General features: G+C 42.5%; 4 protein-coding genes and 1 long non-coding RNA gene across 16 annotated transcripts; 3 read left to right on the top strand and 2 right to left on the bottom strand.

Moving 5' to 3' along the window:
- The first annotated feature begins 2,497 nt into the window (after positions 1 to 2,497).
- NAPB (NSF attachment protein beta) lies at positions 2,498 to 21,348 on the top strand. Its single transcript, XM_069955618.1, has 11 exons — positions 2,498 to 2,683; positions 9,064 to 9,143; positions 10,514 to 10,630; positions 12,502 to 12,548; positions 13,512 to 13,589; positions 14,700 to 14,755; positions 14,896 to 14,980; positions 16,747 to 16,851; positions 17,353 to 17,421; positions 17,790 to 17,840; positions 19,967 to 21,348. The coding sequence occupies exons 1-11, from the start codon at positions 2,586 to 2,588 to the stop codon at positions 20,069 to 20,071; spliced, it is 891 nt and encodes a 296-aa protein (XP_069811719.1). The 5' UTR covers positions 2,498 to 2,585; the 3' UTR covers positions 20,072 to 21,348.
- An 18,518-nt stretch (positions 21,349 to 39,866) lies between these two features.
- On the top strand, positions 39,867 to 189,238 carry CCDC88A (coiled-coil domain containing 88A). 10 transcript variants are annotated; one of them, XM_069955193.1, is made up of 33 exons: positions 39,867 to 40,235; positions 40,333 to 40,433; positions 93,396 to 93,504; positions 113,611 to 113,680; positions 116,040 to 116,098; positions 116,230 to 116,313; positions 118,925 to 119,065; positions 122,378 to 122,547; positions 127,837 to 127,918; positions 130,168 to 130,326; positions 131,693 to 131,839; positions 133,216 to 133,360; positions 136,500 to 136,684; positions 137,323 to 137,460; positions 140,726 to 141,796; positions 143,460 to 143,590; positions 147,829 to 147,970; positions 148,512 to 148,688; positions 155,337 to 155,498; positions 159,061 to 159,338; positions 160,720 to 160,863; positions 164,997 to 165,183; positions 166,674 to 166,819; positions 167,112 to 167,204; positions 167,382 to 167,596; positions 170,249 to 170,326; positions 172,055 to 172,258; positions 173,363 to 173,434; positions 175,654 to 175,734; positions 176,783 to 177,057; positions 178,266 to 178,704; positions 185,567 to 185,664; positions 188,013 to 189,238. In XM_069955193.1, exons 1-32 carry the CDS (start codon positions 40,173 to 40,175, stop codon positions 185,629 to 185,631), a joined length of 5,613 nt encoding a protein of 1,870 aa, XP_069811294.1. In that variant the 5' UTR covers positions 39,867 to 40,172; the 3' UTR covers positions 185,632 to 185,664; positions 188,013 to 189,238. The 10 variants fall into 10 exon arrangements, with proteins under 10 accessions (XP_069811294.1, XP_069811293.1, XP_069811295.1 ...); XM_069955192.1 differs by having other exon boundaries at positions 187,260 to 189,238; XM_069955194.1 differs by lacking the exon at positions 185,567 to 185,664 and having other exon boundaries at positions 187,260 to 189,238.
- LOC138774391 (uncharacterized) lies at positions 175,006 to 179,699 on the bottom strand. Its single transcript, XR_011360304.1, has 3 exons — positions 179,631 to 179,699; positions 178,567 to 178,810; positions 175,006 to 177,357 (listed from the first exon to the last, which is right to left on the bottom strand). It is a non-coding gene; the product is annotated as an uncharacterized lncRNA (long non-coding RNA).
- A 6,200-nt stretch (positions 189,239 to 195,438) lies between the features above and the next one.
- On the bottom strand, positions 195,439 to 197,758 carry LOC138774291 (prolyl-tRNA synthetase associated domain-containing protein 1-like). The gene is made up of 3 exons (XM_069955023.1): positions 197,644 to 197,758; positions 197,421 to 197,572; positions 195,439 to 195,918 (listed from the first exon to the last, which is right to left on the bottom strand). The coding sequence occupies exons 2-3, from the start codon at positions 197,499 to 197,501 to the stop codon at positions 195,487 to 195,489; spliced, it is 513 nt and encodes a 170-aa protein (XP_069811124.1). The 5' UTR covers positions 197,502 to 197,572; positions 197,644 to 197,758; the 3' UTR covers positions 195,439 to 195,486.
- On the top strand, positions 197,372 to 211,543 carry GZF1 (GDNF inducible zinc finger protein 1). 3 transcript variants are annotated; one of them, XM_069955022.1, is made up of 6 exons: positions 197,372 to 197,394; positions 203,958 to 205,290; positions 207,358 to 207,452; positions 208,212 to 208,379; positions 209,918 to 210,075; positions 211,029 to 211,543. In XM_069955022.1, the coding sequence occupies exons 2-6, from the start codon at positions 203,969 to 203,971 to the stop codon at positions 211,362 to 211,364; spliced, it is 2,079 nt and encodes a 692-aa protein (XP_069811123.1). In that variant the 5' UTR covers positions 197,372 to 197,394; positions 203,958 to 203,968; the 3' UTR covers positions 211,365 to 211,543. The 3 variants fall into 3 exon arrangements, with proteins under 3 accessions (XP_069811123.1, XP_069811121.1, XP_069811122.1); XM_069955020.1 differs by lacking the exon at positions 197,372 to 197,394 and adding an exon at positions 197,808 to 198,060; XM_069955021.1 differs by lacking the exon at positions 197,372 to 197,394 and adding an exon at positions 198,117 to 198,248.
- Positions 211,544 to 217,072: the final 5,529 nt, after the last annotated feature.

Below are 217,072 nucleotides of genomic sequence, written 5' to 3'. Positions count from 1 at the left end.
AGTGGGAATGCTTAGATGTAAGTACCTGAGCACTTTAATGGATCAATGTCGCTGTATATCATTCTCTACTCTGAGTCATTGTGAGAATCTTCTGTAATGCCCACAGTGCCCCATAAAACCTGACATTTCGGCTTCATCACCCATATGCTTGTGCTTGACATTGACAGCTATTAAGGGCATCAGCGATTCTTTATACTGCTCCGGATCAGAACGTCTCGGGGATTGGCTCCGTGCGAAAAAGAAGGAAAGTAGGCAGAGTCACATATACATTATTGGCTTCTCTAGAGGAAACTTATCAAGTCATTATCGCCTATTCCAGCATTAAACGCTTTATGACCTTTCCGATGTAAGAGTCTAGTAGGAAAGATTAAATACTTTTTACTTAATGAGTTTGTACTTTGGAGATCAAATGTCAGGTAAGATCACTGGGAAATGAAGTCATTTAATGGTGGGTATGACTACAGCAGACACGTGATCCACATTTGAGTTTGGTTTATAGGCATGTGAATTAGAACCCACACTCAGCCTGAGGACAATGGTGATGCTGTTTTTGGAGGAAAAGGGCCATGATTTTTCTTAACCCCTTTCCACATAGCGGTGTAATAGCTTAAATTAAGCTTTAGGCCTTGTTCACATGTTCAGTTATTTTTAGGGTGTGTTTACACGTACTAGATCTGCAGCAGATATGATGGAGCTTATCCGGGCCATCAGATCTGCAGCAGATCCTGTACGTGTGAATGCACCCTTAGGCTGTGTTCACACCTACCGGATCTGCAGCGGATTTCACGATGTGGGTTAGCGAAATCCGCCGCTGATCCAGTAGTATGAAGGTGAATGGGTCCCATACACTGCCCCTTTTAACCCCCGCGTCGCTCGCCAAAAGCGCACACGGCCGCAGCCTGCACCCCCGAGCATACATTACCTGCTCGGCGCTGCGACTTGAGAAGCTCCCGGCTCCCCTCGCTCCTCTTCAGCCAATAAGTGCATTATTATTATTATTATTATTAATCAGCGCACGGCAGCACTGATTGGCTAAAGAGGAGCGAGGGGAACCGGAAGCCTGAATCAAGCCGTGGCACCGAGCAGGTATTGTATGCTCGGGGGTGCTCGCGGGCGGCCGGGGGATTAAAGTGGCTGTGGGCTGAAGGCGGGTGGGCTTTCGGCCAGTGGCGCAGGAGTTAAAGGGGCCGGGTCCCATACACGCAGAGGATACCATTCACCTTCATACTATTGGATCCGCAGCGGATTTCACGGCTTACTCTCCTGTAGGGAAACCACCGAATCCACCATATAAAGTGGCCCTATAAGTCAATGTAATGACAAGGGAAAAACCAAGGCCAGGTATGCATCCATTTGGCTAGCAACCGACAGTGTAATCTTTGGCTGGTCTCCCTGAGATCAGCGATCTGTTTCTCTTATGGCTTTACTAGGCATTGCTCCCGCCTAGCCAGAATCCTGCCCCACACTGATGAGGGGCAACACCCCAAAACAGCTGCATGTGGATGCATGTCATTACATTGACTTATAGGGCCACTTAATATGGTGGTTTCCCTACAGGAGCCACCCCTTGGCTGGGTCCTTCCCGGAGGGATATCTGGATAGTCCTGTGTTTCGAGACTCTTAAATGAGGCTCCACAGGATCTTTTTTGTATATTTATGTTTCCCAGGGAGTAATGTTCCTAGGATTTTACTGCATTGAGCGCTTTGGCTAGCAGCCGGCAGTGTTGTCTTTGGCTGGTCTCCCTGAGATTAGTGATCTGTTTCTCCTATGTATCAGAGGGGACCCTTCTAACACATGAACTTTTCTGCTCAGGAAAAAAAAAAAGTGTTTTTTTTTTTCATATTTAAAGCATTACTGTCATTTGCAGTAACTTTGCACAAATTCGCAGAGTCTACTTAGTGAGCAAGTGGTATGTACGTGCTGGCTGGGGAGTGGAGAGCACTGTTTCTCAGGATTGCACTGGGTCTTTGAGGTGAGATCCGTGATAAGTAACTTTTCACATATGAGGAATGCAGAATCCACCCGTGCATAGAATGGTGTCTATGGCACCGGCGGAGAGGTGCACGGCCGTGAGCAAAACGTGACACAGACGGAGACGCGCTCGCCCGCATCAGACCACCGGTGGGTGTGAGCTGCAGAATGCGTGACGGGTTTTCTGTCGCCATTCCGTAGTGTGCACGCACCCTTAATGGGGTCTATCATCTGGTGTCTGTCATCTGACATATCTGGCCCTGGTTATTTTTTCCTATGATAGAACAGTAAGTTATAATTTTCTTCTGTACATGGTTATACGTATGAATAAAGCTATAGTCAGTATGCTATTTATGTCACAGTCTATATCTGGCCTATAGACTACAGAGAAACCGTGATGATTCCCAGAAATGGGAGGCATTTGCCCTTACTTAATATGGCTGCCTACGGCATTGCAACACAAAGGCTGCGAGAACTACGTTTCCCAGGAAGCAGCGCGACTTCAGCTGTCATAGACGGAAGCCGGTGAGGGTCAGCGTCTGTGTCTTGGTGCAGGAGACAGGTCAGGCTACGCTGCAGGTTGTAGGGTTCGCGTAGACTGTAAGGACTAGACATGGACAACGCCGGGAAAGAGAGAGAAGCCGTGCAGCTGATGGCCGAGGCCGAGAAGAGGGTGAAGTCGTCGCAATCCTTCCTGAGGGGTCTCTTCGGGTGAGTGCAGGGAGGGGGTGGGGACGCTGGCTGCTTCATGGAGGAGGAGGAGGAGGGAGAGGTAGTTTCCCAGCCATGATGGGGGAGACCGTGTCAGGCCTGTCTGATGTGTCACTGCACCAGGACTCTCCTATTATGTCACCAGTATAAACATGTCTGCTACTGGATCTCATTGTGTGATGTCATCCCCAGCATCCTGACCAGTGACTGGATGACGTCATTAGGATTGGAATTTATTCATCATTTATTGGTATAATATCAGATACATCTACACAGGGGTCGATATTAACGTCTATGTCCGAGAGGTCCAGTTGTGTACACCTGCCGTCCATTGTACCATGTGGAAGACGTGTACGGCTATGTGGAGAGCTGTCCCCTCTTCTCTATGGTTTTGTTTTAAGCTGCAGTTAAAATCAATGGGAGCTTAAAGGGGCATTCCAGAGTAAAAAAAAAAAAAATCTATCTAACCACACCCCGAGTATTGTTATGGTGCTTTTACACGCACAGATAAACTGCTCAATCGATGTTGAAGTGTCGGGTTTAGGCGATGCGATAAATCGTGTAACAAATCTCGTTATTTCCATTGTGGATCGTTATCCTTCTCTTTTTTTTGCTCGGAGCGACGGTTTAGACGACCCGAACTGAGAATGGCTAGCGACGGTTTTAGGACGTGTTGAAAGGGCCTGATTAACGATTTGTCGCTCGTCCTTTGATCCGTGGCTTCGTTTACACGGACAGATCATCTGTAGGTTTTGGTCGTTATTGTGAATTTTTGAACAATTATCAGAACGTATTTAAGGGCCGTTGTTATTTTTCCCTCTGAGGGTGCGTGCACACTACGGAATATGTGCGGAAAACTACACAGCGGATTCCGACGCTTGTTCCTGCTCGTGGCGGCGCACATCTCTGCCTGTCCCATAGACGCTATTCTATGGCCGGGCCGAATTGACGTGTCAATTGTTTCGGCGGACGACGAGATCTGCCTGTGCCAGACGGAGATGCGAGCCGGAATGAAATTGGCGCCTAAATTCCTGTACAAAGCGGCCATTGTCCACCCCTGCATTAGCTGTGGCTGTCCAGGCATGATGGGAATTGTAGTTTTGCAACAGCTGGAGGGTGATGTTTCCCCATCCCTGATTTTACAGGTACGCTTTTAATCAGAACATATGTGACCGTGAACTAGTCATCTGGGCTGTGACTAGTCACGGCTCTCTGTCCATAAAATGCTTTTTAATCCTGATAACGCACCTCCATGCCCGTCAACCCAGCAGAATGCACAGCCCAGATGACTAGTTTGTGGCTCTCCCCCGGCACAGAAAGCATTTTGCCCAACGTGAAGAGCCCGGAACCACCAACACCAATGGCAGACCTGCATGCGAGATCTGTGCAGCTGTTCTGGGAGCCCAGTCGGCACAAATGTGCTGATTGGTTCCCGTTAAAGGGGACCTGTCATCCCGGCACCTGGGGCAGAGCCCGCCCGACCCCCTGGTAGAGCCCCCAATACGTATCCGCTCCTGAAGTCCACTGCTCCAGTGATTTCCTATGCACATCAGATTCATCTATTCTCATTTACATATTGAGTGTGCAGGCCATTGGGCGGCTCTGCCCAGGGGCAGGGGTGACAGGTTCCCTTTAAGCAAAAAATGATGCTGAAAAAACATTAAAGTACCGACCATTGCAGATTTTTGTTGTCTTTACTCCCTGACTATATTCAGAATTGACTGTGCATATGATCAGTCCCTGTAAAAGAAATGTTTTCCGTTGCCTGGGGAGTTTATGTTCAGAAAAAAGCATTCTGGGAATTGTAGTACCGAGCAACTGCTCAACCAGGAAGTACAAAACAAAGACCCCAAGACACAAAGATTAGTGGTAGTTTCACAGCTGAGGCAGACATGTAAGCAGTGCTGAGCTTTTCACATCTAATATCAGAGTACCCCTTTAATAGATTGTGGGGGTCCAGGACCGATTAGCTGTTTGAAGTAAAAGAAACAACACTGCATTTCCTCGCACTGTCATCGGTTTTTTATCGTGGATTACCCCTTTTAAAGGGGTACTTTTTAGCTATTTTTTTTTCCTTTCAAATCAACTGGTGCCAGAGATTTGTAGTTTATGGGTATGTTCACACTGAGGAAAAGGCGAGGAATTTCAAGCAGAATCCGTGCTTAATTTTATGCATACTCTGCTTGAAATTCCACCAGTAAAATATGTACAGAGCAACTTCCCATTTTGTTCAATGGGCTTTCTGCTCTGTTCACATGGCGGAATGTCCCGCCGCTATCCGTGTTCCGCCCAGAGAATTGAAGAGAATTCTTTGGGCGGATTCCGCTAGAGAAATCCCATAGAAGTCATTGAGGCTTTGAATTTCTGCTTTTTTCTCGTGTAGCACGCCTATTGCGGCAGAGCTAAAGAAGAGGAAATTTCAAGCTGGAAACTTTCCGCTTTAATTCCTTGCCTATTTCTCAGTGTCTAGTCTTCCAGTACTTATTAGCTGCTGTATGTCCTGCAGAAAGTGATTTATTCTGTCCAGTTGTTACTGCTCTGGACAGTTCCTGACATGGACAGAGGTGGCAGTGGAGAGTACTGTGTCAGACTGGGAAGACACACCACTTCCTGTAGGGCATACAGCAGCTGATGAGTACCGGGAAACTGGAGATTTTTAAATAAAGTAAATTACAAATCTGTACAATTTTAGTGAGACCAGTTGGTTTAAAAAAATAATATATATATTTATTTTATTTTTATTTTTTTGCTGGATTATCCAGTGCTAGAAAAACATGGCCACTTTCCCCCTACTGTTGTCTCCAGTTTGGGTGGGGTTTTGAAACTCTGTTCCATTGAAGTAAATAGAGCTTAATTGCAAACCGCACCTGAACTGGAGACAACATTAAGGGGAAAAGTGGCCATGTTTTTGTAGCGCTGGATAACCCCTTTAACTTCAAAGAAACTGAGCAGCAACCGCAGACACAGCCAGTATACAGACGCCACACTGATCTGTATACTGACTATAACCAGGATTTTGTTATGTGACATCTGGAGCGTTTCTGAACCTGACCTGGCAGCACGTCTCCAGCCCTTCCTGGCAGCAAGAAGGCGGTGGCGCTGACCCTTGCCCTCCGGGGAGGTCACATCTCTCTAGGGACGCACAACCCATCGTTATTCAGGTTGATACTTGTTAATCCAGACTTGATTTGATGAAGAAGATTGAGGTCAGGCGTCTTTTAGCTTCCATCGGGCGCCACCTGTCCCTTATGATACTGACGCTGGGGAGAGGTTTCTGCCATGTGTGATGCAGCATTGCAGGGACAGATGTTACACTCCTATATATAGTGTACGCTGCAGCCATTGTGCTTGTAGGAGATCAGGAGAATGTGGACTTTGCTGCAGATCTGCAACACTGCTTTGCTACACTGATCTGCTTCGTATACGCCATGTGTGCACGTACCCTTAGGGTACAAACACACACACTGTATACACAGCGTATTTTAGCAACAATACGCAACAAATACGCAACAGATTAGATCTAAATAACTGAACACAGCATCAAATCTGCTGTGTATCTGCTGCGTATACGCTGTTTGTGTTTGTACCCTTAGGGTGCGTTCACACCTACAGGATCTGCAGCAGATTTGATGCTGTGTTCAGTTATTTAAATGAAATCTGCTGCAGAAAATCAGCTGCAGATCCTGTAGGTGTGAACGCACCATTAAGGGGAACTCGGGCATTTTTTTTTTTTCAGCTGGTAGCAGACAGTTATACAGATTTGTAAATTACTTCCATTTAAAGGGGTTATCCAGCGCTACAAAAACATGTCCGCTTTCTTCCCGAGACAGCAGCTCGCTTGTCTCCAGTTTGGGGTTTTGTAATGGTGCGTTTACACCATTTATTTTTTAAGCCAAAGTCAGGAACAGACTATAAACAGGGAACGGGTCATAAAGGAAAGACTGAGATTTCTCCTCCTTTCAAATCCATTCCTGGCTTTGGCTTCCAGAATCTGTCAGATAAATCTGCCTGTGTAAACGCACCGTAATGGTGCATTTACACGAAACGATAATTGGCCCGATTGTACGATTAACGATGTCGGAGTAACGATTATTCTTTCATAATGATCAGCGTTTATACGGTACGATATATCGTACGGAAAATTCGTTTTGCGATCCTTAAGCCTATCTCGCACATTGGTTAAATCGGCGAACGACTGTTCACACGGAACGATCTGCAAATTTTTTGCGAACGACGATTTGATAACATGTTGAAAGATCAAAATGAACGATTTCTTGTTTGCGTTTGATCGTTCGCTGCGTTTACACGTACGATTATCGTTCGAATTCGAGAGAGGTGTTGTCTCTATATTGAGGCACCGATTTTTGTTTTTATAACGATCAGTGTTTAGACGGAGAGGTAAATCGTTTAAAAAAATGTTATTGCGATTGTTTTAAGATCGCTTAGGCCCATCTCACACATGGGGTAAATCATTAAAAGACTGTGTACATGAAGCGATCTGCGATTTAAGAACATGTAGAAAGATCACGAACGATTTCTCGCTCGTTGCTTGATCGTTCATTGTGTTTACACAAGACTATTATTGCTCAAATGCGATCGTTATCACGAATCGTTCACCGAGAATTGCTTCATCTAAACGCACCATTACAGAACCTGCACCCAAACTGGACATAGGAGTGGTGCTGTCTCTGGAAGAAAATGGCCATGATTTTGGAGCGCGGGATAACCCCTTTAATGCTGCGTTTACACGAAACGATAATTGGCCCGATCGTACTATTAACGATGTCGGAGTAACTATTTTTTTTTTCATAACGATCAGCTTTTAGACTGTACGATATATCGTACGGAAAATTCGTTTTGCGATGGCTTAAGCCTATCTCACACATTGGTTAAATCGGCGAATAACTGTTTACACGGATCGATCTGCGAATTTTTTGCGAACGACGATTTTAGAACATGTTGTAAGATCAAAATGAACGATTTCTCGCTCGTCGTTCGATCGTTCGCTGCATTTACACGTACGATTATCGTTCGAATTCGATCGTTATCATGCAAATTCGCACGATAATCGTTCCGTGTAAACGCAGCATAAGGGGAAGTGATCAGCATAATTGTGCTGATATGGCTCCCAGCTGCATCCTATAAATCTAGGATGCAGCTCCCCTAGCATAGCAGCAGCGTCTCCAGCTGTATCTTTATATCATGGAAAAAAGTGTTTTGCTGCAGGGCGGCAACTAGTCAACTAGGCGGAGAGCCACTAACATGTCTCTCTGCCTGACAGTCATCTCTGCAGAGCGTGCTGACAGGCAGGGAGCCACCTGTGACTAGTTGCCGCCGCTCTCCTGTCCTCCCACCCTGCATTTTCCATAAAATAAAGATACCGCCGCAGATGCTGCTGATATGCTAGGGGAGCTGCATCCTAGATCTATAGGATGCAGCTGGGAGCCATATCAGCACAATCGTGCTGCTTGGTTCCCGTTAAAAATCTCCAGTTATCCAGCACTTATTAGCTGCTGTATGTCCTGCAGGAAGAGATGTATTCTGTCCAGAGCAGTACTGGGTATGGGACCACTGGTGAGCGTTAGACTGGTACTGGGTACGGGCGTTGTAGTTAGTACTGGTACTGGGTATGGGACCACTGGTGAGGGTGAGACTGGTACTGGTACTCTCCACTCTGACACAGTGCTCTCTGCTGCCACCTCTGTCTGACACCGGAACTGTCCAGACCAGTAGCAAATCTCCATAGAAAACCTCCCCAGCTCTGGACAGTTCCTGACATGGACAGAGGTGGCAGCAGAGAGCACTGTGTCAGACTGGAAGGAATACATCACTTCCTGTAGGATATTTAGACTTTCTGAAACAAGTTGATATGTACAAAAAAAATTCTCTGGACTACCCCTTTAGCGTTATTGAACAACGTCTCAAAGAGACATTGAAGAGATTTCTGCGTCCATTAAACTAGTCACCGGTAAATATTCTGAATTTGTAATTTTTTTCTTTCTATTCTCTTATCCCCACTCCCCCTTTAATCCTGCAGACTGAGCGTGCTGATGCATAGAGAGGACTAATAATCTCCACAGTATGATAGGACTATAGCAGATTTATAGTGAGCGAATGAAAGTAAATGAAAAGATAAAAATTACAGATTCTAAATCGCTGTCTTTTGAGTTAATAAAAGTATTTCTATAGTTTAAAGTGGCTTTCAGAGGTGATACACCCTTTAAGAAAGTAAAAAATATAATTGTCTCTATGACATGTCATAAGTTTTGGAAGCAGCAGGTACACTTTAACTTTCTATACAAGTGGATATAGACTAGAGTACTTGGATCTGAGTGATATGAATAGGAAGCTGAATTGTCTTTTATTCTTTTCTCTCTTAGAGGAAACACAAAGATTGAAGAAGCTTGTGAAATGTATGCTAGAGCTGCCAACATGTTCAAGATGGCCAAGAACTGGAGCGGTAAGTGTCTGCCTCTTATTTAAAGGGGGTGTCTATTGGACAATGGATGCATTGCTTGAATCCAGTAAAGGAAATGTGTCCGGGTGCTCTGGGCGCCATCCCTAATCCCTTTTTTCTAGTGAGACCCCCCTCCATCCTACACAGCTGGTATACTGATGACATGATATAGACAGCGGTAGGGCCCTTTAATATTACATTGAAGAGGTCTGCTTTCCTATACGTCTTGTTTTATGGTGATCCAGTCTGGAGGGCAAACATTCACTAGAATGAATACCAGGTATACTATGTATGTATAAAGCTATTTGATATCCCAAAACTACAAAAATAATAAGATGTATTGTTTCTAAGTTGAAAGTAAAAGTAGTCTACCTCCATAGCCCTGGTTTTTGTTAGCGGCCTTTATTACCCATATAATGTATTGTGAAAAAAAACACAATTATTTAGGATGAGCAACATTCAGCCACTTCTCCAACATCCCTATACCTGCATGTAAACTTCCACTTTGTTTAGACTGTCTCACAATTTGCATAACACTTCTAAAGCTTATATATCTCAGGCTGGAGTGATGGATTCGAATAAGAGTTATATCTCCTGATTCAGGGGGAAAAAAGCCTTATTGGAGTCTTCATGTACTTTAGTCAAAAAGAGTGTATGTTACGCCTGCTTATTACTTTTTTTCCTGTATCTTCTTGGTAGAGTACACTTTGTCTTCTAATATATTTTCTATGCAGAACACCGACAGTTATTGCCAGTGAATACCCCCTATAACATATACACCTGCAAATTACATGTAGATAAGGGTACATGAATGTCACAAGAGTAAAGAAATTAATGAGCGAACATGGCATATTCCTCTGGGAATCTGGAGCTAACTGGAAGCTGCTGAGGTCCTGGCTTTATGAGCAGATATCACATAAGCTTTAAGGCCGTATTACACGGCATGATGCTTAGGGGAAAGCGAATGCTGACCTATCAAGTCGGTTCTCTCTCTTCCCTCATGTTATTTCTGCCTGTGCCATTACACTCAGTCAGTGGGAGGGGCCACCCAAACAGCCCTTAGATCGTTTGGGTTGCCCATTGAAGTCAGTGGTGGTCAGCTGCCGCAGATACTATTGCACAGTACAACGCAATCCTATTGACCGAAATGGTTGGTAATCAGCCAAATAAGGCCGATAATTATTCAGTGTAATAGGACCTTTACCCTGCCCCCGTTTCCTGCGTTCCCTTTTTGCTGCCTCCGTTACTAAAGACAGACTGAGCCTAACTACAGACCGTTATGAACAAATATCTTATATTATATATACTTCTTTTTTTCTTTTTTCTTTTTTTTTTTTTACAGCTGTTGTAATCTCTGTTTATCTGTTTTATAGCTGCAGGTAACGCATTCTGTCAGGCGGCTAAACTACACATGCAACTTCAGAGTAAACATGATGCAGCCACAAGTTTTGTCGATGCCGGGAATGCCTATAAGAAAGCTGATCCTCAAGGTAAGTGGCATGGAGTATTCTACCTGGTCAAACATTTACAATTTATTTTATATCATATGTATGCAAGAAATTGGACATGGCTTTCATTTAAGCGCTCCCTATTAAATAGATTTATTTGTACATGCACTGTTTAATGGGGTTATCCAGAATTTGATACAGTAATGCTAACTGACCAGAGGGGGGATTTATTAAAGAAGTCTGTCCGGTGGTAGGGGAGAAAATAACAAGCAACAATTGCTCACAACCCCTGTGCCCTGGATGTGCTACCTGACCAGCCCTGGGACCCCCGCCAGAAGGCATTTGCCCCTCGGGGGTGAGGGGTGGGACGGGCCACCCCGGCTGAATCACAGCCCGCTCAGCCAATTGGTGACTGAAGTGGCGTCCTGCCCCAGTCACTGGCCAGTCCATCAGCCGGTTTTGACGCGCTGGAGAGGCAATGGTAGATGTCAATTGGTAAAGTTTATGTTCCTCCCTGCCTCTGTTGTTTGCGAAATTCCTCCCTGGCCGGATTTGTCCTTTAAGTGCGGCACATGGCACAGACCAGGGAAAAGTCCTTTAGCACCTTGAGCAAGTGCAGTAATGAGACTCCCCAGTCGTCTCTGCAAAGCCAGAGGCATCATGGGAAATGTCGTCTGAATTAGGAAAACCCTATCACATGAAGATAGCCCAATGCTTCTACTAAAACAGGTATACACAAGGCGTATCCAAGAGCATTTACATTATTCTCCCGCAGTAGCCTATTCTGCACTGTTTAATACAAATGTTTGAGTGCTTCTTTAATACCGTTGCACATTCATCTTAAAGATATTCCCATCTATAAAGTGATAGTATATCAATAGGATATGATATCAAATTATGATCTGCATGAATTCAACCCAGCAATCACTTTAAGGCTGGGTTCACACTACGTATATTTCAGTCAGTATTGTGGTCCTCATATTGCAACCAAAACCAGGAGTGGATTAAATACACAGAAAGGATCTGTTCACACAATGATGAAAGTGAGTGGATGGCCGCCATATAATGGCAAATATTTGCTGGTTTTTTAAAACAACGGCTGTTATATTGAAATAATGGCCATTATTTACTGTTGTATGGCGGCCATCCACTCAATTTCAACATTGTGTGAACAGATCCTTTCTGTGTATTTAATACACTCCTGGTTTTGGTTGCAATATGAGGACCACAATACTGACTGAAATATACGTAGTGTGAACCCAGCCTCAGGGTGCGTGCGGAATGACGACAGATAACCCGTTGTGCATTCCGCATCGCACACCCGCCGGCAGACTGATGCGGGCGAGCGTGTCTCCACCCGTGTCATAGGCTCTATTGTATGCACGGGCGGATTCCCTCATCCATCTGAAGAATGAAATGAATAGGGATGACTGCAGTTCCCTGTGAAGCAAATGGCCAAGAGTGCCACATTGCAGAGGACAAAGGAAGATGCTACAGGGCTGAATCAATGATGCAGCCTCTTCTTTCCCCGTATTGGTGGGGTATTAAAGATCAGACCCCCCCCCCCCCCCACACCAGTCATAAAGTAATGGCATATCCTACCAGTAGGAATATCCCTTTAATATTGCAGAGATAATCACAAATGAAGATCCCAGTCAATCTCCAGAACAAGCTAGTAGAAGCACTCCACAAAATGCTTCTCCCTACTCGTTCCAGCGATCGTGGGGGACCTGATCAATATTTTTATTTTGTATTTTTTTAATAACACATTAAATGTTCTATTATTTAGCATTCTAAATAGCAGGTTTTATTTTGGACATTATTTTAAAAATTTTCTCTCAGTAATGTTTCATGTAACTACATTATTTTGGTCACTTTGCTTTTCATTGTCTTTCCCCAATTGCTAACATCAGAGGCCATCAACTGCTTAAATGCAGCCATCGATATTTACACAGATATGGTAAGGAAAAACCTTCTATAGATCCCACGCGGCTCATCTAAACATGGTGGAACATACATGATCTGTTTCAGGCTGGGCTCAGCATATGTGATATAGCAACACCTGTATTACTGCAAGTTACACTGAGCAGAACTGGGATCACTATAGAACTCCTATCTATAGTGATCATTGTCGGCTCAATGTAACAATCATGGTCTAGACCAGGGGGGTCACACTCTGAGCCTCCAGCTGTTGCAAAACTACAATTCCCATCATGTCTGGACAGCCAAAGCTAAAGCTTTGGCTGTCCAGGCATGATGGGAATTGTAGTTTTGATGCCTTTGGTCTAGGTATTACTACAGTAATATGGATACTGATACAGCTGTATAGCCTGGCGATCCTGAATGTACTCTGCTTCTGAGGTGCCTAAGAATTTAAGGGTCTTTTCTGTGAATCACGTTTGTTTTGCATGCTCTGTTTGGCTTAAAGCATTGGTTTATTTGTGTCTATGGATTTGTGGGTTTCAGTGTCCTGAAATGTCAGCGCACACACGAGCCATTGAATTACTATTCATAGTGAAGCTGTACCGGAACTAGCACATCTCATGTATTATAAATGCAGTAGGAGCACGGAGGACGCACTTGTTTACTGCGCAGCAACACAACATATGGCGAATATTTTTTTTCTTTTCGTTCTGACAAATATAGTATCGTCACCTCTATTTTTTGCCAGAGCTAAAGCAATAGGATGACTACCATGGAACTGGTCCTGGTTTATATGTTATTTTGTAGCGGGGAAATTTATTTCTAATTCTGGCTTTTCATGTTATCGTGCCCAATGTATGTAATTAATTAATATAAATATATACATAAATATATACATGACTTGTTTTAGATATGCAGATATACATGTACTATAGAGTATGAAGCCATATAATGTAGATGTTGCATATTAACATTGAATATTTGCTCTTTTCATATGCAGGGAAGATTTACAATTGCTGCTAAACATCATATTACAATTGCTGAAATTTATGAAACTGAACTTGTAGATATTGAAAAGGTAAGAAATACACATTCATGTCCACCGGTGCTGAAAGGTGGTGGCGTCCTCACTTAGTGATCATTACTGTTAGGATTGTAACTAGAGCAGCTGATGTGCCAGAGCAGTGATTGCATCCCTGGTGTTACACTGCCTCCTTGTGGCAAACTGCACAATGAGCATGCATCTCTTGATGCTACTGAAAGCAGAACTGATACTGTCATACGCCTTAGGCCAGGGGTGTCAAACTCATGGCCCTGCAGCTGTTGCAAAACTACAATTCCCATCATGGCTGGACAGCCAAAGCTTTAGCTTTGGCCACATGTTTGACACCTGTGCTATATGCTGGGCCAATGCTCTCCAACCTGTGACAGTTTAGTTGTTGCAAAACTATAACTCCCATCATTCACAAATTGTAGTTTTGCAACAGATGGAAAATGACAGGTTGGGGGAATACTGCCTTAAAAGGGTTGTCCAGAGAAAATATTACAAAGTCTATACTTAACGTTTCCACACTTCCCTGGTGTCCTGCTGCGGCATCTCTGGTGTCCAGCACATAACACAGACAGCAGCACCCCTCAAATCTGATTCTAAGTCATAAAAATTTTTTTATGGAATTGTCCAGAATTAGAAAAATCAGGTGTACTGTCTAAAGTGTTTAGGATTTGCTTGTAGCCCCATTCACTTCAATGGAGTTGAGCTGCAATACCAGACACAACCAATTAACCAATTTGGATTGTTTCTGGGAAGAAATCAGCCATGTTTTTATAGTCCCCTTTTATTTTAGACTGTTCTGTATAGATCCATGCCTCGACTAGACCAGGGATCAGAAAGATGATCTCTATAGTACTTCCCTTATGGTGACTAATCCATTACAAAGCACTGTAACACTAGGCACTTTTTATAAGATACTAGGAGGAGTGTAAACTGATGAACTGAGATATGAGATTCCCACCATTACCCAAGTTTTCAATAACTATAAGCTGCTGAGATAAATGATTTATTGAATAGTCATTGCTGTATTCTGAATAGTTACCAATAAGTGAATATAAATTGAACAGGGTAAATATAGACACAAGAATGATGTCATTGGTTCCTACTCCTTACAATCTGTTGTTCATCTCTATCTAGGCAGTTGCACATTACGAGCAGTCGGCAGATTACTATAAGGGGGAAGAGTCCAACAGGTAAGTGTATAGTGTATGAGCTATGTACAAAGCTGCTGGTGACCTGCCACTTACCTGGAGTCATGGCAGCCACATACTTCTATATAAAGTGTAAAGGTAGCCATTTCCCAACGTTTTGTATGTTTGATCTATGATTTCAGCTCTGCGAACAAGTGTCTGCTAAAAGTGGCTGCGTATGCCGCTCAGCTGGAACAGTACCAAAAAGCAATAGAAATATATGAGCAGGTTGGTAGTGCTTTATTCTAATTCTGAAATGTTTCTAACCTAACTTATTGTGCATGGTGCCATCCATTTCTACAATACAATGGCCATATAAGCCAGTGGCGGTGTGCCCATCGGTCAGATACCAGGAATGAGGGGGTTTTGCAGGTGTTGGAAGGAAATAAAGGGCTGCATGAACAATCTAGCAGTCATTGGTGAGGTACTGTCTGACGGGCGAGTCAAACTGCATTCTAGGCTCCTTACAGTGGTACTGTCATTTGTGATAACAGAAGTTGAGATTGTGCAGGGTCTCAAGGGTAAGACCCACTGTGATTAAATGTGAAAGCCAAGGGAAGTGTACGGACGCTGGTAGCTGGATGATTCGACTGATAGCCGTAGTTTGTCGTGTTAGACTTATAATGGAACCCGGCTTATATTATCCTTCAAATCAGGTAGCTCACAGTAACCCATGATTGCAGCAGGTCTCACTCCAGACACCCAGTGTGATCTTAATAACATGTCAAAAGTTAATACAAATGACCATACTGATTTAAGCAAGTGCTAGTCTATAAGACTGGTGGCCATATCCTGCACGGGTCTGACGCTACTCTAACAGTCTAAGTTCCCTTTAAACCCCTACAGATCCACTGCAACAAACTCACAGAATTGTACATTTTGTTGGTGATTTATATTTGATTTAGTAGAACGGTGAGGTGTCCGGGTGTAGATGTCACACACACTTGAAAAATCACTGTAAAATACATAAGCAGTCAGCATAAGAACTGAATGATCACTAAATTGTCATGTATCAGTCGTCTCTATTATATCTATATGGTTTCTCACTAATGTACAATATCAGGGGGGGAGCTGACAATATCTGGGGAGCTGACCTGCTGGGCTTATAGTGACAGCTGCATTTCTTGTTCCAAACTGCTGAAAGGGGTTGTCTGGGGAGCAGAATACAGCCGAAACCTTCCATCATCCATCACGGACGAAACTACACTTGCTTGCGATGTCAGGTAGCTGCACACTGTCTCCTATATTATACCATAATATGTGCAGCTATTGGACATCACATACAGGCAAAACACGTGATTATGATTAATCTCCATTCCCCAACATCTTGGAGGGGGGGGGGGGGTGGAGTTTCAGCTCTTGGGAGCAGAAGACTTTAGCAGTCTCCTTTTAAGATCACACATGGTAGCTTCCATATATCTGTCTTTGCTTCCATGATGTAGAAAAATGCTTTTATTATCATTCCCAAGCTCCTGGTCTGCTGCAAGCTGTGAGCCTCCTTGCATCCCCTTCCCATACGTCTCCTTGCTTGACTGACAGCTGGAAGCTGGGCCCCAAGCAGGGTCAGGTATGGGAGGAAGTGTAGGAGCTTGGGAACGCCTCCTTGACACTTTGCACTGTAGAGTAAAAGCATTTTCCCACAGGGGAAGAAGATGTCACTACTTTATGCATAAATAGGTGGCGCAGAAGAAGCCACGAGGGCGGGACAGTGCATATGGGGGCCTGGGGACCCCCAGTGCACCAAAGCACCCCATTTACGGCACAACAGATGAAAATTTAAATAGATTTCTGCATCACATCATCCACAAGTAGAAGCACAAACCTGCTATTGGTTTCCCTTTAAGGGAGCACAAATGGATATATGAAAGGTACCATGTGTCTTCTTGCTCTATCATCTAATAGTGTCAGTAGTTTTGAATCTGAATTGCAGCTGATAGATTGACTTTAATGGTGTATTCATGTTCTTCTACCTAAATTTTTTTTATGTTTCCCAGATCGGAACCAGCACAATGGATAATCCTCTGCTGAAATATAGTGCAAAAGAATATTTCTTCAAGGCTGCCCTCTGTCATTTCATTGTAGATGAGCTGAATGCCAAGGTGAGCACAATCTATATTTAAAGTGAGGAGATCAATACAAAGAATAACCAGTATTATTGTGATTTATGGACTGAGCTCAGCTTTTCTGTTCTCTAATATGTGACGCAATGGCCCAGATATCTCCATGATGCTGCACCACTGGGCCTGTGAAGTTACTTCTACAAGTGGAAGCCATATGATGAATGTTAGCCTGTGTTATCGCCTCTTACAATATAATAGTAACCATAAGTGCCATCTCCAGTGAATGTCAGCCACAGCAAGTACCATCCATAGCAATGCACATACAGTGTGTAATGTGTAGTACACACCTTGGTATTGCCCATGCTGTATACATTTTGGCGTGACAGCAAAGTCTTCTTCTCGATACTACTTTATGGTGGATGACTCTTCTAGACTTCCCATGTACCTATACCCTCATACTACATCCTGCTGAACATACTGGATGGTACACACATGAGCTTGCTAGCATTGGATTATGACCGGTCTTGTGTTATTTTTCAGCTCGCAGTGGAGAAATATGAAGAAATGTTCCCTGCGTTTTCAGATTCAAGAGAATGCAAGCTAATAAAGGTCAGTGTGCCCAGAAGTCATTGGGGTCATGGAGGTGATTCTTGAAGGACGTATCAATCTCATAGGAGCGTTGGCACAAATTTGGGTTTGCAGGTGTTATAGATACTGGACATCCGATCAGGATGAGCTACCTTTCAGATCAGTGCTCACTTGCTCCTTGTTCCCTGCTCACTGCCGCCGCTATTACACGCACCAACAGTGAGCGGGTAAGAGTGTGGGGGGGGGGGGGCACGAGGAGCTGCAGGAGGGGCTCCTGATTATTGTAACAGCCAAAAATCGGCCAAATATGGCCGATAATCGCTTAGTGTAATAGGGCCTATAGTGTCTTTAGGGGTGATTACATAAATTTACTATGTGTTTTCCCTTAGAAATTGCTTGAAGCTCATGAAGAACAGAACAGTGAAGCATACACTGAAGCTGTAAGTAAAAGTGCTGTTTGCATTTGTCATTTTCCTCATGTAAATACTTTGATGTGAATCCAGTATACCACATGAAACCCTTATACTGTGCTGGGTCCGTCCTGCCATTGATCCAAATGGCATCCGGTGGACTACAATGACTTGCATTGGTCTCCATTGTTTTACCAGCAAGAACAGTTCTGCACGCTGTGCTATTATTACCATCAAATCTGGCAGCATTGCTCTGAATGATTCCTCTAATAACACAACATTCATTATTGTTCAATATTTTCTGCACTGGAAACATTCTTGGGGACCATAAAGGGGAGTTTATTAAGAATAAAGATGCTCTATGCACTGGCACCCCCACATTCTGCTGTACTGCACAGCTGCATTGCCTAGAACTAGAAGCCTTGGCCCTATGTATTATGTAGTGGTGGCTCCGGATTAGTGCAGCGCTGCTCCCATTAAACTGAATGAGAGTAGTAACCAGCACCATTACTACAATGTATGACTGTTTACATCTGGGCAATGCAGCTGTGCAGAAAAGCTGATCTTGGGTGACTGTCGTTTGCACCTCACTTATCACCTGCTGATGGTTGATCCGGTGGATAGGGCAGAAAGAATCTTTCCTAGAAAACCCATTTTAACGTTAATTGCCTCTCCTTCAATAATAAATCGGTGGCAGTCTGACTCTTGGCATCTCTGCAGTTCAGCTGTTTGTAGGGTCTATGGTGGTTATGCAAGCAGTGTTAAACGGATAGTTCGGCAGGAAAAAAAAAAAATCTTTCAAATCAACTGGTGCCAGAAAGTGCCACAGATTTGTAATTTACTTCTATAAAAAAAAGTCTCAGATCTTCCAATACTTATCAGCTGATGGATGTCCTGCAGGAAGTGGTGTATTCTTTCCAGTCTGACACGGTTCTCTGCTGCCACCTCTGTCTGTCTAGAGCAGTAGCAAATCCCCATAGAAAACCTCCCCTGCTCTCAAGACTGGAAAGAATACAACACTTCCTGCAGGATTTACAGCAGCTGATAAGTACTGGAAGACTTAAGATTTTTTTTTGTAGAAGTAAATTACAGATTTCTGACACCAGTTGATCTGAAAGATTTTTTTATTTTTTGAACTACCCCTTTAACATTGATTTCAAAATGGTTCATACTTGCAAACTTCATACTATTTGTAGCAGTGGTGCAAGGTATCGCAGCTGTGTATTATTCCACTGGATTACCTTTATCACTTCAGAAACCAACCTGAAACTAGTGCAAACTTAGAAGAGGCTGCAGAACTTGCACAAGTACTGCATCCCCATCAATAAGCAGATTGTTGGGGGGGTGCTAGGAGCATGACCTCCGCCAATCAGATGATAATGGACTTTTTCTGACACCCCTTTAACACATATTTTGGTGCATGTTTAGTGTTCATACATGTCACATATAACAGAAACCAATACGATCAGATCTCATTCTATAGGCTCAGAACCTACGACAAGCTGGGGTAGGTACGTCCCCTATGGGAACCTAACAGCAGGTTAGAGTTATCTAACCTGCGGTTAGTTTTCCTTTTAAAGGGGTTGTCCAGCAAAAATTACTTTATTTTAAATCGACTGGTGTCAGAAAGTTATATAGATTTGTAATTCACTTCTTTTAAAAAAAAAATGTTGTCTTCTAGTACTTATCAGGTGCTCCATGTCCTGCAGGTGCTCCATGTCCTGCAGGAAGTGGTGTATTCTTTTCAGTCTGACACAGTGCTCTCTGCTACCCCCTCTGTCCAAGACAGGAACTGTCCAGAGCAGTAGGGGATTTGCTGCTGCTCTGGACAGTTCCTGATATAGACTGGCAGCAGAGAGCACTGTGTTAGACTGAAAAGAAAACACCATTTCCTGCAGGACATACAGCAGTTGAAAAGTATTGGAAGACTTGAGATTTTTAAATAGAAGTAAATTACAAATCTATATAAGTTTCTGGACATAAGTTTCTGGATATAAGTTTCCGTTTTTTTCGCTGGACAACCCCTTTAACAAAGTGATTGGGATAATATTTTGGATAAAAAGAGACTGTATTGATAAGTGTGTATATATGTATATGTGTGTGTGTGTGTAATATATATATATTATAAATTATTTTTTATTTTTTTCACACTTCAGGTGAAGGAATTCGACTCGATATCTCGTTTGGATCAATGGCTGACCACTATGTTACTCCGCATCAAGAAATCAATCCAAGGAGATGGCGACGGAGACTTGAAATGAAGAAGGGAATCCCAGTGAATATATGTCTGGTCCCTCTTTGTTCCAATCTCTGCAGTTTCAATTTACTTTTACATTTCAGTGCCAGTCTAGTCTGTAGTACAACACGATGTAATGGCTGCATGTCATCGAGCACTGAAGGGATTTCATAGTAAATAAATGATGTAAGATTTAGGAGGATGGAGGAAAGGAGTAATGTGTAAAGCCAATACTGAATGAGTAAGTGTAATTCTTCTATTAGACCCCCCACCCACCCCCTTTTGTCTCTGCACAGTGGAAGCAGCCAGTATATAGTAACAAATGGGTCACTTAGACTTGGCACCTAAAGATTATTTGGCGTAGGTTATCAGCATATAAGCTTAGAATAAGAAGATTGCTACTATATTAAGCTGGAGTCTCTTACCTGGATGATGGTAAGGATGTCAATTAATGGGGGGCTTCAACTTAATTTTTTATTTTATTTTTTAGAAAAATCTAATTATGACCTGTATTGGCTGCTACCAGGCTGATTTTCTGTCCACTCGGCAGTCAGTTCAAGTCTCATACATGTTTTCAATGGGGTTGTCAGGCTAAGCTTCCAGAAGGTCTGCAGCTCATGGCTGTTTGGATATACAGTAAGCTTAGGATAGAAGAAGACACGCTCTTCCTCCGTTTATTTCTGCAATAGTAATCAGATTTTTTTTTAGTTTTTAAAGAGAGATGGATAATGTCTTTACCAGACATTGCAAAGGTAAGTCTACTTACAGACAAAATAGCACCACAACATAGCTCATAGCCAAACTGTGTGCTACCGAAGACATTGCATTGTCCTATTAGGCCTTATTCATCGACTTTAGCATAAGGGCTTATAGTATTCCAAATGAATATGTAAAATAAGATGTGTAACCTGGGTATCTTATATACATCATATGAAGGGGGCGTATTTTCATGAATTTTGCATATCTCATACATCTTATAGAAATATATAGTTATAGGTTGGACGGCAAAGGTGTTGGAAGAGAATGGTATATCAAAGATGTTATATATATTAAATAATTGTAGATAAAGGTTAATCTGTGGACCAAACTATAATATATAATTTTTTGGCTAATATATTGTGTGTATAGAGGGAATAGTATGGTTATGGTGTGGGATTTCCATGGAATAAGGCAATAGTAACAAGAAAGAATGATCAGGCTTCCTATAAGGATACATTGAGTTGGGATCTGTTTTGCAATTCTGCTGTGACCCAAAGGTTTAAAGGAATAGTCCGGCGAAAACTTTTATTAAAGTATTGTATTGCCCCCAAAAGTTATACAAATTACCAATATACACTTATTACGGGAAATGCACATAAAGTGCTTTTTCCCTGCACTTACTGCTGCATGAAGGCTTCACTTCCTGGATAACATGGTGATGTCACTTCCTGGATGAAATGGTGATGTCACGACCCGACTCCCAGAGCTGTGTGGGCTGTGGCTGCTGGAGCGGATGATGGCAGAGGGATGCTCAGTGTCCCCCTGCCATCATCCTCTCCAGCAGCCACAGCCCGCACAGCTCTGGGAGTCGGGGCGTGACATCACCATGTTATCCAGGAAGTGACATCACCATGTTATCCAGGAAGTGAAGCCTTGATGCAGTAGCAAGTGCAGGGAAAAAAGCGCTTTATAAGCATTTCCCGTAATAATTGTATATTGGTAATTTGCATAACTTTTGGGCGGCAATACAATACTTTAATAATAATTTTCACCAGACTTCTCCTTTAAGTATAGGCAGATTTATTGGTGGGCTACAGAGAATATGTAATGATAGCTTTAGTGCCTGCGTTGGGTAAGGCGAAGTATTTGGATGAGTATATGCAGTGACCTGTGATGAATGGTGGAGGCTGTGGTTGGCTTAAGTTGGACTGGATCGCCAGACTTTTCTTCTTCTTCTTCTATACGATAAGTATTGTCTGCTTTCACTGTGCATAGCCAGCAGGCAAATCTGACCATGTTCATATGAAATTCTTTCAGGATCCAGTCATTGCTCTATTATTTTATAGGACATGATTTGCAATACGACGGAACACATACCAGGATATTCTTTTTACCTTTTTAGTATTTGTATGTGCGTTTTTATTATTTTTGTGAGTCACTTAGCACAGCCCATTTTATACTTGGGACGTCACTTCTAAAGCCTCTTGTTTCGTACTTTTTTGACTTTTGTGAGACTATTTATTTCTTTATTGTGGTAATTTTTTTTTCATTTGAGATGATCAGAAAACAGTATTTTTGCACAGTCGTGAGAATATATGCATACTACTCTGTGTCACAGTAATATGATACAATAGGTTTTTTTGTAGTCTTGTGTCTCGTCCTGTGTGTCTTAGTAAATTATTAGATTTTATGGATATCTTAAGAAGTAGTGGATGGCATGTGTCAGCTGTTGTGCATAATGTCATGCTGCGGTTTCCAACCTATATAAGGGACACTCTGTCTTCCTTCTCGATGTGTAACTATGTAGCCAATATCTAATAACTCTTCAGCAGGAAATACTGTCTTTTTGTGTGCACATTGTACAGGTAATAAAGTGACAGTATGCAACAGTAATAAATGGTGGTGTTTTTTTTTTTCCCCCTTTCTTTTTGCACATCCATTCCCTATTGGATTGCTGTATTTTGTGAACTTAAGCAAAGAGCCAGAGAACAATGACACAATTTAAATTCTGTACATTGATGTATTGATGCAACAATAATGATTAAATTTGATGAAAACTGCAGTTCAATGTTTCCAAATGTAAAATAATGCACTTGGGGAGGAGGAATCCTCTGAGTATCATGTCGGCAGTTCTGTGTCCCCAAAGACTTCAGAAGAGAAGGATTTAGCGGTAGTGATTTCTGACAGCCTTAAAATGAGTCACCAGTGCAACCAGGCGGTGGGGAAAGCAAATCGTATGCTGGGGTATATATAATATTCGCATGCTGGGCTGTATAGCTAGAGGTATAACCAGTAGGAAGAGGGAGATTGTGATCCTGCTGTATAGAGCTCTAGTGACACCACATCCGGAATACTGTGTCATGTTCTAGAGACCTCACCTACATAAAGATATTGATAAAATAGAACGGGTCCAAAGATGGGCTACAAAAATGGTGGAGGCATAAAACATATCAGGAAAGGCTTGGTGTCACTGTCGTTATAATTTTCAAATTGTATATCAACAGGGGATGTGAAATAAAGAAGTTTGCAATTTACATTAAAAATGTTTTAGTTATTATGGGAAACATATGACTTCCTGTATTTTAGTCTCCTTTGAAAGAAAAAAAAAAAAAGACACTAAACACAGAGTAGATAGTCATGTGATTCATGGACACATTGAGCCTCTGCTTGCCAGACACTACAAGCGTCAGCCTTCAGGAGACTGGACCTGGATACAGGTAAGTATAGCTTTGTTATTAAATTGTCACGTACACACTTACCGGCACGTGACGTGGATGCGACTTCAAGGGGTTAATCTATTTCCACTCACTCAATCTTGCACTCGCCTACTCTTTTTAGGTGGCAAATTGAGCATAAATCACACCCCAACACAGTCTAAGCACCTCAATACACACGCTTGCCACCACCTTTAAATTAAGTGGGCCCTATACGTATATAACAGCTTCCCACATCAGTATTTACTTCATCCACCGGAGGATACTCCAGGCTAATGTCCATACCTTTGCTTCCAGGGTCCTGGACATCTGAGTTCTTTGACTCTGCACGGCTTGTTGGGAACAGCTCCCTAATCCCGGGGTGGGAGGCTGTCCCTTTAACAGATTCTGACTCCTCACACTGCTGAGACACAGAACCCATAGTTGCAAGAACGCAGTCCATTTTTAAACTTTATGGGGGCATCAGGGCTTACCACCCCATCTCCTGGTGCAGACATCAGGGTTCCTTCCACAACATCCGCCAAGCAGAACATCTCAAAATGACTGTCAGTCTTTTAGGTACCCACCACCTCAGCCTCAGTGGGTTCACAAGTGACTTCTTCCTTAGGCAGTCCATTTAGATCCAGGGGTGTCTCCAGGGAGGGGTTACACCAGATGCTAGTGGTTGCAGCACTTTCCAGGTTCTTGGAACAGTCCCATAATCCTTTACCATTTCCCACAGGCCCACATGTTGTAACATCACAGTCCTTGCCATCGGTATCACACAGTACCTGGCTGGTTCTGCTGATCTCCTCAGGAGCTGCTGTGTTTTCCATAACTGGGGTCTCCACATGCTAGAGTGTCCTCGGCTCCACATTGGTTCCCAGCCACACACTAGTAGCCACCTCTTGTTCTGGCACAGTCCTTGTAATAACAGTGTCCTTAGGGGTTTAGCATCTTGGCACACTCTTGGATGAGTGCACGTTTAATGGTGTCCTAGTCCTGATAAGTCTCCCCAGGCAAGCAAACCAAAGTTTCCAGTAGGTTTCCACTGAGGCAGTAGATGAAATTGTGTGCCCATTTCTCTGCAGGCACATGGAGTTGTCGACAAATCACTTCATACTGAGGCACCAGGGTGTGTAGGTCCTCATCTGCCTCCAGAAGGGGCAAATCATCAGGATCAGGCCCATACCCCTTTGCCCCCGCATGGCTCCCAAGCATTTGTATTATCTTCCTCTCAAATTCTCTGGTAGCTTCCATCTCAGGTTGCATGTATTTCAGGCGTTTCTGGGGCTCCCATATAGTCAGATGCTGCAACAACTTTTGCAGGCAGAGATCTGTGCTCATGGTTTAAAAATAAAAAGATAGAAAAGAAAAACAAGATAGGGGAGGGGAATTGTTAGCACGTATCTCAAAAGTAAGCACCGAGTTAGTCCTTGTAGAACTGGTGTACTCCTTGCAAGTATACTGCCAGTCCTTTAGTACACGGAATAATTGCTTAAACCAAGCACTAAAGCTCTAATAGAAGTAAAAATATTCCACCACTCTGCCACCAAATTGTCACGTACACACTTACCAGCACGTGACGTGGATGCCACTGCAAGGGGTTAATCTATTTCCGCTCACTCAATCTTGCACTTGCCTTTCACTCAGGTGGCAAATTGAGCATAAATCACACCCCAAAACAGTCCCAGCACCCCAACACAGTCCAAGCACCTCAATGCTGCCACCACCTTTCAAATTAAGTGTGAAAGGACACTGTCAACCCACAACACCACTCACTGGCACTCACAGGGTTAAAACACTATGGATTCTTAGAGCATACAAGGACCAAACTTATTAAAGTTTTAACAGACAAAAGGTACAGTGCTTACAAAAATAAAGGTAAAATAAGGTGACATACATACATGGCAGAAACTAAGACAATAGTTATTACCTTCAAAGGGGGTAGGAGAAATCATGGATAGCAGCTAAGTCAGACTGACCCCCTATACTGCCACACGGTTTTGCTGTTGCCGCCATATTTTATACCATCAAAAATCAGCTTAGATTTCCGAGCCGCCCATCAGGTGATAAGGATAATGAGTAGAGATGAGCGAACCAGATTCGGGTTCGAGTCGATCCGAACCCAAACGTTCGGCATTTGATTAGCTGGGGCTGCTGAACTTGGATAAAGCCCTAAGGTTGCCTGGAAAACATGGATACAGCCAATGACTATATCCATGTTTTCCACATAGCCTTAGGGCTTTATCCAACTTCAGCAGCCACCGCTAATCAAATGCCGAACGTTCGGGTTTGGATCGACTCAAGCATGCTCCAGGTTCGCTCTTCTCTAATAATGAGTTGTCCCTGATTGGCTGATTAGGTGATAATGGGGAAGGACCAGGGACACCTCATTGCATATATCCTGTAATTGAACCATTGTCCTATGGTGGGGGGGTGTTGTGCTTGAGTGGATCTTACCAATTCTTTGAAGTAGATAAGAACTCCAGGTTTCCTGAGACCCTCAATAAACCAGGCCTAGTGTTTCCTGACCAGAGATCCTAAATAAACTGCCCAGAGTTTATGATGTTTGGACAAGCCAAGGTACAGTGAGTGGCATACACAGAACAGTCTGTAGTGTTTGAATACGTAAAACACTTTCATAACCACTTATAATAAGACTGTACACACTCATCAATAGGGACAGGGCTGTCCACATTCCTCATAAGTCTCTCTTTTTTTTTTTTTTTTATTTTTTTTTCTTCAATCAGCACAACACTAAAAAGCTTCAGTCTTCAGGAGACTGGACCTGGATACAGGTAAGTACAGCTTTGTTATTAGGCAAGATAACAACAAAAAAAAAAAATTGCAAACTTCAATTAAATTTATTTGACATCTACTGTTGATTTAGAATTTGAAAGTTATAATGACAGTGACACTTAAAGGATTTGAATCTGTATAATCTAGAGGAAAGAAGAGAAAGGAGGACATGATTGCAACCTTTAAATATGTTAGGACTAAATAAGGTTTAGGAGGGAAGTGTTTTTAAGTAAAAATTGAAAATGAACTAAAGAACAAGAGGACACAGTGAGAGGTTAGATGGGAAAAATTAGAAGCAACATGAAGAACATTCCAGCAGTGGTAGGTAAATCTACAATAACTGAAGGTAAACCTGCCTGGGATAAACATATAGCTATCCTGAAATAATAAATACTACAAGGCCAGACTAGATGGACCAAGTGGTCTTTTTCTGCCAAATCTTCTTTGTTTCTACATTGTTGTGCACACCCATTGCCCCAATGTGACTGTGGCAAACACAGGCCAGTGTGATTCCAGATAACATAGACCCAGTGTAGTAGCACATGGACATGGCCCAGTGTGGTTGTGTGCAGAAACATACCCAGCAGGCAAGAGCTCAGTGTGGTAGTGGCAGACACGTGGCTAGTGTGGTTGTGGGCAAACATGAGCCTAGTATGGTTGTGCACACCCACTGGCCCAATGTGACTGTGGCGAACACAAGCCAGTGTGATTTAGGCGAAAATAGACCCAGTGTAGTCTCACATAGACATGGGCCCAGTATGATTCTGGCGAGCACAAGCCCAGTGTGGTTGCGCACAAACATGGACCCAGTGTTGTTGTGTGCAGAAACAAACCTAGTGAGCTCAGTGTGGTAGCTGCAGACACGGTCCTAGTGTGATTGTACAATGCTACAGCACGCATAAGTATAGTGTGTGTGTGTGTGCACAACACGGGACCAGTACACTATGATTGTGCGACATTCCCCCAGTGTTGTTGGATGATATTGGACCACTGTCATTTTACAACATTGGCTTATTGTGATTGCTTAACTTGGACTCTATGGGGGAGATTTATCAAAGGGTGTAAAATTTAGACTGGTGCAAACTGCCCACTGCAACCAATCACAGCTCAGCTTTAGGCAGTGCTGAAAGGAAAGCTGAGCTGTGATTGGTTGCTGCGGGCAGTTTACACCAGTCTACATTTTATACCCTTTGATAAATCTCACCCTATGTGATTACACAGGCACAGAGGCAGTATGATTAAGTTACATGGGCCCACTATAATTGCATGACATGGACCAAATGCGATTGGGAACACGGTCATAGTGCATTCGTAACTGTTGTCGTTCATTCACACTAGGTCAGTGTAATGTAATTACACAGGACCCTTGTTGTGCAAGTACACTTGACCTGTGTCATGCAACTAAACTGCGACCATGTCCCACACTCACACTGGCCCCAGGCATGTGCAACCACAGTGAGCCCATGTCACATCATTAGGGTTTGTGCCGCACAACACAGGCCCAGTATGATAACATGACAGAGACACAGAATGCTTGTATGGCTAACATAGCCCCAGTGTGGTTCTGAACGTGGGACGAGAGTTTGTGTATGACGTCACGATTCTAATTGGAGATTAGTGAACTTACAGTAAGTGTACACACCATATATACTACACATAAATACAATTCACTGTTAATATGTACTAGAACTGAAAATTATATAAAACAAAAAAAAACAAAACAAAAACTAAATATTCCCTAGTATAATGCATTGGGCAAAATCAATATATAATACAGAAATCAGCTTTTTATTAGAGTTGGGCCATCTAAAATATAGGTGTCAAACTCAGGCCCTCCAGCTGTTACATGACTACAATTCCCATCATGCCAGGACAAACAAAGCTAAAGCTTATATTATGGCACACTAGAGGGCACTGTTGTTTTGATCCTTTGCATTCATCATAAAATTCTGAGGGGGAAGTCTTAAGAATATGACATTAACAATTCAAAGTCTGTTATATATCTAGTAGTATGCTGCCTATATATATTTTTTTTCTTTGCAGCCGAATATCCTGTGTGGCAAGAAGTACAGTTTGCATTACTAATGAGGTGTTCTTTGCACCATGTTTCTGGCTGACATCAGGCACATATTCTTATGTTCCCTTAGGCTTCTGTTGTCTACACACGATTCCCTTCATTGAGGAAACAAGGATTAGGCATGTTGGATTGGAACTTGGCTAATCCTTGTTACATTGGGAGATAACCAATCCGAAAGATCTCTGGAAATGTCTTATTCCCTTCCACATAAGTCCCCATGGATGTTTCTTGGAGATTGAAGGGGGATGTTAGACAAATCCTCCCATCTGAGGTCTATAGCTGGCTGGGCTGGGCTCATCTTCCCATTGTGAATGACCAGACCTGGGTATATTACACTCCAGTGGTGTCATTATTATCGGTGGACCATGTGCAGTGTGCATCTATTGAATGTGTCCATTTTGACCCAAACGCTGTTTAGGAGATTATTCAGGTGCAATTAGGCTCCATTCACTCCAATGGAACTGAGTTACAGAACCCCAACCAAAAGCCCTGCTTTCTCTGGAAGAACGTGGCCATGTTTTTCTAACACTGGATAACCCCTGTAAGTATCTTGTACCAGCCAATGCCAAGTCACCCCTTAGGCTGTGTTCACACAGTTTGGAATCTCACTGCAGTACTGTCACGGCACTGCAGAATCTTCACAGAAATTATGCAGTACTGCAATTTGTCAACACAGCCTAAACCCTATTACTACATGTAGTAGATGCTTTCTGGGATTGACCCCATGATTGACATCACTAGGACAAAGGTAATTGGGATTTAGAAATCACCTTTGCATAGCTCCCAAATGTCCCGGATCCGGTGGGACAGCACCCCAAAAACGCGACTGTCCTGCCGGATCCGGGACATTTGGGAGCTATGCAAAGGTGATTTCTAAACCCCAATTACCTTTGTCCTAGTGATGTCAATCATGGGGTCAATCCCAGAAAGCATCTACTACATGTAGTAATAGGGTTTAGGCTGTGTTGACAAATTGCAACGGCACCCAGTGTCCCGCATTTTATTGGGTGTAAAAGAAAAACAACAAAGCAGTAACCCACCTGTCCACTGGTCCCAGCAGCTCCTCTCCCGGCAGAGTACGCACTCCTGTCATTCTTCGACGCAGGCAGCGGGGTATACAGACACTGACTGTGCCGGAAGTGTCCTGCAGCCTCTATCATGAATTATAGAGGCTGCAGGACACTTCCAGCACAGTCAGTGTCTCTGTACCCCGTTGCCCACGCAAGAGGATGACAGGAGTGCGCGCTCTGCTGGGAGAGGAGCTGCGAGGAGCTGCTGGGACCGGCGGACAGGTGAGTTACTGCTTGTTTTTCTGGTGGGGCCACACTATATGGGGGCATTGGCTACTATGTGGGGCACTATATGGGGGCATTGGCTACTATGTAGGGCACTATATGGGGGCATTGGCTACTATGTGGGGCACTATATGGGGGCATTGGCTACTATGTGGGGCACTATATGGGGGCATTGGATACTATGTGGGGCACTATATGGGGGCATTGGCTACTATGTGGGGCACTATATGGGGGCATTGGCTACTATGTGGGGCACTATATGGGGGCATTGGATACTATGTGGGACACTATATGGGGGCATTGGAATCTATGTGGGGCACTATATGGGGGCATTGGAATCTATGTGGGGCACTATATGGGGGCATTGGCTACTATGTGGGGCACTATATGAGGGGAATGGATACTATGTGGGGCACTATATGGGGGCATTGGAATCTGTGGGGCACTATATGAGGGGAATGGATACTATGTGGGGAACTATATGAAGGGAATTGATACTATGTGGGGAACTATATAAAGGGAATTGATATAATGTGGGGCACTGTAATGGGGGATTGGATACTATGTAGGGCACTATGTGGGGGATTGGAAACTATATGGGGCACTATATGATGGATTGGAGACTATGAAGGGTACTATTCAGTCAGCAGCATGTGGTGACTGTAGGGGAGTGGCTATGGAGGGTCGCTATGGGGGCGTGGCTATGGGGACCGCGTTGCACGTGCCCCTCTTTGCTCTTTGCAAAAGTTGGGAAGTATGCCTTTGTGTTTTGTAGATTGGACTTTTCCAGGTTCCCTGGTTCTTTCAGTTTCATTGTAAATGACTCCAGCAAGGATGGGCACAGAGGATATAACTCAGATCTGCCAGGAAGTCAGCAGAGGTAGAAAATGTCATCTGGTCAGGCCAATTATTACATGTATTTGTTTTTGTTTTTTACACGTAGTACAATAGTACCAGTAGCAGAAAACTACAAACCTAGCAGCCTAAAAATGCCTTTCCCCAATTCTCAAATTCTTCCCCCTGTACATACCATAATAAATTTTCTGTGCAATATCCATTTGTCTCTCCTGTAATATATTAGATTAATATTCACCCTTGTACTCCAATACATGGAATACAAGCAAGCATATGTGTGCCTTAAGCACCGATTGCAAAGTTCTCACTCCAGGTTAACAGTTTCGCCCCTAGGTGTCAGTATTTTTTATGAGTCCTGTTCCATGCACAGCTGAGGAAGGTAACTGGTAAATGTTATTGTTGTACCATGTGTTCTGTGCTGACCTATAGGAGGTGCTTTCTCTTCTTCACCCTATCCCTGTTCTACACGCACGCTTGCCCCCTGTAGGAGGAGTTAGTAAGCTCTGTGTGGGAGGAAGTGAGCAGGGCAGTCTAGTCTAAAATGGAGTATGGAAAGATGCAGCTAGAGACAACAAGTTCTTTATTTACTTCTACTATACCTACTATGCAGTGCTAAGCACTTAAAGGTAGAAGAGTCCAGGAACACTCTGACCCACGCAGAGAACACATCTAAAAAGTGCAGAGCAGTATCCTGAAACACAAGAGGAACTAGCCTGGATAAGACAAAGCTACCGAAAGAGGTCTACGTATCCTATCTCGCAACACTTGTAACTGGGAAGACCCAGAAGCTTAGCTACACCCAGATAACTGGGTCTGGGGCTTCTATTACCCTATTAGGATGGGTAGTTTGACACTGTAGAGCACAAGGTGGTCAGCCATAGTCTAAACACAGGTACAAGTGCAAATATTTCACTCTAAAGTATTTCTTCAAAGTTCCGGCAGAGAACATTGCTACACTGTTTTGGGGCTCCTTCGACAAACTGTTCTCCTCCACTCAACTCTCCAAGCACCGCTACAACTACCTCTCTTCTACTCTACTTCTCTGAGTACCTCCTCAAGCACAAACAAGTTCCAGCACTAAAGTCTGTATCAAAGATTTATCTATTTTACAAGAGTGTATTGTACTATTAAAGAATTCTACAGTAAAGCTGTTCTATTTTTAAAACACTGGGACTCCTGGGAATCCTTCGTATGCGCCAGCACCAATACACACAAACCTCAGACCTTGGGTTATTTTTCCCCTTTCTGTGGGTGGCGGTACCTATAGTCCCGGTGGGTCAGTTGTCACTCAGGACTACCATAACAAGAGCTCAAGGGACCTGAACAAGCCCGGCAGGTTACCGACCATCTTGGGGACACAAACCGGCCACACACACTACAAAGCAGGCACCAACATCCCACCTGTGTGCTGGACTGGCGTCACGACATTACCATCACCGGCCGAGTACCACACATGCAATCTTGGTTTACTCACTGCCATTGCCTTCCCTGCCTAGGTGATTTTTAAGCCAGGTTGCTCCAGTCACTCCATTTGGAGTGCCTCACACCACCATTGTGTCCTTATGGCAACTATGCCACTACCTTTTATAGATCATGTCTCACAAGAGTGTGAAAAACAGGGGTGCCATCTCTGTAAGGACCATTCAATTTAAAGGGGTATTCCGGTTTGGAAACCATTTAAGGTTATTGTAAATTTAGAAGGAATCTCCTGTTCAGGATCCTCATCACTCCAGATAAGAGAGTAGGAAATTGTCCAACGAACGAGAACTCTCAAGTTAATTGGATGATTGTGCCTTGGCCGGAATAACTTTTACTTGTGTACTCTTCAGTGCAATACAATAAAGTAAAATTAGTGCAAAAGTTATTCACAAAAATTGATATAACAACGTTCTTTTTCCTGATGGACAACACAGAAGGGGGTAAGTAGGAAGTTGGTGTAACTTTAGTGTGGTAAGGTTCAGGGGCTGTCTTGGGGCCTTGCCTATTAGTACAGTACTTTGCTGGGATGACTTGTCTAAAAGAAGAAGCTCGTACTCACGGTTAAGTCTGAGAAAGAAGACCACCTTTTGCCAGAAGAACCTACAGAGTGTTCGGTCTGGTGGTACGAGTCCCAGGTTTGAACAACTGGGTACAGATAACCCCGTCAAGGTTTTCTGAGTAGGTATAGCATATACCAATGGAGTGCTTCAGCTTGTGCTCTTTACTCCACTGCGGATCAATCCTAGACAGGTGGATTGTCCTGACAATATAGACTATCCCAGGTGTAGGCAAGGTGTACCCAGCTCACAGTTACCCCACCTCTGGGTTTAGCACTGCACAGCATAGAATCTCACAAACTATCTTCTCCATCTCCAAACTCCAACTAATTGAGAAGGACCCTGGGCCAGGCCCAGATGCAACTAGTAGAAGGGTCTCTCTCTCTGTCTTGTTCTCCCTCTCAACACCAACTAGAAAGACCCCCTCACCAGGAACTAACTATCCTTTATAGAGGTGACTGGGACTAACCACTTAGTGGGGAAAGTGCTGGAAGAAAGTGGTGTGAGTATGCAATAAGGTGAAACGTGTGAGACACCTAAACCAGTGATTAGATAACAGAACAGTGAACAAACAAAGTTAACCCTTCAACCTTCAGCTGTGCAGTTAGGGGAGAGTGAGACACCAAGTGGTGATCGTGCAGAAAGGCACTCATTACCCCAGAATGTGACACCTGACAGACAGGTGTCTGTTACCTTTTGACAGGTGAAATCTTCCTGTGTACATAGGAATGTGCGGGCTACTATGATGAAGTTTATAGGCCGCACGATTGATTGAGCCTTGTAAAAGCTCTGTAAAGGGGCGCAATCTTGCTGATCGGCCCATTGCAAAAGAGCCCTTACAGTGGAGCGCATATCTTGCAGGTTGTGTCACCCATTCAATGCATCTTTGTTGGTCACACATTGACCCTGAGTAAACAGGTGATGTGGCCCACAGTGATGCATTGCATTGAGTCACACAAACAATCCAGCTGGGCCTCTAGGTTGATGCCTTGTAGGATCAGAAAACAAGTGCTGATTAAAGAGTTCAGCACCTGCTGCAACCCGCCTCATCTGTAAAAGGTCCTTTACACAGGTCTCGACCTTCCACAACCCGCACACTGACCAAACAATGGCTCCCACATTTCTGCCATCTCTTTTGTACATAAGCCATCACATGTTCATCATGTTCAGCCTATTACCCCTAATGATGCCCCTGGTATTGCAGTTAACCCCTAATGATGCCCCTGGAATTTTAATTAATCCCCAATGATGTCCCTGGTATTTTAGTTAATCCCCGATGATGCCCCAGTATTGTACTTTACCCCATTGATGCCCCTAGTCTGTACCGGAAAAAAACCCACATTGTTTTATGAATGAACATGGGCTGGGTCCTTTGTCTTCTTCTGCAGTTTGGAGCAGCACAGGTCTTCTCCTACTTGTGCCGTGCAATGAAATTATGTTATCACGCATGGCCCAGAGAAGAGCAGAAGACGTGTGTTGGCATGGAGTACAGGAGACGGTATGCACAGCAACTTCCTGTTTCTAGCAGGTGCCGCACTCAATAAAGGACACAGGACGAGCCGCATCCAAAACCCTCAGGGATTGGAGGTTCCCCACCCTTGCTCTAGACATAAAGAATGACCCCTTGTCTTAAATACAGTTCTGTAAAACGGTCTTAAAGAGGAGACAGCTGTGCAGGGAATGGTTGAGGCCATCTCTGCTGCAACATGTGCTAGAGATGAGCGAACCTGGAGCATGCTCGAGTCCATCAGAACCCGAACGTTCGGCATTTGATTAGCGGTGGCTGCTGAAGTTGGATAAAGCCCTAAGGCTATGTGGAAAACATGGATATAGTCATTGGCTGTATCCATGTTTTCCAGACAACCTTAGAGCTTTATCCAACTTCAGCAGCCCCCGCTAATCAAATGCCGATCATTCGGGTTCGGATGGACTCGAGCATGCTCCAGGTTCGCTCATCTCTACTGAGTACTAGTGTAGAGCAAGCACTAGAAATCTTAAGTCTATAGCCTATGGCTGTATCCATGTTTTCCAGGCAGCCTTAAGGCTACATCCAACTTCCTCAGCCACCGGTAATCGAATGCAGAACATTTGGACTCGAGCATACTGGAGTTGCACTCACGAACTGGAGAGAATGGAACCGCTGCACATCCCATCTATGGCTGATACTAATGCCGCTAGGCCTATATTAAAAATCAACACCAGAGTGTCTGTATATGAATTGATCAAGCCATATTGCCCCGTGTACCACCGCGCAGGTCCTCTGGTCCACACGGGTCCCTATGCTAACTCCACACCGTGTCGGTCAGCGACCGCCAACCCCGCAAAGCGTGCAGGTGCAGGAAAGGGAGGCCATGGAGCGGCCCTGCAACCCCAATGTCACAGGACCAGACCCAAAAAGCCCAACCAAAACCCAGCCAACACCACCGGCAGGGAAGGCTGCCCCCAAACGACACAAGTATGGATATGGTATTACACTTACCATTGCTGCTCTCACAGAATGGGGAAGACAGAGGGTCCAGACATGTGAGCACAGGCATATCCTGCTAATTTTGGTCATGTGGGTCTTATAAAGGAGTGCTAGCTGTTCAGAGAGGGAGAACTGTAAAACACGAACTGGAGAGAATGGAACCGCTGCACATCCCATCTATGGCTGATACTAATGCCGCTAGGCCTATATTAAAAATCAACACCAGAGTGTCTGTATATGAATTGATCAAGCCATATTGCCCCGTGTACCACCCCGCAGGTCCTCTGGTCCACACGGGTCCCTACGCTAACTCCACACCGTGTCGGTCAGCGACCGCCAACCCCGCAAAGCGTGCACGTGCAGGGAAGGGAGGCCATGGAGCGGCCCTGCACTCATCTCCTGAAGACTCATAGAACCAATTATCAACTGAACTCACTTGTGTTACTGGGGGATTGACTGTATATAGTATATTTACTTTCCATAAAAGCCTGTAAACGATTTATTCTTTTCTACAATAGTGTCATGAACCCCTAGCTCTAATCTGTGATTTATACAAGATTAGGATAGGATTCGGATCCAGCTTTTCTGTCAGTAATACAGTAAATCTACTGTTTTTCCTAACCTAACGCTTTGCTCCATTAAATAAAAAATAAAAAAACCCTTTCAATTATTTGGTTTAGATATTTTTTGATAGGCCATAAGAAATTTAAAGGGGTTATCTCAAGAAAAAAAAATCTTGTGTTTATTTTATTAGTATGTTTGTAAATTTATATTTTATCTATAGCAATTGATATAGTTCTGTTATGAGTTATGTTAAGATGAGCATCCACCTTTAATAGGGGACATGTAAGTTTTAATTGGAAAAACCCTTTAATACCAGTAAAGAATCAACTCTTGTAATTGATGTGTAAAAGGATCTAGACGCCTATACACCAATTGTTTAGCCAACAGTTATCTCTCCTGTCCTTCCTATACACACTTTCTTTGGCCAAATGTTCATGTGTTTCCTATGGGGATGGGTAACTCACAGCCAGACTGCTCTGGTGGCAGCTTATTTCTCCAATAACAAAGGGGCAATGCAGTGTAATTCTATCACACCCGACCCCTATCCCCACCTACATTATCTGCCAGTGGATACTCGGGAGGTGTCCATACACATTATACTGTTGGCTGAACATGTCACCAGTGGCAGATAAGCCAGACTGTAGTGTAAATTTGGATGGTTAGATGACTGAGTCAAGGCTTGCTCAAAACATAAAGTCCAAAGAGAAATGGAAGAAGGTCACCTGGTTTCATGAATAAACAAGTCCTTTTCATGGAAGTCCCAGCTTGCAACTTAAAGGGAACTTGTCACCCCCGCACCCAGGGTGGAACCCATTTGACCCCCGATTGAGCCCTCCATACTTACTCCCTCCTGATGGTCCCACTCCCGATGTCCCGCCGCAGAGAAATCGCCACCCACTAGTCCGCGCGCCCAGTATGCAAATTACGAAAGATCAATAAGATGTTCATAAGAAATTACTGGAGCAGACAAGCATGCAGCGTTTTCTCTGCGGCAGGACTGGCAAGAGGGGGTAAGTATGGGGAGCTCTATATAGGGGGTTGGTGGGTTCCACCCCGGTTGCGGGGGTGTCAGGTTCCCTTTAAAGTGTATCTGTCATGAAAGGGTGCTGCCGGTTCGGCTTCTTTGCTGCCAGCAGAGGGTAAGTTTGGCATGAGGCCAGAATGCGTGTGACACCCTTTCTGCTCCAATGGGGGTCATTCACATTGCAGTCATGAGACTCTACCTCTTCTTTCTACAAAGTTAGAGGCACTCTGGGAAATGTAGGCAGCACAAGGAAACAGAGGAAATATGAATGAAGTAGGCTGAAAACCCATGCATGCCACATTAACTTAAGCAGGTATACAAAAGGCATATACAAAAACCCCTATATTATTCTATAATAATATTCTATGCTGCACTATATTAGCAAAAAAATAAAATAAAATAAAAATTACTTCTTTAAAGAATCGAGCATTCTGCATTTGATTACCAGTGACCACAGAAGCCCTAAGGCCCCCCATACACTTTAGACTATTGTCAGACAAACCCGCAGCTCGTGGCAGATTCAGCTGTCAGTACAACGTCTATGGGGCTATTCGGATGGAAAATTAAGGATGACCCATTTGTTTGGAAAGAGATAAGCTGCAGCGAGCATGCTCTCAGTGCAGCTTACCGCTCCACGTAGACAACACAGGAGTGATTGGCTATGTGGAGTGCCCCTGTGTATGGGGAGGTGGGGGGATTAAATTGGCGATCATTCGTCCATTGGTTATTAAGGCTATGTTCAGACTGCGTATGAGACTGGCCATTCCATGACCCGGCTGGGTCATGGAATGGCCTATCTGTGAAAAGATCATCCCGGCCAGTACTGCAGTACGGGTCGGATAATCTTTAGGGCCACAGAGTTCTGACGCGGGCGCATCCGTCTGCCTGCATCAAAACTCCCCACTGCACACTATGGAGCCGGAGCCGCTCGCTCCATAGTGTGCACTGACAGGGTTTTCTATGGCGCCGCGACAGATCCCGGCTGGAGCGTATACTATGCAGTCATTTAACAGGCCGTTACTTTGAAATACTAGCTGCAATTTGCCGCTGAATGATAGCCATCCAAAAAAACAGCCATCATTTAGAGAGTGTGTGAACATAGCCTTTGGCTGTATCTATGTTTTCCAGAACTCCTAAAAGGGGTTATCCAGCGCTACAAAAACATGGCCACTTTCTTCCAGAGACAGCACCACTCTTGTCTCCAGCTTGGGCGGGGTTTTGCTGCTCAGTTCCAATGAAGTGGATGGAGCTTAATTGCAAACCGCACCTGAACTGAAGACAGGAGTCGTGTTGTCTCTGAAAGAAAGTGGCCATGTTTTTGTAGCACTGGATAACCCCTTTAAGGCTGCATCAAGCTACTTCAGGCACTGGTAATCAAACGCTGCACGCTCAGGTTTGGATGAACTCGAAGCATACTTGAGATTTAGTCATCTCTAGTCATAGCCCTTTTGGCAGCACGAAAAAGGATCTACACAATATAGGGCCATGTTCAGATGCTGTATGAACTTTGGCCGTTGTTTGACACGGCCAGTGTTTGATGTGTCCAACAACAGACAATGTCTCAGATGCTACCTGGCCGATACTGCACTATTGGCCTGGTGAACACCACTTTTATTTGGAAGGCGGGCATATTTGGGTCTGTCCGCACTCCAATTAGCCATAGAGCACAATGTAAAGTACGCCCGAATTTACATTGTAAGAACAGGCTGTTCTGTACGGCCGCTGTTCAACGAATAGCAACCGCACAAAATAGACCTATCAGTTATTTTGTGCAGCCACATAGAACACCGTCTGTAGTGTATACAGTATGTATACAACATGGCCCGTGTTCTATATACTTCAATGCAGTCAAGTATTGTTAGTTAACAACTGCCATTGTTGCAAGCTGTAACAATGGCCGTTCTTTTACTAACAAATACGTTGTGTGAAAGTAACCTTAAACCAATAGTTTTAATGTTATGGCTGATCGGTGAATTCGGTCCTTATAATAAAATATCATCTGTACATAACATGCTTTAGTCATATTGTAAGTGAGAATAATATAAAGGGAGACTGAGTCATTTCCTATTTTCCAGCTGTCTCATTATATATATATATATATATATATATATATATATATATACACACACACACACACAAAAGATTGCCTTAGGTATGATACCCATAGAATATATAGATAATACAGGGTATAGATGATATAGTGCGGGCGGTGTGCTATTATGTAGTGCTGTATGGCTGCTGGGCCAACACAAGGTCACTCAGGAGTTAATGTATGGCGGAGGTGCAGATCTGGATCATCTATGGGGGGAGGGGTATATAAAAAGGCTTTTCCTGCTCAGGGCTACTAACACTGTAAGAGGTTTTCTGCACTCACACATCTTTCCCACTCCCCTCCTCCCTTTTTAGCACATGGTCCTGCGAGACTGTAGGGCTGTCTAGTAGGAAATTACATTGCACTTTCTTTTTCTCACTTTGGGAAATTTATATTAAAAAAAGAAAACATTTAAAACAAATAAATGGGTTGAGGACAATCCTATATAGTAGGGAATTCATGGAGATGATGTCATATTCCCATCTCTTAAAGGGATTCTCCTATAAGATGCCATGCATTAGATACAGGCACAGACAATTTCTTTTGCAGTGATTGTGGCTCCAGCCCTGATACATTGTGTATATATATATATATATATATATATATATATATATATATACAGTGCAGCCTACCTATGAGAATAATAGGGCACAGATATTGCTATATTGGAGCTAGGATCTGCATAAAGTAAAAGAATAGAGAAGAGGTGTCTAAGTAGCGGAATGGCATTGTAGGAGGTTGTAATCTGTATTTTCCAGAGGGCAGGGACTGACCCTTGTGAATTAGTAAAATGTGCTACAATGTAAGAGCAGACAGGAAAAGGGGAGGGGTGCAGGGGGGCGCAGCTCTTGCAATAAAATACCAGCTAGCAAAAAAAAGAAAAAAAAAAAGAAAAAAAAATCCTTTGTTTTCTATAAATATAAAAATATGGAGAACAAAGTCACCAATTCTGCTGCCCCTGCCATAGTCACAGTCATGAGTGATACCGCACAGTGTGATAGAGGAGGAGTGGCGAGCGGCTAGCTATATACAGTACACAGCCTTTGGGTGGATGTGGAAGGAGCCCTTCAGTCTTTGCTTGTATTTTGCCTTTTTTTTCCCCTTCCAGAGCTGCTGAAGACTAGAGTCCTTTTTCCCATTTCTCCACCCCTCCTATTCCTCCCCCTTTCCCAGTCTCCAGATGATGCCTCCCACTTGTGCTGCATGCAGACCCTAGTTCTGCACCTCTGCAGAGAAGGGAGGGAGGGGAAGCAAGGGCTTCTATTAGATTACAATGTATTTTATTTATTAGAGGAGCTACGGTTTTGGGAACCTGGAAGATTTTCCGCAAGTGCTTCCTAGTCTGGATTTCTAGCATTATTTATTTTTTGTCTTTTTTCATTTTTTCCTTTTTTTTTGCCTTCTCCTACAAATGGCATTACTACATCCCGGGCACTGGATTACACTATTGTATTAGGAATACCGTCAGGATTGTTTCTTGTATTTAATATCTGGAGGATTATTCAATTAGTTTATTAAGAAGATGGAGAATGATCTTTTTACTCCACTCCTGGAAAATTTCATGAGCAGTCCTCTTGTGAGCTGGGTAAGCAGTCCTCTGATTCCTCCTCCACATTGGGCCAGGTACGTGCTGACCCATGTGCTGCTATGTCTCCAATAACGTGTTATTTTATCCCCCCCAGATCAAGACTTTTGGAGCCTTGGTCAAAGGAAATGGGACTTTGCTGGATGAATATGTGGCTCTAGTGGATGGCGTTTTCCTCAATGAGGTCATGTTTCAAATGTAAGTGAAAAATTTAATCACGGGTGATGGTTTTCAAGAACAAGGCTGCATCTGTTTCTCATGGCCGTAGCTGCTGCAGAACCTCTTTAGCATGGGAGCTAGCATATAATATGACTATATTTTCTCTTATTCTCTACCTTGGGGGGGGGGGAGTTCAAATGGACTAATGCAAACCAGTTCTAGTGGAAATTTTAGAAATCCGATGCCTCCGGGGCTTTGCTGTCTGGAATCCAGAGGAAAAAAATAAAAATCAGATGGTATATTTTCAGGTTATTTTATTGGCAGCCATACTTGACAGCATTAAAAAACGCCAGGGCCTGAATTTCTCAATGGTGGTGTGTGAATGCTGTCATCTCCCACCGCTGACAGGGACTGCCTGATTGACTTTGACACCCATATACAATGGCAGAGGATTGAATTAAATGACCCCCACCCCTTCCAGTTAAGCTTACAAGTGAAGGAATTAAATAGGTAATGAAGAGATCTTACAGGAGGGGCCTGGATTTGGATGCATTGAGCCTTGTTTTGGGGTAAAATAGCTGTTATGATTGTGTTATTATAAGGAAGAAAGGTTAAGGTAGGAATAGCATTATCTAGCATACAATCTGATAACATGTGGAGGGTGAGATAGTCTGCAGCAAGAGATAAGGAAGTCCTGTGCTTCCAGCCTGCAGGATGTGGGGGTCTTTCATAACCGCTGTTGTCTGTTCTTAGTGATTTATGAACTGCTTTGTATATGGGTATTTGCAAAAGAAAGAAGTATATAGTATAGTAAGACCATAATCACATGTGCTAATCTCTATCAGATAGGCCTGGTATGTGTCACCACCAAATCCGCTCTACATTAAAAGGGTAAAATATGTGTTGGAAATCTTCATCATTTCCAATTCAGGATCCGCACCCCAAATGTGTGGACCTAGCCTTAAAGTTTGGATATATGTTGGAGAAATTACTGACAGGCAGTTCTATTTATCTACAGGAAGTATATGGTTTACTACAAGCCTCATTTAGGGGAATGGGAAAGTCACAGGAATTTCTGCAGCAGATCTGCCATGTGTGAATTTGGCCATAATGGGGGATTTCTGCGTGTCTCATTGCCAAACAGGCAACCCAGTGCTAAAGTCAGTTGACTTCTGTGATGATGGAGGCTAATATGGATCAGCATTTGGCAGTTCCAAAGGTTATGGCATTATTATTGCAAAGAAGACTACCCCTTTTAGCTTCTTAGGCTGTCAGGTTATGCTGGCACTTGTGGTTTTACATCTACCGGAGAGGAATAAGATTTCTCTCTATGGGGCTGAGCTTATGGACATTATCCCGGAGCCTGACAGCTGACAGGGCTCACTGCCACACTACACAGACAATAGGGTCCATCAGGTCATTTTTACCTGGGGCTATCAATGACACATGTTGGTGTTAATGACAGTTCTGGCAATCAGTCTGTTGACTGATCATCTTGCACACACAGTTCTCTTGTGTGTGTGTGTTCACATCTGCTCCATTAGGTTGGGTATTATTGGTGTTCACCACGTGGTGGATCCAGCACTGCATTGTGATTTCAATACTAACCAGAAACCATATTGCAAATGTGAATACAGCCTTATAAAAGCATTTGGTATTTACTGGCTATAATGATGTGTGTTAAATAACTAAATACAATTGACCAGATTTGTATTTGGTATAAGCACCAGTATAGCTCCTATTGCATACTAATATATCCATAGATACTCATTCATCCAGCATAGACGAGTTGACCTTTCAGCCTCTGTTGTGCTGATATACTTATATGAAGTTATAGTTTTCTTTTTGATGTATGGAATAGCAATAGTTTGCTGAGTTATTCCATACCGAGGCATTCAATTGTAGTGTACCACATCGTATACTCTTCATGGCCCACCAGATACAGTGTTCCAATACCAATCATATTGGTATTGGTGGTTGAAGAAGTTGGATGCAGTGCTAGGGAGTCCAGGAAAACATGGATACAGCCATAGGCCGGGTTCACACTACGTAAAAAACACGGCCGTAATTAATAACACCGGACGTAATTGCGCAAAGCCCATTATTTAACAAATAACACCAGTCTTATGAAATACAGCCGTGTTTTTTACATAGTGTGAACATAGCCATAGGCTGTAGAGAGTTGTACTGACATAGGCTGTATCCATGTTTTCCCGGACTCCCTACGGTTGCAACCAACTTCTTTAGCCACCGGTATTCAGATGCCAATGATTGGACAAACTCAAGTTGCACTCATCTCTAGTCAGAGCCATTCGTTGAAGATATATATGATGGAAATTTCTGATGCAAAGTAGCAGTCATCAGTTTACATACAGGCTTAACAGACATAAGCATGTAGCATAGATCCCTACATTATTAGTAGCGGTAGTTTAACTAGTCTTTGTTTCTACAGCCAGCAGGGGGATGGACACCATATTCCTGAAATAGCCATACAATAAGAGGAGGAAATATGACACTGAGCAGGACCATGTGTGTTTATTCACAGTTTCTAACCTCTTCTGCACCTTAAAAGAAAAAAAAGCTTCTTTTTCCTTATGAAGTTCTGAATTTCTGTAGCCATGTATGATCTGAGCGGCCGCCTGGGGCACTTTTTCCATTCAACAGAAACCCTTTGTTAGTTTATGTCCTGCTAAAGGCCACACCGGTGAACTACCAGCATAATAACCAATGACTCATTCCTTCTTTAGACCAGTTTTACACTAGAGTAATATGAATTTTTTTGCATCCATATCATGGCCACAAGTCCCGGCCTGACCACGAGTCTGTTGAACCAGATAGACATCTGTCAGTTAAAGGGGTTATCCAGTGCAACAAAAACATGGCCACTTTTGCCCCTCTCTTGTCTCCAGTTCAGGTGTGGTTTGCAACTAAGCTCCATTTACTTCAATGGAACGGAGTATCAAACCCCACCCAATCTGGAGACAAGAGAGGGGCAAAAGTAGCCATGTTTTTATAGCACTGGATAACCCCTTTAAGGTCATCAGACCCATAGTCAGGCTGGGACTTGTGGCCATAACATGGATGCAAAAGTGGGACTGCATTATGCTAGTGTAAAACTAGCCTAGGGTGAGTTCACACATAGCAGCCATATAATGAGGTAAATTTAAGATTTTCTTGTAATAAATTCTCCAATTGTAATCTAAGGATCTCCAAATCAGGCGAAACCATTCGCTCCTGTCTACTAGCAACACATGATTGTTCTAGATCTCCAGAAGACTGCGGAGATCCGGTTGTGCTCCCTGTAGCATCTGTTGCTAGGCAACAAGCCAACCATTATTGTGAAGCCATTTACTATATCACCGGAGCATAGATTGCTAAGTCATCATTTTTATAGTATTGTAGAATAAAGCCTGGGCCTATAGGTACATTGAGTATATATAAAGCAATGTAATTGACTACAGAGAGAGTGGGGCCACTGCTGGGGCCTATAAGCCTTGTTTAGATTTCTGCCTACATATGGTTTCAATATATATTAGCCTGTTATGCCCTCCCTCCATATGCTATACATTGCATTTACTTTCCAGCTCCCTTTCATTGTTCTTCGGCTATATTCACACATGCGGCCACGTGAACACTAAAATCACATGGCTTTGCTGTGATTTGACTGCACAGTGTGAATGCAGCCTTAGTCTTGCTCCTATAGGATCTAGAGAATGGTCTGCTTTGTTTTCTAGGAGATGAAGCCCCTTTTTTGGGAATTATGTTCCCCGTCTATATTCAGGGTTGTTAGCGTCAGTCTGTCGATGAAATCATGTGAAAACTCATGATGTAAAGGGCACATGACAAACATGGAGGCCTAGAGAGCCTGTGCACTACAAGCTTGCGGTTTCCTATAGGCGTTTCCATGGTGACTGGAAACCTGGGACATTGAATGCATTCATGTCGCACAATATAGCAGTGTATGGGAATGCCCGGCTCATCTTTTACTGGGTCTTGTGATTTGGTTTAGGGAGAAATGTCCAGGTTTGATTGCAAACATTTTGTAAAGTCTATTTAAAATAGTATTTTATGTTACGGACGTGTAATTTACATCTCATTGCGTTCCTTGTGGGCAAAGCTAAAAAAGGAGCGAATTTCAGTAAATTATATAAAAATAAAGCTGGATTTGCAAAACAATGGTGGGCTGCCTCGTTGCTATGGTTGTGCAGCAAACTGTTGGACGGTTGCAGTGTTGCTACAGCAACGCCAAGATAGATGTTGCCACTTGTGTGGGATATTCTTGCTCATGGATTTCAAAAAGACGCGGGCGCTACATCTGCCGCCATTGACTTTGCAGTTAACCGTCAATATAGCACATAGATTTGTATGACACTGAACGTTTAACCATAAAGGAGCCTTCATTATTTCCAGCTATGCCTTATCCACAGCTAAAAGTATATTTTTTACTTATCATAAGTTTTTTAATGTTGTTTTTTAAACATTTTTTCTACTGTATTATTTTTATGTAACAAACATGCTATACTCGCCTCTCCCTGTTCCCCACACCTGCCACGTAGATGCTATTGAGCCCTGAATACTTTGACATGTCAACCCCATGGGATCTGCCCAATCTCTGATCACAGCTGTCTTTCCTCTGGCTGAGCAGTAGGATCAGCACATCACAGAAACCAGGAATAAATGGTGACCAGTGGAAGACTGGTAGCTGAGGGGGAAAGGTGAGTATAACATGCTTATATATGTTTTTAATAATCTCAATTTACCAATCAGTTTTGGTCATTGTAAAATTATACAAAAACATATCAGTGTGAACCTAGCCCTAGCCCTCCCACATTGTATGCTAATTTATAGGCGTCCCATGGTCATTTCTAATATAATGAATTATGGTACACTGCTGCTCATTACAGCTATCTATATCTCCTGCCATGGGGTAGGTCACATAGTAGTTGTTCTACAAGTAGTGGTTAATGTCTTTGGTTTGATGTGAAGTTGACTTTAAAGGGGTTGTACATGTAATGTAACCCATAGACAGGCGTAGCGTTGTTTGTAAAGGAAAACAGCCATGTTTTTGTAGTCTTGTACAACCCAGTTACTTGGTAATGGCTATGGCCTGTTTAACAAAAGTGCTTTTAATATGTATTGCACTGTGAATTTTTGCAGGCTTCATGGTTTTTGGCAGCCAGAAAGTGCAGGTGCATGAGGTGCCTCCGGAATTCACGACACTTCCTTCCATTTCTGGAAGGCCACAGTCTTCCATTGGCGAAGACTCAATTTTATTTCCTTTAGCTGTTTATCATAAGGGTTCCTAAGCTTCTCCTTTCATATAATTTCTTTTACTATCTATGACTGTAGTGTCTGATATAACGTTCTACATGTTTGTCTGTCTTATGCAATTCAACAGACTCTTCAGGCTTGGCGTTTCTCATCTTTTATCTTCTCTCTGGTAGTTTAGTACTTTGTATTTTATAATATTTTGTCTTTGCTGTAATAAGAATCAGTTCTCACACACACCAGTATTTTGGGACATCGTCACTACAGTTTTTGTGCCAAAGCCAAAAGTGGATTGAAATGGGATGGAAAATGTAAAGGGAGGACTTGGACTTCTCTTTTCTGTCGGACCCTCTTCTGGTTTTGACACAGAAATTACGGTGGCAGTTTTCCAAAAAGACGCTGTGTGTGATTCCAGCCTCTAAGTGTACCTGTCGTTATAAAAAAACTTTTGACGTGTCATAGAGACTTGTCAAAAGTTTTGATCGGTCCAGGTCTGAGTGTTCAGACGCGTACCGATCAGGAGATAGAGCAGGGGGAGGGCCACAGCTTTAGTGTAAAATAATAAAGTATTTACTTACCTTACCACGTTACCAGGTGTCCTTCGTCCTTCACTGGTCTCTGCAGCTCTTCTGTTCCCTTCTGGGCTGGTCTCTGCACTGTCAGGCTGCTCAGCCAATGACTGACCGTGGTCCTATCTCGGCCAGTGGTGAGCTGAGCGATCTGTCAGTGCAGAGACTGGACCAGAAAGGAACAGAAGGTAGAGCTGCACAGACCAACAGAGGCCCAAGGACACCTGGTAACGTGGTAAGGTAAGTAAATACTCTATTATTTTATACTAAAATCATTAGCCATTGGCATGCATCGCTATTCGCATTAGCAATGCGTGCCCAATGATTTTAGGTCTGGACCTAAAGAAACGATCAGCCGATGATTGCTCTCTTTATTACACCCAGCGATAATCGGCTGAATCAGCTTGTGGTCCCAGATCAAGGCTCTGTTGTTATTAGAGAGTCAGTCCTCCTTTACATGGCCTAATGGTTTTGCAGTCCACAAAACCACAGATCTGTAGAGTACATGCAGCCCATGAAGTGTATAACTTATACACTTGCAATCATGAACTGTGTGCATGTGAAGAAGTCCATGTTCTAAGTGCATGTCCTAATATTTTGTGGTCCAGACACCAGGCAAATGCATTGACTAGAGACTCCAAGGTCATGTGCCTAGGCCCTTAGACTAGAATGGCTTTTTCTATCATCTCTGTTCTTATTTGATTCTGTTATTGCTGCTGTGGGTCAGTGCGTAAGAACCAGTTTTGTGGCATCCAATTCTGATATGGAACCATATTTATCACTAATTTACATATATCTCTCCAATTAAATAAAAAGTAGATTGGTGGCCCACACTTGCCAGTCAGGCCAGTATTTCCCTAGAAATTGTGAGCTGAAATCTGATCAGTTGCCATGAGCTCCTCTACTTTTTCCTTGTACTACTTATGATAAATCACCCATATTTTGTTTACCTTTCTATGTATATTATAATAATCATTTTGTTTTACGCCATGTGGTTAGGCAATTCTGTATAGTGAAAGAATGATTAATTGTAGTTTACAAACTAATTTTCCTTTAGACAGACACACGCACGCTAGGGACCATATATGCTACAGACAATTATCCTATGTCTCCGTTTATAACACAAGAGGAAACCGGGGTCTCAAAGGAAACACATGCTAACATAAGGAAGAACACACTCATCCGAAGCAGAACAAACTGCTAAATATGACAAGTTTTTTCCTGAATATCATGCAATTATAAATCATATGCCTTAGTACAGCTGTACAGGGTCTGGCATAGGGCTATATGTAATGAAGAACAGCAGTGCCTGTTGCTTCAACCATATCAGCTTTTAGTTGTCCAGCATTAGCTTTATTGGTGACAAAACTTGTTAAAATTGAACCAACATCTTTAAAACCATTTTCATTTTATGTAAATGTTTCCATATTTTGAGACACCCTGTATATGTCTTGTTGGTTTCTAATCTAAGGAAATATTTGAACTGATAAGGGCACAAGCAGATGTGCTGTTATCCCTAGTAGAAAATATTAATATTAATGGGTAGTGTTACGCTCCCCTATGCAAGTTGCACAACGAAAACAACACCGCTGACAGCCATGATTGATCAATGAAGTGACCACAGCCTCTGCCAGTAATGGCGTCTGGGGTGAGTTTAGTGAAGAATGGAAAGCTAGGTGCTCTTAGGAGAAGACCTTGGAAAAGACTTATAGAATAATGGCGTAATCCCACTACCTTTAGTAAAAAAGTAAAAGCCTGGGACAGGACATATAATAACAAAGAGTTTTATTACAATTACAATGGACTGTGTGTTCTTCCTTTACCAAGTCCAACATGACAGACCAGGTGTCTTCTTCTAAGAGCAGCTTCCTGTCCAGTTGTCTTTGTTATTTTGCATCAGACCCCAGTCTTTCGCTTCCATGAGCGGATAAAATGGGCTGAAGGCTTGCACCATTATTTTACTGGACTTTTCCAGAAGTCTTCTCCTAAGAGTACCTTGCTGTCTAAGGGTATATGTACACGGAGTGATTCTCACAAAATCCGCCGCTCGCTCCCCCACACCCCAACTTGAAGTTCCGCCTGTTCCATGGGCTACATTATATGCTTGGGGGGATTCTGTTGTTCGTCCAAAGAAATTACCTGTAAATTTGTTGGGTGGACAGCGGAATCCGCCTGACCATAGAATGGAGTCTAAGAGCCAGGGGAGAGGGAAGCGGGAGCGTGCGGGGACGAGATGCGGATTCTGCACTGAGTTTTCCGCAAGAATTACTCCGGGTGCATATACCCTCATTGGTTTCTAATGTAAACTGTGATGGCTGTCCCATAAAATGATTTTCTTATGTTGTTTTAGAATCCCTGGTTGGATGAGATTATGAAAGGGTAAATTGTACATTTCCTGCTGGTCTAGAGCAGTAAAGGGGTACATCAGAAATCTAGAATTGTTCTGGGGCTCCCATCATTGAGAGATTATATTGAAGATGGAGCTCGGGCATTTGCCCTCTTTTACTCCCCCTAAAAACAGCCCTCCTTACTAGGCTGTATGTGAAAACGTGGACATACTAGAGAAAACACTGCATTGAACACAGTTTTATCCATTACCTTTAAAAGATGCTTGGGTACTTATCGGGGTCTACTATTTATTGTTAGCTTAAAGGGGTTATCCAGCATTCGAAAAACATGGCCGCTTTCTTCCAGAGACAGCACCGCTCTTGTCTCCAGGTCTGGTTTGCACCCAAATTAGAGACAAGAGTGGTGCTGTCTCTAGAAGAAAGTGACCATGTTTTTCTAATGCCGGATAACCCCTTTAAAGAATATTGCAGCTCAGTAGTATGGTATTTTATATAGAGGATCTACTATAAGAATTTATTAGAGTGTACATAATGTATGCAAATAACTACTGACCTGGGAAACCATAAAGTTCACCGGAGGTGCTTTACTTCCCATAAGTCTTCCGTTCAGTTTACATAATGTTAAAAAATCTTTTGCTGGTAATTAGAAGGAAAAAACTGCATTCCCGATAAATATTATTGGATGCTACAATTCACCAGAAAGTGGAAGGTAAAAACACACAGATTGTGATGAAACATTCATGTAGTCTATAATTCAGAGGGTTTGCATGCAGTGATGCATTGATAAGAAAGTTGCTATGCAGCAGGGGAGCATGTACCTAGGTCACATTGTCACTAAAACACAGACCCAGGATGCTGCTTTTACAGGGTCATAAATGTTTTACAATGAAGAAACTTTAAAATAAATGGCGCATTCCTGTGGGGATCTGGAAAAACAAATGGTCAGCGTCAATATGTAGTAATTTGTCTTTAGGAGTGTGTTCAGTATACATGACATTTTCCGTTTAGAATTGCTATGCACTATTCTTCTCCAGCTTTTCCTAATATCACATGAGCCTATTCTGCATACTTGTACATTAAAAAGTGATGAGGCAAGCGTGACCGAGTTTGCCTTTTTCATCAGTTCTGCACAGTAGGTTCAGAGGTGACTCTAATCTTGTATCCTGGGGAATGGCGTATACGGCAGGATCTGGTCAAGGACTACATGAATATATGATTTCGTTAAAGCTAACCAGCATTGTTAGCAGACTCCAATCACTTGCTGTATATGTCATTGTTAAAAGGGGAGGTCTGGGGAAGACAAAAATATACTCCAGGCTGGATGTTGTATAAAATTATAAACATGCTATACTCCCCTCCTCCAGTCCCCACATTGGCCACATTGACACTACTAGTTCTCTGCTGGTCTCTGCTTACTCAAGGCTCCTGTCATACCCTTACACTACAGGAACTCAGCAGCTCAGCCAATCAGTGAGTGAAGCAGGACACTACTGGGGCCACTGATTGGCTGAGCAGGCAAGTTCCTGTGGGGTCAGGATTTCACAGGAACCTGGAAGAAGATTGGGATTGTTCCCAGGTCAACTCAAATACAAATCTATTTTTCAGATGAATTATTCTTAATCATTAAAAGGGTTGTCTCACCACAGAGGATCTCTTGACCAAGGCAGCCACAGCTGGAGGAAGCCACAAGGAGCAAGACTTTATAGCCTGCAGTGGCTAATCTAGTATTACATTGTCCCTATTCAAATGAATGGCTGTCCATCTAATACACTAATATAATCCACCAGAGCAGATACTAAGACTGGGTTCACATGTAATATTTTGGTACGTATTTGGTCAGTTTTTTTTTAACGCAAAAATTAGTATAACTTAGCCTTACCTGGCATTAGGCCATTCTGTTTTATAGCCTTCGTCCATCTTTTAGATCCTGAATTCTCTTTCCTATACTACAGTAACCAGTCATTCAGAGAACTAAAGTCCCTTTTTGTTTCTCCTTGGACTCTGTGTGTTTGCTCAGTCCTAACCTTTATGGATCTTAGCAACTATTAGTGCATGCATGACTTATATTGGGCAGAAATACAGCCATTGTACGCTTTCGGAGAGCACCAAATTCCAATCAGTAGATTCCAATTGTTTTCTAACATAGATACACAGAGTGTAGCTGAATGGTCAATGTGCTGAAAGAGTGTTCACTGATATCTTATTACTAAGGACTAGAGATGAGCGAACCTGCTGAGGTTCGGGTTCGTATGAACTTGAACTCTCGGCTTCTGATTCCCGCTGTCTACCGCTCTGTGGAGAGGGTGGATACAGCCGGAGGACCGCCTGGAAAACTGGGATACAGCCTATGGCGGTCCTCTGGCTGTATCCACCCTCTCCACGGAGCGGGCAGATAGCGGCAGTCAGAAGCCGAGAGTTCAGGTTCATACGAACCCAAACCCTCGGCAGGTTCGCTCATCTCTACTAAGGACCCTATTACACGGGGAGATTATCGCGTGAAAAATAGTTAAACTGTTCGAATTTAAATGATAATCGTTTCATGTGTATGCAGGCAATGATTAAAAAATCGTTTGTGCGTCGTCAATTAAGCTGACCATAAAATCATTGTTAACCGTTCGCTAAATGTACACGTCGTTCGTTCTTTTGCTGGGATTAGAAGGAGCAAACGATCGTAGTAACAATTGTAACAAAGGTCTTAACTACCAACTATCGTTCTCTGTGTTATGGTGAACGATTTATAAAATGACTGTTCGTCCCATGGCTGGGGGGGCTGGGGGGGATGGGGGGGGGGGGGGGGTTGTCCAGGCTTTTATAAAAGAGGATTTTCTGTCCTCTGTTCATGGTCATTTGGGGGATATCTACATCCATCTCCATTCTCATCATGCAGTGGGACATAGTTTGGATATTCTGGGCCCAGATCATGAATGCCTCTATATCTAAAGCTATGTGACTGTCTGGACTGTTGGCCCCATGGAGCTCTGTTGCATTAGCAATTGTATATGGTTATCATATTTTACCATTCACTTGATCATACAAGATGTTATATGTGGGGGAAACACCCATAGACAATATAGTTCATATAGACACTAGACATGAACTTTCGAGGATGTTTATATGATAACATGTCTATACCAGGAGTCAATGACACCCACACGGCTCCTCGTACAGGAAACACTATGTTATTATACATGTTGTACATACATGTTCTAGACCTTTTCCCTCTTATCAGTAGAGGAACTATTCCAGATATGTCAGGTATTTCCCCTGAAGGAACCTGGTATCCCTCACCATGTCGATGAGAAGAACTCTTGGCATTCACTTTCAGGAAGGTTAATATTTTACTTTATGGCTAGTCGCCAGGAAAAGGCATCTTCTGACATCCTCTGTGTTGTAGTCAGGCTTTGTCTGCTATTCCTAAAAGACTCACTGTTCAATAGAGTGCAGCAGGGAATTGATTTGTCAAGACACAGTGTCCCATTTATTAATCCCTGCAGCCGCTACAAAGATCAATTGATTTCTTTTCTTTTGAAGGACTTCTGAATAATGATGATTGGGTACTGGGACAATAATGTTCTGAAACTGTGCAGAAAATTGAAAACTCTGATGATAATGAGGATAAGACGATCCTATGAGAATATAAATATATAAATGTATTCTTATTATTTATAAGGGAATGTATACCTGAGCCATATGTCTTCAGGGTGGTCGCCAGGGGCTTCTCCCTGTCCCACCAGCTTTGATTGTTAGATCTCGCCTTGTTTAAAGTATAGGGAGAGATCAATCATAGCCAGTGGGGCAGGCTTAAGTCACCATGACCACCCCTTCCCAATGAAATGTGATGAGAGGTTTCTTAAAGTTAAAATTTTTAGTAAACACATACCTACTTATGGCGCAGATCAAGCAGTATGAAAAGCTATGGGGTATGTTCACACAGACAGTAACTGGTTGGTGTTTGACACTGAAACCAGATTGATTTTCATGTCAAAAACCATATGGTTTCACTTTAAAAGTCCCGCTACTGTTGATTTTGATGCAAGATGTCACTTAGTGTGTTCCTGCTCCAATTTAAATCAATGGGAATTTCTGGACAGGATATGGGTGAGTTTCTTGTCCAGTGTCGAACTGGGGTGTCATGGGCCCATCAGAGGAAATTATCCTGTGGGGCCCACCAATGAAGAACCAGTGAGAAATGATGTGTCTGTGTTAGTGCAGGTTCAAAAGCTGGGGGCCCACCGGAGGATCCTTTGGTCTTCTGGTGGGCCAGTCCAACTCTGTTCTTACCTGTAGACAACTGCCCTTAAAGTTTTAAAGGAATTCCCCATACTTTTATATGAATGACCTTTTCTCAAGAAAGGCCATCAATAAGTGATCAGTGTTGGTCCATCTCCTGACACCTCCATCAATAAGCTGCATGAAGGGTCTGTCTTGCTCTAGTGGGCACCACATCCCCTTTAATATTTGCCAGGCAGACCACAGTACATTTCATTGTAGATGTGCCTTGAACAATAGCCCATGTACAGTACATACCTAGATGTATGAGGCTGTATGTGCCGAACAATGAAAGGGCCACGTCACTTACTGTAGTGCCAGAAGTCTGACCCTGTCAATCACAAGTTAATCGCCGTTTATATGTAAAACAAACTACAACACCCAAAAAGTGGTGTCTAGTATTAGTAACCATCTTACTACTTTATATGTAAAATTACCTAAAATGTTATATAAAGATGAAGAGACTCCTATATATAACCATTATAAGCATTACTGTATATACTGTCATATCCCAATACTTTCTGCTTTAGGGTGCGTTCACACCTACAGGATCCGCAGCAGATCTGCAGCAGATTTGATGGTGCAGATTTGATGCTGTGTTCAGTTATTTAGATGAAATCTGCTGCGGATCTGCTGTGGATCGGGTACGGGTGAACTGATTAAACTGATTCAACTATATGTAATTATTTTTTATTCATATGGTTAATGTTCCTTAGAAATTCCCTTATGGTTTTTACGATCACAGGGCTCCGCTCTTAATCTGTCTTTATATCCGGTTTTATCCAATTCGCCTCCTGTCCAAGAATTCCCAGCTCACCGCAGATTTCAGGGTAACCTTATGCCTGTCTAGATGTGATTTCCATTTAAGGTGTGCACGGTCATCCCAGTGGGATAGCGCGGAGACGTCTAGTTGCCACGGAGATCCGCGATTACTGAGGTCTTAAATTAGTTTATTTAGGAAATGGAAGCAGACAAGCCTCTAATTTGCTAGACTAGAAGAATAGTCATAAATCAGATATATTAAAAAATAATGCCGCTGTACTTTGGACATATGCGTTCTTGTTAACGGTTACTAGCATATGTGGTGGAGCAGAACCCTCCATTATCTTATATAATAGGGTTTATGGAAAAATGTGCACATTCATTCGCTGTGGATATAACATTTTATGCCTGATATATAATATATATATATATATATATATATATATATATATTTATTAATATATGACTGATTTGTATGAATCAACATATTTAGTGTCTCTTCACATTAAGTTCAAGCCTTCTATTAAAGATATAGACTGGAAGGATCCTATTGTTTCCTATTATTTCCTATAAGATAACCAGCCTCATAGTCTGAAGATGGTCATATACTTTCAATAGAGTTATCCTTATCCTGACCTCCCCATACACTTAGCTTTGCCAAATGCTGATGTATTGCTTATTAGGAGGGGAGGGCTAAGCTGCAACTCTGTCGGGTTATGTCTCCGAGAACAATAGCGTCAGGGGATAAGAATCCAACATGCTTGATCCTTCTCTACCCCAACGTTACCTTTCAGTGGAGGGTCAGGAACAGTGATGAGGGAACTTGCCAAGTGCTTGGGTTTATCCCAACTCGAACGCTCTGCATTTATCTTCTGATGATGTGAGGGGCTGGATGCAGCTCTAGGGCGGCCAGGAAAACATGATGTTTTCCAGGACTCTCTAGGACTTCAACCAACTTCTCCAGCCGCTAGGAGTCAAATGCCAAGTGTTTGGATTTGGACAAACCCAAGCGTTCGATAAGTTCGCTCATGGCTAGTCAGGAAGCCACCAAAAATCTTCAGGTGCTTATATAGCTTCAATATCTGTGAAGAGGAGAGAGAAAAGCAGTCACCAGCTATGGGATTGACAACATTAGTATAAAGTGTTTAGGGAACTTTTAACAGGCAGCCTAATAACCATTGCATTTGGCGACCTTAATGGTGCGTTTACACTTAACGATTATCGTGCGAATTTGCGCGTTAACGATCAAATTCGAACGATAATCCTACGTGTAAACGCAGCGAACGATCAAACGACGAACGAGAAATCGTTCATTTTGATCTTTCAACATGTTCTCAAATCGTCGTTCGTCGTTCACAAAAAATTCGCAGATCGTTCCGTGTGAAGTCATTCGCCGATTTAACCAATGTGTGAGATAGGCTTAAGCGATCGCAAAACGATTTTCCGTACAATATAATATACCGTCGAAACGCTGATCGTTATGGAAAAAAAATTGTTACTCCGACGTCGTTAATCGTACGATCGGGCCAATTATCGTTTCGTGGAAAGGCACCTTAATGCTGCTCAATTAACCATGATCATTAGTGATCAATAATCGGAAAAAGTTTGTGTTCGGCCGCATAGCCAAACACAATAACTCGTCATTAAACTCCCCGCATCTAGAAAAAATGTATGCCAAGGGAGTCCTGAAAAACGTGAATACAGTAATAGGCTATGTTCACACAATGTATATTTTCATTAAAAGTACGGCCGTTGTCGCAATCTGCAACAACGGCCATACTTTTTACAAAAAGAGACATTGCCTTGTCTCTTGCGGCGCCGTAGAAAACTGACATGTCAGTTTTCTGCGGCCGCTATTCAGTGAATAGCGGCTGGAGAAACCCTGTCATTGCACACTATGAAGCGAGCGGCTCTGGCTGCTCGCTCCATAGTGTGTAGTGGGAATGATCTTTGGCGCCGCAGAGTTCTGATCTTTTCAGAGACCGACCGTTCCGTGACCCGGACGGGTCACGGAACGGCTGGTCTCTTACGTTGTATGAACATAGCCTAAGGGTCGATTATTGTGCGAAAAATCGTTATATCGTTCAGATTTAAACGATATGTCGTTGATTTAGATCTGAACCTAAAATTATCGTTAATCGTTCCCTGTAATTCCACATTTATTCGCTTAAGTTCCGCACTTGTTCACTAATCGTTCAGCGTAATCGCACATTGTTCATTGTTTTGCTGGGATCAGAAGGAATAAATGATCATAGTAACGATCGCAATAACGGTCGTAGTAACGATCGTATCTAACGATTATCGTTCTGTGTAATATGGTGAACGATTTCAGGTTAACAATAAACAATCTTGTTTGCGATCGTTTATCGTTAGTCGTTAAAAATGGCTCCGTGTAATAGGACCCTAATGGTCCTTTTACACGGAACGATTGATTGTTCATTTTTGCACGATAACGGGCGAATTCAAATGATAATCGTACGTGTAAACGCAGCGAATGATCGAACGACGAGCAAAAAATCGTTCATTTTGATCTTTCAACATGTTCACAAATCATCGTTGATCGTTAGCAAAAAATTCCCAGATCGTTCCGTGTAAACATTCTTTCAACGATTTCCCCTATGTGTGAGAGAGGCTTAAACGATCGCATAGCCAATTTTCCGTACAATGTATCGTTCCGTCTAAACGCTGATCGTTATAAAAAAAACATTGTTCATTCAAAATCGTTAATCGTGCGATCGGGCGAATTATCGCACCGTGTAAAAGTGCCATTAGGCTGTATCCATGTTTAGCTGGTAGCCCTTAGGTGGCATCCAATTTCTCCAGATGCTGGGAATTAAATGCAGAGTGTTTGTGTTCGGCTACGTGGCCAAGCACAGACATTTTTCCGATGTTTGCTCAACACTAATACTTAGTTAACCAAAGTCAATTGTGCATGTTAATGGATTATTCTTTATTTGCCCCCCTAACTATCAAAAGGAGAATAAATAAATAGTGTATCTGAGGAGGTCTCATTTCTGAGACCGTCATCTTCTGTTCCCTCTTCTGGGGACAGCCCCACTAAAAATTGCTAGTATGGAGCTGTGACCGGGATAAGGGGGAAGAAGAATAATATTTTTCCTATGGCTTGGTTGGAGTAAAATTTATAAATGGGGAAAAAATAAAAATAAAAAATAAAAATCAATCATTACATTTTTTACTAGTTAGGTTTCCCCTGTATAAATATAAATTCAACAGGGGATGGTTACAAGAATGATTTTCCATCCTACAGCCATCATACTGAACTGTTGTCGTGTTTTTTTGTTGCCTTTTTTTTTTTTTTTTTAGCCTTTTCCGTCTATTATTCACTGAATGAATGTCTCCTGGCATTGGGTTTAATTCAATGTGTAGGCTATGTGTACTTGACCTATTTTGCAGTGTGTTCCTTCCTATAGCATCTTTGCTATGCTTTCAATTAACAAGTAACGTAGAGAAAGTGCTGTACGGCACAGCAGATATACCATACAGAACCTCTATTGAAGACTGCCTGAATAAAGAATAAATTATATGCTGAGAAAATACTAGTGAATGATGTAACTGGTGTGGTGGACTAAACAATGATGTCACCAGATATGGTTGCATCCTGTAGAACAAGTCTTTCTTGTTTTGATATATACATCTGGTGTAGATCGATACTGTGGGAAAGGGCTATGCTCTGGAATGGCTGATATCTACGGGGAAAGAAAGCTTGAGGCTTCAGTCGTTTCATCCATCAAATATGTAAATGTTTTTTTTTTTTTCTATGGTCCTTGGTTCTTCTCCTTGAATGGGCTCTGAGGAATTGGCTGGCCTTCACATTGTATCTGAGCATTCTGATAATTATATATTGCTGACAGGGGTACAAATAGTTTTCATACATCTACATACAATGGATTCTGCTGGGTTGTGCATGCTTTAAATGACGGAATGAATGAATGAAGAGGTTAGCTATTTTTAATATATTCTCTTTTGGGCTAGGTTCACATTGTTTTAGATATGTCTATTAGATGTATACATCCAACATATACAGTGGTCCTTCAACTTAGAGTGGCCTTAGGTTACAATATTTTCAACATACAATGGTCCTCTTTGGATTCCACATACCATTCTACAGATCATAGATGATTGACTGATAAAAGTGGCCATATTACTGGCAAACCCCCAGCATTACTAAAGTGCATGCATTGATTGGCTATCTAGTGGCGCCTCCCTGCAGTACAGTGTTATACTACATGTCCTATACTGCTCTCTACCTGTGCCAGGATGAGCTTCTCCTTTGGGCACCAGAAGAGGGTGGCTTATCTGGGAACCTGTGTGATCTGTACAGGACCCTGAAAACGTTCTGGTCCTCTACATAGAAAGTAATTTACCATTTCCAGTAGCTCTTTCTTGTATGTAAGGACTTGCCTTATCTTTATTGTATTTTTCCTTAAATCTGTATTTTTTTCCCCTCATTTTAGGATGGCATTCTGAGGATTTCAGAACCAATTATAGAGTTTTGTTTTCGAGATACAATATATTCAACATACAGTGGTCGTCCAGGAATCTATTAATATTGTAACTTGAGGGATCAATGTAGCTATGGCATTATGATGTTTAGTATGCATAGGGTCCCATGTTAAAAAAAGAAGTGTCCACCACATGGTATAAATTTTGTTACTGGATGTAGTCAGATCAATATGTCTGAACAGAGGCTAATATTACACACTTGTGGCCTCCCTAAGGTGGACAAGGCTTTATGGATCTGTTTAACAAATGCGCTGGGAACCATCCTGGAACTTGTATTGAATGAAGGTTACCAGATCACCAGATCACTGCTAAATACAATGTTAATATAGCCTAAAGCCCCTATCACACAGGGCGATGTGGAGAGCAAGCAAGCGCCGACAGCGCTGGCTCGCCCCTCGTTCCCCCTGCCCACTGGCTGTCAGCGAGTGAGGTGGAGCAGGTAAGAGCCGGGGGGCCGGGGGGTGCTGCCCAGGCGATCGTTAGACATAGTAGACAGCGGTGGTCTACTGCCACCGCTCCTGTGGTCTACTGCCACACACGGAGTGATGCAGCAGATCGCTTCTATGCTCCTCGTTTGTCTTTTAACATGTTAAAGGACATTAAAAGACGACGATCAGTCGACATCATCATCATACGGCCGGTAATCCCTTCGTGTAATAGGGCCTTTAGTGAGCCAATAAAGAATTTGCAATAGAATTTGGTAGCGCAGCAATAAAGAGTCTAATAACCTACATTTGTCCCACATTCTGGGGGCACTGCAGATGGTCTGTAGGATCCTGATATGGTCTTTCAGTAAGAAATCTGTATTTGGCAATTAGCCCAATGTTAATTGGGAATGCCACAGCCAATCCATTTTAGTCTTCTTGTCACTGTAGACACAGGACCAACCATAGGGATGTGTGACTATTGTAGTTCCAAGCTGCAATGTGATAAAGAGGGGGACCAGAAGACCCCTGGCATGACGCATGCATGGTACTGTTTTTGTTTTTTTTACCGTATGGTACAAATTGAGCTCTCTATAGTGCTATGGCACTACTTGTGTGATACCGTACAGTGGCAGCTCTATATAGCAATGTTATTCAGACAACAGTATAGAAGTTTTATTTAGTCAATATAAAGGACTAATGTTTGAGCACCATACCATATATTATGTTTTGTATGGTGAATGCCAGTACACAATATATAGAAAGACACCAACAGAAGGTACCACAAGACAGACCCATCCATCATAAGACCTGCTCTTTCTATGTGTGACAAGCTCATGAATGTGTGCAGTTTATTACCTCGCTATATTGTCATGAAGCATATTTTAGGCTTTTTTTTCCACTTGAAATTCTCGTCTTATGGAAACTCCCAAGAGATAGAAGTAGTATGTTGCTATGGAGATGTGTAATTATAAGGTTCATAGAGGGTTTGCATGGAAATTGTCTTATTTTAGTGTTGAAAACAAACATAAGTAGCAAAGCAATCTCTATAAAGGGAGTTTTCTGCTGATCCAGTAGTGGGCACATTGCAGCCCTTCTGTGGCCCTGGCTTCCAGTACACTGTAAAGGGGGGAGGGGTAGCAAGGCCCATACCTGTATTTTTAAACTGTCTGTGTAGTATTCTATGTCATCTCAAGAAGCAATTAAGGTTTTATTTGCATCTGCGTCTGAAGATCCATATGAGACCTCCATCACAGAATCTGTTTATAGGAATTTCTAACAGCAGGTTGGAAGACTCTAACCTGCTGTTATGTTCTAATGGAGCACGGAACGCTGAGTCTTTACTAATTCTTTACTTTATTAAATATGTAAATTAAGCACTAAGCTGTTTGAGGGGGGGGGCTTGGGCTACTGCCTTAAATGCACTGGTCCGGTCCACCACTTCTCATGACTACTTAGGCGTCACTTTACAGTGACGTCATTCCAGTGGCCATTCTTGCGGTGGGCCAAATGAATATTCAGGAGAAGGGGTAGGCCGGTGATCTCCAGATTTTTTTGTTTGGCCCTTTGTAGCCACCAGTTGTCAGCAGCACATTTCCTATTACACAAGTAGATGTGCAGCCAATGAACAGTCATTTTTTTTTTTCAAGTCCTGCCATAACAAACTTTTGTCAGGCAGCAGGGGAGAAACTGACCATGATTGATTTCTTACCTCTCCCCGTGCCTGCGATGAGCCACCTGACCAACCTCTGGATCCTTGTCGGTTGGCATTAACCCCCGAGTTGTGATCACAGCCCGCTCAGCCAATCAGTGACTGGGTGATGGACAGCCCGCTCAGCCAATCAGTGACTGGAGCGGCGCATCGGCTTCTTCCAAAAATGATAGCAGCCCTGGTCTTCTCTTTTAACAAGCATTTGCTCGTTCATCAGCTGATCAGGGTGATGTTTTCAAAGATTCACTGTAATAGCGCCCTTTTACCTGTTTCTGGGTGTGACAATAAGCATAATTATTTTTACTTTCCAAGGCAATGATGGTATATAAGTGAAAAAAGTGCTACTTAAATGGGTAAATTTGTCATTTTGGACCTTAAGGGGTATTCCAGGAAAAGTAGGAGGTTGTGAACGGTCTGACCCCTGAACCCGCCCCCCCAGTGATCTCCGCATTGGACCTTGCCGGCTCTGTTATGAATAGAGCCCCGGGTCAGCATGCGACCTGTGGTTCTATTCATTCCTATGGAGTGACGGAAAGAGCTGAGTGCACTGGATGAGCACTGTACTTGGCTCTTTCCGTTGCTCCATAGGAATGAAAACAGCCACAGGTCACATGCTTACCTGGGGCTCTATTCATAACAAAGCCTGCGGGGTCCAATATGGAGATCACCAGGGGGTTCAGGGGTGAGTGCCCCTGCGATCTCATACTTTTCCCTTATCCTGTGGATAGGGGAAGAGTTCATTTTTCCTGGAATACCCCTTTAAGGAAAGCTGTGTGAAATCTTTAAGGGGCTTTAAAAGGCCAAAAACTGTAGCTAGGGTTTTCTTTACCTGTCTAACGCAGAGTTGCTTGTTGGCAAACACCAACACATGGGGTGTATGGCCCTTTAAGTCCTGTCCCCTAACTATGCTGCTTATAACACTGCTCATCTTGGCTGTCCACTGCTTTCTAAGAAACCTTGAAGAGAATATTTAATAGGGAGACAAAAGCTGACTCAAGAACTTCTATTTACAGGTGACTTTTTTCAAGGAGAACTGCTCATCAATTCTAAGAGCATTAGAGCAGAAGTGGTGTACTCCTCCTGGAAATATTGTGATCAAAGAGACCTTCAACCCATGTCAAGAAATAGCAGCATAATATCTTATTTCTATAACCAGAGTAATATATGCAAAGAAATAGAGGATTATGTGTTCCCTTAATCCCCGCAGTTCTCCCCAGTATATATTAATGATTCTATTTTATCTGTGGACAAGTCATAAGAATTTAGTCAGCATATTTAAAGGGCAGTTATTTAACCCAAACCTTGTATAAAATATCTCCGCATTTGCATATGTTCTTGTTACGGCTGTCACCGGTAGCTATTACATTAAAAATACATTTGCTTTCTAATGGAAAATTGGTATTAAAAGTTTTCTGTAATTATAGTTTGGAATGAACTCCGAAACTAAAATAAGTTCACCAGACATCTTCCTGATAAATATGGAAGTTTTATCTTTTGATGGATGGCATTATTAGCGATTCCCTAATATACTTGCATTAGGTAAATTGGCACCGTGACTGGCAGAAATAATTGGAATTCAATTCATCTAAGAAGGAAATGCAAATGCCATAAAGATAGTGTCAAGCCCTTCCATAAACTATAGACGACTAGGCAAAGTCTTTCGTATGTTCATGGAACAGACTGACGCATAGTCTAATCTTACCTAAAAGTACAGTTTGCAGTTATCAATAAGAAAACTGCAAAGAAAAAGTGTTATTCCAAGTAAATATGCATTTGCCAAGGACCAATAGAGTTTTGGGGCCTAAGGCAATCTAGATAAATAAGCAATATGTCTTGTGCCAGAACAATATGTCTTATCCAGAGCATAGATTCAGTTTGCTGCCGTAGCCCAGTATCTAATTACCCTGGCTAAATCCCCTATTGCACAGGGCGGTGTGGAGAGCAAGCAGCACTCGCTTGCTCCTCGGTCCCTCGTCCACTGTTGGTGCATGTAATAGCGAGGAGGAGCGGGTAAGAGACGGGGGGGGGGGGGGGCTGCTGCAATCATCTGATCCTCTGGGCAGCCCATAGGAGACAGCGGCGGTGTGCTGCTGCCACTCCTATTACACAGAGCAACAGCAGCAGATCATTGCCAGGCTGATCGTTGGAAGACAACGATCAGCCAACATCGGCTGATCGTTGTCTTCTATTGCACAAAACAATTATCGGCCGATAATCGCTTTATGTAATAGGTCCTTAAGGCTAAGTGGTATTGGCACATAGGACTCATGGCACAAAGGCCCCCACCAGCATCATCCTGAAACCCTACGCGAGCATCATACGATAGAATTTTCTGCTATTCTCAAACATTTACAGTAAGGAGATAATAAAATATATATTTTTATACATACTAGTACCAAATAGTAAAAAAACAGGATTTAGTTGCCATACATATAAGATTTCTGTCTGAGGATCCCGTGTCTTTGGCACAGACAGTCTAGGTGTTGGCCAAAAAAAATTGTTTAACGTTCCGTTCTCTATAGACTACAACAATCTTTGTAATTACATACTAAAGGGTAAACTTTCGGTAAACTTCTGACATGTCATAGAGACATATAAAAAGTTCAGATTGCTAGGGGGACCCTCACCGTCCACTAGAATGAAGGAGCAGAAGCATTCTGGTGAGCGCCGTGCCCATTTGTTTCTGCTCAGCTCTCCTCAGAAAGCCAAGCATTTGGTGTATGAATTCGATAAAAATCATGTGCAAAATGGCTCTCACACCACTCAGGAAAAGTGCTGTTCCTTCAAGTCAGTGTTTCACTCCATCTAGGAGTCTTGGAACACTAACTAGGGATCTGGGCCAAGCCAAAATGAAAGACTGCCTATCTGCAGACAGCTGTTACTGCGTTGTTGCCCCTCACCAGTGTAAAGCAGGGTGTTTTCCTAAGTGGTACACGAACTGTTTTGCATTTGAGATTAACGATCTCAAACGACCGCTATTAAGACCTGAAAATGTTCACTCATTTCCATGGAACAATAATCGTTACTTATGATCGTATTTGCGATCGTTTTTTCTTCGCTATTTGTTCGCTATTGCGTTCGTATCTATTGCAAATGACTGAACAACGTCTTAAGGCCCTATTCCACGGGTTGTTTAGAGGAGCAATATCGTTCGTATTCGGCCGATATCGGCCGCTACGAACGATATTCGTCCCGTGGAATAGAGTGCAACGATCAGCCGACATCGTTCATGTCGGCTGATCGTTGCAGTCGCTTGTTTTTCAACATGTTGAAAAACAAGCGACTGATATAGCAGCGATCTGCTGCCGTCGCTCCGTTGAATAGGAGCATCGGCAGCAGATGCTGCTATATCCTATGGGCTGCCCGGACGATCAGCGATCCCCAGGGCAGCCCCCCCAGCGCTCGTTTGCTCCTCCAAACGACTCGTGGAATAGGGGCATTATTCAATGCGAACAACCAACGATAAAAATAGGTCCAGGTCTTATAAAGCGATCAACGATTTCTCGTTCGGTCGTTAATCGTTAACTGCATTTCAACCGAACAATTATCGTTTAGATTTGAACGATTTAACGATAATCTGAACGATAATCGTCCGGTGGAATAGGGCCCTAAGACCATACTTAGCAAGCTCACCTTTTCGAGGAGAGCCAAGCTAAAATGAAGAGGCATGATGTTCATCTGTGCCTTTATACCCTTTCATTTTAATGATTGGTGTTGGTCTCCGCAACCAAACTTTTGACACATCTCTAGGACATGCCAGAAGTTTTACGTAAGTTGCAGATATAAGCAGAGTTGCAGAGATAAGCTGCATTAGCAAAAGTTGTCTTCTTTAGAGAAAAATACACTATTTGAACATTTAATATTTTCTAAAAATAAGTGAAGTTCAAATAAAAGTGATGTAACTTTTTCCTATATCGTAGAGCAGACAGTATTACTGTTGAGGCCATGCCAGTAGTCTGTTGCTTACAAGTATTTTCCGATTCTTTTTAATGGTTGGTTTTGTAGTTTTGAGGTTTCAAATTTATGAGTTTAATGTTTTCTGTCAAAACTAATATTACATTTTATTTTTTTCATGGAAAAGCACCCGAATTGGACTCTAAAGACGATCTGTAGCCAAGGCTAAAAAAGAGATTTTTCAATCATGAATACAGTTTCTTGATGTGACCTCTCATTCCCAACATACTTGTATGTGGGTTTATATTTTGTTTGACATTTCAGTTGATAGTCAGAAGGTTGTGAATGTAATTTTAATTATAGCAGTGAATATCAGGTGATGAGCGTGATTATACAGTCAGGGGTGTGTGAATATTTTACATTGAGGGAGTAAATGCTATAGCTGTAAAAAGGCAAGGGAATCAGGACACCCTAAGCTATCGAATGAAAGTAACATCTCATTTTGGGGGGTTGGCTACAGGCCCTCTTTAAAGATCTTGTCTAGAGATGAGTGAACAGGGTTCGGGTTTGAGTCCATCCGAACCTGAACGTTCGGTATTTGATTAGCTGGGGCTGCTGAACTTGGATAAAGCTCTAAGGTCGTCTGGAAAACATGGATACAGCCAATGACTATATCCATGATTTCCACATAGCCTTAGGGCTTTATCCAACTTCAGCAGCCACCGACCAATCAAATGCTGAAAGTTCGGGTTCGGATCGACTCGAGCATGCTTGAGGTTCGCTCATCTCTAATCTTGTCTACTTTTGGCAATCCTTAGTATGTATGTATGTATGTATGTATGTAGTAAGTATGAAGGGTCCCTTGAATATATGTAGTTCACAAGTGGCCCCAGTAGGTGTTTAAAGGGGCAAAAAAAATGTCAAACTGTTGTCAGAAAGCTATTATAATTTGTAAATTACTTCTATTAAAACAACTCATTCTCAATCCTTTAAGTAGTTATCAGCAGCTTATCCGCGTGGATTCCGTAGTGTGAAGTGTAGTGTGCATGCTTGACCATCACTCTACACAAACTCCTCCTGCATGACCACATAGACTTTAGAACCCCACACTCTAGTAGTCATAAGAGTCCTGGTGGGGGTGCTTCAGCTAACATACATATATTATGTGATAAATAATAACAGCCGTTATTTGCCATTAAATGAAGGCCATCCACTCAATTCCAACAGTGTGTGAACACTGTTTTCAATCCACTCCTTGTTTTGGTTAAAAAATACTGAGCAAAAGTACTGAGTGTGAACATAGCCTCAAAGAGGTCAAATCAGTCTATGCACTAGACATGGTGTATCTGCTTTTTAAGGAGTGATATATATATATAATCATAATATATTTGTATTCAGTATTTCTTTGCAAATTATTAGAAATGTCCAAAGCTACAGCTACACATGCTACTTTACTGCTATGGCTCAATCTCTAAATGAAAAAGAACCTTGCCTGATTTTCTGGCCTTTGGCACAAATACTACATCTGTTGCACAGATATTTTCAAAGAATGAGTAACAGGATGATAAATGCCACAGGGAACAAATAAATGAATGGTCCCCCCAGAAATGTCCATCCAGAGTGAAGTCTTTGTATTTCAGCAGATATTACTATATCCCATTTGCTTTGCTTTTGTAACATTAATTATGATTATAGAACAAATTATTTATTTTTCTAAAAGCCACAATCTTGAAGGAATTAGCTAATTTCCAGAGGTTTTTCTGGTTGTTCCACTGTTTGGGCAGAACTCAGTCTTTGGATATTAAAGGGGTTGTCCAGCAAAAATCTTTTTCTTTCAAATCAACTGGTGTCAGAAAATTATATAGATTTGTAATTTACTTCTATTAAAAAATCTCAAGCTACTTATCAGCTGCTGTATGTCCTGCAGGAAATGTTATTTGTGGACTGACACATTGCTCCCTGCTGACATCTCTGCCCAAGACAGGAACTGTCCAGAGTAGGAAAGGTCTTCTATGGGAATCCCCATATAAAACTTTTCCTGTTCTGGACAGTTCCTGTTTCGGCCAGAGGTGTCAGCAGAGAGCAATTTGTCAGTTTGAAAATAAAGCATCATTTCCTGCATTACATACAGCAGATGATAAGTACTAAAAGACTTGAGATTTTTTTCTGACACCAGTTGATTTGAAAGAAAAAGATTTTCTCTGGACAACCCCTTTTTAGAGCAAAGTTATATAATTTGCTTATACTGCATTACTTTTAAAAAGCAAATTATACCGTATTCTATTGGAAACAGTAGAAAATCTATGTACATAGAAAGCCCATCTTTTACATCAGGGATGAGGAACCTTCGGCCCTCCAGCTGTTGCAAAACTACAATGCCCATCATGCCTGGACAGCCAAAGCTTTGCTTTGGCTGTCCAGTCATGATGAGAATTGTAGTTTTGCAATAGCTGGAGGGCCAAAGGTTCCCTACCCCTGTCTTACATAGATCTCTACTGCGTTCATGAGGGTTTACTGTGTTTTTGGGTGCGCACTTTTATTTAAAAGAAAAAAAAAATCCTGGAACATTTGGTGCAGCAATTAAACGTGGAATAGAATTTGCAAGGATTTACTTGGTGGTCGAGTAATGTAATAAATCCTCTTAGAGCCCAGTTGTTATAGATTATCCGGCATGTTTGTAATGGCAACTTATTAATACACATTCACAGAGAAGTGGCATTATCCTTCCAAGCCATTGGACTGCTGTATGGCGTGTCTGGTGCCGCTAGCTGGACAGCTGTTTGTAGACTATATTACGGATAGGTGGTAGAGGACTAGAAATTGGGTTTCTCTGCAAACTGTAAAGGACTCGTGAACGTGGATATTTTAACCTTCAGTAATCTGAATACAGATTGTCCTTTGTTATAGATCTAGCAGAGAATATAATCATTTATTTATATAGTGACAACCTATTCTGCAGGGTACGTATATAGACAATATCCGACATTACAGAGGGACGCATTTAGCCACCTGGCCAATGAGGGTCCTGCTTGTAAGAAATTACAGTCTATGAGGAAAGGGGATGAAACAAAAGTCAGAAGGGTTAAAATGTTTCATTTATACAATGGTCCTGTCTTCTATGAATAGAATAGTGCAAGTAAAGGTGGGTGAAACGGGCACCAACCAATCTTTGTATGTAAAGGTCTTAACCCTTTGAGGACCAGGCCCAAAATGACCCAGTGGACCGCGCAAATTTTGATCTTAGTGTTTCCGTTTTTCCCTCCTCCCCTTCTAAGAGCTCTAGCACTTTCAGTTTTTTATCTACAAGGCCATGTGAGGGCTTATTTGTTACAGGAATAGTTGTACTTTGTAATGGCGTCATTCATTTTACCATAACATGTATGATGGAATTCCAAAATCGCAAAAAAGAATGCAATATGGTAACGTTTGGGGGGTTCCTGTGTCTACGTAATGCACTATATGGTAAAAGCGACATGATACAATTATTCTATAGGTCACTCCGAACACAACCATATGCAGGTTACACAGATTCTCTAATGTTATATATTTTTTTTAAATGAAATCCTTTTTTTGGGCAATTAATTATAAATAAAATGGGCCTATTGTGACACTTATAACGGTTTTATTTTTTCACCTATGAGGCTGTATGGGGTGTCATTTTTCCCGCCATGATCTCTAGTTTTTATTAATACCATATTTGTGAAGATTGGACGTTTTGATGACTTTTTATTAATTTTTTTTTTATATATAATGTAACATAAAATCGGTAATCCGGGCACTTTTTTCCCTCTTTTCGTGTACGCCGTTTACCGTTCGCAATGACGCTTGTTATATTTTAATAGATCGGACAATTACGCACGCTACGGTATATTATATGTTTATTTGTTTATTTATTTTTATATGTTTTATTTATATAATGGGAAAGGGGGGTGATTTCAACTTTTATTGGGGGAGGGGTTTTGGGGCAGTGTGTTAGTGTTTTTAACTTTTTTTTTTTTACACATTTGAAGTCCCTTTGGGGGACTTTTACATAGTTTAGTTTGATTTATACACTGATGATTGCTATGCCATAGGCATAGCATTGATCAGTGTTATCGGCGCTCTGCTCATTGAGCCTGCCTGTGCAGGCTCAGTGTAGCAGATCGCCGATCGGACCGCACGGAGGAAGGTGAGAGACCTCCGGTGGCCCGTTTTACCGATCCGGACCCCCGCAGTCACACTGCGGGGGTCCCGATCGGTAAGTGACAGGGGACTCCCCCTGTCACTTACACTTAAACGCCGCGGTCGCGCCGTGATCGCAGCATTTAAGGAGTTAATGACACGCGGCAGCGCGATCGCTGCAGCGTGTCATTACCGTGAGGTCCCGGCTGCTGATTGCAGCCGGCCCCCACCTGCTATGAAGCTCGCTCCGCTCCGGAGCACGCTTCATAGCGGGAAAAACACCCAGGGCGTAAGGTTACGTCATGGGTCGTCTGGGGACAGACTTCCATGGCGTAACTATACGCCCTGGGTCGTCTAGGGGTTAAAGGGGTTATCCAGCACTACAAAAACATGGCCACTTTTCCCCCTCTTTTGTCTCCAGTTCAGGTGTTGTTTGCAATTAAGCTCCATTTACTTCAATGGAACTGAGTTTGAAACCCCACCCAATCTGGAGACAAGAGAGGGGGAAAAGTGGCCACGTTTTTGTAGTGCTGGATGGCTGACGTCTTCTCCTCCCTGGCCCTCACTTCTTGTGATTCCATGTCTCAGAGGTATTCCTACTTTCAATATCCCGATCATCACGTACAGGGGTGTTTTTGAGATATACACCTGCCCCATCTACATCTCAAAAAGCATACTTCTGAGATCTGGAAACAAAGGGCCCTATCCTGTGTAATTGCAGGAAACGATCGAAAAATCGGTTATATGTCGTTGATCGTTGATTTAGATCTGAACCTAACATTATCGTTAATCATTCACTTATCGTTCGCTTATAATTCCACGTTCGTTTCGCATTTTTTCACTAATCGTTCAGTGTAATAGCACATTGCCCATTGTTTTCCTAAGATCAGAAGGTATAAACAATCGCAATAACGATCGTATCTAACAATTATCGTTCTGTATAATATGGTGTACGATCTCAGATTGTTTATCGTTAGTCGTTAATTGTTAAAAATCGATCCACGTAATAGGACCCAAAGGGTCCTATTCACACAGTGACATGTTTGTTAAGCATGTAATTCAGCTTCATGTAAACCTGTCAATAGTGTAAATCCTAAAATGTTACCCTACTATGTATAACTGACATTGTTAGCTTTCCTTTGTGAGTCATAATAGAAAACGATTATGTAAAAGTGTTTCCCCATGGACCTCCATGGCCGGTCCATGACATGCATTCATTTAATAATTTGGGATATGTATAGCCAGACACCATAACAGCTGATTGTCAGGGATTGGAGAAGCTGGAGCTGCAGTGATCAGCTGATCGTTGGTCTTAGTCGTCTTCGTGTAGCAACTCACATAACTATTTAGTATATTTCTATATTCCTCTTTGTGAGCTTGAACAGGCCATACATTGGAGACTCAAATTTTACTAAAAGGAAGAAAACATGGCAACAGATTGGGGTGTACTTGTGAAGTCAAGCTTACAGAAAATGTAAACCTAAAACTAATTCTTACACTGAGCCATAATTCGCCCGATCGTATGATTAACGATTTTGCAGTAACTATTTTTTTTAATAATGATCAGCGTTTAGACAGAACGATATATCGTGCGGAAAAATCGTTTTGCAATCGTTTAAGCCTATCTCGCACATAGGTTAAATCGGTGAACCACTGTCTACATGGAACGATCTGCAAATTCTTTGCGAACGACGATTTAAGAACATGTTGTAAGATCAAAATGAACGATTTCTCACTCGTCGATTGATCATTCGCCACGTTTACACCTACGATTATTGTTCGAATTCGATCGTTATCGCGCAAATTCGCACGATAATCATTCCGTGTAAACGCAGCATAAGGCATATCAATAAAAATGCAGTCCGCTTATGATGGATCATAAAGGACAAACACTTTAAATTTTACGATCATCATATGCATCTAACAATGGGCAGTTTCGGTATCCTTATATGACAGGCTTGCGGCTGTTAGTCTTTCTTTGGTGATTTTATAACTACTATGATTATCCAGTTTCCTAGATACTAGGAATGTCTTCCAGATGGTTTCTGCTCTTGTGTGAGACTATAATTAGTGTTCCATCCATTTTGGTTACATATGGGACCCCACCATGCATACTAGCACCATATGTTGTGTTATACAGTTTGACTTTGTATATATGAAGTACAAGTAGACATTTGATATATTGTGTCTAAATCTTTTAGTGCCTGTTTAGATTATTTTAGTTTAAAAATGATCATGACCTAAACCTAAATACTCCGGCTACTTTCAATAGGTGAATTGGATGTGCTCAGTTCTTTTTGGTTTCTGTAGCCATCACTATGTATTCAGTTATAAATTATTAGAGTAGGTTTATACTGCATTTGGATGCTACATGGCTTGTATAGTGGTAAACAAGATATGCTAACATATTCAGGCCTATTCATTTTAATGAGCCGAATGTAGCCTAAAGGATACAAAAAAAGACTGGCAATAAGCTGGATTGGCCAGTGCTAAATACGACTGTACTGGAATAGTTGGTGTGTTAAACAATGGTTCAGGTGTAGAGGTGTCCAATCTGACTTAGGGTACTATCAACCAACAAAGCACAGTAATCACTGAACTCAAGGAGATCAGTGAAAAAATCCCAATGAAGTACTCAATCAAGAGTCTCCACTGATGCCCCCAAAAATTTAAATGCAAAACAAGAGTCCGTGGAGCCTCGGTTGTGAGTCTCAAAACACGGGAATAGCCAGATATCTCTAGCCTGTTGCCACGGGGTGCCTCCATGATGGGGAGAGCACCACACCACCCTGATAGATGGCCCCTTAAGTCCCACTCGATTGCGAGTATTGGAACATAAATAGGTAAACAACAGAGTGGCCCCTTTTGTGTCAAGTCTAACTCATGACATGACAAGGGCTTGCAAAGGCAGGCATCCATCCACAGACAGCCGTTTTGGGGTATTTGCCCCTCGTCAGTGTGGAACAGGATTCTGGCTTGTTGGGGCAATGACAAATCAACCAACAAAACACAGTAATCACTGAACTCAAGGAGATCAGTGAAAAAATTCCAATGACGCACTAAATCAAAAGTCTTAAGGGGCTACCTATCAGGGTGGTGTGGTGCTCTCCCCATCATGGAGGCACCCAGTGGCAACAGGCTAGGGATATCTGGCCATTCCTGTGTTTTGAGACTCGCAACCGAGGCTCCATGGACTGTTGTTTTGCATATTTAGGGTACTATTACACAAAGTCAATATCGCATGTACTTGCCTGGTTGATGGCTGTTCCAGCCAATAATCGCTTTGTGTAATAGCTCATGTTGTAAAACAACAATCAGCCGACATGCACAATATTGGCTGATTGCTGGTTTACAACAGGAGGCAAAATCCCAATGCCGATAGCAACGGTCTTCTGGCAGTCGCTCCAGACCGCCGCTATATCCCTATGTAATAATCTTCCCAGGAGCCCCTCTCGCAGCTCCCCGCTACGCAAACCGCCCCCGCTCGCTGTCAGTGTGTGTAATAGCACCTACAGCAAGCGGGAACGAGGAGTGAGCAAGTGCTTACCTGCCAGGTTGGTGCTCGCTTGCTCCCCCAGATCGAGCTGTATAATAGGGCTCTTAGGGTCCCTTTACACCACGCGATGTTTCTGCATCCGTGATATCACTGATCAGTGCTTGTTTGCTGTGACAAGATGATTATGAATATAATTAATCACGCAGCTGGGCCGCACTCTTACTGTATTGTTCGTGCAGCCATTAACATTTATTGTCGGCTGCACATCTGTTTACATAGAGAGATGTGCGGCTGATATCGATAAATGTTACCGCCGCACCAAAAAATGCGACCAGCTGATCGCTGTCACTTTTACACAGGCCATTTATGATCCAAACAGGGCCGCTTGTTGCCAATAATCGGTCTGTGTAAAAAGGTCCTTCTTTTGTGTCTACCATAGACATCTCAATGGGTTGGCTCATCAGTTTAACCCCTGTCCATATGCCCAATTAGACCTAAGGATTAGATTCACGTACAATGGCTAAGTGTGTAAATATTGTTAGGTGAAAAAGCCAAATACAAAGCATCAAGAGCAACAAGATACAAGGAAATAAACGGGGGGAAAAGCAACAAGATCTTACAACAATCCAGGGGTGGGGGGCCCTCTGTTGGATATCCAACCCCAGTTGAGAGTAAAAAGCAGGCCCGAAAACATGCATAATTATACTCTACCCTGAATATCACATGCCTCTAGCTTTTATACTCTCTAAACCTTATGTCTGTCTATGTGCCAAGGATGCCTAAAATCTACATATACACGTAGCCCCACCAAATCGTAATGTGCCTATACACCTTCAATAACAGTTATTTCACAGCTTCCCCATACACATTGATGCTCAGCACAGTGCAACGGTCATGTGTTCACCATGGGGAGTGGCAGACAGCTCTGGAGTTGGCTTATGCTTCAGAGAACAAAAGGATCAGACAGTGAAAATCCATCAAGCCTTACCCTTCTGTCTACACACATCATCTGTCTGGAGAGTTGGGAGGCCCCCATGCACCCTGTGCCAGTGGCTGGTTCAGTTGAGTTTAGTATGAAGTGTATGGGCACTTCTACAGGGCACCACCTTTTAGATGCCTATATCTAATGCCACCCTTATGTGCTTTGTGTCTCTGTTATTTATCAGAGAAGTTAGAGAAGACCAGTCACCTTTAAAGGGGAAATATCAGTAGGTTAGATGAATCTAACCCGCTGATATGTCCCTTTTGCACAGGGGACGCCTAGGATGAAGGTACTGTATGTCTCTCACCTTCCTCCTCGGTGCTGTTCTTTTGCACTTAGTCATTTACTCCTCGGTCCGGTAAGACTGTTAGCAGCCTAACAATGACTTGCTCCACCCCCGGCTGGCCTGCTCCATTGATAATCATTAGAAGGGAGCGGATCAGCACTATGGGGGCGGGGTAGTGGTCTTATGGTTCCGAGGATGAAAGTATGTCTGTTATCTTCATCCTCGGCTCCTCTTGTGTAATAGGGCCTCGGAGCAGGTTAGATTCATCTGACCCATTCATAGTTCCCCCTTAGGGTAGCTTCACATACACCGTATCTCAGCGGATTTTCTACAGCATCAAATCTGCACCATCAAATCTGTTGCGGATCCTGTACGTGTGAATGAACCCTTAAAGATTATTGCTTATATTGAAAGGAAGAGAATGTTTCCAGTTAGAAAAGTACGCCCGGTAACACATTTCTTTTCGCTGACCACGATGAGCATCCATAGCACAATAAATATTTTATAGATGTAAATCACCGGATAAGCGTCGGCCAGACAGTGTGGCACTGAATGGTGGAGATAAGTGCCTGCCCAGCACAGTTCATATTATGACTATCTAAGTGAAATGTAAGGTCACTTTATAGTAATGTAACAACTAAAAATTAAAAGTCAGAAACAAACAAAAAAACAAAAACGAATGTGATCTGAAGGTTAGTTCATAAATAAGCTGCTTTATAAGTACAATAGATAAAAGCCATAGTAACCCAAAGGCCATTTTCTATACATGTAAACTATGAATGATAGGACATATGGTCTACACAAATCAAAAACTCTCGGTGGAGTAAACATTTTCTTTGTAACGCTTTGTCTAGCGGTTTGTGCGTCTGGAATGGAGCATATGAGGTCAGCTAGCAGCTACTGTGTATGTGTAGCGCCTCCGTGCTCCGATATGAACTCTGATATGTTTTTTATGTCAGAACTAGAACGTATTATTTAGACGCCTCAGGATATTGTATTTTTTCTATTTAATTTTATTATTATGTCATCTTGTACATGGCCTCAGTAAAGGAAAAGCAGAGTTTCTACTCTAATCGCCTAAATTAAATGGAGACAACTCGTGTCCATATCCTCATTTAGGATATATGGACGTCATAGAGGGATAGACACCCCCTCCTCCCAATGAGCCAAGGTTTAGAGACGCAAACAAACAGCAGCTCTCGTGGTTCAGTACAAATGTAAGACGACTTTTTGTTATTGGTGGGCCCAGTAAGGTTCCTGAGGCTAACAATTCCTTATTTTCTATTCAGTCTCCTTCCCCCAGATCTAAGCTGTTCCTTTTTGCTGAAGACACAAAAATCTGTGTGTGAGCTTTTCTCTCACTCTCCCCCTATTCCCCCCTCCCTTGTAACCCAGCTGATGTAAACAAGTCCCTGGCAGGCTTTATCTGCAACATTGTAGCTTCTTTGTAATGCTGGGAGGGTTAATCTGAGATCAAGTTGCTAATGAACTCACTGTGATTAATCTTCCCAGCATTACAAAGAAGCTACAATGTTGCAGATAAAGCCAGTCAGGAACTTGTTTACATCAGAAAGGAGGGGGCAGAAAGAAAGGCAGAAGGAAAGGCTCACACAAATGTTTGCTTTTTCAGCAGAAAGCAGCTGATGAGAACTGGGGGAAGGAGACTGAATAGTTAATAACAAGTATGGAAGGAATTGTTAGTCTCACCATGAGCAGCAGCATATCAAAAGTTATATCGTTCAGGGAAGAAAAAGAGTGCTGCACCTCACACCTATGGCTGATACTAGTACCTCTCGGCTGCATAAAAAACATCAGAATTCTGTATGTGAATTGATCAAGCCACACTGCCCCATGTACCGCGTGCAGGTCTCTGATACACATGGGTCCCTACACTAAGTCCACACTGTGCCAGTCAGCAACCACCACCCCCGCAGGCGTGCATAGTCAGGGAACGGGGGCCATGTGACGGCCCTGCAACCCCCATGCCACAGGACCAGACCCAAAAATGCCACACCAAAACCCTGAACCATATCAAAAGTTATGTTTGAGTGGAATACCCCTTTAAGTCACTATAATGCAGAGGCATCCGGTAAAAAAAAAAAAGTACACATGTGCAGTATGCATTTCTCTTTATAGTGAGGGCAAAAAAGCAACAGATGCGGCTGTATGCCCATATAGCGTCACCCATTACAGGTATACATTGGGACACATCACAGACGTATACCAGACTGGTATATACTGGTTTTATACAATATATTAAAGTAATTATGGCTAGATAGATGGCAAGAGCGGTAAACATAACTAACTGTATATAAAGAACAGCTGAAACAATAAACTATATAAAAAAAACACTAAATAAAGCGAGTCAGCAATGTCCTAAACATCCCTATATTATCCATGCATTGGTGTTATGTAGCGCTGGGTTAATGTGGTTTTAGGCTTAAATGTCTGGGTGAGGCTCAGTCTTATCTGTGGACAGATGGCCAGGAGTGAGACACAACTGGTGTCCAGTCTGTTTGGGCTCAAAGATGAAGCCATTAAGTTATCAAATTTCGGAGAGATGTTGGTCAGTAGGCTACTAAATATGCATTAGCCCGAAACCAAATGAGTCCCTCGGATTATATACTGTAGATTCAGTCCTGCCAGAAAGTGCAGTGCTGCGCTATTTCCCATACTAATACTCAGCAGTGTTTTTGTTTGTATGGTGTAATGCGCTCGTGTGTGGTAGTTACTGTATTTTTGTTTAGTCTCATTTGAAATTGATGGAACTTGCCAGAAGTAGGTTGCTCTTAAATGTAAAATAGCTCAAGGCTACGGCTTTACTGCAGTGCAGCCTATTGACTGCTAGACAGATTTGCCCTATTTTACTAGGCTATTTGCCAGTGAGGCATTTAATTTTCCATCCACAAAAGGAACTATTCAGAGTGTGACTTGCGAGCGGGACTGAGATACCTGTTATTTTAAGGAACGGGGGACTTTTTGTCTGAGAAATTCCTTGTAATGATTTATTCGGCTCAATCTGCAATGGCTGCGATTCACGATTTATCAGTATGAGTCACTGTGTGTTGTGTGTGTGTGAATGACGCCCTTGATTTATTACAACAAAATCTGCCAGTGTATTATCAGACCTTGTGGGTGTTTTTTTTTTTTTTTTTTTTTCCCACAATGGAAAGATTTTGCATTTGGCCTTAAAGGGAAATGGTGACCTTCCTGATGGAGTGTAAAGCGGCCCTGGTACCTTACACCTGCCTCTCCAAAGCTGTGCCTGACAGTGTCTGGTGGGGTGGCAGTTTTTTTTTTTAAACAACCTCTTAGGGTACGAACACGTGTACCGGATCCGCAACAGATTTCTCGCTGCAAATTCGGTTTTCTATGAGAATCCATACTTGCAGCGGGATTATTATCCCGCTGCAAATATGTAAATGCCGCAATCTTAACCCCCCCCCCCCCCCCGCCCGCTGCTCAGCCAATCAGTGTGCTGCCCCGCCACAGCGCACTGACCCCTAAAGCAAGCCAGAATGTGGAGCAGGTACAGTATGCTCCGGCCAGTGGGGGGCTAAGGGGGTGGCATTTACATACTCTCTGCGGGATGCGAGTAAGGATTCTCATAAAAACTGACAGGCAAGGGATCCACAGCGGATTTCGTGGGTTTTACCCTTAATCATTTCTCCTGGTAAGTAGGCATTGGGACGGAGCTGCAGTGGCATGTAGTAATGCTGCCTCTGCCCTCTTCCCAGCCACTCACACTTGATTGGCAGTCTGCGCACAGGCCTTTAGATTAAGTTTCCAATGCTCAGGCTGCCAAACAAGTGTGAGTGGCTGGAAAGAGGGTGAAGACTGAGTGACTACATGTTGCTGTGGTTCCCCTAATGCCTAGTTATCAGGTTCTCAGAGTGACTATTAAATAGTATTTTTTTATTTTTATTATTATTTTATTGCCAGCCCATTAGAGACTGTCGGGCACAGCGTCAGGTCAGGTACTGGGGCCAGTTCACATTCCACCAGTGAGGTGACTGGTTCCCTTTAAAAACAAAGGTTACAGAACCATTATTTTAATAGACTTCTACAATATTGCAACATACTGGAATAGGGCATATAATAAAATACACATTTTTATAGAAAACAATTTGTTAAAAGGAAACGATCAGCAGGTTAGACAAATCTAACCTGCTGATATCTCCCTATTGCGCACGGGGCACTGAGGATGAAGGTAAGTCTCTTACCTTCATCCGCAGTGCCGGTTTTCATGCAGTTTATAGTTTAATTCTGTGTAGCTGCCACCCCAGAGCACTGATCCGGCTCACCCCCGGCTGGCCTGCTCCACTGATAATCACTTAAAGGGGTGCAAGCCAGCTAGGGATGGATTGGTGCTATGGGGGTGGTAGCTCTGCCCCCAGTACACCAAATGGTCTTATTAGACGCAGTGTTAAAATACAAACTGCATGGAAACGGCGTAGAGGATGAAAGTAAGAAACTTACTTTCATCCTCAGCGCCCCATGTACAGTATTGAACTATCAGCAGGTATCATTCATTCATAGTCTCCTTTTAAAGGAGTTTCCTGCATTAGAATAAAGTTCAAATTTTTTCCCCACTAGGACTAGCACCCTTCTTGTATGTGGGTTATATCTAGTATTGAAGCTCAACTCTTGGCTGGCATAGATTTATTCTACAATTTAAATTGTAGCAATTTGATGCAGGTGTTTTGCCACCATGAAATGCCTCCTGCCACGGCTCCTGACCCAGCCAAAAGTCAGGGGGGGATATTGCCTTGTCTGCAGAAAAAAGGTGACTTTTTGTTGGCTCTATGCTTAGCCTAGCTATGAGTTTCCCCCCAAAGTGTTTGGTAGGTGGGTGACCAGGTAATATGTCTCCCTTAGGAGACCACCAAGCAAGCATAATAGGCTGTGCAGTGTTCTCACAGACGCCGCTTGAAATTATGCCTGTCCCATTGCTTCAATGGGATTTCTTGTGCGCCTCTGCTCTCCGTTTAAAGAACTGACATGGGATTTCTTGTGTGCGTCTGCTCAAAGAATTGATATGTCAATTATTTGGGCGGAGAGCGGAGGCACACGAGAAATCCCATGTCAGTTCTTTGAGCGGAGAGCAGAAGCGCACGAGAAATCCCTATAAGCAATGGGACAGGCAAAATTTCAGGCTGTGTCAGTGGTGTGGACACCACTTGAAATTTCTGCCTCTTTTGCTCTGTGTGCATAGACACTTAATCTATATTAAATTGCTGTCAACAATAATATTGTAAGAGTAAAATTAATATTGTCTATTTCACCCATAGTAGCCGATTGGTGATCAATATGTATGGCACCCATCACAGACATCTGTTCATTGTATATGCCCTAAGTTTTCCATGATGTCTTAGATAAACGGAGGCCATTGTTGCCTGTGGATGATGGATGCACAAGAGGGTCATCCATTACCAATAGGCAATAATGGAATCAGTTTAAGAAATGCCATGAAAACCTATTGGAAAGCTCATGATTAGAGATGAGCGAACCGGGTTCGGGTTTGAGTCGATCCGAACCTGAACGTTCGGCATTTGATTAGCGGGGGCTGCTGAACTTTGATAAAGCTCTAAGGTTGTCTGGAAAACATGGATACAGCCAATAACTATATCCATGATTTCCACATAGCCTTAGGGCTTTATCCAACTTCAGCAGCCACCGCTAATCAAATGCCGATAGTTCGGGTTCGGATCGACTCTAGCATTCTCGAGGTTTGCTCATCTCTACTCATGATGTATACCTCAAACAGATGCCAACATAGCCTATGGTTGATGTATGGCACAGACTCTGAAGTATATACCAAATATAAACAAAAAACTTGATGTGAACAGGATCTTACTTAAATGTGCCTTATCTGCAAAACCAAATATGCTCCATGAACATGGCTTCTGGAAAAAAATGGATTCTTTATTTTAATCTTGCAATTCTATTCTTTCCATTAAAGTCCTCAAGGATCTCATTATAGGATATTTATTACTTATCCACAGGACAGGTGATAATTGTATGAGCGCTGGGGATCTTGGAGACTGTTGGTGATAACTTGGATATGTCAGAAAATGGATCAGGACATGAACGCCAGTACACCACAGTCATATATAGGAATGTTATAATCCCCAACCACTGCCTTTCCAACTGGTGCAAAACTACAACTCCCAGCATGCACAGTCTGCCTTACATTATTAAATGAACTGGCTGATGAAAGATTCACAGTAAATCAATATAAAGAATCTGCACTTTCATCAATGGCCCAGTGTAATGTAACACATTTATTATAGCTATGTCTGGCTGTGTTTTGATGGGTTAATGCACCAATTGACAATGACAATGCCAAGATGCCTGATCTGCCTGCTGCGGTTACAGACATGACCTTATATGGTACCTGAGATTCATTGTGTCTGGGATCCGAGGCTTTGGGAATACATCTTCTCCTATAATCGCTATGACAGTGTGCAGAACCTGTTTTATGTGCAGCCCTAGTACACAGATGTCAGGTACTGTACTTATTTTACTTTTAGAGACCTTAATAAGCAGTTTCTATATCACGTACATAGATTCTTTCACATACAGTATCATAGAAAGGGGTTAGACCACCGGAGTTATCCATCAAATTTTAGATAATGTAGAAGGATTCCCTCAAGCAGCTCTCTAGCTCCTGCACGTTCAGGTATCTTCAGTTCTGCGGCAGATTAGGATGACTCTCATATAATTTATGTAATTAAAGGGATTAAACATGGTTACAAAATGTTAAATAATAGAGTCTCTGTGAGTTATTCAAGTGGGCAAAATGGCATAGGGCTGTCCCTATGGGAGTAACATAAGACTGACAAACCTTACTAGAGTAATTAATCAAGAGTAATCAATACTCTATTGATTTATTGGCTGACGATAGTTTCTGACTTTTGGCCATATAACTTCAATAACTGATTGTTTGGCTGTTGGTTGCCTCTCCCGTCCTTTTCTAGTACTTCTTATACATAGGAACGTTGGACACGTCCAAGTGTTTCTGTATTGTCTATGTGTAGGGGAGGTTAAAGGGGTTATCCAGCGCTACAAAAACATGGCCACTTTCTTCCAGAGACAGCCACACTCTTGTCTCCAGCTTCGGCGGGTTTTTGCTGCTCAGTTCCATTGAAGTGAATGGAGCTTAATTGCAAACCACAAGTGAACTGGAGACAAAAGTCGTGTTGTCTCTGAAATAAAGTGGCCATGTTTTTGTGGCGCTGGATAACCCCTTTAAGCCTGATCTCTCTGAAAACAAAGGGCAGTTGTGATTGCTGTCGCTGTTGTGACCGTTTTCATTCAACATGTTGAAAGAAAACTATCAGCTGACATCATGCATCTCAGCTGATCGTTGCCTTTTAACATGATCTATTACACCAAAACGATTATTGGCTAGAAAGGTCAGTAATCGGCCAAGTGCATCTTATAATTGCTTGCTTGTCTGGAAGTCTTGTTTTTTAGAATGCTGTACAAGCCCTTTAAATGGGCACTGTTGTTTGAAAGTAGAACTTTTGAAATACCGTAGAAACAGATCGAAAGTGTTAAGACCCCCCAGCTCATTGCTAGATACTTCTGAGAGAAGAACACAACAAGCATGTTCTCACCCTTCTCTGTACCTTTATAGTCAGAAAGCAGAGAGAGAAGTGCTCAGAAGCGCTCTTCTATTCCCCTCATTGATAGAACCAATGAAAACTTTTGGCATGTCTCTAAAACATGTCAAAAGTTTCTTTTTAAAGAGACAAGTACACGTTTATAGCTTTATTGTACCCAATAGAATCTAGTCTGTTCGCTTGCAGTAACATTTATAGTCACAAGAGTCAGAAGACCAATAACATGGACTGATTTACCACTTATCGTTCTACACCGAAAATACTGTTGTGCCTCTCTAAATAGCTTTGGTGTAGAATCGTTATCTCTAATAGTTCTCGAATTCTCCTCTAAATGCCAAGAAAGATGTTTGTAGAAGGTTAAAGTTCAATGAGATGCCCCTAAACTACCATAATTTGTATATGAAATATACTTCTAAATATTGTAGACGAATATATAAGAATTGTGATGACACTAAACACTGGTCCCTAATGCTGGAGGATGTTTTTTTTTTTCTCCATGGTTGCGGTGGTGGGGGTGGGAGGTGGTGCATGGGGAGGGGTGCTAGCTAGAAAGATAATTTGTCCTTGTCACTTTTCTGTAATTCGATAATTAGTATAAAATAATAATTATCATCTGCCATGTGTTACTGGAAACAATACTGTGTATATAGCTTTTACAATAACACATTGGGACTCATTTATCAAAACTGTCTGAAAGAAAGAGAGACTGACCTGCTTACCAAGAGCCGCCATTCAGCGCTCAGCTTTTATCTGTCTAGTTTATATAAAAAACAGAGATGAGCGAATCGTTCATCTAAATGTAGCAAAGCACTTCTTTTGATCTGTGCTCCGCCCATCAAGTTGCCGGCCTTTCAGCGGGTGCCCCGGGTGCCAGGGAAAAGCTGGATCCAATCCTGGGAAACTGGGAGTTTTCCAGGATTGTATCTAGCTTTTCCCAGCATCCTGGGAGGAGTGTCAGGGAGTGGAGCAGCTCTAAAAGGCCGGTGACTTGATGAGCGAAGCGCAGATCAAACCAAGCGCTTCACTTTGTTTAGATGAGCGATTTGCTCAGGGGCCTCACCTTCTGGCCAGAGTAGTAAGTAGATGCAAATAGCGCTCCTTGCTTTGGAGGACCTGTCTTGTGCTGCATTACTTGGACAACCAATAAATTGGAATGGACACTGTGTAATACTTAGTTTCTCCTGTGGTGGTGCTGCAGGGAAACCGATTATAGTTACCTAGGTGAGTACCATGTGATCAACTAAAGGTTGCTCTACACCTTAGACTTTAATCGGCCAAACCCACCACTGAGGTGTATGGGGCTCCCCTGAACGACCATAGACAGATTATGTCGATGGTAATAGAAAATCACTACCAGGGAGAGATAAGCAGCAAGTGGCTTACTCCTCCCCATAGAGAACACAAGAGAGCTTGGCCATGCCGAAAGTTCTTGAGTATGGGGAGGATGGGTGGACAGTGGCTAAGATAACTGATGGCCGTCAGCTATTGAATGTGTATGGCCAGCTTAAAGGGGTTATCCATCGCTACAAAAACATGGCCACTTTTCCCCCTCTCTTGTCTCCAGATTGGGTGGGGCTTCAAACTCAGTTCCATTGAAGTAAATGGAGCTTAATTGCAAACCCCACCTGAACTGGAGACAAGAGAGGGGGAAAAGTGGCCATGTTTTTGTAGCGCTGGATAACCCCTTAAATTACCCTTATGGCATGTAGGGATTGCTCAAAGCAAAGAACCTCTTCAAACTGCTGTGAATGATAAAAGCTGCTCTGTGATTGGTTGTTGGGGTGGTGTGTATCAACATACTGTATAGACTGTAGACTGTATCGTATATATTTTTTGCATTGCAGTCGATGGAGTCTGGTTTTGCATTAGAGGGTAAATTGGGGAACATAGACCTTTAATATATAATTAAACACAGTGGGGGAGATTTATCAAACATGGTGTAAAGTGAAACTCAGATTCCTCTTTTCATTCCTCACAGACTCTTTGGAAAATGAAAGGTGGAATCTGATTGGTTGCTAGGGGCAACTGAGCCAGTTTCACTTTACACCAGGCATGAGGAACCTTCGGCCCTCCAGCTGTTGCAAAACTACAATTCCCATCATGCCTGGAGACAGCCAAAGCTTCGCTTTGGCTGTCCAGGCATGATGGGAATTGTAGTTTTGCAACAGCTGGAGGGCCGAAGGTTCCCCACCCCTGTTTGATAAATCTCCCCCAGTGTGTAAATAGCCTTCGAGGTTTGATGCGTGAGGCACAGTGAATAAATGTATCTTCCATATACAGATATGCAGGGCTGTATTAACAATTGCTGCTGCCCTAGGCACTAAACCTTAAGACGCCCCATCTTCACGCAACGATTGGCCTTACCAGACCTGACCAATACCACCATACCCCCCACCCCCCTGGAAAAGACACCAGATTTACTGGCAAGTCTGATCATGTTTTTTTTTCCTTCCCCTGCTCCCTGGTGCTGCCCCCCTGCAAGGTGCTGCCCTAGGCACCGGACCACGGGTGCCTAGTGGTAAATATGGCCCTGCAGATATGTTATGAAAAACCTGAAAACAGAAATATTTTAAGAGCATGTAACATGTAGTAAAATCCCCTTTTATTAGCATTTATTAGTATTCCTTCAACACAAGATAATGGCTCCTTCACACGTGGCAAGGTATGGCGCTAATGATAGATGGATGCTGCGTACAGTACAATACACGTCTATGGCTGATTATACAGCACCGTGGTTATCGGTTCATACAAGCTCATGCTTCACTACACAACAAGGTCTGTAATCTCTTTCATTATCTCACTAGTCTTCTGTATTTGGCAAAAAATTTCCTAGGAGGATGGCCCAGTGTCAGTCTGCCATCTGCTCAGCTCTTAGACGGCAAGTCTGAGCAGCATATTGGCATTCATTTCCTTCCCATCAAGCGTATCTTGTCTACACAGCAATGCTGTTCTTGGCGTTCATTTTGTGAACCTCTGGATGGTAAGCGAGCCGTGGTGCAGATTCATCTGGAAGCCAAGCACAGTTTTTTCTTTTCTTAATGTTTTGTAGCCATTGTTGTCTTTCCGCTCAAATTATAAATTCAAGACGTCTTTGGTTATAAATTCAAGATGTCTTATGTAATTTATTTTCTTCAATTGACCTAAAGTGACTGTTCACCCTTTAAAAGCATGCATGTGTTTTTATTCTAAACAGGTCTCAAATTCGCCAGTTTTATTATTTTAAAGGGCTTTGTCTTCTTGGTCAGTGTAACAGCACGGGTTAAACGGCGCTCGTTTATAGGGCCTATTACACGGCCTGATAATAGTTTAGAAATGACTGCATGGACATTGTTAGCGATGTCCGTGCAGCCTTTGGCCAAAACAGTTTACATCACCTGTCCATGTTCCCGGTGGTCCCACGCGCTGCAGCTTCAGAGCGGCCTGTCTAAGATGGCAGCCAATCACTAGCCAGGACCACCATGTAATAGGGCCCTTAGTGTACTTGTCTTCCGGCATCTTCTCATCTGTGCTGAGCAGGCTTCCTGTGTGGTTGGGCTCCTTCTAGTGGCAGGCATACGCCTGTTCACCTGTATTTAAAGGCTCAGCACACAAGTTCTAGTAAATTCCAGGATGATCACCTGATAGTATTTATAATCATCACCTCCAGACCTCTGTGCTCAGTTGTTGGTGTTGGGGTCTGTGCTTTCTGCCATTTACCGTGCTTCCTAGCAACATTCTTCCTGTATAGATCTTGTTCCAGCCAGGTTCTCTGCTGTGCTTTGGTCTGATCAACGTCATCTCACAGGGTACTGAAGTTTTTCGGCACTTGTGGTTTATCTAGTCCTGGGCTCCAGTACTACTTCATTCTTTTCAATCGGTGATCACTGGGGACCTTCTCTAAGGGTAGCAACTTGGGAGTTTCCCACAGCAAAGCCCATCCTGCTGTGTGGTGGGCTCTGGTTAAAAGAACCAGGGACTCCTTAGACTCCGCTCCTTGGAGAGGGTATGTTAGCACTTCTCAGTGATTCATGGATCCTTCTCCTCCTGCCTAGACCATCTGTTACAGTCAGTTTAATTGCATGACTGGTTTTGAACCGAATGAGATGAGTTGTGATATCAGATACACCCAATACTTAAAATAAATTGATCAGCTACAATTCATGGTTTAAACTGCAGACACTGTTAGGACAAGGAGACACATGGTACCTTTCATATATCCACATGTGGTGTCCCACCACGGGTGTTGCTATTGGTTACACCCTACACCCATCTTAAAAGTCTGTACTTATTGTACACAAGTGGTGATGAAGGTAGTGATAAAGTTTGTCCACTAGATGTCACTGTATTAGGTATATGTACTTAGATGCTGCAAGGCTAAAGTATGTAAAGGGTTATTGTTTGTGTGTCACATGATCTGTGAACCTATGGGAATCTTTTCTTCTTCTATCCTATCATCTCTCTACTTCTTCGAATGCACTCTTCACCCACTCACCTAAATACGCTGGTGAAGGAAGTCACATGGGTAGAGGAAGTGTATGAGTCTTTTGTGTTGGATGTTGTAGAGGAAGGACGCAAGCTAGAAAGCTCTATACAGTGGTCCTCTCTGGGCCCTGGCCCTGTGCCAGGTCCCCCCACTCTCAGAAGTTCAGTCTTAGTCAGGTTCCTGTATGAGTAGGAAGCAAGACAAGACACAGATGTTTTTCCTTAGCTTACTCTACGCAACACTGTGCAGTGTTGAAGGGGTTATCCAGCGCTACAAAAACATGGCCACTTTCCCCTTACTGTTGTCTCCAGTTTGGGTGGGGTTTTGGAACTCCGTTCTATTGAAGCAAATGGAGCTTAATTGCAAACTGCACCAGAACTGGAGACAACAGTAGGGGGGAAAAGTGGCCATGTTTTTGTAGCGCTGGATAACCGTTTTAAGCCATTACAGGAGAGGACAGGTCAGAGATCACCTCAACCCACGCCGTGGACTAGAAGAGTCACAGTGCAGGACAGTATCCACAGACAACAGTAAGCTAGGAACTGTTTCGGATAGAGCAAAGTTGCTAAGAACCTAGAAACTCTATCTCGCAGTGCAGTTGTCCGGAGGAAATCCTCGGCATTCTGCTCATCCCAGATAACGAGGTCTGTGTCACTGTCATAGGATGGGTCACCCGACACTGGTGGGCATTAGGTGGTGTGAAGACTGCATTCCTATTACAGATCTGGCTGCTGTATTATCAAGTGTACTACCGAGTGTATTATCAAGTGTATTATCAAGTGCTTTCTCAAGAGAAACGTACGCTGTCAAGGGAAAGTTGTATTATCTGTTGTATTATCGTATTATCTGCACACAAGTACTTTCCAAAGTAAAAAGAATATTTATAATCAAGAGACTCTGTGATTCTTCACCCCACACCAACACAGTGTATACCACATCTCAAACCTCAACATCTAGCAAGTGACCACACATGTGCTTCTATGATGTGGAAAATGCTTTTAATCTTTAGTGTAAAAATGCCCATGCCTGTCCCTGCTTGGGAAAGTCTCTTTTGACTCTTTTCATTCAACATTAAAAGCATTATTCTACATTATGGAAGCACAGATGGATAAGTGAAAGGTACCATGGTACCAGAATCAGGCAGCAGTCAAAGACCTGCCTGATTTCATAAGAAGTGTGCAGGTACAGGTACGCCTTGAGGAGTATCTTATATGGAAATGTGCAAATGGTGAAAATAATAATATTATTATTATTATTAATTTATTTGTATAGCGCCTACAGATTCTGCAGCACTAGGAGAAAGCATGCACTTGTGTATAGCCATACACCATGTCACACAGATACTAAATGCAATACAGCTGAACAACAATCTTATATTGTAAAAGCATATTATGTTTTATTTCCATGAATAGATGTGTAACTTCCCATATCCTTTATTGCAGAAGAAAGACATCTGTTTTGTATTTTGTTTTAGACCACAATGGGAGTTCTGCCAGTACTATTATAGTAGTTTCCTTCCATACAATGAATGATCAAATAGATGCTCAACCCAAAGCACCCTCCTCATGGTCTATATCATAACTCTAATAACACCAAACGATCTGCTTTGTGGCCCATAGTGCACATGCATTCATACAAAAGTAAGTTCTAAAGGCAAATTTAGAGCAAGGGACCATTACTTTCTAGAAAATTTGAATTCATTTTTTTCCCCCCAATATTTCTATTTATAGCAATTGTTTTTCAGTCCTTGACTGCCAGAACAGGCTGGTGGTGGATCTGTACTTGGCAAGTCAAGGGCCCCAGTCTGGTCAATGACCCCAACACAGTCAGCTAGTGAGTACATTTGTGTAATTTTTCAGTAAATGAGTTGGGGTTCAGTCTTAATGGGCGCATATGTGCTTGGAAAATGATGGCAATATAGTCCCTAGCTGACTACATTAGGGTCATTAAATTGAATGAGGCCTGTGCGAGCCTGAGCACAAGTACGTCGCCAGCCGTATTTCAGATTCTGACCATGATTTGTGCCTCCAAGGTATGGATAAGTTATGTGAACCCTGGCTTACAAACCCAAGACTGACAGGATGGAGAGAGCTTTGGAGTCTGATCCAAAATAGCTGAATACAGGTGCAACTGTTTATTCCCAGTTATGGTGAAGAGCAGCTCTGGAGCAGAAACTTCTGCTTTCTGAAAAATACTTTGAAAACTGGAATTTATGACCACAATTAAGGTTTTATCATTTAGTTGGTGTCGATCTTTTAATGTTTTGCCATTGAGGTCGATTGATACTTTATGTTCCTGACCAGTTGATCGCATGACCAATTTTGTAATTACAAACTCTGAAAGATGTGTTTAGTCATTACAAGAATTTTATAAGAAATGTAAAATGTGTTTTTACATCCCCCCCTCCATATAATTCCTTTGAGAGTCCTTGTATGACAGCTGGCTTCTGAAAACGTGGCTGTGATCAAAGGAACTAAAAGGGAATCTAAGGCCGATCATAGAACCAAAGATTTACCTCCAATTAGATGAGCATTCCAATCATTTTTTCATTTTTAGAACGATTGTGCTGATGGAGAGAACATATACAGATGTTTTCATGGGATCTGAACATTCTTTCCATAGAACATCATTGCAGTTTATGCAACTATATACAACATTTTCGGACAGTTTCTGTTAAAGTGACTCCGTACCCACAATCTGACCCCCTAAACCACTTGTACCTTCAGATAGCTGCTTTAAATCCAAGATCTGTCCAGGGGTCAGTTCGGCAGGTGATCCAGTTATTTTCATATAAAAAACAACCTTTAATCCGGCAGCGCTGTGTCTAACGGCCGGGGCTTACATTTGTATATGCATTAGGCTGGCACACCCTCTCTGTCCTTCCTCCCCACCCTCTACATCATTAGGAATGCTCCAGGCAGATTGCTTCCTATTCCCCACCTGTGTGTGTATAATGAACATGGGCTGGATCGTTAATACACAAAGCTCAAACAGCAGTAAATATTCCTGGAGCATTCCTAATGGTGGGGAGGAAGGACAGAGAGGTGGTGCCAGCCTAATGCATATACAAATGTAAGCCCCAGCCGATAGACACAGCACTGTAGGATTAAATGTTGTTTTTATGACAATAACTGCATCCCCTGCCGAATGGACCCCAGGACAGATCTTGGATTAAAAGCAGCTATCCGAAGGTACAAATGGTTTGGGGGGTCAGATTGTCGGTACAGAGTCGCTTTAATGCGAATGTACCACCTGTTCACACTTCAGGGCAGTCTTCTGCCTGTGAAGTATGGCCAAGACTGTGGGCATGATCCAGTGTGCATGTTGTTTACCAGTCTAAACTCTGTCTTAGGGCCCTAAGGGTACTATTACACGGAACGATAATCGGCCGAATCGGCCCGATTTGGACAATTATCGTTCTGTGTAATAAAGACAACGATCAGCCGATGATCGTTGTCATCGGCTGATCGTTGATATAGGTTCTGACCTATAATTGTCAGGTGCCAACCACGCACCGCTATGTGTAATAGCGGCGCACGGCCGGGCTCCTCTTCCTCTGTACTTCTCCCTGGGTCCCGTGCGCTGCAGCTTCAGAGTGGCCTGTCAGCTGACAGACCGCTCAGCCAATCACAGGCCATTATGACCTGTTCTCTGTTTATAGTCTGTTTCTGGCTTTGGCTGAAAAAAATCTGTCAGATAATCTGACATCTTTTGGTGTAATAGGGCCCTTAGCCGGGCTGCAGAGGGTTTAGACTGAGCAGTGATGGACAGTTGCCTTCTCCACTTATCTCCCTTCCTTGTCGGTCTGTTTTCTATGGGATCCGGAGGTCAGAAGGCCGGTCCAAACATGCCCTGGACCAGGACTTTGGCATGTCATAAGACATTGCTTGCGATATTTTCTTGTAGCCTGAGCTGGTGTTTTGGATTGGATTAGATTGGATAGGTTTGTCCTCCTTACCTCTGTTTTTGTACTCTTCTGCTATCTTCGGTCTGCTTGACTATTTTTTATTGTGTTTTTCTGTCTTGTCTCATTTTGTGTTCGACTTGCCCAGCATATGGGCCTTTGCCCAGTTGTTTCTAGCCTAGCCTAGCAGGGCCTAGTTCTACGGCACACACTGTCTGTCACTGTGTTCCATCCAGTTCCCGGGTTCCCTCTACATTGTAAAGTGTATGGAGACCTTCACAGGCTGGTAAATAGCACACAAGACTTGATGCTAAAAGTTTATGACATGACTGGAATAAAACCTACAAACATTTAGCATGGAGACCAGAGTGCTGTTTACCTCCTACTTTTTATAGATGCCAATGGATGGCTCCCCTTAGGAAGACTTGTACCGCACAGATATTTGTTTTGTCCTTTGGATGCTGCCCAACCTTCTGGCTATACTATTTTTACATCATCTGCCCGTATACATACAGGGCTTGTTCAAGATTTGTTAAAGTGAACCTGTCAGCCTGATTCTTGGCATTAAACCCCCAGAAACACACACGTCATATGCAAATGAACCTCAGATAGTCATCTGCATGGCCACCTCGATCCAACTAGTCACACACAGTGCTAACCACAACTACCGACATTGATGGCAAAAGTCATCAGATGATGATGGACCCTTAGGACCCTGTTACACACAGGCCGATCATTAGGCAGCTGAGCGTTCCTAGAAACAGTCGTTGTCGACTTGGCCCATGTAAAACTACTATTAATTAGCCAATGAATGAGCAAACACTTATTCTTCGAGTGATTAGCTCTTTTATGTGTTCCATTTAATGCATTGTTGTTTGGTACAAATCGCCTCTGTGCATTTGAAAATCATGGATTGAATGGGCCGCAGGAATAAGTGTACCCAGTGATGGCAGGAAACCGGCACCAATCACCTTTAAAAGAGAAGCTGGCGATTCCTAAAAGCGAAAGTGAAAATTTGATTATAAGTAACAAAAGTAACAACTTACCTCCCCCCATGCCCGCAGTGGGCGGTGGGAGCTGCCGTGGGACCACCACCGGGCTCCAGGGTGTCCATGTCACGATCCAGCTGATGGACTGGCTGCTCAGCCAGTCAGTGACTGGGACAGGATGCCACTCCAGTTACTGATTGGCTGAGTGGCCATTCCATCAGATGGGACAGGTATTTTCCCCCCCTGAGTCTTAACAACATCACAACTGACTTCCGGTGGGGGTCCCACAGCCGCTCACCATGGGCACGGGGAGAGGTAAGTTCCCCCCTCCCTCTGCAGGCTACCAGCTTTTAGAAATCACCAGATTTCTCCTTTAAGAGACAGAGTCTCATCATTTATATTTTACACAGTTATTTTATTTGGAGTTTTATTTTGCCATAATTCTCGCTCCATACGTCCGCATGCTTGTCTCACATTGAAAGTATTAATGGATCTAACCTCCCTTTGATGTGCCTTGCCAATTTGGCTTGCTCTGTCTTTGTGTCTTGCTCCGCCTTAGTAATGCTGGTACCTTGTTGTCCCTTTGATTTGTCGCTGTCAGGCGACCACCACACTGCGAGACAATGCCTCATGCTGACAGAACACAGCCAGATCCGGCCTACCTTCTTCCACAATAAAGGCTCTTTGTGGCTACGAGCTTTTAATTACATATTAAAGACCGAGGATCTCTGTATTTTGCTGCTGGCAGGATCCTGTCCTTTGAACAGGCCAAATAAACTAGTATTAGTGGATGTCGCTTAGTTTGCATTATTGGTTGTTCTTATGTTTTTGAAAATGTAACAAACCTTATAGGGGAATATTCAGAAATATTTCCTTTGTCTATTTTTTATTGAATAATTCACTTTCTATTATGAGCTTTAAAGTGAAGTATGAGTATGGGCGACCATCCCACAATTGTTACAGAAATAAATGTCTTGTATTGTTTCCATTTTATAATTTTACCTTTGAATAACATAGAAAAATGTTATGTATTCAAAGACCCCAATACACAATAGATATATCAGCTGAGCTGATTTTTACATGATTGGCAAACACTCTTATATGTAAAGGAGGCCCCCAACCCTCTGTTATAGATGATGGCAAGGCATAGAAGGATCGGGAATGTTGGATTTCCATGCCTGATCCTTTTATTCTCATAGAAGATAAGAAAGTCAGTGGGGGGCAACTTCCTCCACACTCCAGATTATAAAAACACATGCATACTTGGCCAAGCTAAATGTGCGTATATGGGGGGAGATTAGGAGCCGATGAAATGTTTGGCCCAAACCTAGGGCTTTATGTGCCATTAGGCACCCATGGGTTGGTGCCTAGTGCAACTTTAGTAAGTAAAAAAAAAAAATGATAAAACCTTTTGAAGTAATTACTGTCAACCATCCTGGCCTGGAGAGAAAAAAATTATTTCTCCCTTTGTCTGCAGCAAGTCCAGTATGTTGTGGATATAACATTTATTTCACCATTTTCTGTGTTTTGGAGTGAGATCTATTGTGGATCTGCAAAATCTGCATGTGACTTATGAGATTTTTGCTGCGACAGATCTACGTGATCTACAAAATTCTAATGCTTGTGGAACCCTTTAGCTGCTAATACTAAGTGCTAATACTAAGTGCTAAATACAAACTGCAGGCAGGCTGGTGGGGGCAAGAAAATAAAAAATAACTGAACTCACCCCTCCCCGTGCCGCTCCCAGATCCCGTGCCGCTCCCAGATCCCGTGCCGCTCCCAGATCCCATTCACATCAACCAGTGACTTGCAGCTCTGCTTGCTGCAACTCGCGTTTCCGACTGAGTGACTGGGGCAGTACATAGCCCTAGTCATTGACTTGCTGAGCGGTCACTCAGTCAGGCTGTTATGTTTTAGCTGGGGTACCTGGTTTCCAGCTGAAGATGACAACTGGCTAATGTGAACAGGAGCAGTGCATGGGAGGCGCATTAGGATGGGTGAGTTGGACCAACCATTGGGCCAACCGTTATGGTTTAACCTGAACTCCCATCACTGTAGGATCCTATAGACATGTAGGACTATTCGGTTTGAAACAATTTACTTGGTAACCTGGTAATTTTATGGTATTTAAGGTCTTCATTCTGCAAACTCAGCCCCCTCACCCTATACATGGAAACAATATCATGTGTCTGATCACCTTTCCTGTTTCAGTATTAGTGTAATGTGGAACCATTTTGGTCATTGTCTACACTTCTGAATTATATAAGCTATATAGTCTACATTGTCTACACTTCTGCATTATATAAGCTATATAGTCTACATTGTCTACACTTCTGCATTATATAAGCTATATAGTCTACATTGTCTACACTTCTGAATTATATAAGCTATATAAGTTATAGAAGTGTGTTTTTCATAAAAGGATGAAGATATTTATTAGTCTAAATAGGATCCTGCGGTAGATTCCATTCATACAGAAGCCTTGGAGACGATGAGAGGAAACAATCATGAGACCAAAATGACAGGCTTATAGACTATAATAGAGAATAAGAGTCTTATAACCTTTAATTTATTTTTAAAGGGAACATATCAGCAGTTTGACCCCATTTAACTGCTAACATAGCTTCTAGGTGGCCAAAAATAAGATTTTACATTGCCTTTACGCTGGTCATACAGTATTAGTATAACTTAAAGTTAATAGTATAACATAGACAATAAAATTGTAATGACACTCCCCAACCGGATTATTCCCTTCTGCTTTATTGGTGTCTCTAGTGGGTAGGTTGGTGTGTGATTCTGGAGATTTCTACAAAGGTAATTGGGGGGAGGGAAGGTATTGGAGAGGATTGATGAATGTCTTGTATTCATAGTATTCATTCTGTATGTGGCAATGTTGACTGCTAGTAGACTTTTTTGATATACCTTGATATTACCTTCATAGTATTTGAAAGTCATCAGTGGCGTTAAAGTGGTTATCCAGTGCTACAAAAACATGGCCGCTTTCTTCAAGAGACAATACGACTCTTGTCTCCAGTTCAGGTGTGGTTCGCTTCAATGGAACCAAGTTACAAAACCTGCACCCAAACTGGAGACCGCCTGTCTCTGGAAGAAAGCGGCCATGTTTTCGTAGCTCTGGATAACCCCCTTTTAAGTTTTTTATGCTTGAATTATCAATGTTATAAACATTATACTATTCATAGCTAGTAGACATGTAGGCGAAACGTAATGCTAACAGACCTTTACTCCAATATGTGGCTGTTATGTAGTCAATGTACATACAAAATTTTTTTTAACACATTGTTTTTTTTTGTTTTTTTTTCCAGAAACCCCAAAGCAGATAATCAAAAAATTTACAAAAAGATCAATAACGATGCCTCCCTCAGGATACAAAACCTGTCTGTCCTGGTGAAACAAATCAAGTCTTACTATCAGGTACATTTTCTTCTTCCTTACAATACTTTGTTCTATTGGCAGCCGTGCTTGTCATTGTCCTCCTTGTGTCACACAAGTGATTGTCTCATCCTGACAATTGCTTTTCAGATTAAAGCCAGAACGGGTCCAGCTTTGAACCCCTGGCGATCGGGATGGACCAGGTCCACCAAAGCAAGAACTTATCAGCTCTCTGTCTACTGACTATGCTGTTCATCTGCCCTAATAGGGTACCTGGAAAGGTGGTGTTGTGATTAGATAGACCCTTTAATTTCCCATGTAAGACCACGTTGTTGTTTATTTTGATTGAAGAAAAATTCTGCAAGACACTATAAATAACATCCAGTCGGCATCTCGGAAAGCCTTAAGGGAAAAATTTCATTTGAAATTTAAATGTTTGTTTGCCTGGAGTCTGAATAAACAAATGCCACCTTGAGGAGAAAATTACTGACTGTACTGTACGCCTGATCTTCCAGCAAAATACGTGGTCATTTGTAGAAGACAGATCAAAGAGAGTTTGCAGGATCAGATTTTACAGTTTTTGTTTTCTCTTGTCTCTATGGAAACACATAGCTTTGCATAGGAGCTGTAGGCAACAATTTTTATTATGGGCGCATTAAAGCGATACTCCAGGGGAAAAAATGTTTCTATGAAGTGGTGATAGAAAGATAAGTTTTTTACATTTCTTACCAGTTTGTAGTTAAATCCCTATGCTAATGAGGCAGTTTGGTGCACTGGGTGCGGGCCAGCTAGGGGGGGGTGGATCAGTGCAGTGAGGGTTTTAGTTCCACCCCCAATGCACCAGTCTCTTTAGCATAGGGAGTTAACTACAAACTGCATGAAAAGGCATCAAAATGAAGGGAAGAAACTTGCCTTTATCTTTAGCGCCCTGTGCGCTAAGGGGACATAATAGCAGATTAGATATTTTTTTAACTTCCCTTTACATTTCTGTCACCAGTTCATTAAAAAATGTTTTTCTTTTTTTTTCCACTTTAAATTGGTTGTAATTGAGTACATATATACGGTGTATATATATAATTAGTATACCTTTGAACAAAAGGCAAAAATAAACTTTATTTGACCCCCACCAAAAAAAAAAAAATAATAATAATAATTTTGTGGCTAACAGAGTGACCACATGTTCTTTGCAAACAAAGCAATGTGTTTTCAGTATTGTTACATGGCAAAAGCATGTCGATATAATAAGTGTTGGAAAGTGAGGGAATCTGGACACCGGTCTGCTACAGGGTATAGTAAAATATATTACATTACATCCCTATCCAATCTCTCCGCTCTATAGTCTACAGCTCAGGAACGGATATTACTGGTAATTTAATATATTTTTCCTTTCAAGTCTAAATCTGTTTTGCTTCTGAGGCCTTTGTTTTGGGTTGGGTTTGTTCCACCAGTTTTAGGCTTGTATAAATTGGATATAAATTACTGTAAAAGCAGTAGTGACCAGAGGGATAAAGCAGTATTACACAGAGCCCAATAGAGCAATGCTGTACCCCCTCTATTACGTCTATAGGCTTTGAACAAACAACACCTTTAAAGTAAGTCATCAAACTATATGTCATTTACCAGAATAAAATAAAAACACGCTCATGTTTCTGGCAAAAAATGATAAATGTTTTAAAAAAATGATATATTTCTTCGAATAGTTCATATGTATGATCAGGGCTGGACTGGTCATCTGGCATTTCTGGCAAATGCCAGATAGGCTGGTACCCTCAGAGGACCAGTCCCGTATTCCTCCTGACCCAGTGACTCCATCCCTCTGCTGTAAGGGTAAGGAGTCAATGGGCCAGGAGGAAGACGGAATTGGCCTTTGGAAGCCCTGTGTTGGACTGTCCAGTGCTTCAGGGCCATCCCAGGGATCCAGGACACCTGTCCCGGATTTATGGGTGGGCGCCCCACAGCAAGTGGGCCTGTGTGCTATGAAATACCAGAGCTGAATTTCTGTCTGGCCCTGTATGATTTATAGATATTGATGCAGGATGTTGTCCTCTATTCTATATATACATAGCCTTATATACAGGGTTATATGGCAAGTAGGTGTCTATGGTATACTCATCATTTCTGCTGCTCAATTTTGAATTTTCAGTTTTATATTTGGATCCATATGTCCTTTGCAGAACTGTTCAAGATTAAAATAATTAAAAAAAAAATTACAAAAAAAAACTGTTTAAGAAGCATAAACCATCAGAGTTATAAAAAAAAAAATGAAAAGAACTCTTTAAAGCTACCTGGATTGTCAGATTGATGGCCACTAAAATGTGGTCAAATTTTTGTAATTTGAGGTTTTGTATGTTTTTGAAATTTAAATAAAAATTTATAATATTAAAAAAAAAATTTGGTCAAATTGATATTTAAAGAGTACCTGTCATTAGAAAAAACTTTTGATATGTTGCAGAGATACGTATGTCAAAAGTTTTGATCAGTCGGGGTGGTGCATTCACTTGTATGTATTTGAATATAATAATGACTTACAATTAGATCACTTATTTAGTAATCAATGCAGAAATCCATGTACTTCCAAAGATGTACTTTCATTATACTTACACTTGTTCGCAGCTGTAAGTAAAGCATTGCTTTGTAGTCCTGCTACAAATTCTTTACAAGGGAGACGACAGGGCACTACTACTCAAATCAAATCAAAAAGTAAGGTACAAATCAGGGGGTGCTTAACCCCAAAATGACATAAAAGAAGCAACAAAATTCAAGAAGAAGAAAAAGTATGTCATATAAATAAGGGTGGCACATCCCAGATAATAAATGACTGTATCTCTCACAAATGAATACAATAATTCTTTATTGATGTATCAAAAACTACAAGTGCAAGACAAACATCTAAAAACATTTAAAAACAGAGAAAGGTTCTATTGGACTGGGCAAAATAACCTCAGTGCCAGGACACCCCGACTGGTACAAGTGTAATCCCCCTCCCATGAAAACAGATGATATACAAAGGAAAAACAATAAGTAAAATAACCAATAAGAAAAAATATGAGGAATATGACTGTGGCTGTAGCTCAATCTATATCTGAGATGGACACAAAGACCAAAATAACTCAAGGAAATAGAAAAAAATGCACATAATAAAGCATAAGAGCAGATATCACCATAGGAGGGAGCCCATGTCGGGGACTGGAAACCCCGACATGGGCTCCAGTGGTTTCCAGTCCCCGACATGGGCTCCCTCCTATGGTGATATCTGCTCTTATGCTTTATTATGTGCATTTTTTTCTATTTCCTTGAGTTATTTTGGTCTTTGTGTCCATCTCAGATATAAATTGAGCTACAGCCACAGTCATATTCCTCATATTTTTTCTTATTGGTTATTTTACTTATTGTTTTTCCTTTGTATATCATCTGTTTTCATGGGAGGGGGATTACACTTGTACCAGTCGGGGTGTCCTGGCACTGAGGTTATTTTGCCCAGTCCAATAGAACCTTTCTCTGTTTTTAAATGTTTTTAGATGTTTGTCTTGCACTTGTAGTTTTTGATACATCAATAAAGAATTATTGTATTCATTTGTGAGAGATACAGTCATTTATTATCTGGGATGTGCCACCCTTATTTATATGACATACTTTTTCTTCTTCTTGGATTTAGCTGCTACAAATTCTTAGCACCTCAGTGATCAGCTGAGTGACGGGGTAGAAACTGAAACCTCCCTGTTACTTACAGTACATATACATCCATAGCCGTCAACATTAGCATGGACCTATTTATTGTTGAGAATAGTGGCATAACTACAGGCCACACAATGGTTTTCACTTTTTTTTTTTTTTTGCGGCATGGATCACGACCCCAACACGACCCATAATACAGGTGTGTGTGTATAGAGCCAAAGACATGAATGGGTCCTTATTCTGTCTTTGTTTGCGGGTCTTCAAATGCGAATAGAACAAAAAGACGTGTGAAATGGGGCCTTGCTGGGCACAACTCTGTACTTTTACTAGCTGCCTTAGGCCCCATCCACACGTCCGTGTCAGTTTTTACTGTCAGGAAATCCTGATCAGGAGACCTCAAATGTCATCAGGAAAGTGTCAGGATTTCCTGACAGTAATCCGTTTTTACCATAAGGAAACCATCAGGAAAAACCTTCAGGATTCCCTGATCAGAAGAAAAAATAGGACATGATGGGAGATGTATTTCTGCAAACTGGATGGTCACAGCTTGCTGAAGTACAACTCCCATCATGCCCGGCTGACAGGTCATGATGGGAGTTGTACTTCTGCAGCCTGTGGTCATCCTGGTTGCAGAAGAATAACCCCCATCATGCCCTGCTGACAGGTCATAATGGGAGTTGACCTGTCAGCAGGGCATGATGGGGGTTATACTTCTGCAGCCTGTGGTCATCCTGGTTACAGAAGTACAACTCCCATCATGACCTGTCAGCAGGTCCAGGGTGCGAGTGGGCGGCCCAGCAGGGAGACGTGCTGAGGTTGCAGGTGCCAGCGGCCTGTTGACCAATCCGGAATCCCGGGCACTTTCCTGATGCACTTCTATGGGGGCATCCGGGCCGGAATTCCGGACAAAAATAGGACATAGGAAAAATCCGGAATGGTGTCCGTGACTAATGAAAGTCTATGCGTCCGGAAATTCGTCTGGATTTCCTGATAGGAAATCCGGGTGGTTATTCCGGAATTGTGAAGGGGGCCTTAGGCCCCCTTCACACGTCCGTGTCAGTTTTTACTGTCAGGAAATCCTGATCAGGAGGCCTCAAATGTCATCAGGAAAGTATCAGGATTTCCTGACAGTAATCCGTTTTTACTTTCAGGAAACCATCAGAAAACCATCAGGAAAAATCTTCAGGATTTCCTGATGAGAAGAAAAAATAGGACATGATGGCAGATGTATTTCTGAAAACTGGATGGTCACAGGCTGCAGAAGTACAACTCCCATCATGACCTGTAGGACATGGTGGGAGTTTTAGTTCTGGTGTGGGGGGGGGGTGGATCTCAACTGTCCGAGCCTGATTTGGAGATTGGCGGCACTGCTCCAATCTGGGGGCGGGGCTGGCAGGATTCTAATGCGGTGAGGTCTGGGGTGGGGTGGGGGGGGAGTAATGTCGGCAGCCCTATAGAAAGGTCGCCCGTGGGTAGGTGGGCGATCGGGTCAGGTCCGGGTGCCACTCAGAGTGCAGTGGTCCGGAGGCAGGGCTGGCAGGAGTCTGATTCGGTGAGGTCCGGGGGGGTTGTTGGGGGTTTGGAAGCGATGTCGGCAGCCCTGTAGTGAGGTCGTCCGGGGGTGGGCGATCGGGGCAGGTCCGGGTGCCGCTCAGAGTGCAGAGGTCCAGGGGGGGGGGGGCGGCAGTCGGAGGTGTGTAAGCTGGCTGCGGGCGGCATGGTGGTGAGTTGCGGGGGGTCTGAGAGCGGGCAGCGTGCAGGGCACAGTGCAGTGCAGAGCGGTGGGGTGTGGGCTTGGGGGTTCTTGCGGCGGGCTGCGCTAAGGTCCCGGTGCCTCAGCGGGGGTGGCTTTCAACCAATCCGGAATCACAGGCACTTTCCTGAAAGTGCCCGTGATTCCGGCGCTCCCATAGACTTCTACATGTCCTATTTTTTCCGGATCTATTTTCCGGAACGGACACCCTTCCGGAAAAATCCGGAAGGGTGTCCGTGACTAATGCAACTCTATTGGTCCAGAAATCCGTCCGGATTTCCTGATAGGAAATCCGGGTGGTTTTTCCGGACGTGTGAAGGGGGCCTTACATGGCACTACAGTACATCCTATTGAAGTGAATGGAATGAACTGCAATACCAGGTACAGCTGCTACCACATGTAAGACACTGTGCTCTTTAGGCAATAAAAAGGCCACAGCACTGGTGTGGGGTCTGCAGTAGTTTAATCAGCTGATTACAGGCCTCCCAGGAGTCATATCCCATGTATTAGATTATTATTATTGGCCTAGTCCAGGATAGGCCATAAATGTCAAAGTCCTAGAAAGCCCCTTTAATAGCGCTGCCTCAACATGGCAAACAAGCTTTATGCTGAACGTAGCCTGGCAACCAGCTGAACAAAACTGGTCTGCCTTTATAACCCCCACTCCTGACTGTACATTTTTACTAAAGCTTCATCTTCAAGGAAAACGTAGTACTGCACAGCAACCATTCAAATCAATGGATGTCCATGTAGTATATGCAGGAGCGTAACTAGAAGGGACTGGGCCCCATAGCAAATTTTTGATTGGACTCCCCTTCCCCCCCCCCATTCCACTGTAGGTAATATCCCTGTTTGTTAGACCCCAGTATATAGCATATGTTAGGCATCTCCTCTAGTATCCCCCCCAGTAGACAGTGCCCCCCATGGTAGACATCTCCCCTAGTGTCCCCCATATTAGACATCTCCCCTAGTGTCCCCTATGGTAGACATCTCCCCTAGTGTCCCCCATGGTAGACATCCCCCCTAGTGTCCCCCATGGTAGACATCTCCCCTAGTATCCCACATGGTAGACTTCTCCCCTAGTGTCCCCTATGGTAGACATCTCCCCTAGTGTCCCCCATGGTAGGCATTTCCCCTAGTGTCCCCTATGGTAGACATCTCCCCTAGTATCCCCCATGGTAGACATCTCCCCTAGTCTCCCCCATGGTAGACATCTCCCCTAGTGTCCCCCATGGTAGGCATTTCCCCTAGTGTCCCCTATGGTAGACATCTCCCCTAGTGTCCCCCATGGTAGACATCTCCCCTAGCGTTCCCCATGGTAGACATCTCCCCTAGCGTTCCCCATGGTTGGCATCTCCCCCAGTGTTTCCCATGGTAGAGATCTCTCCTGGTATCCACCCCATAGTTGGTGTCCCCTAAAATAGGCATCTCCCCTAGTATCCTACACCCCCCCCCAGTACATATTGTTCCCCATGGTAGGCATCTCCCTTAGTAGTATGATGACAGCTCAGAAGGCCCAGTGTATTGCAGGGATGGGCCCCCTGATGCGATGGGCCCCACAGCAGCTGCTATGGCTGCCATAGTGGTAGTTCTGCCCCTGATTATATGGATGGTCCAACTCCCAAACGGTTAAAGTTTCTATTTGCAATGGCTTTCCTAATGGAAGGGACCATCTCCCTCTAAGACATTGATGGTTATTAGGACTTGCTAAACAGAACATAGTAACATGTGTAGGTCACAAACTACATACACAACCCATAGTAGACCACGTATACGGTATGCGTGAAAGGCATGAAGACCACTCATCAAATACTATTACTAAATCATATGTTGTAGGGTTTGTGTTTATCCGGCGTCCTGTCAGATTCGGGTAAATGTAAGAGTGCACTTTACAAGCATCAGTAATCATAAAACCAAGTCCTGTAGTTTATGCATCAGCCATCAGCTGTAATTGACATGACTCATGTAGCTTACCGCACATATACCGGGAAAATAAGCAGAGGGGATATGATTACATTGTGGAGTAGAGATCAGCGCCCATTACTGATTACAGAGCTTGTCATCTTCTTCCTGTATACAGCCGTGCCTCTTCTGTTGTCATACTTTAGATTGATTAGGTTTGTGGGTTTTTTTAATGGACGTTTAAATGGAAACAATGCATATGGGTTTTATTACTATTGTCAAACACACAGGGCACCAGACGTATAGACCGGCCAATACCTTACTACTGCTAGACTTGGATACAAGATGGTAGGGCCCTTTGCCTGGTTCCTGTGTTATTTAATGCCTAAATACAATATGGTGGACATTAGTGCAAGACAAGCTCTGTTGGTATGCAAGACATTGGTTTGCCCTTTGTGCCCTTTCACCATTATCAAAACAGGCCACATCCCTACTAGGCCATATCCTCTCTGCTAGGCAGGAAGTGGTGTATTCTTTCCAGTCTGACACAGTGCTCTCTGCTGCCACCTCTGTCTGTGTCGGGAACTATGCAGAGCAGGAAAGGAAGAGTTGATATTTTTATATAGAAGTAACTTACAAATCTGTATAACTTTCCGACACCAGTTAATTTGGAGTTGATTTTCGCTGCAGTACCCCTTTATCAGGAAAACATACTGATGAGCTATCCAAAGGATTTCTTATCTGTAGCTTATCTGTGGAATTTGGGCATGAAGTGATAATCTGCTGAATCAGGCCAATTTGGCAGATTTTCGCTCTGTGTAATAAGAGCCTAAGGGTCCATTTACACAGAAAGATTAGCTGGCAGATTATCTGCAAAAGATTTGAAGCCAAAGCCAGAAACAGACTATAAACAGAGATCAGATCACAAAAGAAAGCCTGAGATTTCTCCTCTTTTCAAATCCATTCCTGGCTTTGGCTTCAAATCTTTGGCAGATAATCTGTCAAAAAATTTTTTTGTGTAAATGGACCCAAAGAGCCGATCATCTTGTAATAGTGATACATGGCCGACAGCTGATGACGCTGTAGAGAAAATAAAAAAGTTTATACTTATATGTCCAGGCCCCCCGGTGTCCTGCAGCCTTTAACCCCTGCTCCCCTTAGCCGCCTCTGACACTTCTGGCATCTAGTCTAGTCTTGGCCAGAAATCGGCTGAGCATCTGTTACTGAAGAGGTCAGAAGTGTCAGAGGCAGCTGAGGGGAGCAGGAAGTGCAAGCCATGTAATAGGTGTGTTTTTTTTTTTTGGGGGGGGGTACGTGTGAACAGGAGAAAACATGCTGAGGTAGAAATACTCTTTAAGATGATGGTGTATTACCTATAGTTAGGGTAGTAGTTCAGAAGGAAGGAGGCCCGAGTTTGGGGCACAGCCTAGAGACTTTGGTCTTTTCAATCCGCCACTAGGAAGCAATCTTTTCAGCCCCTATTGATACATCACTACTTAGCACTAAGGATGGTATTTTAGTTTTAACCAGAAGAAAATACAAAATTAACAACTTATGTATTTTAATAATTTTTCTATATTTAAGTACATAGGGGTCAGCTACAATAGAAGAAAAGTATACAGGAGCAAACACCGCCAAGTCTAGGAAATTTAATTTAGACAGTCCCTACACATCTACTAACCGAACACCACAATTTCACCGATACCCTTCCCATCTTGTATTGATGCTCGTGCGTAGGCAAACTGCTTTTAGTAATGATTTTCTACATTGTATGATGTTTTAGGAAACAACACAATAGACCAATGTCTGGTTAGATTAGCAGATTGACATGGGTTGCACTGGGCTCCCCTGAGGCTTGTGCTCCATGACTCCCATCCCCCAGTAGGTCATGACATATATGCTTTTCAATTGAGAAAATTAATTATTTTTCTCTCAGATCTACAGTATAAAAAAAAAATCCCCTTTCTTCTTGCCCTTACCAGTACATTAGTATTGTGGGTCTGTCCTTGGTGGAAAGAACAGACGTTCTCTATATAGTGAGTTGACATCCATAGATTGTATTAGGTTTGTAGCGCTTGCATTACCTTTGTACCTTTCAGGTAGTTGTATAAAAGTCTCCACTGACAAAACGTCTGTAAGAGAAGACGACGGGACAATAGATTCCCCTCCTGTACATTATACTGTGATTACTTCAGAATGATCAGATGTGTTATTTGAACCTTATTGACTCGGATGCCCCCATTCTCAGCAGGGCGCTCTTCAATAATTGATCCGAATCAGCAATTTTCCAGCCGTACGACATCCTCTGCTTTTGTCTTCTCTCTGGATGAGCCTCACACAAGAGTCTGTATTGATGACTAAGCCTCCATTAGTCAGTCTCACGGAACAGAACGGAGCCTGTTTTATTTTCTTGTAGCATCACATCCTTTATGCACAGGAATACACTTATTCATCTATGACTGTATGGGTTAGCTGGTATCTTGTTGGATCACACTGCTAAACTTACAGCTGCACAAGGGCCAGGAGAATAGTGAGGAAGTGACAATTGTTTGCACTAAATGCTTAACTCTTTATTGCCCTATATCCCTAGATATAGAGGTTAGGGCATATTTTGTCTAGTTAAGCCCCTGGCAGTCAATGTTAAAGTATAAGTCCGGCGAAAATTTTTATTAAAGTATTGTATTTCTGCCCAAAAGTTATGCAAATCCCCAATATACACTTATTACGGGAAATGCTTATAAAGTGCTTTTTCCCTGCACTTACTACTGCATCAAGGCTTCACTTCCTGGATAAAATGGTGATGTCACTTCCTGGATAAAATGGTGATGTCACTTCCTGGATAAAATGGGGATATCACGACCTGACTCTCAGAGCTGTGCGGGCTGTGGCTGCTGGAGAGGATGATGGTAGGGGGACACTGAGAGACACAGGGCACTGGAGGGACACTGACTATCCCTCTGCCATCATCCTTTCCAGCAGCCACAGCCCGCACAGCTCTGGGAGTCGGGTCGTGACATCACCATGTTATCCAGGAAGTGACATCAACATGTTATCCAGGAAGTGACATCAAGCACTTTATAAGCATTTCCCGCAATAAGTTTATATAACTTTTAGGGGGAAATACAATACTTTAATAAAAATATTCGCCAGACTTCTCCTTTAGGCTGGGTTCACACACAGTATATTTCAGGCAGTATTTGGTCCTCATGTCAGGTCCTCATGGCAACCAAAACCAGTAGTGGATTGAAAACACAGAAAGGCTATGTTCACACAATGTTGAAATTGAGTGGATGGCCACCATATAACGGTAAATAACCGCCATTATTTCAATACAACGGCCGTTGTTTTAAAATAACAGCAAATATTTGCCATTATATGGTGGCCATCCACTTAATTACAACATTGTGTGAACAGAGCCTTTCTGTGTTTTCAATCCTCTCCTGGTTTTGGTTGCCATGAGGACCAAATACTGCCTGAAATATACTGTGTGTGAACCCAGCCTTAAGATGGATATGCTGCTTAAATCTTTAACACTCATCTCTTATGAACATAGATGGTTGTTTAGTGATCTGTTGGTGACCTCCAATATTAGGTAAAGAGGACCACCTAATCTATATGTGGCTTATATTACCACTCAGGTGGTCTGATTTTCAGAAGTGGGGTTGGTGTTCCTCCTAATCTATTTATTTATTGTCAAGGAGGCTTTACCACTGTTAATCGTGGCCTTATAAGACATGCTAAAAGCACTCCTAATACTTTTCATGTTATACAGACATATGAGAAGTTTTGTTTGAGTGCTCAGACCACAACTGATCACAAGAACAAGCTGGGAGTTTTTACTCCGCATTGCAAATCTATGAGGCCATGTAGGTCTTATAGATGTAGAGCACAAGGCAGCAAACATCTCCCCTGCTCATTCTGCCGATCGATCGGGGCCTGAACACTCAGCCTCCAACTAATAAAAAGTTTTGACATGTGCCTAGTCAGGTTTCAGGGCTCCTTTTAAGGGGCAGAACATTAACTTGAAGGGATGCTACCCTCAATAGGTTGCATCAGAGAGTATTATTCTTCTTGAGGGTGGTATTACATGGGACGAGTTTTTGGCTGTTAACGATAAACAATCTCAAACGACCGCTATGACAAATGATTTTAAATCGTTCACCCTTATATACAGGACGATGATCGTTATTTATGGTCGTTCTTGCACTTGTCCTTCCCTGACCAGCGAGCGACCGAACGACCTGTTATTACACAGAACGATGTTCAAACGATTTGTGAGCAATCAATTAACGATTACTCGTCGGTGGTTTGATTATTGCCTGCTATTACACAAAACGATTAACGATTTTTCAAACGATAATCGTCCCGTGTGATACGGACCTTAGGATTAGTATTTGTAGTAGTTCCCATTTATCAAAGTATCTTCAGACTTCATGCAAACCTTGGACACAAATGTGCACATTGAGTTTATGGAGTCTGTATCCAGCTGTATCCTGGATATGACGGGGGTTGGGCAAATTGAATGTCATACAGGAAGAGAAGCAGTCAAAAACATATGTTGGATGAACAAGATCTATAAATCCATTCTCAGATGTTAGGTTCATTTGAGCTCACACTATTCTTTGTCTCCATGGATAATTCATAAACAAACCTATCTATATTACTGGAAATTGCTGAACAGTTTGGAAAGCTTTTATTCTATAGTAACTTTTAAAACAAGAGTTTGCTTTAAAGACTTACTATTACACTATAGTAGATTGTAAGTAAAATTTTTAACACATTAGAGGGGATATGCAGAAATAACTTATATACACACACACACATATATATATATATATATATTTATATATACAGTATTTGGATGGGGTGCGATACTCACCTACCCCGATCCCCCCGCAGCCACAGTCCTGATGGCCCAAAATTCCCACCTGTTACTGTTTCTTCCTGCTTCCGCTGATATGTTGTCCCAATAAGTTCTTCCTGCTCAGTCAGTGACTGACTGTAATGGGTCATTGCTGCAGTCAGTGATTGGCTCAGTGGGGCTGCTCCTGTGGGGAGGATCTATCACTGGAAGGAAGAAGCAGTGACAAGCAGAGGACCAGAAGCCAACCATATATATAGTTTTTTTTTTTTAAACCTCAGAGAAACCCTTTAAACACACTGTTCAGCTGCTTTTCTTATCCATAGAAGGAATGTTAGTCTGTTGAATTTAAAAGCTTTTTTACTGCTTTTTACTCCAATGCATTCCAGGACTTGGCCAGGAAAGATGTTGCATCTGTTAACCAATGCCATGTATTTTCAAGAACTTTTTGAATTAGTAGTCACGTTTGGCACTTACTAGTACTAGTTTGTATCATTTAAAGACAAAATCCAATGAAACTGAAAAAAGGCAAACAGGCGCGAGAAAATAATAAACAAGTAAACTTACCTGTCCTTGTGCCTCCACTGCACCGCTCCTGGTCCCGTTGATGGCCGCCAACTGTCATCCCCAGCTGGAATCTGGGTTTTTCATGCACCCGTCCCATCTAGCTGCAATGTCAGAGCCGGCTGAGCGGGCAATGACCCAGCCAGGTACATGACATTGCAGCTAGAAGAGCTAAAGAACATTGGCGGCTGTTACGGGATCCAGGAGTGATGCTATGGGACATGGGCATAGGCAAGGTTACTTGGTTTATTATTCTCCCGCACCTTGTCTGTCCGCCATTTTACAATTTTATAGGACTAATCTTTAGCATAAAGGTTATCAGGTGAAAATCACTTTGACTAAGGGCCCTATTTCACCAGACGATTATCGTTCAGATTATCGTTAAATCGTTCGAATCTAAGCGAAAATCGTTCGGTTGAAATGCAGTTAACGATTAACGACCGAACGAGAAATCGTTTTATCGTTGCTCGTTCACAAATCATTCGCATTGAATAAGACATCGTTTGGTCGTTCGCAATAGATACGAACGCAATAGCAAATAAATAGCGAATAAAAAACGATCGCAATTATGATCATAAGTAACGATTATCGTTCCATGGAAATGAGTGAATGTTTTCAGGTCTTTCTCAATAGCGGTCGTTTGAGATCGTTAATCGTTAACGATTATGCAAACGATTATCGTCCGGTGGAATAGGGCCCTAAGTGTTGTATGAGTTTATGGCTGTGTTCACACATGCAGTAACACAATAAAAAGCATTGTGAATGCATCATGCATTATTTAATTGCAAAAATTGATCATTTCATTGCATTACCGCATCACTTTATTGCAGTAATTAGTCAGTTCATTGCCGTCCAGCCATCCTTCATTGCGTTAACTCAATGAAATGCCAGCATGTGTGCACATACCCTCAAGGTCCCATTACATGGGTTAAAGGGGTTGTCCAGTGAAAATCATTTTTCTTTTAAATCAACTGTTTTCAGAAAGTTATATAATTTGTAATTTACTTCTATTTTAAAATCTCAAGTCTGCCAATACTTATCAGCTGCTGTATGTCCTGCAAGAAATGTTGATTTCTTTCCACAGTGCTGACATCTGTGTCCGCGACAGTAACTGTCCAGAGCAGTAGCAAATTCCCATAGAAAACCTTTCCTGCTCTGGACAGTTCCTGTCTCAGCCAGAGGTGTCAGCAGAGAGCACCGTGTCAGACTGAAAAGAAAACATTATTTCCTGCAGGACGTTCAGCAGCTGATAAGTATGAGAAGACTTGAGATTTTTAAATAGAAGTAAATTACAAATCTATATTACTTTCTGACACCAGTTGATTTGAATGAAAAAGATTTTCGCTGGACAACCCATATTAATTATCAGGCTGATGTCTAAGTGTGTACTAGGGCCACTGATTAAACTAGCAAATGCTTGTCCGCTTAGTTCTCAATTCTGACATGTCAAAGAATAATCGACTGTTCTCCACACATCTCCCGTCTAATAAGAAATGTGTGGTTGATGGTTGATTTAAAGCAAATTGCTGCATAAACAATTGCCACACAATCATACATACAGAGAAATGAGATTACTGTGAATGTTTTGATTTTTTTTATATAAAAGGGAATATGTTATTAGTAAATTACTTTTTTTTTTTTAATCAAGTTTTTAAGAATTTTATGGTTTTTTCTTTCTTTCTAATTTTCCATTATATCAGCTGTATTTTAAAATAATCCTTTCTGTCAATTGTAGCAAGGTTTGACATGTCATCAGATAAAGGGGTACTCCAGAGGGAAAAAGAAAAGTTTTTTTTAATCAACTGGCTTTAGAAAGATACACAACCTATTAAATAACTTCTATAAAAAAAAAAAAAAATCTCAAGCCTTCCAGTACTTATCAGCTGCTGTACGTCCAACAGGAAGTGTGTATTCTTTTCGGTCTGACACAGTGCTCTCTGCTGCCACCTCTGTCCATGTCAGGAACTGTCCAGAGCAGCAGCAAATTCTCATAAAAACCTCTACTCCTCTGGACAGTTCCTGACACAGACAGAGGTGGCAGCAGAGAGCACTGTGTCAGATTGGAGAAAATACACCACTTCCTTCAGGGCATACAACAGCTGATAAGTACTGGAAGGTTTGAGATTTGCAATAGAATTAATTTACAAACATTTATAACTTATAAACATTGAAAACTTTTTTTACCCCAAAGTAATGATTGCATTAGGTCTCACTCCTCAGACCTATTATGAGAACTCTAAGTGCGTTATGGATAGGGGGATAACAAACTAAGATTGGAATACCCCTTTAAGTGTTTTAAGTCATATCACCCATTCAGGATTGCTACATTTTTCTGTATATAAAAGATTCTGCAAGAATCACATCACAACCATATAGCGGCCTGTATGTTATATCTATTGTTATTGCCTTCTTAGGGCCCTATCACACGGGACGATTATCGTGTGAAAAATCGTTATATTGTTTGAATTTAAACGATAATCATTCTGTGTAATTGCAGGCAACTATCGAAAAATCGTTGGTATGTTGTTGATTTTGATTTGAACCTAGAATTATCGCTGACCGTTCGCTAATCGTTTGCTGTAATTCCATATTTGTTCGCTCAAGTTCCGCATTTGTTCACTAACCGTTCAGTGTAATTGCACATTGTCCATTGTTTTGCTGGGATCAAAAGGAATAAACGATCATTGTAATCGAACGCAATAACAATCGTGGTAACGATCGTATCTAACGATTGTCGCTTGTGATCGCTTATCGTTCATCGTTATTCGTTAATTGTTAAAAATCGCTTCGTGTAATAGGACCCTTATCCTAGAGACTGATATTACTGAGTTTACTCTCCTTAGACATCTATTCTGCCATCCTACTATCATGCAAACCATGGGGATTTGACTTGTATTATGGAATTGTGACGACCCAGTTCACATTTTTATTAACATTTTTGAGGCGGCTATTTCACATGATGTAAAACAATGGCTCGCTTTGTTGGTAAAAGAGTGTGAATCATTGATTTTCTCAGCAAAAGTGTGACCATAGCCTATGAATCAGGTCCGCTGCAAACAACTATGGAGGAGATGTATGACACTGTCTTTGTTACCCATCTCAGCCAATCACGGCACGGCTTTAACACATGGATCTGCATGTGTTCTCAAGATTTTGATATGTCCAGTCCATGTCCTCTATTACTGCTTCCAGGCCTGCTTGCATCTGCCTACACTATTTGACAACCACTGCATAAAGAGGTCATTGGTGGACATATTGGGCTCTTGCTGTGCTGGGGAACACCCCCTGGGCACTTGATCCTCATTTGAATAAAGTAATAAAAAATATACCTGAAATAGTGATGACTAGTTCTATCCTAGTTTCCTGAGGATAGATCTGCTTTAAATCTCTATTTATTTTGGCCTTAGGAGTCCAATAGGTGGAGCTAATCAGTAATTGACAGCAATCTCTGTGTGTTTGCTCATACTGGGAAGAGCAGTAACGGATTGAAACCAGCCACTGGACGCCTAAGCATAAAAAGGCAGAGATTTCAATCAATATGTTGTATTAAATTGTATCCTGCAAACAGTATTTTCATGGTAACAGTTCTCTTTAACCCTTTGAGGACCAGGCCCAAAATGACCCAGTGGACCGCGCAAATTTTGATCTTAGTGTTTCCGTTTTTCCCTCCTCCCCTTCTAAGAGCTCCAGCACTTTCAGTTTTCTATCTACAGGCCATGTAAGTGCATGTTTTTTACAGGAGTAGGTGTACTTTGTAATGGCGTCTTTCATTTTACCATAACATGTATGATGGAATTCCAAAATTATTATTTATGAAGATATAAATAGGTGAAATCGTAAAAAAGAATACAATATGGTAACGTTTGGGGGGTTCCTGTGTCTACGTAATGCACTATATGGTAAAAGCAACATGATACCATTATTCTATAGGTCAGTCCGAACACAACCATATGCAGGTTACACAGATTCTCTAATGTTATATATATATTTTTTAATGAAATCCTTTTTTTTGGCAATTAGTTATTAATAAAATGGACCTATTGTGACGCTTATAACGGTTTTATTTTTTTCACCTAAGGGGCTGTATGGGGTGTAATTTTTTCCGCCATGATCTCTAGTTTTTATTAATACCATATTTGTGAAGATCGGACGTTTTGATCACTTTTTATTAATTTTTTTTAAATATATAATGTAACATCAGATTGGTAATTCGCACAATTTTCTCCCTCTTTTCGTGTACGCCGTTCGCCATGACGCTTGTTATATTTTAATAGATCGGACAATTACGCACGCTACGGTATATTATATGTTTATTTTTATATTTTTTATTTTTATAATGGGAAAGGGATTTAAGCTTTTATTGGGGGAGGGGCTTTGGGGTAGTGTATTAGTGATTTTAACTTTTTTTTTACACATTTGAAGTCCCTTTGGGGGAATGGTACATACAATAGTGTGATTATTCACACTGATCACTGCTATGCCATAGGCATAGCATTGATTAGTGTGATAGGCGATCTGCTCATTGAGCCTGCCTGTGCAGGCTCAGTAAGTAGATCGCCGATCGAACCGCACAGAGGAGGGTAAGAGATCTCCAGCGATCCGATACAGCGATCGGGACCCCTGCAGTCACACTGCGGAGGTCCCGATCGGTAAGTGACAGGGGTCTCCCCCTGTCACTTACACTTAAACGCCGCGCCGCGATCTCTGCGTTTAAGGAGTTAATGACATGCTGCAGCGTGATCGCTGCAGCCTGTCATTAACTGTGAGGTGCCGGCTGCTCACTGCAGCCGGCCCCCACCTCCTATGAAGTGTGCTCCGCTTCGAAGCACACTTCATAGCAGGAGAAACACCCAGGGCGTACAGTTTCGTCCAGGGTCGTCTAGTGACAGACTTCCATGGCGTAACTGTATGTCCAGGGTTGTCTAGGGGGTTAAAGTGTCACTGTCAATACAATTTTCTTTTGCAGAAATCAATAGTACAGGCGATTTTAAGAAACCTTGTAATTGGGTTTATTAGGCAAATACGCCATTATCTGCATTCAAAAAGCTTTTCCCCAGGCCCCCCCCCCCTCTCTCTTACTGCTCATTATCAGGAAATCTCGACTCTTTTACATCTGTCGGGTCCTGTCTGTTCTATGAAGAGGGGAGAGGAGGGAGATTAGTCGGCAGCAGAGAACAAAGGATTACACAGCGGGACCTGTGTGAAAGCCGGTATTCAGAGGTCAGAGAGGTCAGTGCTGACTGTCAGAGGAGATAGCCAGTGATGTAGCTGTAAATTAACTCTTTGTTGTCCTGTTTTGGTGCCTCATCTCCCTCCCCCCCTCCCCTCTCCATAGAGAACCATGAAGACAGGGGGGAGAGCTTAAAACTGCTTTTTCACGATAAAAATGCATTTTTCGACTAATAAACCCAATTACAAAGTTTTTTAAAATCACCTGTACTATTGATTTCTGCAAATCAGTGACACTTTAAGTCCCTATGTCATGAACCACTTTTTTAGGCCAGGCACTCTGCATAAGTTCTGAAATTTTGCCCACAATGTTCCTTGTTTAGGGATGTTACTCACATGTTTGGCATCTAGAGGCTTCAGGCCTAGGCTTACAAATCTCCCAATAATGCAAACCTCGCTCACTTCTCCTCAGAGCCACATGTGTGAGAGTGGATGATTCATGACAGGATAAACAGCGTGAGATCACAATGTCAAGTCATGCTTATCTGGGCTTTAAAAAGTGAAGACACTGTGTCCTTCTGCTAAGTGACAAATAGACACGTCTTGGGGAAAAATGTGCACTACTACCTTCGTTTGCCTTATACTTTCTAATGTCCCTCTTTTATAGGGATGGTCCATAATTTTGAGCCAAATTCCTCTAACACTTTTTGCTATTAATAATTCTCTATTTTGGATTAATAAATATACAATTTTTAAAAAATATGCATATTATCAAAATAGGGCCAGAATTATTTTGTGCTACTTTCTTACTATACCTTAGGTGCGTCGTGTTTATACATTACAAGTGTATATAGAAAAAAACTTTTATATATCATTAGTGGTAAATGCTTTATCTACTTATCAGTGCACCCCCCCCCCCCAAAAAAAAAAAAATACAAAAGTCCCTTTAACTGCAAGCGCTCCTGACGAGCACCTACAGTTAAGGCCCCATTCCTTGGAACGATTATTGGCTGTATTCAGCCGATAATCGCCCCATGGAATAGGAGGCAACGATCAGCCGACATCGTTCATGTTGGCTGATCGTTGAAGTCATTTGTCTTTCAACATGTTGAAAGACAAACGACTTGTATAGCAGCAATCTGCTGCCACCACTCAGTGGAGTAGGAGCGGTGGCAGCAGATCGATGCTATATGCTATGGGCTGCTTGGACGATCAGCAATCACCCGGGCAGCCCCCCACAGCTCCCCCCCCGGCTCGCCCCGGACTCACCCACTCGTTGCTGCCGCAAGTAATAGTGGCAGCAGCGAGCGGGGAACAAGGAGCAAACAAGCGCTGACTGCGCTAGTTTATTCCTCAGAGTCGGGTTTTGTAATATGGCCTTTAAAGGTTACGACTAAACTTGACGGATTTGCGGTCAGTCGGGGGGGGGGGGGGGTGTCTAATCAAAAGTTTGCTATGGGGCCCAGCCATTTTTATATACACCCCTGACCCAAAGGCTGTAGCAACTTGTAGTAAGTTTTATATTGCCCGCCCTCCACAGCTAACATTGCTCAGTACTGCTCTGTAATGTCATCTATACTGCTGCTGCTTCTGAAGAAGTGCTATTACAACATAGGGGGGCAGGATCAGCTCTGCATGGGAGACATCATAGTAACTGAATTATAGAATCTTTCAGAGGGTAAAACTGGTGGAATATACCATATGCAAGATTTATAATGGCCGGTGATACTCCTCATGGGCACACACAACAGCTTATTCACATCAACGAGTAGGTACACTTTAAACCTAGGTATATGCTGGGAAAATGTGAAACTCTCTATCATATAAGCTATATAAAGGTAGAAAAAATTAGTTGGCATATAATCTTGGACGAAAAAAGGTGAAATGATGACAAAGAGGTACAGGTGATTTTTGACATTTTGATCTAAAGCACCACTATAATACCATGAAATAATATATAATAGTGAACAATGAAAAGTAAGTGTCGGAAAAAATCTAGTAATCTTTCCATACCTTAAGTGGTATTGCAGAAGAGTATTTAAGCATATTACCTCCATATATTTTATGTGGGTAATAAAATTATCTGCATTGGATTTCCATCTGGACTATTTATTTCACGCAGCAGGACTGGGAAATCACTTTTCTTTAGTTGACTATTAATACCTTACCGATACTTTACTATGATATCCATAACACATGTCTAACCTCCCCCTCTCTTCCACAGGAATCCTTACAACAGTTGGTTATGATGACTTTGCCGAATGTTTTGATTATTGGCAAAACTCCATTTTCTGGTGAGTATGAAATAGTCTTCCCATGAATGATACCAAAGGGCCACTTAATAATAGCTGAGCTGTAATATGAGTATACAAATAAGGAATAAACAGTGGATATAGATACAGACTAATATCCAGCCTGCATATTGGATAAGATTAGTTAACTAACAGATACATTCCTATTATTTTGTACATGGTGGTGTCCTCTTCACAGCCATTTACAATGCACAACAAATCATGTGACTGGGCCACATGAATGATCACTGTATTGTTCATGTGACCGATAACAATAAATTCATGCTTTGGGTACTGATCGGCTGATCTCTTCGGGGTCTAAACACCGAAGCTCCAACCAAACAAAATTTTTGACACATCCCTAGGACATGTCAAACGTTTTTTTCAAAAGGCAGTGCCCATTTAAAGGGGTTCTCCAGCAAAAATCTTTTTTTCTTTCAAATTAACTGGTTTCAGAAAGTTATTGTATATAGATTTGTAATTTACCTTTTATTTAAAAATCTCAAGTCTGCCAGTACTTATCAGCTGCTGTATGTCCTGCAGAATTTTTTTTTTTTTTTTTCAGTCTGACATCTCTGTTTAAGGGTGGGTTCACACGCGGATAAATTCTGCCGAATTCTGCCACTAGAACGCACTCACGGTCGCGCCGGCTGATTCCGTGTCAATTCTTTTGGCGGAATGCAGAATCCGCCCGTGCATAGAATGGTGTCTATGGCATGGGCGGAGAGGTGCAACGGAATTCGGTAGAATTTATCCGCGAAAATTCCTTAGTCTTAACAGGAGACTCTCCAGATCAGCAGCAAATTTTCATAGAAAACCCTTATATTATTGTAGTGTCTATATTTGTAGTAATAAGGGGGGATTTGTTTGGTATATGCATTTTGCTAAATGAATCTGGATAAAGCATCTAACAATACTTTGCCAAACTGGCAGCATTAGGAGAAGGATACTTTAGTGTGAAAACTTATTTTATTGAATAAGTAGATGGCTGCCAGATTGAGGTCATGTTTCTGAAAGCCAATGATGGCGGATCTGCCAAGATTATTTAAGCGCTTAATCCAATTGATGTGACAAAACAAGAAAGAGCGAGACACATTATTCCCTCAATCTCTTCCTTCTTATTATTGCAGCAGATTACCATAGCTGTCAGGTGTTTATAGAGAAATCTAACAATCCTATGATTTAAATAGGTCAATTTGATGTAGAGTTAGTGGGAGACTGGAATAGGGAAAGCTATATGCTATTGCTTACGCTAACCCCCATCCACATAGATGGAATGCTTATGTACTGTAAACCTCCATGGACATATGCAAAATCTTCAGTTGAAGTTGAAATCCCATTTATCACCACTTGAGCTTGTCTGACCATAGACATTTATGGCATATCCACAAGACATGTCGGAAATATCTGAAAGATGGGGGTCCTACCTCTTGGACACGCTCATGGTATAGGGGTATTCCCATCTCAGCTTGTTATCCTCTATCCATGGGAGGTCCATGAGGTCCAACTTTTGGAAGCCTAAGAACTAGGGATGCAATCGTCTCCGCAAAGGAGCACTCCTTTCATTCTCTATGGGGCCACCGTTGGACCCCCAGTGGTCAGCTTGGTATCCCCTAATCCAACACACCTAACCCTCTGCTCCATTGACATCAGTTGATAGTTTTAGCCAACTTTATGTTAAAGGGCTTATCCAGCGAAAATCTTTTTCTTTCAAATCACCTGGTTTCAAAAAGTTTAACAGATTTGTAATTGACTTCAATTTAAAAAATCTCAAGTCTTCCCATAAATGTTGTTTTCTTTTCAGTATGACACAGTGCTCTCTGCTGCCATCTCTGTCCGAGACAGGAACTGTCCAGAACAGTAGCAAATCCCCATAGAAAATCTCTCCTGCTCTGGACAGTTCCTGTCTTAGCCAGAGGTGGCAGCAGAGAGCACTGTGTCAGACTGAAAAGAAAACACCACTTCCTGCAGGACATACAGCAGCTGGTAAGTATGGGAAGACTTGAGATTTTTAAATAGAAGTACATTACAAATCTATATAAATTTCTGAAACCAGTTGATTTGAAAGAAAAAGATTTTTGCTGGATAACCCCTTTAAAGTGTATGGGTATCTTTAGGAGAATAAATTTACCCTCAGCCCTGTTTGTCAATCCAGTGCAACCAGTAGCCTTTTTAGTATAAGAGATGTAGTGGAAAGAACCATTCTCCACTTGGTCTACTCTTATGCGCAACTTCAATTACTTTGGTTTGCTAAATGGAGATGAGACAACCCCTGTCCTTTCAGAATAGACCCACACATTGCGGCAGCCCATTTTTTGAATAGCCCTTTAAAACTGTTAACATGTGTTACTTGTTTCGGCAGAGAAAGGTACTGAAGAGATGAAAAAAATGCTTCTTCTTTTACTGGGGTGCGCTGTTCAGGTAAATTTTCTATCATACTACACTATACACTACTATACTACACAGTAGTCACCGGTAGACTATATAAACTTTTCTATAGTAATATTTTCTAATAATATTTATATTACTTATATCTATCATTTGTGTTGCAGTGTGAAAGGAAAGAGGAATTTATTGATAAAATCCAAGATTTGGATTTTGACACTAAAGCGGCAGTGGCGGCTCATATCCAGGAGGTAAGCTCTCGTACTGTCACGCCTCTTATGTTGTTTTCATGCGCTTCTGCACAGACTTTTATTGTGAAGTTTGGGCTTGGGGCGTCACTGATCATTAGCTGGCAGGGCGTGAAGATCACATGAATGATGTACGGAGATAACCAGCTGTATCCTGCCATTCTGAGGAGAAGTCTTCATACAAATGGTCCTGTTTAGTTCAGCTCTTCGAGCACGAGGCTTTTCAGTAGTTACAGGACAGCTGCTATGAATGAGCCCAGAACATCCTGAAGTTATGACTTTCTTGGCTTATTATCGCTATTGCTTTGCCAATAGTGTGATCACAATCTGTAATAAAGTGGAAATTTACTGTAGAACTAATTGAGTACACTGGGCTATTGTACCTTTTTATAGCACTTTTTTGTTTACGAAAATGGGGGGTGGGGGGGGCGTGACATTATTTCTTTAGTTTATAAAACTCCCATCTTGGAATTAGGGACCACCCTTCTAAATTATGCTGAACGTTTTTGAGAAACTAAGTTGGTGGTCGATCTGAAGCATAAACCCCATCAGGAAAGACGTAACGTGTAAGGGTCCTCTTAGACAAAACGATTTTTCGTTTTCTCCGATTAACAATAAACCATTTCCTACAAGCACTTTTGCAAATGACCTGAAATTGTTCACTATAATACACAGAACAATAGTTATCAGTTACGAACACAATTACATTCATTTATATGCGCTAGTATACGAACGATCGTAATAACGAATGAACAATGTGTACATACACCAAAAGATTAGTGAATGATTAACAATGATTTTATGGTCAGCTCAAAAGATGCGATCAACGACATACAAACAAATTTTCATTAGTTGTTTGATCATTGCCTGCATACACATGGAAAGATTATTGTGTCAATTGGAATAATATAACGATTTTTTGCACGATAATCTCTCCGCATAATAGATCAACATGTATCATAAGAAATCATAAACAGCACTCACCATTGCATCCTAAACAGACAATCCAGCTTTATTGCAGTGGAGAAGCGGAGTAGGAAACGGGTGACCCAGTTTTGCGGCTACTGCCACTTTGAGAGGGTTTGTCAAATCGTCTCTAACTGTGGAATTACGATCACCCGTTTCCTTCTCCCCCGCTACCTCCAATGACTGCAATAAAGCCGGATTGTCTGTTTAAGACGCAATAGTGAGTGCTGTTCATGATTTCTATTATATGTGTTGGTATATTTTGTGGGCTTCGTAACTGAGCCCCACTAGCGTTTGGCCCTGATAGAACGAACGGTGTCCACAAGTGGAGAGCCGGGCAGTGTCATCTTCTTTTTCTCTTTGCAATTGACTTTCCGTGTAATAGGGTTCTAACTAAACAAACTTCTGACATGTCATAGCGATATGTCGGAAGTTTGTATCATTGGGGGTCTAGGTGCGGAGACTCCTGCTGATCACAAAGCAGTAATCCCTTTTTATTCTGCTACAGACTCGGATTTGCTTGGAAAGTAGTGCAAGCTGCGCAATAGTTTGTAGACAGTCTATAGCCATTCTATAAATCCATACATCACACTGCTATCTGAGCAGAACAGAGTGGTGCCAAGGAGTAACAAGCGCTCATAGTTACTGTGCAGGAGCAGCACTGACAAAGAGGGAGCCATCAGCTCCCTCCCTGTCAGTCATTCTTGCGGATGCAGCGGTCACAAGAGGCTGCGCTGTCCTGTCTCTGGTTTCAGCACTCGAGTGACATCACTGGAGCGCCGATGGCAGGACAAGGGGAGAGCGGCCTCTTGTGACCGCTGCAGTGCGGCCACAAGAGAGGAAGAGAAGAGGAGACTCCTGGACCCAGGTGAGTATAAGTGTTTGTTTTTTTATGTTATATGCTACATGGGAGGGGGGAGCACAGGGGGGGCTATATAACTGGGGGAGCACACAGCAGGGGTGCTATATACTACTGGGGGAGCACAGGGGGACTATATACTACTGGGAGAGCGCACACAGGGGCTATATACTACTGGGGAGCACAAAGCAGGAGTCTATATACTACTGGGGGAGCGCACAGGGGGGCTATATACTACTGAGTAGCACAAAGCGGGGGGCTATGTACTACTGGGGAGCACAAAGCGGGGTCATATATACTACTGGGGGAGTGCACAGGGGGGCTATATACTACTGGGGGAACACACAGGGGGCTATACACTACTGGGGGAGCGCACAGGGGGGCTATATACTACTGGAGAGCACAAAGCGGGGGTCTATATACTACTAGGGGGGCTATATACTACTAGGAGAGTGCAACACGTTTACTAATGATGTTCAGCTCGGACCTTCACCTGACAATAGACCCTGGTAAGTGGACCTTCACTAAAAGTTGTTGAGTACCCCTGCTATATAAGCATGAAACTTCTTCTAAAATAGCCTCAAGATGTTGTGTGCACAGACTATACAGCACAACATAGGTTGCTTTATGACCTGGATTGTGCATTGGAATACACTGCAAAAACTGAATGTGTGTTCTTGCAAAATAAATGACACAAGGAGGTATATTATGGGTCCATAGAATTCTCTAAATACTGTATTTTGATGGCTCAATTGTTCACTGAATGGACTTTTATTTTGTTTCCCAAAGGTAACTCACAATCCAGAAAATGTATTTGATCTGCAGCTATTGGAGCCAGCTGATCTACCCTCCGAAGATCTGGAATCTCTATGGAAGAGCACAGCGTTCCACTTAAAGAAGCTAGTGGATGAAAGAGATGAACAGTCCGATGTAAGAGAAGAGTTCTTTTATTTGATGCTGACTTTAAGAAAGAAACTGTGTATCATTGTACTCCTGTAACTGCTGAGATATAATGAGTTGTTTAGACAATTCAAAAAAAAAAAAAAAAAGATCATATATATTCTCCTACCCCAATGCCTCATAGCTCCTAGTTTGATATCTCCTAATTTTTGCTTGGTAGCCTATCTCCTCCTGTTCATACATGGTCTGTGCAGGAACTTCCCTGCTCAGCCAATTGGCTGCAGCAGTGACCCGCCTTATGGTCCTTTTACACGGAACGATCGAATTTCGAATGATAATCGTACGTGTAAACGCAGCGAATGATCAAACGAGGAGCGAGAAATCGTTCATTTTGATTTTTCAACAAGTTCTCAAATTATCTTTGGTCGTTCGCAAAAAATTTGCAGATCATTCCGTGTAAACATTCTTTCAACGATTTCACCTATGTGTGAGATAGGCTTAAGCGATCGCAAAACGATCGCATTACGATTTTTCCGTACAATGTATCGTTCCGTCTAAACGCTGATCGTTATAAAAAAAAATTGTTTATTAAAAATCGTTAATCGTGCAATCGGGCGAATTATCGCTCCATGTAAAAGTACCATTAGCCCTTGGGACAAGAATGGGCATGCTGGGAAGTTCCATTGCTATATAGAATATAAACCCCTATGGGGTAAATGGTACTTTTTAAAATTGCTATTGTAGGATTGTGGTGGTAGTTTGACACCAGCTAGGGCATGCTGGTAGTTGTAGTTTTGCATTAGTTGGATGGTGAGGTTGCGGGGATTGCTGGTTTATAGGCTATAGATTACCATAGCGCATTAGGTTAGAATTCTCACCTACAGTTATCTACTGTGTTTGCAGCATTTCTACCATCTTCCCGATGGTCCTGGCTACATGTGTACCTTATGGAAACGTTATTAACAACATAGCATACAAGTGTAATCTGTATCTCGCATGTATAGTTAGGAGATAATTGGTCTGTGGCCAAGAAATAGTTAACCAGGATCCAATTGCATGTCTATAGGGGGGATGTCATAAAGCAGCTGTTAATCTGATTCACAGCTTTGTGGCGCTTTGTCCCCTTCTCTGGGATGAATCATTGCATACCGCTGTGTGGAGAAGAGCTATAACCAGAGGTGCTAGTGTTACGGCAATAGGCTGATTATCTTGTCTACTCCCTATTCCGAGCAATGTAACAGGAATATTTACAGGGGGATTGCAAGTATGTCGGAAATTACCAAGTACATTGTAATGCCGTGAATAGTGCACTAGTGGTGGTAACATGTTATACAATGGCAGCTATAGAGGTTAACAGTTATCTAAAGGCCTCTATGTCACATGGTAGGTAGGGGCCTTGTTACACTTTAAGCCAGGGGTAGGGAACCTTGGCTGTCTAGCTGTTGCAAAACTACAACTCTCATCATTCCTGGACAGCCAAAGCTTTAGCTTTGGCTGTCCAGGCATGATGGGAGTTGTAGTTTTGCTACAGCTGGAGAGCCAAGGTTCCCTACCCCTTCATTAAGCACTGGGGCTCAGAAGTTCTACTAAAATCCATATCCACTTTAAGGACTTTGGGGGAGATGGTAAAGTGAAACTGGCTCAGTTGCCCCTAGCAACCAATCAGATTTCACCTTTCATTCCTCACAGACTCTTTGGAAAATGAAAAGTGGAAGCTGATTGGTTGCTAGGGGCAACTGGGCCAGTTTCACTTTACACCATGTTAAATCTCCCCCTGTAAGTCTATTTTTCCTCGACTTTAGTAATAATTTGGCTTCACTAGTAAACGTTACACTTCACCGCTGAGAGAAATTTCTAATATTTCAATGTCAATACAATCCTACCTCTGTGTAGTATCCTGTCCAGAATGTTTCCATTCCACACCCTACAAAAACTTTAGCTACGCCCTGAGAGTATACCTTCTCCAGTCCTAAACCTGGCCAAGGTCTACTAAAGTTTCTAAAAACATCTTTTTTAAGAGCACATCTACTTACTGCTGTGTCCTCCCTCATGGTTCTCATAGACAGGAAACACGTAGGAGAATAATTACATGGTTGAAACTAGACGCAGGTCTGTTTAAATGGGCACCGTCATAAAAGATAAATCTTTTCACTTGTCAAAAGTTTCTAATTGGTCAGGATCTGCTGAGACCCCCACAGATCAGGAGAGCGAACCGGGAGAGGTGTGTGGTAGTATATTTTCATGTGACATGCCAATCGTTTTTTATTAAAGGGGTTGTTCACCAAAATGTTTTTTTCTTTCAAATCAACTGGTGCCAGAGATTTGCAATTTACTTTTTCAATCTCAAGTATTCCAGTACTTATCAGACGCTGTATGTCCCGCAGGAAGTGGTGTATTCTCTCCTGTCTGGAAAGCAGTAGAGGTTTTCTATGGGGATTTGTTACTGCTCTGGACAGTTCCTGTCTCGAACAGAGGTGGCAGCAGAGAGCGCTGTGTCAGACTGGAAAGAATACACCACTTCCTGCAGGACATACAGCAGCTGATAAGTACTGGAAGATAAGTACTGGTAAATTACAAGTCTCTGGCACTTTCTGATACCAGTTGATTTGAAAGAAAAAAAACATTTGGTGAACAACCCCTTTAATTACCAGTAAGGTTAAAAGCGGACCTGTCATTAAAAATAACATTTGGCATGTCATCAGGCATGTTAAGTTATTGATCGCAGTGGGTCTCACTGCTATGACCCATGACCATCAGGAGCTATAGCTGGCTGCTCGCTAATTTCAACAGTTTGGCCTCACAGCCTATAACTGGAATTAGCCAGTGGCAGTGAAGTGGATTGCACGCATGTGGTCTGTCTTTATCTTCTGATCACAGCCGATCCCCACTACTATCAATAACTTTTGACATACCTGCCATATTATATGTTGACACTAATGGGCAGATTTATCAATGTGTGCCATGCAATACATAAAATGCAAAAACAGACTTTAGCCTTTTCTGCAGCCTACACCAGGCGTAAGCCCCACTCACCTGATTTATCATGGTTTATGTAGATTCTGCGCCCGCTGTGGTCCCACCAGATTTACTAAATGGTGTGCGCCTCTTAGTAAATCTGTTCACACAATTGGGGGCCAGTCTTTATATATCTCTACCTATATATATGTGTGTGTATGTATGTATATATATATATATATATATATATATATATATATATATATGTATATATATAAATATACATACATGCATATATACATGTTGGGGAATCATAATTTATCCTGTAGATGAACCCACTTTTACAGTGTTATTAGCCGCAGGACTTATTTTCTCACTTTCTTCCAGACAATTATCGAGCTGACAGAAGAGAGAGACTCCCTGCATTTCGCACCTCTGCAGCCATCCGCACAGTCTCCCTCTGGATCCCCGGGCATGAGGCGGACTGAGAGCAGACAACACCTGTCAGTGGAGCTTGCAGAAGCCAAGGCGAAAATAAGGGGGCTGAGGCAGGAGCTGTGAGTATGCGTTGAGCTTGTGGTGGGAATTTTGGCCATACTGCATATTTTTTATTATATAGAATGGCATATTGCCACTTGTGTGGTGCCTGGGAAACAATGGTAATGCACATGATCTTGCACTTTTGAGAATCTGAAACACTGCCTCTATATACAGCAATGACATTTTTTGTTTGTAAGTGACTTTTATTTAAAAGAAATAAAACATGATTTATCAGTTGCATTATGCCCTGGAAGAAGCCATATACAGTGGTATCGTGGTTTAAGAATAACTTGGATTGAGAGCGCTTTGCAAGAAGAGCTCACAGTTTTTCTAAACTTGGTTTAAGAGCATTGCTTTGGTGTAAGAGCTCCCTGTACTGGGTGGGAGCGCGAGTGGGGGAGGAGCATGGTCTGCATAGCGCGGTCTACAGCACTGTACTCTGACTCAGGAAGTCTCCATCACCTTCCAAATCATAGCAGATCCACTTCAGGCTGGGGCTTACATCAGGGGACAGGACTGTGGAGGTAATCTCTTCATAGCTGTAACCCCTCTCTCTCCAGACAGAGATTGCTGCTATATTGTGCTCTCCCTATACCCTGCTCCCTGCAGTCTCTGTCAGCCCTCTTGTTTCCCATTCTCTCTATTCCTGTTATAATGTGCCTGCACTTACACTCCACTATACACACTGCTGCTATAATTCCCCCTCTGGAGTACCCCTTTAAATGATGTTCATGTATTGAAAGATGCATCTTATACCTTTGAGCAGTAAGTATCTCAGGCATGTCCAGTGCTTTGACAGGTGGCATATTTATGGTGTTATTGTTTCTAGGGAAGATAAGCTCTGTCATTAAAGAGGAACGATCAGCAGGTTAGACAAAAACTCAAGGACATACAGTAAAGGCCCCAAGCACTGTATTAGGCTCTGTGTGTGACACCTTAAGTGTATAATACAAAACGTCCCTATATACCCGCCTAAAATTAACCCCATAAGTGCTGTATCTTATTCAATACTTCCATTTAATTGTGGTTGTCTACAACAACATGTAGACATGAGCAAGGGTGGCTGCGAAGAGCTCAATAAGTAGAGCTGAGGCCCTTTCTCTTATTCCACTCTTCTCCACCCTCCCTGTAAATTTTGCACACAGCTGCACTTGGGAAATTAGCCTGAAGATTGCAGTTATTATGTTGATTGACACTTAATAGATAGCCTAAACATTTAACGCCAATGTGCTCTCGTAATTTGGTGCAGGCCTTCATAGTCTGGAGATAAAAACCTGTAATTAGACATGTAAACGAAGGATGGATTTTTTTTTTGTCTTCGCTTTGAAAATCTCACCCTTTCTGGTTTGTGAGTTTCTGCACCAACCCTGTTTTTTTGCTGTGCGGCAGCTTCCTTCTCCTGCGCTGAAGGAGTTACATTCATGCAATCAGCCCCCCACTGTTCTCCTGAGAAGGGAATATTAAATATAATGGCCTTGTTTGTTCTGCAGAAGTCAAAAAATGTATTCATTTTACTGCATGCCTGCTCGTCTTGACCTTGATCAGCCCTGGATGTTGTTTTTGTTCTTTGTTTTTGTTATTAGTTACATTTCGGCTGATTTCTTTTGTCCTCTGTAACCGATTATACAGTGTTCGTTCCCTTTTCTAGTGTAAAGCTGTGGGGTGAAGGAGCTGGTTTATGGACTGAAAAGCAATTTATCATGGCAACGCCCCTTCTTAAAGTACCCTCATTATAGTCTTATTTTATGTCTTAGGATATACTCACGCATTGTTTTCTTTTTAAAATGTTTGGGAATTTTGCAACATTTTTTCATTTCAACGCCTGTGCTTATTTGCCCTCGTGATGCACCCTATGCCATGTCCTGATGATGTCCTCAACACACTGCAGCCAATCATTGAGGCAGCAGTGTACTCAGAACAGCATCCGCAGAGCAGGGAGAGTGCGCCATGAGAGTATGTAAACAGTGAGACCAGTGGTGGATTCGAGTGCCGCCACTGGACCAGGGTGAGGTCAGTATTTCTTTTTTTTCCATAAGGACTTATCAGGCTGTAGGTAATATGAATCTAGTAATAAGTGAATGCGATTTGGTACTCTACAAACATCCAGAGGGTAGGATATATATATATATATATATATATATATATATATATATCTATATCACATTTATTAAAATTATATATATAGTAGAAATCATTAGTTTACATAAACCTTAGCCACATTCACAAATTAGCTATGTTTCTACAACTTTTTTTTAGGTAAAAAAAATAACTGTGTTTTATGACTGCCATTTATTATTGAACATGATCATTGATGTTCGTTATTATATAAAAAAGGCAGTTTCTTTCACAGGGTCTCTTCACACTGAGTATAAGTGGCGGAATTCCGCAGAGAGTCCCTGCGGTAGATTCCACTCGGAATCCTGCCTGCTTCAGTATGTCAATGCGATGCCTTGTGCGTCTCCGCTCAAAGAATTGACATGTCAATTCTTTGAGCGGAGGCACACGAGGCATTGCATTAACACACTGAGACAGGCAGGATTCTGAGCAAAGTCTACGGCGGGGGCTCTCTGCGGAATTCCGCCACTTTTACTCAGTGTGAAGCTACCCAAACATGGGAATATGGCCAAACCCCCCCCCCCCCCCCCTCAATTCCTGACATTTAATCTTAGTACGCATTCTCTCTCTAAGGTCATGTGAAATGTGAAAATAATACAGGAGAGAATGACTTATATTAGCTTTAATTTTTTTTCATCATATTCCCAGTCATTAGTTTATATACCCAAGGTTAGTATAGTATTTGGTAGCATTGCCTCTTCATTTCTTTAACATGGGTCACACAATCCGGCTTCAACAAGCTTCTCACAATAAGAATTTTGGCCCAATTCTTCCAGATAGACCTGGTGTAACGTAATCAGACGTGTAGGCTTTCTAGCTCGCATATACTTTAAATGGGATTGAGGTCAGCTACGTTGTGTTCTTGTGGACTGCCAACTACATAGCTGTCCCCATAGAAAAGCTATATAGGCTCCATTTTATCTGATACTATTCTCCGCCATAAGGCATTAAATAAGGGATTGGGGGGGAGGGGGTTGCAATTTGCCTAAATCCAACAGAAAACATTGTGTATGCTGCCATATGTACTTGGGGGTATTCAGAATGCACTATTACAGCTCTGTACAAAACATATGTATGCTTCTATATGTGAATGAAAAGACATCATGATGGGTCATTATATCCAGAGGATGCAGTGACCTAGGCTGCTTCCTGTCTATTGGCTTGTCCTGGCTCTGCTAGAGTTAATGACTTATTTCAAAAACCTCAGTGAAATCTGATAAAATTCAGATTATACAAAAAAATTAATAAATAAATAACGCTACAAAAGCTTGACAGCAATCAGATTGCAGATGGAACATGCTGAATATTCATGTGAGTTTCTGTGAAAAAAAGCTCCGAACAGCATAAAGCCCCACTGATGTCATCTGTGTGTCTTAGGCCCAAAGTGTATAACGGCAATAACATTTTTGTTTATAAACTCTGGGTGGTTAAAAAATTGCATACTCACCAGCCAGGATCCCTCTGCTCCTTATGTCGCCTCACATGTCGATCCTGCAGGATAAGCCTGCTCTGCCAATCACTGGGTAAGGTAGATCACCGCTGTGGCCTATGGCTAAGCGGGCATTTCCTGCAGGGTTGGTTACCACATTAGATGAAGTGGGACCTGATGCCATTGAAAAGCGGCTGCTGGGGATTGGGGAAGGTGAGTATGCATTGTGTTTTTTTTCTTCTTTTTTTTTCTAAGCAATATAAAAATAAATCAATAAATACATTTTATTGCTAGAATAACCCTTTAACTACTCTGCTGTTAAGGTGAAACTGGGTTTGGTTATAAAGTATGAATTTTAATAGAAAGCTGTATACTACATTTACTCACTCTGTGTTAATTGACAGACTTGCAGTTAACACCTAGGCGAAAATAATTTTCTGTGTTACTGTTTGCCAACAAATTGTCATTTATTACTACTATAAAATCTGCTTGGTTAGTGTCCCGGGAGGCCTGCGATTGTCTGCCACTGCTTTCTAGAGGTATTGATTGCCAGAAATACTGCTGAGACAGCTCAGCTTTGTACAGTAAATAGACTGTGGCTGCCTAAGAACCTTTAGGTTTCCTCTTCTATCATTTCCTTCTTATGCTGAAAGATGTTCATTAGGTAAAATCTATAACCATGAAAACACAGGAAGCTGATTACATTATCAGTATTCATTTTCCCATTATAATATATATTTGTACATTTTAAAAGAATACATTAATAGGTAATATGTCTGCTTGCTCAGGAACTTCCTTCCCACATTTTATACATTGCATTTCGCAGCTCTGATGATGGTATATGTCCAAAGAGCTATTACAACTGATATTGTGGTGCAGCCGTAGACTTTAGATGGGTAGTTCACTAAGAAAATATTTCTTTCAAATCAACTGGTGCCAGAAAGTGCCAGAGATTTGTAATTTACTTCTATTAAAAAATGTTCCAATACTTATCAGCTGCTGTATGTCCTGCAGGAAGTGGTGTATTCTCTGTAGTCTGATACAGTACTCTCTGCTGCCACCTCTGTCTATGTCAGGAAGCAGTAGCAAATCCCCATAGAAAACCTATCCTGCTCTCCAGACTGGAAAGAATACCACTTCCTGCAGGACCTATAGCAGCTGATAAGTACTGGAAGACTTGAGAGTTTTTAATAGAAATTACAAATCTGTCACTTTCTAGCACCAGTTGATTTGAAAGAAATCATTTTTGGGTAAACTATTCCTTTAATAGACCCAATGTAGCCTACTAGTGTTTGTCTATTGAAGTCTATGGGCATGTTAGCATAAGGCTGCGTTCACACTATGTATATTTTAGTCAGTATATGTATATTTCAGTCTGTATATTTCAGTCAGTATTGCAACCAAAACCAGGAGTGGATGGCTGCCATTTAATGGCAAATATTCGCTGTTATTTTAGAACAATGGTTGTTATATAGAAATAATGGAAGTTATTTACTGTTATATGGCGGCCATCCACTCAGTTTCACCATTGTGTGAACAGATCCTTTCTGTGTTTTTAATCCACTCCTGGTTTTGGTTGCAATACTGACTGAAATATATTGACTGAAATATACGTAGTGTGAACCCAGCCTAAACATACATAGCACTACCTGAAATATAAGACGAGTGCAGGCACAGTGTGAACACAGAGATCACATCTAGTAGATACGTTAAATAGTAAGTGCAGTTCGGCTAATAAACTCAATCTTTTACTTATTTCAAGGGAAGAAAAGACAGAACAATTCCTGGATGTCAAGCAAGAAGTCGCACAACTGGAAGCTGAGCTCAAAAGATTGCAGCAAGAGGTCAGGGCTTGATATCTGTTTGTAATACGTTTTTATATGATGGGAGAGACTTTTATAAAACCCATATTACCCATGTGGCTGATGTGTTTGCTGCTGGGGGGGGGGGTTGTTATGTGCCAACAATCCTGGGTTTTTATACAAGGCTAGGGCACCTATCTGAATATCTCCTCTTGTCAAGGAAAGCCCAGCTACTTATAGTGTCCCTGTCATTAGAACTTTCAAAATCTAAATCAACAGTAGATGTTAAATAAAGCAAGTTTGCAATATACATCTATTGTTTTTGTTGTTGTTATCATGCTGTGAAAACAAAGCTGTACTTACCAGAAATCCAGGTACAGTCTCCTGAAGGCAGATTTTCTGGTTGAAAAAAACAGACTAAACACAAAAATTCCAGCCAGTACAGAGAGTCCCCGCTCAATGTGTCCATCAATCACATGACTGCCTTCTCTTTGTGAGTGCTCAGATGGCCTGGGATACACAGGACTTCCTGTTTTCTAACTGTTTCCTGTTTTTTGAGAAAAAAAAAGTCAGAAAACAGGAAGTGCCATGTTTTCCATGATAACTAAAAAAAAAAAAATGAATGTAAATTACAAACTTGCTTTATATCACATCTACTGTTGATTTGGATTTTGAAAGTTATAACGACAGTGACACTTTAACACACTAAAGATTGCTTACAATCCGTAACTCTGAAGACAAGAGCAGATCAAGGACCTTTTTTTCTACTATTCGTTACAAAATAAAGGCTGAATGACGTTAATGTAGAAAAGACAAAAATTAGCAGAAAATACAAAAATCAGAACAAGGAGAACAATTCACCCACCTAATAGGAAATGAGGCCACCGCTGTGAGACTAAGGAAGACACATCAAGGTATTCATTACAATGTCAAGTCATTAAAACTCTCGATTAGTAAGACCAAAAGTGAAGATAAAAGAAGTGAAGCAGAAACCCCAGGCCTTTTCACAAATCCAATTGGTGTCATTACATCATCTGGCCTCCTAATTAGAATAAAATTATCCTGTAGATAATTGTCTCATGAACATGCTACTTGGAGACTGGCAATAATACTTGTACTTGGTGTTATACTTGGGAACATTGTTATATTTAGGAAATATATATTTGCCCATTTTACCTCTTTTAAAAGGCTTTCCGGGCAAATATGATCAATTACTGATCGGCAGGGTGCCCGACACCTGACAGCCCTGCTCACCAATTGTCCGGCATAGTAGCCAGAGTATCCACACTACAGAGTAAACAAGGACTGGTTACTGTAGCTCAGTTTCCCCTCCTCTACAATGTGGTCATCTGTGAATACCTAATAATTATATCATCCATCACATACATGTTTTTCACCACAAAAACACTAGGGCACCAAGGGCAACATCTGCAAAGAGTTTGTATGTTCTTGCTGCGTGGGTTTTCTCCGGGTACTCCGGTTTCCTCCCACACCCAATACATAAAGATAGGCAAATTTAGATTGTGAGCCATAATGAGAACAGAGACCAAAACTGTAATGTAAAGTGCTGTGGAATCAGTTGGCAGTATACAACTAGAATCCGCGCTGAATGAAGCAGTTGGTCGGTATTCATTCTTTATGGAGCCATCAGAGATAGCAAAGCATGTACTTATTTGCCTCTGACTATGACAACTTCTCCCAGCCATGACTCGACTTTGCGTACAGATCCTCATCCAGTTACTTCCCTTGTTGCCCCCTGATAATACACAATATTAATTCCCCATTTGTGTCTTACTGTAAAAATTCCCTTTTTTGTGCTGCCACAATTATTGAAACCCCTTTGTGTCCACCACAAAGTAAGAATCGCCACCACACTTTGTTTCTTCGCTAATTATGCCCCCTTTGTTTAACACTCTGTGATAATACCCTTCCATGCCCCCTTTATGCCCACTTAAAGTAATAATATGACCTTTGTACATCACAACATAGTACTACTTGCGCAATGCCTCAAAAAATGTTTAGGGTCCCCAGTCAGTCCCTCCATTGTAGAAATAGAAACACTTTGCAAATCTGCTAATATACCTATATGACAGCAATGAGAGCGTGCTGTTTGTGAGGATAGTACTGCCGACAAAGCTCTCCATGTCCTTCTCCATGATTGGCTGGGTGCCTGTTCAGTATAATGATGTAAATACCCCGTTCCATTGTCTGATCAGATATTATTACGATTGAGGAAATCTACAAATTCAGGAACTTTTTATCTTGATGTTTTTTGTACCTTCCACCCATAGAACATGAAACTGCTGGCTGATGCTAGATCTGCTCGACTCTATAGAGATGAGCTGGATGCACTCAGGGAAAAAGCAATCCGAGTTGACAAGCTCGAAAGTGAAGTGAGCCGATACAAAGAGCGCTTACATGACATTGAGTTTTACAAGGCCAGGGTAGAGGTAAGTGCGTAATACATTCAATCAAGTCCCAGATCCATGCTGTTATTGAGTTAGTATTCACTGTAAAAAAAAATTAGATCTAGTAATAGGAATCATTGTGAATAGCTTCGGCTCATAGTGTGAGGTCTATGATTTTTGCATATGCTGTAATAAGGCATATAAAAAGAGGTTGTCTCACAAATGGCCAGGTGCCATGCTAGTTACTTCACATACTATGGCTATAGTTACCCCAAGGAAGTATTAATCTTCAGAAGTCAGAATTAAAGATTTTAGCTTAAAGCAAACAGAGTAAATTCTAAAACATAAAATAAAGCCAATTTAGTTTTGGAGGGGCCTTAGCTAAATCCCTGCCCATGTGTCACATTTATTGAGCGGCATGCACCTCTTAATAAATTTGGCGAATCTGAGGTTGCCATGCCGAGTCTTAGGAATCTACAATATTTACTATGTTTTATGCCTGCTTGGTTAATTGGGAGCAGGAGCAGGCCATGCCCCTCTCTACCTTTCTCCCCCGATCAGACAAGATCCTCCTGTCATGTCTTTGGGTCCCCCGCTGGACACTTTGGTCGCTACTTCCAAGGAGGACTTGTCTGGGCAGTGACGGCCTGCTCAGTCAATTACTGACTCAAGAGGGACAGCGCTGCAACCAGTGAGCCTGTCCCGGAAGTAGCGACGAGAGTGTTCAGCGGGGGCCTGAAAAGTCAAAGGAGGACCCCCTGGAAAAGCATGGAAGGTGAGAATAGCCAGTTTATTATTTTCTCTGCAACTCGAGCAATATCTAAAAAATATGAATGCCCACACTACCCCTTTAAGTTCAGGGATGACCGGCAATTGGGGTATAGAAATGTTTCTAGCATATGCATATAAAGAACCACTATCTGAGAGCCACTAAAATCCGCAGCTCCTGCTTTAGTGGACATGGCCCACTCATGTATTACATTGATGGCTATTCATTTGAATGGCTACCATGTAATACTACACTCCTACATGAATGATGGCAGCAATACCCCTTCTGTAAAAAGATTATTTCTGGAGGGTTTCAGAAGCCAGACCTATAAAGATCAGCTGGTCTCTCGGCTCCCTTTATTACACAAGGAGTGGTTTTTGCAATACAACATTTCTTTTTTGCATTTTCATTAAACAAGACACAGTAATCACTGAACTCAAGGAGATCAGTGGAATGTGAAAAAAATCCAATGAAGTACTCAATCAAGAGTCTCCACTGATGCCCCCCAAAATTTAAATATGTAAAACAAGAGTCTGCCTCGTTTGCGAGTCTCAAAACACAGGATAGCCAGATATCTCTAGTTTTGCAATTTCATTGTTGTGCCCTAAAAAAGGATCTTAACTATTTGGAACATTTTAGGAATTAAAGGAAGACAATCAGGTACTTCTGGAAACAAAGAACATGTTGGAAGACCAGTTGGAAGGAGCTCGAGGCCGCTCAGATAAACTACACGAGCTGGAGAAAGAGAATATACAGTTGAAGGCTAGGTTCCATGACTTGGAGATGGTAAGATGTCTTATTAATAATGAGTCCATTTGCAGCCTTTGGATAGTGTGATTTCCTATGGTTGTTAGTTTCTTTTAAAAATCATACAGTAATTAGAGGTCCAGGATCAAGAATGTTGAATTTCAACACCCGTTCCTTTTTTGATGGATTTTGATGGAAGCTTTATACTATCTCCCCACTGAACAGTTACACTTGGCTGAGTGGTGCATGTGTATGGAGGCTACCTAGCTAGCTATATTACCTTTATTTAAGCTTTGTGTGTGTCTAGATGATTGAAATACATCATTTAACTACACCCCTCGCTCTCTTGGTTTGACTGACAGATAGGGCCCAGTTTCCAGTGCCAAGCCCTGTCTTAATCTCACATACGTGCCACGCATGCTGGAAGCTGAGCCCTGTCTATGAATTAAGGCAGTTCGGTGTACTTCAGGGGCTTGGAATCACCTCTTAGACAGTCGAGACTATTGGAAAAAGGTGTTATATACGTTTTTTTTAGCCATTTGAAAGCATGAACAGCTAAAATAAAGTTAACCTATGTATTGTTACAGTACTAGCTAGATAACCCTGTAAGAAGTTCTTAGCATATTTTTTACTAACCGATTCCCGTTAACATTTATTGCAGGTTATCAGTAGTTAGCATTGTTGCCTTAAAGCACACTGTTGTATGTTCCTCCCTTCCTGTTATTTGAGTTTCCTCTGGGCACTCCATTTCTTTCCCACACTCCAAAATAAAAAAATATATACAGTATATACTATTAAAGAGATTGACATAGTGTGGGGTGAGATAAGGAATTATATTGTGTCGCCCTGGGGACAGGGACTGATGTGAACAGTGACTGTACAGTGATGTGGATTAAGAAGGTAAGCAATATAAATGTGGCAATAATATATGAGCCTTGGGCCATATACGATTCTACTGTATCAGTGTACCAGAAACAAGGGACATAAGTGACAGCCTGACAAATTACAAGATATATTAGGCAGTGTGGTCAGACGCCCACAGCTGGTACACTTATCAAATAGTAATATGTCTTCTAAGCGGTGGGATTGTTATTGATGCTACTTCTCTACCCACTCCTAGAGTCATTACATTGGATCCTTTTTTACCTTCTATCTGATTTAGAGAAATTTTTCTGCTTTTAGGTCAAAGGTTGTAAAGGGAGTCATGACGGGTATACCAACATGATCACATTATGCTAGCTGATGTGTCTTCTTGTTATTCTCCACAGTTTTACTCTTCATTTTTAGACAATTGTTTGTATATTAGGATCAATTGGGTTAGTATATTAGGATCAGTATTTACCACCACCTGTCTTTTATACAGTATTCACCCTCGTTTCTTGAGTAACGTATATAACTACTGTATGTATCCTCAGGAGCGAGACATGGACAGGAAAAGGATTGAGGAACTAATGGAGGAAAACATGAGCTTGGAAATGGCTCAGAAGCAAAGCATGGATGAATCCTTACATCTCGGCTGGGAACTGGAACAGCTGTCCAAAACCAGTGATCTCCCTGAAAGTAGGAGGCCAGTCTATCTGTACTTATATTATTTCTGCATAGAGGGAAAGTCCACAGTAGCTACTCTCGGCCCACTGGCCTTGTGTGACAAATCTCTCCCTGTGGGTCTATAGGGAGAGATGTGTTACTCCAGGCTGGCGGGGCAAGAGCATCTATGTTGGCTGCTTTAAAGACTAGTTAACCTGTTCCCAGTGGCTTTTAAACTTAGGTCGGTTCACACTACGTTTTTCTAATCCATTTTTTTTTCATTCGTTTTTTTTCCGCAAAAAACAGATGCATTTGTGTGCATCCATTTTGATCTATTTTTCCCATTGACTTCCATTATAAAAAAAAATCGGATCAAAACGGATGTTTTTTTTTTTAACATACACAAAAACGTCTGCCTCATTTTTGTGTCTGTTAAAAAAAAAAATGGATCCATTTTGATCCATTTTTTTTTATATTGGAACACAAATGCATCCATTTTTCATCCATTTTTTTCAATAAAAATGTAATTAATTGTAAGGAAAGATTTACAAAGATCGGCGTACAAGTACGCCGATCTTATATTAGGCCCCTCCCTCTTTTCTCCGGCAGGATTCACTAAGAGGCGTACGCCCGGCCGGAAATCATGAGCCCACACCTCTTCCCGACTTATCACCCCCCCCCCCAAAGCTCCGTCAGCCCGCTCATCAGGCGAGCGGGGCGTACGGGAGGAGTATGCCAGGGAGAAGGGGCGAATTTGCACCTTCTCACTGGCATACTCCTCAGGCGTAAGCTTCGTAAATCTCCCCTTAACTGTTGACCAAACAATCGGTTGACCATCAGATATCTCTCTCATCCTTCTCATACACATGAACATTTGGCACAGCCTAATGTTCATGTGTTCTCTATGAGGAGGAGTAAACCACAGTCAAAGGGCTTTATCCCTCCATGAACAAAGGGTCATCAGGGAAAACCTATCACAGCTGACTCCTATCCCTAACTACATCATCATCTGTTGGCCAACTTTAGTATAACATATACGGGGAGATTTAAGATTTCTCTGAAACCTATTTCAAAGTGAATCATGGATCGATGTATTACCAAACCTAGACTCCCAAGCAGACAAGTGACAAATGGAAAAAACTGATTTTTTACACAAATAAATGTTAGGTCGGCACATTAAGTAGAAAGCATAAAAGACTGGTGGGGGGGCTATTTATGAGAACCACGCCAAAGAGGGGCTACCTACCAGTCCCTATTTTCTTCAGGTAGACAGAATTTGCATCTATTCTCTATTAATATGGATAGGAGATACTGAAAATCTACAGAGAGCCCAAATGCATTTTCCCTTGTAACCTTAACTTGTCTGCAGGGTTGATTTCTGATAGAGGACCTTGGGTTACACCATGTTTACTTGTATAATGAGATTATGTGCAGACGCAGCTACTCATAAGGTTACATTGCTATGGGGCCCAAATCATAGACTAGATATAGACTATTCATGCCCAAGGCAGTTTCTTGTTATCTCCTCCCCACCACCATGTCCAGGGTCTAGTACCTTAATACTTGCATTAATATACACTATATACTCGCCTATGTGTCTGAAATAGTGTAGAAAAGCTTTAAGTGTGGAAAATCACACCAATCATTTTACACCATCCCGCTGGACTTGTTCTTTTCTCTGGTGAATACAGTATTATGGATTCAATATTCAGCTGTCAGTCATCTCTGCGGTAAAATTTCTCCCTTCTCAGTCTCTAAATGACTGGTTAGATACTAATAATTATATCTATATACTTAAATGATGTGCTTTCTTGGTGGAAGAACCGTTTGTGCCCTTTATTCCTTATAGAATGCTGGCTATAAATAAAATAACATGTAATGCTTGGTTGCACTAATCCCACCAGACAGTCTCTCTGCTTTAGTTAATAAAGTTGGACTACATGTGGGATAACCACCTCTATGATATCCCAAAATATTAAGGCTATGTTCTAACTACGTTTTTTTTGCCCATTTGACGGCTGTCTTTTTGGACGACCGTCAAGTTGAGGCTAAGTTATCTATCCTTGAATTGAGCCATCCTTAATGCTGTATAAGGACAGGTGTTATCTACTTGAGAAGTGTTGCAAAGTGTAGTGTTGCATTATGGTTAGTTTTTGCAGTGTTTTTGCAGTGTTTCTTATATAAACTTAAACAATAAAGCCCAATATAAACCTACTTGCATGATCCTATACCCGCAGTGTAGGTTTTTATATGCACTATGCTTCAATAAATAATGCTTTTGGAACTATTAGATGGTAAGTGCTGCTGCTGTCTTTACTGGTTTGCTTTATAGACTTCCTGGCTGATTTGTGATGTTTTTTTTTTTTTTTACTATGCTTTTATGTTGCCTAGTAAATTTTGATCTTGTGTATAATGATATATGCATCAGACTGTCAATTTTTTAGCCATCTAGGTCAAAAGACCTGAAAACAACAATGGGCCTGATTTACTAAGAGAGTCTGTTTTTCAAGAACCCTACACCTCAGGGTTTTAGCTTCCTAAAGTGACAGATTTATTAAATGTGTCCTATTGCCCTTAAAGTGTCACTGTCTTCATAACTTTCAAAATCTAAATCAACAGTAGATGTGAAATAAAGCAAGTCTGCAATATACATTTATTATTATTTTTGTTGTTATCATGCTGTAAAACAAAGCTGAACTTACCAGAAATCCAGGTCCAGTCTCCTGAAGGCAGATTGTCTGACTTGTGCTGGTTGAAAAGAGTCATGGCTCAATATGTCTGTCAATCACATGACTGCCTTCTTTCTGTGGGCGCTCAGATGGCCTGGGATACACAGGACTTCCTGCTTTCTGACTCTTTGAGAAAAAAAGAGTCAGAAAACAGGAAGTGCTGTGTTTTGCCTGATAACTTAAAAAAAAAAGAATGTAAATTGCAACATTGCTTTACATCACATCTACTGTTGATTTAGATTTTGAAAATTACAACGACCGTGACACTTTAAATCTGGCAGGTTTCGCCACAGTTTTAGAATTGTTCAATAAATAGAAACAAGAAACATACAGGGAAAAACTGTGAATTTGAGGATGGAAACACATTAGTAAATCAGCCGCAATATGTAAAGGAAAATCACCCTCCCTTTCCTTCTTACTACTTTTCTGTGTTTTTTTTACAGCACCACAGAAGTCTCTGGGACACGAAGTAAATGAGCTGACCTCCAGTCGTCTGCTAAAGCTAGAGATGGAAAACCAAACCTTGCTGACTACGGTAGAAGAGTTGAGGAGTGCTATGGGTTCTACAGAAGGTGCTAGTGCCAAATTACTGAAAATGGAAAAAGAAAACCAAAGATTATGCAAAAAGGTACGTTGACAAAATGGGTCAAACATGTATTTTAGCACAAAGATGTCCTTGTTACCAACAGCAACCCAAAAGACTAAAGCTTTAAAAATAGGGGTAAAAATAGTTTTAAGAAAGTTCTACAGATTTGTAATATACTTCTATTTAAAAATCTCCAGTCTTCCAGTACCTATTAGCTGCTGTATGTCCTGCAGGAAGTGCTGTATTCTTTCTTGTCTGACACAGTGCTCTCTGCTGCCATCTCTGTGACACACAGGCACTGTTTAGAGCAGTAAGGAATACCCATAGAAAACCTTAGGGCTTTGGACAGTTCCTGTCATGGACAGAGGTGGCAGAAGAGAGTACTGTGTCAGACTAGAAAGAATACACCACTTCCTGCAGGACACACAGCAGCTGATAAGTACAATGTTGTTAACAGATATGTTGTTAATGAAGCCTTGTCCATATTATCATGTCTATTAAGTAGTGCAGTTTTTCAGGAAGTATTCCATTGATTTATTTCTTACCTGAATTATCTTGCCTAATCAAATTCCACATTGGACATTCCCATGTCCCTCAGTATTAGGTTTTGCACCATGGTGTAACCTATATTAATATTAAGAACGTAAATAACAATAAGGTGACCTTTCCCTTCCTTATAGCTTGAGAAAATAGAAGCTGAACTAAATCACGAGAGACAAACCATCGAGAGCAGCCAACATCTGAGCAATGACCTTATGAAAGAGAAGTCACAGCTGGAGAAGATCATCGAGACTCTGCGTGAGAACTCGGAGAGACAGGTATGGAGACAGGGCACACAAGGCCTTCAATGATTGAATTAGTGAGAAAAAAAAACAATTTACCTTAACCCGACAGATAATGAATCATTCTGTTACTAATGACTATTACTACAATTTTCTTTATACCTTGTAGTGAGATACAGACTTTCATTGCTGAGACTTTCTGCAACCTTTAAAGAAGAAATGGTCACAAGAAATGGTCAAGTTTTTTATTCCGAGGTTGGGGCACTTTGTCCTGTGGGATAAATATTGTTAAAGGGTGCATTCACATGTACAGGATCTGCAGCAGATTTGATGGCCCAAAATTGATTTGCCTCAAATCTGCGCCATCAAATCTACTGCAGATCCTGTACGTGTGAACGCACCCTTAACCCATAGCTGCACCAGGACGTTACTGAACGTCCTCGTGCCGCTATGGGAGTTCAGAGGGGGGTCGTGCGGCGACCCCCCTCTAACCTGCCGCGATCCCGGGTGCCGCATGTAGCTATTAGCGTGCACGGTCCGATCAAAGTTGACAGCTGCTTCTAAATACTTGCTCATCTCAATACCTGGTGGTCTAGTGGGGGGATCGCCCCCCCGTGGTGCGATTGCGGGGGGGCGATCCCCGCATCCATCCCGGGCCGGGGTCTGCACCGTAATGGCGCTGATCCTGGCTCGGCATTCTATTGCTTTCAGCTGCAGCAGCCAAAAGCAATAGAACACCGATCACATGGATTCATGTGAATAACCCTAACCCCAGGGGGCTTCTAGTATATGTGTAAAGTAAAAGAAAAATGTATTTTTAATAACACAAAATCCCCTCCCCTAATAAAAGTCTGAATCACCCCCCTTTCCCCATTTTATAAATAAAAATAAATGAATAAATAAACATGTTTGCTATCGCCGCGTGCGTAATCGCCCGAACTATTAATTAATCACATTCCTGATCTCACACGGTAAACGGCGTAAGCGCCAAAAAATCCCAAAGTGCAAAATTGCGCATTTTTGGTCGCATCAAATCCAGAATAATTGTAATAAAAAGTGATCAAAAAGTCATATATGCGCAGTCAAGGTACCGATAGAAAGATCACATCATGGCGCAAATGACACCTCACACAGCCCCATAGACCAAAGGATAAAAGCGCTATAAGCCTGGGAATGGAGCAATTTTAAGGAACATATATTTTCTTTAAAAGGTTTTAATTTTTTACAAGCCATCAAATCAAATAAAATTTATACATGTTACATATCGTTGTAATCGTAACAACTTAAGGAACATATATAACAAGTCAGTTTTACCCTAGGGCGAACGGAGTAAAAACAACACCCCCCCCCCCCCCAAATAAAAAAAAAAGTTTTTTTTTTCAATTTCACCACACATATAATTTTTTTCTGGTTTCCCGGCACATTTTAGGCAAAAATTACATCTGCCATAGCAAAGTACAATTAGTTGTGCAAAAAATAAGGGCTCATTTGGGTCTCTAGGTGGAAAAATGCAGGCGCTATGGCCTTATATACACGAGGAGGGAAAAACGAAAGTGCAAAAATGAAAACTGGCTGTGTCCCCTAAGGGTTAAAAAGGGTCAGACTTGGCTTAAAAAAATTAAATAAGCATAATTTATTTCATCTATCCCTCTGCCAACCAATGTTCACTGGGTTCCTGCTATTCTGCACCTTTTTAGTACTATTTTGACAGAAAGAAAAGGCCTGCTCACATAAACATTGACCACAGTGGTATCCTGCCTGAGCCAGTTCTTTTATACCATATACTTTTGCCGTCTGTACCAGCAGTCGGCGGGAGGTTCGGACATCAGTATAAGGTGTATGCGGCTCTATTGACCGTCCACTGACAAATGATGTTTGTAACTAAATCACTGCCCGATCCCTTTGTTCTGGAAGAGATAAGTCGCAGCCAGAGCAATCTATCCATAGAGAACAAAGGATTGGTTGGCCATTCTTTTCCTGTGTATCGGGAGGACGGGGGTCGGACAAGAGATAACTGGTGGCTAGGTGAATACTCAGCTGTCAGTTATTGAAGTTGAGATCAGCATTTATCTGGGGAGCATAGCAGCATCAGTGGCCCCTTTTTTAAAAATAAATACCACCAGACAACCCGTGAATGTACCATCAGGTACATCACTTTAAGATTTTTCATCAATAGACTAGCGCTGGCGCGTGAATGCCGGTGCAACAGTCCTTTTTTTCAACCACGGCCTGGTTCCTGCACATAGCACCGGTCTATTCCTGAGCACCTGTACCTGATGGTACATTTGCTTTAAGAAAAGTATTGACTATTAGTTGAGCATTAAATCTTATCATGTATTCAAAACTATAAAAAAAAAAATTAAATTTTAAATTTAGATTTTTTTTCAAATTTAAAAAAATAGATTCTCTGGAAGTTCTTAGTCTCCCCAAAGTCTCATAATAGGTTGTTATAAAAAAAAAAAATGCAACGATGAGCTAGGTCCTTTTTATAATTTCTCTTAATTTTCAATTATGGAATGCACAATTTGTTAAACTATACAGAGACACATTCATGTTATGCTACCCATAAAAATATATGTGTCTATGCTTATTTTATAGAACGTAGAATGCCTATGGTTCCACAATATGGAACTGCAGAGACTCCGTGCGCCACTGTATTGAATCCATGTAACATACTGTACCTCCTAATAAGGGTGGCATTAGATATAGGCATCTAAAAGGTGGTGCCCTGTAGAAGTGCCCATACACTTCATACTAAACTCAACTGAACCAGCCACTGGCACAGGGTGCATGGGAACCTCCCAACTCTCCAGACAGATGATGTGTGTAGACAGAAGGGTAATGGCCCTATTCCACGGGCCGTTTTAGAGGAGCAAACGAGCGCTATTAGCGCTCGTTTGCTCCTCGTTCGCCGCTCGCTGCCGCCGCTATTCAACGCGGCTGCAGCGAGCGGGTGAGTGCGGGAGGGGCGGCGGGGAGCTGCGGGGGGGCTGCTCGGAGGATCGCTGATCGTCCGGGCAGCCCATAGGATATAGCAGCGTCTGCTGCCGATGCTCCTATTCAGCGGAGCGACGGCAGCAGATCGCTGCTATATCAGTCGCTTGTTTTTCAACATGTTGAAAAACAAGCGACTGCAACGATCAGCCGACATGAACGATGTCGGCTGATCGTTGCACTCTATTCCACGGAACGATTATCGTCCGTAGCGGTCGATATCGTCCGAAAATGAACGATAATCGTTCCGTGGAATAGGGCCATTAGTGATCTCGCCACTGATCAGCATTCTGTTTTTGTCTTTCAGATCAAAGGGCTTGAACAAGAAAATGAGCATTTAAACCAAACCATTGCCTCATTGCGACAACGCTCACAGATTGGGGCTGAAGCAAGAATGAAAGACATTGAGAAAGAAAATAAGATTCTTCACGAGTCCATCAAGGAAACAAGTGGTAAATTAAACAAGCTGGAATTTGAAAAGAAGCATTTGAGAAAGGAGCTTGAACACTACAAAGAAAAAGGGGAGAGGGCCGAGGAACTCGAAAAGGAGCTGAACAGAATTGAGAAAGAAAATGAACATTTACAGAAGAAAATAACCAGTTTGAACATTGTTTGTGAAAAGGCAGAATCCTTAGAACAAGAAAATGTAGGTTTAGAAATTGAAAACCGAAAGCTGAAGAAAACATTGGATAGCCTTAAAAATCTCAAGTACCAGATGGAGTCATTGGAGAAGGAGAACAGTCAACTCGAGGGAGAGAACTTGGACCTGCGGAGAATTGTGGAGTCGCTCAAAAGCACAAACATTAAGGTGGCTCAGCTAGAGCTGGAAAACAAGGAACTTGAAAATGAGAAGGAACAGCTAAGGAAAGGTATGGACCTCATGAAAGCGTCTTGTAAGAAGATCGAGCACTTAGAAGTCAGTTACCAAGGGCTAGACACAGAAAACCAAAGGTTACAGAAGGCTCTGGAAAACAGCAATAAAAAAATCCAACAGCTTGAAAATGAACTACAAGACCTAGAGACTGAAAACCATGCATTGCAGAAGAACTTGGAAGAGCTGAAGATATCCAGTAAGAGATTGGAACAGCTAGAAAAGGAGAATAAGCTGCTGGAGCAAGAGACGTGCCAGCTAGAAAAGGACAAAAAACAACTTGAGAAAGAGAATAAAAGGTTGCGTCAACAAGCGGAGATTAAGGACATCACGCTAGAGGAGAACACTGCGAGGATCTCCAATCTGGAGAGGGAAAATAAGTTACTTTCCAAGGAAACAAGTGCATTCAAAGAATCATGTGCTAGGCTTAAAGAACTGGAAATAGACAATAAGGAGCTTGTGAAAAGAGCGACCATTGATAAGAAAACACTAATAACGTTAAGAGAGGTAATCTGATTACAATAGCATTTCTATGCTGTAGATATATTACCTATCAGTACCTTCCTTTCCACCTGTCTTAATGTAGATGTACAACTTCAATAACTCACGGCCAAATGATAGTCCAGCCATCAGTTATCCTTCCCATCCTTCCCCCAGGCCTGCCCATACATAGGAACTTTTAGCATAGCTTAGCGTTTCTTTGTTCTCTTTGGGAAGGGTAGTGGTAAACTGCAGTCAGACTACTGTGGCTGCAGCTTATCTCTCTGAGAACAAAGGGGTCAGGCAGTAATTTTCCATCAACTGTCAGTGGGCGGTTGGGAGAGCCCCATACGCTTTATACTGACAGAAAAACTCATCGGTTATGGCCAATAAAAGTATAAATTGTATGGGAATCTTTAAGGCCATTGTATATGGCCAATTATCAGCAGACAGGAATGCTTACTGACGATAATTTGGCCAGTGATCAGCTGACGAATGAGAAATCTTGTTCGTCAGCTGATCGCATCTTGTCTTGTAAATGGGAACGTCTGGATATAAAGAAGTTAATTGGGTGCACGAACAATCCAGCGATTGTTATTGCGACCTTAATGTCACACAATTGGTTGTGCCTTGTAAAGGCTATGCAAATGAGCACTAATCATAAGGGCGCTTGTTTCCCCTTGTTTCCTGCTCACTGCCTGTGCTATTAAATGCACAGACAGTGAGTGAAGAATAGAGGGAGGAGCCGCCCAAACAATCCTTAGACGTTTGGACGGCCCATTGAAGTCACTGCCAGTCTGCTGTCACTTGCCTGTTACACTAGTCAATGCACAGCGGACTGTCGCTGCACGAATCGTGATCTTTTAACATGAACTGCTGAATAACAGAATGACATTTTAAGCCAAAGCGAAGTTTTTATTGTAGAATTTACTTGCAGGAGGTTCTCCATAAAAATGACTGCATATATTTGTTTTCTTAATTTATCTAAGAAACTACATGGATTATAGGAAAGTACTGACTTGAGGAATGCTGGGAGGATCAGATTTCATGGTTAACCAGAGAATTTTATTCACGGAAGGAAGGAAGACAACTGTTGTCAGTTTTTGTTATCCGTCTTTCATCTGTTTAAGACGCAGCTGTCTGCTCTTATTTTGTCTTCATTTGTCATGCTATAAGATATAAAAACAACATGAGTCATATACTAATTGTAGGGAAAATAAGATGATATTAAATATCAGAGGAATGAGTCAAAAACATTATTATTAATTCTAGGAGATCAGCCATTCTCCTCCGCGCAGCTTCTGTCTGGCTCCTAAGATGACTATGTATCTGCTGCCCTATGGACTCTAACAGAGCTCAGCAGACCCCATTGGCTTTGAGTTGGGTTTCCATCATAGTGTCCATCATTTTATTGGACTTTTCCTGACCAAAAAAAAACAAAAAAAAACTCTCTAAATCTGCAATGGAGGACCCCCGATGGAGCCACCAATGAACATAGCCCACTGAGTATTTGAAAATAGGTTTGGTAAGACAGACAACCCATTCTATGAAGTTAGAATTCGTTATTTTGAGGGTAATAATTTATTTGGCTGATTAAACAAGTTTATATTATAACCATTTCATCATTCCGTCTATGTACACTGTACCTGTAGACTACCTTAAGTAATAAAGGTCTTGTATAAATGTTTAGGATTTGGTCAACGAGAAGCTGAAGACACAGCAAACGAATAATGAACTGGAAAAACTCACCCATGAACTGGAAAAGATTGGGCTGAATAAGGATCGTCTCTTACACGATGAGCAGACAAGCGATGACGATAGGTAAGCACAAACACTTTATGAAAATTTTGGCAAGATTTATAAAAAATTGTTTATTTTACGATACACTAAAATTTATTTCAAATTCAAAATGATCAGCCCATAGTCTGCTTTGGTCTTGTAGTGCATTACTTTTTGTCTTCAATTCTACATTTAAGCATGTAAAGACTTTTCATCAAAAATTGTGGATGATATATTATGGAGGTTTTCTCCCTTAAAAGTACTGCTTCTGGGAAAAACTCTGTTGCTTAATGGAGAGACCATGTGACAGCACAGAGAGTGCCTATGTATTTGTAATATTGACCCATACGTACAGTATTTTCCTGCATGCCCTCTGTATGCGAGGACCATATGAAGGAGCAAGCTTCAGGCGTCTGGGGTATGGAAAAAAGAGAGACGGTAGAGTGGTGCTGTGTCCAAAAACACACCTCTTTCACCTGTCAGGCCACCTTTGTATCCTACCGGTATTACTGTACCACCTTCTCTGCCTTTCAGATCTCGCTGCAGTCTGATAATTTTTATACATTTTGATTCAGTGTGCGTTGGAAAAGGGGTAGTCTTATACTCTACACTTTGGGTATGTTCACACTGAGTAAATCAGGTGAAATGTCAATGTCGACGGGAGCGGAGGTGTGCGAGCCCTTCTATAGACAGGCTATGGCACACTGAAGCAGGCGGAATTAGGCGTCGGAGAGTTCCGCTGTGGACTTTCACCTGATTTACTCAGTGTGAACATACCCTTTAACTGGAAAAGTTGGGGGTCGTCTTATATGTCCAGTCATCGTATACGCCAGAAAATACAGTATTCTGTGTTCTACAATACATGGTCTATGCATCAAGCATTGCCAGGGACATGAGCTCCAGTCTTGTTGATTACATATACCTAAAGTGTACAAGTATTAGGTATTTATAAGGTGTTGGCGTCCTTCCTAAATATACTTATATGTTTAGTATAAATGTGTCTTCTTCTGTTCTACTTCCCCTGCCCAGTCTGTAACACATAGGTCTCCAAACTGCGGACCGCCAGCTGTTGCAAAACCACAATTCCCATGATGCCGGACAGCTAAAGCTTTGGGTTTGGGTGTCCAGGCATGATGGGAAATGTACTATTGCAACAGCTGGAGGGCCGCAGTTTGGAGACCCATGCTGTAACATGAGCTGCTTGAGGGAGGTGCAAGTAAACTATTGCATTGGTAGTGATGGAAGCTGTGGTTATGTGATGTATTATGTGCCGGATAAAGTTACTTACACATCAGACTAAAGGTGATGATATATTTGCCTATAAGGAACATTTATTGGGTGACATGCGCCAACAATCAATCAATATAACCTACAGATTACAGACCATCATCACCTAGAAAAAAAGTGTTTGAAATTTTTGTCTAATAATCAGATTAACTATTTTTTCTCAGGAAAGACCTTTCAACTAGGAACTATCTGGCCTTGAAAGATTGCTCATCCAATAGTAAGATGGTATTAATCATACATGGCCAGTTTGAATGCCAACAGCCAGTATGGGCTAAAATATGTATGGCTGCATCTGCAATATAGTCATTTACCAATAATTTAACAGTTGTTCAACCGTCAATCTACTTCTGTCTACTGTATCTAGCGCTTGTATAGGTCTATGCATGGACAAACAAGGGACTATAGATGGGCTGGTCATGTGATCAGGTGGGAGAAACAAAACTTAATGGGGTTTTCAGGACCTTTTAATTTTTGCTGAGGGCCAATCCTTCAAATAGTCCATCCGTATCTGATTAGTGAGATGCTGACACCAGCAGGCCACCAATCAGCTATCGGAGCCATGCGCCTAGATTTATACTGTGAACCAATCCAGCAGCTTAGTACAATGGTCGAGTGCCGTACATGCAGGAAAGAATGGCTTCCGCCAGTGACTGGCTGCAGTGTCAACTTGGCAATGTACACCATATCATGTCAGCACTTCTAGTGGGGGACACTGGAGCAGCTAACTGAGGGTTGAGTATATACTTTTAAATTATTGAAACTAATGGAAAATCTCATTAAATTTATTAAATATGACATGTTTATAATATTGCCAACCCCTTTAACTAGAGGGTATGTTCATATGGGGGGAAAAAAAAGGCAGAAGAGACTAGCATTGGGGGGCCGAATGAGAAGCTGTGAGGGACCAGGGATAGGTAAGTATAGCTTTTTTTTATTTTCTTTTTTTAATTTTTAATCCTGGAATACCCCTTTTAAATGTATTTAGTTACTTCAGGAATAGTCTAGTGGTATTTAGTCATATATGCCCCTTGGCAGTCTTTGTGTTACCCACATATTACTGTCAAAGAACTATGTATGAACATCTGTTCTTTGTATATGATTATTCTTAATTTTTTTTAAGTTCCATACTTTCAGCCTTTTACTTACTGAGGGGGTCATTAGGTTACTTAACTAAAAGTTAGCTTAAAAAAGTAAAAGCAGACTCAATAATTACATGTATTTCCAGCTTCTTTCATGTTTACATTACAGGCATACCAGTGGCGGCAGGTGAAACTACAGATTTTCTTTTATCCTTACAGGATATTTGCTTGAATAATGTTATAATTATTAATAACCTTAACAGACACATATTGATCTATTTTAAAGCAAATGTACCACCAGGCACATTGCTATGGGCTTTTTACAATAACAGACCGAGTCGGGGATGCCAGTAGTAGGGATCTTTTTTTTGATCCACTACCCGATTCCCGCGCTTGGCTCCGCTCTATTCCCGGGCACCGGCCGGGCATGAATCGCTGGAAATGGGCCTGCCAGCCCCCAGCCCCCCAGGTACATATGCTTTAAATGTTGCCCATGGATAGAACAGCGCTGGCGCTGGGAAACCGGTGCCACAGCCCTTTTTTTGAGCCGGTCCGCCTCCAATGCTTCACCCCCGGCCGGTGCCCGTAAATAGAATGGCACCGTACACAGGAACCAGGCCACTGTTCATAAAAAGCACCGCAGCACAGGCTTCCCCGCGCCAGCGCCATTCTATCCATGGGCAAAACTTAAAGCGATTGTACCTGATGGTACATTTGCTTTAAGCATTTTTATTTACTGTACACATAGCATGATGATCATCTGCACTTTTTTAGCTGCAATGTGCCATTCAAAATAAAGGTGTTTTCGGGTCCCTCTAGACACAAAGATAGTGCATTTTCATTCTCTTATAACTATATTTCTGATAATCCGTTTGCTGTCCATAGCCCTATTCCTGTTTAATTTAGCAGCGGTGTCCCAGACTGTTTTTAAATCCTTATCCCAGCGAAACTATTTTTTCGTACCTTACCTAATATGTTTCCATGACAGCTGTGGGTTTGCCACCTTTTAGATGTGGACAGGCAGGAGAATTGAAGCTTTCATGTGCTCCTAGTTACCGCTGCCAAAACAAGTAGAGTTATAGTGTACACAGGCCCAGCGCTACAGGGGCACCTAGCATGGAATTCTTACAGCCAAGGAGGGGATGTTGTGTATAAATGAATCTGCTGTGCTTGGTCGGCTGTGAAATTGACCTTTCTTTTGAAAAAAAAAATGCAAGAAACAAAAATACCTACGACACAAGCGAGGCAGTCTTCATTCGAAATGCTAAACATACTACTTATGAATTATTAATACTATATGTAGGTGGAGTTTGATTCTTCAACATGTATAATTTTTTATTATTATTGAAAACATTTTTAGCATAAGACCCTCCTTGGCTGAGCCTGGGTCAGTCATCACCACGTGCATCCATGTTGTTAAAGAGAATTTGATAAGAGCCTAAAATGTGTTTTTTTTTCTAATCTGCCTCTATTTACATGGAAATTTTTGTTTTTCTTTGATTCTTTGGAGGGAGTGGATGTGTGAACTTCACCTGTTGTGAATGGCCTGATCTTGTTTTATCTAGAGGTCTGAAGGAGACACTACTAATATGGACGGGAAAGGTTTCTATGTATGCTCTGTGACCTCTGCCGAGATCATTATAGGAAGGGAAAGGTAGAGCTCAAAGCAACATCTCCCTCAAAAAATGTTGTCTTATTTATCCACTTATGATGCATTTTACTGTATTCTTGCTTTTGATAATAAGGAGGATATTGCTGAAAAGTTTTCTCTACAGAACTGCAAGTGTCAGCTTATTATTAAATTATTATTCAGGATTACTTTAACGTATTGATAGTAAAAGGAAGATTTAGAAAAGTCACCAAAAATTCTATATACAGTGGGGGGTTTTCTGATGAGATTTTCCCTTCATGCAGCAGGTACAAGCTCCTGGAATCAAAAATAGAATCAACATTAAAGAAGTCACTTGAGATTAAAGAAGAAAAAATTGCTTCCCTCGAGGCACGGCTGGGAGAGTCGGCTAATTTTAATCAGCAGCTTCGGCAGGAACTGAAAACTGTGAGTATTCCAGATGCATATTTGCCAACAATAACAATTTAGGTGGAACTGTACCAGTTTTTTCGCTGTAAAACTTTGGCCCATTGTGCCACCCAAAAACTGAACCAAATTATTGTGATTTTACTGGTATTGCAGCCCAGCCCTATTTATTTAACTAAAAGCTAAGCTGCAATACCAGACCCATGGAAAAGTAGCAGCTCATGTTTAAAAAAAACATGTCCTTTGTTCTAATTATGGACAACCCCCTTTAAAGGGGTTATCCAGTGCTACAAAAACATGGCCACTTTTGCCCCTCTCTTGCCTCCAGTTCAGGTGTGGTTTGAAATTAAGCTCCATTTACTTCAATGGAACTAAGTTTCAAACCCCACCCAATCTGGAGACAGGAGTGGTGCAAAAGTGGCCATGTTTTTGTAGCACTGGATAACCCCTTTAAAACTTTTCACAAGAGGATGACTTGCAGGGATTTTCCAGGATCAGATCACTGTATAGACTCTCATCTATATTTTAAGATTTTGGCTGATTATTTGTTATTTTTCCTTAGGTGAAGAAAAACTATGAAGCCCTCAAACAGAGGCAAGAAGAAGAGAAGTTGGCACACAGCTCCCCTCCAAGGCCCGGGGATGACTCTGTACCTGTGAATAAGTGGGAGAGGGAGAGTCAGGAGACCACCAAGGAGCTGCTGAAGCTCAAGGATCGCTTGATAGAAATTGAAAGAAATGTAAGCCATATTTTTGGGTTTAATGTATTAAAGAAAAATTATTGTGACATATAAATTTATAGAATAAGTATGATATTAGGTGCATGGAATACCTGTGATCAGGGGCTGGCTGGCAAATTTTAGCCCGGGGGGCAAGTACACAGCACTGGCCCATGAGTAGCAGGCTGGCGGCCCATCCTTAAAGGACCACTCTGGCCTCTAACCTCTTACCTATAACATCTTCGGTCCTTCCAGTCATTGGTGACCAAATATCCTACTGTGCCCTGTGAAAGGGTCAGAACTCACTTTCCTGTATAAGTCTATTGGGCGGCTCAGTGATGACACGAAACGGACCTCTATCATACTGAGTATAAGATGCTGGGAAAGCTGGGGTTACTGTATTTTTACAATAGTTTATATCACTCGATGTACTTCTGTATATATGTCTCCTCTATGTACTCCTGTAAATATGTCTCCTCTATGTACTCTTGTATATATATGTATCCTCTATGTACTACTGTATATATGCCTCCCCCTGTATATATGTATCCTCTATGTACTGCTGTATATATGTATCCTCTATGTAGCAGGGACACATGCAGGCAGGGGCATTTCCGGGATAAGCGAGGGGGTGGGGGTGGGGATAGCGGGACACATGGTGCCTCCATCTAGGTAGAGTGTAGTAGTGGAGATATAGTGGATAAGGGGTGTAGTAGTACAGATATAGATATGAGGTGTATTAGTAATACAGATGAGGGGCATTAGTAGTAGTAGTAGAGGTAAAGATGAAGGGTGAGGTAGTACAGGTATAGATATGGGGTGTATTAGTAATACAGATGAGGGGGATTAGTAGTAGTACAGGTAAAGATGAGGGGTGTATTAGTAGTAAAGATGAGGGGAATTAGTAGTACAGGTATAGATGAGGGGTGTAGTAGAAGTAGTAGTACAGGTAAAGATGAGGGGTGTAGTAGTAATAAAGGTATAAATGAGAGGTGACAGGGGCATACTGGGGGAAACTGGGGCAGCTGGGCGTGATTGGGGCAGGAGTGCACATATCCCTCCTCCTCTCACCCCGGCACACAGGTTCCCCTCCCGGCCACACGTGCAGGTCCCCGGTCTCTGGAGGAGGCCGCAGGCAGGGCTGTATTAACAGCTGCTGCTGCCCTAGGCACTAAACCTGGAGACGCCCCATCTTCACGCACCTATTGGCGATACCAGACCTGACCAATACCACCATACCCCCCACCCCCCTGGAAAAGACACCAGATTTACTGGCAAGTCTGAACGGGAGAAGGGAAACTAAAAAAATAAAAACAAAAGAATTAGTTTTTTCTGTCCCCCTGCTCCCTGGTGCTGCCCCCCTGCAAGGTGCTGCCCTAGGCATCGGACCACAGGTGCCTAGTGGTAAATACGGCCCTGGCCGCAGGGACTGTAGTGGTGATAGCGTCACTGCCATTACTGGAGCTGTACAGCGGGATCGGGGGATGCAGATCCCGCTGTTCAGCTCCAGGACCTGAAGCGACGCTATCACCACTACAGTCCCTGCAGCCTTCTCCAGAGACCAGGGACCTGCACGTGTGGCCGGGAGAGGAACTGGACGTGATATGTATAGCTGGGGCAGGTCAGTCGCGGCTCTGTTAGGCGGACTGCCCGACTGCCCTGCACCTCACCTCCGGCGCGACACTCCACGCACCGCCGCCCGCCATGCACCTCACCTCCGCGCCGCCTGCTTGACCTGCAACTCCAGCCCAGCCGCCAACCCATCACTCTACGCTGCTCTGCCTGCAGTGATTTTTTGTGAAAATTTAATTTATGATTTTAATCGAAATCGATTATAACCTTCTGGGCAAATTTATTTGATTAATCGCCCAGCCCTAACTCCTCTGTATGTCTCCTCCTGTATATATGTCTCCTCTATATACTCCTCTGTATGTCTCCTCCTGTATATATGTATCCTCTATGTACTGCTGTGTATGTCTCCTCCTGTATATATGTATCCTCTATATACTCCTCTGTATGTCTCCTCCTGTATATATGTATCCTCTATGTACTGCTGTGTATGTCTCCTCCTGTATATATGTATCCTCTATATACTCCTCTGTATGTATCCTCTATGTACTGCTGTGTATGTCTCCTCCTGTATATATGTATCCTCTATATCAGGGGTCCTCAACTGGCGGACTGGACTGGAGGCCAGCTGTCCGGACCCCTGGTCAGACCTCCTAACCGCCCCGGATCCGGTCCGTCCCGCTCCCCACCGCACTGCCTACCGCCCCATAGGCGTACTGTCTTTAGATGTCTCGCCTGTGGGGCTGGGGGCAGTGTCGGTCCGGCCCCCGGCTGATACACGCTCTCTGGGGATGTCCCGGGGATTCCCCAGCAGAGCGCGCACCACAGACCTCAGTGTACGCTGCCGGCCTGTCCTTCCCGGAAGTGCAGGCCGGCGGCGTACGCTGAGGTCACTGATGCGCGCTCTGCTGGGGAATCCCAGGGACATCCCTACAGAGCGCGTATCAGCCGGGGGCCGGACCGACGGGAAGAGAAGAAGACAGCCGCAGCGGGGAACGAGGTGCTAGGTGAGTTGTTTTTGTTATTTTTTTTTTTCTGTCTGGGGGGCATCTACAAGGGGAGAGCGCACAGGTGGACTATATACTACAGGGGGGACCTCACAGGGGGCTATATACTACTGAGGGGGCTATATACTACTGGGGGGAGCGCACAGGGGGCTATATACTACTGAGGGGGCTATATACTACTGGGGGGAGCGCACAGGGGGCTATATACTACAGGGGGGACCTCACAGGGGGCTATATACTACTGAGGGGGCTATATACTACTGGGGGGAGCGCACAGGGGGTTATATACTACAGGGAGGACCTCACAGGGGGCTATATACTACTGAGGGGGCTATATACTACTGGGGGGAGCGCACAGGAGGCTATATACTACAGGGGGGACCTCACAGGGGGCTATATACTACTGAGGGGGCTATATACTACTGGGGGGAGCGCACAGGGGGCTATATACTACAGGGGGGACCTCACAGGGGGCTATATACTACTGAGGGGGCTATATACTACTGGGGGGAGCGCACAGGGGGTTATATACTACAGGGGGGACCTCACAGGGGCTATATACTACAGGGGGAAAGCACAAGGGGGGCTATATACTACTGGGGGGAGAGCACAGGGGTGCTATATACTACTGGGGAGAGCTCACAGGGGGCTATATATTACAGGGGGACAGCGCACGGGGGGGGCTATATACTACAGGGGGAGCTCACAGGGGGCTATATACTACAGGGGGAGAGCACAGGGGGGCTATATACTACTGGGGGAGCTCACGGGGGCTATATACTACTGGGGGAGCTCACAGGGGGCTATATACTACAGGGGGAGAGCACAGGGGGGCTATATACTACTGGGGGGAGCTCACAGGGGGCTATATACTACTGGGGGACAGCGCACAGGGGGCTATATACTACTGGGGGACAGCGCACAGGGGGCTATATACTACAGGGGGAGAGCGCACAGGGGGGCTATATACTACTGGGGGGAGCTCACAGGGGGCTATATTCTACAGGGGGAGAGCGCACGGGGAGGCTATATACTACTGGGGGGAGCTCACAGGGGGCTGTATACTACAGGGGGAGAGCGCACAGGGGGGCTATATACTACTGGGGGAGCAACAGGGGGCTATATACTAAAGGAGAGCGCACAGGGGGGGTCTATACACTACTGGGGAAGCAACAGGGGGGCTATATACTACCAGGGCAGTCACCCCCTTTGTACCTAATATCAAAGGCCTGGTGAGAGAGAAAAAAATGCCAGTTTTCCCGCTAATAAGCAGCAATTCTGTATATAAATAGTTGAACGTTTGTGACAAAGTAACAGAACACATTTCCTACTGATGTTCAGCTCGGACCTTCACCTGACAATAGACCCCGGTAAGTGGACCTTCACTAAAAGTTGTTGAGTACCCCTGCTATATATACTCCTGTGTATGTCTCCTCCTGTACATATGTATCCTCTATATACTCCTGTGTATGTTTCCTCCTGTATATATGTATCCTCTATGTACTGCTGTGTATGTCTCCTCCTGTACATATGTATCCTCTATATACTCCTGTGTATGTCTCCTCCTGTACATATGTATCCTCTATATACTCCTGTGTATGTTTCCTCCTGTATATATGTATCCTCTATGTACTGCTGTGTATGTCTCCTCCTGTATATATGTATCCTCTATATACTCCTCTGTATGTCTCCTCCTGTATATATGTATCCTCTATGTACTGCTGTGTATGTCTCCTCCTGTATATATGTATCCTCTATATACTCCTCTGTATGTATCCTCTATGTACTGCTGTGTATGTCTCCTACTGTATATATGTATCCTCTATATACTCCTCTGTATGTATCCTCTATGTACTGCTGTGTATGTCTCCTCCTGTATATATGTATCCTCTATATACTCCTCTGTATGTCTCCTCCTGTATATATGTCTCCTCTATGTACTGCTGTGTATGTCTCCTCCTGTATATATGTATCCTCTATATACTCCTCTGTATGTATCCTCTATGTACTGCTGTGTATGTCTCCTTCTGTATATATGTATCCTCTATATACTCCTCTGTATGTATCCTCTATGTACTGCTGTGTATGTCTCCTCCTGTATATATGTATCCTCTATATACTCCTCTGTATGTCTCCTCCTGTATATATGTATCCTCTATGTACTCCTGTGTATGTCTCCTCCTGTATATATGTATCCTCTATATACTCCTCTGTATGTATCCTCCTGTACATATGTATCCTCTATATACTCCTGTGTATGTCTCAACCTGTATATATGTATCCTCTATGTACCCTTGTATATATGTCTCCTCCAGTATATATGTATCCTCTATGTACTCCTCTGTATGTCTCCTCCTGTATATATGTATCCTCCTGTGTAGGTCTCCTGTATATATGTATCCTCCTGTGTAGGTCTCCTGTATATATGTATCCTCCTGTATATATGTATCCTCTATGTCAGGAATAGGGAACCTTGGCTCTTCAGCTGTTGCAAAACTACAACTCCCATCATCTATGGTAAGCCTATGGCTGCCTAGGTATGATGGGAGTTGTAGTTTTGCAACATCTGGAGAGCCAAGGTTCCCTCCCCCTGCCCTATGGCCTGCTGTGTAGATGTCCTGCTGTGTAGGTACCTGGCTTCCTGCAGACACCATCTTCTCGGTCTTCAGGCTCTTCTAGCCCAGACACAGGAGAACCAGCTGGGAGGAGAGAGCGGCCTCTAGTGGCCGGAGGAAGATACTGCATACAGCAGTTTGCTTTTTACCATAAGCCTCATAGGCTTATAGGAAAGCATAATGGCCATAAAGGAGGCGGGGCTTAACGTCATGGGGGGCGGGGCTTCAGCGGCCGCTTCCATCACAGACCGGATCCACAGCCACAGGTAAATATAACAGAAGAGGGCCGGGGCTGTAAGCAGGGGAGGCACTGAGGACTCCAGCCAGCTGTCAGCAGCCATGCGGCCCTGACAGCTGGGGGAAGACCAGCCCAGGGGGCATATGCCCCCCTGCCCCCCGGCCCAGCCCGCCCCTGCCTGTGATGACAATGAGCCGAGCTGATCTCGCACTCCCACTACATAAGGAACAGAGCCATCTGCTTTCTGTCCTCTATATGCTGGAGCCACAGCCCTGTCGAACAGCTATATCTGTGGGTACCGGGTGTTGGCACCTTGCAGTTCAGACTTTAATGGTCTATCCTAATAGTAGGCTATGTAAAACCCCTTTAGGGTGCTTTAACACCTACAGGATCTGCAGCAGATTTGATGCTGTGTTCAGTTATTTAAATGAAATCTGCTGCAGAAAATCAGCTGCAGATCCTGTAGGTGTGAACGCACCATTAAAGGGCTTACCCAGGATTTGAAAAAACATGTCCTCTTTCTTCCAGAAACATCACCACTCTTGTCCTCAGTTGGGTGTAGGTATTACAGCGCAGTTCTATTGAAGTGAATGGAGCTAAATTGTTATAACACACACAGCCTGAAGACAGGTGTCATACTGTTTTCTTCTAATCTGGCATAACCTCTTTAATGGTGGACATCAGTAAAATCAAGTGACAGCCCGCTCAGCCAATTACTGGCTGAGATGGTACAGCGGTGCGGTCAGTGATTGGCTGAGCAGGCTGTCACTCCTGAGACAAGTTTGTCTCAAAAGTAGCGGAGCTGCAGTCAGCGGGGGACACTGGAGATCATCAGGACATCAGGGGAGCATGGAGACATAAGCATAACATGTTTATTATGTTCACAAACAGGCCAGCAATATATAAAAAAAATTAAACAGTGTATAGTCCCTTTAAGGTGTCTTAAGATGTATTCTATTATTTCTTAGGTGACTTCATATATATGCATTTTTTTCTCTGCATTATTCGGCTCTGTTCGTGTGCACCATGGTTTTCATCATAAAATAAGATCATAAGACAATGCCGGATTCATTGCACACCAGATCTCAATCATACCCAACAGACACTATTGACAAATAATGGTGCCTGTCAGATTTTGCTGAGACATTCATTAATATTATGGGAAAATAGTGCTGCATTTACATCAGAAATGATAATGATATGTCTCTATTCATCTTTTTCTTTTTTTTTTTATCCTCAGAACGCCACATTGCAGGCCGAGAAGCAAGCACTAAAAACTCAACTGAAACAACTGGAAACACAAAATGATAACTTACAAGCGCAGATCATGGCTCTCCAAAAACAAACAATTTCATTGCAAGAGCAAAACACAACTCTGCAAACTCAGAATGCCAAGCTTCAAGTAAGTGATAGTGAGAAGTATGTGTAACATTACTGAGCGCGCTCTGTGACTTTTGAAGAGGTCATTCCACAGGGAGCTGCTATTGTCTTGTATTGATGTTACCCATCTACTGGTGTCACCTGACGCTGCAATACTATAAAGATCACTTTACAGCAGCCTCCTCTTATCACCACAGACAGAACAGAAAGTCTTAGCTTTGTTTTAGTGGTGAGAGTGAAAACTGCAAGATATTATTTTATGATATAGGTTAAAAAAATGTCAGCAAAATTCTTAAAAATAATGTCATTTTTTCTCTTAGAATTGTAAAATTGCTATGGAAAAAATAGAAAAAGGTTCTTAGAATACTGTTTGATCAAATAGTGTATACCATCCCACCCCGATAAGGTGACCTCAGAGGGATGGACTCTACACTGTATAATGACCATATAAATATGGCTCATTTTTTGTTGGATGCCAGGGGAGGCAGCATGCACAGTTTAATTTTCCCCAGAAAACCCCCTTAAAGGGGTAGTGCGGCGCTCAGAAATTATTCACAGAATAACACACATTACAAAGTTATACAACTTTGTAATGTATGTTATGTCTGTGAATCGCCCCGTTCCCCGTGTAACCCCACCCCCACCCGTGTACCTGGAAGTGTGGTGCATTATACATTACCTGATCCGTGTCGAGGGCCGTCCGTCATCTTGTGCCAAACGTCATCTTCGGACGGACGGCCGAGTTGCTGCCGCCCGTCCCCCCTCCGCCGCGTCACAACTGTGCTCAGCCGCGATTGGCTGAGCACAGTTATGCTCAGCCAATCGCGGCTGAGCATCGGATGACGCTGCAGAGGGCGGCCGGCATTCGGGACAGTCGGAGCTGTTCGCCGTCCGCCCAAAGAAGACGTCACTTGCTGAAGATGGAAGACAGGTGTCGGCACGTGACAGGTATGTATAGCGCACCACACTTGTACACGGGTGGGGGTGGTGGGACACGGGGAAGGGGGCCATTCACAGACATAACATACATTACAAAGTTGTATAACTTTGTAATGTGTGTTAGTCTGTGAATAATTTTTTACCGCCGCACTACCCCTCTAACCTCTTAAGGACATATGACGTACCCGTACGTTATATGTCCCTAGGAGGTGTTCAGAGCGGGGCCACGCTCTGATCGCCGTGCCCGCTAATTAGTTAATCGGAGGCAGCTGTCAAAGTTGACAGCTGCCTCTGATTACCGGAGGCAGTCGTTCCCTGGTGTCTAGTGGGGGTGATCGCCCCGGAGGAGCGATCTCCATGTGTGGTGCCGGCCGGGGTCCGCTCCAAGATGGCAATGACCCTGGCTCGGCACTCTTGTGTTTTCGGCTGCAGCAGCCAAAAGCAAACTAGTGCCGATCTCATTGATCTTTGCTGTATAACTATACAGCAAAGATCTCAATGAGAGATCAAAGTGTATATACTAGAAGTCCCCCAGGGGGGCTTCTAGTATATGTGTAAAAAAATATATAAAAATTATTATTATTATTAGTAGTAAAAAGTCCCCTCCCCTAATAAAAGTTTGAATCACCCCCCTTTCCCCATGTTTTAAATAAAAGTAAATAAATAAACATGTTTGCTATAGCCGCGTACGTAATCGCCTGAACTATTAATTAATCACATTCCTGATCTCGCATGGTAAACGGCGTCAGCGCAAAAAAATCCCAAAGTGCAAAATAGCGCATTTTTGGTCGCATCAAATCCAGAAAAAATTTAATAAAAAGTGATCGAAAAGTCGTATATGCGCATTCAAGGTACCGATAGAAAGTAAACATCATGGCATAAAAGATGACACCTAACACAGCCCCATAGACCAAAGGATAAAAGCGCTATAAGCCTGGGAATAGAGCGATTTTAAGGAACATATATTTGTTAACAATGGTTTGAATTTTTTACAGGCCATCAGATAAAAGAAAAGTTATACATGTTATATATCGTTTTAATCGTAACGACTTGAGGAACATGCACAACAAGTCAGTTTTATCCCAGGGCGAATGGCGTACAAACACATACCCCCCAAATAAAAGAAATGTGTTTTTTTCAATTTCACCACACTTTGAATTTCTTTTCTGGTTTCGCAGTGTACTTTATGCAAAAATTCAGCCTATCATTGCAAAGTACAATTAGTGACGCAAAAAATAAGGGCTCATGTGTGTTATATCCCCCCCTGAGGGACTTCTAGTATATACACTTTGATCTCTCATTGAGATCTTTGCTGTATAGTAATACAGCAAAGATCAATGAGATCGGCACTCGTTTGCTTTCGGCTGCTGCAGCCGAAAACAAACCAGTGCCGAGCCGGGGACGGCGCCATCTTGGAGCGGTCCCCGGCCAGCAGCAGTAACGAAGATCGCTCCTCCAGGACGACGTCTGATCTCCCCCACTAGACACCAGGGAAGTGCTGTGTCCGGTAATCGGATGCAGCTGTCATGTTTACCCGCGGTCCTGGGCTACAAGGGGCACCCGGAACCGCGGCGGTTCAGAGCGGGGTCGCCGCGCGGCCCTGCTCTGAACACCTCTTACGGGCGCATGACCTACGGGTACATCATGCGTCCTTAAGAGGTTAAAGGGTTAAAGTGTCACTGTCGTTTAAATTTTTTTTTTTTTTTTTGCAGAAATCAATAGTACAGGCGATTTTAAGAAACTTTGCAATTGGGTTTATTAGCCAAAAAATGCATTTTTATCATGAAAAAGCAGTTTGAAGCTCTCCCCCCTGTCGCCTTTGTTCTCTATAGAGAGGGGAGGGGTGGAAAGAGATGAGGCACCAAAACAGGACAACAAAGAGTTAATTTACAGCTACATAACCGGCTCTCTCCTCTGACAGTCAGAACTGACCTCTCTGACCTCTGAATACCTGCTTTCACACAGTTCCACACAATGTAATCCTTTGTTCTCTGCTCTCTGCTGGCAACTAATCTCCCTCCTTCCCCCTCCCATCTTCATAGAACAGTTAGGACCCGACTGATGTAAAAGAGTCGAGATTTCCTGATAATGAGCAGTGGATGAGAGAGGGGGGGGGGGACCTGGGTAAAGTCTTTTTGAATGCAGATAATGGCATATTTGCCTAATAAACCCAATTACAAAGTTTATTAAAATCACCTGGACTATTGATTTCTGCAAGAAAAAAAAAAATTTAATGACAGTGACACTAAGTTGAGAACTATGAAGTTTAAAGAGGTTGCCTGATCCTATCATGTCTTATCAATATCATGGAAGGACACTATAAGAAGTACTATAATCACTTGATATTAGCGAAATTATAGTCAATCCATTTGGGCCCAAACCTACCGTCCCTAGTGTTATTACTGCTCTGGGTTCCTGGAAAAGATAAATCCAGCTCCTGGACTTTTCCATTCTGCAGACTAAAACAATCAATGACCGAGCTAATAGGTTTGGTTTGGGTTCGGCCAAAGTTCATTCATCTGTAATAATCACCTTTCAAAATGCCTATGCTATATGTGTTCAGTCCGGTGCTAACTCGTATCACTAACGCGGCCTTTAATAGTCAATGTTGCTTATGTTATTTTGTCTCCTGAATGTATTTGCAGGTTGAAAACTCTACATTAAACTCACAGAGCACATCACTTATGAACCAAAATTCCCAGCTCCTGCTCCAGCAGTCAAGCTTAGAAAGTGAGAATGAATCTCTAGTGAAAGAACGGGAAGAACTGAAGTCCATGTATGAGTTATTGGTGAAAGATCATGAGAAGCTGGCACAGGTTCACGAGCGCCAAGCCGCAGAATATGAATCTCTTATTTCTAAACATGGAAACCTGAAGTCTGCCCATAAAAACCTGGAGGTGGAGCACAAAGATCTTGAAGACAGGTATTTTATTTATTATATGCAATATATGCAACTTTATTAAATAAAAGGAATATTTGTTCCTATTGACAGGAATTCTGACCCAAAATATGTTTTCTAAGATTCTGTTAAAAACATGTATTTTTTTTGTTTATGCAGCTCTTTAAAGTTGGTGTCCACATCAATCAAATTTGATTTTGTAAAGATTAAAAATTCTGTGCTGATCAATTTAGACTGGCAGTTACTGACTAGGACCACCCACTGGACTCCTAAGTAGAGTTGAGCAGGTTCAGCAGGTTTGCCAAACTTTAATAAGAAGTTCGGGTTCGTGCCAAACTGAACTTAAACGAACTGCATGAAAACAGCTAAACAACTGCAGGTTTTTAGCTGTTTTAATGCGGTTTCTAAAAGTCGATCCAGTATACATGTCCACGCTCCCTCAGGGTCTTTCTTCTCTGGTCCAGTGAAGGCCCGCTTAGCCAATCACAGGCTGATTAGGACGGAGTAGCACCAGGGCCTGTGATTGGCAGAGCAAGCTGTCACTCTTGTCTCAGCAGTGACAGCCCGCTCAACCAATCACAGGCCTGTGATTGGCTAAGCGGGCTGTCACTCTTGTCCCAGTGTCTCCTGGTGGCTTTCTGGCCCCTTTCTGGCATCTTCTAAGCTAAAGGACTGCTCAGCCAATCACAGGCTGACTGGGAAGGGACAGCACCATGGCCTGTGAGTGGGGCTGTCACTCTAGAGACAAGAGTGACAGACCGCTCAGCCAATCACAGGCCACGGTGCTTCCCTGTCCTAGTTAACCTGTGATTGGCTGAGAAGGCCTTCACCACAGAAGATGCCAGACAGCCACTAGGAGTGAGACAGGTGAGAATATGTTTTGCTGTTTTTTGCTCATCTGTATAAAGGAAGCAGAGATTTAAATAATATGCAAGTTCTACTAAATGTCATCTTCTAATTGTACACTGTAAACTATCTGGCTTTGTAGTATGTAGTCTTCCAGCAGTCACACAGTCACATAATACCCATGATTGTACTGTTATTTGTTATCACTGATGTCCATACTGAGATGAAAAAGATAACTTGACGTTTTACGTGAACAAATAAGCACAAGGTTAGATTCGAAGCCTTATTTCATTCCCCGGTACAGTATATGCTCTGTGATTTGGCTGGTCTGATTGCTAGTTTGTTGGGAATGAGTATAATGTTGCAGACAAGCAGTACATTGTGAGGGTTCCAGAGAGCAAACCACAAATATTTGTTTAGAATGGGCGGAACTGGATGTAACCCTTGGGAGAGAGCCTTTTTGTCTACTGTAGAAAAGCCTCTAAATATTCATTATCACAAAGTATTGCATGCACCAATATGGGGTGTGTTAGTGAGGTGATATGCTCTTGTTTTCTAGGTACAATCAGTTGCTAAAGCAAAAAGTTCATTTAGAAGACTTGGAAAAAGCTCTGAAAGAGGAGCAGGGGAAAATGCTGCAGGAGAACAAGGAGCGTGAGATGCTAGCTTCAGACTATCAGCGGCTCACTGAAGAGCATGAGAGGTAAAAACTATCATCTAGATTTTTTTTTCTTTACTTATTAATCCTTGTGTAAGAACTACACATTGAGTAATGTATGTAATTTATGCTATCTTTTTTTAGTCACTGTCACTAAAAATAACTTTTGTCAAAAGCAATTGATCGCGTGGCCGCTGCTCTCTCTCCCTGGCTATTTCTTCTGATCACAGCAGGTCTAAGCAGTGAGACCTACTGCAATCAATAACTTTTGACATGCCTGATGACTCTTTAGCCCCTTAACAAAAATTACATACATTATGCAAGGTGTAGTTCTTGGTTAACACATACTGCTAAAAGAATACATAGAGGTGGCAAAGTGAAATTATGGTGGGTGTTACCTTATTAAGCAGGGGGTGGGTGGAGGGGGGCACCCTAGGACCTGCCTCTTTGACACTATCCCAGAAAGAATAAAGTCTGTTTAGAAAAATATTAGGATGAAATCACACATGGCAGTGTTTTGAAAACTGCCACTGCAGTTTTTGTGCCAAAACCAGAAGTGGATTCAAATGGAATGGAAAATATAAAGAAAAGACTTGTACTTCTCATTTCTGTTGGATCCACTTTTTCGTTTTGGCACAAAAACTGCAGTGGCATTTAAAAAACAAAAACAAAAAAACTTGTGTTTCCACCCTAAAAAAAACCCAAACACACAATCTCTGCAGAGTACCTTTTTCTTACCATGTCTACTTGCAATTTATGATTGGTAATACAATTTTATCCTTTTCTGTTATTAATTTTTAAAAATCTTGTTACTCATGTTACTCAAATAAGTCAACAAAATAAATAGCATATATTGCAATATCATTTACAAACCATGTAGATAATGAGGCCTTGAGGGCAGAGTGCTCTTTCCCTTTGTACCAGCATTAGGCTGGGTTCACACTATGTTTTTGCTTTCCATTTTTTTCATCCGTTTTTGGAAGAAAAAATTGTGCGCATCCATTTTGGTCCATTTTTCCATTGACTTCCATTATAAAAAAAAAAAAGGATTTAAATGTATCCTTTTTTTTTTTTAACATACACAATGTAAAAATATACTTGACCTTATTTTTGTGCATGTTTAAAAAAAAGGATGCAGTTTGACCAGTTTTTTTTTTTTTTGTTTTTTTTTTACAATGGAAGTCAATAAAAAAACGGATGCACACAAATGCATCTGTTTTTCCATTTGTTTCTGGAAAAACGGATAGAAAAACGGATGCAATTGTGTGCGTCCTTTTTAATCCATTTTTCCATTGACTTCCATTACAGAGTGGAAAACGCAGTGTGAACCCAGCCTTAGCTAATGATTATTGTAGTTTTGTTTTTTCCCATGTTATGTATTTAAACCCCAATGTGTTTCCTACCCTGGAATACCATGGAATAAGTAGCTATTTATAATAATGGCAGTGCTGTTTATGGAAAATGACAGACCTTAATTTCCAATGCTGCTTAACCCATTTAAGAAGTTAGGTGAGGAACAAATCTTGTCAATAAAAGAAAATTTTTGACAGAGATTAAAGAGGAATTCAATGCATGAACACTTGTGACCAGTAAATTGCTGGTAAAGCTTATTTTCCTGGCTGTTTTCTTGCTGAATGCAATAACCAGATATCAAATCGTAGCAAGTCAGCAGGCTGCAAAGTGCTCTGATCAGCAGGATTATCTGCTATATGAGCCAGCCACTGAATGCTGCTTAAGTGGACACCATGGAGAATGGGATAGTGTCATTATTATATATCACCCGTAAAAAAAAATTCATGGAATGTTGATTTCACATATGTGAAGTCAATTACTTTTTTTTTTTTTTTTTTTTTACATTTTTGCAACTATAGCATTTTTGTTGTGTGAAAATATAAAACCACTGTCCCGAAGTGATGAAATACTCATATAAATAATAATAATTATATATATAATTATTTATTTTATTATTATTTTTAAATACATATTATTAGGGGTATAAAGAATTTGTTAATTTAATTGTATTTATTAAATGCTAACCATATAACCATTTAACTATTGTATATTTTTTAATTTAAAGAACGGCTATTCTAATGTTTTTCTACATCATATAATATAAATGTATTTTTAACACCCCTATCCAGCCTCGCTAGGGACAGGATTCCACTTGTGTCCATAGTAACGCCGGTTGTAATAATTGCCATATCATGTCAGCTCAAATAGCTCATTCGGTGACAAATTGCCCATGAGGATTATCTTTAATAGTAATGAGTGATACCGAAAGAAAATCGTACAAAAGACCCTCAATTTCAGTGTATAGGCACCAGTCTGAAATTTCTATTTGTAGTAAAATAACATATTCTAGGATAATGCTTGATGGATACATTATTCTTTTATTTAGTGTTTTGATGAAATGGAAGAATGTAAAGATAGAAAGATATTTATATGTTTTTGTGGTTCTTTTGGTCAAGAGAAGGGATATAATTCCAAGTATCACTGGAATACTATTTCCTTCTAAACCCCCAGACAATGCTCAAGGTTTATACTACATTTATGTTCCCTTTACAGCATTCCTATTTGTGATCTTTCCTATATCTTTCCTTTTATACGTGTATAACACTGTCAGCTTTATAACATGCTCAGAGCTAAAGCGTAATGGAGATGTTGCTGAGCTGCAACATGCAACCCTTTTCCCTCCACCACCCCTCCCTGTCTGAACTCATTGACACCCAGGGTTCAGAGCTTAAAGAGATAGGGGAAGGAGGAGGTATGCATGCTGTGGTTTGGTAATATCTCCTAATGACCACTTGAGCTCTGAGCGTGGTATAGCGCCAAAAGATTTCCTTTATTTTTTCAGGGGGCAGGGGCAGCCACAGATGGGTAAATTAGAGTCATCTTGTCAAGCAAAATCTAATAAGCATTTTCTATAGACACCCTAAACATTTGGGACATTATAGATATGAATAGCGTTCATTCCTCTAAATATGCTTTAACATGGTCAATCATTAACTCCATACACCAGAATTAAGTATGAAGTTTCAAAGTTTACTGCCTAATTGTCTGTGGCTCCTTGTTTTATGCGACATATTAGCCATGATGATTACAAATTCTCCAGCAGTCATAGTCATAATGCCATGTATAACCAGCAGCAAAGTAGAAAGAAGTTCCTGCACTCATCGTTAGTTCTCTTTATTCTTTACTGTATTCCAAAGCTGTAAAAAATTATATGAATTCACATACTGGTGAGGGCGGATGAAGCCAAGGTGCATAGTAGCAACGACTGTTTTGTGCGCATGCGCACTTCTTCTAGCCGTGAAGAAGTGTGCATGCGCGTGAAACAGCCGTCGCTACTATGCACCTTGTCTTTGTCCTCCCATGTCGGCATGTTGGAGAGCCCATGAGGAGGACAGGAGCCGTTACTGTCAGCTAAATGATAATGAAGATATAAGGGCACCTTCATTGTATGTTCACATGGTATATTTTTCAGAAGGGGAAAAATACACAGTGCAGTGTATGACAAGAATTTCAAGAGTATCCTTAGATTTTTATGTATTTTACTTGTTCTCATTGACACAGGCAAAACTCCTTTAATAGGGCTGATTGGTAACCCATGCTTTCCAGAGTGATATGCTTAGAACAAGTGATATGTTATTCTGGTGTAATTAAATTGCATGCTCAAAAAACGTGATGTGCACCAAAATGAGGGCGGAACAACTCAGTGTGAACCTGAGTATTAGGAAAAGATTTGGGACATGCACCCTTGGTGCTGAGCCTGCTCTCAGTTGAGTGTCTTCATACTAGTGTAATTCCATAATATGTTTTTGTAGCTAAACCTCCATTTTACAGGAGTTTCACTTTATTTAATTTGAATGAAGTCAACCAGACCTATCATCAATCAAGTTATGGATCCAGCAGAGAACCCCATTATAATTCAAAATAAATGGACTCTAATACTTAGACTGTATTTTCCCATATTTTTTCCTACAATAGTTGAACTACTAGAGAGTTCTATCTAACATGTGAACTATTTGGGCACCATTTTTTTTAGATCAGGATGGATTTTCTTGCTTGGTTTTGATGAAGTGTGTTGGCTTGGGGACTTACATTTATTGGTCCTAAAATGTGTAATACTTTACTAACTATACTATAGTAACGTTTTATTTCTTATTTAACTACTTCAGGCTTAACCACACCTATAGACAGCTACTACGTGAAAACGAAAGTCTTCAGAGTGACCACAAAAACATAAAGACTTCATTAAACAATGGAAAACTGGAGCAGACTCGGTTAGAAGCTGAATTCTCAAAACTAAAAGAAAAGTATCAGAAGTCGGATATTACAGTCACAAGTCTCACCAACCAGTGTGAGGTGAGCAGTGGATTTACTGTATTGTTTCCAAAAATTTATATCCTAACTGGGCAATCCTCACCCATGTATCCTATACAGGGGCGGTCTTGGCATTTCTGGGGCCCCAAGCGAAGTTATGTCTGCCCCCCCCTCGTCACGCGTTCCAAAACAATAGACCGCTGTGTGTTGCCCCCAGTAGTATATACCCCTTGTGCGCTACCGCCAGTAATATATACTCCTTGTGTGCTGCCCCCAATAGTATATACCCCTTGTTTGATTCCCCCAGTAGTATATAGACCCCTGTGTGTTCCCCCAGTTAATATAGCCCCCCCCGTGTGCTCCCCAGAAGTAAATAGACCTCCTGTGTGCTCCCCCACTTGGACATAGACCTCCTGTGTGCTCCCCCAGTTGTGTATATACCCCCTGTGTGCTCCCCCACTAGCATATAGGCCCCCTGTGTGGTTCCCCCAGTAGTATATAGACCCCCTGTGTTCCTCACCAGTATTATATAGACCCCTTGTGTGCTGCCCCAGTAGTATATAGACCCCCTGTGTGCCCAACCAGTAGTATATAGCCCCCTGTGTGCTCCCCCAGTAGTATATAGCCCCCCTGTGTGCTCCCCCACTTGGATATAGACCCCCTGTGTGCTGCCCCCAGTAGTATATAGACCCCTCTGTGAAGCCCCAGTAGTTTATAGCACCCCTGTGTGCTCCCCCTGTTATATAGCCCCCTGTGTGCTCCCCCCATTTATATAGACCCCCGATGTGCGCTCCCCCAGTTAAACAGACCCCTGTGTGCTCCCCCTCCCATATAGTATATAACACAATAAAACAAACACTTATACTCACCTGGGTCCGGGCGTCTCCTCTTCTCTTTACTCTTGTGGCCGCAGGAAGGGTTTTCCCTGCGATCACAAGAGACCGCACTCCCCTTGTCCTGGCGCCGATGCTCCAGTGATGTCACTGGAGCGCCGGCACCACAAGGACAAAGCTGCCACTTGTGACCGCAGGGAAAACCCTTCCTGCTGCCACAAGAATGACTGACAGGAAGGGAGCCAATGTCTCCCGCCCTGTCAGTGCTGCTGCATGTAACTAGGAGCGCTCATTACGAGTGCTCATAGTTACAGTTCAGATGGCAGAAGCGAGCGGGGCAGCGACCCTGTCCAGCGATCTTAAGCACAAGAGCGGGGCGTGGGGGCCCCCCTGGATGTTGGGGGCCCCAAGCGATCGCTTGGGGTGCTTGGTGCCAAAGGCCGCCACTGACCCTATAAGGTCATATGGGCCAAATAGAAGGGGCAACAAATATGCCTGATATGGTGTACTGGGTAATTGTGCACTGATTCCAATTTTTACTTACCTTCTGTGGGGCCCATAGCAAAGAAGAGATGGGAAAAGGAAATTTTCGGGTCATCATTATGGTATTTTTAAAAAAATTCCAAAATATTTTGAATACTTAAAAATTTTCTTTGTTTTTGTCATTTTTATGTTGTACATAACTTTTCTTCTCTGCAGCTTTTACGGCAAGTAAAAGGAAACCTTGAAGAGGAGAACAGACATTTGATGGGCCAGAACCAAATATTAGCATTACAGAACAAGACTTTACTAGATCAGAATATGGAAAGCAAAGATTTTTATCAAGTTGAACAAAGACAATATATGTAAGTGAATGTACTGAGTCACATGGGTCAGATCTATCAATCCATGTGACACCAGAACTGTGTGGTTTTACCCATAGCAGCCAATCACAGCTCAGCTTTCCTTTCTTAAAAAGCTCTGGTAAAACAAAAGCTGAGATGTGACTGGTTGATGTGGCCAAAACCAGAGAGTTTTTAACGATCGTTGGTGGTTTCAGCACCCGGATTCCCACCGACATCTCAAAAGTTTTCAGACATTTTCCCTTAAATTATGCAATGATTTTGCTATTGTTAATATATTTTTATATGTTTTCAGGGATAAAATAAATGAGCTCAGACGGCAGAAGGAAAAATTGGAAGAAAAAATCATGGATCAATATAAATTCTATGAGCCATCTCCTCCAAGAAGGTAAGTTATACAATATTTTATAGGAATATGGTACATGGTGAGTTAATTTACCAGTCTATTTTTTTTTTTAAATTGTATGTAGGACATAAGTTATATAACATTTGCATAGACCTTAGTGCATGACACACTCGAAGGAAATTAATATCTTGTAAATAGCTCAGTTCTCTACCCCCAAAGGAGAGGTAATTGGATAACCTTAAAGATGAGGAAGCTAATCAAGTCTAAGAAGGATGTAAGCCGTGAACATCTGAGATCTCTTACTCTTCCGCCTTCTCGATCGGAGTCTGGTGAAGGATTCTTACAGCTACCTCTGCAGGACAGCCAGGACAGCTCTTCTGTTGGCTCCAATTCTCTAGAGGACGGACATCCCCTTGGAGCCAAAAAGAGCAGCAGTGAGTACTGTGTTATATTATCCTCATGGGGTTTTTTATTGCTTAATATTGGAGGGTATGAAGATCAGTGATGTTGTAATACTTAAATTCTGTGCTGGAAATGTTTCCACCATCTCCACTGTATTGTCTTTTGAGAGTCCTCTGTATAAACAGATGTATTTTTGGTGATACATTTCTCATACTGAATGTTTCTTTGCGGCAAATCCTCACTTAACTGTAATTTGTTTTTGGTGACCATTGCCATCAACATGACTTCTACTCTGTAAATATTTTCTTCACTGGGTCATACTATGGAAACATTTATTTCTGTACAAAATAGGGCCAACAGTCATCATAGGGTTTGGCCACTTTATAGTAAAATAGTTCAGTGTACAGTATTAGTAAGTGTACTCACTGCACTTACTGACAGCAGCTCCCTATGTACCTTATAGAGCTAAAATTAGACTCCTCTCTTCCAGGTTGTGCTGCCCTGCTCTGTGGTGAGTCTGTCCATAAGATGGCCCACATGGAGATGCATGTGACCATGCCCACCCCCTAGTTTCACCACTGAGCCTGTATGGAGGACCCTGGGGGCGTGGTATGGTCACATGCTCCTCCATGTCGGCCATCTTATGGACAGACTGGCCACAGAGCAGGGCAGCACAGCCTGGAGGGTGGGAGCCTGATTTTAGCTCTATGAGGAACATAGGGAGCGGCTGTCAGTATATATAGTGAGTACACTGACTAATACAGTACACTGAACAATTTTACTATAAAGTGGCCAACTCCTTTAAGTTTATTGTTTGTCAATGTTTGGCGACCTCTTTGAATAGAGCCCTAACCACACATGTGCAGTGTGCAACCTTCTTCTAGTACAGAGTAAAAAACGAGGTTATGCTAGGAAGTCTTCAAAACCATCAGAAGAAGAGTAAAGAACAGATGGGAACAAATAAGAACTATGGTGCCTAATGAATTTTTAACAGGAATAATATATTTCAAAGGGGGGGGGGGGTCAATACTGCATATCTCAGCCCTGTTTACAGATTTTCTATCTGTCCTCTCCTGCACGGTTTATTTCCATTGTCTGTGGTAAAGTTCACCTTCCTCAAATCTTCCTTCACATCCTATAATTACACAAGGTATTGGTGTAATTATATTTAAAGGGATTTCTGGTTGGTAAATTCATTAAAGGCTGGGCCTGGCATACAAAAAAAACGTTGGCACTCCAGAGGCCTGCGCCAAAAGTACTGTAATGATGTTGCATGCACTGATTTTAGCGGTGTCATATGTGTAGGATGGGATCGCTGAGGCGGTGACTGGATGCAGTGTCTCTTGTATGTGACATCATATCAGCACTTTTGGCAGGGGGCAACAAAGTGGAGCTGAGTTTAAGGGCAAGTGCATTTTTTAAAATTACTATTATGCAGGTCTCAACCTATAAGGCTTTTTTAACTACTGGAAACCCCCTTTAAAAACTTCCAGACCATATCTATATCTCTTTGGAGCTTGATTCTTTACATATTTTGTGTAATTGAGAGACCATAACACCCTAACATATAAGATCTTGATGGATTTCACAGATGGAAGATTAGAAAGCTTTCTGCAATACATAATAGTTGTAGAAACATAAGGAACAAGGGCAAGGAATACGTTTGTTACCCTGACTTGAAGTTAAGGTCCACCTTTTATCATCATAATATTTTATGTCCAAAATTTAGCAGTAATTAAAAGAGTTATGTGGTATCATAAAGTTTTTGCTCGGGGTGTGGTAAAAATAAGTGATACTCACCTACCCCAGTACCCCAGCAGATCCTGTTTCAGCACTTTCCTTTGTCACTGCTTGTTCCTCATTCCAAGACGAGCCATCTCAGCAGGACTTGCCTGCCCGGCCAATCACTGGGCACAGTGTTCAATGATTGGCTAAGACATCTCATCACAGAAGCAGGTACTTCTGGTGATGACAGGAGGACCAGAAGATGCTGGAATGGGAGCTGTGGGGGATTAGAATCAGTGAGTATAACTAATTTAGTATTTTTACCGTGCCCCCAGAAAAAATAAATATATATTTAATAGTGGAAAACCCCTTAATATTTTAAGATATTTTTATGGTGGTCAGATCTCTCTTTCCAGATGTCACTGTCAGCCTCCATCTAATGGCATTTAATGGAGATTATTGGTGGATAATATGCCCACTGATACCTGTAAAAAAAAGCCGTAAAATACTAGAAAGGTAGCTTTAAGCAACATTTCCAGTTATATCAACCTAAAAAAGAATTTAACTTAAGGCCCAATGGCTCCATATACACTGATACATGACTACTTCCAATATATGTTTTGTGTCTTTTGTACTCAAACTTCTTGAATTATGGAAAGCTTTGCATACTGTAAGATATGGGGAAAAATGTTTAATTTTAGGAAACATTTTTTCAGCAAACTATTTGTATGGTCCTAGATGTCAGTGTCACATGTCATACCCATCATACACTGTGTAAGTCTCTTGTGTCTAGTCTTGCATGTTAAGCTGAGAATCAGACATGCTCATTTCTGTCTTTCGTTTCAGCATTTAACTTCCATGTGTTCTTCTCCCTTTTCCCTTTTCCCCTTTCATTTCTCTTTTTTCCCCCCGTTTCCTTGTTTTTGATTTTTTTCTTTCTTCCCATGCTATGACATAAGCACTGAAAAGACTGCCCTTTATGAGGAACAGACCGAAGGATAAGGACAAAATGAAGGCCCTCTACCGCCGCTCTGTGTGTAAGACATTAAAATGGTTCGGCTAGCTGTACTTGGCTTCCATCACTAATACCTCCAATAAGCTTATCCCGGACTGCGCTGTTTTTTCCTAACATGCCAAATGCAGGTCCTGCTGCCAAATACTGAGCACTTAAAGGGGAAACTACCTGAATTTGTATCCTATGATAAATAAATGGGGCTCTGAGATTCAGAATTTGCACCTCGGCCTAGTTGATTATCAATAATACAAGCCTGTTCAGAGCATTGGCTGAGCGGCAAAGCATACCAAGGGCCGTATGATAAGGCATGGTACATATTTGCCTCGGAGACTTCAAACCAAGCCTCTGTCGTAGAATCTATTAAAATAACTGGACAACACAGTTAAAATCCATTGAAATGACAGAAATCTGACAGACCCCTTTACAGTCAGAGGGGGCCTGTTGGGCTTTGTTGGTGTCTGTCGGCTCATGCCGCTGCTGAACGGATTTTCCAATGGATATATGAGCCTAACCTCAGTCATATACCTAAAACTAGTGAAAGTATTTAAGTGTATTCCTTACATAAGTATCATTCACAAGCTGAGTTTCTCATGGTGAACTTGGCATGAGAATATATTCTTCTTTTTACATCGGTTATTGGTAAAATTCAACAGGTTCAGGTCTATAGTGTTACTATCCCCTTCCCCCTATATGAAATAGTGCACAGCTACAAAATATTGCCTGTGCATTGATATAGTTTTACACTTCTTTTTTCTAAAGTGAAGGAAGTACCTGGTTGTAATATAGCACAGAGAAATATGAGATGGTGTAAATGAGTGTGTAATATCTGGCTTCAGAAAGGTTACATTGGATGAATCCATTCCCTGCACACAGCTGAGGAGACCATTTTGTAAGTTGAACCAGTGTTTGGCCAGCCAATGCAATGATATGAAATGTTCCTTGGGTACCTTAATTCTCATAATTTGGAGACACCATTTTTCTTCTGTACAATGGTTCAGCCCACAAAATAGCTTGCACCTCAGGGGTCTTGGAGGCAGGTCCATGCTAAGTTCATATCAATGAGCTTAGTTCTCCAAAAAAAAAGATGCATTTTACGAAGTGCCATCTTCAAGAATTTGTAGACCACAGAACCTGCACTGGCCATGGACCCTTTCATTGCTGAAAACAACCCTTGTGCTTCCAAAGAGATCGCCAGTGCCTTGTTGTTTAGCACTGGTTTCCCTTTCGATAGCGTAAGGTGCCTTTGTCACCTATACACAGTGGTGGTATCTGATTTGTGTGGGTTCAACCACTTGCCCTACAGAAGCCTTGGCTTGTTCTCATAGTAATATAGTGAGTTCCATGGTAAATTTTTGGCTAAGCCAGTATCTGACCAGCAAAATGACTGCCTCCACTGTGTGAAGGAAACCGTAACCACTTTGTGTTCTGCTTCTATCACCGCGCCATGTCATTTTTTATCATTTTTAAGCAACATAACTTGCCAGCAAGCTATGCTGCTCATCACTGCCGCAGTAGCATGGCAAGGAATACACAAGAAGTAATGTAAAAAAGGCCACATTTCCCGGAGACATCCGCTTACATTTACCATCCTTCACAAAATGCATGTCATAACCAAACTGGCTTTTGTGGACTTGTAGCTGTTTTGACCTACAATACGCTTCTAATGCTTTGGATGGCTGTCATAACAGAGCTGGCTATAGATGGCATGAGCAGTATCACGCTGATTCATTTGCTTTCATTTGCATCCCAGCCATGAATGACCTGGTCCAGTCCATGGTCCTGGCAGGTGGACAGTGGACAGGTAGTGCTGAGAATCTGGATGGTCCTGATGAAATTCCTACCGGCAAAAGGAGGAAAGATTTGGGAACTATGGCCTTCTCCACCACAGCGATCAACTTTTCAACAGCCAACCCATCTGCGGGCTTCAGAACCAAGCAGATACTTATAAGTAAAGGTATAAAAAAAAGTGTTTTTTTTTTCCATTTCTGTTTAGTCAGTATAAATGGGTCAAGAAACTAATGTGGTTGACAGACTTATCTCATATCCCTGCCAGATTTAGCCACAGAGCTAATATCACTGTGCCAAGTTGTATAGTTTTATAGTCACAGAAATGTCCAAGGTTAATATCGTTAGATAAAGATTCTTCAAGAGTTTGCTACTTAGCGACGTCTATTAGAGGTGGCTTTTCTGTAAGTAAGTGCTCAAGAGATTATCAACTAAACAAGACCCAAATTTAAACAGCTGTTTCAGTGTTCAGACTCCATTTAAACCACATTGAGTATATGGGATCATGATGAGGTATGTTCTACCATGTAGCCCTCTCCATAACCCAACAAATTTTAGAAAGGCAACAAGAGATGTAAAGCCAATTATTGAGTCGTACTGCATTTACTACAGTACATCTCAAACTTCCACCAACAATGGCACTAGGGTGAACCCAGGGCCCTTGTTAATAAACGCTCCTCTACCACATAAGAGGACACCAATATTTTAGACAACCCATAGTATGTGGGGGAGGGGGTCTTGTTACTTTATGGTTCAGAAATTAGGCTTCTGTCCATGAATAACTATCTACTCTGCTTGGGTCGATGACAATGTGGTCAATACAACCACCATCACTGGGTTAGAGTGATAGCAATTCCATAGGAAGTGATAAAAATTGACATATGTATTCTGCTTTGTTTTACTTCCATACAAGTAGTATATTGTAAAATATAGGTATGGTCTGAAGTCTTTCTAACTTGCTGCTGGTTCTTCTAAGAAGAGTTTCTATTCCTGACTTGTAAGAATCTTCAGGAGATACAATAGTTCATTAGTGAAAATCACCCTGTCTCTCTCCAAACACCAACGCACATGTGCAGTGTTTCATCCTATAGCAAAGTCAGGTCTTTGGCAAGTCCTGGCAAAGACCCGACTGTCTATGGGACAAAACATTGCCTGTTTTACCTGATCATAGATGGACTTACTAAGGATATATGTGTAAAAGCTACTGGAGCAACTTGCTTCCTTTCCAATCTTTAGGAGATCAACATCATTGTCTCTGCGTTTTGTTTTTTAGATGGTGCATCCTATGAGGATATCAGTGGTCAAGGTGTCAGCGATGATTCTTATATGACAACAGCAGCTCTAGGTAACTATTCTTTTCGCAAACCTTTATGCATGATGACTTCTACTAATAGGGCATAATGCTTCTCTTATCCTGTTCTAATTTTATTGGTTAACCAACTGTGATCTTACTGTTTTAAGCAGACAAGCATCTTAGATTTTATTTCATTTTTAATCTATTTTATATACAGTCTAGTCTGAAAGACATTACTGTTGGTAACTTTTCAACACAGAAAGAAAATCCTGTGATGATTATTGGTTTAATATACCTAAAGCATTGCGTAAATACTGTGAGGGACTGTATCAAGACTGGAGTATCGCAAAACAGTCTTAGGTTAATTTCTGCTACCGATAGCTTTGGCAAGATAATTAAGAGGTGCTGTACCCAGTAGTGATGCCCCCTCTTGTGGACCCCCAGTAGTAATGACCCTGTGTGCTCCCCAGTAGTGATGATCTCCCTCTCATGTCCCCCAGTAGTAATAATTCCTCTCCTGTGCTCCTCAGTAGTGATGGCCCCTTTGTGTGCTACCCCAGTAGGGATGACCCCTCCCTCTGCCCCCAGTAGTGATGACCCCCTTTTTATACCACCCAGTAGTGATAATCCCCCTTCTGTACTCCCCAAAAGTAATAATTCCCCTTTATGTGCTCCCCAATAGTGATAATCTCCCTTTCTGTGCTTACCAGTAGTGATGATCCCCTCCTGTACACCCCAGAAGTAATGAACCCCTCTCTTGTGCACTCCAGTAGTGATAATCCCCCTCCTTTGCTCCCCAGTAGTGAAAATCCCCCTTCCTGTGCTCCCTAGTAGTGATAATCTCCTATCCTGTGCTCTCCAGTAGTGATAATACCCCTTCCTGTGCTCCCCAGTAGTAATGATCCCCTTCTACTCATTTCTCCAATGGACCCTATGCTGCTGTGTCCCCCTGGATGCTTCCTGGTATAGGCTACAGGCCAATCTAATGGAACAGAAATAACTAGCTGCTCCAGATCACTTCTCGATCGCAGGCCTAATGCAGCCTGTGGTCTAGAAGTGAGACACAGAGCAGAGAGCTGATCGCTCCCTGCTCTGTACCTCCTTTCAGCTGTTTATGTGCCCTTACAGGACACAGAGACAGCAGCAGTACAGAAGAAGGTAGTCTGGCAACAGATTGGAGTCCCTGCTTCTGTATGCGTATTACGTTGGGTGGTACACCATTAGGGTCCTATTCCATGGGCCGAGCAGGGCCCAATCAACGATGTAAACGAGCGTCAATCTGCTAGATCGGCACTTGTTTACTGGGCCTATTCCACGGCCCGACAATCGTTTAGCGAGGGCTGCAAGGACATGGTTACCGATATCCTTGCAGCCCTTGTTTCATACATTACCTGTCCAGGCGCAGGTCTTCTCCTTCTCCCGATCCCGCGCCGCAGCAGCTTCGGATCGGCCTGTCTGAACTCCTGATGGTCAGCTCAGACAGGCCGCTCCAAAGCTGCTGCTGCGCACAGGACCCGGGGAGAAGGAGAAGACCTGCAGCCTGGACAGATAATTTATGATGTTTTGAATCGTCGGTCACCCGCCGCGCACCGCTATTCCACATAGAGATGCGGGGGTGGCGACCGATGATTTTAGTTTTGAACCTAAATGAACAATCAGCCGATGACACGATCATCGGCTGATCGTTGTCTCTATTCCATGGAGCGATAATCGGCCGAATCGGATTAAGGCCCCTTACCGTAGTACACAATGGAAGATGTGCTGATTTTTCTGCTCTTGTAGTGCAGTGAGTGGTCATGCATATAATATATACATGGCTACTCACTGTCTACCCCCCCAGGTTGAAAGGTAACACCAAACAACACAAAACATTAAACATTTCCAGCAGGAATAGCAAAGGAATATAAGTTCTAAAAAAAAAGATGCACTAGAATGAATCTTTTACAGGTAATCCAAGATACAGATCCGTAAAGTTATATTACTGTGAATTAACATGTGTGTTGTGTCTAATTGTTTTTTCCTGTCTCGTCCCTCCTGTCCTCATTCTTCAGTACCACATTAAGCCCATCCACTTCTTCCTTCATTTCCCCCTTTTAAAGTGTTCTCCAGGGCTTCCTGTAATGAATTCTGGCTTTCTGTCCTTGTTCTGCTGGCAGCGGCATGCTGAGCCTGTGAAACAGTGCATGACTCCATTGCATTCTCTAATTAGAATGCTGAGATTGTATGTCGTCTGCTAAATGTTTGTACCATTGTCTCAATCTTTCATCTAGCTCCCAGGCCAGCCAGTCTTGATAGTGGCAGGACATCCTATAGTAATAGTAATAATAATGCTTCACTTCATGAAGTGACAGGTACAGTATGCTCTGTTGATTTAATTTTATTTATTACTTTTGTTAAAGGCCATGTTCACCTTTGCAACCATCTTTAACACATGAAAATATTTCTATGTATGTATGTCTCTATGGTAACAGACTACAAACTGTGTAGTCAGGTCCTGCAGTTAGCCTTCTTTTTATGTGTACCTTAAAGTGTACCTGTCATTAGAAAAAACTTTTGAGCGGTCGGGTCTGAGTGTTTAGACTGTGCCGGATCAGGAGATAATCATACTTCTCTCCCTGCTGTATCCGTTCAAAGTAGACGGCCCCATAGACTTGCATTTTGCAGTCATCCTAGTCACATAACACAGAGACGGACAAGAATGTGCTGCATGTGGACTTCTCCTGGCTTGTTTTCCTGATCGGTTGTGGTCTGAGTATTTAGACCCTGACGGGTGAAAACTTTTGTCATGTCTCTGTGACATGTGAAAAGTTTTTTTCTAATAACAGGTACGCTTTAAATTTTTCTGATATACATTTGGTCAGTTAGCAAGAAGTTGGGAACAGATGAATGGTAATATGATTACAGAATCAGACTACAGACAGTTTGTTGTCTGTTACTGTGGAAACCTACAATCTTCATGCGAGCTGATAATAATAGGAAAAATTTGTTGCAAAGTTGAACCTTTCCTTCACATTTTTGTCTGTTTATTTAAAAATTTATAACCTCTGTGTGTAACTTATCAAATTATCAATTGCCCCTGGAACTAAAATGAATGTTTCCAACATCAATATTACTTCATAAGTCCTTAAAGGGGTATTTCAGAAAAAAAATACTTTCCCCCTGCCCACAGGATAGGGGGAAAGTAGGAGATCATGGGGGTCCAACCTCTGTGAATAGGGGAAAAGTTAATTTTTCCTGGAATACCTCTTTAATGTATTTAGTAAATTTCTTATGGTAGTTCCTCACATTTAGTATTGTAACAAAACGTTGCTGTATGATGCAGTCTATAGCACATGGTGCATTTGTATTCCCACAATCTGAAAGCTCTGTGGTAATGTCTACTAATTTTTTCCACTGTAGGTCCAAGGAGCAGTCAGAGTAGATCTCAAAGTCACAGTAGTGGAGATTTCATCCAGCACCATGATAATGAAGTATGGTCCAACAGTAGTAGTCCGGTCCAGTATTATGGTAATCGCTTGAAAAAGTCTGCTATGTCCAGCCCCATGCTTAGACTGAAATCCTGTGATGGAATGGAAAGCTTGGCCCAGTCCAGGAGGAGGCTTGGATCTCCGGGTAGTGAGATGGTGTCTCTCAAACAGTTTTTAGAAGAAAGCAACAAGCTGACGGTGAGCCAGGTGAGTTGGTCAATGGGTTTCTCCAGAGTAGATGGTTCAAAAAAATAAGATGTGCCTTAGGATATATCTTTTATACAAGCAATTGTCTTAGCAATGAGGATGGACACAATTGACAGGCCCAGTCTTTAATATTTAGAAGTCAGAGGTTTCTAGAAAATATAGAAATACCTCATTTGTACGATAGTGCCAAGTGCATGGAGTCTGTATAGAGGCTACTAAAGTGTTGTTGGTATTTACTGTACTGTTGTATGCTGCAATGCTTCTAGGTCAGGACACTTTCTATTATTGCATCCAGTGGCCCTGTAGGAAATCAAAGGTATAGAGAGATACAATAGTGCCCCGTACACCTCTATGAGTTTATAAAATCCAGAGATTGTAGGGAACCATAACCTGATTGTGGGCAATCAGTCCTTAGGCCTTATTCACACGTCCCATAATCTACGGATCCATATTTCCGTATTCGAGTTAGTGCACATTGTTGTCTATTGGGCTATGCAAACAATCAGTAGATTATAAGGACGCAAACTAATGCTGAAAAAAAGGACATTTTTACGGACCCTCTCATAGAAATCAGTGGGATCCACTTTTTTTTACGGATTGTAACCTGTTTGACATATTTCCATAAAAAAAGATACGGATGAGTTATAATTGACATGTTAGAAAAAAAAATGGATTTAGAGAAATACGGATGCACTACATGTGCCCAATCCGTAATTTTTATTGGATTGTACGGGTGGATAGCGGGAGGAATCTACGGACTTGAAAAAAATACTGAACGTGTGCATAAGGCCTTAGGCTGTACTTTGCTCTGTACTTTCAGTTTAGGTTTGATTGTTGACTATTTTTGCTCTTGTGGCTGCTTATTTTTGTATTACATTTTGAACTACATTTCAGGAATAGTTGTCCAAGGCCAAGATGTAATGCCTTTCATTTGTTTTATTAGGTGAAGGTCAAAAATGTGGTGTCTTCCATTGGTTTTCTTAACAAATAAAAGTTAAAACTGTATGGTGCTCAAGTTTTTCTACTAGAACACCAATATCAATAATAATATCTGGGTAATAGAATAGCCTCCTCTATTGAATAACATTCCTGTTAATGGGTCAAAATCTATGGGCATTAAAGGTTACCCTCACAGCCCTCAGCGTGCTTTGTATTCGTGAACCAGCACATCTAAACTTTTTCAAGTTAAAGTCTTATTATTTTTATAGATTCGGTCTGGGAGCCAAGAAGATCTATTGGATGAAGTCATCAAAAGCTTATCTAGCTCTAGTGAATTAGCAGGATTACAATCCCCATCTCAGCTATCTCCTGCTCTATCATTGGGCGACAAAAAGACTGCAAAACCGGAACAGATTGTACAGCCAAGCTCTTACAAAGCTGAGGAAAATACAAGGTTTCTATTCCCTACAGGGATCAATGCTCAATCTTCAGAAGGAGATTCTGCCATAGGTCGAGGGACTATGTGCCAACAACAGCAGACAAAAGATGCCAAGCAATATGCCACCTTACCTCGTGCTAGCAGTGTCATTTCCACTGCGGAGGGTACCACTCGAAGGACGAGTATTCACGATTTTTTATCCAAAGACAATAGGTCACCTGTATCAGTTGATCCATCACCTACAAGCGAAGATGCCCCATCATTATTGAGTGAGTACCGTGCAGACAAGCAGTGTCCTACTATTCCCGCTCACAGACCCCCTCCTCGTCTAGTCGGCAGTGATCCTCAATGTTGCTCTGGGTGTGATGTAGTTCACTATAGTAAAAATATAGATAACACAGTTAGTATGTGTTACACATCACCGTGCATGCCTTTCCCATACCTTTCCCTAAACCCCGATTTGGTAAGTAGTATTAGTGGGCCACCGGTTGACGGAGCCATTGCATTTTCTACGGAAAGATCAGAATGCAGCAAGACGAAAAACGGCGCTGTGAGTAGATGTGATGGTTCCTCCCAGTGTTTAGAGAGAAATGACCCTGAGACGTCTTCACTCGTTTCTGAAGATAATCAAAGTATTTGGTATGAGTATGGCTGCGTGTGAAGAGGACCTATCCGTCATTAGACATATATATGAAATACAAAGACCGAGACTGCATGGAACAACGTGTGATGTTTTATAAGTGTTTCTATGTCATTGGTGTACGTGTATGACAGATAAAGTGATACTCAACTTATAATAGCAACAACTAGGTATATGGAATCTACCTCAGTTTTGTCTTTTTTTTATCAGGTTTTTAATTGATTTTAATGTTTAAATAAATTTATTTGGAGATTTTTGAACAAATGGTATTTTTTCATAAGATATTGTATAAATCTCATTTACTGCATACATAATATGCAACATATGTACCCAAAGAATAATGGAGGGGGAACTAACTGTTACAAACAATAAATGATGGAAGTGTGACTACAATGACACGTTGAGTACCACTGGTCTGTCTGTACCCTTGTATTGTGTATAAGTAATTGCATGTTAGGGCTGGTGCATGTCACAGTCCCTCCTAGACATAACAGCGGGGCCAATGTTATAGAAGGTATGGTCCGGAGCAACAAACAAAGGTTTTTGGCTGCTTACCATTTTACACAATGGGGGGAGATCAAACATGGTATAAATCAAACATGGTGTAAAGTGAAACTGGCTCAGTTGCCCCTAGCAACCAATCAGATTCCACCTTTCATTTTCTAAAGAGTTTGTGAGGAATGAAAAGTGGAATCTGATTGGTTGCCAGGGGCAACTGAGCCAGCTTCACTTTACACCATGTTTGATAAATCTCCCCCAATATTTCTTGTCATTTCAGTCCATGAGATACCAACACAAAACAAGATAATACTACCTCATACAAATCAAATTTAAATTTTTATTTTGACCAAATGTGATAAGTTTATTCCCTTGGAGAAGTTATTTGCACAGTGGGACATAGCTACAGTCCATAGGCACTATAGTCCATTGCGCTACTGTAAGGTGCCATACTGCTTCAGTATGGCATGTAGTGGAACATGTCATGAGTTTACTTATATGTCAAGTTGTCTCTGGCACCTATACTTAAAGCAAACCTGTCATACTCTCACAGACCACACTTAATGTAGAAGCTGTGTGAGAGGTCATGTGACCAAACTTCCATAGATCCTTAACATGTGACCCACTAGGAGTGGAAATACAGAGTGGTATTAACCCTTGAACATCCATAATAGCTCAGTGTATTTAATACCAGCAGTGTTTAGCAGTGACTTAAGCAAAATGACAGTGTATACAAGCTAACTCACAATACCCAGACACAGATTTGAAGGTCCGTACAAATGATTCAGTGATCTTCTGTGCAGCCCAGTCTGCAATTGATTTGGGCTGTGTGATAGCCCCCCCAGTCAGCCTATGTAAAAGGCCTTTATTAAGCAGCAAATCAAATATTATATGCCTGCTACTTAGTTTACATTAAATGGGCTGGGCATTGAATGTACACCTCCCCAGGGAAAGTGGCAATACTATAGGCTTTAAGACTTATACCCTTCCACTTTCTGGGTTGGGCACTCTGTGCCTGGCCCAAGGAACACTAACTGAGTAGGAGGCAAACAGGCTATGCCTCCTTCTCAGTACTTGGTTACCATGGTGTCCTATGCCAGAAAACTACATAAAGAGAGCAGAAACTATTAACGCTCGTTTGCTCCTCGTTCAAAAAAAGTACCGCAGCATTGACTTCCCCCCGCCAGCGCCATTCTATCCATGTGAGAAACTTAAAGCAAATGTAATGCTGGTACATTCACTTTAATTAATAAATTTTTTTGCCTTTTCCTGGATCAACACTATAGGGTAACAGGCTGAACTGGATGGACCTATAAACTATGTAATTATAGGAGGCAAATATTGTAGTAAACTGAGTCTGTCAGCAGCTTTGACTACAACACAAGTTCTATTTCAGTAAATGAAGCAGTGTTTTAGATGTTTGCATGGTAGGGGGCCAGGAGTATGTCTCTGCAGGACAACTGCCAAAGAGGCATCCATCTGTATTAGAGGGTAACCACCAATAAAGGGCCTTACAAATTCCGTTTTCTCTCTTCTAGGAGATCTATTTATTAGGGATGAGCGAACCTGGAGCATGCTCGAGTCGATCCAAACCGGAACTTTTGGCATTTGATTAGCGGTGGCTGCTGAACTTGGATAAAGCCCTAAGGCTATGTGGAAAACATGGATATAGTCATTGGCTGTATCCATGTTTTCCAGACAACCTTAGAGCTTTAGGTTACAAACCCACTTGGCGGGTCTGCAGCGAGTCTCCATGCTGCGTTTTTGCAGCGAGACTCGCTGCAGATCCCGGCCCTATACTTTTAATGGCAGACAAACACGCAGCAGGGATGTACATCCCTGCTGCGAGTTTGTTTGCAGCCCACCCCATTAACCCCCCGGCCGCCGGAGCTGATACTCCCCCTGATCCTGGCTCCGGCGGTTCCCGATGTCTTCAGCAAGCCGGAGCGGGGACCAGGTGAAGTATATGCTCCAGCCAGCCGCCCGCACGCCCCCCCGCAGCCCTGATGGCCCCCCCCCCCCCCCCCCCCGCAGCACCGATCGCACGCCCCCCCCCGCAGCACCGATCGAACGCCGCCCCGCAGCGCCGGCCGCTCGATCGCCCCCCGGCAGCACCGATCGCCCACCTGCAGCCCCCATCGGGGGGGGGGGGGGGGGGGGGCGATCGGGCGGCTGGGGCTGCAGGGGGGCGTGCGAGCGAACAGTGCTGCGGGAGGGGCGAGCGATCGGAGCTGCGGGGGGGGGGGGGCGATTGGGGGGGGAGGCGTGCGATCGGGCGGCCGGGGCTGCAGGCGGCTGGCTGGAGCATATACTTCACCTGGTCCCCGCTCCGGCTTGCTGAAGACATCGGGAACCGCCGGAGCCGGGATCAGGTGAAGTATCAGCTCCGGCGGCCGGGGGGATAATGGGGAGGGCTGCAGACAAACTCGCAGCAGGGATGTACATCCCTGCTGCGTGTTTGTCTGCCATTAAAAGTATAGGGCCGGGATCTGCAGCGAGTCTCGCTGCAAAAACGCAGCATGGAGACTCGCTGCAGACCCGCCAAGTGGGTTTGTAACCTTATCCAAGTTCAGCAGTCCCAGCTAATCAAATACCCAACGTTCGGGTTCGGATCGACTCGAACCCAAACCTGGTTTGCTCATCTCTATTGTTTATATGTTTTCTCAATTGTCACATTACAGAGTTTTTTCCTTTTAGCAATCTATGAATTTAGGCAGTCAAGAAATATGTCCGCTCCGTATCCAATCCCTTTAAGGAGTAATTTTCTCCCACTTATAGAGTAGTCTATACATTTCATGCTATTACGCTTCATTTGGGGGACATCTGATTATTATAGGTTTAGAGTTGTTCTATGTAACATGTATATGACATGTAAATGTATGACGGAGGAATCTATTCTAACATACATCTAGCTGATATGTGACCAATGCATGATATAGAGAATGTCTAAGGAAAATGCATGCGGCTCCTGTACCCAGTGGGGGAGATTTATCAGACATGGTGTAAAGTGGAACTGGCTCAGTTGCCCCTAGCAACCAATCAGATTCCACCTTTCATTCCTCACAGACTCTTTGGAAAATGAAAGGTGGAATCTGATTGGTTGCTAGGGGCAACTGAGCCAGTTTCACTTTACACCATGTCTGATAAATCTCCCCCTGTACCTTTATACTGCTTATCGTTTGCTTACATAGACGTGTGGTCTCACTAATAGAGGAACTGTGTTCAGTTACAACCAGTGCATATGATTGTTTGCCATTGCTCTCATTTATTAACATTTTTCATACCATGATTTTAAAATCTAGCATTTACATGAATACATTATAACGTATGTCTGTGTATGTTTTCTATGATGGTCTTGCAACAGCATATTTAACATTGCTAAATTTGAGGCTGGAAGGTAATGCTGGGACTTGCAGTTCAAGGGTCACACATTGCAGGCTACTCATAAAACCTGCCTAAAGTCATCACCCAGATATATCAATTCATTGCAAAGACTTTTCTGCATGCGGTATTCTGCTGCTTCATCATCTAAATATTCCATTCAGCAAAATCCATCCAGCAACTGGCAGAACAAATGGCTAAAATTTACTTTATATAGGATATCTCATGTTATTGAACAGGACATTGCACTATTGAGGGGGTTAGTTTTAACACCACTAGGGCAGTGTGCGCTATATAAATGAATGCACGCTATAAAAATACCATATGGGCCTAAAACAGAGCCAGGTTGGACCCTTTTTGTTTTGTTTTTTTGTTGCTTATCTATACAAAAAGATAGCAAAACCTAACAAATATGTAAAAAAAAAAAAAAAACTCTGAAAACCCAACCAGTTTCTAGATTGATTCAGATAGTACGCACCCCAAACATCTACCTTCTTCAAGCCCATAGATATTGAGTGGAGGTGGACATGCATACATGAGAACTGTTCCATTTAGAGGGGTTCCAGTACTTGGAACAATACTGATCCCACTATCCTGTGTATAGGTGATGAATGTTATGCTTAGCACAGTCCCTTAAAGAGATGGAATTATCTAATTCAGGACCTCCATCACCTGGCAAGGGCCTAGATTAGCTACTGTATATGGAACACATCCATAGATAACTACAGTGGCGCTTGAAAGCATGTGGACCCTTCATTTCTGCTTAATGTGACCTAAAACAGCCAATTCCTAAAAGTGGATGGAGAACCAAATCAAATAAAAGAGAAATATTGGACTAGGTCTTTTATTTATTGAGGAAAATTATCCAATATGACATATCTATAAGTGGCAAAAGTATGCAAACCTCCAGGATTAGTGATCATTTTAAAGGGCTTTCAATCAATAGAATGACAATCAGGTACGAGTGGGCAACCTGTTTACTTATGGTTCAGTCTCACATTGTGGTTGCTGCATGTGGCCCATACCACATCCCCCATGCAGTCACCAATATCCAGCAATGGTGTGCATGGTAGGACTGCAATGAGAGAGTCCCAATTCTCCAAAAAGAACGTTGCTGAACATCTGCAGTTTGCTAAAGGTCACCTGGACAAGCAAGAAGGCTATTGGAAAACCCTCATACCACCTGTCAAAGATGATGGTGGTAGTATAGTAGAGACCTGTTTTATTGCCTCTGGGCCAGGATGATTTGCCAATAAACAAGAAATGCTAAAATACTCAATGAAATTTTAAAGGAAAATGTCAGGACGTGGGTCATACGGCAAGACAAGGACCCCAAGCACACAAGTCGTTCTACTAAAGAACCGTTAAAGAAGAAGAAAGTTAAAATTTTGAAAAGGCCAAGTCAAGATCCTGCCTTTCCTGTGCACTATAGATTAGCACAACTCAAGGACATTGGATTACCGGTGGTTTAAGAAGTTGCATGCAGTCCTAGGAAGTCCTGGAGAACATGGACACAGCTTATGGCTCATCTCTACTGTGCACTTGTGGCCTGTTCACCATTTATTTTCTGCCAATAACACAGAAGCGTTTGACAGCCCCATAGAGAATAAACAGTGGGCGCACAGGCACAGTGAGCACTCCATTTATTGTGGGGTGACCTCCCTGTTATCAGCTTGTTATGAGCACTCCATTTATTGTGGGGTGACCTCCCTGTTATCAGCTTGTTATCTTCTATCCTATTGATTTGGCCTTCTTTATCTACTTTTAGTGTTTGTGTAAAAATCTGATTAAGTGTTAGGGTGCCTTCACACGTAACGGATCCTCAGCGGATTTCTTGCTGCGGATCCCTGCAGGATGGACATCCCGCTGTGAGTATGTGAGCAGCCCGCCCCGTTACCCCCCCGGCCGCCAGAGGGTATACTTCCCCTTCTCTGGCTTGCTTCGGGGCTCCGGCACGTCCCGCTTGGCCAATTAGTGCGCTGCCCTGCCGCAGCGCACTGATTGGCTGAGCGGGACGTGAAGACACCGGGAGCCCCGAAGCAAACCGGAGTGGGGAGAAGGTGATGTATATGCTCTGGCGACAGTAGGGTTAACGGGGTGGGCTGCGGACATACAGCGGGATGTCCATCCTGCTGTGAGTTTGTCTGCCCATAGAGTGTACTGGGCAAGGATCCGCAGCGGATCTCGCTGCAAATTCGCAGCGGGAAATCCGCTTCGGTTCCGTTACATGTGAACTTAGGTTCAACTTTTTTGCAGAAATATAGAATATTGGGAATGTTTCACAAACTCTAAGCATCACTCTAGATGTTGTCTCACCAGATCCCATAATCAGTGATTGGATTAGTAGACCTCCTAGAGCAGTACTGTTGGTAGCCATGCATAGCATGACTGCCTGATCCTCATTTTAGGGATTTCTTAGACAGATACCATACATCAGGAACCTCACCAGATCTAAGACTGAACTACAAGTCACAGCAATCCCTGTCAGCCACTGAAAAGCAATAGAATTACGGCTGCGTCTATGAGATATGGCAGGCTGAAGGTCATATTATTACTGCAAGCTTCTGTGCTTTTATAGACGTCCATATACTAAACTTACCTTTCTCCTACAGATGTGGAGGCAGCACCAGAAATCAGACTTTCAAAAAGCAGGTCTAGGGAGCAACCAATCCCTTAATTTAGTGACCCTGTTCAAGTGATATCCCAAGTGGTGAGTCCATTCCCCACATTGTAAATGGGGCCCTTCGAACCTCATTTACAAACAGCTTCCGACTACCGTGAGCCTTGGCTGACTGCTTTACCTTTCCTCATCTGCTTACCTGCATGCTTCTTATTGCCTCCCATATTACACAGCTAACATTTATGTCTCAATGTCCACTGAGGAAATTTTATATTTCTTCCTCTATGGACGCACTTATCGTGACTTTTTGGGAATGCAAATAGGTTTATTGTTTGAAATGGAAGAGTCTTTATTGTCTGGAAAATCTTCAGTTTATTGTTTTTATATTATTGTACAGCTTTATAGGCTAAACACACGTGTATTTGTATGATCATTTCTTTCTTGGACAGTTCAGGATTCTAGAATATCTGTCACATTGTAGAAGGTTTTCTAGAGATCTATAATCCTACATTTGTTGCCAAATGTAAGTGAATCCAGTTGTATCATAAAGGAAACCATTTTATGTTTCTTTTTACAGTGGTGCCTTGGATTACGAGCATAATTCATTCCGGGACTTTGCTTGTAATCCAAATCCACTCTTAAACCAAAGCAAACCTTTCAGTTCAGCACCCTCAAAATAATAATTTTCTATTCTGAATAACATGTAAAACAAATGAAACAAACATTCAGAAAGAGCTATGTCATATTAGAAGTTACTGTACAGTATACAATCAGCATGTGGAATATATTATATAGTAAGGGCATAAACCTTAAAATACAGCAGCAGTTTGTAGATACAGGATGGAACTGCAGATCCCCATAATGCAGTGGTGTAGTACAACAGGCTAGAATAGAGAAGCAGGGCTGCTGTCAGAGGTCTGTGTGGTCACATGACAGCAATGGGAAAGTGTGTGTGTGGGGGAGGGGGGGTGTTCAGCATGGACCAATCAGGAAGTGAGAATCCCAAAGCTGTGAAGGAGGACAGTGACAGAAACTTCTCTATACAGCAGTGTCAATAGCCAAGTGTAAGTGCAGCCACATCATATCAGCAGTGTGAATAGGTGAGTGTGAGTGCGGGCACATTATAGCTGAGTGTAAGTACGGGCATTGTAGCAGTACTGTTAATGGCTGAGTAGAAGTGCAGGAATAAAGAGGATGGGAAACACAAGGGCTGACAGATTTTCTATAGGCTTTTGTTACTGCTTTGGACAGTTCCTGTCTGGGACAGAGGTGGCAGCAGAGAGCACTGTGTCAGACCAAAAACACAACACCATTTCCTGCAGGACATTACACAGCTGATAAGTATGAAAAGACTTGAGATTTTTAAATAGAAGTAAATTCTAAATCTATATAATTTTCTGAAACCAGTTGATTTCAAAGAAAAAGATTTTTTGACGGAGTACCCCTTTAACTTTAGTCTTTTTAGAGATTGTCACTAGAATATTCTGTCTAGTCCTCATTATTAGTACAATACTCATTCTAATACCCCTAGATATTATGAAGCTCGTCTATAACCCCATTTCAGTAGTTGACCTCTGCGTCCTATTGCTTTCCTGTCTTCTGCTTTCTAAGATGTATCCTATTTGTATCAATCCCTTTGCTCTTCTTATATTTCTTCTCTTTTTCTCTCTATACTTTGAACTCAGAGCGAAAAGTGTCCTTCAGTTTGTCATTGCGAAGTTTTCATTTCTGAAGTTAACAAGATCGTTCATCATTGGAAATTCTAGAACCAGAACACTTAGTTGCGAGCGTTCAGCGGTAGAGCTGGAGATGACTGACACGTCCCTTCCTTGAATCAAGGAGTTTTGTCGGAGTGAAACGGAAATCCCCCACAATTCCTAGAGGAGTAATAAGAATTTTCTGCACTTTGCACTGGGGTAACGTTCTTCTGCCCTGCACAGGATGGAGCTGCCAGCACTCATGGAAAGTCAACTGTACTTGTGAATGAACCCAATATCTTCTGCGCCTTGAGTCACGCCAACTCACAAACATTGCACCAATGCTGGTTTATTAAGGGAAGAATATGGAGCTTTTTTTTGTTGCCAAATCCAAGCTTGCTGACTTACTCACTGCCTCCTGTATTGCATGGTAATGCATCTTCCAAGCATCCTTCAGTGTGGTTGATATGCCCAATACACATTTGTGTGCCAACTACCACCACAGATGCGCCCACGCTTTGAGATTCTCAGCACTTTTCTTTTACGCTGTAGCCTACCCACGTATATATGGGTACTATGCTGATAACATTGTGGAACCTTTTTCATTTTTACCCCCCCACCCATAACTGAGGGCTGCCCTAAAAGTGCCATCACGGTCATGGCACACATTGCCTGGTAGTATCATTATAAAGCGCTTTAAATACTGCGTAACAAGATAGTATTGTGTTTTTATTCTTGTAGTTCTTTGGACTTAGCTGGTGGACAATGTTACTGCACTGAAAACTGAGGATGATCAAATGGATTCTGATGTATGTTTGTCTGACAACCCCATTTCCTACTCACATATTCAGCTGATAGTGAATCGTCTTGGCAGATATCAATTTTTTGGGGTCTTTTGTTTTTTTTTTCATATATTGGCAATGCCACATTTTAATCTGGTGACTTTTTTGCTGTAAGGGGCTCGGCGTTCTTGGCCCCGGTTCAGTGAAGGGGTTAAAGGTAAGCGTGATTGTAATTTTGGATATGTGTTGAACTTTTCAGTACATTTTTTTTTTTGTGGCAACAACGATCCCCCCTCTCCCCCCCCCCTTCCTAATTTAAACTATTGTCTTAATATAATTATTTTCACTTGTATTTATCTATTATTCTTTTATGCAACTTAACAACGATTAACACACATGGGATGTTTTTCCGGTTTCTCGTTCTGTGTTATTAAACCATTTTCTTATATATTTTACTTGTATGGGATTTTGTTTCTTTGTGGCTGTTTTATGCTTTTTATGTTTTTCTATTCTGTGTCCAAAATGGTTCCTATAGCTTTCTGGGGAAATTATGAAACTAGACTAACATGTCATGTCTCACTGGTTCTTCATTGGTGTGCCCCCAGGATCATTTCCTCTGGTGGGCCCCAGATACCCCAGTCCGACACTGGACAGGATAATACATCAGGTCCTAGATGTCTGTCCTGTTGGGCAACCATATTGATACATGGCTATGTTCCCATATGTTTTATGTGAAAGATGTCTATCTTTTGATTGTAGGGTGAAAGAGGGATAGGTTCTGTAGTGGGCCACCCTTTTTAGGCTGTGTTTTTTTGTTCAATGCACTAGTACATCTGCATTTTTTAATTGAAGTAAAAACTATAAAATCCTGAATGTAGTCACTAGCTGACTACATTGGGGCCAGTCTGTGCACAGATATGTCAGTACCTGATTCTGACAGGGTGTCAACATATGGGTATGTGCACACTACGGAATCCAGGTGGATTCTGCTGCTTCTGCCCGCACGCATCTCCGCCCGGTGTTGGACATGGGTATCTGGGGCCTACCAGAGGAAATTAACCTGGGGGCCCACCAATGAAGAACCAGTGAGAAACGACCTGTCAGTCAGTCAGCCAGTGCTCTGGTAGGCCAGTCCGACACTCTCTCAGCCCGTGCCATAGACTTCATTCTATGCACAGGCAGATTCTGCCGTCTGTCCAAAGAATGAACAGGTTCATTCCTTGGGTGGATGGCGGAATCCACCTGTGCATAGAATGGAGTCTATGGCACAGGCGGAATCTGTGGTGGGTTTAAACACCCTGATTTTGTAGTGTGCACTTACCCTGTCTGTGTAGTGGACAGTAATAGCTGAGTTATCAGAGCACAATAGGGGAAGCAATAGGTGCTTGCCAAACAATTCTGTTCCCTATTGTTACCATTTATATGACCAGGTTGGAGCCCTTACTGATGTGTGTTTTATGTATTGTTCTTGATTTAAAAGTTATCCAAGATTAGCAAAAGCACAGCTCCTTTATTGCAAAACGAGCACCACCCCTGTGTGTAGTATTACAATTTACTATATTTACTTCAATGAAACTGAGCTGCAAAACCCACACCCAAACTGAGTGGTGCTGTTTCTGGAAGAAAGCGACCATGTTTTTCTAAGAGGTGGATTTGTGGTACATTTTAACTATTTTTTTTTTTAGAGTTACCTGTGAAGGCCCTGTACTTTACAATCAAAAACATCTTGGACTGTATAAGTCATGTACACAATGAACTACATGTTAATCAATGCAGCCATTTATACCAACAGGAAAATGCTGTGTCAGTCATCTAGCTGACAGATGCTAGATCATTCAGTTGTCTGACTGAACTCTTGGCAAATTAAGCATACATGGAGATCAAAGCAAGCACAACAAAACAAACTGAAGCCCCTGTACCTGGATAAATGATAAATCGATTGTTGTTTTTGCTGAAGTCTTGTGACCCTTTTATTGGGTAGTATAAGGGTAATATATTGACGGCCTATCGTAAGTATAGGTCAAACTGTGGCCTACAGGGTCATTATTTTTGGCCCACAGAGGAAATTAATTGATTCCCTAGAGCTGGCCTGCCGATAGGAGGACGCAACTAATTATAATATAGGTGATCCGGACAACTTTATGGGGAAGTATTAGGGGGTACTATAAAGAGAACTAATGCTGCAAGGGCTACAGAAGAGGGCATTTTGGGCACTATGGATGGGGAGATTGTACATAGGTGGGTAGGAGGTGGGGGTCAAGTACTGTGAATAGCCCAGAGTTCATGGTTCCTATTACTCCGCCACTGGCATCAGCCTCATTGTTGTGCGTACTTCCTGCTGTAAAGGAGCCAGCATAATAGGCCGCAACCTAGACATTCCCATATGATACCGAAACCATCAGGGGTGGCACATGAGCAGTGACATGGATGCTTCTCTGACAGTGCCATGAATGCTGCACAGGGTTCTGACTGTGTCAAGAACGCTGCACACACACTTCAATAAATATCAAGATTGGCCCACTGTCTATTTGAGTTTGTCACCCCTGGTATAGGTCAATTGTAAAGCTGAAAAAACCCACATAACTTTACAAGGAATTGGTTCAGTCAAAAATCCACAACCAATGTGCCAATTTTAAACACTGAACTTTCTAAACTTTGTACCAAAATAAAGACATTATAATTTCATTGGTCAATGTTTGGTTAAATGTTTTTTTTCAATGTCAATGTTTGGTCAAATGTTTTTAATAGCCCTTTCATGTTTCCTCCTGTGCAAATGGCAAGGTGTCTCCCCAGCCTGGCATCATCCCCAATCCCAGTGGTGCTCGTGATTGATATCATAATAACCATTGTGTTAGAAGAAGCAAGTGTACCTGAGGGGCTTGGGACATATAACTCCATGCAGACGTTGTCTTTGGTCAGAATTAAACCCAGGACCTGTGTGCTCCAAGCCAGCAGCTGCACGATGTGGCTGCAACATCAAGAAAATAGTGGTAGAAGAGAATAAAAAAGGCCACTGAAGTAGTTGCCGCATGTCCACCCGCATCCCAATAAAAATGTAACCCAGAAATTTCTTCATTAATCTCATTTGCTTTGTTTATACTGTATCTCATTGCGAAAACTGAGAAATACATACAAAAAACTTTCCATGCATATCCCAGATCATCCATGTCCCCTCTCCTCAGTGTCCTGTGTGGCTGTAGTAGAAATCTCCTACCACTACCATGTCTGCAGTAGGGGGTCCTTTTAGACCAGAAGATTTGTCAGCTGTGGAGGCCGCAAATGAGAGCGATCAGTGAGATCTGTGCTCGTTTGCAGCGCCTTCACACGGCACAACAAAAATCAAGGGACCCCAGCTGCACGGACTATCCTTGTACTGGTCGTACAGCCTGGGAAACTTGACAGCACAGATATGTATATATTGGGTTCTGGAATATGTATATATATTTCCAGATCACAAGCAGTGTATACTTACCAGCCACGCTGCTTGTTCCACAAGCAGCATGGTATGTATACAGGTTTATACCTATATGTTGTCAGTTTCCCTTTATCTTTACAAACCCCTGTCTACACAGAGATGTGCGGCCCATAAAGATAAAATTTAGAGCTGGTTCAAAACAGATCGCTGTCACTATTACAACGGCTAATTATCAGATGCAGGAGCATTTCTAGTGACGCTCCTGGCCGATGATTTGACCATGTAAAAAGCCCTTTAAACAAACATAATTAAGTCCCAGTGTCCATGCAACTGTTCACCAGGTAAAAATCAAGAAGATACATAGAAAATTAGAGGTCATCCAGCCCTATAACAATGTTGGCCCATCCTTGAGCACCCCCACCGATCAGCTGTTTTGAAGGTGCTGCAGCCCTCATGCAAACAAATGACATTCTTCTAAGGGTCTGTTTACACATACAGATATCTGACAGTTTTTTGAAGCCAAAGCCAGGAACAGACTATAAACAGAGAACAGGTCATAAAGGAAAGACTGAGATTTCTCCTATTTTAAAATTCATTCCTGGCTTTAACTTCAAAAATCTGTCAGATATCTGTGTGTAAAAGGACCCTGAGTTCACCAATGCTTGTACCTGCATCACTATATTTCCAGTAGCGACAATGCAATGACTGCATGTCACATGCTCTGGTTCAGTCGGTGTATAAATACAACCCAGAGGGACTGCTAAGTGACCCCAGAACTATAATTAAAGAAACTGTTTCACTTACAGGACCATGCCGTGTGGAAAGACATTAAAGAGGACCTGTCAGCAGCTTTTTGCTGACTAAAGTAAAGGCAGTGTACAATACGACTTCTTACCCTGAATCAGGAGATATAACTCTTATTTCAATCCGTCACTCCAGTGCAGAGAAATTTTATGCAAACTAGGAGACAAAGCTCACAGGGGTGTGTGCAAAAGCCCAGCATTGTCCAGTGATGCTGTTTACATGTGTTAGGAGAGAAGGGACTGAATGTTGCTGGGCTTTGTCAGGCCTAGGGAATACTCTGTGGCTTTTATCTCCTATTTTCTAAAGCTTATATCTCAGCACTGGAGAGATGGATTGAAATAAGAGTTATATCTCCATATTCAGCGTAAGAAGTCTTATTGTACACTGCCTTTACTTTAGTCACCAAAAAGATGCTGAAAGCTCTGATTTACAACTTTTATATAGTAATGGAGGTGCCAGCGAAGTGCAGTAGGTTTATTACCGTGCAGATCCTCTGGCATTATTCTTAATTACAGACTAAAAAAATCCAATAAATAATAAATGTTCTGCTGCACAGTGCTCAGTCTGTGTTCAATTTCATGGGTCGTGCAGCTGTCCCTCGTGCTTGCCAGATAGACAAGCTGCGAATAAAAATGTTCATTGTTCACTCATTGACAGGTGGAAGCAACATTTCAAAGAAAAAACAAAACATACATGTTCATACTGGTAACAGTATATGATTTTATACATGTGTAATATACCCTGTAAATAACATGAATTTGGTTTTTACGCTATGTGGTGGCCTGTGTGTTTGACTCAAATAGGGAAATTAGATGCAAATGAAATAAGTATAAGTACCGTATTTTCCTGCATATAAGACGACTCCCAACTTTTCCAGTTAAAATATAGGGTTTGGGATATACTCGCCGTACAAGACTACCCCTCTTCCAATGCACACCAAATAAAAATAAAAAAACAGACAGCAGCGAGATCTGAGAGGCAGAGAAGGAGGTACAGTAATTCTGGTAGGATATAAGGGCGGCCAGACGGGTGATAGAGGTGTGTTTTTTCTGGGCACATCGCCCTCTACCATATCTCCTTTTTCCATACCCCGGATGCCTGAAGCTTGCTCTGCTCTTCATGCGGTCACGCATACTGCAGGGATGCGGACATTTTTGAGCTCCCTCCACCATATGTGTCAACCACAGATTCTCCAGGCCGGTTCCAAAGTTTTTCAGCATCCGCCCTATAAGATGACACCCGGCGTGTAAGATGACCCCTGACCTTTCAGATTTTCCTTGGTTAAAAAGTAATCTTATATGCAGGAAAATAATGTAAGTTTTGTTAGGCTTTATTCACACCTTCCGCAAAGTTGCAATCTGTTCAACTAAAAAAATAGGTCATGTCCTAGCGCTGAGTGTGATTAATTCTCTATAGAAGTCTATGGCATCCATGTTTTTCACAGATTCCACAGATGTTCAGATAGGCACAAAATACCCTCTTTATATGTGAATATAGATGATGTAATTGAGTTTTACTTACATACGACTTCTCTCAAAATAAAACGTTTATCGATTGAGCTGCCTTATCAATAAACTACCAATACCAAAAAATGTTACTTTGCTGAAATCAGTAACTATCAATAGTACAAGCGATTTTAAGAAACTCTGTAATAGGTTTTATTAGGCAAAAGAGTTTCCTTCTGTACTCAAAAAGCCATTTTGCTACCTCACCCCTCACTTCAGAAAAAGCAAAAAAATGTTTTTGGGCCATTATGGTCTATGGAGGGGGAGGGGCCGAGGGGGTGAGTGAGCACAGAGAGGAGAAAAGGCAGCACTGCACAACACATCATCCTGCAATCTTCCCTCATCAATTTCCCAGATTGACCTTTATGACCTGTGAATCCAGCATTTTATGTACCCAGACAGTCTCCAAACTGCTGGGCTGCTTTTCTCCTCTTCCTGCTCACCCATCCCTCCTTGGCCCCTCCCCCCTTCATAGGTTATAATGGACTCAGCAAACCCATCTTCACTTTGCTCCTCTGTAATGTGCACGACTTTGACTAATAATGCACAGATAAGAAGGGGGTGGGGGGCTGGAAAACAGCTTTTTGAGTACAGAAAGAGGCTTTTTTGCCTAATAAAACCTATTACAGAGTTTCGCTTGTACTACTGATTTCTGAAAATTTTTTTAAAGGACCATTACACTTTAAGGCTACTGATTACATGAAACTAGAATCAAAGATCCAGTGCATCAACTATGAAAACTAGACATGATGGGGCATTGCAGTTTTGCAGCAGCTGGAGGGCCGAAGCTTCCCCATCCCAAGTTTAGGCTATGTTCACACTATGTAAGACAACAGCCATTGTTTGACATGGCTGTGTCAAACAACGGCTGCTGTCCTACATGTTCGTCTGGATGAACATTATCATTTTATTTTAAATGGAAAGCGGGTACATTTGGGCGTGCCCGCAACCCACTTCAACCATTGACCACAGTGTAAAGTACGGCCTATTTTCTCTGGCCGCTGTTCACAGTCAATTATTTTCTGCGGCCGCAGAGAACAACGGCCAAAGTGTATACAGTGGGTATACATTACAGTTGTTGTCCCAAGTCAGCAGTGTTAATAAACAACGGCCGTTGTTTTACATACTCTGTGTGAACTTGGCCATATACTAATCTACGGATTATACTTTAAAGGGGTAGTTCACCCCCAAATTTTTTCTTTCAAATCAACTTTTGCCAGAAAGTGCCAGAGAATAGTAATTTACTTCTCAAGTCTTCCAGTACTTATGAGCTGCTGTATGTCCTGCAGGAAGTGATGTATTCTTTCCAGTCTGGAAAGCAGGGGAAGTTTTCTATGAGTATTTGCTGCTGCTCTGGACAGTTCCTGACACGGACAGAGGTGGCAGCAGAGAGCACTGTGTCAGACTGGAAAGAATACACCACTTCCTGTAGGACATACAGACGCTGATTAGTACTGGAACACTTGAGATTTTTAATAGAAGTAAATTACAAATCTCTGGCACCTGGTGATTTGAAAGAAAAAAAATATTGATGAACAACCCCTTTAATAACAAGTAGGGGACAGATATAAAAGAACATGCTGTACTGCAGTACTTCAAACCATGGCTAAATAAAGTAGGACAATGCAAACACAAATACCAAAAAACTGATTTTATTCTATATCCATATTTCCATATTTGACAACTAAAATATTAGAACACGTCCACATCTAATCATCAAAGTTTATGACTACAGGGTCATGGCCGGTCTTTTTCAAGAAGGTGACGAATTCTTCAGGTGTGATCCCCATGGTGGCAGCGTTGGTCATGGGATGGAAGTACACCTTCTCATGGCCTCCTTCCAAAAACTTAGAATCCAGAACAAACTTTACCTCTCCTTTGACATCACAGAAGAGGGAGAGGGGGGTGGCACAACCCTGACCCACCTTCAGCTTTTCAATCATTGCCGCTTCATCTGCAAACCGGAGATTTCCGCTGCCAACGTTCAGCTTCTTTGCGAGATCGTTGAGGTTTACTTGGCGGTCATGGAGCACGGTCACCAGCCACAGCCCTTTCTTCTTCTTGTCTTTCAAGAACAGATTTTTACTATGTGCCCCTTTTAGATGCTGGACGTGTGGCATCATTTCCTCCACTGTAAAGACCTGTAAAAACAGATAAATGTAAGACATATCTTCAATTTTTTTTTACCCTTTTTTTTTTTTTAAATAATAATAAACTCCATTTTGTTAGTAGAATTGCATCAGACTGATACATACTTGCCAATTCGGACTCCTAAAATAGAACCAGGAGAAGTGCTCGACTAAGCGCTTCACTTCCCAGCTCACTCTCACTTTTTTTTCTGTCTCATTGCAGCAGACGGTCTCTTTTGAGACCCCCCAAACCGCTTGTACTTTCAGATAGCTGCTTTTAATCCAAGATCTGCCCTGGGGTCTGTTCAGCAGGTGATGCAGTTATTGTCCTAAAAAACAACTTTTAAACTTGCAGCCCCGTGCCCAACAGCTATGGCCTAGATTGTGTATGCATTAGGCTGGCACAACCTCTCTGTCCCTCCTCCCCGCCCTCTTCATCATTAGGAATGCCCCAGGCAGATTGTCTCCTATTCATCAGCTGTGTGAAGACGGCACATGGGCCAGATGGTTAAGGCACCTGTGCAATGTTCAGACAGGAGAAAATGTTCTAAGGGCATTCCTAATAATAAAAAGGGTGGTGCAAAGTTAGGGCACAGATACTCCAAGACACGGACGTAAGTTTAAAAGTTGTTTTTGGGACAATAACTGCATCATCTGCCGAACAAACCCCAGGAAAGATCTTGGATTAAAAGCAGCTATCTGAAGGTACAAGCGGTTTGGTGGGGGTCAGATTGTGGGTACAGAGTCACTTTAAGGGTGCGTTCACACCTACAGGATCCGCAGCAGATTTGATGGTGCAGATTTGATGCTGTGTTCAGTTATTTAAATGAAATCTGCTGCGGATCTGCCGCAGAAAATCAGCTTCAGATCCGGTAAGTGTGAACGCATCCTACGGGTAGCTTCACACGTATCATATCGCAGCTGATTTTCCGCTGCGGATTCGCAGCAGATTTGACTAAATAAATGGACACAGCATTAAAGCCGCTGCAGATCTGCAGCAGATTTTACAGTGCGGATTTAATGCTGTGTCCATTCATTTAGTCAAATCTGCTGCCATACTGTACGTGTGAAGCTACCCTAAAGATCTGAGTTGTGTAAACAGAAGTCGCTTAGAAATCTGTATAACTTACTGACCCCAGTTGATTTTGAAGCTGCATTGGACCAAACAACATAAATAATATTTACATTGTCCTCATTACCACGACTGATGTAAAAATGTAAGTGAACCCTGCCAATCAACATGTTAAAAAAAAGCATCTTGACCATAAAAAAAGGCTCTTTGCACAGCTTCAGAATAACCAGTAGAGGGCGCTATACGAATGGAGTCAGTTACAAGGCGGAAACCCTGCAATAAGGAGATTCAGCGCCATCTGGTGGCCACACGTATAATACAACGTGGCACAATGGGGAGAAGAGCCGGCACCCTGCACGTGTAATAGACAGAGCAGCAGCGCTCCTTGTTTTCCCGCCTCACCCGCTTTATATAAGGTGACCCGACCCCGCCCGGACTTTACCTCAGGGTGCTCCACACACTCCGGCTGGATACCCAGCTCATGGAGATATTGCTGCAGTTCTTCCCTCAGAGAAGACGTCATGCTGTTACTCTGCTGCCCCCTGCTGTTCACCCCTGGGTATAGTCACCAATATAATTTTTTTTAAAACAAAACTTTATTATACAATTGAATTACTTGACAAAAAGCTGTAGCAGTATTATAGGAGAACCTTGTATATATTTACTATATATGTTGCTACTATATACAGCTACAAGCTCTATCCCCTCAGCATCTAGAGTCCGTGAAGATCTAGGCCAGGGATAGGTCGTCCAGCTGTTGCAAAACTACAATTCCTGTCCAGGCATGATGGGAGTTGTAGTTTTGCAACAGCTGCAGGAGGGTGAAGACGTAAACTGAAGACGTAAAACCGCTCCCAGCTATTTTCTCTTTTCCCCCTGTAATGACGTCACCCGCAATCTATTCCTGTCTATTTGCATAGTAGCTGTTGATTGGTAGTACACTAGAAAATGGGCGTGGTCGAACAAACAGCGAGTTCTTCTGGGTTACCGTATATCTTCATCACTTCCGGTATGCACCGTAATCATCTGTGACTGAGCGACACAGTGCGGCGCTGTACCGGAATACACGGTACAGCCGCAAGGTACGTAGCGGCTCACCTGTTCGGCTGTCAGGGTTACCGGAACACATGTGGGATGAGACTAGACGGGGGCCTGTCACTGAGGAGATTACTAGCTCTAGCCTTAATATGATTATAATAAAAGGCTGCATTAGACGTGGTCACGTGTCTGCTGAGTTTTCGCCTGTCTGTGGCAAAGTCACGTGACCGTAGTAAGAATTAATTTTTTTTTTTTTTTGCATAAATTATAATTTTGTTAGCACTGTGATATAGGAGAGTGAGTGTATATAGCGCTGGTGTGTATATATCTGTATTATACCGGAGACCACAACTGCGGGTAATGAATGAGCAGTGAGGCCGTGGCGGCATGTACAGGCCGGACACCTGATTTGCATATCCCCGCCCCCTAGTTACATATTACTAAGGGCCATGGTGTCAGGTAGTTCTCCTTAGCTGACCTGTTGTACTATGTCTCCTCCTGCCTCCACACACAGTATATACAGCCTCCACACACAGTATATACAGCCTCCGCACACACAGTATATGCAGCCTCCACACACAGTATATACAGCCTCCGCACACAGTATATACAGCCTCCACACACACAGTATATACAGCCTCCACACACACACAGTATATACAGCCTCCACACACACAGTATATACAGCCTCCACACACACAGTATATACAGCCTCCACACACACAGTATATACAGCCTCCACACACACACAGTATATACAGCCTCCACACACACACAGTATATACAGCCTCCACACACACAGTATATACAGCCTCCACACACACACAGTATATACAGCCTCCACACACACAGTATATACAGCCTCCACTCACAGTATATACAGCCTCCGCACACACAGTATATACAGCCTCCGCACACACAGTATATACAGACTCCACACACAGTATATACAGCCTCCACTCACGTAGTATATACAGCCTCCACACACACACACACACACAGTATATACAGCCTCCACACACACAGTATATACAGCTTCCACTCACGTAGTATATACAGCCTCCACACACACACACACACACACACACACACACACACACACACTATATACAGCCTCCACACACGTAGTATATACAGCCTCCACACACACACACACACACACACACACACACACACACACTATATACAGCCTCCACACACGTAGTATATACAGCCTCCACACACACATGCAGTATATACAGCCTCCACACACGCAGTATATACAGCCTCCACACACGCAGTATATACAGCCTCCACACACACAGTATATACAGCCTCCACTCACGTAGTATATACAGCCTCCACTCACGTAGTATATACAGCCTCCACACACACACACAGTATATACAGCCTCCACACACACACAGTATATACAGCCTCCACACACACGCAGTATATACAGCCTCCACACACGCAGTATATACAGCCTCCACACACGCAGTATATACAGCCTCCACACACGCAGTATATACAGCCTCCACACACGCAGTATATACAGCCTCCACACACGCAGTATATACAGCCTCCGCACACACACAGTATATACAGCCTCCGCACACAGTATATACAGCCTCCACACACAGAATATACAGCCTCCACACACAGTATATACAGCCTCCACACACACACACAGTATATACAGCCTCCACTCACGTAGTATATATAGCCTCCACTCACGTAGTATATACAGCCTCCACTCACGTAGTATATACAGCCTCCACACACCGAGTATATACAGCCTCCGCACACGCAGTATATACAGCCTCCGCACACGCAGTATATACAGCCTCCGCGCACACTGTATATACAGCCTCCGCGCACACTGTATATACAGCCTCCGCGCACACTGTATATACAGCCTCCGCGCACACTGTATATACAGCCTCCGCGCACACTGTATATACAGCCTCCGCGCACACTGTATATACAGCCTCCGCGCACACTGTATATACAGCCTCCGCGCACACTGTATATACAGCCTCCGCGCACACTGTATATACAGCCTCCGCGCACACTGTATATACAGCCTCCGCGCACACTGTATATACAGCCTCCGCGCACACTGTATATACAGCCTCCGCGCACACTGTATATACAGCCTCCGCGCACACTGTATATACAGCCTCCGCGCACACTGTATATACAGCCTCCGCGCACACTGTATATACAGCCTCCGCGCACACTGTATATACAGCCTCCGCGCACACTGTATATACAGCTTCCACACACTGTATAGTACATGCAGCCTCCACACACCGTATATTTAGCCTCCACACACCGTATATGCGTGCGGTGCATGCAGCCTCCTCACGGCATACATACAGCCTCCACACGCAGTACATACAGCCTCCACACACCGTATGTGCACGCAGTACATACAGCCTCCGCACGCAGTATATTTAGCCTCCACACACCGTATATGCGTGCGGTGCATGCGGCCTCCGTGCGCAGTACATGCAGCCTCCACACACCGTATATGCGCGCGGTGCATGCAGCCTCTGCGCGCCGTACATGTGCGCAGCATATATAGCCTCCGCACACCATATATGCATGGAGTACGTGCAGCGCCTCCACACGCCGTACACACAGCCTCCGCACAATATTCAGTCCTCCACACAGTATATAGCCGACTACTCACCATATCATGTCTCCTCACACACTGTTTACTGCCTCCACACACAGTATATACTGCTGCCACATAATATACAGTCCCCCACATACAGTAAAAAGGCCATCACACAATAAATAGTGCCTCCCCATACACTGTATGTTCCCCACACATACCGTAAAATGCCTCCACACAATATACTGTCTCCACACACCATATATACTGTCTCCACACACCGTATACTGCCTTCACATACCTTGTATAATGCCCCCCCACAAAATATAGTGTTTCCACACACATTATATATTGCCTCTACACACCATATGTCTGCCCACACACCGTATACTGCCTCCACACAATATATACTGTCCCCACACAATATATAATGCCTCCACACTACTTCCACACAATACATACTGCCTCCACACACAATATATGCTGCGTTCACACACTTCATATACTGCTCATGCACACTGTATAATGCCACCACACACAGTATATTGCCCCCCACTGCCACCGTACTGCCTCTACAAAATCTATACTGTTCCTACACACTACATAATTCCTTCACACACATTATACTGCCCCCACACACCTTATATTGCCTCCACACACACTGTATACTGCCTAAACACAATATATAACGCCTCCATACACCGTATACTGCCTCCACAAAATATGTACTGTCCCTATACAATGTATACTGCCTCCACAAACTGTATACTGCCCCTATACACAGTGAAATGCCTCCACAGACAATATATACTGTTTCAACACACTGTATAGTGCCCACACACATATAAGGGCTGTGGAGTCGTAAACCGCAGCTCAGACTCCTGAATTTTATCAGGACCGACTCCTGTATAAATGGCCAGCCGGACACCAGGGGACTTATTTGTGCAACTAGTGTCAAGTATATCTGGCTCAGAAGCTTCCGTGTAATGCCAGATCCCTGTGATATAGAGGGCTCAGCCTTACTGATATACAGGGGTTAGCCATGGTGATATAGAGGGGGGTAAGCCATGGTGATATAGAGGGGTCAGCCATGGTGATATAGAGGGGGTCAGCCATGGTGATATAGAGGGGGTCAGCCATGGTGATATAGAGGGGGTCAGCCATGGTGATATAGAGGGGGTCAGCTATTGTGATATAGAGGGGGTCAGCCATGGTGATATAGAAGGGGTCAGCCATGGTGATATAGAGGCCAGATACAGGCCCTGATTTATCAGATCTCTTTCAGCCTCCGTGCTCCTGAATCATCGCAGCCCCACAGGAACTACCTGCTCAGTTAGGCAGTGACTGCAGCTGTATGCTGCCTCACTCACTGATTATCTGAGAGGGCATTTCTGGGGGGCCATGACATCACAGGATTGGGAGCATGTTGCACTGTGGAGGCAAGGGGATGGGTTAATAGGACTTCTTTATTATGAACCCCCTCTCCCCCCTGGATTTTTCACTACCCCTTTAACCCCTAGTCGACTAAGGACGTACCGGTATGCCCTGGAAGTCTGTCCCCAGACGACTCTGGGCGTATCACAGGAGGTAGGGGCTGGCTGCAGTGAGCAGCCCGGCCCTCACCGTTAATGACAGGCTGCAGCGATCGCTCTGCAGCGTGTCATTAACCCCCTAAATGGTGCAATCCCCTGTCCCTTACCGATCGGGACCCCCACAGTGTGACTGCAGGGGTCCCGATCAATTTAACGGACCGCCGGAGGTCTCTCACCTTCCTCCGTGCGGTCCGATCGGCGCTCTGTTGATTATGTCTGTCACAGGCAGGCTTAATCAGCAGAGCGCCTATCATACTGATCTATGTCACACAGCCTGATGCAGCCATAGCGCGTACACACACACACACTGCCTGCTGTAGCCATAGCACACACACAGCCTGCTGCAGCCATAGCATACATACACAAACACATACACATACAGCCTGCTGCAGCCATAGCACACACACATACACAGCCTGCTGCAGCTATAGCACACAGAAGAAAAACACACAATCTTCTCCCAGAGAGAAACACCACACTGAGGACAGAGGTTACTGCTAAACTACTTATGGCTTGTCCTCCTCCTCTATATTACACAGGATATCTTCATATTACACTGCTGCTCATTTACAATCATCCAGCATCCAGGAAGAGAACAGCACAGATCTCCCTCCCCACACAATTTACAATTTTAGGCTGGGTTCACACTACGTATATTTCAGTCAGTATTGTGGTCCTCATAGCAACCAAAACCAGGAGTGGATTAAAAACACAGAAAGGCTCTGTCCACACAATGTTGAAATTGAGTGGATGGTCGCCATTTAATGGCAAATATTTGCTGTTATTTTAAAACAACGGCCGTTATATTGAAATAATGGCAGTTATTTACCGTTATATGGCGGCCATCCACTAAATTTCAACATTGTGTGAACAGAGCCTTTCTGTGTTTTCAATCCACTCCTGGTTTTGGTTGCAATATGAGGACCACAATACTGACTGAAATATACGTAGTGTGAACCCAGCCTTAATAGAGACCAGATTACTGATATATGGAGGAAACTAAATGTATGTGACAAAGGGTTTTTCTGGTTGTTAAAAATAAATAAAGGGCTTAGATTGATAGAACATAAACTACATTAATGAGGAGCATTTATAGAATCCACATGAAAACTCAATTATAAAATTTTAAAAGATGTTTTTTAAAGCTGGAGTCAGAACATTTTTTTGGTACGACTCCAGCCAACACTAGCTCCGACTCCACAGCCCTGCATATTATACTGCCCCACACACTGTACACTGCCTCCGCACACTATATAATGATTCCACACACAACGTATAGAGCCTCCACACAATATACAATGTCTCCGAGTCCACACACAATGTATATTGCCCACAGACAATATGCAATGCCTCCACACACACTGTACACTGTCTTCACACACACTGTATAATGCCTCTACAAAATATATACTGTCCCCTCACTATATACTGCCTCCACACATATTTACACTTGATGGGTAGACATACATAGTCTCTGCCATGGTTGCTCTGGATCACAAAACAGCAGCATTTTTTTATCTGATGAGTTGACTGGTCCAATGCCATACACCATTTCAGCCTATAAAATGCTGGGTTTGATGAATCCAATATTATGCATCTGGCATTCCCCTAGATCACTGGACATATGTGAACAAGCCCTTAGCTATGTGTCCTGTGTAGGATGGTGAATTTTTAGATTTAGTTAGCTAAGGATGCTGCACACTGTCCCTACAGAATCTCATTCTCGTCTTTTTGATCTCTATTTCAGCCAGGTCTACTATGATGGAAAGCACGGCTGTTTTGCTGGAGTCCAAATCTTTGCCTGTCCACCTTATGAATGAAATGCATCAACTTCGTCTCCACGGCCACTTGTGTGATGTGACTGTAATAATAGAACATCAGGGGCCCAGAGTAGAGTTCACTGCCCACAGATCTGTCCTCGCTGCCTCCAGCAAGTACTTTAAGGAGGTATTTATGAATGAGTCTGATACGGGAGGTACTGTTGTGTTGAATGAAATAACTCCTACAGACTTCTCCTCATTCCTGGAGTTTGTTTACACAGCTAGGGTAGAGGTGTATGAAGACCAAGTGCAAAGGATGATAGATATTGCAGACAAACTGAAATGCATTGACCTTACAGAAACTTGCATGCAACATAAAAAGCAGCTGGAGGACTCTGTATGGTTGGACTTGCAAAATATTGTTGAGTCTCAGGACACTGAAGAAGATATACAAGAACTGGCAAATTCTGTCCAGGAGATGGACAAGAATGAGGTTCCAGTAACCAGTAATTGCACCAACCTCCCAATTGCAGCAGAAGGAAATAATGAAATTGAGTTGTGTCCGGAGTCAACCACAGTCGATGAAAATTATGTTGAAAAATCAAAAGATCCCTCAAAGCTTCCAAACACCAAAGCTAAAAGATCAAGCGGCCGCCTTGCTGGCAAAAAAGCTCTTGTTGAAATTCCTAAAAAAAAGTATACCCGTCATCTCCGGGAGCAGCAGAGCTGCGAAGAAGTCAGCTCCTTGTTAAACGGCCTAGGAAATGAAGGCAGCTCGTGTAATGAAGAACCTATGGATGAACAGACTGACTGTAGTATCAAAGCAGAAGATGATGAAGACAGTCCGTGCGAACTGGAGGAGAGTGATAAAAAATCTAACGAAGAAAGCAACAAAACTGCGGGAGGTTTTATGTGCCCCATTTGTGGGGAGAACTTTGAAGAAGAAAAAACTTACTTGAAACACTCCAAGCAGAATCATGGTGGATCTGAAGAGGTTTATCTGTGTGAGATTTGCAGCCAGACTTTCGCAAATCGCTGCAATCTGAAAAGTCACCAACGTCACGTGCACAGCAATGACCGGCAATTCCCCTGTGAGCTTTGTGGGAAAAAGTTTAAAAGGAAAAAAGACATCAAGAGGCACATCTTACAAGTCCATGAAGGTGGCGGAGAAAGACACTTCTGCCAATTGTGTGGGAAGGGTTTGAGCTCCAAGACTGCATTGAGGCTCCATGAAAGAACCCATACTGGGGACAAGCCCTTTGAATGCAGCCAGTGTGATGCCAAGTTTTCCCAGACATCTGCGCTTAAAACTCATATGAGGTGAGAAGTTTGGAGGTTTGAGAACGTCACCCTCTATTCTCTTTAAGGGTACGTTCACACTTACTGGATCCGCAGCTGAATTTCTGCTGCGGATCCGCAGCAGATTTCATTTAATTAACTGAACACAGCATCAAATCTGCACCATCAAATCTGCTGCAGATCTGCTGTGGATCCTGTAGGTGTGAACGCACCCTCACACGGTCTCTGTCTTAAGCCCCATTCACATTATTTTCAGGGCATGCATTGGTCTGTATATTGGCAAATTGTCAATATGGGATGCCGAGGTACATACAGGCCAGACATGTTGCTGATGGGCCATGGACTTCAGTGGGCTGATTTTAGTTCTGACTCTATTCCGAACTCTATTTCCTAAATGTATATGTGGCCTGTGTGGAACCCGTAAGCATGGTTGACCATGTTTTTGAGTTCTGCACAGGAAGCCTATATGTTCCAGAAATGGAGTGCACAATGGAGAGTCACAATTACTCTAAATTCTGTTCAGTCCATTGAACTGTATGTGCTTGTTTGCAGCACATTGGGCATTATGTTGTTGTCCCTTTTTTAACATTTTGCCACTGTACCGCTTCATAGAAGTCCTGAAATATAATGCGATGCGAATGGGACTTCCATGTCATTTTACTATCTTCTAGATATCTGACCATGGCGATTCCCAGGTACAGAGTGCAAGTAAAGTGAATAAGAGATATTAGAACAGTGGCCCACATAGTTATTTCTGTATATCCAGTCCACTTTTCAGGTGGTGTCTCATAATGATAACCCCTGTGCATGTGGCCTGCTTAAAGCATTTGGTTTTCATGGTGGTGGAGTTGTGCTGTTTTTGTGGTGTTAGATAGTTGTTTAATAAAAAGCTGACCGTATAATGTTTTTTCATACTGTCCATGCATTACATAAAGAGCCTGTATTAGGGTGGCCTTCATGTCACTGTAGGGTGGGTGGATGGGGGTTGGTTAGAAGTAGCTGACTGCTAGGGATTAGAATAGTTGGTTTTTAGGTAAAATGGGAGTGTTTGCATGATACAACCCCTTGAATGGAGAGGTGCCATTTATATGGTTCACGTCTCCCCTAGTAAAAGGGACTGGTAATTGTTACTTTGTAGAATTGATTGGGATCAGTGGTTGGACTCCCACTGATCTAGTGTTCCCTTGTGTAGTTCTGGTCGGATTATTACCAAGCTATGCAATAGACTCAGTAAATGACCAGTGATTAATAAGATTGGTACTTGTTTACATAGCAGCTACCAAAATGCCAAGGAGTCTGGAAGTAATAGGGTATGGAACCCGAAGCCTTGGCTCCATACGTGGTGTAATTGTGTCCTTGGGCTCCATGGCAGTGACATACATCGGATCAGCAGGTCCTGTGGATAGGCTTTTATTTTATATGTGATCGCATCCCATTGCCCTGTTCATTTTCAGTGGGTAGGGATGCAGAGAGAGGTACTCATCCAGCTAACACAAAAGTTTCCACTCTTTCAGAAAGACGAACTCCAGCACCATTGTCTTCTTGGGATATTAAAGGGGTAGTGCGGCGCTAAGAAATTATTCACAAAATAATACACATTACAAAGTTATACAACTTTGTAATGTATGTTATGTATGTGAATCACCCCCTTCCCCGTGTTCCCCCACCCCATAACTGTGCTCAGCCAATCGCGGCTGAGCAGCTGATGACGCGGCAGAGGGGGGACGGCTGCAGCGATTCGGCCGGCCTCCCGAAGATTACGTCGTTGACAGAAGATCGGGGACGAGGGTAGACACGCGTCAGGTATGTATGGTACACTACACTTCCGGGTCCATGTGCGGGGGTGGGGGAACACGGGGAAGGGGGCGATTCACATACATAAAATACATTACAAAGTTGTATAACTTTGTAATGTGTGTTATTTTGTGAATAATTTCTTAGCGCCGCACTACCCCTTTAAACTACTATATTTCATTACGATAAAAACCATAACAATGTACACAGAGTTAAACACCTACAGTTTTAGCAAATCCCTACAGTGTAACATATATCCATATTGAAGATTGATTGTGTTATTTTGCCCCACAGAATCCACACAGGAGAGAAACCCTTTGTCTGTGAAGAGTGCGGAGCCAAGTTTACACAGAATCACATGCTCATTTATCATAAAAGGTGTCACACAGGTAAGTAACAGCAACAGGTAACATATATATGTATAGGAACAACACATTCTCCAAAGCTTTTTTTCAAAGTAAGAAACCACACGCAATCAGCAGAGTTGTGAATGCAGCTCTGGAACGTAATACAAGCAGTAACATTAACGTAATGCAATGCAAGATTACAGTAAATGGTAAAACTTGTACTATGGCAGGGAATATAGGAACAGATGAGTGTCTACTGTACATGGCACTGAGCATGTCTACACTATGGATGTCCCAAAGACATTAAATGGAGTGACGGTTGATCATACATGCTGCTGCTTAATTCACTCGGGGCCATTGACCTCCATTCTTGGGAGGTTGTACCCCCATGATTAGCTAGTTATATCCTCTCCTTTGAAAAATCCCACATTGTAATGTTCTGGCTCCATGTGAGCTTACTGCATGTTGTGGTACGATTAAATTACATGTTTTGGGGACAAACCTTTCTTCCCTACAGATGTAGCTCCAGGAACAGAATGTATGTCTATGCAGGGGATTTGGAACTTTGTATAGGAAAAACAAAGCTACACCTCCCTATAGATATAGTAAGAAATGAATGGGCAAATAGTTCTGGATCTATTGAAATGCAAGTGACATTTTTGGGTGGACATCCATGCCAAAGGAGCTGCATCTCCTACCAAAATGTGTATGTGATAGAGGGAGACAGACCCAAATCTGATTGTGTATACGGCTGTATATACTAATTTTTGTATGTTTTCACCCCCTCTGTTATTGGCACAGGAGAGCGGCCTTTCATGTGTGAGACCTGCGGGAAAAGTTTTGCCTCCAAGGAATATCTGAAGCATCATAATCGTATACATACCGGAGCCAAGCCATTCAGATGTGATATCTGCTTCAGGACATTCGCTCAGAGGAATTCTCTCTACCAGCATAATAAAGTTCACACTGGTAACACAAATATATTGTCTGTCTGGCAGAAACCTATAGATGGCAATTGTCTCTACTAAGGCTGCATTCCCACATTCCGTGATCCTGACGGATCACGGACGTGGAATGCATGTACCGGAGTCCCCCCGTGCCCGGACAGCATCTGTAATTAGATGCTGGGAGCGGGGGAGACTGTATTCATAAGGGCCGCGCTGTAATGAATCAGCCGTGCGGTGCTGTTACTACAGCGCGGCGCTTATGAATACAGTCTACCCCGTTCCCAGCATCTAATTACAGATGCTGTCCGGGCGCGGGGGGACTCCGGTACATGCAGCCTAACACTTACCGTATGTCTAAGGCCCCTTTTACATCACATATATGGATACACAATTGGGCCGGGTTCACACTTCTTAAGACATCGGCCATTCTGTGACCTGGCCGTGTCACAGAAAGGCTGGTGTCAGTGAAGTTCGTCCTGGACGGTACTGCAATGAATAGCCGCAAAAAACTGGCATGTCTGTCTATATGTATACACTCTGGAAGTGATTCTGTCGTATTTTGAATTAATCACGGCTGTGTGTTGCAATTTGCAACAGTGGCCGTGATTAATTCAAAATATATGTTGTGTGAACATAGCCTTGAGGTGTCGACCAAACCTCTTCCAACCTCAAAATTCATATGATTGTTTAGCACTGCTGAATATTTATGTGTTCCCTTTGGGGAGAGAAGGAGTAAGCTACAGCTATACAGTCCTGGTATCTGCTTAGCCATCCAAGAACAAAGGGTCGGATGTTAAAAATTCATTATGCCTGACCCATCTTTCCACCAACATCATCTGACGGTGGAGAGTCAAGAGGCGACCATATACCTTATCTGGCCGAACTTACCAAAGGCTGCGAGTTTGGCTCCCTTCACTGGGCACCTTTAGACCCATACTGATCTGATATTAATGGCCTATCCTAAGGATAATTTAAAGGGGTTATCCAGCGCTACAAAAACATGGCCACTTACTTCCAGAAACAGCCCCACACTTGTCTTTAGCTTGGGCGGGGTTTTGCTGCTCAGTTCCATTGAAGTGAATGGAGCTTAATTGCAAAACGCACCTGACCTGGAGACAAGAGTTGTGTTGTCTCTGAAAGAAAGTGACCATGTTTTTTTAGCGCTGGATAACCCCTTTAATATAAAAGCCTTAGAATTTAAAGGGAACCAATCAGCCCAATTGGGCTGATTTGGTTCCCTGCAGCACTGTATAAAGCTCCTGTGCAGCTTGCAGCACGTACCAGCCACAGCTGCAGCAGCAGCTTTATATGATAGAAATTTATGTTTGATCCTCCGGCGTGCAGCAGGTAATCATCTGGGCGGCTCACCATCCGTGTCTAGTCACTACTCTCTCCCTGCCAGCGCCTTCGGCCGGGATGAGGTTTATACTGTGCTCCAGAGAACCAAATCATCCCAATTGGGCTGATTGGTTCCCTTTTAGGGGCACTTGGAACAGATAACTATTTTCTCTATCTTATAGTTTTAGCTAATGCAGTATTATGTGTCCTTTTTTCTCTCAGGAGAACGTCCATATTGTTGTAACCAATGTGGAAAGCAGTTCACTCAGCTGAACGCTCTACAGCGGCACAACCGAATCCACACAGGAGAGAAGCCATTCATGTGCATTGCATGTCAGCGCACCTTCACCGACAAATCCACCCTCCGCAGACACACCTCAGTAAGATCATTGTTGTTTTTCTATCTAGCCGCCTGAACCACTAAAACAATTTAATGAGGTCTTACATAGTAGGAGCAGATAAGAAGTGATAGCAGCCTTATTGAGGTTGTCAAGATTTCTTTTTTTTTTTTTTTTTCCAAATAATTCAGAAGTTAAAAAAAACAACATAGGAACAAGGAAAGCTTTAATCTTTGTTAGGGTTTACCCATAGGTTTGTTTAAGGAGGAAGTGTGCACTGTTTTAATGGAAAAAAAAACAACCTGTCAAAGGGGCATTAGTTGGGGTTTGGGTGCTCGGACCTCAACCAATCGCAACAACGAGTGGGGAGAAATGTACGCTAAGCACATTCCCTTCACAGCTCTGTGCACATGACTAAGATGGACTCTAAATATCTAGTATTTCTTAAAGTGAATCTGTACCCTTGGAGACACTCTTAAACCTCCTGTACTGCCTGTTTGATTATCACATTGGGACATGTACAGACCCGGGGACTGTCTGTATCCTGGAGCCAGTATTTAGTGTAAAATCAACTTTATGGTTACGTAGCGAGGCAAAGTGTCAATGAGGTGAGGCCTAGAGCATTTATGCCCTAGGCTTTTCAGCACGCCGAAGATGAAGATCCAGCCCATGGTTATGCTGGAAAAGAAGAAAGGCAGGGAGAGAGTCACTGAAGGACACTGATGCTCTACGTCCCCCTTATTGACACCTCGCCACGCTTCAAAGACACCTTTAGACACCTCGCCGTGTTTAAAGTGTACCTATCATTAAAAAAAAAACAAAAAAACTTCTGACTTGTCATAGCAGCTTGTGTATCGTTGCGGGTCCTGGTGCTGAGACCCCCACCGATTGCTAGAATGAAGGGGCCGACACGCTCGACAGCATGTGCTCTGCCATAATCTGCTAATACGAATCTCCCTGAGTCTTTACAGCTTTTGCTCACATATTTGTTACAGATACATGATAAAAATACACCTTGGAAATCCTTTCTGGTTGTTCTGGATCCAAAAGCAGAAGACGGGCAGAAATCAGACATCGCTGAAGATGATGGGGAAGAGTCACCGAAACCTGCAGAAAAGCTGACTTACTCAGAAAACGGTCACTACCAGAACTTGACCGTGGTGCCAGGTACTGTGGATTTACTGCAAGAAAGCAACACTACCTCTATTCTTGGCTGCAAGACGGACTGCGCCATAATACCTCAAGAAGTGTACATAGCCACGACACTTAGCCACCTGACTGTCCTCCATACACAGACTGAATCCATTCAGGCAATGGTCAACTTGGAGTAGGGGACATGGCTAGGACAATTATACTTCCAGTACCTCGGTTTGTAAGAAACTATGAATTTTTTGGCGTATCAAGGGAATGGTCAATTATTTTTGTATGCTGACTATTTTAGTTGTTGTTAGTTCATTTTCCTAACAATAAATTTCCATTCCAACCAGTGACGTGCGTGTTCCTTGTCTAGTTGATGCTGGGCCAAGGAGGCCATGAAGAACGTTTTCTGTATTTTGTGTTGTATTAATGCAGGAAACAAAGGGAATTGAATCCACATTAAGACATTCTAAATTTGAAACCCAAAGTGACGACCGTCTGCAATACATTAATCTGCGTAATAAGATAGGATGCAGCCATCTGCTGTGCTCCCTCTAGTGGCGGCTGCAGGGCGGTAGCATGTTTTGTGTTATTTCTGAGTAGGCTATTCGGGGCCCTGTAACAAAGCTCTGACCAGGATAAAGATACTGTATCACTGTAATTTAATTACTTTTTACATAGAGATGTTACAAGTTTTGATTGACTAGGGGTAGTAAGGGCTAGAACAGTTACTGGAATGAGCAGGGAGAAGCACTCAGTTTAGTGCTTCTCTCTTTTCACTGCAGAAGTTTGATCCCTATAGAAAGCAGGAGAGAGACAGAGAGGGAAGTGCTCTTAAATGTGTTTAATGAATTGACCATCACAATAATGTAGCACAAATTGCTCCATAATGTTAATGCTCTTATAGTAAAAAATACTAGTCTGTGATGATTGTAAAACTTTCATTCCTCTAGATGTAAAGAATACCACCAGAAGATCACCAGAAAGATCTTTGAACGGTCCATTCATATATTTGTAAAAGGTTGCTCCTAAGACTGTGTTCACACCTGTGCTGGGGCTCTGGTGTATGCCACCCTCACAGGTTCTGTCAAAAATACCAGACAAAATACTGCAGCATGCCATGCTTTTTTTGCCATTTATAATACTGGACACCATGCCAGAAAGCAAAAAAGACAAGACATCCTTCATGTCTTTAATACAACAGATTGTTCTGTGTCAGTGACGGAGCAGAACACAATGGAATATATGCTATGTATTTGTGACTGTTTTATAAAATCTTAATAAAAATATACCATGCAGACAGGGGTGTAGCTAGGATTCATGGGGCCCCGTAGCAAATAACTGAACGGGGCCCCATGTATCCTATCCCCATGTATCTTATCCCATACACGTAATCACCTGGCCTGGCAGAGGTCCCCGGTGTCCTCTTTCTCCCAGCTCTGAAGTGCATAAGTGACGTTATTCATGCACCAGAGAGCTGGGACAGAGAGCGGCCTCTTGTGGCTGCGGTTGCAATGCTGCCTCTGGCCAGGCAGGGATGACAAGGCAGGAAGCCAATGGCTTTTTCCTCTGTCAGTCTTAGTGACGCAACATTTAACTGTGAGCATTTGTCACAAAGGGCTTGCAGGGCCTCTTAGTGCATAGGCCCCCACATCACTGCCTGCAAACAGCGAGGACGCCAGCAATGATGAGTTACAGCTGTTTCATATGTGCATGCATGCTTCTTCAGACACGTGTCTGAAGAAGTATGCATGTGAAACATCTGTAACTCATCATGTGCTGGTGTCCTTGATGTCTGCACAATGTTTTTATGAAGATTTGAATAATAAAGGGTCACGAAGTGGTGAATGCCGTCTTACATTCTTTTGTTTCATATATTTGCTGATATCCTCTTGTTAAGAGGATTGAGCACCTCTATAGTGACGGAAGATAAGCCCTGTGTGTACTGACTGTCTCCTTATGCAGCGTTTGTAGTTCTGACCACTATATCTCTTTAGCTAAAGAGATACAATGGTGCAGCACAGGCAAAGTTTTGCAGACGGGAATAAAAAGTTTGAATTGTTGATTTTAGTTTTAGATGGTTTTAAGAACATAGAGACCATGTGGGATGGTAGACAGAGATGGGGCAGGTGCAGCAATGTGGAGAATGGTGAGTGTAAGGATTTTGTATCCTGAATTTGCTGGGTAACCAGAGTAGCAGCTGGCACAGGGGGGTGTATTGGTGTAATGGCTAGAGAGAAATATAAGCGGAGCTGCTGCATGTAGGATGGACTGGAGATGGGAGAGTATAGAGAAAAGATGACAGATTAGTTACAGTAGGGAAAGTTACAGTAGTCAAGATAAAAAAAAGAACTGTAAGGAAAGGACGGATTCTGGAGACACCAATACCAAGTTTATATCGGTTGCAGTTTTACTATTTAGCACATAGTTGTAGATTTTGTTGCTGTGGCCCAAGCTCATAACCTTAAATCCGTTCACACTCATCTTCACTTGTGATTTCCCTGCCCAAGTCTCCATTCCTCTGTAATGTAATAACATCTTCTGTGTTGATTTCTTTACAGCACTTTGTATCATCTTTAAGGATATTCTACGCTGAAATCCTTCTACTAAGTGAACAATCGTTAAATAGAAACTACCAGCAGTTTAGAAGGATCTAACCTGCTTATATCTCCCTATACTGCACGTGATGCTGAGGATGAAGGTAAGATGCTTCTACCCTGCTGATAGTTTCTCTTTAAACAGAAGTATCCAAGTTACAGCCATTGAGGACAAAAGCCTAGAAGTGAGGGTGTCAGAGGAATGGAGCTTCTACCAGGGGGCCCAGATTTGGTGGAACCTAAAGATTTGTCTTGAGAGGGCGACAAGTTCCTGAAGATGTTATATCTGGTCTACCTACAAATCATTGCTCACTGGTAGGGCAGGGCATAGATCTCTAGAGAGTGTAAGACCAGGTTTCTTTCTTCTTTCCTAGCTGGGGTTATGAGGAGATTGTGTCGTGTATTTTCAGAATTATGTCTCAAACGTTTTGTTAAAAAGTTCTTTTTTTTATTCAATACAAAGTAGTCTCTTACAGCTAATGATATACAACAGCGGCGGTGTGCACCCGCGGGCGTGCAGCGTGTCCAGGCACTCACTACCGCCGGGTCTTGTTCTTTGCTCCATCTTTCTCAGCCGTCTCTGCTGGTGACTTGGTGTCTCTCCCGCTGCTTCCCCCGGCTCCTGGCTGTAGCTGCTACATGAAGTCGCTGAGTTCTGCTGTACCTCCTGTGATGGCTCGAGCAGCTACATGAACTCTTCCAGCCTCTGCAACCGGAAATTATTCAGCTCTGCTATTCCGTACACTGCTGCATCCGCTCCTGCTAACCACCTGCTGGATAGATCTTCTTCATGCTGCTACTCTGGACTATGCTGACTCCAAAGCACAGTAAGAAAGGAGGAGGCAAATAGAATTGTCAGACAGGCAGAGGTCAGGGCAGGCGGCGTTCATGCGGTACGGTATACAGTCAGAGAGTCGGGGCAGGCGGCTAATCAGACGTGGTCGGGGGACATTCCGGGTCGGCAACTGGGAAGGCAGAACAGAAGAAAACCCTTTTAATTATAAAACATACATTGTGAATACAAGCTTCTTACCCGATTTTTGATTATCCCTCATTTTTTAATCATAACACTGCCTGTATTGTAACCCCCCATCCCTAATAACATAACCACATAAAGATGGCTGCCCCCAATATACCAACAAAATCCTATCCAGAACCCCAAAGGGTAAACATTCTAGAAAATCTTATGAAGGAAAGTATGAAAGACTGAGATTATCCTGTATGTCCCATGTCCCACAGTTACCATGTAGAAGGAAATTCTTACCAGGTGAATCAACTTGTACAGATTCTAGTTCTGTCTCCTCGGGTTTGTGGACGTGTCTATGTTCCCAGCAATACAGATGGATATACCAGTGTACTTTGCTATAACGAAGAAACAATAACATTGTTATCACTGATAGTTATTGATTCTAGCTAGTACAATATAATACCACTGTCTCTCGGACACTTACCCGTGATACATAGCGCCCAGGATCAAAAAACCGATCATCACCCAGATCAAGACAAACCTCAAGGTGGCAAATGGGTCTTCTTGATCTATTAAAGAAAGAAAAATAATTCAGATGAACTCACTATAAAGTATTGTTATATTGCAAGGAGCTGAAAAGTCAGACATTTTTGTACAGACCTGCCCAAGACTTTGCAATTTGTATATGCCAGAAAGTGGCCTACAAGCTGTAATGAATTCCTGTGCATGGTGTATGTGCTATATCTGTAATACAGTCATATCTTACCTTGGCTCCCTGGTGTCTGTGTGATCCCATCACTTTCTGCACCTAAAAATATAAGTGAAATTCATTAAAAACCCAGGTAGTGTCCATCTTTGTGTCCTTACTCCATATACACACTTTCTTATAGAAGACAAAAACCTCACCCAAGCCGCTTCCATAGAAACATATACATAGAATAGTGTAGAATTATTAATAACTAATGGTAAACTATGGGATGGGCAAGATGGGCGCAAACATAAAGGGAATTAATTCCTATTTTCAGCTAATAAAGAGAAACAAATGACCAAAAAACTGCCCAGCACCCAGTATATTCTGCCCAGAGAATTGTGTAGGAACTTGGTTAAAATAATAAATATCACTTACTCTGTGCAGGATAGATGAGAAAAATCAGAAAAAACAGCAGTCTCAGACCACGGAATCCCATCCTCATGCGGCAGCAGCAACGGCGAGAGATGAGTGACTAAAAACTGCCCAACACACACAGTATATCCTGTGCAGAGCATTGTGACATCATAGACACTATTGTGATGTCATCTGGCCTATAGTGATGTCATCACAAATACCACACACCAACATATTTGTAAACACTACACTGTACTGAAATAAATCCATCAATGCTACTTACATATCAGGACCATCTAAAACCCCACTTTCCACATGTTTTTGGCTTTTATGTAACATACAGATATAGCAATGGTTATCTAGATTGTGATTATGCATTAATCTGACACAGTAATTTGTTGTGTGGGGCCAAGGAAGAAATCCGAACTCCAAACTGACTTTCTGCTTTTTTCCAGTAATTGAGGTGTAATTTCCTCTTCTACCACTAGATGGCACATGGAGGCAATGTACAGTGTAATCCTTCATTAGGATCTGTACAGCTTTCCATTTTCTGAGGCTTTTTAAAAACTTAAACAAGCAATCTGATTGGTTGCTATGGGCAACTGCTCCACTGTTCCTCTACAAAACCATAATAAACTCCCCTTGTTGTCTTGGCAACCCTGCAAGACTACTACTCCCAGCACAGCTAGAGCATAGCTAAGGGCTTATAGGCCCCGGTGCAGAAGTTCAGCAACATTGCTGGCCCTGTTGCCTCTAAGGGTCCATTTACAGAGAAAGATTATCTGACTGATTATCTGCCAAGGATTTGAAGCCAAAGCCAGAAACAGACTAAACAGATCAGGTCATAAAGGAAAGCCTGAGATTTCTCCTCTTTTCAAATCCATTCCTGGCTTTGGCTTCAAATTTTTGGCAGATAATCTGTCAGATAATCTTTCTGTGTAAATGGACCCTAATGGTGCCTTTACACAGAGAGATTTATCTGACAGATTTTTGAAGCCAAAGCCAGGAACAGGCTATAAACAGAGAACAGGTCATAAAGGAAAGACTGAGATTTCTCCTTTTTTAAAACCCATTCCTGGCTTTGGCTTCAAAAATCTGTCAGATGAATCTCTCTGTGTAAAGGCACCATAAGTCAGGCAGTACAGATCAGCATCAAGTAGATATTAACCCCTTCCCTCCCAGGCTAATTTTCATTTTTGTTTTTCCGTTTTTTTCCACCTTGTGTGTAAAAGA

Source organism: Dendropsophus ebraccatus, chromosome 15, assembly GCF_027789765.1.
Source record: "Dendropsophus ebraccatus isolate aDenEbr1 chromosome 15, aDenEbr1.pat, whole genome shotgun sequence".
Taxonomy (NCBI): domain Eukaryota; kingdom Metazoa; phylum Chordata; class Amphibia; order Anura; family Hylidae; genus Dendropsophus; species Dendropsophus ebraccatus.
This window is presented reverse-complemented; position numbering and strand designations above follow the sequence as displayed.

What these genes read in the sequence shown, in the direction of transcription:
- NAPB (XM_069955618.1), top strand. Translation starts at nt 2,586, where the DNA reads ATGGACAACGCCGGGAAAGAGAGAGAAGCCGTGCAGCTGATGGCCGAG. An exon ending in TAAGAAAGCTGATCCTCAAG is followed by an intron (nt 10,631 to 12,501) that starts GTAAGTGGCATG and finishes TGCTAACATCAG; the next exon opens with AGGCCATCAACTGCTTAAAT. An exon ending in AACTTGTAGATATTGAAAAG is followed by an intron (nt 13,590 to 14,699) that starts GTAAGAAATACA and finishes ATCTCTATCTAG; the next exon opens with GCAGTTGCACATTACGAGCA.
- CCDC88A (XM_069955184.1), top strand. Translation starts at nt 40,173, where the DNA reads ATGGAGAATGATCTTTTTACTCCACTCCTGGAAAATTTCATGAGCAGT. An exon ending in ACCAAAGATTATGCAAAAAG is followed by an intron (nt 136,685 to 137,322) that starts GTACGTTGACAA and finishes CCTTCCTTATAG; the next exon opens with CTTGAGAAAATAGAAGCTGA. An exon ending in CTCACTGAAGAGCATGAGAG is followed by an intron (nt 160,864 to 164,996) that starts GTAAAAACTATC and finishes TAACTACTTCAG; the next exon opens with GCTTAACCACACCTATAGAC.
- LOC138774291 (XM_069955023.1), bottom strand. Translation starts at nt 197,501, where the DNA reads ATGACGTCTTCTCTGAGGGAAGAACTGCAGCAATATCTCCATGAGCTG. An exon ending in AGTGTGTGGAGCACCCTGAG is followed by an intron (nt 195,919 to 197,420) that starts GTAAAGTCCGGG and finishes CTGTTTTTACAG; the next exon opens with GTCTTTACAGTGGAGGAAAT.
- GZF1 (XM_069955022.1), top strand. Translation starts at nt 203,969, where the DNA reads ATGATGGAAAGCACGGCTGTTTTGCTGGAGTCCAAATCTTTGCCTGTC. An exon ending in GCGCTTAAAACTCATATGAG is followed by an intron (nt 205,291 to 207,357) that starts GTGAGAAGTTTG and finishes TTTGCCCCACAG; the next exon opens with AATCCACACAGGAGAGAAAC. An exon ending in CCCTCCGCAGACACACCTCA is followed by an intron (nt 210,076 to 211,028) that starts GTAAGATCATTG and finishes TATTTGTTACAG; the next exon opens with ATACATGATAAAAATACACC.